This window comes from Cricetulus griseus, chromosome 2, assembly GCF_003668045.3.
Source record: "Cricetulus griseus strain 17A/GY chromosome 2, alternate assembly CriGri-PICRH-1.0, whole genome shotgun sequence".
In the NCBI taxonomy this organism is placed as follows: Eukaryota; Metazoa; Chordata; class Mammalia; order Rodentia; family Cricetidae; genus Cricetulus; species Cricetulus griseus.
This window is the reverse complement of record NC_048595.1, coordinates 270,893,384-271,181,741: the sequence shown is the minus strand read 5'-3', so window position 1 is coordinate 271,181,741 and position 288,358 is coordinate 270,893,384. Positions and strand designations below refer to the sequence as shown.

The window sequence follows — 288,358 nt, the reverse complement described above, 5'->3', positions numbered from 1 at the left end:
GCTTGCCTGGCAAACACGTTACTGATTGAGTCATCTCCTTAGTCCCAAATTTTCATTTATAATGATAAGGCAAACGTTTCTAGGAAAAGCCTCTCACCCTTACAGATCTCCCCTTAACTCCTAAAACCCGATCAGTCTGTGATGAAGGAACTGAAACAGTGTTATTATGATGGTACTTCTCTGTGTTTGGAGTGTGCCTGTCTCAATATGGCGGTTTAAGATCCCAGAACCAAATCAGAGTTCTGATGGCAAACAGGAAGGAGGAAGGAAAAATGGCAAAGGAACAGCTGCCTCCCACACAACTAGATTCTTAGGTCAGAAAACTCTGCAGAAGGCTCACTGCACTTGTGTATTTATTTCCTTCAAAGACTCTTAGAGAATTTTCCTTACAAGAAATTGAGCTAAAAGAAATTTTGTTGATTGTCCACCTTCATGGGTTATATTTACTTTAGTTTTCAGAGCTAAAACCATTATTCCTACTGGATTCCATTTTAAGAGAAAAGTACCCTATTTTTGCTTCCTTTGTTGCTTTCCTAAAATCTACAACATTGCAAATGTGGCATAAAAGTGTCAAAGAGAAAAAAGCTACACTGTTTTGATCATATCACCCGGGCTCATCAAAGAATTGTCTAATTTATATTGTAAAAACAACAAAAGTTGTTTTTAATAAAGCATATTAGCGAGTAAGATTTTAAGAATTATGTCACACCCACACACCAATGTCTACTTTGTTATCTCCATGGCTACTGTGATCCACCTCCCAAGTATTTCCCCACTGGAAAATGATCAAGGAAGATTGTCATTAACCCCAAACTAGCCTACAGTGAGAGCCCCAAACCCATGAGGAGTATGAGCGGAGTCTTACCTGAATGATATTTGTGGGAAAAACATATACTTCTGTGAAGGCACTCCTCAGGACATATAGAGACCAGGCTTCTGGTCATAGTTCTGCCTTTACAGGTCTATTACTGTGATGTCTGTAAAGCCAGGGTTGGGATTACCTTGTTTGTGAGGTTTCTGTTAGAGGCAGTCTATTCCATTTAACCATGTGACCCAATTTTTTTTTTTTTTACCTTTATTTCCAATGGTGAAGACTACAACAGAGTCAGTTATGGTGTTCTAGGGTAATACAGTTGCTCTATAGTATGCGAAAATGACATAGCATGAAAAATATTAAGACAATGCAAGATTATAGTAACCATCCCTTCTATATAGCACTTGTTCCCTGGGAGATATTCCTATGGAACCCAGACAAATTCCATCTCCACTCCATAAAACAAACCAGAGAACAGATAGATATGACAGCCACACAAAAAGGAAATAATGCTAGAAAGGGTTATTTTTTTAACTAAAATATTTTCAGATCTGTATTTTCATTTATATTAAAACAGAGACCATTACTATTTACAGTACACTTTACCCCGAAGCTCTAGGAATGTTTTCTATTGCTTCTAGGACTCTCTATGTGTCTTGAAATGGTCACAGAAGTAAAGCTAAGAGAACCCTGCAAAACTGATTCAGGAACCCAAATTTCACGCGGAAGCAAAAGCACTCGCTTTTAGCTGGTCCTACCTTTTTTCCTAGCTGTTCGGAACCAATTCCTAGTTAGTTTAGGAATTAGCCTAGTCATTCGACTGGTTCATTTGTTTTCTTGACACCGAACTTTTCCACTTCTCTAAGGGGTGTTACTGATTTAGGGGAGTTCGGGTATGTCTAAGGACTTGGAGGGTCTCTTCCCTAAGGAACTGGGAAGCACCCTAAGGATAGGACATCAGTGACTCTCAGCTTCTTGGGTCTGGATGGCCTCTCTTTCCCTGTACCATCTGTAAGGGTAGGGAACATGTTTTAGGTTTCCAGCGCAGTTTGCTTTTCTTTCTCTGATCAGAGTGACTCTTCTCCATTCTGAGGCACCATGCCCAGGACTTCTTTCCCAGGAAGGTTCCCCATGGCTTCTTCGTAGGAGGGTGGCAGGCAGGTCAGGTGCAGGGTCCCAAAGACAGGTAGTGGGGAGTAAGGGACAGTTTGCTCGCTGCCCCAAGGCCGGCTGGGCAAGAAGTCGGTCACCTCTATGGAAGGCGGCTCTGGGAGGTCGATGCTGAACACCTGGCCTTGGGCCTGTGGGGCCTGGCAGCGTTGGTACAGGAAAAGCAGCAAGAAGGCCAGGAAGAGCATGATGGTGGCCGGAAGTAGGATGCACAGGAATGGCTTCACATCCGCCTGGGTGGAACTCATCTGCTGGGTGCCCTGGAGTTAGCAAGGAGATGAGTTAGAGGATGACGGCAATGGGCCTTGCAAGTTTAGCCTAGAGACCCCAGGTGAAATAATGCGAAGGACACGTGAAGTATGCATTCGGAATGTCCATGCACACTGACATCAAGATTAAAATGTTAGGAATTTTGGTAAGTCCACCTATTATTCTTTTCACCGGGAACCTGCATCATCTACTTACTTTGTTTAGAATTAGGCCAACAGTGTTTTATTGGCACCGAAGACTCACATGCCATTCATCTTTAATTCTGGAACAAAATCTCATATGGATATAAGTTCATACCACATGTAAATAATTAATGAGTTCAGATTTCATAGCTGCACTTAGAGTTATACTTAAGCCTGATTATGTAATATTGGTTTGACAAACAATATTGAAAATTTATCCATCTATATATTTATTTTTACTTTTGCAGGAGATGTTGAGACAGAGTCTTGCTATTTAATCCTGGCTGTCTCTGAATTTGCAGAGATTGTCTTTGACTCCTGGGTGTATACCACTACCTGTGACCTGAAAGTTTCTGAAATTTTAAGAAAAAAAGAATTTATACATAATCCAATGTAGTGACTCAAACCTTCAATCCCAGCAGTGGTAGAGGGAAAGGGAAGAAAGCAGGAGGAGCATGAGTCTAGCCTTGGCTACATAGCAAGTTTGGGATCAGCCTGGGGTACATAATTCAAAACAAACAAGTAAATTACATGAAATTTCCTATGCAACCTAAAAGATTTTACTTTCTGTAGTGTTAGCTCACAAAAATAATAATGGTTCCTAATGGAGTAAATAATGTCACAATGATGCTTCAATAGCAGAGTTAAAATGCAGCCTAAAAATATCTTGTAATTGCATGCATATTATTTTAAGATCAGTCACTAAGGATGTATTTAAAAGTTTCTGTATTATATGAATAAAGCACAAAGTAAAAATGAAAATACCCGTGACCATGGGAAAGAAATACTTCAAAGGTGAAAAATGTGTTTAAAATAATAATAATAATAATAATAATAATAATAATAATAATAATAATAATAATAATAAAAAGAGGGCTAAAGAGATAGCTTAGAGGTTAACAGCATTGACTTCTCTTCCAGAGGTCCTGAGTTCAGTTCCCAGCAACCACATGGTGGCTACAACCATCTGTAATGAGATCTGATGCCCTCTTCTGAGGCAAAACATGCAGATAGAACACTGTATACATACATAAATCTTAAAGAAAAGAAGAAAGAAATGAAGGAAGAAAGAAAGAAAAACAAGAAGGAGCAAACAAAATAGCAAGCTCATTGGGTAGGAATAATAAGCATAGGCTCTACCATGAGAGTTGATGCTCTCCCTTCTTGCCCTTATTTTTGGAGTTCTGACTTTGATGGGCAGGACAACCAGCTCATCTTACTTTGTATGGATAATCTTTTCTTATTCCCTGAAGACTTTACAATGTGTGTTTTTCTTTTGGCTCAAAATTAGATGGTTGATTCTCTGCTTACATCGCCAGATATTTTATTCTTGGTAATATATGAATTGAGATTTTTAGCTCAAGCAGCCTCAAAAACAAAGGTCTTAAGATGCAGAGCAGCTGTGATCTTTGGGTGTGACAGCTTCTTTTAAAAACCCTCTCCTATGTGACCATGGAGAACACTTACCACCTCTGGACAGGAGGTTTTTCCTCTTGGTAATGGAAATAATGGTGTCTGATTTTGAGGATTAGCAAAGGATTGAAGTGAGTTAATTTGTATAAAGATCTCAGTGAATGGTGAGACTTTATCTTCATGTTTCAAGCCACTCAAATTTACTAACAGTAAAATACTAAAGACAGCTTGGTGGTGGTGGCGGCAGTGCACGCCTTTGATCCCAGCACTTTTGAGGCAGAGGCAGGTGGATCTCTGTGAGTTCAAGTCCAGCCTGGTCTACAAAGTGAGTTCCAAGGCAGCCAGGGCTGTTACACAGAGAAACCCTGTCTCAAAAAAATATATGTGTATATACATACATACATGCATACATACATACAGGTGACAACCATGAGAAACCTAGAAGTTGTGTTGATAATGCTAGAAAATACTGTGAGCATAATATTTAGCATTACTAAATTCATATTTTATGTATATGTGTATATATTCAGGAAAAATTAGTAATGTATTTTGTGTGTGATTGATATTTTTAAACTAGAGATTTCTTTTGTTTTTTCACGTATAATTTAGTTAATATTAGAATAATGTACTTAAAATATACTGTGACATAATATGGGACTTTTATTTTAAAAGCTTAAGAATTCATAAAACTATAAAGGAATTCACTGAAATAGCAAATCAAATTTGAGTAATTTAACTGTAATTCCTTTTCTCTTTAAAATGTTAAAGATACCATCCCCTTTAAAATAATAATCGCCCATAAAAACACAGCTAATTTTTTGCAATGTGAGTTTTAATTTATTCTATGTCAATAACATGATAATGGTTTCTGGCCTACTATGATCATCAAATTTTAAATTCTCTATTATACCTGATAAATTTAATATGACTGGATACAAAGGTACTTAACATTCTATTTAAAAGGTTTTAAGTAGTAGATGCTGTTGTTTACAATGATGCCACACTTAATAGTATCAATATTAGTTGTGAAAAATTGGGAAAGGAAAAAATAATGCAGTCCTAAATGAAATCGGTATTATCACTGGTTTATTACTTTTCTCCAAATACTAAATAGTATTAGAATTGTTTTTGTTTTGTTTTATTGTTTAGCATGAAGAGTACTACAATCTCCTGAGACAAAGTACTCTATTTTCCAGTTAAGGAAATTTCAGAGCTATAGTGCAAATGCATTTTAGTATTCTTAATTTCCTTATTGGACTATTCATGCTATGATGGTTGAAATCGCTGTGTGTCCTTAATATAGAAAATTTATTATACCTGCTCAAAGCCTCTAAAATCCTTTCCCATACTCAAAGTTGTTTCTTTTCTCTTCTTTCTTTCTTTTTATTTTTTTTTTTATTTTTTGAGAGGAAGAAGCCATTGTTTATTCAAGAGTGCTGAATTGCTGGTTAGTAAGGTCAGTTAAGCTCTGGCACGTCTCCTTAAGCTGGGGAGCAAATAAAAATATTATCAGTCAAAACTTAAGAGTGGGGGTAGGAGAATTCATCCTATTAAAAAAGCAAGATTTTCTTCTCTCCATGTACCATCAAAGTTGTTTCTTAACTTCTAATCGTTTTCTGATGTTTGTGTTTATTCAAGGGACATTTTAGAAAAATTCCAAGTTCAAGGTACAACGTGTGGAGGATCTATCTTTCTATACTAGGATGTATTTTCTATAGATACAGGTTTAGGAAATTTTAAACACCAATCTCTCCAGTGTTCTAGGAAATGAGAAAATGAGTTTATTTTCCTTTCATGTATGGTCAGCATGCCATTCATTTATCCTCTGATTATAGGATCTTTGTTCATAGATTTCTATACATTTTTTTCTTTAATGATGCTCAGATTGATACTTTTTTGGTGATTTGCCAGACAACTTAAAGCAGTGAAAGAGAAAACTTCCTTAATCCACTGCTGTCCTTCTTGAAGATGCTAGGTTTCTGTGAACTGGTAGATACAGTGCTCACTACACAGCTAGGCACAACAGCCTCAGCCTCCTAGGTTTGTATATAACATCTAGACATTGCACACTGAACACAGAACACAGCTAAAACACACATAAAAAAAAAAAGCACTTGGTTCCTCACCTCAGGTGTTCTTTGATCTATAATTGATAGAGCAAATGTTCCTATGATACATTTGTGATTGCCTACCCCCTCAGCCCTCATACTATTTCCCACAGACTGCTAATCAGAGAGCTCATATTTTTATTATATCAATTTACTGTTCAGCGTAGCCACTAAGTTTTAAAACCTGAAAGCAGAGACATTGTTGGATTAAAGATCTAAGTAACATACTGTGGGGGAAGAAATGACTGAATTCAGAGATACAGACCTGCAGCTGGGGCTCCAGAAGTGTCAGGCTTGGTTCGCTGGTTAGCCACTCGTACGTCCCCCTGCCAGCATGGCCAAACTTCCTCCAGCTGCTGCCCAGCAGTCCCCTCATGTTTCTATCTGCTGGTGCCCTGGCCACCCTTCCACCCTGATGCCCAGATTCCACAATGCTGCTTGCTCTTGGCTTGGATTCAGGGTGGGTGTGTTGGTAAACCTGTCTTCTGATGAGTGGCAACAGGGAAAATTATCCAAGCAGAGGGACTTCTCCAGACTGGGTTTAAACTTGGTGCTTTTGGATTGGTTTTTGTGGCCTTTCCTACCACAAGGGTTGGAAAATGTTCTTAGAAATAAAACAGATTCCAGGTGAGTTTCCTGCATTGCACTCTTACAAAGTGTGGTCTTGCGCTCTCAGTGCATAAAGAGCTGCTCATATTTAGATGTAACTAAGACCCGCCTCCTTCCTTTACCATTTCCTTCTCAGAGACATATCTGATCCAGCAAAACCACACAGGCTGAATTATCCTCAACAATTTCTGGATTCTGTTGTACAGAACAGCAAAGAGGTATTTGGTAGAGAATCAAGGACCATTAATAATCCTTCCTGAATTATTTAGATGAAAGATGCTTAATGATAAAATTGTACAGAAGCCAGACGGACAATAGCTTAGATTGTTTGGATGCGATGTTTGCTGATTTCTTTTTTTTTTTTTTTAAATCGAATTACCAGGATCTAAATCATCTTCCTTCTGATTATCTTGTAAACTTTATACAAACACTAATAACAAGCTTCAAATAAGAGGTTCAGGTTGAATGTTTTCTAGGCTAACTTGGGGATATTTAATCACACATGTGTGCTAACTAACATCTACAGCATTGTCTTAGCCTGTTCATGTTACTGTACTAGAATAGCCAAGAATGGTTAACCCATGACAAATACAAGGTCACTTGTTATGGATCCGAAGTCAGGAGAGTCTGATATCAAGGTGCTAGCATTTGATGTGTGCTGAATAGATGCGTCGTGTCCTCACGTAGTGGGAGACAAAAGATCTGGCTAGTCATACAGCCTTGTGATACCTCTTTCATAAGGATATCAGTCCTCTTCATGAAGGAGATGACATCACAGCCTAATGTCTTCTGAGGCCCACTTCTCACAGTCAAACCACAGCAGACTTTGTGGTTCAGATAAAGTGATTGTCACAGACTGAAATATTTCTTAACTTGGATTTTTTTCCCTTCTTTAATTAGAATTGTCATCTATTTCTCCATGGTGGTCTATGGCTAGGTTTTAGGGAGTCACAGACTTATAGATAGGTGCAATTTGTGGGGAGGACCCGTAGTTAGTTACCATTGCCTTTTCAAAGACAGTTGTCCTGCTTGGTAAGTCCTTGCCTAATTCACTTGTGTTGTGAATGTTTGTTAGGTTTCCCAGTGCTTTGTCAGTATCCTCATATACAAGTCTTTCCTGTCTTATCCTTGTATTTATTTTGTTTCTTGTGCAGTTAGCTTACTTTGTACTTTCAGTTAAGATATTGCCTTGTTTGTCAATACATTATACCAGAAGCATCCAATAACCTGAACCTTGTTGTGTGACACTGTTCCTGGGAAGATGTGAACAAATGACTACTCACCCCAAATAGGGAACTATGCACTATGTATATGTATAGTTCTATGAACTATGTATAAAGTATAACTATGAACTATGTATAAAGTAACTATGCACCAAAGTCCAACATGCAAACCAGTTCATTTCATTGGGTTAATTACAAGAGTGAAGGGTTACTTACAGGAGCAGAAATGACAGCTGTATCACCGAAGTCACCTCAACCTAGGTGACAGATCATGACACTTGGAAATCTGAACTGCACTGAACAACCTGCAGGCAACTTAATGGGATATAAAGTGTTCTTTCCAGGCAGTTTGGTTCTTCAGTCTGAGCTTCTTCCAGCAGTTAAGCTTGTCTGAAAGTGTCCCTCAGCAGTCCTTCTTGTTTCTGTAGTTTGGGGAAGGGAGGGGGTCTATTGAATCTGGTCCCTTTTAGGGACTTTCTGAAGCCATTGAGTAGCCTACTTCTAGAGCTTGTCTTAGAACACCTTGTTGCTTCACTGTCCTGTAAACATCCTGTGTCGTGTTCCCTGTGACATCCTGTCTTAACCCAAGGAAGGAGCCAAGACTGAAAACAGTGCTCATATACATGTGAAGGTGGCAGGGCAATGGTTCTGTGGTGTTTAAGGTCAAGAGGCAGACAGTGAACCAAAGAAAGCCTACTGTGAAGCACAGGGTTTGTCTGTGAGGCAGATCAGATTCTAGCTGGATTCGGAACCAATCAGTGAGACACACACACACACACACACACACACACACACACACACACACACACACACCTGCCCAGCTGGAAACAGAAGATGCAGATATGAGAGACGTGTTCCAGTGACAGACAGGAAGTGCCTTCTATAAAGGGAGTCTGCTACTCCACTCCAGAATTTTGTTACAGTCAGAGAATACATTCTCAGCTAGAAAGCTGCAGTTTGGTTCCTGACCCTTTTCTTCCACTCTTCCACTGGACATGAAGTAACTGGTATATGACACTAAAAACCGAAACAAAACAAAACCCTAGACAGCCAAAGTTCTGTTTTGGTTGACATTGAATTGAGATGGTCTGGAAGAAGGCACGGGTTCTGTGAAAATGCTGCTTTCTCCTTAGTGGCATGCTCACTCAGCTCTTATCTTTATATTCCATTAAGTGTCTTCTCTTGCTGTTTTAACTGAAGAACCCAACACCACAAAACTACTTGCATACTTGGTTCTATTTTCAAACCAAAAAATCATGACTATGAGGAAGAGATTTGTAGAGCAGAAGGGAGGCTGGTGGTGGTGGGAGGGAAACTGGGTAGGACAGGGAGGGGACAGAGAGGAGCCAGAGGCGTTATATACATGAATGAAATTGTCAAAGAACAAACTTGTTTGTTTAAAAGGAGGCTTCCAAATTCAGAACCAGTTTACATATTGTCAGGAAAACTCTCAGTAATTCACTCCTAAGTACTGAAGAAAATATTTGGTAAGGCATGTTAACACATTTAAAGTAGCCATCATAACAAAAACTGGAAATTCTCAAATGTTTGTAAAATGGTAGCTGATGAATCAGACATAAACACAGAGAGAGATTCTTACCCGAAAGCAAATTCCAGAATGATATAACATATTCATAACATATCTGAGGGAGCTTTGGGAAAGTTACGTGTTTCTAATGAAGTTGCTTGTCTCTGCTTGTTGTGTGGCTGGTGTGTAATTTAGTAGTTGAGCATGTGCTTAGCATTCACAAGGCTCTGAGTTCAGTTCTAGGCATGGAAAAGGAGGAGGAGAAGAAGAAAATGTTAACAGTGGGCATTTCTTTGTTTCTTTATTTGTTTCTTTGTTTCTTTCTTTGTTTCTCTCTCTCTCTCTCTCTCTCTCTCTCTCTCTCTCTCTCTCTCTCTCTCTCTCTCTGTCTGTCTGTCTCCTTCCCTCCCTTCCTTCTTTTTTCCTTTCTTTGGCTAATCAGTAGCGTTACAGGCTTTTCATTTTATTTTATGAGACTATGTATGATTCTTTGTTTGCTGATCTGTGTTTTATAATATTTCTATGAATATGCAAAATACAAATAACAGAATGATTCTAAAACTTACCCAGCCTGAAGTTCTGTTATAAAAGCCACTCTGAGGCAATGTTCTATAATTTCCTGCCTGTAATTTCTACCCAAATTAGAATGGGGGACTGTTTCCTCTGAATTCCCATAGCATGTTGGATAATCTAATACCAGCACTTATTTGAGTCAATGTCATATTCTTTCTAAAATAAATCACAGGACTGTTAGTTGATTTACACCAGGACTCATTGAGGAGACACACATAACCCTGACCTCTGTTTTGACTCATGATGTGGTGAGCTATGCTTAGCTGACAGAGCCAAGGGCCTGGATTTGCTGCAGCTTTTTGTACAGTTGGTTTTCAACAGTAAAATCTGTGTGGATTTTAGTTATCAAGCGTAGTTGTAGGTTTCTATTTTGTTTTCCTTTTAGCCTTCATAGCATATGCTTATTAATTTTTTACATCAAAAGCCTTGTTTTTTAATTATATTTAAAATTTTAATTTTGACAGCTTCATACATGTATATAATGTATTTTGATCAGATCATAACACCCTCCCATTACCCTCTCATCCCCTCCCTCTCCTACTGAACCTTCTTCTTCCCAGCAGCTCCCCCCAACTTTAATCTCTAGCGTGTATGTATGTGTAGGGCCCACTGAGTTTAATTAGGGTTGTTTACATGAGCATGGGCTGGGAGTTATGTATTGAAGCATGGGCAATTAACTAGTGGCTACATCAATGAAAAAAAATTGCTCCTCCTCAAGTAACTGCTGATGGCTTCTCAGGGAATATGGGATGAATGAGCCCATTCTCCATCCATGACAGAATGATAAAGGGCCCAGTCTCATACAGGCTATCTGTGATTTCATGAGTGCAAGGGCATGCCGTGCCTAGGAAAGTTTCTATAAACCTCTTAACCAGCTCACATTTGACTGCTAAGAATTTTTATTTTATTTTATTTTATTTTTTATTTATGGTGTGTGTGTGTGTGTGTGTGTGTGTGTGTGTGTGTGTGCTAGGGACGGAGTCTGTGACCCATAGCCCATGCCAACTACTAGTGAACTACATCCTGCTCTGCTCAGGACATTTAGGGCTTGATGTTAATTACAATACTAGGGTATTGTAACTGTCACATCAGCTCCTCTATTCTCCTTAGAAAGCCTGAATAGAAAACTAGACTTTTTATTTATTTGTCTCCTCAGACTGACTTATCTTTCCTCTCTTTCTTTTCCTTTAATCTCTTTGTGCTCAATATATTTGGTTTGCTTCAATAATTTTAAAAACAGCTGAGACTTCTAGATTTTTCATGTTTTACTAGTTGTGAATCAGTTGGACATACAGTTTGCTTTCTATATTTCATACAATGCTTTTTGGGATAGCAATGAAGAAAAATTCCTAAGGCACTAATAGAGAAGATTAAAATGAACCAAACAGAGTATAAAATGGTAGATATTCCCCCATATTAAATTTCTGAGCTAGTAAATACATTTGAATCTTAGTAAATAGATCAACACACTGCCTTAAGATGTGGTTATAGGAATTAAATATGCTTGTATCTGATTAGGGTGACAGAAAAACCAATCAGCAGGCTTCAGGCATGGTTGTAACAGATCACCCTGCCTGAATCAGACTTCCATGCGGACCCAGGAGGTCACCCAAGGGTCACATATCTGTTGTGTTATTGCTGAAGGCTTGCCTTGATAATCTGGAAGGAAGTGACAGTTTGACTAAATCCACTGGTGGTATGCACCAAAAGAAAACTAAACCCTGTGGTCATTAAAAAAAACAAAAAACAAAAAACAAACAAAACAATAGCCCCGAATAGCAATAATACTACTGATACAAAATTTGCTCTGGAAAACCATAAGTACTTATGATATTGGAGATTTTCATAGAAAATTAAAAGTTCTAAAGGAATGATTTCATAAAAGGGAAAACACTCCCACTGTTGAGTAAGGAAATAAATGGGTCAAAGGTACTACCATACAATAGGCAAGATATGGAATCAATCTAAGTATCTACTAATGATAAATGGAGTATTATACACCATGAATGAAGTCAGCCTTAAAAAGAGAAATCATTTCATTTGTAAAAACATGGGTGAATCAAGAAGATTTATGTTAAATAAACCAGCTGCTGAATGTCAAATATCACATAATCTCATTTACATGTGACATCTAGAAATGTTGAATCTCCAGGAGCAAATCAGAAGGGTGGTGAGTAGGTGCTGGGGACTAGGGAGATGAGGAAGTGGCTGGCCAGTGGGTACAAACAGACAACAACAGCATCAAACAACAAAAGAATGAAACAAATCCTGTATGAGGTACACTAGCTTTCATGCTGGACAGCATGAAACGTAGCTAATAACAGAGGTGTCCATGCTTGAACATTGCTCAGAGTAGATTTACTATGTGTGCATGACAGATGTGGGAAACAGCAGGCGAGAAGAGCCTCACATTTCAGTTCAACCAATTTTGATGATTTTGTTCACCCTTACAGTCACCATTGCAAAGATGTAAAACATTCAGAAATGTCCTTCCTGCTTTATTTCTTTTGCAGTCTTTTCACTGTTTTATCAGCTCCTATATTTTGAGTTCTATCTACAATGGAAGAATATTTTGCCTTTTCTTTTATTTTAAAGAAAAACCAAGGAAAAGGATATGAATTTTTTTCTGACACTAGCTACAGAATTTATTTTTTTAGCAGAGTCGGTGTGCTTTGAGAAAGCTCCAGTATTGGCCATGATCTATCTTCTCCAGCAGATTCTTTCCAGCCATTCTCTACCCACAGCAAAAGATGTGGGTTAAAGACCACAGTCCAAGTTACATCACAATTACTGTGTACTCATTCTTAATTAAGATCACAAAGGGTTCGATTCAGACCCACATCTTAAGCAGAAAAGCCCTAGGATAAAAAGTTTTGTGGTGTCCATCCCAACAGATAACACCAGCCTTACCCAGCTATGAGAAGGGGAGCATTTTTGGATAACAAGCTCTGAGTGAGTTTCGAGGGGATTTTAATCCCTTGAGTCGGGAATGCAAGGCTTCTGTACTAATTAGGCAATATTTAAGATCTTCAGGTGGAAGTCTCCTGGTTGCCTAGCAACTGGCACTGCTCCTTTCTGTGAATGAACAGTGTTGGGAAGGTGGTCCTCCACTTTACAAATGTAGTGATATTTGTGATGCTGAAGAATACAAATGCAATGCTGAGGAAGAGGTGGTCCTGAGGAATGTAAGCTAGTGTACCTCATACAGGATTTGTTTCATTCTTTTGTTGTTTTATCCTGGCAAGTTCCTTTTCTGATTCCCCTTTTGCCATCAAACCAACTGATACTTGGCTTGACAAACACCATTCTCTGAACTACAACAGATGACACCCATTCATCCAGACCAGCAGATTAGCTATGGGACCACTTCCATCTTAACGAAGTCATTTCTTCCTAAGCCAGTCCCACTCCCTGGGCAGCCACAGTGGAACCCGGACTCCCAGGCTTTATGTCCTCACCCAAAGAAGATACCAGAGGAAGAGGGACGCTCTGGACACCCGTCTGCCAAACTCTGCTCTCTCTACTAGACTTTCCTCAATATAAGCATCTCATTCTGGCTACAAGGTCCCTGAAGTATCCCCACTTCTGTCTTTAAGGCACACCGACTCTGCTAAGACTCTCTGCGTATTATGAGTTAATTATTTCTACCATTCAAAAGAAAGTTCTGCATCAAGGGCCTCCCATTCCTAGCCATTTAGCCCTTAGATGCTGAGGGCACAGATGAATACACATTAGAGGTTCTGGTCATTGGGGTCACACTTGATCGTAACTTTTAGCCCCACTCCCTTTCAAAGGCTTCTCCAGAGGGAACCTATGGGTAACTAAAGGCTTTACATTCAAGGTCTTCCATGCAAGCATGGGAATCGCCCTTGGCTATGTGTTACAGTTTCTAAACACAACCTTGATATCCACCTCCCTCACAGCTGAGTGCACTAGGGCTAAACTGACCATCTCAGAGCCCATTCCTACAAACACCGAGGTCCCACCAGACCGAGTGGCAAAATGCCTGTATGGGTGGAGGATTCTGCCCCTGTGTATTCAATAGTGACTTCCATCTTGCTCCCCAGCATGCTTTCAACTTTATTGGCCATTTCCAGAGGGGTCTCCTTGGCAATCTGGAGGGTGAAATCAGCTCCAACTTCCTTGGCTTTGGCCAACCAAGAGGAAGATAGGGCTGTAATCAGCACTTGAGAAGCTCCCATTGCTTTGGCCACAAGCAAAGTGACTATTCCAACTCGCCCAGCTCTACACACAAGGACTTTCTTCCCCAGAGAAACTGAACCTTAACGAGAGGCATAGATCCCCACAGAGAGAGGCGCAATCAGGGCCCCTTCTTCAAAGGTGACACTGTCAGGAAGCTTGTAGCAGAAATAAGCACTGTGCTTGTAGAAGCCACAGAGGTTCCCGTCATCTGGGGGTATGGCACACAAGAAGATGGAGGGGGTCAGATTGTATCGGTCAATCTTGCAGAATTCATCTGTTTCTCGGGAAACACCAGGCTCGATGGCAACCCGATCACCTGGTTTTAGATGCTTCATCTCTCCTACTTTTATGACTGTTCCTGCAGCTTCATGCCCAAGCACCATTGGCTTTTTCACAGCAAAATCTCTAATTCGGCCATGCTGCCAGTAGTGAACATCTGATCCGCAGATCCCCACAGAATGCATCTTTAGTAGCACCTCATTTGGGCCTGACTCAGGGATTGGGTAGTTCTCCAAGCGAATGTCCCCAGGCTCGTGTACCACCAGGGACAGGTTCTCGGCCTTCGCCGGAGCTGCCATGTCGCTTTCTTGCTCCGGGGTGTCTGCTGGACTCGGGGGCAAGGTGGTTCTAATGGTCCCACTGCCAAGGGTCTGGAGTAAGGGGTAGGGGTGTGCCCTGGATCAGGCTGCACCAGGATATGGAATTTATAAAGTTATGGTATTCTATAGTATGTGTTCCCGAACATGTGGCATTTTTCTTTTTACACCTGAAGCTAAGGAAAATCTAGTCATATTTAAATTAGAATAACAATCACAAATGTTTCAAAATTAAATTAGTATTTTCAAAGATTTATTTTATTGTATGTGTGAGAGTGTTTTGTCTGCATGCACGTATGTACATCACTCCTGTAAATTAGTCCCATCAGAGACAGAAGAAGGTGTTGGACCCACTGTAATTGGAGTTACAGATGGTTGTAAGCCACTATGTAGGTGACACAAAATTCTCTAAACCACCGAGTCATCTCTCCAGCCCCTAAATAAAATTCTTGAATTTGAAACATTAGTCTGCAAATCCTTTTTATTAAAAATCTTTGTCTAATTTGCTTATGCATATTTTGTACATATTTATAAGGCATAATGTGATATTTTGATTCTTGTACATTAGTCATTTATCAAGTATAATTAGCATATCTATCACCTTAAATTCCATCATTTCGTCCTGGTAATCACATCCTAATTCATCTCTTCTATTTTGGGATATATGATGCATTATTACTAAATGTACTCATTGTTATACTACAGAACGTCAAAGTCCTTGACACCCTGTCCTTTATTTCTTTTACTCATGCATATGACCCAGAGTAGTTAGATGGAGTGAGGAACATCTCTACTTATTTAGCACCTAAATTGTCTCGTATTATAATACTATCTACTCCCTTTGAGAAAGGAAAAACTCCAGTGTGAAAGGATTATTCTTATTTTGCAGATTAGGAAATTAAGTCTTGAGAAGAAAATTTCCAGATCAGAATGTAATTATACTCTACAGTTGATGGAGCCATGGTGACGGAGACACACCAGATGAATATTAAGTAATCTTGCCTCTAACTGGTTTCTTATACTGTCATGCAGCATCTTGGGTGGTCCTGAGACCACCTGAAATATGGGATACAGAGGGCATGAGAGCCTACTAGAAGAGCCATGGATGTAGCTTCCTTAACATTGAACAGGTGGAGATTAATGTCTTGTAATCTGTATCATCTTTTATATATATTAGTGGTAAATGCAGAGTCACAGTATGTGTGAATATCACATTAAAGAAATCTGACTTCATTTTGTAGTAGTTTGACTAAGAATAAGCCCAATTTTCATTCTCCACTTCTCTGTGTCTTCCATCTCTCTGTAGCTTATCGTTTCTGGACTTTCTGTAATCTATCTGCTGTATGAGTCTACATCTGTGTGTGTGTACCTGAATGCTGTATTGCTTTGTCTGTCCATGTGTCTGTCTCAAACAAAAGGCTTTTTATTATCTTTTATTAACAGTACAGAAAATATAACATGGGAAAGGAATGAGGAATACTTTACAGAAATCTTTGAGTTTTACAAAGGATTAATTCAATGGTTCTAGTTGACTCTGACCCAGATAACAGTACTATAAACATTGTTTATCAAGGAATATCTGTATGCTGTTTTCAGCATCTATGGTGACTAATTATTATATAAGCTCACTTTCAACTTGTTTATTATAAAACCACACATATAAATACATATGCATTGCTCTTTGATCAGGGGCATAGAAAAATACATAATTTTAATGCTATACATTAACTTAGGTTTTAAAATAAAAAATAAGATTATTATATGGGAGATTAAAGGCAAGTAAGGTTGGTTGTTATATTGTTCTCTTAAAGGCAGGTTAAACAAACAGATTCATTACACAGTACTATAGCAGTCTTAAGAGATTTCAAGGTGTATATAATTAAGTCAGTTCTGAGGTCCAGCAATACTCCTTGTCTCTTAAAATGTGTATAGGCTGGTTTTGTGTGTCAACTTGACACAAGCTAGAGTCATCAGAGAGGAAGGAACCTCAGTTGAGAAAACGCCTCCATGAGATCCATCTGTAAGGCTTTGTCTCAATTAATGATCAATGAGGGAGGGCCCAGTCCATGATGGGTGGTGCCATCTCTGGGCTATTGGTCCTGGGTTCTATAAGAAGGTGGGTTGAGCAAGTCATGGGAAGCAAGGCCTCTGCATCAGCTCCTGCCTCCAGGTTTCTGCCCTGTTTGAGTTCCTGTCCTGACTTCCTTCAGTGATGAACAGCAATGTGGAAGAATAAGCCAAATAAACCCTTTCCTCCCCAATTTGCTTTGGTCATGGTGCTTTATTACAGCAATAGTAACCCTAACTAAAACTGAAAGTAAGAGATATTTTCATACTCCTATCACTACAATAATTAAGGAGGCTAGTAGATATAGTATGAATGAAATAAACAAGCAGCATTACCAAGTGTGGGAAGAACTGACCATCATGGTACTCCTTGGAATTATAACTAGTCAGTTCTGGGAGCTCTAAGTCCAAAATTAAGGTGTCTAAGGGGAATTGTCCCTTACCTCTGCCTAGCTTCTGACATTCCTAGTCAAAGTCTGCTTTTGCTTTATTTTTTTCAGAGTGGGTTCTACACTCCTGCATGCTTAGTAACTTTTAACAAGAGTTCAGATTGTGTTGATGCTGATCTTTGGGAAATTGAAGAGATTAAATGGAATATTTTTTCTTTAGATATGATTTAGTAATGCTGGACAGTTACCCACCAGGAAGCACTGCAGCCACATTTAGAAACTGTGTAATGAAAGTGGGTGACTCAGAAACTTTTGCTCAGACTCCAGTCCCAGGGTGACAGTGGAACCTTCAACCTTGCTGCTTTCTGCCCCGGTTTCAGATTGGCTTCACAGGTCTTGATAAAGTGGCCCTGTTCCTGGTGCGTGCTGCCAGCATAAAAATAAAGCAAAAACAAGGTATCAAGATAAACGAGACAAGCATTTTCATTTTTCCCAGAAAGGAATTTGTCTGGGTTGAAGTTCATTTATGTATCTTGATCTCATGTGGTTTCATTCATTTCACTTTTAACAGTTTGTCTTTAAATAAGCACACAAAATCTGGAGGGGGGGCAGACAGTGAAAGAAAATTCTGAAATAATGCTATTCTCTTCTAACACCTTCATTTTACAGAAATGGAAGCTCCATGACCTGTCCAGGGCTTTGCAGTGAGCTGATTTTAAAACCATGACAAGACTCTTTACTCTCAAGCCCCAGAGTGCTTTCCAACACTGGAAATTAGTGAAACATCCGTTTCTTCCTTTTGGAAATGTGCCTATATATGCAATGTCTTTCAAATTTCTAGTAACTAACTATTGGGAGTGAATTTATGATTTTTAAATAGAATAAAATCTTAGATGGAGGGTGATGGCAGTGAGAATGATATCAAAAATATAGGGTATAAGTATTATTCCTGGTTAGAAGCATATACTGTATGGTTTCCCAATGGTCAGGCAGGTGCTTTAGCAATATATTTGTGTACCTGGAGTATCACTTTTCAGAAATACTGAGAAGCATGGCATTCATAGTAAGTTCATAGCCCAAATTATCCAGATGAAAGCCTTTAAATTGAAATGTGCATTATTTAACAGTCCTATTTGGGGATATGCAATTGGGATAGTGGTGATTTAATTTGGGTACATTGGATTTAAAATGCCAAATTCAATCTGTATTCCCATTTTAAACCTCATTTCTTAAAAAGGAAAAACAATATTCAATATAAAACAGTATTTTTATTGAAAATATCTTTTCATACAATATATTCAGATCACATTTCCCCTCCCTTATCTTCTCCAAGATCCTGCCCACCCATCTAACTCCATGTGAACAAACATGGAAATAAACAAGTCAGGATAAAACAAAACAAACAAAAAACACAAGAAAAAGCAATGAGAAACACACATAACACACAATCCTTAAAAAAAAAAAACACAATAGAAAACCAGAATAGATAGCAAAAAACCAGTAAGGTTAAAAAAATGCCCAAACAAAGCATTATGAGACAAAACATCTCCAAAATACCATTGAGTTTGCTTTGTGTTGGCATCTACTTCTAGGTGTGGGGCCTGCCCTTAAGTGTGGTTTGTATACCCAGTGGTTTGTATATTCCATTGGAGAAAACTAATATTTCACTTGTGAGCAATTGTCAACTGGAGATAGCTTCTGAGTTAGGGATGGGGTTTTTGTTTATTTCCTCTATTAGTGCTAGAACCCCATCTGGCTTGGACCTGTTCTGGTCCTGTCCATGCTGCCACAGTCTCTGTGGGTTCATGTGTGTGTCAGTCCTATTGTGTCTGGAAGACACTGTTTCTTTGGTATTAGCCCTCCTCTCTGGCTCGAACAGTCTTTTCCCCTTTGCTTCCATACAGCTTCCTAAGCCCTGATAGGAGGAGTTTGATGAAGAAATCCCATTTAGGACAGAGTGTTCCAAGGTCTGTCACTCTCTGAAAATTGTCCATTTCTGGGTAGCTATCTATACCAGTTCCCATCTCCTTCAGGAAGAAGCTTCTCTGATGATGGCTGAGCAAGACATTGATCTATGGGTATAGCAGAGTGTCATTAGAAGTCATGTTATTGCTACATCCCTTCAGCAGAATGATAGTATTTAATTTTCCCCTAGCTCTCAGGTTCTTGGCAACTCTAAATTTCAGGCAAGGGCTCCATTTTATAGAGTGGGCCTTAAATTCAATCAGATAGTGGTTGGTTACTTCCACAACTTTTGTGCCAATATTGCATCAGTATATCATGCAGGGACACCACAATTGTAGATTGAAGAATTTAGAAATTCAAAGAGCTGGGTTGTTGCTTAGCTTTCTCTTCTGGGAACATGCAGAGTACCTTCCAATGCCATGAACACTAATAAGTAGGGGAGAAGGCTTAAAATAGGCACCAGCATGACTTTTCCATGTTCAGTGAGATATGTAGGTGTTCTCTTCAGCAATAGGGACTTACGGTTGGTTTGTGGAGAAGAGCCAATAGCCTTGACAATCACTGGGGTTGTTTGGGTATTTCCAGGGATTCCCTTTGGTCAACAACTAGACATAACTCATTCAATTAAAAATAATTGAAAAGTAATGTCAGATGAATTGGTATTAGCTTAAGAAATATTAACAGTGATAAAAGAACATTTCTTAATAATAGGGGGTTCAGTTTGTAACAGGGAGTGATGATCCTTACAATATGGATACTGACTTAGTCTCAAAAAAAAAAAGAAATTTGAGATCAATTACACACAAAGTAAGTGATGGGAAGGAAATAGCACAATATAGCAACGAACCCCCAAAAGATAGTGGATATGGAAGTAAATCTGTCATCCTGGAATGCAGGATGCAGAGGAAGGATGATTGACTGAGGCCAACCTGGGCTATACATAATGAAACCTTGTCTCAAGAACAGATAAACACATGATGTACATAGTCTGTTTCTATTTAAAGAATGAAATAAATAGTTTATAATTTTCCCAAGAAGAAAATTACTGTTCCATATTAATTCACTGATGAGTCACAGTAAATATTTAGGAAAAATCAATTTCAATTTTACAAAAACCTTCCCCAATAGAACAATCTCTTCAAAATTAATTCTATAAAACTGGCATCACCCAGTTTCAAAATTGAAGGCATTTCAAGAAATTCATAAACCAATAAATAATACTCATAAATACAGATACAGAATCCTTAATAGATTTTTTTTATAAGTGAAATCCAGCAACATACAGTGAGTATAAAACATCATGCTTGGTCTGTGCTGAATGGTACCCCTCCCAACAGTCATACTTTTTTTTTTTAACCTCAATCCCCAATAGGTCTATATTTGGAAGTAGTGCCTTTAAAGAAGGAATTAAGGTTAAATTATGTCACAGGGTAGAACCCTAACCACACAGAACTAGTGTCCTCCCAGGGAGAGAGAGACCAGAGAGCTGCCTCTCTAGGTTCTCACAAACAGGAAAGGCTATGTGAGGATTCATGGAGAAGGTTGCTGTCTGCAAGCTATGGAAAGAGGCCACATCAGAAACCAAGCCTGATGGCATCTTATACTTCCAGCCTCCACAACTATGAGAACATTTGTTTGTATTGTTGAACTACCAAGTGTATGCTGAATTTTCCTGTCCTGGGATCTGCTTCCAAATTACAATACAGAGGCTTATATTAATTGTAAATGCTTGGCTAATAGCTCAGGCTTATTGCTAACTAGCTCTTACATTTTAAGTTAACCCATATCCCTTATTTATACTCTATCACGTGGCAGTACCTTTATTAGCATGGCATGTTCATCTCCTGCTCTCTCTGCCTCTGGCTGGCAACTCCTTTGACTCCACCCTTCCTCATCCTATCATTCTCACTTGGTTTGGCTTTCCTGCTTAATTTTATACTGTTCAGCTATTGGCCAGTCAGTTTGTTTATTAACCCAAACATAGTGACATATATTTACACAGTGTAAAGGAATGTACTACAGCAACAAAACCTGAGGTATTCTGTTGCAGAAGCCTAAGCATGTAATAGGGACTAATGCTGTTTATTCCAGCAATGAAAGATTTTATGTACTGGAAAAGCAATACTCTTCCTTCTATTAATAAAAACAAAAGCTGGTAGGAATCTTGGCAGATGGAGAAAAGGCTATTTTATTCTCTATAACAACCAGTTATTAGAAATATTTTCTCAAACTAGTAGTGGGAGATGCTCTCTCACTCCATAAATGCCAGCTAGGCAACCCTCCCCATGGTAAAAGATTGGCTGCTTTCCTTCAAAGATCAGAACTGAATCAAAGGTGTTCCCTCACCCCATTCCTATTCATATTGTATGGGAGAGGGAAATAGTACAATAAGGCCAGTAAAAGATACAAAAAACCTATAGATTATGAAAGAAAAGTGAAATTAATTCACAGGCAACAGATTGAAGATGCAGAAAATCCTATGAAATTCACACACACACACACACACACACACACACACACACACACACACACATTTGCACATAGACACACACAGGAAAAAATGCCTAGAAACAATTGACTTTAACAAGGTCATAGAATATAAAATCAATTATAGGATATAAAAATAAAAGGGTTTTATTTCTGAATATGAGGAAACACCTCTGGAAATTTGAAAAATACAAATTATGATAGCATACAGACATGAATTTTAAATTAAGTTTTGGTTGTTGTATATTAAGAACTCTTTTTCTACTGTCAAAATTTTCATGACTCCTACACCCTTGGTTACCCAACCCATACTGGCTGGTGGCCCACAATTTAAAAAATTATGGTTTTCTTAGTTAGGGTTTCTGTGCTATGATGAAACACTGACAAAAGCAACTTGGGGAAGAAAAAAGATTCGTTTAAACTTTCACATCACATTCCATAATTGAGAGAAAAAGTATTGGCTCAGGACCCCAAGACCAAAGTTCTCAGACCAAGTTGTCAGCACAAAGGAGATGTATTTCTCTCAGAGGGACAAAGGGAAGGGATAAGGGCCAAAGATAAGAGATACAGGAAGAGGGAGAAGGAGAAGGGGAAGGGAACAAGGCAAAGGGGGCAGGAGTATTTGCCCCAGAGGACAAAGGACTGTCTCTGGATAGAGAGGAGACAGATACAGCACATAGAAAAATGGCAGTTTATAAAAGTGCAAGAGGAAACACTGTGTTAGGATGTGTTTAATTTTAATTAGGCATGTTAATTAGGTGAGCCAAAGGGGGCTTTTGATTGCTAGATTTTAATACTTTGATAGCTGGACCTTGATAGTCAGCCTCAGGAGGAGGAGGGATGGGCCGAATAAGGAAATAGACCTTGGGGGCTAGCTTCAGGAATGTAATATAATGGTTTTTTGTTTTGTTTTGTTTTGTTTTGTTTTTTTAGCAAGGTAGAAGGAACTGTGGAGAAAGGCAATGCCTGCCAGAGCCACATGTTCAAGTGGGCTAGTGTCCCTTTATTCCCATCTTTTTGTTTTATTATTGGGTATCTAGGTGTTGGGTAAATGAGCACAGTTTTCTCTAATTGCTTCCTGTTGACATTGGGGTGTTGTTGTCAGGGGACCCAAGGAATCTGGGTTGCTGGTCAAGGTCAGGAAGTTTAGGCTGTGTCAGTGGATGTCCAGGTTCTTTGGGACCATCTGAGGTTAGGGAAATGTAGTTTGTGAGGCTGGACCAGGAAGTAGATTCTGAGGAAAAACCTGGGGCTGGCACTGGAGTTGCTGGAGCAGTCTGTAGTTGATTTGAAATCTATTGAGACAGTCTAAGGAGAGAGGTGAAGTTAAGAAGCTTAGAAATTTTTTTTTCTAGGTTCATGGGGAAAGAGGAGTCCCAAGACCAGAGAAAGGACCAGAGAAATGATGAGAGACCCAGGGAAATTGGAGAGATCCCATCCTTATGAATAGGCAGTAGGTAGGAAAACTTAGGCTGTTAGTTGGCAGAAGTATTTATTTGGAGTCTGAGAGTTTTGAGAGGTGCCAGGAAAATTGAGATCAACTATATAAGTTTCTTTGGGGGAACAACTGTCATCCCAAAGGAAGGTCTGGTTGTGTTGAGGAGAATACAATTTGAGAGACTTTTGTTATGTCAGAATAGTTTTTGTCTGGGGTGTTTAGATGGGTTCTAAAATTGAGATATTTTAGGAACATGGATGACTGGGGAGGCTCTTGGCAAACAGTGAGAGGGGTGGTCTTTAACAGGTTTTGGGGGTTAGTGCAGAGAAATTGCAAGAACTTAGCTTGGTTCCCAAAGGGGAACTTGGATGGTCAAGGGTTAAGCAGTCAGTAGTGGGGGTGAGGTATTAGCAACTGGGGTATCAGCTTTGCTGTTGAGGGACTGCAACTAATGAGGGCTTTGAAGAGAGGAGCAAAGAAAGCAGTGGGAGACATTGAAGAAGGTATCACTAAAGTTCAGGAGAGAGTTTGTTGGATGACCTTGACCCAAGTAAGAATGTGTGTGTATTGTGTAACATGAAAGATAAAAGACCCAGAGACTGATATTGGAGTTCAAGCTGAAGATCAGAGAAGCAAAGCAGCCGGCCACTAACTGTTACCGCTATCTATGCTCAGGCCAAAGGGGTGATCCTCAGACTGCTCCCGACTGCTCATCAGATTCACTCAGACTGCTATGCTCTCCTCAATGTGGCTAGAGAGTAATTGCCTAAGATAAACTTTGCGTCTTCTTTTTGAACTTCTCAAGTCCTGGGATTAAAGGTGTGTGATCCCAACTGCTGAAATCACCTTTGTGTGAGCTGTTCTCTTTAGGACTGGATCAATTTCGTGTAGCTCAGTGTGGCCTTGGATTAACAGAGATCCATCTACCTCTTAATCCTGAGCCCTAGGATTAAAGATGTGTACCACAAACTGCCTAGCTCTGTGACTGCTAGTATGCCCGCTTTGCTATTATGATCTCCATTGGTTTTAATGAATCATAAACAATGTGTCACCACAGTATTGGTGAGGAGATGGCTTGGGTTTGGTCATTATGTGTGGTAATTGGGAGTGTAGGATTTGTTCAGAGTGTTTGAGGTCTCAGGCTGTCTGGAGTGTTAATTTGGGGAGTCAGTTGGAGATAGATGTTTGACAGTCATTTGGGCAGAGGAAAAGTGGGAGTATGAGAAGAGATGGATTTTTGGGGAACAGGTGATAATGAAGGAACACAAACAGGAGCGTGAGGATGAATATTGATAATGGAGGGCTCTGTCTGGTATGGCCACCTGACAGGAAGGAGCTGCCATCCTTATAAAAAGTGTAGACAGAAGTAGCTAAAGGACTTGGTTGTGTATAAGAGGGGTTGGGGAGGAGGTCTTGGAGAGTTTGGGACAGGAGTGTGGAAGATCTGGGGAAGTTTGAGGCAAAGAATAAACGTGGAGGGATTGAGGGGAGGACAGGTAAGGAGTGTGCGTGATGAGTTTTTGATAAGAGAAGTTTGGAGGCATAGAATTCAAGATGGTGAGAGAAACTTAGGAGTCGAGGGAGTTATTGGTGACAATAGATTGTGAGAGGGAATCAATAGATTGTGTGAGAGGATCCCTGAGTTATTTTGTTAGATTTAGAGGTGAGCAAAGGGGCTGCCTCAAGAGCAGGTAGACGGGGAGGTCAGCTGTGGACAGTGTGATCTAGAGTTTTGGAGAGGTAAGTGACAGGGGCAAAGGTCAGTCTTAGAAAGTATTTATGTACTTTGGAAGTATGAGGTTTGCTTGTATAAATCCGGGAGGCTGACAGCTGGGGTAGTAAGGAGAATGCTGTGGAATGTTAGTTAAAGATGTGTTACATTCTTTTTTTATATATAGTTTTTCTTTTTAAAATTTAAATTCGAAACAATCTTGTTTTCATGTCAATCCCAGTTCCCTCTCTCCTGCCCCCCCTCCCCACGACTCCCTATCCCATCCCCTTTCTGCTCCCCAGGGAGGGTGAGGCCTTCCATGGATGATCTTCAAAGTCTGTCACATCATTTGGAGCAGTGCCTAGGCCCTCCCCCAGTGTTACATTCTTTTATGCTGTGGAACATTTGTTTAATGATGCAAAGATGTGCTGAATTCTTTTATGTTGCATTTGTTTAACTCTGTAAAAGCTGCAATACTTTGCCTGTCTAAACCACCTGATTGGTGTAATAAAGAGCTTAGTGGTCAATAGCTGGGCAGGAGAGAGAAATAGGTGGGGCTGGTGGTTAGAGAGAGGAAATAGGAACAGAAGAGAGAAGAGGAGAATCTAGAAAAGAAGGAGAGAGAGAGGACACCAGGGGCCTGCCACCCAGCTCCCAAATAATCACACAGAGACTTACTCTTACTTATGAATGCCTGGTCTTAGCTTGGTTTATTTCTAGCCAGATTTCTTAACTTAAATGATCCCATCTACCTTTTACCTCTGGGCTTTTACCTTTCACTACTTGATATACCTCTAGACCTTTTTTCCTTCCTACTCCATGGCTGGCTGTGGCTGGGTGGCTGGCCCCTGGTGACCTTCTCTCCTCCTTTCTCCCTCCTCCCTTTTCTCCTGTTTATTTATGGTTGTTGTATCAAAGAAAATGCTAGAGACTTACTGGCTACCTGGATGGACAGTCTCCCTAGGTTCCTCTGTGGTTGTTGAGGGCAGAAGCCCCAGGGCAGCATCAGTCTTTGGCTACCAAGCCCGAAGATCTATCAGACTTTCCTGTGGAGTAGGAACTTGGCAGGGACCAGTCTACTTTGTCTAGGTAAAGTGGGGGCAGTCAACTTCCCAGTGTCCTGCTTGTCCACAGTTTGGACAGGCTCATGGCAGCAGTCAAGGTGAAAGGCAGTTTTTTCACCCAGTGGGCAGCTTTGCCACATTTAAAGCAAGATCCATGTAGAGGCTCTTTTGTGCCCCTTTGTCTTCTCTGGAGATGAGCCATGCTGCCAGCTGCTAGCATGTGTCTCTCTCTCACAGAAAGCCCCTTTCAATTAAACATTTTAAATGTCACATACAGCAGATCTCTGAGGAGTTTGAGGAGCAAGTATCCATTAAGTATACCTGATTTTCATTTATATAGGAAGATAAATAAAGCTTATTTCTGCAAACCATAAACACTCTAAACTTTTGTCATTATGGAATACTGCAGTTTGTTCTGCATGCCTGAGTTTAAGCTTTAGGAAGTGTTAGGATAGGAAGGGGTTAATGAATTGGGAAATTGGCCACCACAGGAAGTCGGGGCAGGAGCGCAGGCAGGGCAGGAACCTGGAGGCAGGAGCTTATGCAGAGGCCATGGAGGGGTGCTGCTTACTGGCTTGCTCCTATAGCTTGCTCAGCCTTCTCAGAGCACCCAGGACCAACAGACCACACTGAATTGGACCCTTCCACGTTAATCATCAATCATGAAAATGCACCACAAGATGAATAAAGAGTGTAAAAATTGAAATACAAATGCAACTTGTTCATAGTTGTTAAACAAGTGAAAAAATTTTAGAGTTTCTTTGTACTTAGACTGATGCACAGGACTTCAAGTTGGTGGTAAAAGGGGCGAGGGCTTCAATTATACCTATGGGATTCTGACTTGTGCTAGTTAGTTTTGTGTTACAAACTAGAGTCACCTGGGAAGAGGGAACTCCAATTGAGGAATTGACTCCATTGGACTGGTCTGTGGGTGTGTCTGAGAGGCATTTACTCAATTGCTGATTGAGTAGGCAGGGCCATCCCATGGTGGGGGGTGCCATCCCTGGGCAGTTGGGTCTGGCCATATAAGAGAGGTGGTTGAGTAAGGCAAGGTTGAGTAGGACAATTCCCCTCCATGCCTGTGCTTCAGTCGCCACCTTGGCTTCCCTTGATCATGGCGTGTAACCTGGTGAGCTAAAATCCACCCTTTCCTCCTCTTATCAGATTTTTCTCATAGCAACAGAAAACAAAATAGAGCACCTTCTGTTATGGGGGTTAGAATGGTTAGCTCAGAACTGTTCTACGGGTTATATAAATAATCCATGTTAAATGCATGGTACTCGCTGGGTGGTAACTGCTAGCTACTAGGTTGAACCTCTTAAAGGAGAATTGACATGCTAAACAGGGAACTTACAACTCTTGGTTTGCATTTTTCTTTTTCTTGCTGTTGGTCCCAACTCTTTTGACAAGGATGTTTGTTGTCTAAAAAGACTGAAAATCTTGTGGTCCGTCTTCTCCCATGGCTGCCAAAGGGCCCATGTGATTAAGATTGTCTTGATTATGGCATGGATTCTCACTGCTGAACAATGTCTATGTGGGTCTGAAGTTGGGTCTGTGTTGAGGCTAGGGTATTAACAATGTTTGGATGAACATATGCTAGTTAGACCATAGAGTTTGCTGGGGCACCATCTGCTTTGGGGTCGGGGGAGGATGCTTTAATTTCATACGATTTATATGTTACCTACAAAAAGTAGTTATTCATCAGTATAAAAATCAAGAAGCTTGGAGGGGGGTATGTGCTTCCAAGGAGATAGGATGAAAACATTTTGTGAATAGATTTGGTAAGTTGAATTCTAAATCAGACCTGGGCTTGGATTCTACTGTTTCCTAGCTGGGTATTCTTAAGAAAGATGGTCTTCCCCAGGGACAAGCACACCAATTGGTTGTCTAGTGCCAATTGTCAGCCCTAAAACCACACATACAAGTAACATTATATAGACCAAACAGGTTATATTTAGGAATATATATGCATTTACAAACATATATATATACATATATATATATATATATATATATATATATATATATATATGCATCTAGTAACAGTGTAAAAAGAGTATGAATTTGAAGGATAGTGGGGAGGAGTATATGGATGGTTTGAGGGGAGAAAGAGAAGAGAGAAATGTAGTAAAATTACAACCTCAAAAGTTAAAAAAGGGCATCCGACGCCAGGGGTTTGCTCGCCGGATCCAAGCTTGGCAGCAGGATCCGACATACCTGGACACTGCCTAGGCCCTGGTGACAGTCCTGCCTCCATCCACCAACCCAGGTAGGCCAGGGGCTGTCTCCAGTTCCGGTTAAGTAGGATCCAACATACCTGGACACTGCCCAGTCCCCAGTGGCAGTCCCACCTCCATCTACTGGCCCAGTGGGCCAGGGGCTATTTCTGGTTCCAGTTCAGTGACCCTGCTAGGAGGCATCTGATGCCATGGGTCTGCTCACTGGATCCGAACTCGGTAGTGGGATCCAATACACCCAGACACTGCCAAGGCCCTGGTAACAGTGCCACCTCCATCCATGACAAGAGGACAGACATCAGAATATTGGAACTGTTTGCATCTACCAGAGGGAACCTTGGTCCCATACCCATCAGGAGAGGAAGAGACTCCTGCTACACCCACCAGAAGAAAGGATGAGAAGAGGTCAATGTAAAAGCACATTCAACAACAGAAAACCCAATATGACAATATGACCAGAGACTAGGAACCATACACCAGCAAGACCTGAACATCACAGTGCAGATGAAGCAGAAGAGAATGACCTTAAAAACATCTTCATGAAAATGATAGAGGACCTCAAAGAGGACATGAGAAAATCTCTTAAAGAAAGGGAAGAAAAAACAAACCAAAAAATACAAGATATCAACAAATCTCTCAAGGAAACAGTTCAAGATCTAAAAACTGAAATAGAGACAATAAAGAAAGTACAATCTGAAGGAATGCTGAATAGAAAAGCTGGGTAAATGATCAGGAACTACAGATACAAGCATAACCAATAGAATACAAGAAATGGAAGAGAGAATCTCAGGAGTTGAAGATACACTAGGAGAAATAGACTCATCAACCAAAGAAAATCTTAAGTCCAACAAATCCCTAACACAAAATATCCAGGAAATATGGTATACTGTGAAAAGACCAAACTTAAGAATAATAAGTATAGAAGAAGGTGAAGAAGTCCAACTCAAAGGCACAGAAAATATATTCAACAAAATCAGAGATGAAAACTTTCCCAACCTAAAGAAAGACATGTCAATGAAAATACAAGAAGCCTACAGAAAACCAAATAGACTCAACCAAAAAAAAAAGGTCTCGCCACATAATAATCAAAACACAAGACATACTGAATAAAGAGAAAATATTAAGAGCAGCAAAGGAAAAAGGACAAGAAACATATAAAGGCAAACCTATCAGAATTACACCTGACTTATCCATGGAAACTCTGAAAGCCAGAAGGTCCTGGATAGATATTCTACCTATACTAACAGACCATGGATGCCAGCCCAGACTACTATACCCAGCAAAGCTTTCAATCAATATAGATGGAGAAAACAAGATTTTCCAATCAAATGGACCCAAGAAACAAGAGGGGGTAGCAATCCTAATATCCAACAAATTGGATTTTAAACTAAAATCAATCAAAAGAGATGAAGGAGGTCACTTTATACTCATCACACGAGAAACCCATCAGGATGAAGTCTCAATTCTGAACATTTATGCCCCAAATACAAAGGCATCCACGTTTCTAAAAGAAACATTACTAAAACTCAAATCACACATCAAACCGCATACAATTATAGTGGGAGGCTTCAACACCCCACTCTCACCACTGGACAGGACACTAGACAGAAACTTAACAAAGAAACAAAGGAACTAATAGAAGTTATGGCACAATTGGACTTAACAGATATCTATAGAACATTCCATCCAAATACAAAATAATTTACCTTCTTCACAGCACCACATGGAACCTTCTCTAAAATTGACCACATACTTGGCAACATAGCAAACCTCAACAGTTACAAAACAATTGAAATAACCCCCTGTATCTTATCAGACCATCCTGCTTTAAAGTTAGAATTCAATGACAACACGAATTACAGAAAACTTACAAACTGATGGAAATTAAGTAACACCCAATTGCACAATTCCTGGGTCGAGGAAGAAATAAAAAAAGAAATTAAAGATTTCCTAGAATTCAATGAGAGTGTGGGCACAACATACCCAAACCTATGGGACACTTTGAAGGCAGTGCTAAGAGGAAAGTTCATAGCACTCAGTGCCCACATGAAGAAACAGGAGAATAATCACACTAGAGAATTAACAGCATAATTGAAAGCTTTAGAACACAAAGAATCCAATACACCCCATAGGAGCAGATGCCAGGAAATAATCAAATTGAGGGCTGAAATCAATAAAATGGAAACTAAGAGAACAATACAAAGAATCAATATAGTGAAGAGTTGGTTCTTAGAGAAAATCAACAAGATAGACAAACCTTTATCCAAACTTACCAAACAGCAGAGCGTGAACAAGCAAATTAATAATATCAGGAATGAAAAGGGGACATAACAACAGACACAGAGGAAATCCAGAGAATTATCAGGTCATACTTTGAAAACCTATATTCCTCAAAATTTGAAAATCCAAAGGAAATGGACAATTTTCTGGACAGATATCACTTACCAAAATTAAATCAAGGACAGGTAAGCAACTTAAATAGACCTATAACCCCTAATGAAATAGAAGCAGTCATCAGAAGTCTCCCAACCAAAAAAAAAGCCCAGGGCCAGATGGCTTCAGTGCAGAATTCTACCAGAAATTCAAGGAACAGCTAATACCAATTCTCCTCAAAGTATTCCACACAATAGGAGCAGAAGGGTCATTGCCAAACTCTTTTTATGAGGCTTCAATAACCTTGATACCCAACCCACACAAAGACACAACTAAGAAAGAGATCAATATCCCTCATGAACATTGATGCAAAAATTCTCAATAAATACTGGCAAATCGAATCCAGAACACACCAGAGAAATCATCCACCATGACCAAGTAGGCTTCATCCCAGGGATGCAATGATGGTTCAACATATGAAAATCCATGAATGTAATCCATCATATAAACAGACTGAGGAAAAAAATCCACACGATTGTAGGGGATGCTGTAGCCATGCCTGCTTAGGGGCTGCCTACAGGTGTGCCTGACCACTTCTGTGAGGGCGTGGTCAGGGTGAGGTAGAGTGAGGGACTTTCGGGTGGTGGGTTTCTGGTTTCAGTTTCACTTTTGGCTTGCTGTACAGACTACTGCCCGCCGGCTGGCTAGGTCCCTCTATAAGTAAGGCTTTTTCCCTATTAAAATCCCTTGTATTTTTACCTGGCTCCGTATTGGTAATTTCCTGCATTACATGATCATTTCACTAGATGCCAAAAAAGCCTTTGACAAAATCCAACACCCCTTCATGATAAAGGTCCTGGAGAAATCAGGGATAACAGGAACATACCTCAACATAATAAAAGCAATATACAGCAAGCCAACAGCCAACATCAAATTAAATGGAGAGAAACTCAATGCAATTCCTCTAAAATCAGGGACAAGACAAGGCTGTCCACTCTCTCCATACCTCTTCAATATTGTCCTTGAAGTTCTAGCTAGAGCAATAAGACAACAAAAGGAGATCAAGGGAATACAAATCAGAAAGGAAGAAGTCAAACTCTCACTATTTGCAGATGATATGATTCTTCACAGACCTTAAAAGAACAATTCTTAACTTTATATGGAGAAACAAAAGACCCAGGATAGCAAAAACAACCCTGTATAGTAAAGGAACGTCTGGAGGCATCACCATTTCTGATTTCAAGTTCTATTACAGAGTTATAGTACTGGAAACAGCTTGGTATTGGCACAAAAATAGACAGGCCAATGGAATAGAGCTGAAAACCCTGACATTAACCCACACACCTGTGAACACCTGATTTTTGACAAACAATTCAAATTTATACAATGGAACAAAGAGAACATCTTCAACAAATGGTGCTGGCATAACTGGATGTGGACATGTAGAAGACTGCAGATAGACCTAAGCCTATCCCTATGTACAAAACTTAAGTCAAAATGGATCAAAGGCCTCAACATAAACCCAACCACAGTAACCCTATTAGAAGACAAAATGGGAAATACCCTTGAATTAATTGGTACAGGAGACTGCTTCCTGAACATTACACCAGTAGCACAGACAGTGAGATTAACAATAAATGGGACCTCCTGAAACTGAGAAGCTTCTGTAAGGCAAAGGACACAGTCAGCAAGACAAAATGGCAGCCCACAGATTGGGAAAAGATATTCACCAACACCACATCTGACAGAGAGCTGATCTCCAAAATATACAAAGAACTCACGAAGCTAGTCCCCCAAACACCAAACAATCCAATTAAAAAGTGGGGTACAGAACTAAATAGACAATTCTCAATAGAGGAATCTAAAATGGCTGAAAGACACTTAAGAAAGTGTTCAACATCCTTAGCCATCAGGGAAATGCAAATCAAAACAACTTTGAGACACCATCTTACTCCTGTAAGAATGGCTAAAATCAAAAACACCAATGACAGTTTATGCTGGAGAGGATGTGGAAAAAGGGGAACACTTCTCCACTGCTGGTGGGAGTGCCAACTTGTACAGCCACTTTGGAAATCAGTATGGCGACTCCTCAAGAAAATGGGAATGAGTTTACCACAAGATCCAGCAATTCCACTCTTAGGCATATACCCAAAAGAAGCACACTTATACAACAAGGACATCTGTTCAATGATGTTCATAGCAGCTCTGTTTGTAATAGCCAGAAACTGGAAGCAGCCTAGATGCCCCTCAACTGAAGAATGGATAGAGAAAATGTGGTACATTTACACAATGGAGTGCTACTCAGTGGGAAAAAACAATGAAATCTTGAAATTTGCAGGAAAATGGATGGAACTAGAAGAAACCATTCTGATCGAGGTAACCCAATCACAAAAAGACAAACATTGTATGTACTCACTCATATGCAGATTTTAGACATAGAGTAAAGGATTCCAGCCTATAATCCACACTGCCAGAGAAGCTAGTAAACAAGGAGGATCCTAAGAGAGACATCCATGGTCCTCTGGAGAAGGGGAAAGGGTCAGATGACCTGAGCAAATTGGGAACACGGGAAGAGGAGAGAGGGAATTAGGAGAATGAGAAGGGGAGAAAAAAAGGGGTGAGGAGGACATGAGGGAGCAGAAAGGTTGATCAGACAAAGAACAGAAGGTAACAAGAATGGAGATACCATAATAGAGGGAAACATTTTAGGTTTACAGAGAAATCAGGCACTAGGGAAAGGTCTGGAGATCTACAAAGATGACAGCGGGTAACAATCTAAGCAACAGAGGAGAGGCTACCTTAAATGCCCTCCCCTGATAATGAGATTGATGACTGACTTACATGCCACCTGATAGCCCTCATCCAGCAGCTGGTGGATGTAGAAGCCGACAGCTACAACTTATCACTGAACTGAACTGGAATCCAGATGCAGAGAGGGACGAGTGAAGAGCAAAGGGGTCCAGACCAGGTTGGTGAAACCCACAGAAACAGCTGACCTCAACAAAGGATATGATAGACTCTGATGACACCCTATGGAAGGCCTCACCATACAGGGGGAGCAGAAAGGATCTGTGATTGGTAGGGTTTTAGTTGCGGGGGGGGGGGGGGGGGAGGGGATGGGAGGGAGAAGGGAACTGGGATTGTCATGTAAAACAATCTTGTTTCTAATTCAAATTAAAAAAAATCTGAGAAAAAAATAGAAAATTCAAATGGAAAAAATTTACCACAGCATTTTTAAATTGTATAAGATATTATATAGCTGTATTTTGTCAGCAATCTAGTTAAAGACAGTTTTTTATTTTTTTCCTAGAGTAGACTGCATAGTATTAAATTTGCATCTAATAAAAAATTAAAAAATACATCCAGAAAATAAAATTAAAAAGAAAAAGAAAGCTTTCTAGGTATGTGTTTCTTGCCATGTGAATTGACTTGAAACATCCCATTGAATTGTTATTAAGAGTCAACAGGGTGAGTAAGCTAAGCCAATAGGGTAAGTTAAGAAACCTATGTGCTCTTATGTTTGTGTGGCACCCATTCCTAATATATGCTTGCTCTTAACCTCTCTGTTCTGTTTGAGCCTGAATTTACTTCAGTTTCCCAGATTGGCAAAACAAATACAAAACCAACAGAACAAAACTTCCCTAAAAATCAAAACAAAACCCATACAATAGAAGGGGTAACCACTCCTTTCAATGACTCTGGTGTCAGATTAGTGGGAAGTGCTTCCTTCTATAGGAAATGGAATGGAATGGATGCCTATGATTAATCAAGATTGATGGAAGACATACTGGGTGGCTTCCCGTATTTACCCTCTTAAAAAGCTGAGGTACAACATTAAATCTTAATTTAGTGAAGTCATCGCTAAAGGGAGCCAAGATAATTTGGTCTGAAAACATTACTTCTCTATAGTGCTGTCTAATGCAAGAGAATTGGGAAGTTTAAGATTTGTGCATAGTTGAAATGACCTTTAGTGTTTTCTTGACTATTCGATCACTCAAGTAATATTTTGTCAAAGGCTAGGTTGCCAGGGTGGTTACATCATCAGTGGCATTGTAGGTTGCTTGTTTCTGAAGCAAGTGAATTTATTTTGTGCGTCTGTGGTTGAGCACAGCCTCAGTTCCTGATTGTGGTTCCTGGTACAGACCATGACCTTGAGAGTGTAGATTTAGAAGAAGATTTGAATTTGAATTTATGGGTGATTTTCAATGGAGAGGTTGGAGTTGCTGTGCTGGGTAGGGCTTCAATCTGGCCAGCTGAATGAAGGCTTTGTGTTATAGGAAGAGAGCATGGGTTTGTAGCCAGAATGAATCAAATTTGCCTCCTCAACTTAGTTTTTTGACATCCGAGAGTCTGTTTCACAGAACTCAAGTCCTTTGGCCACACGGGCACCATTTTCATGAGTTCCACTGTGCATGTTTGCCAAAAGACTGCCAAAGCTGGACAGATTGACTGTTGACTCTCTCATAGAAAGAAGGTCAGGTATGGTCAAAGGGTATCCGGCCACCCTTCCCGAACAGTTGTATGTAGTTCTTCGCTAATTACATGAGACCCCAGAGAGGGGCTAGAATATATAGTCTGGGAAGGCTTAAAGGAGGTGAGATGCTGGGCAGCATGATCATCCATGCAGGGTGCAGACTTTCTACCCCACCCACACTCTTGCCCAGAGCCCCTCATCCGTTGCTCTCTAAGTAAGTCTAATAAACTCACTGGTTTTCCAGTGTCAACTTTGTAGAATTGTACTTAATTTTGACCTTAGGAAGAGGAGTAGACACTGTTTACATATTCCCCAGGAAAGATATTTTAGCAATGGAGCCTTTACTTTCTCTACGTGCCAAAGGTGGCCTGGAAAATGTACCTTGAATACTGCTGATGAGAATGAAAGGGTGTACTAAAATAAAATTGTTCCGAGTATTGAGATAGGAAGAATACAGATTTGAGGGTTCCTTTCAGCCTGCAGTTCAAGGCTCTGTTTATGGCTGGTTAAACTTGAAATAGCAGAGACTCTTGTTCATTCTGAAAGAGCTGAAGTAAACAGTCACTTCGGTAGCTTGAACATTCACTCTGCCCTTTTAAACATTTACTTTGAAAGGCAGAGTCTTGCCATGTAGGCTGGCCTTGGACCTGTGATGCTTGTGCTTTGCCTCTGTTGTGCTAGTATTGCGGGCATATGCTGCCAGCCCTGCTTACCTACAAATTCATTCTTAAAATGAAGAAAATAAAGAGGTAAGAGTTAAACAGTCAACAGTGTGTGATCTATCACTGATGTCATAGAGACAATTTAAACAGATTTATTTCATAATCTCTTGGGTAATGTTGTGGTACTAAATCAAGTTGACTGCTTATACATCAGTTTTTGGTAAAATTATTGCCAATATTGGTAAACATTTTAGAGTAGACATTAGCATAATTGTTATCAGCCAAATTCATTCCAGACATTCTAAAGGGCTGTTTTATATTCACTATTAAGAAACTGACCTGGACAGAAAATTTTGTATTCACTATTAAGGAGCTGACCTTGACAGAAAAATTGAGATATTTGAAAATGTATCCATTTCATCTCTAAACACTGTTTTCTCTATTTTTGATTTTTGGAAATGTTCCTAATTTGAAGCCAGTATTTTAAACTTAGATGAGTTTTAAGTTTTTATGGAAGGAGTCAACCCTGAAACAGAATACTAGGCTGTTAAATGATGGGAGCGAAGATCTGGACACCAACAAGCTTTAATGATCAACAACTGCTGATTCTTTATAGACTTTAAGCTTGAGAGTGTCTGGGTAGTTGATCTGGGGCGGGAGAAGTGTGCAGTAGAGAGGAGCTTTCGTGTTGATGGGGACTGACATTCTATAATCCAGTATGAACCTGTCACAATCCTTAGGAAGTTTATGGAGCAGAACTCTGTGATGTTCTGAGGCCTATATGACTATAAAGCACATGGCATTGGAGGTGTCTGTTTGCTGTTTGGCCAAAAAAGAGAAGAAATGGGCCTCTGGCAAAGAGTAGATGAAAAGTGTCTAAGTTTGTAGGGAGCTAGCAGAATGGAAGCTGAGACATGAAGAAAACCAATATGTATGGATTATCTGTCCCAAACAAACCATTGCCTAGTGGGTGGGATCTGAACTCTGCTGCCCAAATGTCTTTGTGTTTAGAGCAAACATTAGTGATGCTCCGTTGGTTTTTGAAGAAGAATTTCTAAGTGGGTTTGAGAAATCTTTAGTAATAGATAATATATCCCTTCTGCTTGAAAAAGAAACTTTGCCTAACATCATGAGAGTATTATTTTATAACTCACTGTTACTTGAGAAAAGGCCAGGTGTAACCTGTATTGATGGCTTTGGGGGGAGCAGCTTTGAAACAGTTAGATTGAGATACTAACTGTAAGCTACTACGTAGCCAGTAACATCTTTATAATTTGCAAGGTAGCCTCAATTCTCATATTTTCAAGTTGAAACTGATGAAGCCTTTGCTTCACATTTCACAGCTAATCCATTTTCTTGACAGTTATCCATTCTCTGCTATAGGAGCCTCGTTACTTCCTTGTATCGTTTGTTGGAATTACAGGGTAGTAAATACCATGTAATCAGAAGAAGCCCACCAGGCCCTACCAAAGTGAATCAAGCTTTGCACTTGAGTTTTCAGCTCTGAACTGTTGGGCATTTGCTCCATCCATGTTGCAGTAGAAACTTTTAATTTCTAGTACTTAAAAAGGATCTCTGGTAAATGCTGGGATTTAACTATGCCGTTACAATCTCTGGGTTTGAATGAGATCACTAAACTGGAGACTTTGTTTCTCTAACAACAAAACATTTTGAGCAACTGGATTAAGTTCAAGGCCAGACTTGGGACACATAGGACTTGATGCCATAATTAGGGCTCTATAAGTAGACAAATAAGAGGAAAGTAAGAGGCTTTCAAAGGCTTGAGAGAGCAGGGATGCTGGTCAATATGTGAAAACCACACTATTGCATTAGGCTTCAATTTTATTTTTGCTTAATCTACCTTAAAGCTATATGGGAAAGTGAATTTCCTAATCAGCAATGTGAAATATTTATGAGAGTTGAATTATAATACGAGCTTTGATCATATGCCAACTACGTGGAGCATGTTAGTCTCTGCTTTAAAGAAAGACAGCTAGAGTCAGGAATAAGGTATATTCATGGCTGGAGATCAATAATGGGAGGGTTGGCCATTTGGATTATCTGTAAAATGATTTATCGGTGAGGTCTGCATTTTGGTTGATGACTTCTTGGTGTTTGATGAGGAGAGAATGTAAAGCTTTCTGTTCTGAGTATTTTCATGGGTGATGTAATGGTTACTCTTGTTAATATGGCTTTAAAATCCCCATAGAAATATATCTCTCCATGAGTGTCTGTGGAAATGTTTCAAGAAAGGCTGATGATGCCAGGTGGTGGTGGGCACGTGCCTTTAATGCCAGCACTCAGGAGGTGGTGTAAGCTTATGGGCTAGGGTTCCAGGTTGAAGAAATAGGGCAGAGAGCTGAACAACAGTATTCACATTTGCCTGCTTCCAAACTGTGGATGCAATGTGAACACCCCCTCCCACTCCTACTGCTATTCTTTTCCTGACATGAATGACAGTATCTCCTCAGTTACATCTTTCTGGAAACACAAACACACACATGTGCACATGTTTACGCATGTTTCTATACAGATTCTAACTCCAATAACATCAACAATGAAGACTAACTATCACAGGGATGAATGTGAAGGATATGACATGTACATCAATTTCAAATGTAGAAGAACCCACGAGACAGTGAAGCTGTTTATAAACTAGTCATTGTCCTGAGAATAGACAGTGTTTACTTGGCCCTAGCACGTATGCAGAGCACTGCCATTGATTTTTCATTTTATCTTAAAAATTTTTTATTTTTATTTATTTAATTTTTTGTTGTTGTTTTTCAAGACAGTGTTTCTCTGTATAGCTTTGTAGTTTGTTCTAGAAATTACTCTGTAGACCAGGCTGGCCTTGAACTCACAGAGATCTGCCTGCCTCTGCCTCCCGTGTGCTAGGATTAAAGGTGTGTGCCACCACTGCCCCATTTAAAATTATCTTCTGAGGTGTCTTCTGGGAATGACCAATTCTGCTGGTGGGGTCCCAAGACCATTTCTGTTCTTCACAGCAGGACCTTCTTTATCCATTGTCATCATTGCTCCCTTCTGTTTGTGATATGCTAATGGAAAGAATATCAGTATCTGTTTTATTTAATCTTTGATAAAGGAGACTATGAATTTCCCTTTTTGTGGTGCTGGTGATGACACAAGTCATCATATATTCCATGTGATGCATGGAATATAAAGGACAACAGAAGGTTACATAAACGCAGGCTCCATTTTTGTAGCATTGTGTGTGTCTTCTCTTTCTTTTCTGTTTTCTATGTTGGGCAACTGGTTGCTCCTAGGCCTTTCTTTTTGAAGTGTCCTCAAGTGTCCCGCGCGCTCTGTATTTCTCGCCAGCAAGAAATCATACACGGGACACTCGGATCCTTCTGCAGGAAAGCTTTAATGCGTCTTGAGAGGAGAGCATAAGCTTACCAGAGCGGAGACACTGAGCCAAGAATCCCGTCCCCTAATAAAGGCTGGCAGCCGCCGCCTGGGACGTGTCACCCTATGATTGGCTGCAGCTCATCTGGCCATATGACGCCACGGAATAGGCAGAGATCAAGGAATGGAAAATTACCCAGCGCCTGCGCAATAATCTTGTTTACATTCGGTGCCTGCCGGATGCAGGCGCCATCTTGTAATGGAGAATGCAGGGACGGCTCCCTACATATCCCCCTTTTTTATTAATTAATAACAAGGCTTTATATTTTTACAAGCAAATAGGTCACCCAAATGTTGAGGGATAGAGGCAGAGGTTGTACCTTCCCAATCAAATATTAAGACTGTGTACAAGAGTCGCCATCAGGCTGTTAGCTTGACCCGAAGCGCTCTCGACCTGTCCTCTGCCGTTTTTCTGGGAAAGGGAGACTAGGGCAGGCAACCCTTATGCAGGACAACATGCCTCCCAGAGAAGCCTGCATATTGGGCAACTCTCTGTGTGATGCCTTGCTCGACATCCCTCATGGGCTGCTCAAGCCAGGCACTCTACCCTGTGCAATGAGCCTAGGCTCCGGGTGTGCAAGAGCTGTCTGGCCAGCGGCCTATTGCTTAAGCATAGTTAGCCAAATATCAGTGGAAGCCCCTTGTTCCAAAGCTACAAGCGCTTGGGCGATAACCACCTTGTCTCTCTTAGTTTGAGCCCTGAGCCTACAGACCAGCCAGAGAAGCAACATCAATCCGCAGCAAACGGCTGCACCAAACAATCCCACCTCCACCCATTTCCTTAAAATAGGAGACAGCTGAAGCTATCTATGATGACAATCTCTCCGTCAAGGACAGGAGTTAATCTGGATAATAGCGGCTCTCAACTCCCGGGGAGAGGGTGGAGTTCCGACTTTTGAGGGTCCAAAGAGGCTCTTCGGGTGAGTCTTTCCGGGATCCACAGGGGATTCTCTTCATCCTGTGGAAAAACACATATCGCTCCCCTGGATCTTATGAGAATAGGATCCGGGCCTCTCCAAAGACCAGTTAAGACATCTTTCCATTTTACCATCTCCTTAGACCTTTTAGGTTCTGAGGTATGACGCTTGGCCGCTGTATGGCCCTGAGCGTCGGTGTTTAGAAAATTAAGGGTAAAGAGTGCCATGGATATTGCAACTCTTGGCACCGAGGGTAAGGATGCTCCCATTCCCTCCTTTTGTTTGAATAAATAAGATTTAAGTGTGCGATGGGCACGTTCCACAATGCCTTGTCCTTGAGGGTTATAAGGTAAGCCAGTTAGATGGGTAATTTCCATCTGTCTGTAGAAGTGCTGGAACTTTTGAGAGGTATAAGCCGGCCCATTATCTGTTTTTAAGAAGCACACAGGTGGCTAGGTAAAGTCTTATTTCTGTAATACAGCTGAACTTCCTTAAACAGTAGCTTAACTTCTTTCTGAGGCAGGGTTTTTTTTGTGACTTTGGAGCCTGTCCTGGAATTCGATCTGTCGGACCAGGCAGGCCTTGAACTCATAAAGATCCATCTGTCTCTTACTCCCGAGTGCTGGGATTAAAGGCGTATGCCGCCAACGCCCAAAACTTAAAGGCGTGTGTCACCAACACCCTGAGCTTAAAGGTGTGTGCTACCAACTATAGATTAGCATCTTTTATAAAACAAGAACTTTACATTGTCAGGCTTTGCTTAAGAATAATTCTAAATTGAAGCTCTTTAAGTAAAAACATTAATAAAATTAAACATTTGAAAACTGGTTTTAAAAAGAAATTTAAATTCCCTTAAGGTCTTTCTGTAATATATAGAAGCATTAACATTTTAAATCTTAACTGAAAAACTTGTTTCTAAGATGGTACCTCTGATTTCCATGTGGTCACCTTTAGCTAAGATGGCGGTCTAAGTATCCTTTTTTTAACTTTAGCAAAATGGCTACCGTCAGTCATGTGACCAGCTACAAAATGGCCGTACCAGGAAATAGAACATTTTAAAACAAGCATACATAAATTACTTGAGCAACTTTAGGATATGAGGCTTTTCCCAGGCATCCCAGGCCTCCAAGCAGTGTTGAATAACATGCACGGCCTTTTCCCCTATCAAAGACTGGGAAAGCCATCTGTAATTTTCTCCGCTCCTCTGATGGTAAAAAGGAGTCGGTACCAAATAGTGGGGGTGCTGATGGAAGCACACCCGCTGGCATTTTTGGCAGCCGATATCTATCGGGGTGGTATCGTGCTGCTTCTTTCTCTAGCTCTGCTTCCTTGCTAGAGTCTAAAATCTCAGAGTCTGAGCTGCTCAGCTCCAAGGCTTCCAGTTTCGTTGCAGGGCAGAGGCTAGGTTTCGAGTCCTCATCTCTCCTAAATTTACCGGGGTGTGACCGGTTATCTCCTATTTTCTCTCCCTCCATTTTTGTTTCTTTTTCACCTAGCTGAGCTGTTTCCCCAGTATTTAAGACTTCATCTCCTGAGCTTTCAGAGTCATCAGAGCTATCAAGATTTAAAGCTTTAATCTCATTTACAGAATCATCTAACAAATTATTCACTCCCTTGTCAGTAGACATCCCAGGAGGTCCTTTTTTCTTATTTATTGCTGTTTCTCTTAACAAATTATTCACTCCCTTGTCACTAGACATCCCGGGAGGTCCTTTTTTCTTATATTTTATTGTTAGGCGCGCCCCATCTCTCACCACATTCGGTTTCTGATATGTAATTCTGGACTTCTTTAAGATTGTTACAACAGTGAGAAAAGTCAAAATAGCTCCTAGTAAAAGCATAGAAGCCTCTATATTAACCTCCCAAAATAGCAACATTCCCAAGCCAAAGTCCAGAAAAAACATACCTCTCCGAATTTACCACCCTGCAGTTCTGAATCCGCCTTGTAGCCAAGGGGTCTCCGCGATGCCAGAGATGTTCATATGTTCCCGGGTTTCGGCACCATATGTCCCGCGCGCTCTGTATTTCTCGCCAGCAAGAAATCATACACGGGACACTCGGATCCTTCTGCAGGAAAGCTTTAATGCGTCTTGAGAGGAGAGCATAAGCTTACCAGAGCGGAGACACTGAGCCAAGAATCCCGTCCCCTAATAAAGGCTGGCAGCCGCCGCCTGGGACGTGTCACCCTATGATTGGCTGCAGCTCATCTGGCCATATGACGCCACGGAATAGGCAGAGATCAAGGAATGGAAAATTACCCAGCGCCTGCGCAATAATCTTGTTTACATTCGGTGCCTGCCGGATGCAGGCGCCATCTTGTAATGGAGAATGCAGGGACGGCTCCCTACACTCAAGCAGTCTTACAACAGTTTGGTTTAAGATCATCAGATATGGCTACATTGCTTTTAATATTAAAATAATAATGATAGAGATTTGTGTATGATCAAATAAAGGTAATGTTATTCTTTTGTTTAAAAAGAAGAAAAGAGAAATATTGAGACAGACATATTGACTATAAGTTTATTATAAGGCCCAGTAGAATGGGTAGACTAAGAAGAGGAACAGGGTAATGGCTGACCGCCATGGCCGGTCGCCATAGAGAGACAGAGCGGGAAACAGAGAAACAGGGGGAGAGAGAGAGAGACAGACAGAGACAGAGAGAAAGAGGAGTAAAGGGGCAGGGGCCTATCTTTTAAAGGGGTCCTCTGCACCTGCGTACAGACTTCTTTCCCATGGAACCTTGGGCTGACCAGGGTATTGCCTGAGTGGATTCCACCAGGTAACAGGGGCAGGCCAGCATAATGCCTGAACCTTTCATTCCCACCTCTACTTATTATTAAAAAAAGGTGGGGTGTTTAGACATGGCAGGTTAAGGAATAAGGGCGTCGAATTCTTAAGACTGCTTCCTGCTGACGTGGGGGGCGTTGACCATCTTTGGGGGACCCGAGAAGGTTGGGGTGCTGCCACATCCTGGGGTAGCTGGTTGTTTCATTGCAGTCCATGCTGTATGGAACTCCCTGGCGCCTCTTAGACCTGGCAAGATGTTGACAGAGCAGAAGATAAGGTTAAGTTTAGAAAAATTTTTTCTTAGGTCCTGTCACTTGAGGGGAAGATTGTAAGATGAGGGAGGGGTTCCCGAGGAGTCCCAAGATGAGTGAAGGGAATTTGGGACCGGGGAAAGGTTGAATATTACCTGGAGTGAACCTGACCTGTTTGGATCTGATTCGGCTCCCTGGAACTTACAAGAATCCTTAGAGTTTGTGGAAACATAAGTATTAGACATGTTAGAAGCATATTCATGTTAGAAGCAACTTGGCTGAAAGTATTACCATTTAAAAACAGACAGATTTTTTTTTTTTTTTAGGACAATGAAAAGCATCTTAATCTTGGCCTTGTAGTTATGATCATATAGTGGTATTGTTGAACTTTACTATGAACAGTAGCATGAGAAATAGAGAAATCAGGAACATTTTTTATTCTTTTTAATGTCTCAACTTATTTTATCATTTAAGCCTTTTTATCCTCAGGCCTTTGTAACTACATTCTCAGACTTTATACATCTTAGACTTTCCTATCTTTACATAGATAAACCCTAAAATACCTGTTACTGGAATCTGTTTTGCTTTAAGCTGGCAAGACTATCAGTCGTCAAAAGCATCAGAGTTCTTGAGAAGGATAAGATTTTACCTGAATCAATGATTAAAGAATAACAGAGACTTGCCAGCAGGCTGCATGGACAGCCATCCCCAAGGTCCTCCATCCATAGTCGCGGGCTGCAGGACACCTGCCTTCTTGCTGATAACTTGTGACCTGTGGATTAGAGACTTTGGGAAGACTTGCCTACCGTTGGCCCCAGCAACGCCGGGAAAGTTGATTCCGTTGTCCTCTTGTCCATGGTCTGGAATACTTTGTACCAGTTGAGGTGAAGGGCAGGGTTGCTCAGTGACCAGCGTTGTCACTGAGTGGAGATGAAGTTTCTTCAGTGCCCATCAGTCTTCTCGGAGGAAATGGGATGGGGCCAGCAGCTGGCCTATCTCTCTGTTATAAAAAGCTTTTTAACAAAACATTTTAAATGCCATATTCTCTAGATCTCTGAGCATTTGAGGGCTGTCTGCTTAGTATCTTAGCAGTTAAGTTTGCCTTTAGTTAGAGAAAAATCCCTTTTTGTAATAAAATCTGTACCTTTGTAAACGGCTTACAGGATAGACTGAGTGGTATAAATATTTTGTTAGTTTGAAATAGACCTATATGATTGTAAACTTTCATCATCACTTAAAGATACATGAGTTAAATTTAAGTTGTATAGACTTAGCTTATATTTTAAGTATAGTTGAATTATACCTTTATGACCTTAAATGTTTACCTTCATTTAAAGATATATAGCAATTTAGAAATATGAGACTTAGTATAGTTTAATTTAAATTGTATATAAGCTAGATAAGTATAAAGTTAAATTACAGGTACAGAGACAAGCAGGACTGGATAACAGTAAAGGGGGAACCAGAATGTAATCTCTGATCTGTACATTGTAGCAAACAGACAGGAGATTTAAAGGGACAGAGTAGATTTAAACAGAGGGCCCTGGAAAGGCACAGTATTTAGTAAACAAGCCATGAACAACAGAGCCAGTGAAAGAAGAAAAAGACAAAAATAAAATAAGAAGAAAAAGACAAAAGTAAAATAAAAAGCAAAAAGATCTGGCTGACAGACAGGTTTGCTGGCAAAGGACACTGGAGCTGTGCGTGCCTACAGGTAGGTCACATGACCAAAACAGCGGCAACCGTAAGCCGCTTTTGTCTGTTTACCTGCTTGTTGGATGAAACCAGAAAGGTTCCTCTGTGCATTTCCCATGGGTGAGGTAGGTAGAAAACCGGCAAAAAGCTCCTCTACGGATGCACGTCTGCCCGTGGGAGTTGCCAGGGGCCTGGCCCCGAAGGGGACACAGCTGTCCCGAAACCGAAAAAGGACCCAGCAGTCCGAAGTGAAAAAAGTAAAAAAAGCACCGCTCCTGAAGCGGGATCCCATGCCTGACCTTTAAGAAATGCATCCAACAAGTGAAAGAAATAAAAAGCAAGATGTCAGGTGGCAGTGCTTGCCCGTGGAAGTCATTGAACTGAGTGGGTAGGCCTAAGCCAGGCCACCTGGTTATGACCAAGATGGCGGCCCCCAGTTTAGCACACGTGGCCCATGGCGACCCCCGTAAGCACATTCTCAATTGCCAGAAAAGTTTCAAACCAGCAAACAAACAAAATGAAAACCAGCAAATAAACAAAAAACTCTTAGAGCGTCTCAAACAGACATTGCCAACCAAGAAGAAACAGTCATAAATAGAACAAACAGAACAATGAGGGACATTCCCAGGTGAAAGAAAGTTCCCACTGGGAGGCAGAACACCGCTCATTTACCTATTCACTGCCAGTAACCGAAAGATCCCGTAAAAATGTATTTCCCGTGGGCAAGGCCGAAAAATACACAGATTGCCCTGTCTGAGAGCACCCGGCCAGAAACCGAAAAATGGACCCAGATTGAACAGCGCTGGGTCTGCCCCATAGGAACGGTTTGGGTTTCTTACCGGATTGTAGCGAATAGGCAGATCAGTGAGTTCCAGAAATACTTAGTTGGAAAAGCCGCAAGGTAATAACTTTTTTTTTTTAATCAACAAACTTTAATATCAGTGTGAATTTGATACCTATTCTTACGACTTAGGAAAATGTGAAGTTGGTATCTGTTATGATGAAAAAGCTCTCTATTTTAAAGAGAGGGAGACAAATTGCCATGTCTTGCATGGCTCCAGGGATGGACCTGACTGGGGTGGTGAGGGAAAGAAAGAAAAACACAGACTTGACATATGGAGAAAAACTGGGTTTGTGTGGACTGGACTCTGTTGGAGAACCCCCAGTACCCAGAAGTGAGATCGTTTATTACATCAGGTGAACAGGGGGCAGAGTTAGTTATCCCCTACAGATACACAAGGAGGCCAGGTTTATGGGTACAGCTGGATCAAGCAGGCAGGCTGAGCTAGCTAATCTCAGCAGGAGCAGTCTCTATAGGGGAGTGGTTTCTCTCTGTAGGAGAGCAGTCTTCCAGGCCATAAATATCCTGGGGCATTTTTGCATTCACTATCAACAACAACACATGGATGCCTGAGGAAGGCTTTTACATTTCCTCCCGAGGCTCGCCTGAGGTGACAGAGTCTATGAGGTGACAATGTGCCCCTGTCATCAGCACACATTTATCCAGGATTTCACTCAACTCTTCCTCTGCCCCTTCTGGTCTCTATTTCTGCAAATTTCTTTTCTAGGTAGAATGATTAGTGGGGTTGTAATCATCTGAGAAGATTGAAAGTAAAAGATCCCTCCCCAGAGTTACCAAACGCCATAAAAAAACAGGAAAGCAGTTCTTTGAGTCCTACAAACACAGGTTGCTTACACAAATAATCATATTACATGAAGAAAATGGCTACCCATAGCAGATTTTTGATGCATTTAAATCTTTATTCTACAACACAAGCAACATAAATACAGTATCTTTTAAAATATTTTCTCTTTAGAATTCGTTTTTCACTTCAGATAAAATATACGCAAAATACACTTGCAAGCTTGCTTACAGAGACCTGGAAAACAGTGAACTGACAGATTATATAAAACCAAATAGATAAACACTTGAAGGAAGGTGGTTTTCAGGACTTTGTAAATGTGAAGGTGGCTGAATAATAAGTCAAAATAAAAATGATATTTCCTTGACAAGGCCTTTGGAATAAACAAAAGAACTCAAGGCTCCTGGTGAAATGGTTGCAAGGATGAATTTTCCATCTTAATAGATAAAATGGTAAATCTACTCAATCATTATGGCTATACTTAGCTTCATTTATTCATAATTTTTAATGAAAATAAGTTCATTCTTTGGTATAATGCAAAAATGGATAAAAGGAATTCTACTCCCTAGTGGGGATAAGAGTAGGGAAACTGTCTAGAACGTAATTGTTTATTCCTCTTAGAAAATCCTTATGAAGTATGTCATTTGGCATGATTAGAGGAACAAATATTTGAGGTTTAGCTTTCCACCTTACCCCAACACACACACACACACACACACACAAGAAAGAAAAGAAACCTTTCCTTCCAGGCACCCCCTCCTACCCTATCAGGCCACACTGGATACCCTAAGCACAAGGAAGAGAAACCCCAATCCCCAAACCATTCATCTTTGACTAAAAGTAGTGACATAGCGGGAAGCTGATTTCAAAATGGAGCAGAGGTGAGAACTGCACATGCAACAGTGACAGGGTGAACAAAGCCTGAGGTGGGTTGGGATGGTCACTGGTAGCTGGTGGGATCAAGGGCTTAAGCCTCCCTAGGTCTAAGAGAGAAAACCTAGATTGCCTGTCAGGTGCTCCCTCTTCCTTTTTGGCAACAGTTGATGGAACAGTTTGGAAATAAATTCTTTGTAGAGATCAAGTTTTAAAATGTAATTGAAACCAGAATTAAAGGAACTATGTGCATAAATTTTAAATTGTTATGGGAAATAATAAAAAACTCAATTATTTTCAACCACACTTGATACCATTACCATTCTGATGATATGCTTTCACTGATTTCAAGGACTTAGGTTGCCTTCTATTCAAACAATAGTCTAAATGACGTAAATATAAATGTTATTGGGTCAATGGGAATTATATGGAATTAATATGGTTTATAAATGGGCACTATTTAGAGTACTTAATTACTTTTCTCTTGAATCCTTGTATGGTCCTCTTTTTTGCCATTCATGTTTATTTACTTATTATTTATTTTTGAGATGGATTCTCGCTATGTTGTCCAGGAAAGCCTGAGTAGCTGGAATTACATTAGTAGATTTTTAATTTACTTGGGTGTTTAATAAAAACACAGATTATCAGTTCTCCATCTTCCTATTATATGGCCCTTAAGTCTTAATCAAAAATGAATTTTAAAGATAATTAACTGAGGAAGAGAGTTACAATATAAATTAAGGCCCCGTCTGTATTTGGGTTAACATTTCACTGGACTCTCAAAGTACATAGGTTGACTTTCTGATATGTCTCATCATGTGGAATAAGAATTAGTTTACTTTGTGACAATCAATTTAGAAACACAGTATTTACTGAAAAGTCAAGACGGGCATATCTACTGTTCAAAAGGAATTGTTTCATTTTGAAAATTTTCACAAAGCCATTTACAGATAGACTCTTTACAGATAAACATGAAAACTAAAATACTAACATATACCACACAGTTAAGTGAAAGACAAGGGTACCACAAGAAGTGTCATAGCATTTTGAAATGCTGATATGTTAATGACCAATCCAAGATGTAAGTGACAAGCAAGCAACTACTTAAACACCTCTGTAAGCCAGGAGCCAGGCAATAATGGAGCCATACATGGAAACATCTCATTAAAATTATATAGAAAGGAATGCAAATACTATATAAATTTAATTACCATCAGTACAAGTCAAAGGGTGAACAGGATACAAACAATCATCCATAGAATTAATGTTTCTAAATACAACGACCAGAAGCTTGGACTTATCTCACTGCTCCATACAACGTATACATTCATTGTCTTCTAGTGTGTAAGAATCAATTGTTGATATAATAAAACTGGGAGGGGTGAACTGGAATGTTGAAGTAATCTAATCCCAAGATGTCCTGGTCAGTTCAGCTTAGTGCTCAATAAGTCAGGTTGATCATAAAGTAAATGATTTATAGTCTATGGTTCCCAGAGGAGAGCAATGGCTTCACCTGGGAGTTTGTTAGAAATGCAGATTGCCAAATGTAGAGAATCAGAAACTGGGCATCTGTGGTTTAACAACCCCGTAGGTGGATTTGGATGCATGCTGAAAGTTTGAGAATCACTGTTCTTCAGACAAAAGACACCTTTGGCTCAACCACCAGGATAGGAACTCACAGAGCAAAAGAGTTCTTGAGATTTGGAGGAATTGGACTGGATGGGACCTTGACTGTTGAGGCCAGTCAGTCCCTTCTCCCTGGAACCTCTCTGCATGATGATACACAGATACAGTGAAAGTTTTTGTAGGGTATGACTGATGTCATAGTCTTTTTCTTTTATTGATAAGAGGTATCCTGTTTATAAGTAGACTAAACATTGTTCTCAACTTAGCGTCTTCTGAATAATCTTGGTGTGTATGATTTTTTTGTCTGTTTTCCCTAAAGTAATGTATTTATATTCTGAACATCTAAATAATGTTTCTATTCCAACATGTCAATGAAATTTTTAAGGTACCTTTATATCAGTCACAAACACTACAAGATAGCCAGAGCAAGGGGGATTTCTTAAAAACATCATTTTAGACAGCACTACTATGAATAAGGGGGATGAATTTTCCAAGAGGTCATAATTATAAATCAAGCTCTTTACCAATTTTATAAATCTTCCCCAATATCAAACTTGTACTTTCAATTAAAAATGCTCAAAAATGTCCCTTTCCTATTCTAAGGCCATGCTAAATCTTGCTGGGTTTTTGCTCAATTGTTCCCACATACATTTGTGTCCTCAGGTTACTGCAGGATGTTGGAGTCTTCTCTCTTCCCTCACCTAAGGAAGTAAGCAGAAATGTTGGGGTGGGGCACATGGTCCCACAGATACTGTCCTACCTGGAACTTAGGTCTAGCTTGTACAAGTTGCTGTTTGGTGGATTATTCTGTGTATCTTCAAGCTTTGATGGTGACCTGTAGGCTTGGCACTTGCCACCGAAGATGGCAAAGGTGCTCCATTGGCTACAGGGCACTTTGTTGATTAAATGAAACATTTATGAATTACACATTCCCATGCAGGCTGCCATGTTTCTCTGCATTTACAGTCAGCCAGGCATGTCAGTACCTATTGTTTTTCTCTAATATTATTGAGTTTTTAATGAAACACTCAATGTTTTCTTTAGGGTTAAGGTTTAGATTTTGATATGCTTTATGTTCCCATTATATAGGCATTACTTTCAAGCCTTACTTTTAAAGTCTATATAATATTCCAGATAGAGCTATGAAACAAACATTTTCATTTTAAGCATCTAAGAAAGTCCTTGGAGTTTTCCCATTCTCCTGTGCTGCAGAGCTCACGCAGTCCTGACAGCTCAGCAACTGAGTAAGTGTGGTCTTTGTGTCCAGGGATACCTCTCTGCAAACAACTTTGCCTTTTGTTATCTTGAGCAAATAATGAACCTCGCTGGATCTGTGAACTTAACTAGGGAAAAACTAAGAAGGTTTTATAAGTGATCCAGTGTGTCATCTCCTTCAACCAAGACCTTCATTCTGTTTAGTATGGTGGTGCTGATAACAGATTTTTACAATTTTTCAGCAACTATTTATATTTATGAGTATTTGTACCATGTGTGTGCTTGGTGCCTCCACAGGCCATAGGAAGGCATCATATTCCCTGAAATTGGAGTAAGAGATAGTTATGAGTCACCGTGTGAGTGCTGAGAACCAAACGCAGGTCTTTGGCAAGAGCAGCAAGTGCTCTTAACCCCTGAGCCATTTCTCCAGCCATAGGTTTTCTAATTAAAAAAAGAATAGGTTCTATCTAAGTAGTGCTGTTCTCTATTTGTGCAGACAGTGGATCTGTATTACCTGACTGTAATTAAGGCTATTGAACTCTCTCCATTGACTGTGGAAGTACTTTTTTTTTAAAAAAAAAAACAAGAACATACCAGGAAATTAACATTTGTCTTTTTGAGTCAGGCTCTTACAGTACATCCTAGGCTGTTCTGGAACTCACTCACATTAACCTTAAAGTCATTACATTCCTCTTGTTTTCTTAGCCTCTCTAGTGCTGGGACTAAAGACATAAGTCTGGCTTGATTTAAAATTTTAATCTGAGCTATAATGTTAGCATCTTCCTGAGTCATTAGTGACTACCTTATGCTTAGTGACAGTAAAAATTTGCATTCACGGAGAAAGCTAGATCTATCATGAAGGGAAGAAGACAGTGTACATAGAGATAGTCTAAACATCTTTAAAAGCTGAGAGCTGCAGGAGTTAAGTGAGGCTCTGCGATCAGTTTAGGAGCCTTCCACTATTAAATCTGATTCCTTGCTCTACAAGCTCTCATGTAGCCCAGGCTAGCTTTTGATCCCTTATGGGGCTGAGGATGCCTTTGAATTTCTATCTTCCTGCTTCCACCTCCTGAGGGCTGGAATTGTGGGCATGCACCATGCTGGAATGATACATGATACAGAGGCACCATGCTTCGGTTTATGTGCTATTGGATTGCTTGTTTCATGATGCAAGGTTTTCTAAGAAAAGAAGGGGGGAAAATCTCAACAAATCTCAACCTCAAGCAATAAAAACTTTGGCAGTAAATATAAGCAACTAGAAGCAATATGTAAAACTGTGTTCTGCACACCTATGTAACATACTATGCTGATGAATGTTTTAAAGTTCAAAAGCCCACTTTAACCTTGATCTTCAGCCTAAGTGACTAGGTAAAAAAAATATTGGTTCCACTCAGATGGTGAAAGGAGAGAGGGGAAAAGACAGAGACTAGACTGAGAGGGACTGGTTGGTAGTGAGCGAGGGACAGTTGTGCATCCAAGGTGCCTGATTACCTGTATTTTTTTCTCACCTGCAGCGCAATTTAACTGATGTGCTACTCACTGGCCATTATTTTTCATTGAGAAATGTTCCATTTGAAACTATCAGTATCTCCATCTGGACTCTAATGGACAGAGAGGTCTTTCCTGGAGTATATATCGGGAGCTTTGGAGTTGGTCTAAGAACAACATGGGGCATGGAGGGGACTCTCAGGGGATGATGGGAGGATATACCAATATTTCCAACATTGCAGGTAAGGTGATCTTGGGCACATCTCATCCTTTTATTCTCAGGCCACAGTCAGGATGTTAAAAGAATACTCTCACAAGCTAGTCCTGCATGCTTTTATAGCCAGTCTGTGGGAGAACAGTGCCTACTTCTGGGACATATAGACAAGGAAACTGGCTTTGACACTTCATGATAGGTCACATTTTGTGACATGCTGTAATTCTGTAATCTGGTTAACTGCAGCTCTCTTTACAGTAAAGTAAGGTACTTATAGGCTGACCAAGGAGAGCTCCCTCAAAGAATCTACAAAATTCAACAGCCAGGGCAGACTGCTTTTGTTGAGAAAGACAAAGCAAAGCCTTTAACTCTCAGCTACATATGCAAGGTATATAAAATCTAAAGTTGCAGATAAAATAATTCATTGTTTATTCAAACAAATAGGTGAGAGCTGGGGAATACAGCTCAATGGTGGAGGACATTGGTGTGACTTGCATGGGACCCTGGTTCCATTCCCAGCACTAGTAAACAGAGAAGCCAAAACATCTGTTTGGATTACTTTTTAAACTTGAATTATTACCCAAGTTGAATCTCTGTCTCAGAAAGCAAAGATTGTTTTGTGTGGGACTAGGAAAATGTCCTTTAGATTCTGATTGGTTTAGGTGGCATGCTGAATGGGGATTTCTTTTTGACCACCCAAACAAGCCAACACACCTTGTTTTGACCTTGCAGATAGCTATGTAGTTCTCATGGATGGCAACATTTATGAATATTACCACCAGATAAAGTTCAACCCTGAAGAGTCAACTTTCATCTCTAGAGGATGATGTATGAATACATTTTTAGGTAGCAGGGAATTGCCACATATGCCTCAGTAACTAATCCTACACTGTGGCGTGTAAGTGAGTTTGTCTAAAAAGCTTCAGTTATTTAGTAATTGTTGTAATGTGAGAAATGTATAAAATATGTGGTAAGAGCTGTGGGGAAGCTCAGTGTTTCCTAAGTGTGGGGGATACTTCTAACCCCCAATAGATACGGTTATATGTTTCCAATTCATTTTCTGATAACACTCAGAAAAAGAAATATCCACCTAAAATACTGGTCTGAATAACAGGAGTTAAAAGAGAGTAAATCTGCTAGAGAGAAATGTTTTATATAGAAAAAAATAGTTTTCTAAGTTCATTGTGTCCCTTCCCATTCAGTCTAGAGTTTGTATAGCTGACATCATCATTTCACAATTGCATTGTAGTTGAAGGCTTACAAAGATTCTATCACAGTCCCTAGCCCACCCTTCCAGCTGTATCCCCATCCCACACCTCTTGCCCCTCCCCTGAGAAGTATGCTCACCAGATGGAGGACTCCGAGTTCATTTCCTCCAAAGGATACTGATATAAAATGAATTGCATCATAATCTTTCTTAAATTCTGAGTGTCATACCTTACTTTCAGACAATTGTGGGGCATAGAAATGGCTGTGCAACAAAAGACTAAGGCACCATTTTTCTTTGTCTGTCTTGGGACAGAAGCAAAGACTCATGGGACACAGGGCAGTCAGTATCAAGTCTTATGACAGTGCACACCAATGGGTGCTTTAAGTGCTGCCGAGTCACTTAAAAATCATGTTTGGAAAGAATTTCCTCCCTTTAGAAACTGAGAAACAAAGGCACAACAGTACCTTTCCCCGGGGAGTTGTGAATATTAACCTGAAAACCTTAACAACTTAAGAATAATGTTGAAATGTTCCTGAATATATTTTGGAAGTAATTTTGTTTTTTCTTAATTAGAACAGTAGAAAAAATACACTTTTGCAGGTTTCTTCCCAACCAACCTATAATCAGAATATAAAAATTCTTCTGATTAATTATGTCTGGTGCTAGATATATGAATATATATCAGCTTGACTTAACAGCAAATGTTTTCTTGGGACTTACACTGAATTTTGAAAATGATGAATAAAATGGATCAGCCTGGGGCTTGTAAAGGAGGCTTGTTACAAACAACCCATCTGGGTATAATACTGCAAGCAAATGCACTTGGAAATTAGGTTTAGATTTAGAAATGCATCAAGGAATGCAGACTCCTGTAACAATGTGCCAGGCCAGAGATCACCACGTCACTTTAGCATCCAGACTAGCCCAAGGCTGACTAATTAGGGAGAGCTTGGAAAAAGGCTTTGTTACTAAGTTTCAGAGAACTAGTTTCTTGGAGACCTAGTTTGAGTGGGCTGGTGTAGGGAAAATGCAATCAGCTGGATGGACAGGCAGACTCTGACCATAGGGATTTGAGTCCTCTAAATGATGATGTCATAGACACGGCCCACTCTTCCCAGCCATTCCCTCACAGCTTGACGGACTCTGATGTCAGTCACATGACAGGTCAGCTGGCTGATGCATGGGAACACTGCTGGCTGGAGGGCTGTGAAGGTCTGGTCTGGAAGGATTTGAATCTGATTGAGAACTGTTAGCACCATGTTGGTCCACGCCTACGAGAAAGGATGGAAGAGAATTAATGGCGGTCTTACGGTTTTGTATGGCAGTGCTCTTAAGCTCTGGAAATCTGTAAATGGTTTTCTCAGAAAATGTGCCTGTAATAATCTGGTTTTCATGTCACATATTGAAGGATGGGAAGTGAATCGTCTAACACGAGGAATATCTTATGTTTAGCTTTCACAAACTGTTAAGAATAAAAATGCAGGAGGAAATGTCTATGGGGCATTGATAGTTCAGTTAGCTATATACTACTATTACCTGGATCACTTGGGATAATTCTACCTTAATTTAGGAGAAGATATTAAATCATTAAAACCCCAACACATTTAAAAGCGATGAAGATACAGGGTTCATCAAGAAACTTATAAACAAAAGATAAAAAAAAAAAAACACTTTTAAAGCAACCTAGTCTAAACCAGGGATGTCACTCAGAATGGAGGCCTTGCATTTGTGGAGCCTTGGTTTTAACTCCTAGTACTGAAGACACTAGCAAACTTACACAGATTCTGCCTTATCGAGTTTACTTCTCTGTTGAAAACGTCTGCAAGAGTCACGCTAATTTCAAATGTATGCACATGCAGAGGTTCCTAGGGTCCTCCCTGCCATCCTCTGATGTACTGCATTTGTGGCAAGACTACATAGTAAAGGGTTTTATCTAGAATCTCCCTAGTTCTTTGTTTTCATTTTTTCTTATGCCAAATAAACACTACCAATGCTATCTCCCCCTCAAACTCATTTTGACGTGCTTTACATGTGCTCAAGATGGCTCAAGTAGTTCACTTTAACACAGCAGCATCCACTCTGGCCTTTTCCTTTATACAACACTGCTTCAGAACAGAATATCCTCAGTGCCATATTCAAATGACAAAATGAAGGCTCAATGACAGCTAAAGCCCATTGAATTTTTTTTTTTTAAATCAGTGTTAGCATCTTATTTATACAGGTAGCTTCCTACTTCTCTGTTTTGTGTCAGGATAGAGAAGAAATGGTTTGAGGAGAAAATTAGTTTCTCAAGCAGATGCCACAGCCTGGGCCCAGTCATTCTGGCTTGGAGGTATGATTTATATCATCTGCTATGCACCAGATTTCTCTTTCTCCCTTTGTCTGTCTGATGTAGTCTGAACTGTCCAAGCATATAGGTCAAATATAGCCAAGGATTACCTTGACATCAAGATATCTCTGTCTGTGCTTCCTCTGTGTAGGCACTGCAGGGCTGATTATACCTAGTGTAGGGAGGTGTTGGGGATATAACCCAGGGCTTCCTGCATGCTAGGCAAGCACTAAGTCACTTCAACATCATCCTGCATTTCCCTCGCTGGGTTCACATCTTTGGGGGTACAGGCTTTGCAAGGGGGACACCTCTGGTATCCACAACCCAGAAAACTGCTAGCTGGACTCACCTGGATCTGTGCCTCTGCATCTCGCACAGAGACACTCAGGGAGCTCCCCGTGGAGCCAGAGCGGGGCCTCTTCTCCTGCCGCAGCAGCTCTGGGCCTGCGCTGAAGGAATGGCGCATCTGTCCTTGGTCCATGAGATGCTGTGGCCTCTGGAGCAGCGGGGAATCAGGACCCCGAGGCCCCAGGGGCTCCCCCTTCTTATCCACCTTGACTTCCTTAGGGAAGGCAGGCAGGTTGTGCGGCTGCCTCCTCTTTTTGTACTCAGTTATCAGCTTTGAGATGGTCTTGTCAGCAGCCATGGTGCAAATCTTGTTCCCCGCGCTCTCCCACCACTCTTTCTTGCGGCCAGGATCCTTCTTCTCGGTCTTGGGGCTGGGGGGCAGCATCAGCATGTCCCCACCGCCCACCCTCAGACTTAGAGGCTCACTTAGATGTTCCCTGCGGTCATCTTCCGAGGGCGTGTTTTTCCCGGAGAAGCCACCCGTGGATGGTGTGGACGACTCAGACTGGAAGGATGGGAGGATGAAGAACGGGTCGCTCTTGAAGGTGGGCGGCTCCTCCAAGCTGCTCTCCAGGTCCAGGTGCATCTGGATATAGTGGTTGCAGAGCTCCATGCATAGCTTGTGTAGCCTCTTGACCAGCCACACCCAGTCTGCGTTGCTCACTGGTTGCACGCTGAGTGATGGCAGGCGTGCCCTCCATTGCCTTTTCTCCTTGCCTCGCGGAGGGCTCACCTGTGCTGTCTCCTCAAAGATGTCTTCATCCTCCGATGAGCACTGCTGAGAGGAATCAGAGCTCCTCTCCTCCTCATCGAAGAGGACCTTCTTCACCTGCTCAGCAGTAATGGTTTCTTGGTTGGTGAGAACCGCGCAAACCAGGGCATGGAAGTAAATGTTAAAGCTCATGGCAGACTGGCGGTACAGGTTGGCTGCGCCTCCGATGCCGGACACTTTCTTGAGCAGACACTTCAGCCCTGGGCTGGTGTCGAATTCCCGGGCAGTCCTGTAGGAGTCCAGCAGCAGGTCAAATATCACAGCCAGGTTCTGCATGGAGATGTATCTGAGAAAGCCAGCCAGCTTGGTGTCCGGCACTTGAACCGTGGTCTTCTCCTCTCCAGGAGAGGGGCCTTTGACAAACTCTTCCAGTAGGACATCATACAGGTTCTGGAGCAGTACTTGGTGAGAAAGCAAGCTCACCACGATCTCCCTGAAAGAAACACTTCAAACACAAAGATAGAGCATGGTTAGTGGCTTTTTGCCTTGTCCCTTCTTTCGCGGCAAAATTGGTATGATCCATTTCAGACATGTGACACCCCAAACTAAATCCACTGTGTTCCAAAATTATTTTTAATTATGTGTGTGCATGCATGCTGCATATATGTGGAGACCAGAGGACAACCAACTTGTGGGATTCAGTTCTCTACTTACAGCACCATGTGGGTACAGGGGATCGAACTTAAGTCATGGAGCCTGGCTGCAATCACCTTTACCCACTAAGCCATCTTGCCTGCCCTTTAAAATCTGTCTTTAAAAGAGGTAATGCTCCATTTTAGTCCTGGCTGATAGAATTCCTGGCACTTTTTAAAACCCAGGAGCTGTAGACTGTAAGTTAAGATACTGAATTGTCAAACCATGGGAAATAAACAAAACACCTTCATAAAAATTACAAATAAAAGACAGGACACTCCTAACCCTTCCAACCTTCTACCTTGTTTTCTTTTTCTGGTTTTTCCAGACAGGGTTTCTCTGTGGTTTTGGAGGCTTTCCTGGAACTAGCTCTTATAGACCAGGCTGGTCTCGAACTCACAGAGATCCACCTGCCTCTGCCTCCCAAGTTCTGGGACTAAAGGCGTGTGCCACCACTGCCCGGCCTACCTTGTTTTCTTACATACACACAAATCCTACTGGTTTATTTTTTATATCAGACAGTTTTCAAGGATTAAATGCTATGTTTTAGGTGCTGAAAATTTTCTGCTACTGCTATTATGGTGCTAACATTACAAAATGAAAAAAATAAATTGATAATGTAACTCATAGCCTTCTACAGGAAGCCTGGGAAAGCAGAATTCGCTCAAATTCACTATCTGCCTATTTGGCCATTGGGACTGCAGCACAAACCTTGTGTGGTTATTTAATTTCTCTGAGCCAACTTTCAGGAGAGCTACATGGGACCAAGAGATGAGAGAGGGCTCATCCTCCCTATACATCAGTCCAGGGCATCTGGCTGAGGGTTAGGTGGGTAACGAATGACAATCCCACACTTTTCTAATCAACAGTTCAGATCAGGTAGTTAATATGTAAATGTTCAAATGCTTGCTTTGGATGTTTTTTTTTGTACTGAAAAAAACACTTCATATTTACCACTTTAATTGACCAGTGTGGTTTGTGGTTCAATGTTCCTTTCATTGCACCTAGAATTTTATGAAAATAGCTTATACCATTATATCGACTATACCATTATATGCCAACTAATTCCTGTATATGATACAAGGTCCAGACTTTTTTTAAAGACAGGATCTGATGTAGCCCAGGCTGACCTCAAGTTTGCTATGTAGATGAGGGTGGATGGGTTTAACTCCCAATCTCCTGTTTCCAACCCCTAAATGCTGGTACTATACACATGAGCCACTGAGCCAGACTTGGGACCCACCATCTTGTTGGTATTTTCTTGCTTTAGTCTGCTCCAATATGGACTCAGATTTTAAAATAATTTCTATATTTAACAAAAACCATGCATCAATCTAAATACTGACTTTTCACTTCATGTGGTCATCACTGAAAAAACACCATGACTCTTATTAAGGATGAAATGAACAATAAGGGGGCTGTCACCCCAAATCAGTAGCACTGTCAGACAGCTGAAGTGACTTCTGCAATGTGTACATCCATTGCACATACAACACACTGTCTCTTTAACTATACAATTCAGTGGTGTTGAGTGTGGTTGATATGCTGGTATGACCATCACTGTCTCTCTAAAACATTTTCAGCATCTCAGGCAGAAACTCTGTTCATTAAAAAAACAAACAAAAAACCTTCACCCTCCTCTTGGTTCCTATTTAGATGGTGTTTTGATAAGTTGCTCAGTATTAGTGAACCTGAACCTGAATATCTGTTCCTCTGCAAAAGGTTCTAGAAGCTGCCTGCCCTTGTTAGCATTAAGGTCACCTTGACAAGTGTCTAGAATTATCTGATAAGAAGTTTGAATTGAGTAACTGTCTTTATCGGATTGGTCTGTGGACACGTCTGTGAGGGGTAGCATTGATGGAATTGAAGGAACTCCAGCTCACCGTGGGCAGCACTGTTTCCTAGGCTGGTAGTCTTGGGTAAAAGAAAAGTTAAGCATGAGCCCGTGAGAGCCAACAATTTATGGTTTATGATTCAAGTTCCTGTTCTGACTTCCTTCAGTGATGGATTATGATCTGGAAGTATGAGCCAAACAAACCCTTTCTTCCTCGAGTTACTTTGGGTCAGAGTGTTTTATTACAGAAACAGGAAGGAAACTAGAACACTACCAATTTGGCCTAAGTGCTTCAAGTCTACAACTTCAGGACCTAAACTAAGAAGGTAAATCCTTTACAGCTCTGCTCAGTTTTCTATTATCTGTACTTTGCAGTACCATTCTCAAATGGAAGGGCAGTATCTTATCTTTTTCATCATCTTCAACATATAAAGTAGACAGTGATGACCTATACTTAAAAACTGATATGGGGGAAGCAGGAAGCTAGAATTGGGGGAAAAATACATGGGATACTGTTAAAGTTCTCTTTTGTGTGACAGGCTCATGAATATATTACTTTTCATGTTCCATAAGTTGAATATATATATATATATATATATATATATATATTTCCATGTATTCTTTTGTATAAACAAATGCTAGCTAAAATATTTCATGGAAATTTTGCCTAAATGGTTATAGTATTCAAATGACTATATTAACAAGCTGTTACAACATCATCCAGAGCCTGTTTTATAATCAAAGAGGTTGCTTTCACACTGTTTGAAGTCTGAGAACAGAGGAGTATCAGTATGGCTGGACTCTGGCGGCTATAGATTAGTGACTAGGGAGCACTCCTGTTTCTCTCAGAGGAATTAATCCCATTCTTGAAGGGCTCAGATCTCATGATTTACCTTAACCTTCTAATTGTAACCTGGGGAGTTAGGATTAAAATACAAGTTTGGGGGAATGCCAACCTAAGTCCATTGCACTAACTTGCTCCCCAAAGTGGTGAAAGGCAGAGGTCTTGTGTACCACCAGACCTGGTTTTGCTTCTGGCTTTCTCACTTGTTGGTTGTATATTCTTGGATATGTAACTTGGCTTTTCTTGTCCTTATAGGTTAAATGCAAGTGGGATGTTACCTGCTGTGACTTTATACAACATTAAATAAGCAATTGTTACTATTAATGTGCTGTAGCAAAGCCAGGCAGCTTTGAATCTGACTACAAGAGCAAGGATTTTTCAGGCAGGATGATAGTTTTTAAAAAGAGACACTTTTTCCCCCTCCCATAAGACATGGATCTTTTTGCCTCTTGACAGCAGAGTTCAATGTATTATTCATTGAAATGACCTGAACTGTGCTAATCTGAAACATGGGAGTTACTGTATTTTAAAGAGTTTTGTTATGATGCCTGGCTGGCCTTGGGCTCCTGGGCACAACTGATTGTCCTATCTTTTGTTTGAAAAGTTAATACCCTTTAAATAAATGATTATTATTACACATATGATTTTATGAACTGGGTTGTATCCTGTCCAAATGCATATGTTGAACTCCTAATTCCTAGTCAGAATAGATCATATTTACAGGAAGGGTCTTCACGGAGGTAATTGGGTAAAAATGAGATCATTTGGGTGGATCTGAATCCACTATGTACACATCCTTTGCTAGAGATTTGCATAGAAAAACAGAGAGGAGTCACCATGTGTGGACTCAGAAGACAGCCATCTAGACAGAAGACAAACATAAAGGATAAGTCCTGCCCAGAACTTGACCTTGAGCCTTCAAAAACCTACAGCTGTGCTGTCAGTCACCTAGTCTGTGGCTGTTCCTTATGATAAACTAAACAGCATACATTGCACGTGTGAAATGTGGTTGAAAGGTTTACCATTTTTATGAAAACCTTTGCTAGCCAAGTGCACAATGCTGTTAGTGTTCCTAGCTAACGCTGGGATCAAAGAGGAAGAAGTGGGAATGGATGAGCTTTCTGTGTTTCCAGCAGCGTACCTTTTCTTGGCGTGTCCATTTGGTTTCTCATCAGGGGGCAGTTCAATGATGAGCTGACAGGACTGAGCATGATCGAAGTTGTTTGGGGTCTTTGGTGAGCCCTGGGTGTCCAACATAAACACCTGCAGGGACATACAAAGGGGACAGTTCAGAAGTCACACCTACTACCTCCACTGACAGTCTGCCAGTGGCCCTGGGAAGTAGTTTATTCTCTACCCATGTCTTTACTTGTAAAGTGGGATGACAATAGCTTCCACCCGATATATCTGATGAAATAAATTGATACCTGTTTATTACATATGCAGAGCATTATAACAGAGCAAATACTAAACACTAATAACACTATTACTTCCACCACATGTCAGTTCATTACACTCCAAGTACTGACACTAAGTAGTAATAACAAATACGAGGGGGGTGGTATTAGCTTGCTTTCTAATGTTGTGATACACTCTGTGACCAAAGCAACGTGGTAGTGGGGGAGTCAGGGCTGGAACTCAAGCAGGAACCTGGAGGCAGGAACAGAGGCCATGGAGGACTGCTGCTTACTGACTTTGTCCCATGGCTTGCTCAGCCTGCTTTCTTATAGACCCAGGATTGCCAGTCCAGGGGTGGCTCCACATCAATCATCAATGAGGAAAATGACCCACACACTTGGTCATAGGCCCATCTGATGGAGACATGTTTTTAACTGAGGTTTTCTCTTCCTGGATGATCCTACCTGTGTCATGGTGACAAAAAACTAACCAGGATACAAGCTACATTTGTAAAAGTTCATATATATGTGTGTGTGTGTGTGTATGTTATATAGAACTGAGATATATACATATCATATGTGTATGCATGAATGTATGTATATATGTATGTGTTTACACACATACATATACATATACATATACATATACATATATATATATATATATATATATATGTTCTGGAGGGGCTTGCATATGCTAGGCAAGAACTCTACCACTTTGCTACATCACCTTATCTCTGGCATTTATAACCAAGGCAGGAATAAGAAACAAAGACTCAGCTAACCATGGTGATACACGCCTTTAATCCCAGCTCTCAGGAAACAGAGGCAGGCAGATCTCTCTGAATTCAAGGATAACCTGACCCACATAGTGAGTTCCAGACCAGCCTGGGATATGTCTCAAACAAACAAATGAAGCTAAGATTCCCAGCTCCTTTCTGGTCCACTCTCCTATCAGGTATGGTTTGGGCAGAGGTGACTGAAAAATACCAAACATCTATCAGACCTCTGCTCCAAAAGGTCTCATTTCTTTAGACTTAAAAGACCTTTAGACTATTTAAGGGAAATCTTTTCTTTCCTATAACTAGTTATTTTCAGCTGTGAATATAAGAAAGAAGGTTTGGAACAGAAGAAAGAGAGAAATACTAAGAGGTGAGACAAGCCCCTTAACCATTGATTTCAGGAGAGGTTTCTCTGCTGATGATCTGTTGTTAAGTTTGAAACACAGCGGCCAAGCTGGCCTAGAACCCACTCTATAGCCCAAGCTAGCCTGAATTCAAGTCCCCCTGCTGGAATTATAGACATTAGCCTCCTTGCCCAGCTGTCATTTTTATAGTCTACCACATGCTTGCACACATGTGAAAATACCGGTGTACACATGTGAAAAATTGAACCAAGTGCCACAGCTTCCTATTTAGAGAAGCCATGCCTGAGGAGGGCCACTTAGTCTTTGCTGCAAGCCCAACTTATTGCTGCATCTGGCCACAGTTGCCACCCTGTTGCAGAGGATCCTCAGTTCAGCTTTATTCTGTCCCTTCTTCTGCAGACACACTGTGGCTGCTTCCTAGGGACCTGCCTTTTCCTTTCAGAACTGATGGTCATGTCCCAGGACATTATGAATGTGCTCATCAGGTGAGGTAAGAAGCTGGATATGGAAGACTCTTCCTTGTCTCATTGGCTGAGCACTTCTGGGGGAAGCCCTTCAGAAGCAACCTGGACAGGGAAACTTGTCAACAGATTCCCTGGGTCTGGTGTTAAAAGTGGTTGTGAGCCATCTGATGTGGGTGTTAAGAACCAAACCCAGGTTGTGTGAAGACATTCTTAATGGCTGGCTACACTCAATTCAAATATGCTAAGTCACTTAAAAGTATCAAGGACTGTTCTGTAAGAGTGATAAAAATATAATGCATGAGCCATCTTTAGTTACCTGTATTTAGCGGCAATAGTATTTAGAAAACCTTCTAAGTAGCCTAAGCATGGTGTAGATGAAGTCCAGGCTGCAGGATAGGCTCTGATCTGAGTGCTAAAGGATACAACCTGCAATGGGATGGTGTAGGGAGAATGAGCTAAAGTCATTTTAGTGGGAAAATGGTACTGGCAAGGGCTTAGGGCCTTAATGTGTCTTTAAGGGAGTGAGAGGTGCCTGGTGATGCAGGACATGGAGGATGACTCTGAGCATGCATCTCAAGCTTCTGAAGTCCCAAGACCCATAGTCTAACTCTTACCTGCTGGGCCATGGCCCGGATACGCCAGTATTCTGCCTCAGCACTGGGGGAGGAGGATGGGGCTGCTACCCGCACCTGGCAGCCTTCTCCGCTGAAGCCCTCTGTGCCACTATGGAAGCAGCCTAGCAGGTCCTAGGAGGAACAGCAGGCATTCATGGGGTTTGTATGGGTTTAAAGTGCCAGGCCCAATCTCGAATCTGATACTGATATAAAAGAACCAACCCAGATGTGTGTGTGTGTGTGTGTGTGTGTGTGTGTGTGTTTTGTTTTGTTTTTAACTTTTTATGTTCTGCTACTGTGCAACTGTATGAGCAGGCAGGCAGAACTCAGGTGCCCAGTCTGAGCAAGCTGCAATGGGCTAAGAAAGAAAACAACTTTGCTTTCCTCCTTGTCTTACCTTCACTGGCTTGAGTGTGGCAGAGAAGGCATCCTGCAGGGCACAGCACGCAAGTCGCCACATCTCCTCAGTGAACACAGGACCCGCTGTCACGAGGACATACCTGCCAAAAGGTACGTCCTGAGTCCAGAAATTCTGCTGTCCTCAGTGTTGAGTGGAGCACAGGTCTATCATGGAGTTGCTCTGCAAGCCCTCCTGTTTTCCACCCCTCTGGTATCCCACTGTCAAGATACTAACATCTAAACCAGTTTAATTTAGAAACATCGATGGATTTCCACTGCAAACAGACCAATGTTTACCCTTAGGCTTACATGCAGGGCTGTATACCCTTCATTTATTTTCCCATCCTGGCCCTATTTGCTACCTTTCCTCTACAAATCCTAGCCACATTCAACAAGATCAAAAACTCTTGTTGTTCCTTATCTTCTTGCACCTGCTGTCTTGTTCTCCTAGCTGGAATATTATCACCTAGTGAAGATTTACCATTTCAGTTTAAATGAGATGTCCCCAGAAAGTCCCTGGCTTTGAATACAATGTACCCAGTGAGTGGCTGTTTGGGAAGGATTAAGATGTGTGACCTTTATTTAAGGTTTCAAAAGCTTTTAACCATCTTCCGTGTAGTACACTCTCTGCTTTCTGCTTACAGTTTGAGATGAGAGCTCTACAGCTATTCCCCTGACACACCCTTGCTCCACCACCATGGATGCTAACCCCTCCGAATTATAAGCCCGATTAATTGTTCTTTTATAAGTTGCCTTTGTCATAGTGTGTTTTCATTGTAGCAATAGGAAAATAATGAAGACAATGACTTTGGTGTAGGAACCGAATGTTGCCATTATTACCATTCTGAATCCCCCATTCTTGTCCTTTCTGGATATTAACATTTACCCCCCCAACCCCCCACCCAGAGGGGTTAATGAAAATCAGTTTTCAGTGACCCTGTCTCTGCTGGTTCTTATATTTTTTGAGATATCTGTGTAGCCTAAGGTGGTTTTGAACTTAAACCCTCTTTGCTCTACCTCCTGAATGCTGGGATTACAAATGTGTGTGTACCTGACAGTTTTGTGATCACTCTCAGTATCTACATTAAAGATATGGAAGAGCCTAGGTATCTAGTAACATTCTCACGAGAAGAGTTTTATGTCCTCGTTGTACATAGGGACAGTACTCTATACCCCAAAATGGGATTGTTAGGAGCAGTAGTAAGGCATGATAACAAAATCGTAAGACTTAAGAGAATCCCCTAAAGGGGTTCATGGGACCCAGGAACAGATTGAGGCAAACTACCTGGTGGGTAGGAGCTGTCAGCAGGTACCAAGTCTCAGGTTTTACCCACCATGCTCCCCCATCACTCCTGAAGAAAACCTTTCTCCTTTGTCTCCAACGAAACCACCTATCATTTCCTCTACCTCCACTTTCTCTACCCCCATCTACACTAAGCACTTGCAGAATGAATACCAAAAGGACTATTAATTATAATTTATTTATAAAAAACAATCTAAAAAGTGAGTTACTACCATAAAAGATAATGCCTTTGGATTTCATAATAAAACTTAACCCCTGGGAAGAGCCAATGGACCCTTTTCTCACCTAATGCAGGAACAGCCCACTCTGGAGATGGTTTCTGTGGGTTTGGCCACACATGCCACCAGCAGCTCAAAGAGATCCTTCAGCATGGTGTTGATCATGCTCTCATACCTGATGTCTACAGGAAGAAGTAATAAGGTTCTGAGGCCTCTGGTGTAAAGGGAGAGAATGAAATGGCTGTCTCTAGCAAAACAAAATCTAGACATAAAAAGATATATATGGGGAAAAAGAAAACAAGAATGGTTTACCTTCCCTTATATCCCCTCAAAAAAAATACAGCAAAGCAATGTTTTACTTGGAGTCCTTTTACCAATTTTTGGTGTGTTTCCTCCCATTTATAGATACAGCAAGATTAAATATGTGGTTCACCATTTTCGTGTGTGTATTGTTCAAAGTTCAGCATATAATTAATCTAGTCAAACAAGACAGAATATTATATATGGCCTGAAAATGAGTTGCTGAAAAAAATGCTTCCAAAAAGGAAAAAGAACATTCATGCTTTTCTTGGCGCTAAAAAGCTGTATTTCATGTAAGTGCTCTTGGAAAACAACAATCTCGTCTTAGTTTGGTGTCTTCTGAACCTTGTCAATCTGGCTTCCATCTGCACATCCTTTGCAGACTGAAGGAAGGAGATATCCCCAAACCAGTCTATTTGCCAACTCAAGGAATGCATCTGTATGTTCTTCCTATATCCTTGTAATACCACAGAAGCAATTTTCAGTGGTATTGTCCACACCCCTCCCTGTGCAAAGCAACAGCCTGCTTGAGAACATCAACCCCTTGAGACACATTTAGATCCCCCTCCTCCAACTGCAGACAATCCTCCTCCATCAGTATTCTTATTTTTCAGGATAATTTGGTCTCATTTCTTATTCTTGCTTTAGACTCCTTGGGGCCAACACTCTGCTTGGTTTTTATCTTTTCTAGCAAGGAAACTTGTTAATGCTTTGTTTAGCTGTTTCTTCATCCTCCCGAGCCTTCCAAGGCAGCTCATGAGCAAGAATCCCACTTTCACAGAGGCCCCTGCTCAGGTGTCTGGGATTCTGTCCCTTTCTATCTGCTGTTTTCAACATAACTCTCCCCTAGCATTTTTTTCCAAAATGCCGCAGGCGTTAAGAAACTTCCCATAATCCCTGCCCTGAGAAGTATCTATTTCTTTTATTTTCCCTCTTTAGATGAAGAAGCACAAAGCATTCCCACTTCTGCATGCTTTGGCTAGGGGTGTTTTAAAAAGTTATGTATTTGAATATGCCTTCTTCCCTCTCCCTATGCATTGCTATGCTTGATCTGCTACTAGGTATTTTATTGTCAACAGCAAGCATAGAGTATTCTGTTTGATAATTTTATAGAGGCTGCATGGGTATCAATCCCCCCCCCCCCAATGATATGCTGTTAGATTACTGGTACTAACCACGTGTTTCTATTTCCTTTATTCCCTGGACAAAGGCATTTGCATCAGGGATTCACTAAGCACTTTGAGATAATGATGCTGTGTGCTGAAGCAGTGCCAGCAAGGGCTGGCTCTATCATTGTGGCTACCTGAGTGTAGAAAGCTCTGAATGTGCTCCACCACCAGCTCGCAGGACAGACCGATGGCATGCTTGAAGTTAGCAGATGCCACATCCCAGTAGGAGTGGTCCTTGTGGCTACGACGGAGCCACACAGACATCACAGGAAGGAGAAGGTGAACGACTGCATAGATTCCAAATCCTGGGCCTGATAAAGAAAGAGAAGGGTCAGAATTGTGCTTTCAAGAGGAGTAGGGGTTTCTTGCTATGGCTGATATAAAAAATCTCTTTCAAAAGATCTCCCCTGTCTCTGAGAAAGTATGAGATGAATTGGCAACTCATTGGGGGTAACAGCGGGGACATTTTTCTTCTTTGTATGATTTTAGCAGATATACAAATACACATAAAAAATTGAAATATCACAGCTAAAATGTTACTTGATCTCTTAGTCCTCAGATTCAAACACAAAATACATACATGAATATAGGAAAGAATGTCAAAATATATATTACATATATATTTATGTGGAGCACAGTTTTTGTTTATTAACAGTCTGGGTCTCACTATGTTGCCCAGATGGGCCTTGAACTCCAGTCTGAAGTGTGTTCCTGTTGAGACTCCTGAGTAGCTCTGTGACTATAGGCATTTCCCACCAAGCTAGCTGAGAGCTTTAAAGATTACTTTTTGATAAATATGAAGAACACACTTTATATCATAAACAATCCTTATTTTCACTGACACATACTATATCCATTATACATACTTGTAATTTACCAATTTCAGTACTGATGGACATTTAAGATGTGATTTTTTTTATTCTGTAGACAATGCTATAAAGAAAATCTTTGTGCCTCTTCAAAAAATTAGTGGATTAAAAATAAAGAAGAAACCCCAAATAAATGAAAGATACAAAAGATAACAAACATGAAAATTATATAGAATAGAGAAGGACAAAATTTACCTATAGATATAATTCCATTTTAACATATTTCCTTAGTTTTTGAATGTATGTGTATGTATATGTATTTATAAATACATAGTTTCATATAGTTGATCTACATTTAAAATAATGTCTTATAAATGCCACTCACACTTATTAACTACTTCCTCATTTAGTATTCATAATTTTTATTTTAACATTTAAGAGATTTCAACAAATAGATATGTATTTTTAGCACTAAACACCATCTATATGTATCATGGGACAATTAATATGAAAACTGAAAATGGCACTTACTAATGAAATGCACAACTCTTTAATGGAATGGTTTTAAATATTAATTATATGAGACTAGCTATAAACTTTGGAATGGGTTTTGAGAAGGTGTTAATATCAAATCTTCATAACAATGAAGAGACATCTCACTGGAATAGTAGTTAACTAGTAGTTAATTAAATTAAGGTTCTAATTCTATTAGTAAAAACCAAAATTTCAGGGTTGCAGAGATGGCTCAGTTATTAAGGACACTGGCTGCTCTTAACTGAACCCTGGTCCAAAGGACCAGAGTTCAATTCCCAGCATCCACATGATATCTCACAACAATCTGTAACTCCAGTCGTGGGAGATCTTATGCCCTCTTCAGGCACTGCATGCACATGGTGTACAGACATTTATGCAGGCAAACCACTAATAAAATACTAAAATCGTGGCCTTACATATCTATACAATTTTCTTTGAGGAAACCTTGGAATGAAAAACATGTATGCTAAGTTTTAAAACTACAATCAACAGATACATTTCTAAGGCCTCTTCTTTCACACACACGGGACTGTCCGAGGCATTGTGTATCTCTTCCAATCCTAATCACCCTGACAAGAGGCTGCTTGGTACAGCATGTGCTTATGAGTGATGGATCTGTTGAGCTCTCCTAATAGCCCTGGGGCTGTACAGCCTATAAGATCTGGCCAAGGAAGAAGGCTGTCATCATGGCAAATTGCAAAGTCAGCTGGCTTACAGAGACACCGATGGATCAATGTGGGAGTCCAACAGCACCAAACCATACATGTTTTGTAAAAATTTCAGGGACATACCTGACCCATCACTTCACATTCAATACACATTTACTGAGCATCCACTGTGTGTGGAACTTTGTGTTAAATGTAAGAAACAGTGATGGCAGGTAAACATCCAGAGAGATGCCTTCTTGAAAATAGTCACATATCTAACAACCCTTCCTCCAGTATAAACAGATGTAGACATTCACCAGGTGTTTTGGTGACATCTCTCAACAGCTCAAAGAGTAAATCTAAGGTTGGTGGTTGGTGTTGCCGTGGACAGTTGGACACAGCTGCTGTTAGCTGCTCTAGCAGGATGATCCAAACTTCTATCAGACCTGGAAAACAAAAAGCAGATCTCTCTGAAACCCAGATATCCATCATGAAGAACCCTCCAAAGATCCCAGTGAAAACCTCATATAAATGGCAAGGGGCACTGGGATGACAGTCATCACTCAGTATAGCCCTCAGTGCCTACGAGAGGTGAAGATGGGGTAATGTGGTCTGACAAAGTCAAAGGAAAACACAGGACTCAAATTCTCCCCTAACTCCTCACTTTAAACCTGGCAATAGTATATGCAAATTCTATACTGAAATGACTGTCAGATGACTTGGGAGCTCATCAAATGATAATAAAAATATAAAATTGTCTGTTTTGTTTCCCATCTGTCCTCTTGCTTTTCCTTGTAAGACATGCTAGCCTCAGACCTATTTAGTCAAGGATAATCTTGAACTTATGATTGGTATTTCCCACCTCACATATATGGAACACACAAACAACAAAACAGTTCTCAGAACTGATATATTCTTACATATTATCGTGGATTCCCAATATACATAATTATCCTGCCCAGTGAAAAGTACAAACATTTACAAAAATCACAAACATACACAGGCTATACAGAGCTAGGCATAATAGTTGATGGGGAGGACTAAATATCAAAATTTATAGTCACCTTCTAAGAGCTGGGATTTCAGGCACTTGTTATGTACCCTATTTATGCACTGCTGGAGATCAAGCCCAGGGCATCGTGCATGTAATGTAACCACGACTGAATAAGCCACATCCCTAGACTTCCTGTCTACTCTTTTAAAATCACAAAGTTAGCCTGTTCATTATTTTCTTTGTAATGTTAGTGGCATCAATTACATATATCATGTTGTGTAACCATTAATACTGTTTCAGTAATTTTTGTCATTTGTGGCCAACTGATCATGTATATTTTCCTTCTTTCTTTCTTTCTCCCTTTAGTCCAAGGCAAAACCCAAGACTTTATTATAGACAACAACATTAGCTTCTACTCATAACTACATTGGTCGAAGGTTTCAAATATTCAGTCAAAATTATTCTTTCCCATAGTTTAAAATGTTGCATTAGATATCTATTCCTCCCATCTAATGTTTTCTGTATCCCATTTTATGAGGTTTTACCATTTAAGATATCTGTCAAACACTGTAAACTTCTAACCACTCCTGTAATTGAAGAACAAAAATAAAAACATCCTCCAAGAGTGTATGAAATGACCTGGGCTTGGAAAGTAACCCTAATCAAGATATGGACCAGATGAGGTCCTCTGAGGACATAGGCAGCAATTGTGGACAGGAGTCAACACACAGGAAAATCACGTAGAGTTACCCAATAGGAGTCTGGTTTGCAGGAGATTGCATGGGACCTAATTTGAAACAAATTCTTTAGAAGTATTCTTTTCCTCAGCCTATCAGCTTCACTGGTCACAGGTAGAGTCTCTCTTCAGTAATGGCTTCATTTCCCCTGTCTCTAACCAAATACTCTTAGGGGAAGTAATTGTGTTTCCTTGAAGCTAGTGAAGTCAATTGCTAGCCTACTTAAGCACCAGTGCAATATTGTCCTAATTCACTAAATTCAAGAGACAGAGTTTGAAACTTATTTGGTGGGATCTGCATAGCTGTGATGGTTTTACACAGAGATATCCACGTGACAAGAATAGGTTAATGTTGACTTTAGGGAGACCTTGGAAACTCTGGTTAAACTTATGATGATAAAACTTACTTAAAAAAAAAAAACATAGAAATGGATGACCACTCTTATGATCTGTAAACTAACTTAATTTATTGCCTGAGATTCTGGGACTAAGAACACAAAAAGAATCCTTGTCAAATCAATGAACTTACCAGTTTCATCATCAAAATCTGATAGGACTGATTCAATTCCATCCTCACTGCTGGCCGACTGCTCCTGAAGCCTTCGTGGCAAGCTGGCAAGTCGCCCGCTAAGGAATATTGGCTTTAAGGGCATTTTGTAGATTTTGGCCAGTAACTAAAGAAGAAGACCACACCAAACAGTGCACTTATATATGGGAAAATTCTCAGTGTTACACAACAGTAAGATTACAAATTGCTATTAAAGGGGCTTCAACTAGCAGGGCTCCTAAAGAATGAAAGTTGTGATTTGCATTCGAAATATGACAAGAGCATTTCTATCAAGAAGCAGATGCAATAATACTCACTGGCAACAAAACAGTGGGTAATTTTCAATATCTGATATATATATATATATATGTATATATATATTTATAAACTTATAGGAGAGACCCTGGATACCTGTACTGCTGACCATGCCCGTTTGGGCATGGTCACAGGTATGGAGAGGCATAGGATAGAGAGAGAGGACCGGAGGTGCTAGCTGTCTCTTGGGGTTCAGGGCAGGTCTTGGAAGCATCTGGGATCAGACTTCTTAGAGTGCCAAATCTGGTTACTGGTTCCTAGTGTGAGTGTATCTTCTTAATAAATTACCAGTTAATAACCTATCCTGGGTTTGATCTTGTTCCTCATCATAGACTCACTAGGGTCACTGTGAACATGTCCAGTATTTTTGTCTGTGGGGGACCCCAGAGAAGAGTCCATAGAAAAATGGGCACCAGACTATGGCTTCCCCTTCCCACAATGCAACCTCCCAAGAAGCAGAGGAGCTCTAAGAGAAAGCCAGGGGATGGAGAAGTCTGGGTCAAGGTGGAGGAGTTAAAAGTGTCTCTCCTAGGCCCCAGTTAGAGACATTTTCTGATGTTCTATGAATACCCTCCGAGGCAGATGTGGGGTTTGGAGCTCGCCGGTACCTGAGAACAGCGTCTGAGGTAATCCAGAGCAGGCAGGCACAGGTCTGTGGATGTGGCTCCCACTCCAGGGACACAGTCTCCAATCTCTTTACAGTCTACCTCCCCTAGGGCAGTGTGGGGACAGAGACAAAATTAGCCATGCTCTCCAATCACAATGGAAGACACACTCACTCACATCTTACCCGAATAAATATACATAGAAGGAAAGAAAAATTACAGCATGACCCTGACAAGATTCCTCTCCATGAGTGTCCCTGCCCCACCTCCCAAATAAGGAAGATTTCATCTGTTCTGGTCCAGTACTTCTGGTGGCTGAGAGGGGATTTCTGCAAGCCAGCACATTAATTCACTTCTCTGCTGGATGCTGTGACTTCTGAAGCTTTGGTGACAGACAGCAGTCCCAGAGGCAGGGCTATAATGAGGCTCTTGGCCTCCTCCCTCTTTGGATTTTTATCTTCTGCCAGCATGAGGCACTAAATGATGACAATAAATTTAGAGCCCAGGAAGAGTAAACATATGGAGTTTGGAGACATAGGCAATTTAATTGGATGGAAATTTGTTTATTTTCATATAGTTGTATAGATTTAACTCATCTCTGGAAAAGATTTTCTTTTTTTTCCATTTTAAAAATCTTTTTATTTCATTTTACATAGCTTGTTGGAGCCCATTCCCTATGGTGGGATGCCACACTCAGTCTCAATACATGGGAGAGGGGCCTAGCCCAACCTATTGTGCCAGACTATGTTGAGTCCTCATGGGAGCTCTTACCCATGAGGAAGCGTGGACTTGGGGGTGGGCTGGAGGGGAGGAGGTGAAAAGGTGAGAGGAGGGGTGGGAGGGAGAACTGTGTTTGGAATGTAAAATGAAATTTAAAAAAATAAGAAAATGGAAGAAAAAGATTTTTTATAGTTAAAGAACCAAGAATTATAATTTTTATCTCAGTGTCATGAATCTATTTCTATACTTCTAATAAAATTATTCCACAGCACTGTAATTATAGCTAATTGTCTGCAATTGTAGCAGCAAGCACCCTTCCCTATGGGTAAATAGACATAATTACTAGGCATTAGTTAAAATTCAGAAGCAATGAGGCATGCTTCTACATAAAAGAAATAAATGAATTTACATTCTAGATTAGGGTTGGCCAACTTTTTGTAAAGGGCCAGAGAGCAAGTACTTAAGGTTCTGTAGGTCATCCTGTCTTCATTTCTGTTGCTGTAGCACAAGGTCAAATAAAATTGTTTGAAAGAAAATCTGTAGTGAGCTAGGTTTGGAAAATTGTCAGCTCCTGGTTTGTATTTATTTACCTTACAACTGAAAGCAGAGACTAGTGTGAATTTGTGCTAGAAAAGCAGCTGGGAATGAACAATAGTCTCATTTCCCATCCTCTGTATGATAGCAGGTGTTACCTTTTTTATGTTTTATATATACCCAAGTATATATTGGCTCTCTAGACCCAAGTGGTACACAGGAAGCATGTCTGTATGGGGTATCCTATCCTCCTCACTGAACCCCAAACCTTACACATTGACTCTTTACTTCATAGATCACACAATAAAATAGAACCCATCTTTTCAAAAAATCTCCCATGTGCACATTAATAATTTTGCATTTCTACATTCAGTCCCTAACTTTTCTCTAAGACATAGTCTCAAATTTCTAACACGCTGTTAGGTACTTTTACCTGAGTATTTCACAGACACTGGGTGTCTGTGTGTCTAACTGTCTAAGGAAAAGTCTTCACCTTGTCTTCTTTGCTATGGACCAAGTACTTGTATCCACATGACATGAAAACATGAGTGGAAAATTCCAGAAATAAGAAATTCCTAAGTTTGAAATTACATGTTTTTGTTGGCAACAAGATGAAATGTCACTCCTGCTCCATCCCATCTGGAATGTGTTCTGCATCCAGGCTGGATATGGTACCCACCTATTGTCACTTTGTAGTCACCTGGGTTGTCACACTGCCTGATATGATATCTATGTATTGTAATCATCTTTTTTTTAAATTGCTATTTGTTTTTATGGGTATGAGTGCTTTGCCTGCCTGCATGCCTGTGCACCTCTTGCATGCCTGGTGCTGGAGAAACCCGAAGAGGCCATTATAGCCCCTGGACTGGAGTTACAGATGGCTGTGAGCTGCCATGTGGGTACTGGGAATTGAACCTGGGCCCTCTGAAGGAGCAACCAGTACTCTTAACAAATGAGTCATCCCTCCGGCCTTTATCATTAGTTTTTGTTAGTTAACACCTACTTCATAAATTAACTGTTGGTATATATTTATACAAAAAATAGAGCATTCACAGGTTTGGTACTATTAAGTGGCTTTAGGAACCTACTGGTGGTCTTAGAACATATCCCTGTAGAGCTCAACTGTATTTTATAACAGAACAGGGTCAGGATTGCCTACAGCTCAGACTAACAGCAAGTAAATCCTGTGCTTTCATTTTGTTCTTACTCCAAAAACAAGGGTGACACAAGTGTAACAACTTCTTTGTGTCCAGTTTCTTTCACAGAGGAATGATCAATGCATCAATTACCTATTGAGAAGATAAAACAGCATCAACTTTCTAGTTTCCTTATTTGCAAGGTTCTCAGACTTCACGTCCAGGAGCTTCCTGTGTAAACCTCTTAGACGTGTAAATGTCTTCTAAACTTGTGGTTTAATCTCCCACCCCTTCTCTCCATCTCACCCAGATGAATCTGTGCTCTGTAAAACCCAGCTCCAGCAGGTTATGCTGTATCCAAGACTCCACTCTAGTAGATGTTACCAACGTAAGCTTATAACCACCTAGCTGCTCCCTAAAATATGCCAGGGCTTCGAGAAGGGGAATGCTGACTCATCCAAAACACACACTGCCATTTCGAAGGCTAGAGGAGGCATTCTTAAGTTTGCTTTCTGACTGCTAAGTGCCACACTAAAGGGAATGGTTTCCTGCACAAGGTCAATTACTGAAGATTATATGGAATATCCTGAGATTGAAAGGGAAGTTGGCATAAAACAATGTTTAGTTTGAGAATGTATTGTATCACAAGATATTTTATAGATACAGTAAAAAAATCAACTTCAGACAAACCCGAGTGTAGAATGCAGATGAAGCCATGTGTTCATATCCCAGGATGAGTGCTTTTTCTAGCAGCCTGCAGTGAAAGGGTTGACAGTGACTGTGAGTGTCATGAGGGTTCCACTTACCCAGTCCTTTGACAAACTTCATAAGGCACATGATGTAACTAGTAGCTGCATTAGCAAAGACCTGGATGTTGTCGGTGTTGAGAAAAGCTTCAAACACGTCGAACACAGGAGCCTGGCCTTTTCCTGAGGGAAGAAGGGGAGAGAATCATTACAGAGGGAGGTTTTAACCTTTCATGGTGCTTACACTTCCAGCACCTCCTAGGTAGTCTTAGTGAAGGTCCACTGGAGAAATGTCTAGACCTTTCAACTGATACAGCCAGCATGTCTTGCTGCTTCACCTAGATGGAAGCTATAGGAAGGCTGGGTGGACACTAGAGGGTAGAGCCGGAGGAACAGAGGCCTGGAGCAATGTGTGGGTCTGCAGTACAACAAACACTGGGCTTCTGGGATGTTGCAGCACAGAAAATTCTAGAACATCTATAGACCAGGCCGGGGAAATACGCTTATTCATTCATTCCTGTTCAGGAGTTTGCTTGCCTTAGGAAATCAGGTATGCAAGGTTGTCAATCAGGTGGAACTTGACTGGCATCCAGGAACTTGATTATTAGAATATTCCTGGGCAAGTTATCACATAAGATGGTTCACTATCCTAGACTGTGCAAAACATTTGGTTTATGCTAAACACCTGGGAGTTGGTATATACCAGATATAATGTGTCTATGTGACCAGTTTCTTGCTTGTTTTTTTTTTTTTTGTTTGTTTGTTTTTTGTTGTTGTTGTTTTAAACCTCGATTTATGTTACTGACACTTTCACTGCTGAGGGAAGAGTTCTCTGTGTGAACTTCCATGGGAAAGCAAGAATGTCAAGAAACCTATCTGGATCCTTCCAGATTCTCTGTCTTCTTATTTTAAAATCTGGCTGTGCCCTTATTATACTACCATAGTGAAACTTAGTCATGAACCATGTAATAAACCAAGGCATGCAATAAATCTTATCATAGCCATATGCTCTGTCCCATGCAGCCTTCTGCTAGGTTTCTGAATCTCAGGGTGGCCTCAGGGAATCACTAACACAATACCCCCAGATTCTGGGTATGCCATTTCTAGCTCAATCCAAACTCCCTAATTATGATTCTCGTGAATTACAATTTTCTGTTTCTTGAAAATAGATACAGGCATAGTGTACCTTCTCCTAAATGCTGGGGACCAGATATGTTTTGGAATTTGGAGTTTTTCAGCATTTGAAATATTTGCTAGAATTTACTGAGACTCTGAAATCCAATGTTTTGGATTTTGGAGCCTTTCAGATTTTCAGATGTACAAATTGTGACATTTTCCCGCTGTGGTCTCAGAAGTAACTCGACATAGCAATACAGACTGGACCAAAACCCAGTGCCAACAGAAAGGATCTGATAAGCTCAGAGCTCTTGGCCAGCTGGCAGAAATCCAACCTCAGGTCCTTGCTGCATGTTATTTCCTGCCCACAAGAATGGCTGGCAGAATGGCTTTCCTCCTGCCCCTTTGAAGCCTGAGGAATGAATTGCCATAGGGACAATCACCCAATGGTTCTTACCCATGGAGTAGTCCCCAACCAGGTACTCCTTCACCTCTGACTTGTTCCCACTGTGCACTGTTTCCAGTGCACTGAACAGGGGTCTCCATCCCGACTGGATCTGTGTGGAGCACACCTCCACCAGCTCCCCGATGGAGGTGACCACCTGCGCGGGTGAAGCAGGAAGTGATTAATTAACACAGATAGAACTTGTAGGAAAGATGATGGACTTCTCTGCCCCCTCCATTTCTGAGTTAATTTTAGTGAAAGAGAAAAACACAACTGAGACAGACTGGCTTGTTTCCCCAGTAACTAATGTTGCTGAGTAAACTTCCACAAGATTAGCCTTCTGTTAGCTTGCTGTTTTGTGTGTGTGTGTGTGTGTGTGTTGGGTGTGGTGTGTTGGGTGTGGTGTGTGTGTGTGTGTGTGTGTGTGTGTGTGTGTGTGTGTGTGTGTGTGTGTGTGTGTGTGTGTGTGTGTGTGTGTGTGTGTGTGTGTGTGTTGGGTGTGTGCCTCCTTATCGCTATGCATTAGACTCAGGTCCTTTACAGTTCATGCTTTTCAACTACCTCTTACAACTTTGAGCTTATCTTTTCCTTTTTTTTTAAAAAAAAGATTTTATGTGTGAGTATTCTCTCTCTCTCTCTCTCTCTCTCTCTCTCTTTCTCTCTCTCTCTCTCAGTGTGTGTGTGTGTGTGTGTGTGTGTATGCATGCACACCATTTGCACGCCTGGTGTCCATAGGAGTCAGCAGAGATTTTGTATCCCATAGAATTGGAGTTACAGACAATTGTGAGACATCATGTGGGTGCTGGGAATCAAACCTGGGGCCTCTGGAAGAGCAGCCAGTGGTCTTAACCACTGAGCCATCTCTCCAGTCCTGAGTTTGCCTTTTATTATTCTATCTTCTTGGTTTTCTCTTTCAGGGAATACAAGTGTTTAATTTTGATAAGGTCTGACTCATCATATTTTTCTTTTTAAGGGTCATATTGCTAATATTGTTCCCAAGAAACCTTTGCTTCACTTATGTTTGTTGTTATTGCTCTTGCTCATGTTAAGTCATGACCAATCTACAGAGTGGGATGTGTATTGTGTATGTGTGTGTGCACATGTGCTCATATGTGTGCTCAAGTGTGTGTGTAGTGAGAGATGAGGGTTTAAGTTCATCTTCTTTACAAATGTCCAAGTAGAACTGGCTGAAAACATTGTCTTTTTCCTCTGTTGAATTACAATGGCATCTTCATCACAAGTCAATTGGCCAAACACATAAGGACTTCTTTCTTTAGAGTTATTCCCTTCTAATATAAACATCTGCAACTGTAATTTCCCATAAGTACTGATTTAGCTACATCTCACAAATTCAGTATGTCATGTTTTCACTCAAAACATTTTTTTAAACATTCCTTGTCATTTCTTCATTGACTCAAGGATTAGTTGTAATTTTGATGTTTGATTTACAAATATTTGAACACTTCCCAAGTTAATTGTTTATTATGAACCCAATTCTATAGTGGCTGGAAAATATACTTTGTATGATTTAAATCTGGTTAAACTTATTTAGAGTTGCCTTATAGGTTTGTATGTCAACTATTATGAAGAAAGAATGTGTGTCCTGTCACTCAGACTGTTTCATAGTGTTGCTCATTATCTCTACCCTGGTTGTTCTATCAACTGCTTCAAGGGAAGTGCTGTGATTTTCATTAAAATTCATTTAAATCACAGGAAAATGTGCACATTTATCACATTTCTAATTGCATACAGTTCATACATCAAGATACAGCTTGCACTGCTATCTAGACCCACAAAATTTTCATCTTTCAACAATGAAATTCTGTGCCCATTATACAATAACTTTCTATTCCTTTCCATTGTGAGTCTTACATTGTCTGCTTTTCTATTCCATTGTTTGTGCCTTTGTGCATTTCTAAGATTGCACTGGTAGGGGCTTGTGTAGGAGGGCCAGAAGTTAATATTGGGTAGCTTCCTCTGCTGCTCTCCACCTAACAGAGTTTCTCACTGAACCTGGAGCTTGCTGGTTTGAGCAGGCTAGCCTGCCATTGAACCCTAGGGGTTCTCTATTTTAATTGTGCTGGGATTAGAGTGTGCATCCAATGCCTGCTTTTTGCACAGGTGCTGGAATCAAAGTCAGGTCTTCAAGCTTAGTCAGCCAGTACAGTACTGACTCAACTGTCTCCACAGCACCCTCCCCCATTTTATGTCTTCCTTAGTTTTAATTATAAAGTATCAATTTCTAGTAATATTAATATTCTTCTCTTGTCCTTTGTCTTTGAGCTGACACTAACACGATCCCACAAACTCTGTCAAAGCTAGACTCTGCGTCCAAGCTAGAATCTGCGTGGCTCTAGCTCTTCACTGTCTTCTTGTCTCAGTCCCTCCTCCTTCCCATTCCAAGAGAGTAGCCCAGACTGGCTTAGAACTTTCTATGAAGCTCATGCTGGCTTTACTCTTGTAGTCCTCATGCCTCCTGGACTTGTAGGCACAGACCACCACAGCTGGCTTTTGATTCCATTTGACACTGTGTCTGTTGCTACAAACATTTGTGAAGACTTCCATGGGTGTTTTTTCATTTCTCTTAGAGGAACTGCCAGGCTGTGTTCTGAACCAAGTAAAGAATTTGCTTTTTTAATCCAGTGACTGATGTTCATTTCCTCTGTGTCTCATCTGTGGTTATCACCTTCCCTTTGTTTATAGCTGCCCCACAAGTGAAGCAGTGCTCATCATGGGTTCAATTTACATTTTCCTAATGATGCTAACATCCTACTCAATGCTATCATGCATGCAGCCCTACTTACATCAGCATTTTGCTCTCTGTTTCCCACACTTAGTGCAGCCTTTGTTCTTCCATTCTTCTTTTACCAAAAGCACATGTCATTTTAACATCTCTGTTCTAAAACTTCTCTTCATTTGTAGGTAACTTTCTTCATTTTTGATGAGGGGATTATAATTTGTACCCTCAATTTATTACATTATACTTCTAGTTAACACGGACTTTATTGGGGAGAAAAGCAGAATTTTGCTTCCTATATATCCTTATTTCCTCTCTTTTTGCTAGTGTTACATAGTTTTAATTTAAGCTTGGCCTTAAGTTTAATTTAAGCCCAGCCATGTAGTAAGATCTATAGCGTTGTCATCGGCTCCTGCAACCTTGATAATGTGATATGATGAACTAACTCTAGCTTCACTTGATGGCACAACCACCCCAAGGGGCTGTGTGTGTTCACCCCTCTCTGGCTGTCACTTTGGGGGCATTTTAGTAGGTTTTATTTTCTTGCCAATATGTCATTGCATTTAAAAGGAAATGAAAAAGCTCTATTCAGTATCTGGGTTGATTTCAGGAGAGAGCCCGCTGTGTTCTGGGCCCACCATTGTGTCACCTGTGAGGTCACTGGGTTTGCATCTTTCCATTTGTCTCCCATTAGGCAGGATGACTGTGGTCAACAGTGTGGTCTAGATAAGCTATGGGTCAATCCAGCCAGATTCTCCAGGTCTGTGTTTCAGTCCCACCAATCACTAGGCAATCCTGGCCAACTTGTTTACCCTCTCTTTGTCACCTGTTTGGGAAGACAGCATGCAAACCAGAGAACAGTGCCTGTGTCTCCCTCACCAAACACCACTGCTGGAGAGGAGGAAGCTGTAGCTGGTGTCATACTGACCTGGTCTTGGACATCTTCATCACACAGCTCCAACTGCATGATTCGTTCAAAGGGCCGGAAGAGTGCTTCATTAAAGTGGAAGTGAGGCGGCTCACTCCAGTCTGTGAGAACCTCGGTCAGGATATCATGGATGAAGGAAACAGCCTTCTGTGACACGTGGCGCTCCTTGTGGCAGGCCGCCTGCACAAGACAAGAGAGTTGAACGCTAGCAAGAAGTGAGGCAAGGAAAAAATGGCTTCAGAAGGCTTCCCCAGCCCACATCATTATGTAAAGGTAGGAAGAGCAATTCCATTACTGCAAAATTCTAAGGAATTTTAGTGTACAGATGATAAGTGCACTAAATTGCATCTGAAATTTTGTTTTGTTTTGTTTTGTTTTGGTTTTTTGAGACAGGGTTTCTCTCTGTGGCTTTGGAGCCTGCCCTGGCACTTGCTCTGTAGAGCAACCTGGCCTCAAACTCACAAAAATCTGCTTGCCACTGCCTCCCAAGTGCTTTCATTAAAAGTGTGCACCACTACCGCCCGGCTGCATCTGAAATAGATACAACTCCAAAGTCAAGTTAAGGTTTCTGGAAGAGCAAGGTTTCTATTATTTATTTTCTACCACGTGATAGTTTTCTTCAGCAGTGCAGAACATGTCCACTGCAACCTATGGAACTGCTCATGGCTCATCCTTAGTCATCACCTTAATAGTAAGATCAAGTTAGTCATCTGTACACTAGTGAGGTGGCTCAATTGCAACGAGAACTTGAATTGGTTCACACAGCCTGGAACTAATGCTCTTTATTGATTCTGCTCTACATTGGCTCTCAACGTTGACCTAGGACCTGCTTTGACAACTGGCACAACAGAAACCATCCCATAAGTAACAAACTATGATATAGAGTTTGTGCTCTCCCTGTTTGGGGGAATCCTAAGAAGACCATGTGATTGAGTGGGGACTGACTGCCAGAGGCCAGCCTATGTTAAAGACTATGTAGAGAGGGAACTATGACCAGCCTTCCCAAGTGAAACTATCATGGGCCAGTTGGTACCAGTCTTTGTATCAGCAGACTATGGACATATAAGGGTCATCCAAGCTAGGTGTCTTAATTAGTGTTTCTATTTCTAAGCTAAGACATCATGACCAAAAGCAATTTGGAGAGGAAAGGGTTTACTTCATCTTATACTTCCAGATGACATTGCCCATCATTAAGGGAAGTCAGGGCAGGAACTCAAGTAGGAGAGAAACCTAGAGGCCAGAACTGATGCAGAGGCTATGGAGGTGTGCTGCTTACTAGCTTGCTCCTTATGGTTTGCTCAGCCTGTTTTCTTATCACACCCGGAACCACCAGACCATGGGTGGTACCACCCACAATGAGTTAGGCCCTTCCACCTCAATTATCAATTAAGAAAATGCAGCACAGGCTAGCACACAGGCCAATATGATGGGGACATTTTCTTAATTGAGGGTCCAAATGACTCTAGCTTGGTCAAGCTGGAATAAAACTATCCAGAACACTAGTCCAGACCAGAATTACCAGAGCCTTTGCATCAATTTTCTGCTACAGAGGACCAATGGGCAAAATAAATGGTTACAGTTTGAAGCTCCTAGGCTTTCAGTGTAGCTAATTATAGCACAGCACCTAGCTGATGGGATCTTCAGCCTTGACTAAATTGATATATTCTACCTTTCCTCCTAATTAGACTATCCTCAGGTTAATAAGTTAAATTCCATGAAATACTTCCTTGTATATCTTTGCTTAAATACATATGACAGGGTGTTTATGAATAAAGTTACCATTTTAAGTAGGGCAATAATGTTCCCTGTTACTTAGCCAGTGGGGTGGTTTAAATGAGAAATGATCCCCATAGGCTCAGGTATCTACTTGAACACTTGGTCCCTAGCTGGGGAGGTAGTGCCGCATTGCTGGAGGAAGTGACACTATTGGTGGTCTTTGAGATTTAGTAGCCTCACCCTATCTCCAAGGTTGTTCACTCAGGTTTGTGTTTACATGGGAAGATGTGTGATCTCTCAGCTTCCTGGCTCTGCATTCCTGCCATTATAGGCTCTCCTTCTGGAACTGTAAGCCCAAACAAATCCTGCTCTCTGTAAGTCATCTTGGTTAGAGTGTTTTGTATCACAGTAACAGAAAAGTAGCAAACAGAGCCAGTCATCATGCACTGAGATGGTTTAATATAGAGCTCCCCCAAAACTGATCCTATAAACTTCTTTCCTCTGGGGAGTGGGGAGGTGCTAGTATTCATTTTGTCAGGAAAACCAGGGTTCCCCCTCCTGAAATACTATGTCCCTAGTAACTGAGTTATCAGAGAAGAACCAAAGATATTGCCCAAAAGGGAATAATTGGCTTTGGGGCTCCATCTTTTAGTTCCAGATTCAAGTTAAGAGCAGAACGTAAGAATCAAGAAACGGCTTTGCAAGGAAAGTAGTTGAGCCATATACTTGGAAAGGGGTGGGGGCATAGAGAGACCAGGGAGGCACTGCCTTTCCAGGTGAGCCTTCAGATGCCTTGATATATATCAAAGAACAATGGTGCTTATGACCAGGTTATGGAAAGGTTCCCATTGCCCATGGTCCTCTGAATACAGCCCCTGTGCTGGCTGTGTAGCAGGACTTCCCTAAGCTTACACTTGCAGGCTTCTTCCCACCTTCCACACTCACCTCCACCAGGTGGGGTGCCACAAGGCTCCAGCAGCGCATCACGTGGAGCAGGGGCCGGGCTTTGCTTCTCACAATCCTCAGCATGGCATCCCCCAGGCGGAACAGGTGCAGAGCGCTTTTGCGGTCCTGGGTAGACTTAACCTCTCCTACAGGAAGGCAAGGCGAGAAAGCCCAAACTCAGGTAGAGTTCAAAGGACTCCTGCACAGAGAAGTTGAAAATTGAGGCAGTGCACTTGGATAGCAAGATGGATTCAGACGGCTCATCAAGGAAGGAGAGAGCCTTCCAATCAAAATTAGCAAACTGGTTCACTCAGGAGGACCAAAACCTCTCCCTGATCCAACACTGTGTCCACAGAGGAGGCACAATGCAGTGGCTTAAACAGTAATGCTGAGGAGTTGGACCTGTTTAGTAGCTGCACTAGAATGGGCCAAAGATTTCCCTCTATTCCCCACTGATCTCATGTGTAAAACACAGGGTAAATATGCCTACTTCTTAAAGTCCCTTTTAATGTTAAAGGCATTTGATGACCCATGTCCAGTGCTGAGCATGGGGCCTAGCACACGTGGATAATTATGACTGTTACTGTCGTCTTTCACCATGCTGCCAGCATCAATGACTGCGGCTATTTCCTCCTTACTTACCAACAGTTTCTTCAGGGAAAATTACCTGGCATTGTCAGAGAGTAATCGACTGTGTCTGTCACCGAATGGAAAAGCTGGGACTGAGATGCTTTCTTTAGCTGGTAGAGGAACCCTCCCAAGGCCATTAGGTTCAACTTATCTGTAGCATCGTCAAAGAGCCTGGGTGCAAGTAAATATATTTGTTATGTGGGAGCAATTTAGCAAGGGCATATAGCAGAATAATTATGGTAACTCAGCTGATGTAATTAGCAAATATACTGTATAAACACTGCAGACAAGTGGATGGGATTATCATAACTATTATTAATGTGCACAAGTCTGTACTAAGCATGGGATTTTGATGCAAAGAATACTACAAAACATACTTGAAAAGTAAACTCTCCTAAAGTACTTGACAAGAATGTGAAAGATGACAAAGTATTGCTTCCAGAGATTCCAGGGCTATGGGGAGGAGGATGAGATGTAAAAATTGAACATTAGGTTTCTATAACCCCAGTGAGTAATGAGGCATCTATGGTCTGTCCACAAAGCCTGTGATAATGTCAGTACTATGGGATGCCATGTACAGCTCAAGGGTCATCGCCTTGAACAGAAATTGAATCCTGAGCCTTTTTTTTTTTTTTTTTTTTGGAGACAGGGTTTCTCTGTGTAGCTTTGGAGCCTATCCTGGCACTCACTCTGGAGACCAGGCTGGCCTCGAGATCTACCTGCCTCTGCCTCCCGAGTGCTGGGATTAAAGGCATGTGCCACCACTGCCCGGCCATACCAAAAGTTTTAAGATAGAAATAGTAAAAAGAAAAACGAGGCATTAAGAGATATTACATAATTTATAAAATTCAGTATTGAGAAAAATTAAGCAAACTTGAAATTTAACATAAAAAATCAAAGACCTAATTTGAAATGAGCAGAGAACTTGAAAAGACATTCCTTCACACAGACGAAGTAAAAGCTCACAGGAAACAACACTCAACGTCAGTCTGTAGATAAGTGCAAACCATAAAATTAATACTTGATACCAAGAGGAGTGCTGTGGTATTGGATGGTGTTAAGCAGGCTTTCTGATAATTTTAGTGTATGAAAAAATTTCATATGTAATGAGTGTTGAAATATTTTTTTCAAAATACCATCATCCATTGTCATCTAGAATCAGAGTGTCATGCTTAATTAAGATTCTGTAATTTTGCTGGGCAGTAGTGGCATATGCCTTTAATTCCAGCCCTTTATAGGCAGAGGCAGGTGATCTCTTTGAGTTCGAGGCCAGCCTGGTCTATAGAGTGAGTTCCAGGACAGTCAGCAGTGTTACATAGAGAAACCCTGTCTCAGAAAAACAAACAAGCAAAAAAAAAAAAAAAAAAAACAAAACAAAAAAACAAACAAACAAAAACAAAAAAACCCCACTAAACAAAAGATTCCATAATTTTAGGGCTGAATGGATGACTCAGCAGTTAAGAGCACTGGCTAATTTTCAGAGGACCCAAGTTCAACTCCCAGCACATGGTTGCTCATCGCCATCTGTAACTCTAGTTCCAGTGGATCCAGTGCACTGTCCTGTCCCCCTGTGTATATGTGGCACACAGGCATACACATGGACAGTACATCAATACGCATTTAAAATGATTAAAAGTGACTTCTTCTGCAGTTTTAGTAGCAGAGGATGGAATTCCCTTTGCAGAGTGCTTACATAGCAATGCCTGAAGCCAGGGCTTCCTTCACCAGTACCTCATAAACTGAATGTAGTGTCGCAAGTCAATAATCACCTCCACTTAGGAGGTGAAGGCTAGAGAGAAGTTCAAAGCCATCCTCAGCTATGTAGCAAATTTGGGATCAGCCTAAGACACATAAGATTCTATCTCAAAAAAGAAAAAAGAAATAGAAAAAGAAAAGAAAAAGCCTGCGTTTTCACACTGCCTGTGTTTCCCAACTTTAAGTAGCAAGAGCCTTTGGAGTGAGACAGACTCAGAAGCATTTGCTGGCTCCATTGCTTTAAAATGGAATGACTTAACAAATTAGTTAACTCCAGTGACCTATGTTTCTTCCTTGAATAAGTAAAGTTAATAGCACTCATGGTGGGGCTGCCTGGAGGGTTGTTAGGTCTGTGTGAAGTGGTCCAGGAAAGTACTTGGCACCCTCACTGCTAACTAGTATTAGTTTCTGTTGTGTTATCATTTCCTTATTATGGTATATTTAGTGGTGCCTTTCAGGGGGTGAGGATGCAATCTAAGTGTGGAAGCTGAACCTCAGCAAATGAAGATCTTAGGCAGAGGAAGCAGAGCGACTCAGGTACTTAACTGGCTTGTCATCCCAGCACTGGCTCAACCTTAGAAAACAGGGAATCCTCTTTAACCATCCCATGAAGATGACTAGAGAATTTCCCTTGAGTAAACTCTTCACTGCCAAACAGGAAGCGAGACAGACAGAAAGACAGAATATACACACGCACACACAGGCACATAGGCACGCACGCGCGCACACACATACACTGGATGTTGATGTGGAGCGGTCATCCCAAACAAAACTTGCCAGCTACTTATCCCCATGTTTTGCATAAAAAATTAAAATATTCAATAAGCTTTTAAAACTATAGTTATATTAGACATGTTCTAACTTTTAAGTACCTTGTTAAAATTTATTTTTGTAGCCAGTATTAATAGATATCTAATTTGATTACAATTAATTTCCCTTTGATTGTTCTTCCAAAAAACCCTATTAATATAACAGTAAAATCTTTTTTCTGTACTTCCAGGATAATTATGTTTATAAACTGAGGTCTTTCTTATATTGGGGGAGATGTCTAATGAAAAACACAGCACAGGCACATAGCATACACAATACAACGCTCAGCACACACATGCTTCATACACAAGTATTCAAACACATAGTGAACACACAAACACACATGCAGTACATGTACACATATACACACCAGTATACAGCACACAAGCACACACACACCACATGACAAACATACACATAGTTTGGTAAGTCTATTAAGTGCCCCAGGACTTCTGAGAATACATTTATTACATTGTGTGCACTAGCCTCATATTATTTCAGCAATCACTGGATACCAGCACCAAGTGAGGCTATACTAAAGTTCTCTTTTTAATGTTTTCAGTTATGAATCTCTTAACTAAATGCACATGGTTATTAACAGAAATACCAAGATAATAGATAGACATCCTATTTGCTTGATTTTGTAGGTCAATCACTGTCCACTATGAAAGCAACAAATGATGGTTTGGGATTCAGGCAGTGAACATGCTCTTGTGCTTTGGAAAAGCAGCCACAGTCACAATGCTGATGTAGTTTGTGAGACTCCCTATGTTTCCAAGACTGGAACTACCCCATGAGATCTACTTTTTAAAAGAAACTTATTCTACCAGTGAGTATGCCAGGGTCCAGTGAGTTGCCAGACATGGTAATAAAACCAGACTTAATTGCAGATAGTCCACCACTGACCTGGAACTCAGGTATTAGAGGATGGTTCATTAAAAGGATGGTGTGTAGTAGGAGGGAGATAGAAAAGAGGGCTGGGAAATAGCTCAGTTGACAAAATGGTTGTCTTTGAAACCCAAGGACCTGAACTCAATCCCTAGGGCCCAGATAAAAGCAGAGTGTAGTGGCTTATACTTGTAAGTAGTCCCAGAGTGGAGGAGGAAGACACTACTAGGGCCTGCTGGTCTACCAGCCTAGCCTGTTTGATAAGCTCTAGAAGCCATGAGAGACCCTGTTTCAAAAACAAATAAATGAATGAAAGAAAAGAAAAAGGTGGATGGTACCCAAAGAACAGGCAAGGTTGTCCTCCACATATATGTATACACACACTCAATGGAAAGTGTTTACAGTAACTGGCTAATACAATAAGTTGTCACCAGCTGATTTTGAGACCAGACAAATGAACATAAGCATAGCCAACAGGCACTCTCCTGCTTAAGCATCCTTGTGTGGTGAGGTGGCTTTGCATACCTGTCAGCCTGGGTAGAAAGGCTGAGTACCACTTTGGCAGCACTGTTCCCACTCAGACTGCCTCCCCTGAAGTCTGAGGTTCGACCACGGCTACATTCCCGAACAAGCTCCTGGATGGAACGTGGCTGGACCACAGGGGCTGTGCTCAGGGAGGGGCCCTGCTCCAGGCTCTGCTCCTGAGACGAGCCTTCACACTCAAGGTCTCCAAGGAGGCCAGAGCTCCCAGATGTCTTCTGTGGCTGACGGATGGTCAGAGGTGGCTGGGAGGCACCATCACTGAAGTGAGTGTGCTCCAATGTGCCCACATACTCACATACCCTAGAAAGAGGCAGACAAACAGGAAGTGAATATTGTAGTGCATAGTGAGAGAAAAGGAAATCCAGCTAACCCTGGAATTAACCCCAGTTTTCTCTGACCATATTTGGCACTGTCATCTCCTTATGTATGTCACTACACAGAGACACAAAATGAGTTTTGATTTGGACCAATCTTGGCATGGGTGAGGGATTCCTCAGATTCTCTCACCCACCACTCTTCTGGGGAAAAGACAGGCAATGGAGCCCTGTTCACCACTGCATTGCCTGGCTTACTCATTTACTAGAGTGCTTATTTGAGAAGTTTCCCTGAGGACCCCATGTCCATACTATTTTCTGACTTGAAGCTGAGAAGTGATGGGGAAAGTACTTCTGTGTATGTTTATCTTATTGATTGTTGAATAAAGTTCTGTTTGGCCAACGAGACAGCAAGTTCGACAGGACTAGGAGTCAAAGGGGATTCTGGGAAATGTAATAGAGAAGTGGTGATCCAGGCAGGAAGTGACATAGCAAGGAAACTCATATTTAAGCAAGGAGAAACAGGAAGTGTCCTCTTTTCCCCTCTGCTCTTCCTCCAGCGGCACGATGTGATCCAAAGGCAAGGAGGGACACCAATGGAAGGTGTCCGATAAGATAAGTCTTATAAAATATATAGATTTATGATAATTAAGACTGAGCTAACAGATGAGAATCCTAGTCATTGGCCAAGCAGCATTTGAACCTAATACAAGTTTCTGTGTATTAATTTTGGCCCTAACTTGGACAGGTGGCTGGCGTGAAGCACACATGTGGAAGTGGGGCTCAGTGGCCTTTGGTGGAAAGATTTATCATAACAGAAAAGCATTTTCTTATGATGCCTATGATGGACAGGCTCTCTTGACATAGTAGAGCTCCACCAAAACCGTGATGTGTCTGATGGTGACAGCGCCATATATTTTATGTCTAAGTAGGGATTGGGGCGGAAGGGGTGTCACCTAGCAACAGAATACACATGTGCAATGGCCAACTCCAAAATGCTTGTTTCCAATTGAATTTGGGATTGAGATGCTTTTTAAGACATCCTTTATCCTGGATAGCATAGTTGTTGTCCAAGGGCATCCTGGATAACCCACTCTAGTGTTCCATGATTCTTGGGTTTGTTGAACTCACATATACTGCTTGAGTACCACCCAAGTCTCCTCCCTTTGTTTCCTTGTAAGACCAATGCAGAATATTTGGTCATTAACTTCTCCATCACATCCCTTTTTGTTCTAGGCTGCTTCATCCTGGTCCTTTCTCATGCTCTTCTCAAGCTGGTTAGTTTTACAACCCTTGGATATTCTGAATGCTTTTCTCTTAGGAACTTAACCAGAACTTTGTGGCTTTATTAGTGAAGGGAAGCTGAACTCAGATCTTGCTGGCCTCCAACCGCTCTCCTCCCATGGTTGATCTGCTTGCAAGGTGCTTCTGTGTGATGCCTTAGATAGGTGATGCCTGGTTAAGGCGCAGCTGAGCACACCTGAGCTGGGCTTTTTCCTTGTTCTGCTCTAATGCCAATGCTTGGGGACTTATCATTGGTCCTTATCGTGAACTTAGCATGGTTCTTATCATGGACTTAGGAGTTGGAGTCTGGAGTTGTCATTTTGTTTTTATTTTACAGGTTTGATTGGGATTCTCTTCATTTCTGTAGCACAAAACTTGAGTCAATTGTTTTTTAAAATAATATTTATTATGTATACAGTGTTCTGCCTGCATGTATCCCTGAGGCTAGAATATGGCACTGGATTGCATTGCAAATGGTCATGAGCCACTATGTGGTTGCTGACCACATTGAACTCAGGACCTCTGGAAGAGCAAACAGTGCTCTTAACTATAGAGCCATCTCTCCAGCCCAAGAGTCAAGTTTTTTTTAAGTGGTCTTTTGCACAGATGTACTATCATGTTCTTATTTTTCCTTTTCTGCTTAAACTAGATGTCTTTAGTGAGGTATTGTATGTAATGATGAATATTATCCAAGGTCTTTTTTTTTAATATAGAGAGGATATTAATGTTGGATTATTGACACCTGTGCACATTTTAGAGTCATTCATTTAAACTGCACAGTTCTCTTCCATCCACCAGTTTTCTTTGTTGGTGTAACATAATATATCTGTCTCCCACAGGAGTGTCAACAGATAAATCACAGTTCCCTGAATCCAGGTCTGCCACTCTGTTCTCCAAAACGTACCTTGTGTTCTGTCCTCCCGCGTCTCACTTGGAATGGGAGGATTCGGAATCTACTGAGGTGCTGGCAGACCCTGGAGTCTACACCCTCTCTACCACCCCAGGCTTCCCGAGGCAGGGTCAAGGGTGGGGAATCCCATCATGCACCTGAACACGTGTGGCCAGCAGTCCGGGTTGTGGCTTCCCATCTCCAGGCCTACGCTGAGGATGGCATCCATGCACAAGACGTGGGCTGTGTGCAGCCACACCCCCTGCACCTTCCCCATCTGCTCCAGTTTCTGCTCCACTTTTAGTTTCACTGTGCCAGAAAGACAGTTATTAAAATAGCAGGCTGAGCAAGGGAGACAGAAAGGGAGGAAGACAGGATGGAAATGAAAGAGTGTGTCGTCATGCAAGGGCAAAGGGCAACAATATACTTCACTGGCTGCAAGCGCCTCTTCAGCCGGTCCACATGCAAGCTACTGGTTGGACAAGTCCCCATTCACAGGTGACCCCTGCTCTGTGGCTCTAAGGTCAGATGGATCCTGAGCTAGGTACAGTCCCTCCCAGCACACCCATGGACCTGGGTGAGACACAGCAGTGTGGGTGAGCTAACTCCAGCTGCACCATCTGGTTTCAGACCCTCATCCTCCCATGTGCACTCAAATTCATGCTATCAAGGAGTTCTTAGCAGTCTGCAAGTTTCTCTGAGATAGTTTAATATTATTTGTGCTTTTCTTATGATGGTCATCTCAAAAGTCAAGCCTGTGCATCTTTGGAGCACAAGCATGGCTTCTTTTCAAGTGAGAATCATGATGTCATTTTACCCCAAGCTCACACTTATAGCTGTGAGCTATAAATGATGCTTTCTTGAAATATAATGGAGTGGCAATAACAAGGAGAAGGTTATTTTTTTAGGAAAACACTATTGGTCTCATGAATAAGAAACTGGTTTTATTTTGTATTTGTTTATGATTAGAACATGTTTAGCGTTGTAAGTGTGTTACATTTTAGGAACTCTATGTGTAAGAATTAAACATTTACAAATATTTATTTTATGTGTATGAGTGTTTTGCTTGCAGGTATGTATGTGCCTATGTGCATGCTGGTTGCCTCAGAGGTCAGAAGGGGATGGCAGAACCATACAGATGGGTGTGAGCCACCATGTGGGTGCTGGGAACATAACCTGGGTCCCCTGGAAAAGCAGCCATTGCCACTGAATCATCTCTCAAGCCACAAGAAGTTCTTGTAAAGTTTCATTTTACTTATTTGTGTGTATGTGTCTCTGTGAATGTACACACACACATGTGTAGACATGCATACTTGCACATGTGCACAGGCCTGGGTTAGGGTGTTGGATCCCTGAGAACTGAAGTTGAAGGTCTTTGTTATGCATGGCTGGTAATGGGGATGCTTGGATTTGAGAATTGTTGTCATTATGATCAGCTCTCTTAACTGCTGATCCATTGCTCCAGACCCAGAGATTTATATTTTTGAGTTAGGTTCTTGCTATATAGCTCAAGCTGGCCTCAAATTTGTGATGCTCTCATCTCAAACTCTTGAGTTCTGGCACACAGATGTATATTACTACAGGTGGCTAAATGAGAAGACTTTGGTGTAGTTGACAGATATATAATACTTAAGTAAACTTTGATTCCTTTTTCCCCCTTTCCCCAGATCTACAAGAACAACTTTGCATGTTAACAGGTTCTAAATTGCTTGTCTCTGCTAAAAATACATGTTTTCTGTGACTAAATCTTTTACATATCCATGGATAGCATCAGCAGAATTTAGATAATGCTTGAATTTTTTTCTTCTGCCTGCTGCCTGCCATGTGTGTTCCATTGCCATTAGGAAAGACATTTTCTTTTCCTTGTGTATAGAAGACCATTAGCTTCACTGACCCTTTCCTGTGTCCACAAAGCCCAGGTTTCCTGAGTGAAGTTTTTCTGGCTCTCCTTTTATGGATTCAGTTTGATTTTCACCCTCAGAACAATGGCCAATTTTCCATCCCTACTGTAATCTTAGGGCTCTCTAATGTGTTCCAGTAGCCTGATGATGACCGAAGGGGGTGGCTCAGCCAGTTGTTAGCAGCCAACTGCCCTTTCCTTGTCACTAGTAGAGAAACAGACATTATCAGCACCCAGACTCAAGCCTGTGGCCCAATGACGACTCAACCCTATGGCCCAGTGGGATTCCTTACTAGTGGAAATTACCCACTGTGCATCACACATAGAATGGGGACCAGTCTCCAGTGTATGTTCGGACATGTGCACAGCACAACAGAGACACCAGAAAGGCCCTGCCCAAAGTGGTTACCTTGTGCTATGGCATCACTGGGCTCCTGGGCTTCCCTTTCTTCTTTCTCTTCCTGGACACAGGAAGCAGCCGCCATCTGGGCAAGAGCTGAAGCGCAGTTAGCAGCAACCCCTTGGGAAGACACAAACAGCTACCCCTTAACTGAGTATGATCTGCAGATACGTACCAGAGCCCCTTCTAAATGATGACTTTCCTAGTGAGTTCTGAAGGGACCTTCCCTCAGACCAAGGATCATGGAATCCCCACAGGTACCTAGTGCACAGCTCAGCCGCGCAGCTTTCCGCAGCCCATCAAGGCTCATGCAGATGGCATCTCGCTCCTTCTGGTTCTGCTCTTTGATGCCCTCAGCTCCTAGGATGAAGGCAAGCCCCTTGGAGCTTCCTGCCATTCGACCAGTCAAGGGGGTTGACAGAGTATCAATCAGGTTCTTCCAGCAGCCAACCAAAATATAACGTGCAAATGCCACACCTACAAGAAGGGGTGAACCAGGTTACTCTCCAGAGACAAAAGGAATGACAAAAGGTCTGAGGTTCTCCAGGCCTCAAGATGAGTATCTCTGGCTTGCATGTAATTCTACGGCAGGAAATATAATTTATCAGACTGAATTGGGTCAGGTTTCACACAGTGATCATAAATAATGCATGAGACATCACCACCTCAGCTGGGCAATTTTCATTAGCTACCCTCCCCCCAAGACAAAGTCATAATTTATTTAAGCCACTATATAATAATTTGATTTCTGGGAACACGTGTAATGTATGTATATTTTAAATGCAAGGTTGATGGTCTTACCTGCTACTGTGGAGTCATCAATTCTCCTGCTCTGGGTGAAAGGCGACTCCATTGAAGCTGATGCCATCAACTGGCCACCAATTGCGCTGCTCTCTAAGCCATCAATATCTGCCAATTAAAAGAGTAATATCATCCCTAAGTCTTCCCCTTTGACAAGCCAATTGAAAACCAATAATGGCCACCATAATAGTCATATCTTTTAAGCAAAATCCACAGTATCTCTTACATATGAGTTATAGAGCCCCTTTCAGAGAATATTATAAACATTGCTTTATTTTCTCTGTCGGCTTTCTTTCATTGTCAAAGCATTCTTTGGAAGTTGTTGTATGCTTTATATTTGATAAAAATAAGGCTAAACTCTGCCTCTGTCATTGTCACAAAGTATCTGCTCAAGATGTTTTCATCTTTGGTTCCTCTTTTTATTTAAAAAAAAAAGGCATTATCATTGATCTTATGTGTAGAGTACTGCTTCTCAAGTTCTAGACTAAAAAGAACATACAATCATGCCAAGTTAGTCTTTCTCTTCCAGAGCTGTTCCACTAGAACTAAGTAGAATAAGGCTCCTTGGTCAGATAATTTCCATTCCAATTCAAAATATACTGATGATAATACATTACAATTTTCAAACTGTTTTAGTTAATATTTCTCATTTGATTGTTCCCAACTACTCAAACCAGGGAAGGGAGACCTATTATTTTTTTCCCATTTACAGGGAGGAAATTAAGAATTGGAAGCAGAAAAAGGTATCATTTCTGAGTATTTGAGCTAAGATCCAACTGTAAAGTAAGTAAAATGCCCAAGTCCATGAGGCTGGCAAAGGACAGACTTGGATTTAGTACTCATGTTTTCTGGATTGTAGACTAGGCCTCTCTACAACACCAGGAACTCTATCCTCTGGACACCAATTCCTTTACTATAAAAGGAGTTGATCATAGCATGCAACACATGAACTTGAATATAACTGATACAGTTAAACAAAACACAGTGGAGGGTATTGGAAAGGAGGATCAGTTAAATTTCTTCTGAATTTGGAACTTCACCCTCACTTGAGTAGAAGATGATGTCAATACATAGTATTAAAAATTTTCATTTTATATTGAATTGTTAAAAATGTCAGGAAGCCTTCTAGGTACTGTATCAGAAAGTCATTATGGTGGTTTGAAAAAAAATGGCTCCCCCATAGGGAGTGGTACCATTAGGAGATGTGGCCTTGTTGGAGGAAGTATGTCACTGTGGGGGTGGGCTTTGAGGTCTTATATGCTCAAGTTACACCTCGTGTGGGACACTTTGCTTCCTGTTGCCTGTGGATCAAGATGTAGAATTTTCAGCTCCTTCTCCAGCACCATGTCTGCCTTCATGTTGTCATGCTTCTTGCCATGATGATAATGGACTAAACCGCTGAAACTAAAAGCCAGCCCCAATTAAATGTTTTCCTTTATAAGAGTTACTGTGGTCATTGTGTCTCTTCACAGCAATAGAAAAACCTAACTAAGACAGTCATAAAAGGTAGAAACTTATATGGCTGCTACTACAGAAATAGACCAGTTTTCTGAAATCAATTTGGCTTTCAATCAATGGCCTAATGACATTTACCAGAAACGGTTGTTTTATCCAGGGTATAATATTTCCCATGTACTGGGTACAAAACTAATGAACTAGCAATTTGAAATTTATTTAAGTGTAAGGTTTTCCATTTCTATGAATGGCTTGCCACGTTCTCAGGAGTGGCCTGTTAGCTGGTGATGACACTGTTGGTAGTGCCTCTCCTGGTACACAATGGGAGGATCAGAGAGTTCCCACACCCTCACTTGTTGGTTCACATCTGGAATTTACTATAAAGTTTCCTGGACTGTTATTTATTTTTATTTGTTACCAGTGTTTTTGCCTGCATCTATAGATATGGACCAAGCATATGTCATGCCTGGTGCCCCTGGAGGTCACAAAAATGCAGTGCATCCCCTGTAACTGAAAAGTGATTGTGAGCTGCCATGTGGGTTCTGGGAACAGAACCTGGGTCCTCTCCAAGAGCAATAAGTGCTCTTAACTGCTGAGCCATTGCTCCAGCTCTCACAGAACCTTATTTTTGTTGAATTGTTTTGAAAAGACTATATATTGGCTGTCATTGCCCTAGAATTAAATAACTATGGATAAAGTGATGGAGCTTATTCTTACATTACAGATGACTATCAGTAATGATAGATGAATACAGCTACTATGGATAGTCTGCTATTCCTTTCTGTTGAATTATTAAACTTTGGGCAAGAGAGTCATAGAGATTACATCTGGCAGAAGTCTGGTAGTTCAGATCCTCAGCTGAATTTGAAGGCACTTACACACTCTAGGCAGCACTCTCTACCCTAATGAAGGGAGATTGTGGAACAGATGGAAATGGAGCATTGCTTGTAGTAAATTAAATGAGCTCTTACAAATATGAATGATTATTTAGTGTGTATTTGTCTGTGCACATGTTCATGTGTGTATGTGTGGCATGTATATGCACATATATGTGGAGGTCAGAAATTGATGTCAGCTGTCTTCCTCAGTTCCTCTCTAGTTTGTTTTTTGAGACAGAGTCTCCCACTGAAACTGGAGCTCTCTTATCCAGTTCGATTGGCTGCCAGCAAATGCCAGAGATCCTCTGGATCCATCTGTCCAGTGCTAGAGTTATAGATGCCTACAGCTATGCCTGATGTTTTATGTAGGTGCTAGGTAGCAAACATAGGTCCTTGAGATGATTGAGCCTTCAGATTCCAGATCCCATGAATGATTATTTTTCAAGTGGAATAAATAGAGCCATGATTAATAAAGTACAAACTGGACACTTGTGTCATGATCCTGATCCTCAAGATGTGGGACCTAGACTTTGCCTTTACCACTTGTGTCTTGATTCTAAAATAAAGAATTCAGATTCAAGAAAGGACTCTGCCCTCCAGGGAGGGCCTCATGACTATCTCGCTGTTTCCTAACTAAATAGCTCACTACCTCCAAATTCCCGATTGTTGGTTTCCCCCTGCCGGTCATCTACTTTGTCACCTTTATAAAAGCCTCAGTGTCAACCAGGGACACCATGACATACTTTTAATCAATAGATCCAACCTCCCAGCTACACTATCCAGCTTTGTCCTACCTCGCCCCTGTGTAGCAAGCAGCTGATGAGCTTTGAAAAACAGGAGTCATTAGACAAGGGAATCTTGTGTAGGACCATGCCCTTCTATGTCCCATGAGCTAGATCCAGGAGAGGACAATTCAGATCAGAAGTCAATGTGGGAACATGGAACCAGCTAAAAAACAAAAAGACTTAACTTATCAGGGCTTCTAATGAATATATCAAGGCTTTGAACATCATGGGTAAGCCATAAAAAAAAAGAACCCAGAAATATCTGTTCTTGCCAAAAATCATCCCACTCCTAGATACTAAACATACTATTATCAACATGTTCACTTGAAATTTCTAGTAAAGAGGATATTAAGTTTTTTTTTTCCACTGGAACAAGGATTCTGGGAAAGCCAATGTTTGGCATAATTTATATTCTGGGACATTTGGGAAAGGAACATTGACAGGAAACAGGAATAAGGCCAAGTATAAAATCAATTGCTTCATAGTCCAAATGGCCAAATCCCAGGAGTGCGGAATGATGTGGGGTCTCTATTAGCATGTGAGAGCTTCCAGGAATAATTCTGGGCCTGTGTCCAGAAAATACAAATCCATCAATGGGTCTACAGCATCACTCCAGCACCTGAGGGTGTTGAGTTAACCCTGTCCAATGGCCACAGTGAGCACATCAGGCTGCTCATGACAAAAGTGGAGTGTGAGGTGCTTCTGTGATGCTATCCTGCACCTCTCACTCAAAGTCTGTTCAAGCACCATGACATTTCTGAAAAACCAACACATCAGCTTCCCCACTACTGAGCGCCCTGTGAACTTGGCATGAGCTACTGACCAGTGAGCATGGTGATGAGGGGAAGGCTGTTGTCCTCAGGGCTGCCCCAGTAGCCAGCTTCTCCCAGCATGTTTCTGTCGAGCACCTGATGGTATAGCTCCTCGATCCAGGCCTGGGAGAAGACCATTAGCACGCCACTGGTTTGCACCTGTTTCATGAACTCTTTCTGCAAAGAGACCATGGAAGGGGAACAAGGAAGGTTACCAAACTGGTCCGCACCCCTTCACTGAACCAGAGCTTTTCATTGTGGGTAGGAGTAACAGAGAAAAGCCGGGGTGCAGAAGCCCAAGCTTCATACAGTGGTCTTATTGATGACATTGTCTGGCAGATAGCTTGCAGAAGGACCAGGATGCTGCTTTGTATGTTCTTGTTCTTGTGAGGGGAGAGATTATTACTTGCATGGCTACCTTCCATGGTTTCTTCTTCCTCCTGTCCCAACAGCAGCAGGGATAGATAGGCTCTGAAAGGAATGTGTGCACTCAAGAGAGACTTGACCTACACTGTCATAATGTCATCAATTAACCTTGGGAAGTTATATGTTGTTCAAGAAAAACATGGTCATTGATTCCTTTCTGCAGATCCATGACTTATACCCACAAATTGACATCAAGGAAGTGGCTTCTTCAGCCAAGGGATCCAACCACAGTATAGTCAACACCATCCTCATTACACACCTTACAAGAGGTGTTTTAGTAAAGCCATGAGTGATCACTGTGCAAATTTCACCTCTGGAATCTCCACCCTCCAGACTTGCATAGGCATGGATACTACAGAGCAATGGGACACAGAACACACTGGCCAGTTTCTCCCTACAGACCTAACACTTGGCTGCACAGTAGATGAGAGCTCACCCAGAGGGAAACTCATGCCAGAGCTCATGCTCACCATCATGCCTGGTGGCAGGGTTGGCCGCTTCCGGTAGTAGTCACCATGGGAGAGCTTGAGGTTGAGCAGTAGAGCACAGTGTGCTGCACTGTACAAGCTGTCTGCATTCATCAGCATCTGGAAGCTCAGACTGCTCCCTCCATCGAAGCCAGGAGAGTGCATCATGCCTACAGGAAGGAATGAAGACACCTGTGGGGCTGCCACAGTGTGCAGGGACCTGCATCTGTGGAGTCAGATAGAAACTCCATTGTGCAGAACACTGCTATACAGTGCTGATTACCAGCCAGGATGCTTGCAGGACCAGAAGCATATTACAGTATATGAAAAAGGGCATGCATTCTCGAGTCCATCTGATACATAGTAGTAGCCCCCTATTACTTTCTTATGTCTCAAACTTTCCAGCCGCTTTCCATGACAACATGCTGGTGTCCACATCGCCTCTCTCCTTCAGCTCTCAATCTGCTTTCTATTTCTTCCCACTCGCACCTACACCTGCCTCGAGATCTGTGTCATCTTTGCCTAGTCTCCCAGACCGCTGATAGGTTCCTCTTTTGAATGTTTCAGGTCTGAAGTCAGCTTCTCAGAGACCTTTCCTTTCAATTCTGTAGCTTCCTTCCTAGCCATGGGAACTGCTTTCTCTCCTGAACTTACCACCTTAATGCCATCTATTCTACCTGGCATTGTATTAATAGTCTGCATAGGTGTGTGTGTGTGTGTGTGTGTGTGTGTGTGTGTGTGTGTGTGTGTGTGTGTGTGTGCGACTGAAGCCAGGGTCTCACACATGCCAGATTGATGCTTTACCTGTTAAGCAATATCTACAGCCCTTGGAGACAGGTCTCACTATGTTACTCATGCTGGTGTCATATTTGATCCTCCTGCCTCAGCCTCCCAGGCACCGAGATCATAGGCAATGGTCACTGTGCCAAGCTGCACTTTGTTTACTGTCTGCTCTCTGCACTCTGATGCAAGATCTGAGAGAAGCTGTGGCTTTTAGTTTTGTTCCTTAGAGATCTTTCACCCACAATAGTGCCTGTCACAGAGCAGGTTCTTTTAAGTCATTCAATGCATGAATGAGAATTCACATGGCTATTACGAGAACCAACTGTAATTGTTCATCTAAAGTACCTGGCAGCACTTAACACAAAAACATGGAAGTTTGGAGGCAAGAAAGGGGAAAAAGAAAGTAGGAGGAGATTAGTGGTGAAAAAAATCAGAGGGTAAAAAAGGGTGGATATCATAAAAATGCATTATGTTCGTGTATTAAAATGCCATGTCATAATGAAACCTGTTGCTACATATAATTGATATATGATAAAGCATTACAAAGTCAGGTATCTGACTCATGACTCATATTGTCTTTACTGACCAAGTCATCTCCCTGACCCGCTGCATAATTATTATTTCAAACAGAAGACTATATATATAACTTTACCATTTTTCCATAGACTCAATTATTACCACAACCAGCAGCAGTGCTGGGCTCTGACACACAGATGTTCTGGGCCACCAATATCTGATGGGCTATTTTCCTTGGCTCCAAGGACAGTTGGTCAGAGAGCAGTCCAGGCTGTGGAGTGTAGGGAGTAACCCTAGCCCCGCCCAATAGTCCTGGGGCAGGTACCAGGTGGACCTGGGGACTCGCCCATAAGGGCGTGGTGAAGGAAAGCCGGCATGACGTAAGGGGGGCTTCTTAAAAGGCTGCACGTGGGGACCGCGCGCTCTCTTTGTTCTGGCTGCGCTGGCTGGGTTCTTAACCTAGCTCTGGCCTGTGTTTCACCCGGCTGTGCTTGGAATAAAGAGACTTTAATCCAATATCTGGCGCCCAACGATAAACGAACCTGAAGAGCCAACGAGCATCCGGAAAATCCAGTGAGTTTCCCCCGTGCGTGAGGGGCTTACCACCCCCCACCACCCCCCCCCACCTTTCCCGGGCTCCTAACTCCTGCCGCGGGGTCCTTGGATTCGCCCACTTCTAGCGGGTGCTGCAGGCCGCGGCTCAGACGCGAACAGCGGCGCCCGCGCATAACCACTGCCGCTGGGACTTCTGACTCCCGCAGCGGTGATTCCAGCGCCCCATCCACCTGCCGACTCCCCTTCTTCCGGCGGAGCGCCGGTGCATGCCGTGGCTCAATCACGCTACTGGGACTTCTGACCCGCCACGTGAGAGCTGCCCGCCCGCAGGAGACCCGGCCTGGCTTTGTCTGGCCATCCGGCTACCTGGGAGAATTCTCCGGGGCACTCATCTTAGTTAGCTTCCTGTGTGCGCTTAGGGCCTGAACGCGGGGCTCCTGCGCGCAAAGAGGAGGGTTTTCAGCTTTCATTTACAGGGAAAGCACCCCTGTTCCCACTTGCCTGTCTACACCTGCTGCCTCCGTCTGCGACCAGACCCTGGCAGGGTAAGTCTTTCAACTCTAGCCGTGGGCACAGCCACCCGCCTGACGCAAATACCCACAGGTAAGTTCTAAAAAGTTTCTTAGCGGCAAAAGCAGAATTCTGTGAGTCAGATCCTACTCTAGATAGACGCGCTGCGCCACCTGCTGGCCGGCACGTGGTTACTACAACGGGAAATGAATTTACCAATAGATATGGTTACGTTTCCCCTAAAACTAGATACGTATAATATCTCTTATGCTTACATGCATTCACTGCTGGAGGAGCAGGCTGACTTACAAAATATGGGCTTACATGTTTTGTTAGCTGTGACTTTCTTGATTCACGTGTCGTTGTTCCTCAAGAATAGAAGGAAGGTTGATATATCTACCCACTTGCAGGACATACAAGCCTTACGTAGCCAAGCTCTAAATGAATCAAAACTTACCTATTCATCGATTCTTGAGCTGTTAGAACAAAAACTGGACGATGGGCTCCGTTCAATGTTCTATAAGATACAGACAGATCTATCTACTACTCAAGCTGAAATGCAGCATATTTATAACAACATAAAAATGGACAGATGCTCCATCGAGTCTTTAAAGGCCGATCGGGCAAAGGACCGTGATGAGATTCAGGATGTTATTCAGCACATTTATAACAACATAAAAATAGACAGATGCTCCTTCGAGTCTTTAAAAGCCGATCAGGCAAAGGACCGTGATGAGATTCAGGAACTTATTCAGCACATTTATAACAACATAAAAATAGACAGATGCTCCATCTTAGAGTCTTTACAAGCCGATCGGGCAAAGGATCGTGATGAGACTCAGGAACTTATTCAGACCTTACAAGCTAAACAGACTAAAGACCATGAGGAACTGACATCTAGTTTGGGAATGCTGCAGGCTAAACAGACTAAAGACCATGAGGAACTGACATCTAGTTTGGGAATGCTGCACGCTAAACAGACTAAAGACCATGAGGAACTGACATCTAGTTTGGAAATAATGCAAGCTAAACAGACTAAAGATCATGAGGAACTGACATCTAGCTTGGGAATAATTCAAACAAAACAAACTACAGACCATGATGCCTTAATGGCTAAGCAGGCAGCAGACTGTGAATCGCTAGAGATGGCATGCAGCCGCTTAGAAACTCAGCTAGGCTCTCTCTCCTATTCCTTTGTCACTAAGGTACAAGAGACCCAGAATAGGCTTCAACAATCAGATAATGCCACTAAGTCAATAGCTGGGAAATGTGAGAGGGACTATAATGAACTTAGAACTGAGCTTCAAAGATTACAGGAGGAGTTACAGACCAGGGTGGTCAAACTGGAAATGTCTACCGAGTTAATGGCAGAGATTAATCGCAACCTTGATTCTAAATTTCAATCTTTGGATGGCTATTTCCAGGCCACCCAAATGCTAGCTAGGGATGAACGTATTACTCGTCTAGAAAATCTTACAGGAGAATTGTCGAAGCAAATCGAGGATTCCGCATCACGCCTTGAATCCTTAATGGTGGATGAGATTAAAGCCTCGCGTGACGAAATTCTGACCCGGCTGACATACCTTGAACAAGAAGACACTGACTCACTTCGATCCGAGATGCACAATTCGAGAAGGTATTTCAATCACTCTAAAGCGGTTACACACACACCTTTAGTCTACCCGGCCATGGTGGTGGACAAGCAATCATCTAAAAAACACTCCCAGGGGCAGACAGCATATACGTGGCAACCAACCCAATTAAAGGATCTTAGGCATATTAAGGAATCGGTTGTCTCGTATGGTCTTCATAGCCCATACGTAAAACAGCTGTTGCATTCTTGGGCCACTTTTAACAGGGTGACGCCCGCAGATTGGGTGGGCTTGGCATCGGCTGTCCTCGATAATTCCTGCTTAATTGAATGGAGAGCATTATTCAGGGAAGAAGCTGGAATCTTAGAACGACAAGCCGCCAGGGACGGAGTTGATGCACCTCTCCAAAAAATCCTAGGAGAAGGCATTTATTCTGACCCACAGATTCAGGCTGAATATGACGACCATACACTGTCCCTATGCAGAACAGCAGCATTAAATGCATGGGACAAGGTTCGTGAATCAGGAGAACAGCTAGAAGCTTTTACAAAAATAGAACAGGGACAAACAGAACCATTTAAAGACTTCTTAGACAGATTGACCAGAGCAGTAGACAAACAGGTAACAGATCTAACAATAAGACATCCAATTGTGTATAGTTTAGCTTATCACAATGCAAACCCAATGTGCAAAAGAATACTTTTGCCTCTAAAGATCAGATCAGCTCCACTAGAAGAATGGGTTTTGCATACTGCCCATATTGACTGTAACATACAAGATACTGGAATCTGGGCAGAAGAAGCTGTCCCAAGAGGTTTCAACAAACAACAGGAGATTAGAAGAGATAGTAACAGAAGGACTTGGGAAGGAAGAGCACCTTACAGGGGCTCACACAGGTACCGTGAGGCCAGTGCTCATCGCCACCTTGACCCAGAGCCTCGCATAGGAAGAGCACGCTCTGGAAGTCCATGGAGGCGTCAGGAGAATAGATGTTTCAGCTGTGGTAAGATAGGACATACAAGGAAAAATTGTAGACAGAGAAATTCACGCGACAGGTCATTGCCCTCTGGATTATGTAGGAGATGTGGTAAGGGCAAACACTGGACTAATGAATGCAGATCAACTAGGGATTTTCAGGGAAAATTATTGGCGCCGGGAAACTCGGAAAGGGGCCTCGAGCAGGCCCCGAGAACAGTTCGATCATTCCCAGTAACAGTGGAAGACAATCTGTCACAAGACAAATAGATAATTCCTTGCCTATGGTGGAAAATGATATTGCTCTAGAGGGTAGTTTAAATAGTGATGAAGAATCACATGTGACTAATGAAAATGACAAACGCGTATTTTGGCAAGCTTCTATTAATGATAAAAGGCCTCAGTTACAAATTAAAATTCAAAATAAAGTTATGTCTGGTCTGGTGGACACTGGAGCTGATGTGACTATTATCACTCAGAAATGTTGGCCTAAGAATTGGCCACTTAAAGAGGCCAATGTACAATTTTTAGGAATTGGAACTCTATCTAGGGTCCGGCGGAGTGTTAACTCGATGGTTTGTATTGGACCGGAAGGACAAAAAGGAATATTGAAACCTTACGTAGCAGATATTGCTATAAATTTATGGGGTCGTGATTTATTACAACAGTGGAATACTCAAATTAACATCCCTCCAGTGTCGGATACGAATTCTAGACAACCGCGGGATAGTAGAAAAGATCGGGTAAGATGCCATGGAAAATGGTTACCAACTATCCGGGCTGTACAGACATTAAATACAAATGACAGGCCTTTAGAGGAACCAAAGGCCCTGCCATTAAAATGGCTTACAGATGAACCGGTCTGGATAGGGCAATGGCCTTTGACCTCTGAAAAGCTAGAGGCTCTAGAAAAGTTAGTACAGGAACAGCTAGAGGCTGGTCACATAGAACAATCTACCAGCCCTTGGAATTCTCCTGTATTTGTCATCAAGAAGAAGTCAGGTAACTGGAGAATGCTGACAGACCTGAGAGCCATAAATAAGGTAATTCAGCCTATGGGCGCTCTACAGCCTGGAATGCCATTGCCTTCCTTAATACCTAAAGGATGGCCGATCATAGTAATTGACCTTAAAGACTGCTTTTTCACTATACCATTACAAGAAAGTGATAGAGAAAAGTTTGCATTTACGGTGCCAACTCTTAATAACTCACAACCAGTTCGGAGATACCAATGGAAAGTTTTACCTCAGGGGATGCTAAACAGCCCTACCTTGTGTCAACAATTTGTACAACAACCTTTGGAAATAATTCGTAAACAATTTCCACAATCTCTTGTTTATCATTATATGGATGATATTCTTTTAGCAGATTCTAATGAGGAAACTTTAGAACGTATGTTTACTATGGTGAAGGAGGTTCTGCCTAGATGGGGTTTACAAATTGCCCCAGAAAAGATACAAAGAGGAGATTCTATTAACTATTTAGGATATAAGATAGACTTACAAAGAATCAGACCTCAAAAGGTACAAATTAGAAGGGACCGTTATCAAACTCTTAACAGTCTTCAGAAGCTACTAGGAGAAATATCTCAATTACAGACGATCATTGGTGTGGAGGGACATGACTTAAAGCATTTAAAAATGGCACTAAAAGGTGATAAGGACTTAAACAGTCCACGAATATTATCGGCTGAAGCAGAAAAAGAGCTACAATGGGTAGAAAACAGAATATTGGATGCGCATGTAGATCGGATAAACCTTGATCTAGATTGCATTCTGGTCATCTTGCCATCCAGAGAATACCCTTCTGGGATTCTGATGCAGAGGGAAGACACTATATTGGAATGGATATTCTTGCCACATAAGCAGAACAAAAAGTTAAAGACGTATATAGAAAAGATTTCTGATTTGATTTTAAAGGGCAAATTAAGACTTCGTCAGTTGACTGGGAAAGACCCAGCAGAGATTATAGTACCCTTAACTAATGATGAGATTTCCTCCCTATGGAAGGATAATGAATATTGGCAAATAGCTCTCACTGACTTTTTGGGAACAATTAGTAACAACTATCCCAAAACCGACAGAATTAAATTCATAAAAAAGACGGTTTGGATTCTTCCACGCATTGTAAGACAAACTCCCATTTCTGGAGTTCTTACCTTCTACACTGATGCTAACAAAACAGGTAAGGCTGGTTATAAAGCAGGTGAGGTAAGTAAAGTAGTTCAAAGTCCATATACATCTGTACAGAAAGCAGAATTATATGCAATTCTTATGGTGCTCATGGATTTTACAGAACCTCTTAATATAGTTACTGATTCCCAATATGCAGAAAGAGTCGTCTTGCACATAGAGACTGCAGAATTTGTCCCTGATAACACTGAACTAACCTCGTTGTTCTTGCAGTTACAGGAAACAATCAGAAACAGAAGTAACCCACTGTACATTACGCATATCAGATCCCATACAGGTCTGCCAGGCCCACTGGCACAAGGCAATGATGAGATCGATCGTTTATTGATTGGCACTGTGCTAGAAGCCTCGGAATTTCATAAAAAGCATCATGTAAATAGCAGGGGTTTAAAGAAGGACTTCTCCATCACTTGGCAACAAGCCAAGGAGATAGTGAGAAACTGTCCTACTTGTTCCTTTTATAACCAAACTCCACTGCCAGCGGGATGTAATCCTAAAGGCCTTCGGAGGAATGAGATCTGGCAAATGGATGTTTTTCACTTTACAGAATTTGGAAATTTGAAATATGTGCATCATACCATTGACACATTCTCAGGTTTCCAATGGGCTACTGCTCTCAACTCTGAAAAGGCTGATTCCGTTATTACACACCTACTGGAGGTGATGGCAGTTATGGGCATACCGGCGCAGATAAAAACTGACAATGCTCCAGCATATGTCTCCACAAAAATGGAACAGTTTTTCAAATATTATAACATTAAGCATGTCACAGGTATACCACACAACCCTACAGGACAAGCAGTCGTCGAAAGGTCTAACAGGACACTTAAGGAGATGCTCCATAGGCAAGCTGGTAAGTCAAAACCCCCCAAACATAGGTTACATAATGCCTTATTAACGCTAAACTTTCTTAATGCCAATGACAGTGGGCAGACAGCTGCGGAAAGACACTGGACTACGGAAAAAACAGCTGAACTGAACCAACCAGTGTATTACAAAGATGTGCTGACCTCGGTATGGAAACCTGGACATGTATTACGTTGGGGTAGGGGTTTTGCATTTGTCTCCACAGGAGAAGAAAATCTTTGGATACCATCAAAATTGATCAAGATTCGAGTTGAAGGAGACAACCCCCTCGACAAGGATGACTGACAGGTATTTTCTGAGGAACTGCCCTCTATAAGTCAAAGGACATTACATGTATGGATACTCAAGGAAAGAACGTAGCTATAACCATCGAACAAAAGGAACGTGATATACGGTAAAAATTTACAGCTGTCTCTCGAATAACTCTATGTCTATTTATTTCCTGGTCCCTATTCAACTAAATCGAGACTGGATTTAGAGTTGGGTTTGGCTTTCCTACTCTAAAATCCAAGTATGTTATTTAACAACATTTAAAAGTTTCTGTGTTATATCAAGAAGCCAATTGCTATAATACAGAATATATAAAGAATAAGAGGACTATCTTTGTTTTTCTTGGCTTTTCTTTTACACCCTCTCAGAATCGTTGTTAGTCAAGGTTCATCAAGGTACCTTTTCCAGTACACATACATAAACAAGCGAACATTTCTCTGATGACACTTATGTTTGAGTCCCATACAGCCATCAAGACCCATCCTGACAGCAATCCCTACATGCTCCGGAAAAGGAATTGGACTACACCTTCCTGACTACACTGGATTCAACTCACTCCGTTTCGACTGACACTCCAACCAGAACCTCGAGTGACGACTTCAATCAAGTTGAGGATTTCAACGTAGATCTTCAATCAAACAAATCATCTAACATGGACTAGATATAACTCACTAGAGACTTTCCCTGTACTGGCATTTTTTTTTCCACAGGGCCCCCACATGACCATCTTCGTCCCGTTTCAGCAGGAAGTAACCTAGAAGATGCTACGCCCCCGTTCCCCATTATTGTGTACTAGGGTAGTGTAAGCCTAGTTAAGAATGACCTTCTTATTGTTTAGAGTTGGGATTGGAAGAAGGTGTTCAAGTTAGACACTTTTTCCACATGACTTTAAGACTTAGCTAGAATAGACATAGGATGTATCATAGCAGATTATTGTATATTCTTGTATTCCACCCTTATGATTGTTAGTTTTGGATATTTTACACTATTAAGTTTTAATCCTCTCTTAGACTAAAAGGGGAATTGTAGGGAGTAACCCTAGCCCCGCCCAATAGTCCTGGGGCAGGTACCAGGTGGACCTGGGGACTCGCCCATAAGGGCGGGGTGAAGGAAAGCCGGCATGACGTAAGGGGGGCTTCTTAAAAGGCTGCACGTGGGGACCGCGCGCTCTCTTTGTTCTGGCTGCGCTGGCTGGGTTCTTAACCTAGCTCTGGCCTGTGTTTCACCCGGCTGTGCTTGGAATAAAGAGACTTTAATCCAATAGTGGAGCTTGTCTCTGAATCATAAACCTCTACTCATAAGTCTTCTACTCCTTTACTCTCTTCAACAGAGGAAACCCCAGGGTTCACTAACATGCTTGAAGCCAGTGGTTCTCAGCCTGTGGGTTGCAACTTCGCTGGGGTCACATATCAGATATTTCCTTTACAATTTATAACAGTAGCAAAATTATAGTTATGAAGTAGTAACAAAATGATTGTATGGTTGGGGGTCACCACAGCATGAGGAACTGTATTAAAGGGTCACAGCATTAGGAAGGTTGACAACCATTACTTTAAGCACTTCAAACCACAAGCAGGAAGGTTATTGCCTATGAAGGTACACCACTCTAAATGTTCTGTTGCCTATACAGCAAAAGACGGTATACAAACCTGAGCAGAAAGTAGAGGCAAAGTTCTGAAGGGCAGTGTCCACCTCTTCCACACTGGACAGGGCTAGGAGCCGAGGAAGGAGGCCCTCGAGGGACTGCACAAACAGCCGTGCGCTGTGCTGGTCAGCCTCCTGGTTCTTCAACAATTTGAGAGACAGAGCAGCTGTGCGCAGGGACCGATGGCCCATGTAGTCCCGGGGGGTCTGTTCTTCGTCAGCCAGCGAACAGTTGTCTGACCCAATGTCTGACACATCAGACCTACCTGAGTCCTTTTCTGCTGCCATGGAGTACTGATCACACGAATCAAATTCTGTCCTGGACAGGTCTTGGTCATCTACGCTGAAGTTACTCTCACTATACCTAGATCCATAGGACCTTGTCCTGCAGTCTACTGACAGGAAGTTAGTGATGTCAGGGTAAGGGACTGTGTGGCTTCTCTGAACTACATCAGGCTGGTCTATGGCCTCTGGTTCTGACACTTTGCACACGGTCTCCTTGCCTTCCTGAATGGCTGGTGACTTGAGCCCATTCTTGTGGTCCTCTGGTGTTGTCTGACCCAATTCTCCCTCCAAGGTAGTTTGGCCTGTGTCTGTGGTGACACTGATGCTGATGTCTGGGCTTCTCTCATTGCCTGACTCCCATGGCGTGTGCTCTGAAGACAGCACTCGCCGCTGCCAGCGGAAGTCAGCCTCATTAATCTCCATGGAGTCCCGGCTTGACTCGGCCCCATCCCTCAGCTCTTCAAGGCGCAGAAGTAGTAGTTGTACTTGACTTTCACTCAAGCCCTTCCCCTGGCTGAGTTCATCCAGGGCCCCAAGCAAGGTGCAGACACAGGACACGGCAGCATAACAGGCTTCAATGCCACCTTTGATGCATGCTTCCGTCATGCCATCCATGATGCTAAACAGTGTTCAAGATAGAAAATGGCACCCAGGCATAAAAGATCAAGAAACACGCCTAAATATACAAGAGTTATTAGTCTGGCCAACTGCACAGTATCAAAAGAAATAGTCTAATTTGCATAACATCAGGGAGTCTAGACAATAAATGACACAAACATGCTCAGGCAGGGAAAAAGTTCCTCACCTAAAACCATAGCCCCCTTGGTTGACTAGCTTTTTTGGGTACAAGTGAAAATTCTAGAAGGAAATGTGTCATTTTCTTCAAGAACTGACACTGCAAATTTTATTTTTGTATAATGTTCAGACTTCCAAATAGGACAGTTTTTGTGGAATCCTGAAAACGTTTCCATGTTAACATTTTTACCAGGTATATGCCAATACAATTATTGCAAACTATAGAATGTTGAGTTTTCTATGGAGGCTACTGTAATAGAAAGCTGCAGCTCATACTGTAAATCAAAAAGTTCTTCCCTTAAATAATTCCAGTGGATAATTTTTTGTATGTTTCATATGTAGATTCAGTTTTAAGCCACTATGGAAGTCTGGTCAGTTATGAGTAATAAAAATTGAGATGTTTTATGTGGCTTATGGGTATATAATTAAATATGCACATTTCATTTAATGTAGACTCATCAAAATTTCATGAATTTGGGGTTAAGAGGAAAAGTATTCAGAGAAGTTGAACACCTCAAGGTAGAATATACCACCCAGGCATGAAAAATCAAGAAATTCCTCTAAATATATACAAGAGTTATTTATTGGCTTGGCCAACTGTGCACTATTCAAAAGACATAGTTTAGCTTACATAACATCAAGGATCTAGGCAATAAATGACACAAACATGCTCAAGGTAGGAAAAATCCCAAGTAAAGTTCCCCACTTAAAACTGCACACCCTCAATCAATATTGAATGTTGGCCAATCAGTATGAACTCAAAAGGAAAATGAACATACAGTTTGAGAAGATCCAAATGAGACTTTCTTTTGGAAATAGATCTTTTCCTAGGTTCTGTCTCAGTAGAGCTGGGTCCAGCCAAGTCATAGAGATGCTGGGGGCTCCCAAGTATCTTTAGGAAAACAGAGAAGAACAGATAAGTGAGTATCACAAACCCCCCAATACACCAAGTTTTAAAGTCATGAGATCAAATAAACAGAATGTGTTTCTTTAGTGAAGGACCCAAAGCAGGAGGGATGATTTCTAGGTTGAGGATCTTTTGTTGGAAATGCTTAGAATCAGGAGCATCTTTGATTTGGGATTTCCTTTTTCAGACTTTGACCTATTTGAACATATGCAATTAGGTGTTTTCAGGATGATTGATGCCTGTGGATGTAATGTCATATTTGAATGAGATATCATCTGTAGTCTTGGGCATTTAAATTCTTGGTCCCAAATAGTGGCACTGTTTGGGTAGGTTTAAAAGGCGTGGTCTTGGTGGAGGAAGTATGTCACTAGAGGTGGGTGGTTGAGGTTGCAAAAATGATGTCTCATTCCCAATATCCCATCCCTTCCTGCCTACAGTTGGAGATGTGACCTCCCAGCTATTCCTGACACTTTGTGACTTCTTTCTGCTACCACAATTCCCTGCCATGATGGACTCTTACCCTCTGAAACTGTAAGTCCAAATTACCCCTTTCTTCTGTAAGTTATCCTGGTCATAGTGTTTTATCACAGCAACAGAAAAGTTACTAATATAGAACCCCAGTTTAACAGCAAATTAATTTCACATATACCTTTTATTCTTAATCTGAAGGTAATATTACATGATATTTTTAAAACTTTGGTGCATGAGGGTTTTATAGCATGGTATTTTCTACTTGTGGTATTATGGTGATACTTAAGAAACATCTGCACTTCAGACTAATGATGTTAAATGTATGTTTTAATAAAATTAACTGAAGCTACAAAATAATAAGCTACAAAATAAAATGTGGTGCACTGTTATAACTAAGTCATCATGCTGTACAATGGCTCTCTAGAACCTGATCACACCAAGTCACTTAGCCAGCATCTCTCCAACTTCCATCACCACATCCCCTGGTGACCACTATTTTATTTTCTACTTCTATATGTTCAGGATTTTTAGAATCATGGGATCAAGTGGTACTTTCTGTACCTAGCTTTATTTCTCAGTATAATTCATCCATGTTGTTGCCAAGGACACAATTTCCTTCTTTCTTAGGATAAATCATTATTCCATCAGTACGATTTTGACTAGGTTTAATTTATATTAAATCTGTGGCCCTAGTCACTGCATGCTGTGACAATATATTGGAGATGATACTATACGAAATGACTGTAAGTCAAGCAGCCCCTGTTTGTTAGGCAAGGTGTCACCAATTTCCCAGCTGACAGGTTCTTCCAGTAATTTTCTTACAGTTCTTTAGTTCTGCAGTTCCTTCTGAGAGAACTGCAGAGATAGGCATGACATTTTGAGACTCCTTACTCTTCTTTGGGAGTCATGCTTTTTTTCAAATTAAATGAAGAAAATACAACTACAAGTAATAAAATATTCTCTTTTGCAGGGATGGGACCAATAGGGTGAGGCCACATGGATACTTCTACAGAAAGTTATCTGAGGATTATGGATTTGGTATATCAATTCATGAACCTTTTCTTGGGTATCTGGCAGACCCATGTGATTAACTCCAAGGAGGGCAAGTTTTGTTTGCAGGGTGCTTCTCTTGGTCCACCTTTGACAATTCCACTCGGGTTCAAAGGAACTGAGTGTGGGAAGAAAGCTAAGGTCCAGAAACAACAAAAAGTGGTGTTCTAATTCCTTCTCCATACTTAAGGAAACTGTGGCTGATTCCCTGTTCATAAGTGTGGATATCAGTTTGAAATTATCATATGTAATCTATCTACATCCAACAGTTAAAGTTACAACACATAACCTGAAGATGTGATTTTTTTCTTATAACCTGAGAAACCTAGCTGAACAAAGACGGATTTCCAGCATTTGGGAATGTTATAAGGGCTACATTAGCTGTACGCTTTACAGATGTTATTTTATTGAATTATGTATGTGTGTCTGAGGATGCACATGTGAGGAGTGCAGGTGCCCACTTTATCCAGAATTGGGCATCAGACTCAGACACTGGAGTTGGAGCCACAGGCAACTATGAGCTTGACATGAGTGCTGGGAACTGACCTCTGTCAGAGAAGTGTGGGCTCTTAACAATGGAGCCATCTTTCCAGCCACAAGTTTTAGATCAAAGAGAATTACTCTATCCTGCCTCTTACATGGTAGGAAAATTCATGTCCTTTTTAACATGTCACCAAGGCCACTGTCAAACTTCATGTTCAACAGTCATGGCAAGACCCAAAATGAAAAGCTATCATTCATAGTTTTGGAGCCTTGCAGGGCACTAATCCCATTGTCTGTTCTTCCAGCCAGGAGATTATTTCCAAAAAGAATTATTCAAAAGTTGTTTTAATTTCTTTTGTTGTTGTTAAAATCTGGTATCACCACATTCTCTACAGGGACAACCTGGCTGGAATTCATCTGCTTGGCTTCCCAGGGCACACACATGACTTGGAGATGTTTAATCTAGTGTGGCCTCTGAACAGTACCCTTGGGAAGCACCTTGGGTCAAATGTGAGAGGGAGAATACACAAAAGTAATGTATATAAAATATATGGGAGGGTACAAGGGCTTCCTTCACAGCTTGCTGCTAAGCAATCTATGTGATGGAGGAAGTGGGCAAAGGGTTTCTTTTAGCAAGAAACCAACAAAGCTCTTCTGTGTATGCCCCAAGCATTAGGTCATTCTGTTTCTGACCTGGGCTAGTTCACCTCTCCTTAGGCAGTGGTCCCTTGCTACTAGGAGGTCACCATATTGATGCTGGATTTAGTATAGACTCCCAATTCCATGGCACACTATAACATAGAATGCCTGGATTCAAGCCATCCTCTTGGCTCAGCCTCCTGGGTAGCTGGAACTACACACATATACCATAGTATCTGGTGAGTCATTTTGAAATCTGATTTTGCCAAGGTGACCAAACATGTATATCTGCACAGAGAAAAACCCATACGAATGGGATGAAATCTCAGGCGTACATCTATAGGAGTTTTAACTAACACAAAGCTAATTAACAAAGAGTTTGGAGCCAATGGATTTCTCTAACATTTTTTTTTTTTTTTAACCACAGCTCCCAAAATATATGCCCACCAACTTTAGCATTGTTTGTTACTGGATTCTATGTGGTATGGAATGATGCCCCAGCAAGGGATGATGAAAGTGTAGAGATGCTCAGACATGTAGGAGACTATATAGAGATGTGGGCAAACCCAAGGCTTTCTCTGGATACCTCCCTACCTCTTTCATGATCTTGATGGCTTCCACGCGGTGCTGGGGTGGGGGATACAGGAGCACACGGTGATAGAGGGACTGGAGCACTGGCTTCATGGAATCCACTGACCCCACCAAGCGGACAAGCTCAGCTGCAAGGTAATAGATGGTGCGGGCCACAGGTCCACTGAGGGTAGGTGCAGTGCAGGAGCAACCTGAGCCTCGGCCATGGTCAGACACACCAGGAGAGGCGGAGTCCGATTCCATGTTGGTGCTGCTGCTGCTGTGAGCAGAGGTGATGGTTTTGTCGTGAATGGGGTTCCCCAGGATCACAATGAGAGCAGGGCAGAGGCTTTTCCTGGGAAGCAGCAGGAGGAAAAACAAGCCTTACTAGATATTGAGTGATAAAATGTGAAAGCCACCAGGTAGATAAGTAGTTGCCAGAGAAATATCCAGGAAGAGCAAGGGTCTCTACTCTTCCTTCTTTTTCCTATGTTACACCCTGTATACCCAGTCTTCCCCATTTCTCATGTTAATGTTAGCTAAATAAAGCATCAAGAGAAGCATTCAAGGACCATTCCTGAGTGGGGGGTATAGTGTGTGGATGTGCATGTTGTATTGAACAAATAGGTCTCAGAATGCTGAAAGGCTTCCTCATCAAGTTTCATTTTACTATGAATAACAGAGGTCATTGCTCATTTAAGGTGTCAGTTTCAAATTCCACACTGCCACCCATCACTCCGCTTCCTCCCTGTCAATAAAATGGGATCTACAGCCTTACTGATTGGCTGCTATGGAGCCTGTCACCCCCTGGAATCTCTGGACATGAGTGGGTGATTAGCACTCTTGTGGCACTAGCGACCAGTTCAGGGTTAGAATTTCTTGTGCCATGTACATTCCTGGTATGTTTGTATGCTTTTAGAACAAACTGGGAACCCAGATTCACTTGGTCTGGTCTCCTTTGGTGGTCCCATTGATGTAAATGGCCTAAGAGGGCTGTCAGAAGCATGTTTGTTATATTAGCCACTAGTTTCTCTATGGAGTTTGGGCTGATGAACATAAATAGAGTAATTCTTCCACCCGGACACATAGATGAAACAATGGCTAGGCCATGGGTACAGTAGAATGGGACTGAGACATAGCTATTGGAGTCCTTGGCTGGCATGGGGGCATCAGGGGTCTATGCTCACCAGATGAGGTCAGTGAAGCCCCTGTGAAGGTACATGGAGGAGGAGGAGCTGCTGAGCACAGAGAGAATGCACTCCAGGTACAGAAGCTGCAGCTGCTGGCTGTCACTGTGGAAGCACAAAAGGGACACACAAAGGCAAGCAAAACACAAGGCAAAATGAGAGAGGTGGCACTGGGGCAGAACCTGGACAAACTTTAGGTATCACCCAAAGGGGTGTGCAGTGACTGTCATAGAACTCATCCCTCAGACTGAAGTCCTAATCCCCAGCAGGTGACCAAGTGGTCTTCTCTGGATCGAAGTTAAAGTGTCTGCATCAGCCTGGGCCTTATTCCAATAGAACAGGTGTCCTCAGAGAGAAAACCTGTGGACACTGAGGCATGCGTAGAGGGAAGGTTATAAGAAGAGACAGTGGGAAATGGCTCTCCTCAAGGCAAGTGGGAAGGTGGAGGTGTGGACTGGGCTCTGACACTGCTCAGGAGTAATTACCCTGACCTTGACTGGGTCAGCCTCCAGAACAGTTAGGAGATAACACCCCTCCCCCCTCCCCCGTGCAAGGCACCCAGCCTTTGGTACCCTGTTATGGTGGCCCTAACAAAGTGACAGAGTTAAGATGATTGCGGGAAACTACAATAAACTTTACTTAGGAGAAAGGTTTCTGAGTATTTGTAAGACAACTGAGTGTGAAACACAACGACCATATCTTATGTCCCTCACACACAGCTTGTCATACGCACATCTTATAACAGTATAATATGTTTTCTACAGTTAGCGTACAAATGGTGATGTGTTAGCCAAACCCTGAATATGCCAGAAATGATAATTATCAATGCTGACTTAACTTGCTAAGAAACCATTTATACCATTTTTTCTTTTCCTATCTCTCTTGTACCTTTTCCTTCCTTCTTTCCTTCCTTCCTTCCTTCCTTCCTTCCTTCCTTCCTTCCTTTCTTCCTTCCTTCCTTCCTTCCTTCCTTCCTTCCTTCCTTCCTCCCTCCCTCCCTCCCTCCCTCCCTCCCCTTCTTCCTTTCTTTGTACTGGGGCTTAAATCCAGGGCCTCATACATGCTACGCAAGCAAGTTAATATTGACATAGCACCTTCAGCCTACCATATTATCTCATTAACTAACACTTCACTGATTCCCAGTCCACGTTTCTTCTTTATTAAGGAAACATGCTATAAAATGTTTAATTAATGTATATGGCCATTTCGTTTACATGTATGTCTGTGCACCATGTATGTACTTGGTGCCCAGTAGACTAGAACATGGTATTGAATCCTCTGGAACTGGAGTTACAGACAGTTGTTAGCCATCATGTGGGTGGTGAGAATTGAACTCTAGTTTTATGGATGAGCAGCCAGAGCTCTTAACTGCGGAGGCATCTCTCCAGCCCCCAAATATTTATATATATATATATATATATATATATATATATATAATGTATATATATTATATATATGTGTATATATATACATATATATATAATTTATAGTAAATATAATATATAAATATAATAAATTATATGTATTTTAAGGGTAGTTATTATCATGGGCTAATAAAGAAACAGACAGCTCTACAGGAAACATATTTTTATGTTCCCAGCTTATGTTTCCTGTCAGTGTCACCAAAGGGTGCTAAAATTCCAGTATGTGGTGAGACTCACAGGAACGGAGAAAACTTTCAAAGACATTTATGTGAAGTATAAATCTTTTAAAAAAATGATTCAAGAATCTCTTATGGAGGGGACTATGCATAAAAGGAGAAATCCGCCAATAGTAATATTCAGTTACTCCTGCTTTTTCCTAATTTAAAACAAATGCCAGAAAAGAAGGCTAGTGTTCTCAACAGTTAAGTGGTTCCCTACAGCCAGAGGGGGAAGGGAGGGCCAGGCTTTGAGAGCAAACTGTAGGGCATAGAAGCTGGGAAGAGGGCAAAGGAAACTGTCCATCTGTCCTAGAGGCCAGAAGTCCATACTCCTGCCAAACTGACAAAGACCATGCTGCTGCAAGACAAGGCAGAGTGAGATGGAGGTCGGGGGTGGCTCTATGATAATACCCCAAATCAACTTCAGATTCTAAAACCAGCTGGCAAGCTATGGCTCAGAGGCCAAACCCTGTGAATTTAAAACTGTTTTTATATTTTAAGGGGCTATGAAGCCAACTTTTTAAAAAGCCCATCAGAAGACACATTATATGGCCTTTTACAGAAAAAGTCCCACCAATTCACAGTCTAAAAGATCTTTGTCTCCCACGCTACATGATTAATGTCAACACACTGAAAGAGAATGCTGCTCCCATTTGTATTTGCACTCTGAAGGCAGGAAGGAGGGGGGATAAAGGATGAGTTGCCATAGAAGTTATTACCTTTTGGCAAAAGGATGGTAATGATTACAATCTGGGTAGAAGAATGAGAAGAACAAGAAATATTAACCCTTTGCAGGCCAAGCAAAGACTTCCCATTTCTAGCCTCTCCCTCCTACAGGTTTCCTCGGCCTTTCACTGCTCTGAAAACGGCACACTCTTTGCTGTGGGATGAGATAGGGAAGCGCATAGATCAAGTGCTGATGTCAAGTGCTGTAAATGAATCACTCATTGTAAGTTTCTAGGATGCTGCATAGGGGAAGTGTCCCATCAGAAAGGCCCAGGAGGAATGTGATAGGAAATGCTACCTTTGTCCATCCTGAAGTTCAAGCAGGAATCTGTGGCATTGAGGAGCTGTGAAGGAGAGTGTGGACAAATGCAGACAGAGGGGGAAGCACACCGTGTACACTGGGAAGAAGCACACCATGTACACTGGGAAGAAGCACACCGTGCACACTGGGAAGAAGCACACCGTGCACACTGGGAAGAAGCACACCGTGCACACTGGGAAGAAGCACACCGTGCACACTGGGAAGAAGCACACCGTGCACACTGGGAAGAAGCACACCGTGCACACTGGGAAGAAGCACACCGTGCACACTGGGAAGAAGCACACCGTGTACACTGGGAAGAAGCACACTGTGCACACTGGGAAGAAACACACCGTCCACACTGGGAAGAAGCACACTGTGCACACTGGGAAGAAACACACCGTGCACACTGGGAAGAAGGACACCGTGCACACTGGGAAGAAGGACACCGTGCACACTGGGAAGAAGCACACCGTGCACACTGGGAAGAAGCACACCGTGCACACTGGGAAGAAGCACACCGTCCACACTGGGAAGAAGCACACTGTGCACACTGGGAAGAAACATACCGTGCACACTGGGAAGAAGCACACCATGTACACTGGGAAGAAGCACACCATGTACACTGGGAAGAAGCACACCATGTACACTGGGAAGAAGCACACCGTGCACACTGGGAAGAAGCACACCGTGCACACTGGGAAGAAACACACCGTGCACACTGGGAAGAAGCACACCATGCACACTGGGAAGAAGCACACCATGCACACTGGGAAGAAGCACACCATGCACACCACAGACTGGGGGCTTTTCAGGTGGAGCACAAGATGTGAGGATCCTGTGTGCAGTGGTGGAGCTAGAAGCCAGGTACAGTGGTGCAGGTCAGCAATCCCAGTGCTTGGGGAATTGAGACAGGAGGATCAGGCATTCAAGGTCATTTGTAGCTGTATGTAAGGAACAGGGACAGTTTGGGCTACATGGAATTTATTAAAAAAAATAAAGGAGTGTAGATTAGAGAGATGGAGACTCCAGAGGAGAATGAGTCCTATAGACTGTGCTAAGATGTCTGAAGTTCAGCCCAGGCAATGATTTTGCTTGAATGGACTAGAGAGGGCTTAACAGTAGAGCCACACTGTCAATTACAAGCTTCATTGAAAACTCTATTCTGGAAGGATCACCTTCACTGTGTCTCAAGCTAATTTTTCTGATGACGAACTGGGATCATTTTTAAGATTCAGTGTCCCAATGCAAAAATGTCTCTTTCTCAAACTGTTTGTCTAGGATTACAAAACTAAAGATAGAAAGTAAAGATTATCAGTTTCTGAAGTCATCAGGAATAAGTCTAGGAGAGAAATGACAAGCAGTCAGGGTTATTGTGAATATTTGCAAAGGCTGCTGGGGAACACTGCAGGCCTCAGGTACACCCTCATTGACAGGAAAGCATTGCCAAGGAAACTGGCCCTGGAGTCTCCTTGGAGATAGTACAACAGCTTAAATGTGGGCTGCAGAGTCTGGAAATCAGGTACCTGCAGTTTTGCATGAGTCATGCTATGATATGGAGCCACTGAAAATCCTAGGATCTTCCATGCATGCTCCTCACTTAGAGACCTCTGAACACGTGCATAGTGTGCAAGCCTTTCAGACTTGTGTACTTCCTGACAGGCAAACACTTGGATGAGTGGAATTGGGAGGAGCCCAGAACCTAGCTATCTTTTCCAAAATACATAGGGTTTGGGAGACTATGTACTTTTAAAATTTATTTAAATTAGAAACAAGCTTATTTTACATGTCAATCCCAGTTCCCTCTCCCTCCCCTCCTCCCCTGTCCCCCACTGACCCCACATTCCATCCCCTTACTGTTCCCCAGGGAGGGTGAGGCCGTCCATGGGGGATTTTCAAAGTCTGTCAGCTCATTTGGAGCAGGGCCTAGGCCCTCCCCCATGTGTCTAGGCTGAGAGAGTACCCCTCTATGTAGAATGGGATTCCCAAAGTCCATTCATATACTAGGGATAAATACTGATCCACTGCCAGAGGCCCCATAGATTGCCCAGGACTCCTAACTGACACCCACATTCATGGGGTCTGGATAGGTTCTATGTTAGTTTCCCAGCTATCAGTCTGGGGTTGAGACTATGTACTTAGGAGGGCTGGGTGCTACTCTTTTTGGTCATTTGTGAACATTTCACAATTGGCAGCCTTTGTGCTGGTCATCTCATTGCCTGCCCATTGCTAAGATCCCAGATATATGTCCAAGCAGACCAATTCTCCACAGTGGATAGCTTGGCCATACAGCTGAGCAGCTACCCAGTCAGGGAAGTTAATCAGTGGAACTTTCAGCATCTTGAGCTGGAGTTCTCACAGTGTTGGGTTTAAATTGTTTTCTTTATATTTCCAACTGTTTGCTCCTCTTTGGTCCAGATTTGAATTTAATTAGAAAAATAAGAGAAGGAAGCAAGCAATTATATAAGAGCTGGGGTAGAATTAGAACAATTGATATGGCCACTCTGGCTGGCCTTATTGATTCCACACCTTCTTTGGTAAGTTTCCTGTCTGACATACTTTGGAGAGGGGGACTGGGACAGAGTGGCAGATGACAGAGAATGACTCACATGCCACAATAAGCCCAATTATTCTCTGTAAAAATTCTTGAGCTGAAGAGAGACCACATAGCTCAGCTTATCTAATATAGAAGCCTATTAATAGCACATCTCCAAGGCCTGTGGGTGAGATGTACTGAGTACCTCAATATATTTCAGAATTCTCAGCAGAGACTGAGTATATTGCAAATGCATGTCTCTATGAGACTAAGCCCTGGGAGGTACCTGGGATCTGATGTTGAAAGTGATTGTAAGGAGAAACACTGCCCATTGGAATTTCAGAGGGGAAAGGCTACTTAAAAGACAAGAGTGTCTGGTTCTGGTTTAGCTAATAGAAAAGAAGCATCTGAGGCTGTAGAATTAGGAGTGAGCACACAAACATGAACACGTAAGAAGAGATGAACACTAGACGGCCCACAGAGAAGTACAGGGTGCCTCCACTACTCTAAGCATGCAGCACCCCAGCTTCTTTAGCAAACCTATCCCTTCACCTGAGGGTCCTGATACTATTGGCAGAGCCCACAAGCAATCAAATTCCAGAGGCAAGATTATGATCAGGGGCAATGCATCAAAAATCCAAGACTGGACATCCCCTCAAAAGCATGAAACAGAGTACCAGCCTGCCTAAAGCTGTCTATGACTCAAGAGAAAAATGTGTTACAGGCAGTAGGAATTGCTTTCCAATTTAAAGCCCCTCCTGAGATCATGGAATTAAGAAATGTCTTCAAGGGCTGATGAGCATGTATGCCCTTTGATTTTTTGAGGGGGGGAGGGAGGGAGGGAGAGAGAGACACACACAGACAGAGAGACAGACAGAGACAGAGAGAGACAGAGATAGAGAGGCAGAGAGAGTGCATTTGCTATATTGGTTTATGCTTGGCACTTTCCTAAAACACTACAGACCAAATTTGTCATTAAAAATTTCAGTATTCCCAACTGTATCATAAAGCAGAATCAGTACTAGCAATTCTCAGAGCACACAAACCAGTTTAGAGCCAGGACATATCAAATATCTACTACACGCCAGTCACAGTGCAGTTTAAAAGACTCCATACATAATACTACTTCCTTAAAAACATCCTAATGCCTGTAATACTTACACACCAGGAAAAACCCAGGATATCCTGGATAAGCCATACCATCACCTTCTAGGTCTTTGTAGTTCCCATACCATCACCTTCTAGTTCTTTGTAGTTCATGTTGGAGCCACCAGCATACAAAGAATCATAAAAGTAGGGCCAGGCATTTATAGGACCCAATTGAAGAATTTTTTTCTATCAATGAAGAGTACACAGTTTAGTTCTACGATTTATACACTTTCAGGCTCATTTTGACCTATCCTGATGGCTATATTTTAATTGTAACTCACCATGATTTAAAACAAGAGATCTTTGTATAATTTAAAAACTGGAGGGTTTTTTCCCTTATGAGACTGTCCAAAGTTTAACATTTCTTTTCAGTAATGACCCCAATCTTTCTATGTTTTCAAAGTTTTGGTGTTCTTTGCTGTATTTTCTATCAGTGTCAAGGCCTAGGGAGGGTGGGTGGGGAAGACACATCTTTGATAGTGGTGACTCCCTCATTGTTACCAGCTAGATGAACCTTTCTGATGAACATCAACATTGCTATTGAGTGTTAAGAACAGACAAGACCTCTGCATGACTGTGATCAAGCAAGCTGGATGTGCACAAACAATCACACTCAAACCATGGTTAAGGGAAGTAGAGAGGGTGTATCCATGAGGTGACCAGATTCCCTGTGAGAGGTACCTACTTCTTCTCTGGTGATAACTCACCCACCAACTGTTTCTTTCATAGGGCTACATAGAAATTAAGATGCCTGATGCTAGAACTGACCACACATCCTGACAAGACTCAATCCTTGAGCATAACTCTTATTTTACTGTAAAATAACTTACTCAAACTAAAATTGTATTATTATTTCATAATTATTATTTCATAATTCATTTTTACTCGGTATTCTTTAGTACCCACTGTAACAAATTACTAAGTCTAATTCTTTAGCCTGAGGTGTTGCTGGTCATGTCAGAGGGTGGGCCCAACCGTTGACTTCTAAGGAAGTTTCTTCATTTGTTCCTATAGTACCACTGAAATATTTTACATGACATATAATATTACTTTACCCAATATATAATAAGTAATGTGTAATATATTAATTATTGTCTAGAAAGTATAAACTTGGCATGCTTGTACTCTTTACCAAAAGTCAGATGCTAAGGACCAGAATAGGAAATGTCAGAAGAAAAAAAGCCTATGTAATCCAGCCTTGTCACTAACAGAGGACAAAAGTCCAGTCAGGTCCCATGAGTCACACAGCGGAGCCATGCCCGAGTCAGGACTCATTCTTACAGCCACCAAGTCTGACTGCCCCACTCTATACTCAGCTCTGGGCTAAATGGACTCAACTCCTCTAAGTTTTGTTCCCACATTTTCACTTCAGACAATGATACACTTTAGTAATGGCATTTAAGAATCTGGGATGGACAGAGATCTCTGAATGTATTTCTCAGGAATGACAGGTTAAGTGTCAGTGGGAAGGAATTACTGAACAGATGGATACTCTATAACTTCGATGTTGTGGTAGATAGAAGTTTCAAATGAACTCCTGTTGGATTGGATAGCAGCCAGGATGGAAGGGGACTTACTTTATGGAGGCTTGGAGCTTCTCACACAAGACAGCAAGGACAGAGACAACGTCATCACAAAGGGCCTCTACTGTTGAGCCTTCAAAATAGATGAGGTGCAAGCATTAGACACTGGTGCATCAGAAGTTCCCTCAATAACCTTCCCATCCCATGCTTTAGATGGGTTTTGAAGATTTTAGATATGAGGCCTCCTTTAGACCACCAGAACCATCATAGAAAAGAGAAGAATAGAATAGAGCCACTCCTTTTTAATGTAAAACACACAAAAGACAACCCAGAGAGAAAATAAAAGATTGTTTCTCATTGTAAGTAAATTTTGTCTACAGTTAAATTCAAAGCTATATGGTGAATTTAAAAAATAACAACATAATTCTAGAATAATAACATTACATGCCACTCAGGTTTCTATAACTCTCTGCTCAATTCTCATTTTAGCAGTTAAATCTGGATCCATGGAGAATGAAGAACAGAAAGAAAAAAAGAAAGACAAGAAGGGAGGGGAGGGAGGGAGAACAACAACAAAAAACACCTCCAAATGGGAGAGATACAAAGTGCTAATTTCCCTCACACAGGCCATAGGAGACTGTAGGAACAGAAGGAAGACAGCAGCTGGTTAGGTAATACTAAGCAAGGCAAAGCCAAGCAGAGCTTGGACCATCTTTATAGTCTCAATTTCATGCACCAAGTAGGTGTTCTTATACCCCATCCTTTTTAAAAGGTCTAGAAAAAACTAAACGCAATACCTTGACTCCCGAATTCCTGCGGGGCATCTGGGTTTTCAATTATCTAGTAAAGGAGACATGAGACAATTAGATACATTCGGGCAAGAAAAGTCCTGATTCTCAGACAATGCAAAGTTCTAGGAAACCAAATGGCATCCTGAGTACTCTGGGATCAGATGTACTTGAAGAGGTGAGTTAATTTTTGTACAGACAACAGTTCATCACAAGATGACAGGATACACTATTCTTGGCCCTAATAGATCTAGACACAGCCATAAGAATCATCCTTGGTGGACTTGGGGGTACAGGTTCATAGAGGAACACAGCTCAGAGCACTGCCTTCCTGTTTGACAGGGAAGCATATTAACTTGTGACTGTCAAACAGCCTGCCTTGGTGGTCACTAGGTAGATCCAGAACTATTAGAACAGAGATACCAACTAAGAAAACCAGGACATGAAAGGCTTAAACATAAGATGGCTCATGGCAGGCATAACTCAGTGACTGTAGAGCTGAAAAATGGGAAGGAGGTGACTAAGGTTCCCTACCTCTACAGCAGGATTTGTTATGATGAGGACACATTTTCATGCTAGTTAGATACCTGCCATGTAAATAATCCCACAGGGCTGATTCTTTAAGACACACTACAGGTACACATGTCTACTGCTCTGTATCTGAAATCTGTCAATTTAGCTGCTTCCACAGCTAGGTAATAGGGCATGTTCCATCACAGGTACAGTTGATCCTTTCCAAAACATTATTATGACTGTCCTCTACTTACAATTCCAAAAATAAGATTAAATGAACATAATTGGGAGTACTTTGAAATACTGATTTTAAATGTTTTATTTAAAAATCTTATGTGGTATTAATAGCAAAATATTCAATTGTGTCATCTGTTAGCAAGGATGACATATGACATTACTTTAGAATTTTTAGCATCTTCAAGTCCTTCTTTTCTCCAAATATGTTTTCCATTTATAGATTGTATTGAGCCAACATTCCTATACCCATCATATCCAAAATCATAGGATAAATGAGATCATTTTTAACAATGGGTTAGCTAAATCAACTGATATCTTAGATTATCAGAAACTTTGGCTTTGGGTATAGCAAATACAAAAGGAAACAAATAATCAGTATTTGTTTTCCCAAATTATTACAGCTTGCCTGCACTGGCTGCCCAAGCACATGTGGATGAGAACATGGCCTGGGAGTCAGAGCCCAAGGCTTAGCTTTCCTTCCTTCTAGGGTAGCTCATTAACTTTACAGCTCAGTTATATCTCTCCAGGCTTTATTATCTCATAAGGAATGCAGAAAGTTGACTTGACTATCTGTAGGGTTCCTTTCCAGTCCACAGTTTCCTCAAAAATTAGAAAACAACCAAAGTAAAAAAAAAAAATAAGAAAGAAATATTTGAAATTAAACAGCCGAAAAACCCATCTCTGTCTGCAATATTTCCAACCCCAACTGATTTCCTATCCCCCCAAATAATGAGCTCCATTTCAGCGAGCACATTGTTGGGTTTTATGGGACTTTTAATGAGTTGTTATTATAGAGGCCAACTTTACAGTCAGAGCAAAGCACTGCTTTTGAAGACGTGTCTCTCACTGACACCTCTGGAAGAAAACACCCACAAAAAGGTGCGTTTCGATCCCCTGGAGGCTCATGCTGGACAAGCTGTGCAAGTGTAGAACAGAAAGCTCTAGTGGGCTTTGAGGTCACAAGATACTTAGTTTTACATTGCTGGCCCCAGCTGGTGGGGGACATCCTGCTGTCACTTCAGTTACTACAGGAAATGGCACCTAGACTCAGGATATGTGGTGAGCTACTCGGTTTTCTTCATTTTACAAGTAAACTACCATGATATGTTTCACATTTTTAAAAAAAAAATGGTTCATGTGTGTGGGTGTTTTGCCTTCATGTATATTTGTGTATCACGTGTGTGCCTGGTGCGTGAGGAGGCCAGAAAAAGTCACTGGATCCCTGGAATTGGAGTTCCAGTTGTGAGCTGCCATGTGGGTGCTCGGAATTGAACACAGGTCCTTTAGAAGAGCAGCCAGTGTTCCTAACTGCAGAGACATCTCTCTAGTCACCTATATAATATTTTTAAGAAAAAATTATTTAATAGGAAAAGCTTTAAAAAACTGATTTTTTAAACAAAAATGGTAAAAACTTAAAACAATGATCAAAATTTTATTGTGTTTTATTACAAAGGCCATAAGGAAGAACATTCTATACTTTGGGGCAAAATAGGCAAAAATATATAGGTAAATTTATATAAATAAACATCCCAATAAAAAGCACTTCCCAGTGTTTCAGTGAGAAGTAGCCTTGGCAGGATGGGCCCAGGGCCTGGGGCATATGGCATTAGGTACCATGTGTGTCATCACCAACCCCCCCGGTAAACATGCAACATGATGCACTCACCGTGTTCTCCTGCCTCTGTCGTAACTGCAAAGTCAGGTCACCCAACATCTGACTGAGAGTGGCACGCACGGCAGTGTTGATACTGCGCTGGTGACAGCTGCATGTGTAGGTCTCGATGCACACCTGGTAAGGAGACAGAGCACTGCATACATGCCAGACATCTGATGATCACAGACAGTCCTTGGCATTAGGCAGAGAGAATACCAGCTTTTTAAACTTCTAAACAAGCTTGCACTTTCTTGTAATTGAGGCTGGCCTTGAACTCAGGGTCTTCTTGCCCTGGCCTCCAAATCCTTCTGAAGGGGGAAGTCAGCTTGACTTTAAACTATTCGTAAAAACCGAGCCATATTAAAAACCTCTAGGAGTTGGGTTTTAAGCATTTGTGGAAGTCTTTCTCTGATCGTTGCCATTCTCATAATCTCATGTTTCTGAGTTTCACAGGGGAAACACATCTGTGGGAGGTTTGTAAACCAAGGAATTCTAAGAAAAGTTCAGGAGAAAGTTCTGTTTGCTTCACATCAGCACTAGACATGGGAAATCTGGCCATGGAAAATCTCGGAGCTATAATGGGTCTGATCATGTATTAACTGTTGTGTTCTCCGAACAATGACAAAGGTAGAATGACTTGTGGGAAGAAGAGGTTCCTGGCCACTGAGCTGCACCTGACCTAGGGGTACTGTGATCCAACTCAAAATGTAAGGTGGCAAGTCACAGGCTGTGGCTTCCCTACATGCAGGAAGCGCTGTCATGGAGTGTGTCCTCTGAGGAAACACTGCAAGCCCTACTCACAGAGTTCTTCCACAAACAGTCCTTTCTACTGGGGATGTGAGGTTCCAAAGCAAGGGTGACCCTGCACTCACAAGGTGACACTCAGCCTCATATGCCACATTGCCACCTGAGAGCCAGAGAGCCGCCTGGACTGCTGTGAGGGAAAGGTACAGAGTGCCACTGTCCTGCCTGTTTTCTGTCTTCTATTCTTCTGTGTGAACATGCCAGTTGACATCTCCTTGGATCTGTGGTTCTGAATATTCATTTAAAACCAAAAAGGCTTGTTGGTGGCTAGTTATGGAGAAATTTCGGGTGGGGGCAGAATCTCTTACTTGAGAAGGACTCTTATTTATTTATTTATTTATTTATTTATTTATTTATTTTTATTTTATATACCAATCCCAGTTGACAGCTGGGGAACCAGCATAGGACCGAACCAGGCCCCTTGAACATGAGTGTCAGTTGGGAGGCCTGGGCAGTCTATGGGGCCTCTGGCAGTGGAACCAGTATTTATCCCTAGTGCATGAATGGGCTTTGGGAGCCCATTCCCTATGGAGGGATACTATTTCAGCCTAGATACATGGGGGAGGGCCCATGTCCTGCCCCAAAGGATGTGTCAGACTTTCATAAGGACCCTGAATGTCATGTCATGGTTTTGAGAGTTCATGGTGTCTAATTCTGGGTCTAGCAATGAATGCCTGCTTAAAATTTGCCTTTCCCCCCCCTTCTCTATAAAGCTATTTGTGCATTAGCGAAGAGGGAAATAGAAAAATAAAGAATACACCTGATCAGAAGAATTGAGTATACTGAAATTTTTCTTCTAGGAACATGGGTGCTAATAAAAACAGAGGTTCACCCCAAAATGGGAAATTTAATTTGATAACTGATATCTGAGATGAAAGAGAGAAAATTAATACTTGTTGCTACTGCTCAAGGTATGAGAGTTTCTTGGCAAGTCACCCTGTAGTAGTCTCTTTTAATTAACCAAAGCAAATTGTTTGCTTTTTATTATTATTTTTCAGTGTTGGGTTGGAATCCAGGCCTTGTATATCCTAGGCAAGTAGAACTCTAACATTTACCCACAACCGTTAACTCCACAAAATAAATATTTTTAAATTTAAATTCATACCCTATGGACTATTTAATATTCATAAAGGACATTTGAAACTTAATACTGGATTTGGATGTTGGTCTTGGTGGATTCCTTCTATAGTTAAAAAAATAGGAATAAGTTACAAAATATATTTTTGTCCAATTATTTAGGACATGTGAATTTTATTTTATTTTTGAGACAGATCTCATTATGTAGCCTTTCCTGGCCAAGGACTGTATAGACCAGGCTGACTTTAAACTCAAAGAGCTCTTTGCCTTGGCTCTTGAGTGCTAGTATTAATGGTATGCGCTCATTTTTTCAAATAATTATGGATTATAATAGATTTAAAGATACAGTAATTTATATGTGCTTTAGGGTGGTGTTTTAATCTCCAGAACTATTCTTTGGGACATGATGAAATAACTTTTAAACTCTGAAATTACTTTTAAATGAATGCATCATTGCACTTTGGTGAAGCCAATTTCTCTGTCGTCTATAGTCAGGCATGCAAATGCCATTTATCTCATAATGTAATGGCTTCCTTACACATTTTTCAGGAAATCTCTGTAACTTTTGATGTTTGATAAGCTTTCACATATATTCAAAGAAGACTTTTAATCCATAAAAGCACTGCATTTGAAACAGTAGCTGTTTTGATGGCTCAACAGTCCACTTAACATAAATCCTCCTGAACTCTGAGCCATACACACTCGCAAACTTCTTTAAGACATATCAGCTCCCTGAAACCCATGAAAGAAAGCATCTGTTTAAAGTCAAACTTTACATAGCACGATGTTCTAATAAATAGAGAAGAACATTGCAAATACCAAATGTATTTTTCGAGTGTGAATGTCACACTATTTTTAGTGGTTAATATTAAAGGGATAACATGGGCCATGACTTATCACAAGAGGCATTTCATGAAGGGAAATGATGAACACATTTATTCAGTGAAGAAAAATCTGAGAGCAAAAACATAGATTATTAATGATGAAAACAAAAACAAAAGAAAAAATAATAAACTCTCAAGAAGGAAAAGAACCAGAAAATGGAAGTCTGAAGGCGAGCATGAAGAATGAAATATTTACACCACTGGGTAAGTGTGACAAATGACAATGCCAGGTAAAGTCCAATATGGAGAGCACTGAGGTACATAGTACTCGGTATATTTTGGCCCAAATAAGTACAAATTTAAAAGCAGATGCTTCAAGACAAATTTACCTAGTTTTGAAAGTACACATAATTTTCACTTTGTTGAACATACATACAATTTCTTTTTTCCTATCTGAATAGAGTTAATGACACACCCACCCCCCCACACCCACACACCCACACACCCACCCCCCCACACACGAACAAACACAGACAAACAGAATTTCAGTTTAATTGTTCCTAGAAAGTAAGTGTATATTTTAATTTGGGCAACAATGCCAGATTGAAAGTTTACTGTATTTTCTTTTAGGTCTCAGCTTGAAAGGAAAAATCTTAATAAGCTTGGCATACATGGAAAACTATCTTCTTCCTCTTACATGTTTGTTTTGTTTTGTGTTTTGGGGCTTACTCTGGCACATTACAGTGACTTAAGAAACCCTACTTTGTTAATTCCCACACCTCTCAGCCTTCTGCTGAGTATAGTTTTACTGAGGCCTAGCCTTTCCCCTATGAACTGGCCCCAAATGAGGTGTTCTCATTATTCTAATTACAAATAATTCCACTCAGGACCATCAAATTAGAGAGAAACAGAGATGTAAAAATCCCTTGCAATTAAAGACCAGCTCTTCGGATGTGTACATCTGGTAGCAAGTAAATAATACACGAGCAGAGGCCAGAGCTGTTAAACCAGAACCATTACAGAGATGGGAGCACAGGAAAGAAAGGAAAAGGAAAGAGATTCAGGGGAAGTAAAGAAACTCCTTAGAACATTTCCTCACTCCTGTGGTAGGCCTGCATATTGCTAATAGCCATGGTCCCAAAATTTAAATGCATCCCTATTTAATGGCATCTGTAAAAACAACATATCTCAATTATCTAATTAAATGCCTCAGGAAAGGTCCATCTTTTTCTAAGACTGATGGTACCCAGGGAGCAACAGAGCAAGAGTGGTTAACAGCAGCACATACTTGTAATACAAAAAGTCTAGGTTTTCTTTGGGGGGCACTGCAGGGGTGAGGGGAGGATATGGCAGGACTGGGAGGTGAGCAGAATTAGGGTAAATGATGTGAAGTTCCCAAAGCATCAGTAAAGAAATGATGTTAAAAAAGAAAAAAATAGCAAGTTGTAGAAACTAGGGCAAGAAAATAAACTTTACATGACTTGTTCTTTACTTAGCCAGGGTGAGTGGAGACTAATGGTCAATGAAGATGCAGAGCGATGCTCTAGGGACTGGATGACTGATAGCTTTTATTAATCAGTGGTTTTGGAAAGGCAGACAGAGGGTGGAAAAAGAAAAACAGGGAAGTCCCTAGAAATAAGAGTGTTAGAAAACAAAATCCAACAGCAATGGTTCTGAAACAGATCTTTCCTGAGATGAACAAGCTTTCTATGGGGGGTGGGGTGGGGGAAGACTACAAGTTTCTAGGAATCAATAAGATTAAAATATCTATTACATATTTCTAGCCAAGGCTTTTGTCTTTTGAGAAATTCAATAGAGCTACCTTCAGCAGGCTTGGTGACAGTTCTCAAATCTTTCCAATGGCATTAACCATTTTCAAATCAGCCTCAGACTGCATTTGGCTATGATTTGAACTTTTTCCTTGTGTAAAAGTTCTTGACAATTCTGTACTCTCAGACTTTCCCTATATTAAGAGAATGACTGTCTTTGGAAAACTCAACATGTCTTCTGGCCTATGCATAATGCTAAAAACAAAACAAGCCTATGGCTTAACCTTGACCCATCAGGACCAGTGCCCATGTGGAGGACAGGTAATGACAGTTCATGTAACTGAATTGCTAATAATGTTTAACAAATCTCTCCTCTCTCTCTCTCTCTCTCTCTCTCTCTCTCTCTCTTTCTCTGTTCCTCTCGAATTTCTCTTGTAACACAGAAGGTACATTTGTGGTGAACTTTTCTGACTAGAGGTTAATTGAGCAAACTCCTGTTAGACATACAGACCAAGGTTGCCTTCATATTTACATTTTGAGAGCTCAATGATCCTTTTATGATCTTGACAGTGCCTCCGGGAAATAGGCTCACTTTTCATGCTTAAGTACACATGTCATTTCCTGATGGACAGGTTTCAGGGTAAACAACATCCTGAATAATCATCACTGTCTACTAGAGAGAGGGCAAAGAACAGCTGGGTTCCTTCCTGCCATCCCCAGAGGAGTTTTACATGACTTTTGGAGCTTGCTTTATTTTTCCTAAGTTGCTCCCCTGTTTTAAAAAGACAATGGTGAACACTGTACATGGTGGGACTGAACTGACTCTAACAGCCATTTGTGTGGAATGTGGGTTTTGAGTCTAACTGGAACAACCATGCTATGGGATGGAGTAATTGACAAGGGGGAGAGGGGGGGATGAAGGGATTGAGGGAGGGAGGGAAGGAGGAGGAGGGAAGAAAGGAGATAGGGAGGGAGGGGACCAGAGAGAGAGCATGGGGGTGGCAGGAGATCCCCTGGGGTGAGGGTGGCAAGATCCACACCAAACAGGGAAGCCCCTGAGCATGTTCATTTACCATTAGCTTATACACACTGAGACACATAAATACCACCCCCCAACACACACACACACACACACACACACACACACACACACACACACACACACACACACACACACACACACAAATGTTTGTCTGCCTCTACAAATCCATGATTGAAAACTGTTTCATAGTGTGCTGGGAACCAGCTAACTTCTGCTTCTCTTTTGACAGCTGTGGACATATTCCATGCTGTCTGGGCTGGAAATGTAGCTCAGAGGTAGAATTCCATGGTTTCAGAATACAGAAAATCATTACAGATTCATGGTCTGAACGTGTACTCCTACTGGAACAAGCAAAAACTGAAAACATCCTTTACAAGGCATGGAAGGAAAACTCTACCAGGCAGGGTAGAGCTCAGCTCTGAAAGGACAATGCTTCCAGAAGCTAAGGTGCATGCCAGACACTCCAGGAGTCAGGTTTTCTGCTGGACACACTTTGGAATGTGCTAGAAGGCACATGTGACTCTTGTACAGTACAGATGGGAAAGAAGGACCTTTTCAGTGACAGTTACAGAATGAATTTCTTAGTGCTTGTGAGACAGAATTGCTTTGTTCAACGTTTTTATAAATCCCATACTTGGCTTCTTAAACATTAATTTTAATAGAAAATGCTTTGCAATTATTCTTAGGGGGAGAAAACCAGACTGAGAAAGAATAAGCCTGGGTGCAGTGGAGTAGGAGCCTGGTGCTGGTGTTTCACATGCAAAGACTCAAGCAAAGCAATCCAAGCATTCATAGTCCTAAGATCCATGGCATTAGGAGTAAGGATGACTGGTAAGGATGGCCAGTCACAGAGCTTGCTTTCCACCAAGGAATCCAGCAGAAACTCCACAGTCATCAGAAAAGTGGTCAGTCTCTCTGGTACTCAGTCAAGTATTCCCCCAGCCAGGGGAGCAGCTGGCACCAAGGGGATACTCACCTCTGCAATCTTCAGCACGGCACTCCCATTCATGTCGAATGTTGGGGAATAGGTGATGCACAGTAAAACCTAAACCCCACAAGAAGTGAAGGAAGAAGGGAGACATAGGGTTAAAATATAGAAATATGTTTGTGAGGTGGCTTGAATGAAAATGGCCCCCATAGGTTCATATATTCACATACCTAGCCCCCAGTTGATGAAGTGCTTTGAAGGATTAGGAAGTATATTCTTGTTAGAGGTGTGTCACGGGGATGGGCTTTGAGGTTTCAAAAGCCCACACCATGTCCTGGTATATTCTCTCCCTCTTCTCCTTTCCCCTTCCTCTCGTGCCCCCCTCCCCACTTCCTCTCTACCTTCCCCTGCTCTCTGCCTGTTGCCTGTGGATCAGGATGAAGGCTCTCAGCTACAGCACTGCCCGTACCTTCTCCATCCTCTGTGACTAGACTGAAATGTCACTGTGATTGTCTATTCTTACCCCTTCCCATGCCACATGGGATTAGATGTTCTTTTGTATTACTTTCTTCTCTCCTATAACTGTCCCCAGAATGGTCCTTGGCATTTTCTTACTTTCTGGTCTCAGACTCCCTTTCTTCCCTGAGATACATAATTAAATGATCGATGACATTCACAAGACCTTTAAGACTCATTAGATAACATTTACACTAAGAGCTATTAGGGAAGTGGTCAGAGACCCAGCATTAAGAACCACGTCTGTCTTTGTAGGTAGGAATCCAGACCCCCACCATTCTGATGCTTCTGACTTTTGCTGGAGAAAACCAGAAGGAAAGTGCCAGAACTTTCTGCCTGACCCCAAACCCATCAGCTGTGCTCCCTGCAGTGTGGCCTGCCAGAGACATCCTTTGGTGACTTCCCTCACCTGGTTTCGTTCATAAAATAACACTGAAGCCTGAACGTATACATAATACAGTATGCACACTTAACCACACACCAAAAAAACCAATGGTTTTATTTGTGTGGTGTAGAAAGAACTATTTCTCAGCTTGTTGGTCTGAGCTGCTGGCTAAGCCAGCCAGCCCCAGGAGATCGGCCTCTTTTTCAGAGAGAGAAAACTGTAGAACTAAAGAAAGAATGGATATTGATTGTTTTTGCCAAGTTGTGTCTCCAGATTAGACAAGTTCCTTGCAGGTTTTCTCCCCAGTTTTTCTATCCATACAGTGGCTTTGTATCTGAGTTGACTCCAGATAAAAATTGGTTCTGTCATTGTGACCAGAAAAAAAAAGAGACATGGGAGGAACTGCACTTTGGCCCCCTTTGGCCATCTTCTGAAGCTGGGCTTGGTAGGAAAGGAAGGGTAAGGACAATGGGGGTCATCACAGAACTTGCTTTGAGGGACTTCAGTCTTCTGTGCCTCCACAATACATAAGCTTAGTGTGTAGCCTGAAGCCTCTGTCCTTGGCTTTTCCTACATGGCTCCTGTAAGGCCCCTTTCATAGACTTCCTCTAGGTCTCATCTTCCAGGCATAAATGACTCGAATGTCACCACTTTTGAGACCCCCTTCCCTCTCATGCTTTCCTTCTTCACAGGGCCTCTGTCACATCTTGAACAAACACCCATCTCATCAGTTACTGGCTTATTTTTGTATTTATAGTCTCCCCTTGGGCTTTACTGTTCATTGTTTACTCAGGACACACTCATCTGATGCCTTCTTGCTTTACTATTTTGTCACACAACACAGCTTCCTTTCCTTCTTTTTATACCATGTCCCTGGCAAGGGGGAAGGAAGGTTAAGAAGATGACAGCTGGAGGTGGAAGTGATGATGGCCTTTGGTCTCTTGGTCCAGATGGACTTGTGTGTTTGAGAATACCGGCAATAAAGACTGGCAACTGGTAACACTTTACAAGATGCTGAAGGCAAATATTTGTCTGAGCTGGTTAACCATTAACATTACTTACAGGGCTGCCCATTGGTTTTCTACTTTCCAGCTCGCCATGCATTCAATTTGAGGTGCCAAAAAGTAGATTTGGAAAGAATTTCCAATCTGACCCAGTTTACAAGAGCAAGAGCTTCATTTAGACAGACATCTATGGGGAGGCAGTGAGGACTATAAATTGGCAGTATTCAATGAAGAAGTCTTGGGGAAAACATAGAAAACTCATTTCTCCACATGACAGGAAATCTTGGCACAAGGGAATTCTAGCATGTGCATGGGGAGGCCTCCAGTCATGGTGCACAGAAAACCGGGATCTCCTACCCAAGCCTCATCCCCAGCAATGCTGGAGAAGACAGGCTTTGCATACCAGTGTTGAGCTACCAGTATTCACAGACTCTGAGCTATCTGGAAAAAGCAAAACCAATAAACTGAAAACAAAGAGAGGAAGTAAGGCACATTAATAAGGTAGTTTATTGTGTGGAAAGCACACTGGGTCTTAATTGTGGAGTGGATGGTGTCTATGGCCTCCCATGACTCACAAGATACAGGGCATGGTATATCTGGCCAGGCCGATGTAGCAAGGAGAAAAAAAAAAAAGATAGAGTGACTGTTCTGCATTCCCCCCATGCCCAGCAAGTACTAATCCATCAGACCACAGCACAGACAGGGTGTAGGAAACAGGGTAACAGACAATTAATTTAGTGTCTGGCTTTCTCTGGATAATGAGCAGGCGAAAGTTTGCATTAACACTCTGGGCACGTAGGCTCCAAGGAAAACAACAGTCCCTAAATATTGAGGGCATTTCTGTTAGAAATACATCCTTCCCAGGGGGAGCAAAGCATATTGACTAAATTAGCACTAACAGCATGAGTTTGAGTGACAGGCAGCATCTAGCAATCAAACGGGCTAGAACTGCCTCCATACATGAGCTAACAGGAACACAGAAAAAACAGGGAGCAGTCTTCCATGGAGAGAGAAAGAACATTACTAGGGCTACTAAAAATCTTAAGTCACTTAAAAAATATAAGAATGGGATAGCTGATATGTGTAAGAAGTAACTCCTCGCCAAAAATGTACCTAGAGACCTGGGTTAAAAAAATGATTGTAATTAGAGTGGAAAAGAGAATTTGGGCTAGGGAGATATCTTAGTTGTACAGTGTTTGCCATATATGCAGAGAGATGAGCTCGATCCATAGAACCCACTTGAAATCACTGAGTGTGGGGACATGCATATATTATCTCAGTGGTGGGGAGGTGGAGACAGGCAGACCCATGAGGGTCATAGACCAGCCAACTAGCTTACCTGGAAAGTTTCAGCCAACTGAGAAGTTGTCCTCTGACCTCCACACTCATGGACACCCCTGTGCACTCACACCTACACACATATATGGATACCCACCCACCCCTATACACACAGGGTGGGGGAATAAAGCTGATTTATTGTAGTTGAGCACAAGCAGGTATGTTGGTTTTTTTAAGACAACATCAAGTTGGGAGAGAGTATGTTAGGGGATCCAAAGGAGCTGGAGGGAGGAGGTAGAGGGTGGTATGATCATAGTTCATTGTATATGTGCATGAAATTTTCAACAAATTGAAAAGGGAATCTGGAGAGACAGTCACATTAGTATTAGACAGGTGTGTGGGGCTCGGTAAGGAGGGGGTGTGTGAAAGGACAGTGTGCTCTTCTGAGTGGACCACTCCTCTCCAAAAGGGCATGTCACAATGGCAGGTCTCCATCAGCCATACCGTGCCTGTGACTGTCATCACAAGAGTAGGGGCTGTGAGTTCAGGGCCATAGAGTTCTAGTGATGTGATTGTTCCATGCAGTCTGGGATTGACATATTGTGTGACTTTGCTTATGCCCTTTGGGCCCTCATCTTTAAAATTCTCACCCCCACAAAGATATTCAGATGAGCAAATACATTAAAGAAATATAATTAAATCTATAGTGCAAGGGGAAAGAATTAGGGAACTCCTAGTGGCTGCCTGTTTGGAAACTTGAATCATCCTACCACTGTGCCCCCTGTCCAATTTTTACTATTCTAGTCAGTCCAGCTGAAATCTCTCAACTTCACATTCCCACACATCTTCTAGCACTCTATTAGATATTGATACTGTAATATACTTTGCAGGGCAGAGATGAGTTTCTTAAAATGCATAATGTAAAAACTTACCGCTATAATGATCTCAGGAAGGAAGAAAATTCAGAAGTCTGATTTTTATAGTCTTTCTTCTTCAGGGAAGTTTACATATACTGCTTTCATAAGTGCCCCTCTTCAGTACCCCTCCCCCCTTGTTTGTAGTAAGATCTCTCTTTATGATGGCTGTCTTGGCTGCAGTACTTGCTGGGCATTACTCTGGGTCCTGGTCCATGCTTGGTATCTTCTCTGTGTTATGAGTGATCAGCCTCATAGAGTCTCAGAGGGACTAAGTCATTATTATAATGTAGATGGACAGGACCATTAGGAGGACTGACAGCACACAAGAAAACTGTTCTGAAAATCTTACTGTGACTGGCTAGAGGCAGTTTATAACCTCCATGTAAGATATATAGATATATCTTACACACATATATACTATATTTACACACATATGTAAATACACACACACACACACACACACACACACACACACACACTCACACACATGCTCACACACATATCCTTAAATGGAAAATCTGAAATGCTTCCAAGTCAGAAACTCTTAGTGCTGAACTCAAAATAGTTTTGGAATTTACAGCATTTCAGAGTTTGGTTTTTTGGAGTAGAGATTCTCAAATATTCCAAAAACCTGAAAAATTCAGACAGCTAAAACACTTTTGGTCCAAGCATTTCAGATTAAGTAGTCTTTACTCTGTAATACCGAAATTCCAGTTGTTCTGGTTGGGCAAATAAGATACGGTAAGCCCCTGCCAAGGATGCCCAGAACCATTGCAAGAAAATCCTAATTCTACAAAGAAATCACTGCTATAGCCAGTAGTATCTTCCATTAGACATCCCTCTCCCCATCTCTCCCTGTATTCTTTTGAGACTCTGTCCTTCACACTCACCAATGCATATGATGACTTGTTATGATGTATGAAGCCAGTCTGCTGGGATTCCAAATGAATCTTTCACCATACCATTGCCAGGATACCCAGATATGAAGGAATGACTCTTGAAGTCACAGGGCAGCAAAGCCCATATCCATTTGACAGTTACTAGTGTGTCATGCAACAAATACTGACTGAGCTGGACTAGGGGTTAGACTCGGGACTAGGTGCTAGGCATACACCAATGAACAAAAAGGCATGATCCCGATTCCCCCCAGAGCTAATATCTGGCATGGAGGCACTCCATAAAATAAATGATCTCAATAAGCTGTGGAGAACATTTGCCTGGGGAAACACACTGTGTTCTACAGGTGTATCAAGACCTCCTACATAATATCCAAGTTGTAAAGCTCTGACTCTAAATTTAATGTTGGTAACATACATAATTGATTAATTAAATTCAGGGGAGACAGAAAGGGCACTACCTAAAAAGGTACTAAGAAGTGAGCTAACTAAAGGGAGCCAATATGATCCCAAGGCTCCTAAGAGAAATGTGGCAACATAGAAGATATAGGGAAACCTTTCTCTTTCTATAATTATTAAAAATTAATTTTTGCACAGGGATTTCTTTAAGGAACATAGTTTTTCAAACTATGAAGTGTAACTTATAAATCAAGCCAAGAAACTAAGTTACTGAGAAGTGAATACAACCCAAGAACGGCCACTCATCTCTCCTCCTCTGAGGAGGAGCCCCACTCTGGCTGTGCATTGTGGCATCTCATGTACACTGATCTGAGTTTTCAAAATAAAAAAAAAATCATTACAGAATTCTCTTAAGAAACACTTCAGATTGTCTTTGACTTTAAGTTGGCAACAATAAGAACAGAAAACTCAGTGATGTTCCTTAGCCATGTAGGAGACAGAGTCTTTCCCATGTGGTCCATGCATAAGCAACAAAGCAGCCTCCATCTTCTGGAAACAGAGAAATGGTAACATTGTTTGCCTCTAGAGGAAATAAGCCTCTAGAATTCCAGAGAACATTTTCCTTTTTTTAAGCTTAAAATGGATATGCCAAAGATAATTATCTTTACCTATTTCTATCACAGTTGCTCAACCACAGCACTGCAGACAATGTGGGCTGAGTAATTCTTTTTTGAGGGAAAAGATGCTGTGCATTGTAGGTACATCACAGCATCCTGGGTGTCTACCCAACAGATGACAGAGGCACCTCCTTCCTCACTGTCATAGCCAGATGTCTCCTAGACATGTCCAAATGTTTCCTTGGAGAAACAACTGCCCCAGATAAGATCCACTGTTTTTCATTATTCACACTCTTGTGAATATAGCTTGAAACAGCTTTAAAATCTTGATCTTGCAGATCTAGAATCAAGGCTGCAGGGATGGTTGGGACACTAACTCTTCCCTAGTTCAGATCCTGCATTGAAGACAGAAATGGGTGGTTGAGCTATAACCCAATCGTGGCATTTCATCTCATGATACTAAAAATCCACTAATCTTAACTTGATGTGGCAGGTAATCAGACATTCCCTTCCAGATGGCTATTCCAATATGTTTAGAATTGTTTCTAATCAACACAAGATTTGGGTAGAATGCTTGAATATCCAACTTGCCGATTATTTCAGACTATTATTAGTTTATGGTTATGCTCCAGGTTTATATGTGGCCTTTATTTGTTGTACTTGTAATAAATTATTGATATTCATTACATAGGCCTTAGTTACCTAATTCTAGGAAATAATATACTAGTGAGGTTCCTGGAAAATACATAAATATTAAGTATAATGAGGTTAGTGATTCACTTCAGCAACTGAACAAATTGCCTCTATTCCTCTATTTCTTCCCCCCTAAATTTCTCACTCACACTTCTAACTAGTAATCTCACAAATCTAGTCTTAGAGACTGCATTTCTCTACATTTTAATTCTTATTTTACTTTCCAGGCATCACAGATGAATAGAGTTGCCCCTCAGAATCCAAGGGATATTAATTCCAGAGCCTCACATAGATGTCAAACTCTATGAATGCTCAAGTTGTTTTTACAAAGTGTATAATGTTAGCATATAATCTACCCACATCCTCATAAATTTAAAATCAACTCTAGAATACTTACAATATCTGGTTCAACATAAACAATGTATAAATAGTTGTTATACTATATTGTTTAGGAAATAAGGACAAGAATGCAGTCACGTTTGGTTCCAACACCCTGGATATTTTCAATACATGGTTGGCTGAATGTGCCAACCACCAAGATTGAATTATGGTAATTGTGTTCCTATTTAACTCTTTCCTACTCCATGACAAGTCTTTGTCTTTAGATGCTTTGCTTTTAACTATATAGTTGATATATGCTCATAACAAAAACATTACTTATTGAGGGTTATGTTAAGTCCCATGTAGTTCATGATAGCCATGAATCCAGCCACTCTGATGTTCTGCTTTACAAAAGACTTTAAAGAGGTCTTAAAAGCATCAGAGCCATATAACCGTGGTCCTCCTAGGTTGACTTTCTCAGGTAGTTCACTGTGAAAGAAGGCTGACTGACAAACTAAGCAAACCAGTGCAAGTTGGGAAACATTTAAATTTAACTTTATAGCTAATATCTTCTTATGAGTGAGTACAAACCATGTTTGGGTGTGAGTTACCTCATTCAGGAGGATTTGTTTGTTTGTTTGTTTGTTTCATCCATTTGCCTGCAAATTTCATGATGTCATTGTTTGTTTGTTTAACCATTGAGTAATACTCTATTGTGCAAATATACCACATTTCCTTTCTCCATTCTTTGGTTGAAGGGCATCTAGGTTGTTTCCATGTTCTGGCTATTACGAATAATGCTGCTATGAATATAAGTGAGCAAGTGTCCTTGTAGTATAATCGAGCATCCTTTGGGTGTATGCCCAAAAGTGGTATAGCTGAGTCTTGTGGTAGAGTGATTCCCAATTTTCTGAGAAACCACCATATCAATTTCCAAAGTGGCTGTATAAGTTTGTACTCCCACCAGCAGAGTTCCTCTCATTCCACATCCTCTCATATAGTTTCATCTTTATGGTGTGTGTGTGTGTGTGTGTGTGTGTGTGTGTGTGTGTGTGTGTGTGCATGTATATGTACATTCTTCCCTTACTGGAAGAGATTCCTATTCCTTCATTACATGTCATCATGTAATGAACCTCCTGTTGGCTCTGCAGTTAGAATATTTGGAAGGTTGGTTGACTTCTCTGCCTTTCAAACATGGTATACATTTAAGATCAGGCTAACTCCAGCCCGGCTACAGAGCCTTCCCAGAAAATCTAAAAGACTGAAAAAGTTCTGTTCAAGCCCAGCAGTAAATCAAGTCACTCCAATTTAATGACAGAAATGAGATGATAATATAGGCTACTTAATTCTTACAAATCTAAAATATTCCTATTTTGAACTCAGAGTTTCACCTGTAATTACGATGTGGTTTGTCCTGTCTGTTGTTTATTCTGGCAGGCCACTGAAAAAATACCACATGTTTCCTCATCTCTATCAGTCAATAACCTAGTTAAGAGGCAATTATTAAGCACATGCCATCTGGTGTGTTAGGCACCAAAGGGAGCAACACACTATCAAGTCTACAATTAGTTTTTACTTACTAACTAGTGGAGTTTCCATCCATGCCTGCATTATGATTTAGGAATAACTAGTTGGAGAGGGTGTGTATTTTCCCTGAACAGGCTATTGCAGGTCTCTAGCTAACCTCATACACATCTGAATGCATCTTTATCCCTCCCCCCTAAGAAAAGTGTAATGAAAACAGAACAAGAGGTGGCAGAGGGGATAACATGCCAGTTGCCTCTGGGAACAAACAGGACAGACTAGATTCTCAAGTGATTAGTGTTTTGGCAGACTTCCAGTTATCTTCCACACTGTGATCTTTGTCAAGAATAGAACTCTGGCATGTGTCTGTTCAGGGTAAGACTACATTTCCCAGCCTTCTCTACAACTTTCTGTTGGCCTATGACCAAGTTCCAGTTAAGCAAGCTGAAATGTTTTCTTCTTCCTTCTCCTTCCTCCATCTGCTTGGCTGCTGCACTCGAAGTATTAGCTAGGGCTACAGAGCCATTGTGGAGTATAAAACCGAGAAACAATACCAATACATGAGGGTTTCTAATAGATAGGGTTCAGCCAATTCTGGCTTATGTTTATCAAAAGAGTAAAATTCTGCCTCATTTTAGCTGAAGTGAACATTAGTACTTTGACCTTCTCTTCCTTTCCTTTGGGTCTAGTTGTCATATCTATCTGGTTCTGGTTCATGCTTTTTAGATCATTTCCAGTCTAAAGATCACTTTGTCAGGAGAACCTCCTTTCATACCTTTATACCTTTCTTCTACCGGGCCCTTTTATAAATGTTTTTCTGGTATCTGGATTATATTGTCACTGAGTTTACCATGGTTTATGCAGTCTTGTATATTTCATTGACTTCTGCCTTAATGTTTAACCTCCAAAGACTGTTTTTTTTTTATAAAAAACATGGCTTTGATTTAATTTTCTTTATACCATAGGATCATCTGTGTCCAGCATACTGCCTGGCACACAAAAAGCAACAAAATATTTATTGAATAAGTGATTGAGATCATTGAAGGGTGTTTCTGCTCCCCTAGGAACTCAGGATGCTAGAACATTCACAGTAAAAATTGAGGTCTTCCACCTATGATTGTTTAACTTCAGATCATAGAGGCAAAGTTTTAAACCCACATATGTTCAGCACCTAGATGTGCTGATACTTACAAAAAGAAATTAATAGATAATATACAAACCTCATCTCACAAAGAATGAGTGGATTATTTAAAGGGAAAATTATAGATATAGATTTTGTATGTTTATACCTTATTTTTAATCATTAGCCTAAGACAATTATTCCAAAGGGTAAAAAAGAAAAGAAGAAAAATGTAAGTATTAAATCAATGTGTATACCACCTAGAAAAAGATTATCTCAATCACCATTAGCAGCAGCAAGCAAGGCTATCTAAAAACAAATTACTTAGGAGAACCTACACTATTAACTTGCCACTTCGCTTAATGCACATACAGTATTCTGAAGCTTGTTAGACTGCCTCCCTACACCAGCAGTTAAAGAGTTGTACACGACCTCAACCTCCAACAGCAGTACATTATGGCGTCATACATTTTTCATCAAGCATTGGATTTCCCTCAATGCTAAAGACAATTATAAATCTTCCAAAGTGCCATCATGGCTTTCTCTGCCCTTTGATAAAAGAAGGCAAGACATGCAGTCATTCCACCCTTAAGCATTGCTAACTATCATTCTTTCCATAGTGCACAGTAGAAGATGAGTTGCCCAACATTAAAAATGCCAGGCCACTGGATAAATGTATAACTGTTTAGATAAATTTCTCAGTGAAAGACTTTCCATTAATACTTTATAGAGAGCTGAGTGTGGATAGCTCTGTGGATAAAGTGTTTGATATGTGTGAGTATGAGGATATGGATTCAGTCTCAGAACTCCTGTGAAAAAGCCAAGTATGGTGGGGTGTTCTTGTAATCCAGGTGCTGGTGAGGTGGAATTGAAAGGGCCCTAGGGCTTGCTGGCTAGCCAAATTGGCTGAATCAATAAGCTCTGGTTCTCAGTGAGAGAGCCTGACTGAAAAAAACAAGATAGACGGATTCCTGAGGAATGATACCAGAGTTTGATCTCTGGACTCTAAATGGACATGCACCCATACACACAATTGCTTGTGCACACAAAATATTGTGAGAGGGAACTTCAACATGGCCCTTCTGTGATAAGGTTGCAAATCAGTGGTAGAGTGTGCCTAATGTGCACCAAGCTCTGGGTTTCACCTTTGGCTCTGCAAAGAGGAAAATAAAAAGTAAAAATGCACCCCCCGCCCTGCTTTCTGACAGCAGAGTTCCAAGTGCACCACCCAAGGCTCAGAACTGCCAGCCAAACTGCATACTCTATGCCTAGGATTTCCCTACCTTTGTATGTTCTCGAGGCATCAGCTAGACTTTGGTCATATAAAAACACTTGATGGTAGATGCAAGTCCCTTCCCCTCCCTCCCTCCCTCCCTCCCTCCCTCCCTCCCTCCCTTCCCTCCCTCCCCTCCCTTCTCTCTCTCTCTCTCTCTCTCTCTCTTTCTCTCTCTCTCTCTCTCACACACACACACACACACACACACACACACACATACACACACAGATTAGTTGATTTTTCTTCAATGCCTCCAGGTCATTAGAAAAAAAAAAAAAAACAATGTATATAAAAAACTGTAGGACACTTTAAAGCACTATTGTCCGAGGTTGTACACGACACCTTACTTTGTATTGTTAAGCCTGATTAACCACAAAATCCAATTTGAATCTCATAGAGTGGGTGAGGGCAGATTATTTTGGGGGTTGGGGGGCACAGAAAACACAAGACTCTCCCAGCCACTCCTAGCTTTCCCCTTCAGTAGTTCATGCCTTAAGTTTTCTGTTCAGCCATCTATACAATGGGATAGTAATGTCTACCACTTGTCAGTGTAGATTTAGCAGAGAATGGAATCCACTGTTTAAGAGAACATATTTCCCCTCAGACTGAATTACTGTTCAAATACTGACTCTGTATGACTAGCTGTATGACCTTGGTATGAATGTAAAGTACTTGCAAAGTGTCTGATACATAATAAATTTTAAATAATCCACCCCTGTCATTTCCTCTTTGAAATGTATAATTACCCCACTAGCATTCATCTCTATTATCCAAGGATGTACATAAAATAATACATCCGATAGTAGCACTCTCGTCAAATGACTTTAGAGGGTCATGTATCCTGTCTTATCACCACAGCCAGTCTGCATTCCCTAGATAGGATGCTCACATCTCTCTCTATGGCTTGCAGAGGTAGGCTGCGAGTCATAATTCCTTCCAGTCTTTGAAGGCTAAGCCAGCTGTATCAGTTAATAACCTCACTAAAGGTTATCCATTACAAAGAAGGAAAGACCTAATTACTCTAGGCAGCAATGCCATTAGTTATATCCATGGCTCCTTGTAAATTCTGTGTGGCATTTATGGAAATGACGCATATGAGGGGAAAATGTTACCAAAGCAGACTTGCATTTAGCTTAAATATTAAATAGTCTCCTGACATCTATGAATCCATTTCATAGGTAATCTATCTTTGGAGAAACCTTCTTTCTCATTCTGTATAGCCCTGACACTTTATTTGTTCAAGCTATAAAATTTTTATTTGGATTCCGTGGCCATTTCAATAAATCAAAATTACCTTCTCTCTCTCTAAATAGTAAAACTGTGTGAAGCAGCTCCCACACTAAGTAATTTAACATCACTCCTCTTTAATTTGTTAGAACCAAGCATCACTGACTTGTTTTAACCCTTTTTGACTGAAAGTCTAGAATCTTCTTTCTAAGTGGGGAAAGCTGCTATCCTTGAAATCCTGGCTTTCGTTATCAGCTAATTTTGTTTGCTCTTTTTAAAAACCTCTAAAAGAGAAACCATAATATTTTTCTCTCCAGGAACTTAATATTCTGGTTATACATTCTTTAGGAGTGTGACCTGATTCAATTTCTTGTGCTTATAAGCACTAACAGCAAGTATGTGAATAAAATCCATGACAGAAACTTAAAAAACCAGTAAAATAAAAACACAGTATTAGCAGGCTTATCGGCCATTGAAAAGAGACGCCACCTCTTATTTAAATGAGAAAAGTAAACTGTCCTCCTTCGGATTTAAAATGTTTTATCAAATGGTGGTGCTATTGAGGATTTCTCAAGGCCCAGTAAGGGAGAGCTACTTGTTCCTGAACAAAAGAATGGAATCTGAGTTCTACCCCTGGCCCCCAAAGATAGGAGTGCTACTATTTCTCCCTTAAGAATTAATCTGCCTGGGTCTGTCAGTCACCTGCCTAGGAGACTGGCCAAAGGAAATCTGATTCAGTGAAAGATGGGAGGCATAATTAGTCCCTTAATGAGATAATCAGCTTGTATTTCCCAGAAGCCCCGCCCCCAGCGCCCCTGCTTACAGAGCTGCCATGCAGCACTGCTGAGCCTGCCTGCTTTTCAGAGTTATAACTCAAAAAAGAGTAGCTTTCCTTTCCTTCTTTTTTTTACATCTTTTTCTTCCGGATACTAAGCCTAAGCATGCTTCTCCTGAGACTCTTGTCTTTCTAAGTCTTTCTCTGAAGCTTCCTCCCCTTCTGCCACACAGCTGCTGGTCAACCTCCATCGGGGAACAAGCTGGCTTTCTTGGACCCTAACTCTAAAAGGTGTGGCCGTCATTCTATTCCCCCCCCCAACCCCCGCCCCCAGCAGCTGCTGAGATTCCAAGCCAGTCCTGTTGTTTTTATCTGGAGCTTCTTCTGAGCCCACTTCTAAATTCCTTTATCAATGAGACTCAGTACTCAGAAGGGAACCTGTGCTTCCTGGGTATCACCAGGGTGTTTTATAGACATGTACTGTGCAGTGTTGGACAGGCATAACAGAAAAGTATTTCTCCAGATCAACATTTGAAAATGTTTACTATGTCCCGTTTTAATTTTTTTGGACCAGGCATGGTGGTGCATACCTATAATCCTAGCTTTTGGGAGGATGAAGAAGGAAGAAAGCCATCTGAGTTTGAGGCAAGCCTGAGCTACAAAGTTCTACATGAAGCTGGGCGGTGGTAGCTCACGCCTTTAATCCCAGCAATCGGGAGGCAGAGGCAGAGGATCTCTGTGAGTTCGAGACCAGCCTGGTCTACAAGAGCTAGTTCCAGGACAGTCTCCAAAGCCATAGAGAAACCCTGTCTCGGGAAAAAAAAAAAAAAAAAAAAAAAAAAAAAAGTTCTACATGAACCAAAGTTAGAGTGGGACCCCTCGCCAAAGAAATCCAAAACCAAAACCCCCACAGAACAACAAAAACAAAAACCCCTCAAATACGTGCCTGTAAAATATTCATACAAATATCTTGTTTAAATAACTTCTTATGTGAATGAGTTACATAGAAAAACACAGACTAAATCAACACATTCTTCTGATGTAATGGGAATCTAGTCTTTCCTCCTATGGCCCAACTAATTCTATTTTTTTTTCTCAGTATAATTTTTGGGAGAATAGGTGGGTAGATACTGTATTTTGATACAGTAGCAATATTAGCAAAACTAGAACTTAATTATAAGTCACTTGCCTGGGTCATTACAAGATAAAGAAGACAAGTTTCTAGAAATCACTATAAAATTGTTTTGAAATCCCCTGTGCATAGAGAGGAGAGATGAAAATTGTAATATTCTAATCTAGCATGAGATTTCAGAGGCAGTAGACCCTTAAGACTACACTTGGAAGTCCCAAATGCAAGGTGGCCAGCTTTGCCTCTCCAAGAGTGGCACAGAGGAGGGCTGGGACGACTGCTCATTAGGAAAAGTGCTTGCCATGCAAACAGGATGGCCTGTGCTCAGATCCTCAGCACCCATGTTAAAAGCCTGCTGTGGGCAGCATGCATCCATAAGCCAGTGCTGGCAGGGACAGGAGTGACCCTGGAACTTGTAGACAAATTGGCCAGCTCCAAGTTCAGTGAGTGACCCTGTCTCAAAACACAAGGCGGACAATCATCAATGAAAACCTCTGATATCAATCTCTGGCTTCCACATGTCTGTGCATACAAGGACACACACATACACACAAAGAACGGCACAGAGGCAATGGAGAAGTAAAGCACATCTAGGAATGCTTATAGCCTAGTTGATATGTGTATATAGTACATAGGTGCCAAAATATATCAAAGGATAAGGCCAAGTGCATGCTGTAGAAGCAAAGAGAGTTAAAGATGAATGAGACCTGAAAAATCAACCAGCAGGTAGGTTCTCTCTGTCTGCTGTTTCTGAGTCTCACTTGAGACACTGGAGAAAAGTGCATGTTCCTAGACCTACCACATCGGTGCCCATTCAAAAGGAGCAGGAAGCAGAGGCAGCATCCAAGAACATAGAACTCGCAAAGAACTTGCTTTTTGACAGACAGCATGTCAAGTTTTTATAACACTGCCTTGCTTCATACTAAGGAATTGTATTGGGTCAGTACTAACATTAAAGCAGACGAAGCCCCTGAGACTGAGGCCATCTTGGTCTACAGAGTGAGTTCCCGGATAGCCAGGGCTACACACAGAAATTCTGTCTTGAAAACAAACAAACAAACAAACAAACAAAAGAAAGAAGAGAAAGTCAAGACAAAGAATGGTTAAGGGCTCTGTCCCAAGATGCTCTGCTGTGGATGGAAGGAGGAGGGTCAAACCAGGCAGGTGTACTTCAGAGTCTAAGTATTGATCAGTACCTAAACTCCCCACCAACCCAGGAAGGTCAAGTTAGGGCAATACTGACTGAAGACAATCTCTTCTGGTGGAGAAATTGAAACCCCCAAAGTGAAATGCTTTGTCTAAGACAAATCCTTACAGTGTATGTTTAGGAAAAAGTCAACCATGACTTGACACCATCTGTTCTTGAATATTCCTCTCCACACACTCCTTTAGGGCGGAAAAGAGCTGACTGTATTAAAAGCCATCTTGTTAGTTCATGGTGTGCTTCTGTGGCCACAGTTACTCTGGGGCAAAGTCCACCATTTCCTACCCAGCATTCCTACCCAGATCATGACACATGCCAATCAGAATGATGGATTTCAGTAGTTTTCCAGAATAAAGGATGGGAAGGAGAAATACCAACCCTAAAGGGAAGTGGTAACGAACAAAGAGGAGATATGACTAATATAATGTGTAAGTGTGTGGGTATATCCATGGGTGTATATATGGGAGCCTCTATGTGGGGGAGTATGTAGGGTGCACATCTGTGCACCTGTGGGAGGCAGAGGCGTGAGTATGCATTGCTGTACATATGCATGTGGAAGCCAGAAGCTGACTTCTCTTTCCTCCTTATTTTTAGAACAGGTTCTCTCAGGGAACCAGAAACTCAGCACTTAGCTAGCACTGACTGGCCAGGAGGCCCACAGAACTCACCTGTCCCTCCCCAACTGCTTGTGTTTGATTAATAGATGAATTCTCCCTTACCCATCTTTCATGTGGGTATTAGGGGTCTGAACTTCCATCCTAATGCTTGCCCAGCAAGCACTTTCCCCATTGAGCCACCTCCTCAGGTCTGGCTGATAAAACCTGAGGAGGAAAACAGATCATAATTCTGATATGATTCTGAGGGGTGGCCTTCCTCCTGCCACACTGGCTGTGTTAAGTCTCAGTCTGTGGCAAATAGGATTAGGTTTTTGCTTTGGTGTAGAGCATACAGGCAGGCACAGAACCCAAATGGTCAGCTTGATCCCCAAGCTGAAACTGCACACATTTGACATACGCCAGATCAGGGCACAGTCCTCACTTCTTGTAACTGCACCTTGTCACTCTTAAACAATCAAGCTGAGGTTGGAAGGCCACAGCCAGGATGATAACCCAGATAAGATGACTGTACCATGCAATGACACAGTTACAGTAGAAAGGCAGCTTTGAGACAGTAAGTGCCAGGGTCACAATGTGCCCATTTCCTATTGATGTGCAATTGTTCCCATGTCACACCAACCTTCATCACTTCCACCTGCAGGTCCTCATTGAGCGAAGGCGTCACTTTCACGGCGTTTAGGATCTGATTGAGCAGTTGCTTCTCATCAGAGTCTGTCTCCATGGATACAAACCTCTCTTCTGACAGGAGCTTCTGGAAAGAGGCACAAGGCAGTGATTGCAGCCTTTGCTGTTCTAGCTTATTATGTACGATGCTCATTTTCCTGACTCAGGAGTATCTAGCTGGAGGTCATCAGGCCACTGAGAGGAAAAACTTGTAACACTTAAGAAGAATGGGTTTTGGTGTCTTTCTAAGGCTAGTTAATTCATGATACATTTCAGCCAGTACCATGCTATGGGCTAACCATCTAGGTGATGCAGAAAGTGGGAATGAAGGATGAGAGTGCAAAGAAGAACCCAAACTCACCAAACAATCACTCACAGGTACACTTTTATTGAATGTAAAGTTCTGTCACATGACAGGAAAATGTCTTGAGAGCATAAATTCATTTTTTAGATATTTATGTTTTATTACCTAATGTGAGCGTCATTTTTCTGGAAATTATTCCCAAATCCCCAAACCTTAATATATATCCCACTAGAAAAATGAAAGAATTCACTTGCATGGGGACATCAGGGGAGCTTGTGGATTAGCTTTTTGCTACTTCAGGACAATGCTTATTTTTCAAAAGATTTTGTTATGTTTAGGAACCTACAACTCTACTCTCTCTCACTTCTTTAGAGCCACATAGATGAAGCATCCAAAACACATGCAAAATGTGCCCTGGGAATGAGCAAAGGGCTTTTGTCATGGCCTGACACTAGAGAGTGATGCACAGCTTGAGTCACATTCTCCAGTTAGAATGTTGCCAACAGTCACAGTACGTTCTATGCTCTCTCCCCCTGAAAGCCCAATTCTTACCCACAAAGGCTGCAATTAAGTTTTCTCTCCAATTTTGAACTCATGCAATGGATTTGTCCCCCCACTGAGACTCAGCATAGGACTTTATATTTATTCTTGGCCCAATGTGTTCTTTTCCATTGTAAGTGAGCTACAGTAGGAACCTGTTTCAAATCTTATAGCATCCCTCAGAGAAGTCCAGAGTTGAAGTTCATATTGGAGCTGTCTTATAGTGAGAAAGGCCTAGAAGCTCTGCGCTTGTGCCTAAAGTTACCAGGCCATAGGGAGCAAGGGGCAGACTCATAAAAGGAAGACTCCGCCATTAATCACCAACATGAATACAATTAAGCAAGCTCTTGAAAACATGGAACTGCAGCTTTGAATGTCACAGAATTGGAAAAAGAAAAGCACAATGGGAAATCTACATGATACTGGAGAAAAAAGAGAAATGCAACAGGTCAAAACAAATCCTTATTTATGTCTGCGGATGGCCCAATTCTAGAGATCAAAAGCCTCTGAAGAAGATTAACAATGATGCATCAAAATTTTCTATGCTTTTATTTGTTAAAATACACTGTATCTACTTCCAATCCACTGAAGCTAATGGGACCTGATTTCTGACTCTTTCATAGGGCTTCACTTTTAGAAGGCAGTAAGTAGGGACCCTGAGCCTAAAAATCCTGAGGAATTGCCCATGCTAACATGAAGGCAAAAAGAACAAACATCACTTGATCTTCACTGTGCCTCTAGAGACCAAAGGCCTTATAAAATCAATGTGTTCATACAGCCTGGATTAGAGCCACTCTGGTATAAAACACAAATGCTCAGAGAAAGACGTGTTCAAGTAATCTCACTTTTTGGATTAGACCAAATAATTTTTTCTATTCTTTGCAGTTTTGTTCTAGAAATATGATATATTAATCCATTCACTGGCCTAACTGTAGAGTAAAAAAAAAAAAAAAAAAAAAAAAAAAAAAAAAAAAAAAAACAAGTTCAGATTCAGAAAGACAAATATGATGTTTTCCCCTATTCCCAGGGCTTATATTTTACAGAGACATAAAATCAGATATCCCTCAGTAGAAGGAAGATGTCTGGGAAAGAATGGAAACATGGGGCTGAGAAAGGGGGAGAGGGGAAACAGAGGGGCTTGGGGAAGAGAGAAGAGGAAAGTAGGGTGAATACTGTCAAAGTATATGATATACATGTATGAAACATCTTTATGAGATCTCATTATCAAGCATGGTGAATATACACCAATCAAAATGCCATGCCATGTTCAGGGAAACAGATACAATGAAGATCATCATATTCAGCTGGTTCCAGAAAAACAAGTGTCATGTTTTCTCTCATTTGTGGTTAGCAAGTGTCATGTAGATAACAACAAAAAATCATGTATGGATACATAGCATGAAAATAGAAGGGAACTGTCTAGGGAAACAAAGGGTACTAATGTAATGAGAGTGGGAGGGGAGAAAGGGAAAGCTAGAGGGTATGGGGGAGTCTGCCCAATTTATAAGACATCATTGTATGAAAATTTACTAAGATAAATTGATGAAAAAAAATAACATCTTTTCAATTACTCTCAATCCTGATTGCACCAAATCACAGATGTGGAACCCAGATGAAATCTGACTTGATAATGAACTTCTTGGGCTTAGCTGGGTCCCTGTGAATCAGTGCTTGACTACAGAGGCTCAGTCAAGTAATGCTGTATCTAGAGACATTCTGGAGGCTATAAGGAGATCTGTGAGGACTGCCTCTGGGGACAGAAGCAGCAAAAGAGAAGAGAAAGCAGAGAGAGAGGGAAGAAGAAAAGACAGAGAGACAGGCAGAGAGAGAGAGAGAGTGGGGGGGGATGGGAGGTGGTCAGGACCCTTTTAAAAGGGAAAGTAGTGATGTACACAGGTGGTGCTCTTAGTGGCTGCAGCTGAGGGCATACCCTGTCAGAACCCCAAGGGCAAGCCAATACAGATGCCTGAATACTAACACCTTCTGCAGCTATTATCTGAATTCAACCAAATTTTTAGACAGCCAGTATTTAACATGCTAATGATTTGCTCCTTCAATGCTAATGCGGTCTGTCAGCTTCTATCACATGACTGCACCCAGTTAAAGTCATACCTGCATCCCAGCCAAAGCATGTTGGGCCAGCTTCACATTCTTTGATTCCAAAGCCAACTGGAGAGGCAGCAGGCATTTCTCCCTGGCAGACATAGAAGTAAGTACAACATGTGAGCTTGGCAAAATTGTCAGTCATGCACTGTAGGCCTTATGATGCACCCCCACCCCAATCCCCACCACCACTACCCCAACCCCCCACTGCCACACAAAAACCTATAACCCATCATGAAATTACATACAACTTAGAGAGCAACAAAGCTGTGCAGAAATGACGATACATCAGGAGCTTGCCTTTTTAATGTGGCTACAGGAAGAACAAATACAATTACTTCCTCTAATGGGTATACAGCACGCTAATTACAACATAGCAGGTCTTTGAACCTGCTTTCTCTTTCCCCAGATTAATGAGCTGCTCATACCCAGTACACCATATATGAGCAACTCTAGGGAGCAGTATTTACATCAACCTCTATGTCCCACTCAGAGCCTTTTCCTTGCCTGAGAAGTCATCACATCACCATTAGCATTCTTTATCCATAAAATTTAAAATTCTATTAATTTGCCAATTCCTCCCCAACTCAAAGAATACAATGGTCATTCATATTTTTCAATTTTCTTCTATAGTCTCTATCAAATCTAGACTACACATATTCCCAAGATATAAATATAGCCATAGATCAGCAGCTTTGGCCAATGAGAGGCACAAAAAAAAAAAAAAAATACAAAAGATAGAGAGCTACTTTGACTGCCTAAAGCTTAAACACAAAAACAAACAAACAAATAAACAAACAAACCAGAGAATTAAAGCATGTTAGGAACAACCCAAAAGAGCCACAAAGACAAAAGGATTTTGTATTAGAGGCGTTGACTTTAGATAATTAAACAACAGGTCAAGGATTTTAATCAATCCATTATTTGCTATTTTAATCAACCCATAATTCCCCCATTGGTTCCAGTGGTACAACAGAACAAATGCCACTCTGATAGGGGAAGTCCTTCTGTGTATATGTTTGTCTTATTGGTTGATAAATAAAGCACTGTTGGCCAATAGGGAAGCAAGATAGGTGGGGCTAGGAGTCGAGGAGGATTCTGGGAAATGTAGTAAAAGAGGAGAGTCACTATGTGATCCTGGGAAGAGAGGACACATGCCGCTTGATAAGTCTTTATAAAATATATAAGTTAATGGTTATGGTTGATATTTAAGCTTGAGCTAGCAAATAAGAAATCCTAGTCATTGGCCAGCAACATTATAACTAATATTAATGTTATTTGGGGGCCCTAATGCGGTGGCAGAACTCAGGCGGCTAGTAGAAAGAGTTATCGTTACACCATTCCATTTTCCCTGTTTACCTCCAATACACCAAAGCAGTCCCATTGTCTTTTTTTTCATTTTAATTCATTTATATTTTCAGCAGAAGCCAGAAAGATAAGTGAGTGAGCCACAGAGTTAGACTCTAGGGTTTCATTTGTGGGGGAATAAGGGTCACTGCTATAGAATACAATGAAATAAATTTTATTATAGCCTGATTCCTTCCTGTCCACCCCACAGCTCTGAAGCCTTCCTGTGGAATCTTCCACCAGCAGCTCCCTACTGACAAAGTGAGAGCCTATGACCCTCCCTGATGTCAGCTGTAGAGACAGCTGACAACAGCCCAGCAAGAAGAACACTTGGTGCCTAATCCTTCTCACCTCTCCCCTTGCCAATCCAATGATCCAACATCCATTTTTACATGACAATGGATGAACATCCCTGCCAGTTTACATGAAGTACATCCTTTGGCACAGAGATGAATTACCCAAATATGTTCCTTCCAGATGGGTGGCTGTAACTTTGTCACTGTTATCAGTATTATCTGCCCTTCTCAGTGACAAGGCAAAAACCCTGCTGAGCAGTCGATTATAGAAGGAAGAGATAAGACTTCCAATTTTGCTTCCCTTGTTCAGTCATAACCAGTTCATAAGCTTGAAAAATTAATTAGAAATATGAAAACAGAGGGAGGAGGAGGGATAATGGACTGATGAGGTAACAGCAAAAGCAGCCCTGGATTTGACCTGTAAACCCCAAAACAATCAAATCTCCATCAGGACGAATTTACTATGAAAGAACTTTCAACTTTGATTTGGAGTCAGATCAATCAATGAAGGCATAACACCAAGAAGCAACCCAGGAAGTCAAAAGCTCTTATAGCTAAATAGATGGCACAGGAGACACCTATGGGGTAGTTGTAGGCTGACATTGCACGTGCATTATATATTCTAGTTCAAGGCTAGTGTGAGTGCCACATGCAGCAACCATAGGCATTCCTTTGTAAATGCCCCTCGGGAAGCAATATTGTGTTCATATACACCTTAAAAGTCACTACCACCCATCCTTCCATCTGCACAGAGTCTCTATAGTCCTTACTCTACCCTAGGCTTCAGACAAATTCCAGGACTTCCGGGGTGTATCATGACTCTGAAGCACTTTCCCAGACTGCTTTTCACACTGTCATGAAGGCAGGCCTGCTAGGCTGGGGTTGTTTCAACACTAGGTTTGTGCTGAGTTGAAAGGTATCAGTTGTTAGTGTGAAGTCCATGGGCTACGGATTCACTCAGACCTGAACCAAATCATAATTTTGATAGGTCTTTGCCTCCCATTCATTAAAACGAACAATCTTAAAGCTAATATTGAGTTGGGCAAAACAGTTTATACCTGTAATCCCAGAACTTGAGAGGTTGAAGCAAGAGTACTGCTCCAAGTTTGAGGCTAGTCAGCTCAATGAAAGTAATGAATGGAGACTCTTATGCAAAATAAAATAGAAAAAAAAAAGTCCCAAATAGTTGAAGTAAGGAGTGGGTGACTGTAGAGCAGGGAGAGGCAGAATTTTTCAATGCAAAAACAGTTAATGAGAGCTGCTGTGAATTTCACGTGGTCTCTGTTGAAACTGTCTGACTCTGCCAGATAGAGAGGCAGCCACAGACAACAAGTAAGTCAATGAACATGGCCATGCACCAATAAATCTGTATTTTTGAAACCAGGCAAGGGCCAGATCAGCTCTACATACTAGTCTGCCATGTCCTGGCACAGATCATGTCTTAGAACATGGGCTAAGCAGATCAAGCCTTCTCATGTATCCAGAAGGTTTTTGCAGGACTTGGGGCTAAATGTCTCGGAAAGGCATCTACAAAACCAAAGATGGCACCAGAATCTCTCTTAGAAAACAAGTGCTTTGAAGAAATATCACTGTAGGCAAAGACTTCCCTGGGGAATTATACCAAGGCATTCTGTCCATCCATTGAACCAACATTTGGTATCTACAGTGTGCCAGGCACCATGCACAGATCTGGGCATGAGCCAACATGCAATAGAGCAGGAGGCTTTCTATTCTGTTCCTTTGTATTCTGAAGTAACTAGAAGGAGAGAATGTTCTTAGCATGCACTCTTTCTATATTTAGTTTTATCTATAACTACAACTTTAAAATAAGCCTTCCTATCCTCAGGTTATACTAGAGAATGCTTGGGTTCAGTCTGCCCAAATCCATCCAATTTAGATGTATTGCAGACAATTCAAATCTAAATCTATCTGACATGCTAAACCAAATTCCTCCTAACCTCCTTTGTTATTAAAAGTGCAGAGCAAAGCTAGGACAGTTGTTTCTTAACCATTTTTAGGTCACAGATTAGAAAAAAAAATCCAGCATAAAAGGGGACGGCAGAGGAGAGCTGTGTGCTCAAACCACATCGCACACAGGAACAAAAATGTCCTTGTGAAACCCAGGACCATGTCCAGTGAAAATAGGCCAATTAAAAACATTATTTGAGGGATATGGAGGTAGATAGCTTAGCGCATAAGGTGTTTGTCACAAGTACGAGGCCAGAGTTCAGAAGCCACATAAAATCTGAGCGTTCTAGCAGCCACCCATAACCTGAGTCCTTGGGAGATGGAGATGCCCAGGACAAACTAACTAGCTAAAGTAACCAAGCGTTCCACTTTCATTCTTCTGCTGTGGGAAGCACTCTGTCCAGCAGCAACTGGGGGGGGGAGGTTTATTTCAGCTTACAGATTGCAGTCCATCACTGAGGGCAGCCAGTGCAGGAGCTCAAGCGAGAACTTAAAGCAGAAACCAAGGGGGAATGCTATAACTTACGTGTTCTCCCCTCCCCACTCCTCACTCCAAAGAGTTAGTGTGTGTGTGTGTGTGTGTGTGTGTGTGTGTGTGTGTGTGTGTGTGTGATGTACACTGTGTGTGCAGGTACTTGCAGAGGCCAGAAGAGGGTGTTTGATCCCATGGCACTGGAGTAATAGGTGACTGTGTATTGCCTGATACGAATGGATTCTCAAGCACATCAAATGCCCTTAAACTCTGAGCTAGCTCTCCAGCCTCTTAGCCAGTATATATACATATACAAACATATATACATATACACACATACATATACATGGGCGTTGTATGTATGTATGTATGTATGTATTATGTATGTATGTATGTATGTATGTATGTATGTATGTATGTATAATCTCTCAGAACCTCTGGCCCAGGGAAGGTATTACTCATGGTGGGCTAAGACCTTGCACTGGTTAGTTTTATGGCAACATGATACAACCAGCTCTCACTTAAGAAAAGGGAACTTTCAGTTGAGAAAATACCCTCACCAGATCAGCCCTTGGGCATACCAGTGGTGCATTATTTTTTTTAATTGATGATTGATGTGAGAGGGCCCAGATCACTGTGGGCAGTGTAACTCAGAGATGGTGTTCTTGGAACTATAGGAAAGCAGGCTAAGGAAACTACAAGGAGAAATCCAGTAAGCAGCATTCTTCCATGGCCTCTGAATCAGTTCTGGCCTCCAGGTTCCTGCCTTGAGTTCCTATCTGACTTCTTTTGATGCTGGATTGTGATGTGGAAGTGAAACATAAACCCTATCCTTCCCAAGTCACTTGTGTTCTTGCATTTTATCACAACAGTAAAATTCCTAAGATGGTCCTCCGACATCAACGAACAATCAAGACAATTCTGCAGACAGGTCCACAGGTCAATGTGTTCTGGGAATTCCCTAACTGACACTTCTCAGGTGACTTTAAGTTGTGTCAGTTGGCAGTCAAAGCTCATTTGGACACTGAGATTGGCAAGCTCTGGATTTACTGAGGACTCTACCTCAGGAAATAAAGCAGAGAGCAACTGAGGAAAACATCTGACATCAACTTGGGACAAGTGCCTACACACATGTGCCTACATGTTTGTAAACACACATGTACACACATGACAAGCTATATTAGTTACTTCCTAGTTGCTGTGATAAAACACCATGACTAAGGCAACTTATAGAAGGAAGTATTTACTTGGAGATAAGAGTCCCTCACCACCACTGCAGGGAAACAGGACTGTAGGTTGCCATGGCAACTGGAGCTGTAAGCTGAAAGCTCACACCTAGAACCACAAACAGGAAGCAGAGAGTCAACTAGGGATGGCAGTAGACTTATAGACCTCAAAGCCACTCTCAGTGACACTCCCACCAACAAGGCCACACCTACTAACCTCTTGCAAACAGCTTCAGTAAATGGGAACCAAGGATTCAAATACTTAAGAAAATGGCAGACATCTCACCTAACCCACAACAGAGGGAATGTATTATTTTGCAGGAGACTCTTCCACCAGTTCCACAGGGACCCTTAGTCACTGCACTGAGGGGAAAGAACTCTGCCCAACATAGTAGAAACTTAGGAGTTTTGCTGAGTCAAGGGCTGTTTTGATGGCTTGGCTGGGTTTAGGATGCTACTAGATAGTCTCTGACAAAAATTCTACAACGATCCCTGGGCACAGGATTCAGGGGGATAACTGACTGTCGTTACATCTGAGGCTCTTCAGCCCCTCTTATCCTATAGCTCCAAAGCAGAATCTCTGCCTCAGATCCTGGCTTCAGCTGGAAAGTAACACATGTGCCAATCAGCAGGACTCATGGGGCACATCTGATTTCCCACCCTGCCCTGTGGTATCATTAAAACGCTCCAGCCTTCCTTTTGTAAAGTGACTTTAATGAGAGTGCGTGACAGGCCTGTTAATTGGGGCTCAGGATGAGATTTATAATAAAGATGCAACATTGCACACACTCAGTCCCCTTACACCTTCTAAACACAGATAAATCATCTTTTGGTCTTTCTAGATACTGTCTCATTGGGAAAAAAACAGAGGAAAACCAACATCCATTTACGTTTAGTGACCACTTTTTATGCATAGGCATGTACGAATTCATTCTTGCCTAATTAACTGAAGGCAGCAGGCTCCAGTTTCATGTCCTGCCATGCCATTATTTTTTGAAAAATAATTAGCAGTATGCCAGTCTCACACCAAAGACATTATCTTGTGACACGGTGTCTGGTCATGTCAAGGAGACTAAAGCCGTCTCTGTAACTGCTGTCACAGATCACAGACCAGCTTTATTGGGCTTGAAGGCAACAGAGGACAATGGGAAATTTAAAAAGAATGGGAGAGAATTACAACTTGCTAATAATTACCTAAGAACATGAACAGAAATGAGCATTTCTAGTAAAACCACATAGTTTTCAGAGTTTGAGTTGATTCTACTTTGATGCCCCGGTGGAAAGTATCAACAAGTCAATTTATTTTTGTAAGGTAGTTCACTCTCTGCTTTGAGCCACTATAAGATGATATAATATCTCTTGTTGAAATCAGTGACTTTTACATTCAATATGCCATGCTACACAACTTCATAATTACCTTCATAATTGCAACACATAAAAAGTAATTACAAAACCAAAATTCATATTTTATTGAATTATGACTTTTGAAGGTGCAGATTTGCTATGCTTTGAACATGGCTTGTTGCCACTAAAACTCACACTGGGGCTAGGTCCCCAGAGCTGGGTAGGAAGTGTCTGGCCACAGGGGAAGAGCTGTCCTGAAAGGATTAATGCTCTCTCTCAGCACTAAATTCTTGCTTTCTTGGAACTGGATGAGTTGCAGTTAAAAGTGAGTGTTGACAAAGCAAATTCAACTTTGTGTTGTATCTGTTGGGACTGACTTGTCCTTGTCATGTTTCCCAAGCTGGAAGTAGCTCATCATCATCAAGAGGCCACGAAGATGCGTGGCCCATGGTTTTCAACCTCCTAGCCTGCAGAACCATAAGACCGAATAAACATCTTTCTAAAATAAATTACCCCCTCACAAGTATTCGGTCATATCAAGAAAAAAAAAAAAAACAGGCTAAGGCAAGAGTTAATTGTGCATAAACAAAATGAAACTAACAGGGCAAAGGACCCAGACCTCAGGGAGAACTTCCTATTTTTCTTAAGCTAACCAAATGCAGTATTAAGCTGCCTCCCCTAAGCACTTGTCTTTATACTAGAAGATTAGAGCTTCTCTCATCCCTCATTACAGAACCTTCTTTTTTGGGTTGATGGTGATTAATGCGGAGACTCCCAACTGAGCAACATGCAAAGCACAAGAGACTGTGGAGTGCTTGGTTCTAAGTGAGGCTCAGAGATTACCAAAGAATAGGGTGGCGGGAAGACTGTAAGAGCCAGAGGAAGTGGATGACTACAGCAAAACTGTGTCTTTGGGTCATGACAGGGCTGTTGCACATACTCATGGCAGTTGTAACTACAAGTGTAAGACATGCACAAGATTCAGTCAACCAAGTTTCAGTGTAGATGAAGAAGAGGTCATGATGATGTTCCACCTTAGCTGAGATGCTATTGGGAAATGACGGCTGCTGGGAAAGGAGTCAGGTTTTGGTTTTTGTTTTTTCCAAGAATACAGCTCCTCCTGAGAGCCTGCCCATGCTTTGGTAAGTAGCCCTACACACATGTACATACTGGCAGAACTAAGTGGAATCAGTGGGTTTAAAACACAGAGCCCACGACATTGGGAGGGAATAGAAGTGGTTGAAATAGGGAAAGATTAAAAGGGAAGAGAGTGAAGGTAGAACTGATCAAATACAATATACTCATGTCTGAAATTTCCAAACAATTAAAAAAAGGTAATGTAAATAACCACCAAACTGGAGATGGAGACAGGCATAGGCCAGGTCATGTCTTTATCCTTTGTGAGTGGCAGTTCATGAAGCAATGTTCTACTCCATGGCATTATAAGAACTTACAAGCTGTTTGAAAGCAAGAAACAACTCATTCTTGGATGTTCCTGCTGAGTTCCAGACATTGCTACCACCATTCCCAGTTGCCATGACCTGTCCTAATTTGAGTACAGGTTTTTCAGCCTCCCATTGTGGTGCTCTCTTCATGCTTCTAAATACAGATGCTTCTAAATACAGATGTCTTAAACAGTTTTTACCAACACTGATGGATTTCTACTGATGAAGCTTTTGCCTAAGCCAATTCCACGGAGCCAGTTGGAATTAAATTGGTTCCTTAACTGACTTTCTCTAGAGCACAGTTAAAACATTTCCATTTTATTTCTGGTTTCATTCATATTTCATTGAAATTGTTTTGCCAGTGTCAACCCTTTCCTCTTTATATTTAAGATGAAGACTAGAGTCAGAAGCTATTTTAGGCCTTCGGGACACAGCTAGGATGGACACGAAATCCATTTTCTTCCACAGGCTTACAGGATTTCTTAGCAGGCCAACGGCAGTTATTAAGTTGAGCATATGAAATTTTCATTTCTCTTCAGTCAGAAAAGGTTTATTGGCAACTTCAGATGATTCAATCTAGCACAGAAGTCTGAAAGAACATAGCTATGCTCATATTTTAGCTCAGGATTTAAGGTTGTATTGTTTATCATTTTCTTACAAAATGCTTACATGCACATAAAAAGATCCAAGAGTATAAAAGGGTATCTACCATTGGAAATCAATTTGGCTTCTGCCTAAGAAAGAGCTTTGTTAGCTCAGTGCTGACAATGGGCATTTCCACAGAGAGATGGCTTCTTTTCTTTTCACAAATGCTCTCTGCATCAGTCTTTCCACTGGAGATACTTTTGTAATCAGAAGGTCATGATCCCTGTTATCACTACCTCTAGCTCCTTGTAAAACGGTCCCTAGAAGCATTTCTTTCCCCTGTACTGCTCAAAAAGGGGCAAGAACTTTACCTCCACAGACACAGGGTATGAAGAACAAACTCTTCCATTTCTTTCCGGAGTGTATAAAGTCTACATGTTCTCTATGGCTACTGTTCTGTCCATAAAGAATAGCTAATTACCAATATGCTATCTTTTAAAAGTTGTGAGATAGTATACTTTAAGTGTTCTCAAAACAAAAATGATGAATATGTGTGATATAACATGTTAATTGGTTTAATTTAGCCATGCCATTGTGAACATACTATATTCTGTATCATAATTGTGCATGACTTTATTTATGAGCTAAATAAATGAATGAAACAAAAAAAGAATAGCTGTTTACATTGTGGTATGACCAAGATTAATTGAGGGCTTACAGTTTCAGAGGGTGAGTCCATATCCATCATGGCAAGGAGCACAGAGGCAGACAGGCATAGAACACACTCACTGGAGGAGTAATTGAGAGTTTATATTCTAATCCACAAACTTGAGGCAGAAGCTAATGGAATGGTGTGGTCTTTTGAAACCTCAAACCCCAATCCCCAGTGACACACCTACCCCACCAAGGCCACACCTCCTAAACCTTCCCAAACAGTTCCAACAACCAGCATTGAAATATATGTGGCATTCAGGGACCATTCTTACTCAAACCAGAACAGCAACTGATAAAGCAAACTTGTCAATCACCCGAAAAAATTTTCAAAGCTAGTTTTTTTCCTTTCACAGTTTGTGCCTAAGTTTGAAAGCAACTACAAACCAAGTAGAAATTAACACAAATACAATATTTTGCTATATTGCTAAGAACAATAGATTTAACTTTTCTATTGTGAAGTTCTGATCTACTATTCTTTTAATATTTGAGAATGTATGAAATGAGTAAAAAAGGTAATTGATAAGGGAGAGTCAATTTTTAATCATTTTGGAAGAAAATTAATGATAGAGTATAGCTTGGTACTTTTACTTGAAATCTAGTATTATTAATATTACTATTTCTACCATAAGATATAAGTTCTATATAATCAGAGAGGGAAAACTATTTTTATATGGGGGGGGCAACAGCTGACATGATGTCCATATTAATTCTAAGGATGACTGTTCTGAACTCATTTTTGACAAATATTGAACATGAGTGTAGTACTAGGTTTGCACTAAGCAAAGAACAAAAGGAAAATTGGTGTTGTTCCTATTTAAGACAGGAACAAGAGTGGGCAGACCTTTCAAACACAACTGAGGGCAAAATACCTGTGAAGGGTTAACAAGGTCACTTAAAGGGTTACTGAGCCTTTGGTGACAGACAAGGCCAGAGCCAGTGGCCCCCTCACCCAGTGGACACAGTCCTAGTGTTACCACATACTGGACTTTTTCTTTGGGTCAGGCATCTGCCACTTCCAACAAAAGGATATTTGGGTCAAGAAGGAATGACAGTATGACATTTATTAAAGTCTTCAATGTGCCAGTCACTGTGCTGAGGGCTTAGTTTGTTATTTAATGACTGTCACCATGATTCAGTGAACAAGGACAAATACTGCTGGTACTTGATGCTGAAGGAATAGAGAGGAAAAAAGAAAATTTGCATCTGGACATATGGTAGGATGTGCTCCTGGCCAGCCTTCATGTTTGTTTGTTTGTTTGTTGTTTTCCAGTCCCAATGAGTACTAGATTAAATATTTCACACAGAGCAAGGAGATGAAAGAGCTTTTGTGAAGAAATTTCCAGGAATAAGATCTCTGAGAAATGGGCTTGCAGCCAGGCCTGCCAACCTGAATTTAGTCCTCAGGACCCACATTATAGAAAGAAAAAAACAATTCCCTCAATTTTTCTATAATTCCTATACACACATGATGGCATGTGCATACACACACAATAAATTAATTTTAAATATTTTAAAGAAACTCCCTTCCTACCCACTGTCACTCCATCCTCTCAATTCCTGCCATTGGTCACCACATAGTCGTAGACCTTGCTTGTATATTTTCCACTGTGAGCTGCTGCTGTAAACTTCACCTCACCTCCATCAACAGATTCCCAGGGGAAGCACTTTCTATAACACCATGGAAGGGATCTTGGCCTTATGATTTTTCATGAAGATTAATGCATTGGTATGCATATGTATCAAGAGTTCAAGAATATTAATCTGCTTTGGCTGGGGACTGTTTCTTCTCGTAACCCTTTCTAAGAAAATCATCACAGACAGCAAAAGACTTTTACTCTGGGATCATTTGCATTGTAAATAAAGCTAAATCATGACAAACTGATAGAATCGAATAACGGGCAATAACAAAGCATTCTGGAGTTTTTATTAATACAGGAAAATATCTGGGTTAGAAAACAAATGACATATGTGTTTAGAATGGGCGAGGAAGGATGAGGGACAGGGAGGAACACCAACATCTCCAAAATGTGTCTTTTTCTACTGGGGACCAGAAGATTCTGGTTTGACTATTTACATTTTTAGTTTATTTATTGAGGCACGAAGCTCAGGCTGACCTACAATTTTTACTTTCCTGTCTTAGGCTCCCAAGAACTGAGATGGCAGCCATGTACCACCCATGCCTCTGTTTCTACATTTTAAAGATTTCAAGAATTAAATATCATCATCGTTTGGTAACTATGGGAGACTGTTCCAAGATGTTCAAATTTCTTGGATGAAACAACACAGTCACAGTATATGACCTATGTATACCATCAGAATAATTAAATCATCTATAGATAAATTTTAATATCTAGTACATTGAGACTACTGTGTTAATGGTTGCTAAAATGTGTTGTTTGGGGGAATAATGACAGGAGGAAAATATCTGTACAGGTTTCATCACAGTTGCAACTTAAAAATCCTACTTTCAACCCCAGGTTGGTTGGATCCACAGATGCAGAACCCATAGTTCTGGGAGGAGGTTATTGTTTTAGAATAAGAACAGTGATATTGGCCCTTCCCTGCAAGCACACTCCCACCTTCCCTTCATTGCTTTTTCCTGGCCCCCTGAACACCATGTATACGTGCAGTCTGGCCTCAGTTTAAGCCCCTTCTTCACCTCTTGGGCTCCCTTCATTCCTCCTATGATAACACTCTTTACACTTTATCAAAAGCTGGCAGCAGCTTCCTCTTTCCTTGTTTCTTACCTCTAAAAACAACAACATAAACAAAAACAAACCATCACTTTTCACAGGCTTACTGAATTCTGTCTTTTCCTAAAAGCCTTCTAGACTCAAAAGAGGCTCACTCATGAACCCAAAATGCAGCTGTCTGTCCCACTTCTAACGTAGAATAACCATATTTAATATAACCTTGTTCCCTTCTACAATACATCATCATACAAACAAGCATGTAGGCCTCTAATGACAATGCTAACAGCAGGCAACCTATGGAAATTATTCTGCCCTCTCTGGTTTATGGCATTCACAAGCATTTTGTTAGTTAACGACTTTTTTCATGATCAAACACTCCAGCTGGCAATGAAGAGTTAGGACTCTGGCCAGATTCCAGCAGGAGGACAGCACTCCTCTGCCATGTATTAGCAAACTGAAGCAAACCACAGGAGAGGCTTGCAAGTGCAATAAACAAATCTCAGGCAAGAAGAGAAAAATCAACTGGCAGTAGCATTAGCATCTTTTTTATATGCTGATAACCTTGTTTAAATATGTAGCTTCTTTTTGAAAAACATGGCTACTCAACTCTATGACATAAACATCTTCCAGAAAGTCTACAGAACCAGCCAGGTAGTGGTGGCACACACCTTTAATCCCAGCAATTGGGAGGGAGAGGCAGGCGGATCTCTGAGTTTGAGACCAGCCTAGATCGAGTTCTAGGACAGTGAGGGCTACACAGAGAACCTTGTCTTAAAAAACCAAAAAAGTCTACAGAACCAAGGACAGGTAACTGAAAAACATAAGAAAACAAATCACCTTGGAGAAACACTGATTTTGGTTCCTATTCATGACATACTAGCCTATCAAAGCTCATAATAATATACACACATTTATTAGAACATTTACAAAACAAATGTCCTGACAACAAAATGATAGGTTAAATGTGAAGTGAGGCTTCTGTTAAATAGAAATTTCTAGTATTTGTGGTTAGTGTTCATGTTTTACACACCCTCAGCCTCTTCAAGAAAAATCACAAAACAGGAGAGGAAGGTGGCCCAGTGGTCCAAACCTATGACGCTGGCTACTTGTTAGCTGGAGGCTGGAAGAATACAAGTTCAAGGCCTGTCTGGTCTACAAAGTGAGTTGGAGACCAGTCTGGGCAACTTGGAAGAGGCTTTGTCTCACAGCAAAATGAGGCTAGGGATGGAGTTCAGTGGTAGACACCTGTCTAGCATGTGGGTTCCACCCCCTGTACCACTTTGGAGGATGGAACACCCCAGTTCTACTTAAGGGGGGCAGAGACAGGTGGCTGGGAAGATGGCTCAGTTCATAAGGTGCTTGCTGTGAAAACATGGACACCTGATTCCAGTTCCCCCACATCCAGCCAGGCACAGTAATGTGTGCTTGTACTCCCAGCAATGGGGAGGCAGAGACAGGAGAGCCTTGGAGTTCGCTGACTAGGCAGTCAAGCCAACTGGTGAGTTCTAGGTCCAGTGAGAGATGCAGTCTCAAGAAATAAGGTGAAGTGATTAAGCTAGACACATAATATCAACCTCTGGCATATTCACACATGTGCATACTTGCACACACGCACACACACAGCATTCACAAGCATAAACACGTGTGCGCACACACATGATAGTAACATTAAAAAACTCATGAGACAGTTCTAATATATAATATTAGTTACAATATCAAAGTACTTCCTAAAACCAGTCTATTACTAGATCAACATAAGTGAATTGAATTGGTATTATTAACTGACTAATAATCTATATTTGAGAAATAAGATTTTTAATAATAAAGACAGTCTTTAATAAACATTTAGTCTACTATATATCAAGGCAGTACATGGAATGTTAGGTGTATAACATACGACCCACAGACTAGGGAGGTGACAGACTACTGAAAACATGCAAACACAAGTCAAGGCAGTGGAGACCTGTATTTTATAGTTACTAAAGTGAAACCAATCCTGAAGAAAAATGCAAGCATCTTTACAGATGTGGTGACATTTATTTGGCCTTGAAATAGAGGGGACAGAATGAGTCTTTGGTCAGCCAAGGGAAAAGACATAAAGGTAGAGTAGGCTCATGCACAAGCTAATGTCCCACTGTGACCAGATAGGAAGGTGGTGAGAGCAGGCTTTGACAAAGTGGATATGATCCAGGGCTTACAGGTCTCACATGCCATGCCAGGGAGGCTGGCTATGGGCCAGGTGAAAAACAAGAAGCTAATGGGAGACCTTTAATCAAGGGGATGATACAATCTCAGACATGGTCCACAAAATGGAGCTCTGGTTACAATGTAGAGAGTGGAAACAAGCAAAGCATGATAGGAAAAATTAGAATAACAGCAGTCTGGGTAAGGGTCACATTCAAGCTCTCACCTATTCAAGTCTTTATTTTCTTCATCAAAAATAGGGAACTATGGGCTAGAGACATGGCTTAGTTGGCAAAGTGCCTGCTGTGCAGCATGAGGACCTGAGTTCTGGTTCCCAATATCCATGTAAAAGCCAGGTGTGGTGGCATGCATCTGTAATGTCAGTGCTAGAGTAAGAGAGGTACAGATAGGGGGATTCCCCAGATCATTGGCCAGTTACCCTAGCCAAGTTGACAAGCTCTTGGTTCTATGAGATTCCCCTCTTAAAAAATAAGATGGAGAGTCAGTAAGGAAAACACTACCATGTTGACCTGAAGCCTCCATATATGTGTTGTTACTCTTTCTTTCTCCCTAGCACACACACATACATGCACACCCCCATACATATGCACACAAACACACAAATACTTGGCATACATAAAATTAAAAACAAGTAACTATGGTGGCACACGCCTTTAATCCCAGCACTCAGGAGGCAGAGGCAGGCGGATCTCTGTGAGTTTGAGGCCAGCCTGGTCTCCAGAGCAAGTGCCAAGATAAGGCTCCAAAGCTACACAGAGAAACCCTGTCTCGAACAACCAAAAATAAAAAAGAAATGTAACTCATATTACAAGGAGAAGTATTGCAATGATTAAACAGCTGTATTAGATTCTTGACTTATTGCACAAGGCCAGCCTAATGTTCACAGTACTCTTCAAATCCCCTAGCTCGCCCATTTATCTTCCTACTGTTTGATCTTCCTTGTCCCTCATGAGGCCTCATGGCTACAGATATGGACACTTCAGGCCACAACCCCTACAAATAGTTGCTCATGCACAGTTCTCACGCCTAAGGACACAAACACCTATGATGCCACATGCCCTGTGAAAGGCAGCTGGATCCAAAGCCCAAATGCCATTTCTGGAAGAGGTGTACACAGGGTAGGAGTTGAGTAGGAGTTCTCAGGTCTCAGGTACTGAGAATATGAAAGGAAAGTTTCGGGAGACAGTTGGTTGGCTCTGAAGAAATCAAGAATGGAACCACTGACTTATGACCTAAGGGCAGGTCCCATGTCACTCATATCTTAGGGTAGCAATGATATTAACACAATGAACACAACCCACAATGGTTTCATGCGATTGTTTTTCCATTGTTGTAGCTGTCTTGTTATTATAGTGAAAACACAAGGAAGAACTGAACTCTGCTATATGGGCCCACATTGAACATATGATGTGTTCAGTGCTTACCTAAAGAAATGGAGGGAGGAAATGGGAGCCACATATGGCAGAATGGGGCAGGGTGGATTTCCTGTAGGAACAGTTTAGAGAAGTACATTATTGGAACAATGTCACAGATGAAGACATGGGCCAAATACCCATGGCAAAGCTGGTAAGTGGAGGAGTCCAGGTTTCTATGTAAGAACTATATGGCACAAGGGTCTTCATACTTTGCATAGTAACATGATCTCAAGGCAACACATGCTAACCTGGGATGCAAAGACATCTATAATTATAAAAACAAACACGGGCACTCATAGGAGTTAACCAATATAATGAATACATCCATTCTGTTAAGTTATTCTATATTGTCCCCCAAACCACCTCCTATGAGATGAGAGCTATCAAGAATTGCTTCCATCTGAATAGCACACTCTCATGTAACATGAGCAGGCACATGACACCAGAGAATAGAACAGTCTCTATCCGTCACTCTTTCATTGACTTTTACCTATAGTCATGAAAGTTTCAGCATCAAGCCATTAAATTTACCTTCAGATATAAAAGCTAAGTATCAGGATAGCTTGAACTTACAGAAAGGCCAAAGACACTACCTCAATTTTAGCCCTGGTGTCAGGATCAACTGTACCATTCAAGGCTAACATCCATTCATCAAACATGGGCTCAGCATTTTAAGTTCCTCACTCAAGTTCTCAAGTTCCTCACTCATCTGCCTCACAAGTCCTGCTATTGTACATGCTTCTGCTTGTACTTACTTAACTAAGTACCTCCTGGCAGGGTTACTGTCTCCCCAGCTCCAGGGTAGACATAGACAAGGGAGGCCTGGAGGCTTGTCATTACAGGAAAAGGGTTCAAATACTTTTGGGAAAACACACTCACCCTCCTTGGCTTATAATCAACTAACAATGGATGTCCTTCTGAAATCCACTGCCAAGTAAGTAAATGCCCCAGTTAATACCACAGTAGCATGCTGCACTTAAAAGCTGTATTATGATTCGGATGTGGCATGTTCCCCCAGAGGGTTATGTATTGGACACTCATCCCCTAGTGAATGGTACTGTTCTGGGAGGTTCTAGAAACTTTTGAAGGTGGGGCTTAGTTGGAGGAAGTAGGTCATTGGGGGGTGGGTCTTGATTTCTGTACTCAACAAGGACTTGGAAAAGAAATGTCATCTGTTACACACTTCCCCCACCTTGTGGCTCTGCAAAAGCACATGGGTCAACTAGGGACTGAAAGCTGAGCAGCTGTGAGCCAAACGCATAATTCCCTGTGAAGTTGTTCTCTTCATTACTAGTGTCACAGCAACACAACAGAAAAAAAAATCAAATGTTGCCTCTAAAGAGGAGGAGCTGTCTAGTATTTTTATTCTAGTTTTTGGCTATTTGTTAAAACTTTAACTGTGATAAGACCAGTATTTAAATGACTTTTCCCTCCTTTGACACATTAATTTGATGGAGTTTTAATGGCCTTTAAAATGTGCTTAAAGAACATTAACATTAAGAAATGTTTTCCATATATTTATATCTATCTATATCTATCTATATATCTATACATATAGAATATGTATATATGGAACATATGTATATATGCTATAAAGGATTAGATACCACAAACCCAGTTTTCATTATATGTTCTCAGAAAATATATGTTTTTTCTCATTATATTTTCATTATATATTCTCAGAAGGAAATAAACCAGATACTAAGGTCAGTATTTCTAGGTGATAAGGCTTCTGCATTTAGTAGTCAAGGGGTAGGTTTAGATTTGGTTAGCCTTGGGCAAATAATCGTCCCAACCCCAGTCTCCTAATCTGTATAGTGGGGAAAAATAAAACCTTCCACATAGTTCAGGTGACATGACACTGGGTATCAATTACGGTTTCCAGGACTTTTTCAGTTTCTATAGTAAGAATATCCTTAGTTCACACCCTGATAACAGTCTCTTAAAAAAAAAATAACATGTGTTATTTATATATGTATTCTATTAAATTTTTTTTCTTTTTTTCTTTTTCAAGACAGGATTTCTCTGTATGTCCTGGAACTAGCTCTGTAGACTAGGGTGGCTTTGAACTCACAGAGACCCACCTACCTCTGCCTCCTGAATGCTGGGTGCTGGAGAAGGAACTGCCTGATCTTCAGACAACAGGAAGTGAAACTGATTTGAGCTTCTAAGACCTCAAAGCCCACCCCCTAGTGACACACCTACTCCAACAAAGTTCACACTTACTCTGACAAGGCCACACCTCCTGATAGTGCCACCAAATAATTCATTTTGGCAACAAACAACAGAAAACAATGATGTAAAACTTTATTTTCCCATAAACAGTAACTTCATGCAGAAATATGTTTGGGGATTCCAAATCTTGGCTATCCTTTTAGATTCTACGTAGTAAACAGATTTTACAGATAGGTGTTGGGTAAGACCCAAAGGGGTGGTCTGGCTCCTTATTATCTGTTTGCTTTAAACATACCACACACTATGCTTCCCTCTTTTGGTCTGTAAAATCAGCTGAAGATCTGGTCGGAAAACAGCCCGCTCTGGTCCAGCACTATTTGCTTTAAAGACAAGAAGTTCTCATTAGAAATTCAGTGTGAGAATTTGGAGATTTTTGCTTTGGATTGCCTTAGACACAATTACCCCAAAGGCACTGTGTTCCCAGCGTGTACCAGCAATATGCTGCTTTGCTACACTCGGAATGATATTCAACATTATGTGCCCGCAGGACTCTGTCTACATTAGACATCTGCTAGAAGAAAAGCAAATATACCCAATATTCTGTATTTGTGTGTGCTTGTACAAGTATATATGGCTGTATGTGTATATAAACAGGTCTCATTCCTCAGGAGCCACCCATCTTAGTGTTTGAGGCAGGGCCTGTCACTGGATTGGAGACTGATGAATAGGGTAGGCCCTATTCTGTCTGACTCTGCCTTCCAGTGCTCACATTACTGCCATGCCCAGCTTACTACATGGATGCTAGGGATGGAGTTCAGGTCCTCACGCTTCTGTGGCAGGCACTTTATGGATAGAACTATCTCCTCAGGCCCCAGTGCTCTATTTTTGTTTAACATAATGGAAGAAAGAAAAAAGCAGCAGTAATTAGAATTCTGTTGGTAAAATAATAAAAGACCATCAGCTGCTAAAATGAAGACTGAGACAGCTTCCTGATGACAAACCCCAGTCAGCATACAAAAATGGAACTGAAGGGACCAGCTCCCCTTTCAGCAGCCATAACAGCCGAACACGTGCTTGCCATAAACTTGCCTTGGTCACTTAGAGGTCAGATGCCTGCCTTGTGACAAGGAACCAATCAGAAGTTAGTTAGTCACTAGAAAGTCAGATGCCTGCCTCGTGACAAGGAACCAATCAGAAGTTAGCTGGTGGCACTATGCTTTATGACTCTGGGTGTGCTTTAAGGACAAGCGCACAGCAATGACGTAGAGAGCATAGCAACCACCCTGGGAGGGTCTATGGGCCATAACAACCAGTTGACCAATCAACACAGGGCAAACCCTCCAAGCCTGGAGGCACACCAAACCTGAGCCTGTGCATACCCCTAGACACTCCCCTATAAAGATCTGCACGCAGCGGCTTTGAGCTGTCTTTTTCGAGCCATCTGCCATGGCAGGTGGGTGAAAGACCCGAGCTAACATGGGGTTAGCTCGTTAAATTACAATAAAGCCTCGTGCAGTATGCAGCAAGCTCTCGAATCCGCCTGGTGATTGGGGTGACCGCAGTCGTGGCCTGGGACCCCGGATACTTGAGTTTTCCGGGGATCTAACAGAACTATAAAGACTGGTGGCCTCTGACCTTTACTGTGGTAGTTTGAATAAAATGGCTTTTAGGGGCCCACAGGAGGTGGCACTATTAGGAGGTGTGGCCTTGTCAGAGGAAGTGTGACTTTGTTGGAGTAGGTGTGTCACTAGGGGGCGGGCTTTGAGGTCTTAGAAGCTCAAATCAGTTTCACTTCCTGTTGTCTGAAGATCAGGCAGTTCCTTCTCCAGCACCATTTCTTCCTACATGCCACCTGCCATGAAGATAATGGACTAAACCTCTGAAACTATAAGCCAGCCCCAATTAAATGTTTTCCTTTATAAGAGTTGATGTGGTCATGGTGTATCTTCACAGCAATAAAACCCTAAGACACTTATTGTCGAGGATGGAAAGAGGAACATATAAGTTTACATTGATCTTGGCATTCTCACCATTTAGACATGCCAGAGACCTCAAAGATCCAACACAACATAGCCACATGCATCAGATGTGGTTGCAAATGTCCTACAGCCAGACAGGGACTTGGTAGCAAAAATTCACAGAAGGATACCACAAAACTAATGAAAACTGGTTAGATTCTGAAGTGTGGTGAAGTCATTTTCCTTGGAGGAAAGATGTTGGGAGGCCCTGCTGGTTAAAGGTTGCAGTCCATCAAGCCTGGACAGCTCTCTGAGCTTGGTGCAAAATTGAGGATTCCCTGTGTTCCCTCACCCCCCACCCCCACCCCCACGGAAGCTTCCTGCTCTCTGCCTGACCTTATTTGGAGACTGTCCATGACCCTGGACTTATCTTAGGTGTGACCTTTGACAGTTTCCTGCAAATGCTCTTCCCCTGATGTCAAGCTTTAAGATAGGACTGTGCTGCCAAATGCAAATTTATTGATGTCCCAGCTGCTTTTCCCATCCTATATATCTTCCTTACTCTGATATAAAGCTGAGCTATAACACTGACACTGTCTCCCAGAAGCCTATTTCTGTTGTGCTTACAGGCCATACAAAGCCCTGCTCATCACTCCTGCTCCTTTTGCCATCTTGGCCTGGTGGCCAATGGACCACAAAGAAAAGGGAGGCCCCACAGAAAAGATGAATTTGTTAATAAATTTCTGAGTGTCGGGGAGGGAGGGTTACAAATTGAAGCATAAGATGTAAATGTGTGAAAATGTCACATTGAAACCCATTGCTCAAAAGGATATGTGATAGGTAGGGTTTTAGTTGGGGGCGGTGGTAGGGGAGGACAGGAAGGAGAAGGGAACTGGGATTGTCATGTAAAACAATCTTGTTTCTAATTCAAATAAAAAAATCTGAAAAAAAATCTCTAAAAAAAAAATTTTAAAAAAGAAGACCCTAAGAGAGACATACATGGATTTGCCTAGAAAGGAAAGGGAGCATGGGGGCAGAGTAGAAGGAGGAAGGGGTGAGGGGAGGAGGGATGGAGAGTGGGAAAAAATACATAGCTCAATAAAAACAAGGAAAAACAAAACAAAAACCCCTTGCTTTATGCAAATAGACCCTAATAAAAATTTATTAGGTGTGTGAGGATTTTAAACATCATAATTACTAATTGACTATACCTACTGGAAAAATATACTGTGTAGGTTACCCCACTTAAGGAAAGATGTCTCTTTTTCTATAATATAAAGGTGAAAGGTCCCACCATTTATTTTCTATCCTAATGTCAATCCTTAACAATCCTTAAGTGGACAAAAACAGAATAGTTGACTCCACCACCTATTCCTCCATCCCAGCCAGCTGCACACATGCCTGGTTACCAGGGGAACTGAACTCACAGTTTACATCAAGCTAAGGTGAACTAATAACAGTGTTTTCCCCACTATTGTGGGAAAGCACCAAAAGCACTCTCTGTTCTGGCCTCTCTCAGAAGACAAGGGCAGGCCCAGCAGGGTCCAAATGACCAGAAATCATGTTGGTGATGAACATGGACATGGTCAAAGTGACCTAAGAAAACAATCACACTTAAGTGCACGGGGTCACTCACTCATTGCCGCTCTTCATACCACACTGGGTAGTGTTTACCTCCCCAGGGACACAGAAGGACCCAATGTTCTGATGCAGGATGGAATTGCTGGGTTGTCACTGAAAAGCCTGAGACTCTCCTGCTGGGTTGTTAAGGCAGCTTGACCATCCACCCAGAAGACAGCAGTTTGAGCCAGGAGTCTCCTGATTGTGTTTAAGATGGAAGGTCTAAGAGAGCCGGAGCTCTGTGGAAAGTGGTAGGGTCTGTTAAAGAGGACTCCATGATGTAGTCCTGACCAACCAGCACAGGGCACAACATTGGCATAGGATTTGGCTCTTTACTGGATTTCTAAAGTGAGCATGAGATAGAAAAGGACTTTAGAAGCAAAGGTACATGCAGTGATGGGAGCCTATGGATCATTATGAAGCTTGTGTTACCTACAAATCTTTGTTGCCCTAACTGCACAATGGGGATGACTGCCTCTGCTTTCAGAAGTGTGGCTAGCAGGCCACCATGACTCAGTGACTCTCCCTTAGTGAGTAGATTCTAATAGCCTAACAAATAACTGGACTATGGCTTCCCAACAGTCCTACTTCCTCCATTTCCAGACTTTCTGCATCTCTGGAAATACTTGCTGTCTTGAAAGAGCCAGGCCTGTTCAGCTGGGACTGCCTTTCTGACTTTTGTCTACATTCTGTCTTAAGGATATGGATGTGTTATCTGGAACTTCAATAGATGCTTTGTGGTATAAAGAAGGAAATACAACAATAAGCCAAAGAATCAGCACACCACCAGGGCCAAGTGCCCACCTGGAGACTGCCTGTTAATGAGGAAAGTAAGCCCCATTTCATTGGGACCACTGGGATTTCTGCCATTTCCAGTGGAATGAATTTGTAACTTAATTACTCCAACCAGGAGAAAATCCAATACTTTCACCTTCTCATGTATGCTTTCTGTCTTGACACATTTCCCAAGGATGAAAGATGATGAGATATATAGGAACAGTGATTCCTATTATAACATATCTAAATGGCTGGTAATCAGCAAACACCTGTTGAAGATGCAGACTGCAATAACAGTTACACTTGTACTTGAAGTCACATTGTACTTTAGTTGCAATGTCTTAAGCCAATAAGTTTTTCCTACTCAAACTTCAGAGTTCTCATTAAGATACAGGTATTGGCACCAATTACACACATTGTGAAATTAACAATACCTGTGGAGTTATTGATATAATTCCCACTAACATGTTATAATTGGCAGCAGGCCATTAAGATATTTGGCTGCTATATTCATCCAGGGGTGTCCAACCTTTTAGTTGTTCTGGGACACCCTGGATAAGTAATGCTTTGGGTATTGTGGGATATTTGTACACTGTGTGAAGATGTGTTGCTGTGACTGGTATAATAAAATGCTGGATGACCAATAGCTAGGAAGGAGAGAACAGGCAGGACTTCCAGGCAGAGTAAGTCAGAGAGATGAAATCTAGGTGTGGGGGAGATGCCAAGTGGATACAGAACAAGTCAAACATACCAAACAGAGGAAAGGTAACCAAGCCACATGGTAGAATATAGATTAATATAAACAGGTGAATTAAATTATAAGAGCTAGAAAAATAATTATAAGAGTTAGAAAAAAAGCCTGCACCAAGGCCAAGCTTTAGTAATTAACAATAAGTCTTCATGCCATTATTTGTAGACTGGTGGTCCTGACAAAAAATGACTACCACACTTGGGTCATACATTAAAGCAAGTAGTGTCCAGCCTGCTGCCATGGGTTTCTAGAGCTCACATACATAGTTTTTATTGTGACATAGAGAAGCTTTTTGTTGCCCTCTGCAGAGCTCATGCTTAATAATCATGCAATTGAGTTGGAAAAGAGGAAAAACGTCTCACAATTCTTCAAAGTCTATGGTATTGTATTGGGCCACATTCACAGCTCTTCGGAGGTGCATTTAGACTCCAACAGTGATTTGGACACCCCTGATTCTAGACTGCCATCCCATCCCACGAATCCCTGCCAGTCATGTGGTTTCCCCTAGAAGAGTGAGTCTGGTGATTAGCAGGCCTTTTCTTTTGGGCCACCAACCAGCTCTTAAATCATGACACAGAGACTTATTATTGGTTTTAAATGCTCAGTTGATCTTAGGCTCACTTCTGGCTAGCTCTCTTAATTTAAATTAACCTGTTTCTCTTTACCTACCTTTTGTCTCAGGGCTTTTTACATTTCCTTCCTTCTGTATATCTTACTTTCACTGCTTCTTGTGTCTGTCTGTCGGCTGGTGGACATCTCCCTAGTCACATTCTCTGCTTTCTTCACCTTCTCTTCTTTCCTTTCATTTTCATCTTTTATTTATTCTCTCTGCCTGGTAGCCCCACCTATCTTTTCTCTGCCTAGCTATTGGCCATTCAGCTCTTCATTAGACCAATAAGGTGCCTTAGGCAGCAGATGAAACAGATGTAATACATCTTTACATAATTAAACACACATCCTTATATCCTTAAATGCAGCATAAACAAATTTGACACACTTTTACATAGTTGAAGTCATGGTCTTTAGCATAAACCAATGTAATACATCTTTGTAGTACAAAAAAATAAAAGATGCAGAGACTGATTCTGGAGTTCAACTTCAAGCTGAAGATCAGAAAACCAAAACAGCTGGCCACTAGCTCTTACTCTACCTCAGACTGAAAGGCAATCCTGGCTCTACTAAACCTCAGACTGCTGCCTCTCCTCAGCATGGCTGGAGAATCCTGAGACTTCAATGTCTTCCTATCCTCAATGTGGCTGGAGAATGAATTCCTGATATAGAATACCAGCTCTGAGACCCTGTTTCCATCTTAAATACCTCCCTAATGCTGGGAATAAAGTTGTGTGATCCCAGGTGCTGGGATCAAAGGCATGAGCACTGTTACTCTTCACTCTTGTGTAGGCCATGGTGGCCTTGAACTAACTAACAGAGATCCGTCTACCTCTCAATCCTGAGTCCTGGGATTAAAGGTGTGTGCCACCACTGCCTGAACTCTACATCTTGAGGCTGACTTTGCTTTCTGAATCCTCAGGCAATTTTTAATACATCCTTAGAGGGAACTCTGTAGGTGGGAGCTGCTTTCCTGCTATGTGTCCAGGACATGCCAAGGGCAGAGGAGTCCAAAATAAGGGCCTTCCTCCTAAACAGACCAGTGCTGCTCTGTGGCCTGTCATAGCATGTCCCCATCCTTGTCACAGAGTCATCTTCATACATTTCAGTTTTATAGACATCAGTGGGCAAAATTACGTGCTCAAGGTCTACACGGGGGACTTATATCCAGGACTTAGTATACTGTGGTAACATGTTCATCCCCCACCCCCACCCCAGCAAAGGACATACTTCTTGAGACTACAGTTTGTGATTCACTCCTCACTGTGTTCTCAACATGCAGAATGTTGCTGGTTGGACTCTGATTCCAAGCCCAGGACACCTGTGCTCACCTGTCAAATTCCCTCTTCCACCAGAACTCAGAGCCCGTTTTCCCAGCCCTAGAGACTGACATCAGCAGAGCTGATAGGCAATATCGGAAATAAACATTGACAAAGTTATCTTCCATACTGCTGTCTGGCATGCACACCAGAAACCTACACTGGGTCTCTTTCTTAATCAAATATCCTGTTGACTTCAAATTACATCTATATTTTCATGGTCTGTAACCCACCAAGGCTTCTGTCTACATATCCAGCCAATGTCAAGTTTCTAGTCTTGTTTCCCATAGCTAGTTTTCTTTTAGTGTTTAACTGAAAATTTTCAATGGTAAACCTGGCAGTTCTCTCCTGGGCTTGGTGATGGGAGTCCCTGTACTCATTCCCCACCCTTTGTCCTTCCCATTCCCACTGCACCTCTGTGACAACAGTGTACACTGCACACAGCTTTCTGGCTTTCCCCCTACCAGCTGCCTCTGAGATCTGCATACAAACCCCTTTTGTGTTTGAAAACTTTTCTCCCAGCTGGTAAATACAGAAAGAAACAAAATGGGGTTTACAACAGAAAGCAAGCAACAGAGAAGTTATAGTTTCAGAAGGGGAAAATCCTTTAAACATAATGCTTTCCTTTGACTGAAAAGCTAAGTTTGCTCCAGCTCAAAATATAATATATTCTAGATGCATTTCTTCAACTATCGTGTAACATGAGCCTCCCTTAAGCTTTCTCTCAGTAAGTCTGCAGGTTCACTCATCTTCACCCCACTGAAGGAGCCCTAAGAATTGCAGCCATAGTCTCTTCCAGGGGTCAAAGCAGCAGAAGCTGGGAGAAGTCAGAGTTACTTATATAATTACATAATCTTTCAGGCTTTCCTGGTGGGCAGTCACATCAATTCCAGGCCAGAGTCTCTTTTATCTTGGGGTTTCCTCTGCCTCCCAAAGATGAAAAGTCACTTTAGGTCATTTCCTGGCAAAGTCATGCATACATACTAATCTTGATCGCTCTAATATTTGATGACTTGCCTCTTGGTCTGAATACAGGACACATCCTTTCAAAACTCTGGCTTTTTTATCTGAAATTTGTCTTGATGCCAGGTGTTCAACTGCATATTCCCACATTGCAACATTATATTGTGCTCATCAGTGGTGGCAAAAATAGCACACTTTCCAAAAAAGAAAAATTCAGAGATGTTGCTTAATCAAATAATTTTCCATAGAAAAGTAAGTTCTCTCTAGGTCTTAGTTCTTATCTAATTAAAGAGAGGGAGGGGGAGAGGCAGACAGATGGATAGCAGACTTGTAAAACCATGGAAGAGGTATGCTTGCAATGGCTTAACAAAGGGACTTTTGGCATTCAGTTGTCTTGGGTCTGCCCTGGGCTGGCACAGTAAAATCCTTGCCCACCTCAGCTCCAAGCCATAGAGTTTGGACAGCCTCATGAAACCAGTGAGACCAGCATTCACAGTACCTAAAAGGGTCCCCTAAATCATAACTAAATCTGAAATTTGGGAGCCTATGTTCTAAGATGCCCTAAACTTAGATGGGAAAATGTGACTCCTGAGCACATTAAGAAGTGCCGTATTAAATCAGTCTGACTCTAAAATAGGCAAAGTGAGAGTGGTGTCAAATGCATTGAACTCACCTTGAAAAAGACATCAAGGCTTTGTGTAGCTACACGATACCACTGAGACACTGAGACTGATACACAAGCATTTCATCTATATCTAAATATATAGTAAAATAAAAACGTAAGACATAAAATATTCAATAAAAATTTCCCAGGAAACAAAGCATAATTCTAGTCTTTGTAACAAGTGTCTGCAAAGGACAGTGTGCCCCACATAGTGAAGAAGAGAGATACAAACACTCCCTGAGACACTGGCAGCATAAATCTGGTGGGTTTAGTGTCACACACACACATCACTTAGAACCCACTTCTACAGTCAGAAACAACTTCCCAGAGGCACACTTTGAAATTAAAACAAGGATGTTGTTCTAAAATTACCTATACAGTTAATTGTGAAAAACACACATAGAAGAGCCAATACAGCATAAATTTTGCACTATTCAAGTAATAGGAAAAGAGTTAAGAAACAAAATTCATGATTTAGCCAGGACAAGGAGGAGATGGGTGGTGTCTTTCCTTCTAAGAAGACATCCCTTTGTAACAGAGAATTAGAAAATCATCAAATCTTTGTCATAAAGGAAGGATGAGTAGTCATGGCTTCCCTAGCATCTACTTCATCTAGGACCTGCTGGAGCTCATAAAGGGACTGGTTCTGCAGAATAATACCCACAGGCTCTCTGAGACTCCAGGTGGCCACAAGTTATTATAAAGGAGTTCTGGTGAGGATCCAGTAATGATGGTGTACCAGAAACCAGAGGCCTTGAGCCAAACCAGTAACTCAATGCAATGAACATTTGCTAGTAAAGCTGATAGGACAAAAGAGTATACTACATGGCACATAGAGGCCCCCAGTGCCACCAAGATGGATGAAGAGGTATTGGAGAGGCAGGAAAGAAGGAGAAGCAAAGAGGGTTTTTTGTTGTTTTCTGTTTTTGTTTTGTTCTTATTTTTGTTTGTTTGCTTGCTTGTTTACTGTGTTTTCTTTGGTGGGTGGGTGCTGCAGGGGTGATGGGAGGATATGGGGAGACCAGGAGATGAGCAGAATTGGGGTACATGATATGAAACTCTCAAAGAACCAAAAAAGAAGTACAATTTAAAAGAAAAAAGAAAATACCTGTCAAGGCTGACAACTCCTCCATCTCATCTTGGGTAGAGGCTGCACTTCTTGGCTATATTAGCGCTTCCGAAAGTGAAGACTACATCACTTTAAAAAGTGACTTCAGGTTGGGCTATCAGCCAGATGCTTATACTTGAAGCCAATTGCAGTTTTGCTTATAGAAGGGAATAGAATGTGAAAACCATTAAGACCAGTTTGCCACTGACAGATATGCAGGGGAAAAGCTGCCTACACATTAGAAAGTGGTCTAGTGTTGGCACATACATTAAGTCAAAGGTGACAGGAATGCCCCATCATCCAAGAGGGTGGGAAAGGAGAAGAAGCTGCCAGATCTGATTTGTGAGCCATGTTTCAGTGTCACCATGGATAAATCCACTCTACATGCACGGAGCTTTGTCGTTGATGGAAGTCTTTTGTGCCCAACACTGAGATGCCACCTTACTCACCTATTTAATACAAATTGCTTTGGAAGTGCTAGATTTTTTTTATAACAAGTCTTTATTGAAAAGCTTCCCACTGTGCCCTAGCAAGGCACACAATGTCTCCCCAGGTTCCCCTGCAGACTAAGATCAAAAATTCTCCCCAAATAGAAAAGCAGGCAGGCTTAGAATAGCCAATAATTGTTAAAGTTCCTATTAAGTATTTTTTTTTCTCCTGGTAAAAGCTAGTCAAGCTCAACAGAGCTTGGCTCAATAAAGCCCACACACATTTACACTGGTGTGACTCTTCAAGGAGAAGTCAGCTGTGACGGGGAAGAAAGGAAGCTGGAAGTGAGCATGAGACATCATAGCAATGAGCTCCTTCCTACCAATGGGAAGTACCTGGAATCCACCTGGAACAAGGCCAGAGTCTTGTAGAAGCATCCGCCCTGCGTGTATGCTAATGCTTACTCTTCAGCTAGTCCAGCTGATGGACTGGCTTGGGATCCTACCCAGCATCCTTTGCTTCTTCTGCTCAACAGTGGGAGGTGACAGTCTATAGGCACCTCTTCACTACATAAGGGAGGCAGGGACTAGGGACTGGGAAGACAGCTCCCTGGGTAAAGCAATTTGCTGTGTAAGCATGATTGATACTGAGTTCAGATCCACAGAGCCAACAGCCAGCCAGAAGTGGTTTCACTTATCTATAACCTCATCACTTCTACAGCAAGAAGTGAATGAGAGTCTCCAGAAACATGGGGAACAGGCACTTTGTCATATTCAACAGCAAAACAAGAGACCCTGTCTCAAACGAGGTGGAAGATGGGAGCCAACACCTGAGGCTGCCCTCTCACTTTCATACACAAACAAATATGAGAAGGAAAAAGAAGTGGAGAGAAGGGAGGGAGCTAGGAGAATGAGAAGGGGAGAAGAGGAGGGGTGAGGAGGACATGAGGGAGCAGGAAGTTGAGTCAGGGGAAGAATAGAAGAAAACAAGAAAAGAGATACCATAATAGAGGGAGACATTTTAGGTTTACAGAGAAATCAGGCACTAGGGAAATGTCTAGAAATCTACAAAGATGACACCAGCTAACAATCTAAGCAACAGAGGAGAGGCTACCTTAAATGCCCTCCCCTGATAATGAGATTGATGACTGATTTATATGCCATCCTATAGCCTTCATCCAGCAGCTGGTGGAAGTAGAAGCAGGTACCCACAGATAAACACTGAACTTGAAGGACGTGTGATATGCACAGGGGTCCAGAACAAGCTGGTGAAAACCACAGAAACAGCTGACCTGAACAACGGGGAGCTCTTGTTCCCCAGACTGATAGCTGGGATACTAGCATGGGGCTGATCCAGACCCCAGGAATGAGGGTTTCAGTGAGGAGACCTCGGAAATCTATGGGACCTCCTGTAGTAGTTCAATACTTATCCCTAGCATAGGTGTGGACTTTGGGAGCCCATTCTACATAGAGGAATACTCCCTGAGCCAAGACACACGGGGGTGGGCCTAGGCCCTATCCCAAAGGATATGATAGACTCTGATGACCTCCTATGGAAGGCCTTACCCTCCCTGGGGAGCAGAAAGGATATGTGATAGGTAGGGTATTAGTTGGGGGGAGTGGTAGGGGAGGGAGTGGGAACTGGGATTGACATGTAAAACAATCTTGTTTCTAATTCAAATAAAAAAATAAAGTATTAAAAAATGGAGAGAAAAAGGCAGGAACCCCACTGGTAAGACCAAAACTGCCCCCCAAGAAGCTGCAGAGATCTCTGTGGTCATTTTAAGTCATGGCCCTTTCCCAGTTGATGCAGACAGGTGTTCTCAATCAAAACTAAAAACACAGCAAAAAAATTTCATACATTGTGCAGCAGTTACTCTGAGGTTCAAAACAGAATGAAAATTAAATAGGTCAGTGTAGCCAAAAAACAAAAAAAAAATGATTAAAACTATATAAAGGTCCTATAGACTGTCTTGGCCTCCAAGCTGGCACTCACATTCAGTGGGCTTGGCTCAGTCCAATGCTGTTTCCATAGGACCTCTAACAGTGGAGCCAGTCTTTAATCCTAGAGCACAAATGGACTTTGAGAGCCCATTCCCTATGAAGGGATACTACTGCATCCTGGACACAGCAAGGAGGGCCTAGGCCCTCCCCCAAACAATATGACAGACTTTGAAGGTCCCTGGTGGAGGGCCTCACTATCCCTGGGGAGGAGTTGGGAGGGTTGGTGGGGAACATGGGAGGATGGGAGGGCAAGGGAATCGGGGGAGATGGATATGTAAATATGAGTAGTATTTAAAGAATTTAAATTTAAAAACTATATAAAGAATGGAGAGCTGTGATGGATACTTCTTTCCAAGCACAAATGCTGACAAATAAATTTTCTTTCACCTGCAGTAAACACCAGTAGGTCCCTAAGTCAAGATAAGGAGGGATATATATTTATATGAGCATGTCAGCTGCAAGACAAGTCCCAGCAGGCAGCCACACTAAAACAGAAGGCTGCAGAACCAAGTAGGGTGGAAGATGCACATGGACAAATGGCAAGAAAGTCTACAGAGTTTTGTTTTTTGTTTTTTGTGTTTTGGAAGTAAAACTGGCAAGAGAAAGTAGTTAAGCTGATGTTGGCTTCAAAGAGTCCTGGAGAAGGAAAGCAAAATGGCAGCTGAGCTAATAATGTTGGAGAAATGGCTGCTGCTGTTCCCAGTACAGCCCTGTGCAGTGCTAACCAGAGGTCTGCTGCCAGTAGCTGCCTTTGAACAAGACAGCTGGGGGATTCCCTGACAGTCTGATTGCAGCTAGACCAGTATGCTATAAGTACCTTGGCTGTAAGGAAAAGACACTATTGTATTTTGATAGAATAAGAGTCAAGATCCTTTGTTCTTTCTTTAGATCAGAAATACTAAACATGGAATTCATGTAATGTGTTAGGTTAGGCACTTCTGAGTCCTCACTCCTATCCTAGAGACACTCATAAGTTAAATTAAGACTCACCGGCCATAGGTGCCCTGTGTTTCATATACTAAAGCTGCTGAAGCCAGAACAAATGGTCTAGAAGTGTTTGGTTTATAATCCAGTATAATCCAAAGGAAAAAAAACTTCATTGGGCCAAGAATTTCCCTTTGAGACCTACTGAGAATCGAAGCCTTCGTGCATTCAGCATCCTTTGGCATGGGATAGGGACCAGGGTCCTGACAATTACTACTCCCATCCTACCATTGATCTAATACTAAGACACATCCCACTGAGCAGGACTTTGATCAAGTAGAAGGCAAGAGGTCTAAGTTTGCACTAGCTGGTGCCAATGAGTTGGTATGAGGTTTCCTCAGTCAGTAAGATATTAAAAGGTCTGTTACCAGAGCCTAGATTTAATTCTATTGGCCATTTTCCTAAATATTGTATTTTATAAGAATCTAGGAAATGAGACACAAAGTCCCTGGGATGAATGATGAGACATTTGGAGAGGCCATTTTCATGCCCAAAAGGTTTATTAGGCACTGAGCTGGGGACATAAAAATAGATGAATTCTTGAGCACAGGATCTGGCCACTGATCCCTAAGTAACCCTAACCCACTATCTCAGAGCCCCATACAAAGGAGAAACATTGGGTTATAAACCAAGCACTTCTTGACCAGTTGTTCAGGTCTCAGCTTTGATACAGAAATATGGACCATCTGTAGCAGGTATGCCTTATTTCAACTTAGGAGTGGCTCTAGGATATAAATGGGATAATGACTGGCAAGTGCTAGTAAACTCTACAAGATGCAGGGCATTTTACTAAATATGGCTGCAGAAGGTTGAGCAGGAATGTAGACACATTCTGGCAGTGTGAATGCAGGACCAGACCTGGGGGTGGGGTGAACCATTCAAAATAGCCTTAGGCACACAATCTAAGGAAGCTCTAACACCTCAGGAAGACAAAGTTTAATATCCCATTTAAAATCAACATTAACCCAAAAATACGAAAGAAACAAACAAATCATTTGCAGACAAGATCTAATTGTATATCATGATCTCACTTCAATACTGATCTCAGATAAGAGACTGTGGAAATATGACAAGCAAGATGGTATTGTAAATCTGAAAGTCAGTCAGCTCTACCAATGCAATAGAGTCCTGAGGTATCTGGGTTTATTCAGGTATGAACGGGAAAGCCCCATTCGTGTAGATTCACAAGAACTATGCTAGCTAGGGTGTTCAAATCTACTACTACCCAAAAATGAGGTCTGCAATCCATTGGGGAGAAGAAAGGGCTGGGCAGACAGAGAGAGAGAGGATACTAAGGGACAGAGAATACTGGGAAAGTCCCTCTGACAAGAGCATCCCTGGGGAATGGGCTGGCAAGTCGAGACCCACAGGGAAGAAGCAACCATTACAAATAACAATGCTACCATGAAAGGCCTGTGTTTCAGGAGTGAGGTCATGCCCTTTCAACAGATGGAGAAGAGAGATGGTAAGCTGAAAATTTTCAGATAAGACAGACTTGGGTGTCCGAATAACCAAGTCCTCACTCACAAGGACGACAGCATACAGAAAAGGGTGATACAGTGATTTGCAAAAAAGAATAACGTTGCTGAAGATGTGCCACTTCTGGGGGGCGGGGGCGGGCTTAGACTAGGTATTCCCTGCTAGGTAAGGCTACCATTAGTTTGGTATCATTAGCTACTGAACTAATGGTAACTTTAATGTTGTGGAATATTAGTTAAAGATGTATTACAATCATTTATGCTGTGGAACATTTGTTTAATGATGCAAAGATGCACTGCATTCTTTTATACTGCATTTGTTTAACTGTGAAACTGTGTTACTCCGCCTGTTTAAAATACCTGATTTGTCTAATAAAGAGCTGAACAGCCAAGAGCAAGGCAGGAGAGAGAAACAGGCGGGGCTGGCAGGCAAAGAGAATAAATCTAGAAGAAGGAGAGAGAGAGGAGTACGGAGTGAGAAGAGGAGGAGAGGAGGACACCAGGGGTCAGCCACCGAGTAAGAAAGATATATAGAATAAAGAAAGGTAAAAAGCCCAGAGGCAAAACATAATGGTAATCAGGATAATTTAAGTTAGAAAAGCTGGCTAGAAACAAACCAAGTTAAGGCTGGACATTCATAAGAATAAGTCTCTCTGTATTTGTTTGGAAACTGGGTGGCAGGCCCCCAAAGGCGGCAAGGAGTGGGGGGGGGATAACTGATAACACTGTAATTCAAACTTTCAGGTCTTTTTAAAAAAATCATTGGGTGAAAAAAACTAGCACCTCAATAGAGTCAGTAACTATGGGTGGCATTTAGACCTGGTCAGAAGTGTTTTACTGCTAGGAAGACATGGAGATGGTGACTCTAACCTATGACACAGCCTGCACTACAGATAGCTTCCTGAGTAAAGGGACACCTGCAATAGCACCTGAGTAGATAGGTTTTATTTAACCTTCCAAAAACATAGGTAGGGCCTTGAAGTTCAAGAAGAGGGAAGTGGGGAACAAAGGGTAGGAGAGTGCAGACTGTGACAAATGAAGTCCCTGAATGTTCATCTCCAAAGTCAAAAGCAAGACAAAATGACTGGCAGGCAGAAGGATAAAAATGACTATCTCCTAACAAGTTTGGAGAATAGTTAATAGGATGAGTTCACTGCACCTTCCTTCACTAGGGTGTTCCTCCCCTAAAATGCACTATGTATTTGTCAATTATTTAAATCATGCATATTAATTTGCATGCAGGCTTGTATGAGAAGTCTTTAAAAGCAGTTGCCTGAGAAGAGGAAGGTAATAAATACAACACAGGCCCCTCAAGGACTCAGTATGCTTCTGATTTGTGCTATTATTACTAATGTGCACAAGTGATCAAAGCCATATTAGTCATTATTTATCAGAATGGTCATATATTTAACATGAGAGCAAGAGTTCAGAAAGGAAGACCAAAAGTCCAGTCCAGCAAAAGTGTTCTGCTTTGGAATGGTTCCCTATGGCCCTGTCCAAAACAAGTTTTTAGAGATGCTTCCTTCAAAAGCCAGTCATCAATCAGTTGATCAATAAAAGCAAAACAACAACAAGGTAACAGCACAGGGCCTGGCAGATGAATCAATCTACATGTTACAGAACTGACTTGGAGCAAAGGAATCAGAGTTAATGAGTATCTGTCATATCTCATCAAACTGCTTCCCTAATAACAACACTGTAGCTATTCACACTGTTGTTGATTCCATAGCTCCTCTTTGCTCTAATTATGGCTTCTTCCTGTGTTCTATAAGAGGCTCTGAGAGGCTCCCACTACTGTGACTCACAGGTCTCCCGAAGCCTCCTTATACAAGTGTGAACGTCTGTAATAAATTCATGCTATGTAACAGGGTTGCCATGTTTGCCTTCATTCTCCCCTTCCAGAATAAAAGTCTCTGTCATGAGCTATCTGATATGTCTCATTCATGTGTCTCAGTGGCCTGTGCAACAGATGAATTTTGCTGTGCACCTAAAATACAGTAATGCATAGTGCAGGTCTCTGACACCAGGATAAATACTTTGAATTATAGTCTAAATAATAATGATTCTAGGTAAGGACTCCTGTAGACATATCCATCTACAGTTCTTCTTCAACTTCCTCTGGAACCCTTCCCACAAATTCTCTTAACATCTCCTAGGGTACACAAAATGGTCAACTGGCTCTGAAATGAAGGTAAATGCCACTGGACAAATACACGTATGTCCCTAACACCAATAAAATGGTATGTCTCCAACTCATGTGCCCCCCAACATGTGACACAAATACCAGTTACCTTTTATTATTTTTTATTACAATTTATTTGTGTTGTCATCAATGGTAGTGGTGGTGGTGGTGGTGGTGGTGGTGGTGGTGGTGGTGGTGGTGGTGGTGTGTGTGTGTGTGTGTGTGTGTGTGTGTGTGTGTGTGTGTAGTGTGTGTACATGCATGTGCCTCAATACATGGGTGAAGGTAAGAGGATATCTTTGTGAAGCTGACTCTCTCCTTCCACATGTAGATCCCTAAGATCCAACTTGGCCCTCAGGCAAATGTCCTTACCTGCTGAGGCATCTCAGCTCCCCACCCCGATCCCCAGCTGCCTTGGACAGAGCAGACTAGACCCTACTCTACTGCCACTGTTTCCTGCTATGCTGGCCCTGGAGGCTGAGCTCCCACCACAGACTCAGACCCACCTAAGCCTCATTCTCATACTAAATAATACTTTGGTTTGGGAAACAACCTTCAGAACAGTGGTCAAGATGACTTTGGTTTTTTTTGTCTTTTGGCTTATATCATTATTAAGAAAAATTTAACATTCTGTTTTCATGTATTTTAAATTTCAGATTTTTCTAATATAGTTTTAATTACAAAGGCTATAGTTGCTACATATTAGAATGATTTAAAAATTCATTTAAAACATATCATCTTTTAAATGTATCCAGTGAACTCTAAATAAGAACCACAGTACCCTGGAAACTACTTTAATTGTCCGAAAACAAGAGAAGAAACTCACTCTTAACAATAAAAAACACTGCATCGGTCTCTTTTTCTCCTTGATCTCACATTTCCATTTTCCTCCCCCACAGAACTTTTTCTAAATATAATATGACTTAATGCTTGAAAGGCTTTTATGAATTTCCATATTATGCTTTTTTGTAAAAAAGTATACACTGAATGATGTTTTTAAAAATGTCCTGGGACTTTAGAGCTTAAAAGTGTTCAATTTCCTTTCAGTTTGAGCTATCATTACTAATGCACACAATTGATCCAAAGAACATTAACAATTATTTATAAGAATGCTAATATTGTTAATAGGGGAAAAGCAATTGTATTGGAAACACATTTGTGAAGAAATGGATAGGATTTGTTGATTCCTTCAATTAGTCCATTTATCTATAGGTGAGTACTACCCACTGTTTATGATAAAGGCTGGCTCAGCATCAATTCTACATCTGTGTTATTTTATAGATGTAGACAATAAGAAACCTCATCTATTTATGTTTACATGAAATGAAGGGGACTTATCAAAAGATACTTTCATCTATCATCCTATAGCTGGGTTAGGTCTCCTTCAAGTTTACTGAAAATCAAGAAGTCAAATTACCCAGGTTGTGCAAAGACATGTTTCCTGCTCTTATCATTTCCTGTACCCAAGGACTGGTATTTTCACAGTTCTTTGTGTTGGGATAATGGCTTTGCCTCCTAGGACAACTCACAGGTGTGGACCCAGGATGGCAACAGCTTTGTCCTTTTTCTCAGGACGGTGACTGTGAAAGGTGAGATGGAAATGCTGGTGTGGCAAAGTCAATGTTGAGCAAATCGGTTTCAAAAAAAGGTCCACACAGGGGCTGAGAAGCCAGAAAAGACCTCTCCAACCTAGCATGCCTTTGTTGCTCTTACAAGGCTTTTGGGGACAGCTCTCTGCTAGTCATGTGTGTTGCTGCCATTCTGTCCATTTGTAAGCTTTATACAACTTTGATTAACATGGGAGTCACTATAACTTGTAAGTCTGGAGCAGATACAATAGCAGAAGTAATAAGTTGCTTTAAAGACAGCAGCAGGCCGGGTGTTGGTGGCGCACGCCTTTAAACCCAGCACTCGGGAGGCAGAGGCAGGCGGATCTCTGTGAGTTTGAGGCCAGCCTGGTCTGAAGAGCAAGTGCCAGGATAGGCTCCAAAGCTACACAGAGAAACCCTGTCTCGAAAAACCAAAATAAATAATAAATAAATAAATAAATAAATAAATAAATAAATAAAAATAAAGACAGTAGCATAATTCTTGCTCAGACTACTTGAACGGAAATTCCTAATAAATCCCCTGTCCTGATAATGCAAAAAACACACTCTACAAATGATTGTCAGTTCAGTGTTTCTCATACCATAACAGGTAATCCCAGAAATAGTCAAGTGATTTAACTGCTAATTAGGCTACAGCTTTGTGACTAAAAATGAAGTATTTTTAATTTAAAGAAAACATTGGAATTAGGAAACGTTTCATATAGTATGAAGTAGAAAACAAGGATAAAACTAGGTTGTAAGAAAAATGCCATATTCATTTATATGTTCTGTATATTTGTGCAGAAGACTTAAGAAAATCTATTAAATGGGCTTTAGTCATTATCCCTGTGTGTATAATTGTGAGCACTACTCTTTTTTTATTATTCTTTTGGTCTTTCCCCATTTTCTACACAGGATATAGCATTTCTCTCACAATGAGAAGAAAGAAGGAAAAAATGTGCATGGGAAAGCTAGGAAGGCACAGAAATAGGTTTGTGTCTTACAGCTGCTGCAGGTGACATCAGCAGAACATTTCACAGAGAATGAACTGCTCTCTGCAGCACTGGAAAGTTTTGCTCCCTGTCTACTCTCACATTAGTGTTAGCTTTGGTCATTTCTCTCCTTGCCCACGTTCATCCTGCTCACTCATCTCCTGGATACCACTAATTTCATTCGCCCCCCCCCACTTTGTGAACACCAAACAAACCAACAAAACAAGATGAAAATTATTCAGCATACAAAATACTATAAAGCAGTGGTTCTCAACCTTCCTAATACTGTGATCCTTAAATACATTTCCCCAACCATAAAATCACTTTCATTCATACTTCAAAACTGTAATTTTGCTACTTTTACAGATTGTAATGGAAATATCTGTGTTTTAAGATGGTCTAGGTGATCTGTACAAAAAGGTTGCTTGACCCCAAGAGGTCACAACCCATAGGTTGAAAACCGTTGCGATAAACCATCAAGGAAATTTGGCCTTTAGGAAAACATGGAAGGCGATTTTTGTTCCTGTTTCATTGCCATTGCTGCCTCTTACCTCAGCAAGTGAGGAGGGATCTTCACAATGGTGTCCAGGCCACTTAGGGTTTCTGTAAAAGAAGATTGTGGCATTACAAGTAAATATTCAAAGACTGTGATTAATATCTAAATTCTAAAATCTCCATATTCTCTTAACTTGATGATGGCTTGTGTTCCACCTTGGGAAATAGAAACTAGCCACTTCTCAGTCTTTATTTTAAAATCCTTTTCCCATGATGGACCTCTCTTCATTATTCAAAAGCAGAAGACTAAGAACCAGGCCACATTTCCCCTGTAGATTATTTAGCTATTCATCCCCCATGAATAGCTAAATCCCTAACCTAAGCCAGAATGCTAATTAATGTACCTACCACTGATCAAGATGCTGCATTCTCCCAATCATTAGACAAAAGCTGGTTGAAACATTTTAGGCTCTCAATAAATGAACTCATACTAGTAAAGACTTTCATGTTCACAAGGCACCTTCTGAGACATGTGGTGATTTATTTAGCGGCTTTCCTATTATCGACACACACTTGGCCTCTTCTGGGTTTTCCTTTGATATTATGAGAAACACGGAACTTACATTTGTCTGGACAGTGTATTTTCTACATTATCAGGGCATATTGACTTGTTGGGAATTTCCATTCTACCTGCTCTAGACTTGCCTGCTGTTGGGACTCCTGTGCTAATCACACACATTTGTGGCATGGTAGACTGCACCACCTCTTTAGCCACATTACAGGTAAGGATAGTGATTAGGAGATTCAGCCTTAGATCTCATTAATCAAGCCTAATGCTCCATACTTTGCTACTGTTTGCAGATAAATCATAGTACTGCTGACTCTAATTGTACAGACAATAAAAAGCTAATTATTGCGTCCCGATCCAAAACTGTTCTACTTCAATTGCTCCAACTTGTCTCCAGGCGATAAGGTCCACCACTTAGAGTCGACAAGCTTTGTCAATTTGAACTACATCCCTCGGGAAAGAACAGACAGCCCCTCCACCATGCTAAGAGATCAGAGAGAACAAGAAACAAATATGTTCCTTAGACTCAGGACTAACAGGACCCAGCAAGACAGAATCAGGCCTGTTGTAGACAATGGAACAAAAATAGTGGATTTGATGAAGGTGATTCACCAGCAAAACCAGAAAGCAGAGCTGAGCAGGGTCAGTTGTGCCGTGGAGATGAGGACCAGCTGGGAGAGGGGAGGACGGAGGTCTGAGCCCAGGATGACAAGACAATGAAGCCAGGAGATGCAGGTTCTATGGGCAGCTCAAAGGGGCACACAGGCTAGCAGAGCCCAGCAATTAGTATGACAGGGAGCAGTGCTGAGGGCAAGTCAGTGTTGCTGGTGAAGAGGAGAAATGACACCAGAAGATAAAGGTTCTTATGCTCTCCAGAGACAGGGTTGTGTCTCCAGCTCAGGGATGAATACTGCCTGAGCTACAGAGGCTGTGTGAGCCAAAAGAAAGAGAAAGAGAACAAGGAAGTCCCTCTGTGGGAGACTGCTTGCCCAGCACGAAAGACTAGGGTTTGATCCCCAGCACCACTTTTTTAAAAAACAGGGTAGAGTGAGGGAAAAGGCAGCCATTCCATTGCCATGAGCCAAGAGCCCTACTCCATGTAAGTGGGACAAGGGTGGTATTCAAGTCAATTGTCCAAGGGACAAAGAAGCCAAGGCCTGAAATATGCAGAACTGTCTTTTCCTGGTACTGCCTTATAGTATAGGACAGAGTAGTTCTGCAGGGTGGAATCCTATAGAAACACATGAGAGAGCAAACAGAACCGCCTTCCCTCTGGCTCCACACTAGTTTATGGGATAGAAGAAGTCACCCAGATTCATGCCTCTGTCCCTGTATCTCCAGCTTTCTTTTTTTCTTTTTTTTTTTTCTTTTCCTTTTTTGGTACTGGGCTTAAGTCTAGGTCCTTTATCGAAGCAAGGCATGTGTTCTGCCATTGACATATACCCAAGTTCCCCAACTGTAAAGGGAGGTGACTAACATCTGCCCCATAGCATTCTTAGGACAAGCTAATGAAATTAGTCATTAAAAGCCTGACATTGGCTTTAGACATCAGTGACAACTCCTGTCTGCTTGATAGACTCACTGAATTTCAGGCCATGTAATGGTCTGGAGACCCAGTGGTGAGAATGGAGATTGTTGGAGAATTTGGAGATCACACACTCCAGTTTCAAACTGTAGCAAATGCTAGGAAAGAAAATGTAGGGCACAACAGGAGGCCCTGCTATGGATGGACAGGCTCTCTGTGGGAAGTGCTAAAGTGCTAAGACTAGGATAGGCTCCAAAGCTACACAGAGAAACCCTGTCTCAAAAAACAAAAAAACAAAAAAAGAAAGAAAGAAAGAAAAGAAAAAAAGAAAAGAAAATTATCAACTTTTTAAAAATGTATTAAAGGAGCTGGTGAGATGACTCAATAAATGCACTTACTACCAAGCCTGACGATGTGAGTTCAATTCCCAGAACCCATGTTGTAGAAGGCGTGACCTCTGCATGTATGCTCTTGCATCCAAATCCGTATAAATAAATGTTAAAAAGCTGACTGAATTAAAAGACAATTCTTATGTTTGAAAATACATGTGCTGTATGACCCCTTTGCAAAAAGGGTAACTTTTGAATGTAAAATAGTGCTACCACTGGGTGGTGAGATAACAAATCATTTTCGAGTTTTTCTTTATACTGTTCTAATGTTTTCCAATATTCTAAGACTAACACGTGACTCTTATGAGTTAAGGATGAGTAATATTTGAAACCACGGGGGTTAGTAAGAGTTTGTGCATTGAAAGCTGTGTCCTCAAACTGTAGGTGCAGAAACCACTAAAGTTCCAAACATGCTGTGCTTGTACTCACAGAGGCTACCAAGCTGACCTTTATTGTCATGGTTGGCCAGTATCCACTCTCCTGCTCTCCCAGCAGTGCTGTTAATGTTGCTCTGAGGAACCCGTCTTTCCTTAACCATGGGATTCAATTGTCTCCATAGTGCAGGTCTAATCCCGTTATCCCAGTGTCTTTCTTAGTTAGAGCATTACGTTAAGGTATAGTCACATGACTCATCAGGACACAGAGAGAATCCTCAAAATCAAGGACCACACAGGCGTGACTGAAAGAGTCATATGGTCTAAATGTGGTGATGACCTGTCCCTTCGAAGTTGGTATTGGAAGGGATCTTCAGATGGTGAGAAAGGTATGTGCCTCTTTCCTTAGCACGGTGGTTCTCAACCTTCCTGATACAGTGGCCCTTTAATACAGTTCATGTTGTGGTGACCCCCAACTGTAAAATTATTTTTGCAGCTACTTCATAACTGTAATGTTGCTACTGTTATAAATTGTAATGTAAATATCTGTATTTTCTGATGGTCCAAAGGGGTCCCAATCCACATGTTGATAAGCACCTCCTTAGATGCTCTAGATGCTGCTGTTAATGAATGTGTGTGTGGGAGGTGTGTCTCAGAAATAGAGAGCAGAGACTCCTAACTAGTGTTGCCAGGTTCTTGGCACCATCAGAGAAAGAATTTAGAGATGACACAAAATAAGGAATTGGGGAGAAGAGTTTGGCAGACACAAGAGTGAAGGCTGCAATTTTTAGGTAGCTGAACTTACGGGTGAACATTAATGAAGGAGCGTTATTCACAAAGGAAGGGGGAGAGAGCCTGACAGGGTTTTCTTCCCCTTCTGACCTTATCTGGAGTTTTGAAGCTGACCATTCTGCCAGATTAATGATGTTGTGATGCCATCACAGTGAAGACAAACATAGTTAGCGAAGGTCTGGATTAGCCATGGTGTCCCAGCTGGTTTTTTGCTGTTTGAGCAGTCACTTAATATTACTGTCCTGCTGTAACATAGCTCTATGATTGCATCAGCTTCTAGAAAGTGTGCCTCACTGCCCCCCCCCAACCCTACCTGGCTTACCTTATTAGTATAGAGATGACCTTTCTCTCTTGAGATGACAGCTGTCCCATCACAGTCTAAAGGGAGATGAGTGTGTGTCCTAGTTTAATCTCTGTTGCTATGATAAATACCATGAGCAAAAGCCACTTGGAGAGGAAAGGGTTTATTTCAGCTTACAGGCTATAGACCATTACTAGTGGAAGTCAGAGCAAGAGCTTGCAGCCGACACCACAAAGGAAGGCTGCTTAATCCTCATATCATATTCAGCCACCTTTCCTATATAGCTCATGCTTTGTCTGCCTAGGGATGGTACTGCTCATAGTGGTCTGGACCTTCCTATATCAATTAGCAATTAAGAAAATGCCTCATGACCACAGTCACAGGCCAATCTGATCAAGGCAATTCTTCAGTTGAGGCCCATTCTTCCCAGGTGACTCTAGGTTTATGTCTGAGTAGAGATTACCCACCTCTCCTAAGAGAACCTAAGGAGGAGATAATGATGCCAGTCACTCTCCCAAATAGTGTGAGGGATGGCCCCACTCTCCCAAGATGGTCTAAGTTTATGGACACCCAAAGTCCATGTAGAACCCGTCAATCAATTCACAAAGATTAAGACAAGGCCCTTAAAACGGTATGATTTCACATCAACCCACACCCACAGTTATTCTTTTAAGGAACATTTAACGGATGGAGCGAGTAATTGTGTGGCGCTGGTCAGCTAGAACTTGTCTCGCCTTTGCACTCAACATATTTCTCAGTTATCATTCCTTAGCTCTACACATGGCAACTCTAAAGTAGTAAGTGCTCTAACAGCGTCTAGAGGGCAGGGCTCTGAGCCAGCAGAGTAAATTATTCTACTGAGGCTGGCAGGGAAAGCCTCCTTAGTGAGCAAGGCCTTGGAGGAGCCGGAAAAGGAATCCCTGACAGAAGGGTATTGGGCAAAGAAAATAACTGCTATGCATGATGTCATCAGGAAAGCACCACAGCAAACTGCCACCAGGCCCCAGAACTCTTGGTGGGGCAATAAGACAGGGAAATGGTCGAGATTCTTAAGTCCATTCTTGGAAATTTGCATGTATGTTAATCTATTAAAAAATATGAGGGCTGAGCAGTAACAAATGTTTTCTAGTAAAAAAAACCTTGACAACAAAAAACTACCTCCTATGCCTTTCTTTATACTGCACATCCCAGTCCCCTTCAACAACTCTTTCGGGTTTAAGGAACCCTTCACTACAGGGGAGGTCTTAAATATTTGCTCAGAAAAAAGCAGAAAACAAAAACAAAAAACTCACAGCTTACCAGTTCTTCAAATGAAATCTACTCTGCCTCCCCTTCTCCTCCCCCATATTCAGACCCTATCCTTGGGCCTGTTTTCCAGCTCTGATTATTCCCATGTACAAAGGAATGCTCCATGCTATTATTTAACTGTTACAGCCTTATCCCTTCCCTTGCTAATTATAGAATAATCAGTGCACGACAAAAGGGACCACATCTAGTCAAGGTGCATGCAGACCTTGACCCATAAAATCTACCTGTGCTCAGCTCTGGGCTTGCCTAGTAGCCACAAGGGCCTAAACTCACCAACACTGTGGGTTAAAATCAAGGTGTCGAATATCAAACACCCAGCTTATTAAAAACACTGGATTACTCTCCACCTCCGTGTTTATCTCAATCAGTTTCCTTTACAGCAAACTAATAATGAAGACCAGAAATGGCATGTCTCATGCACAGTCAGTCCCTGCTTTATTATGTTACCCAGCCATCTGTGACCCTTCATTAGAGAGGCAATTGGGAATCCAGTTTAGAATCACTGCTGAACGACAATGGCCACGTTGAAACAGTACTGTGCCTTTAAGAGCCTTGCCTGGATCAGACAGCTAGTCCATTTTCATGTAACAGTAAACTAAAATGGCCAAGCATTAGTTCTACCTACAAGATAAACTCCGTGGGGGAATGATTGAGAAAATTTAGGTAATATGTAGAGATTAAACAAAGGATGTTGTTGCTGCTGTGATTGTACACACACACACACACACACACACACACACACACACACACACACCACATTCGTAAACATATGTGAATTAAGACCTTCCATCAGAATAGCATAACCTGAAATGCTATCTGAATTCTGCCTTTGGTGGAACACCAACTAATGGCAATTCTGTGTCTCTTTTCAGGTTGCACACAGCACAGAATCATGACAAGCACCGACTGGGTTTTATTTCAAGGGAAGGGGTTCTGTTTTTTAATTGACTGGTTACCAAGGTGTCACAAGCAAGGGGCTCACAGAGCTGTCCTGGTTCCTTTCAGGCCTTTCCTTCTTAAGAAAGCATCTCTGTTACCCCAAGTATGCTCTGGCTGGCTGTTGCCGCTCCATCCCCACCATTCTCGGGCCTCGGTCTTGCCTAATTGATATGTCATTCTGTTTATTTTCTGCTGTTAAAGTCTGAAGCCTACCTGATGGGAAATGCTCATATGCTACCGGGAACTTCAATTTTAGCATGGCTCAACAACTAAAAGCCCACCTGTCTGAGGGACAGGTCAATAACAGAACTGCAGGAGTAACACAATACCTCCAAGACTGCTACTCCATGCACAATAGCCATAAAAGCGAATGCTTAGCAAGGTGGCCTCTGTCAAGAAAATCAAATTAAACAAGCCTTCCTTCCTGGTTCCACTCACTCATGTTTGAGAGGATGGCTGTTGCTTTAATTAACTTCCCTATTCCTTCCAGACACCTGGGAACCAGGGCCCTGATTTCACACAAGCTGGAGATCTTAACTTGGCTATGGGGAATCCATGTCCATGGACACTGGGGACCCGGAAAGGGGACGCCTCATACCAAAGGCAACGGGGTTCCCTTTTGAGGTTTAGGAGGACCTAAGGAGACCAAAACGGAGACAGCTGGATGCCCACACCGAGCCAAGATTTTCATATCTTGCATCAGTTGCATCTCGCAGGCAACTCTCGCAATTGCGTGACAGGCATCCATAACCCATGCTCGGTGACAGTCCCTCCAGCCCAGGGGCTGCTTGGAGCCCGTGGTGGTGATCCGGGAGCAGGTGTCCCCGCTCGCCGCCCTCGCTTACCCAAGGCCCAGGTGCAGCTCTCCTTGATGGCTTTGTATTTGCTGCCAGACGCGTCCCTCTGCAGCTTCCTCAGGATCTCTTCCATCTTGGCCTTCCCAGAGCCAGGCCACCGACCAGGAGAGTGCGCGGAGGACTCGCCTAGGCGGCTGCTGAGCTCGTCCCCATCGCGCTCCGCGGCCACTGATGAATCACGCCCGTTCCACGCCGCGGGCCACGTCAGCCCCGCCGCCACGCCCTTGGCCACGCCCGCCGGGTCAGGTGCGCTCCCCAGCCAGGGGACGTTGGAGGCTGGGGCCGCCTATTTCGCGCCCAAGCGGACCTGGGGGACCCGGCTTTTCAAAGGTCGAGGTCGGTAAGCGGCTGGTTCCGCCCGAGGGAGCTTCCAATCCCCAGAGTGAGAGTGGTGGGCAGAGGGCAGGGAGGGGTCTGGCTGCTTGTGCCCGTCACCTGCCGGCCACCCCGCATCCCTGCATCCGGAGAACCACTACACCCAGGTGCCCTGGAACCAAAACAGTTATATGTTCACTAAATAGTAAACAGCTGGTCCTCTCCCTGTATCAGGCTGAGGCCATCCAGCGGGGACTATGCCATATGTCTGCCTGCAGGGAGCTTGCATGACAATGTATTAGACTCATGCATTACACTCTAATACAAGTTTCTAATAATTAGAGAATTGGATGTGAGAATTAAATCATAAAAGGTTTAGAAGAGGATTAAAATGAATACACTTATATTAGTACACTGAGATTTCTACCAAACCAGCTAAGGTAGACATTGAAAACAAAAAATCAATAGATTTAATTGACAACTTAAAACCTTTCAACAGCTCAGCAGTCAATCTGTGGGACTGCCCTGTATGTTAGAAATTAATGCTCCCATATATAAGCAAAGAAACCAGCCTCAGCTATTTCCCAGCCAACAAGAGCTGTATTCCACACACCCTGAATCCAAAGATGTTAAAAAACAAAAACAATAACAACAGCAGCAGCAACAACAACAAAAACCCAAAGAAACTTCACAACCAGCAGGTGAATATAGGAAAAACTGTAAGTTCAAAGTCACTCTCAGCTATAAAGCCAGTCTGAGACCAGCTTGAGGTACATGAGCCTATTAAAAATAAATAATAAGTAAAAATAAAATAAGAATTTCTTGTACTGGCTAAGTTGTTTCCCTTTGAAGAAAGGGGTACACTGGTACAGTTGCAGCAGAGGCAGGGAAAGCCTGCTCCCCTGGGGAGCATGGGAGCTAAACTATGAGGCCCAGTGAGCCAGAGCCTCTGCTATTTGAGGGATTTCAGGTGTCTCTCTGGTGGTAGGTGGCCCCTCTACTGACTGGTGGAGAAAAGAGGCCTGAAGGGAAGTAATGACATTGTCCCGAGAGCTGTGATTGGAAGTGAGGAAGAGGTTTAGAAGGGAGTTCAGTTTTTATTTGTTGTGATAGGGATGCCCATCTGCAGAAAGGATAGTGGCTGGGGAATGTGAGCAGGGTTCACAGCAATCTAGAATAAGTTGGGCTTTGGGTAGGTGGGAGGGGAGATGTTTGGGAAGACAATGCAGAAGGATTTGATGGCTGAATAGAGAAGGAAACAGCAGCCTAAGGGACGGCATTCAGATTTCTTTAGGGAACGAGAAGGCAATAGTCCCATTTTGTAAGGTAAAGATGATAATGGACAAGGGACTTGGAAGAGAGGAATATACAAGCTCAGATTTAACATGGTCTGGTTGAAAGAAATAGTAACACATCTGTGGGGGTATTTTACCTATGGGCAGTAACTCCAGCTAGACTTCTGGGACGGAAGGGAAGAGGATTTAAATCCCTTCAGTATGGTGAGTGGTTGTTATCACAGGCCAGTGAGGGAACTCCAGGACCTAAGATAAGGGGCAGAGGAGTAAGTGTGAGGAGGAGGACAAGGATGAATGTGAGCTGTAAGAAATCCCAAGAGGGAAAGGCAGCTAGGAAGGAAGTGTCATAGGAAAGTATCCAAAGTGGAGGGACTGTTGACTGCCCCTTGGTTCCTTGAAAGTGCCAGTTCCCAAGGGTCCTTCTGCTTGCCACCAACACACCCAATGGAGCCATCTTTTGAAGAAAGGTTTTTAAGTGCGAAAAAGCAAATGACAACAAAACCTCATATTCAACTATACTATGAACTACTTGGAACAATACAGACATCATAACTATACCATGCACCAAGATAAATTATCGATATTTTTAAGAAGTGGAATATAAGAATTGATCCATAAAAGGTTTAGAAGAAAAGTTAAATGGATATACTTCCTAATACACTAAAATCTCTACAAAACCACTTATGGCAGATATGGGGAAATTCAATAAGTTTCATGATTTGATGATTTAAAACCTTTAAGTCAAAAGTTCCATTCACAAATTAAAATGTAGATATAGTGGCTTGAATGAGAAATGTCCTCTATAGGCACCTGTATTTGATCACTTGGTCCACAGTTGGTAGTGCTATGTGGGAAAGTTATGGCCAAGCATATTTCAAAATGGTATTGTGAGTGGGAAATTGGCAGCAGGGTCTTGCTGTGTACTGGGCATGCTGGTGGACATAGAGTGATCCTACTTTGCTCAAGGGACTCAGGATGTACGCAACACATATGGTTCCAGACCAACAATCCCCATTCTGGGATTCATCCAAAGGATTTCATAATGAAAATGAATATAAAAATTTTCTGACAGAGCAGGGTGTTGGTGGCACACGCCTTTAATCCCAGCACTCAGGAGGCAGAGGCAGGCTGATCTCTGTGAGTTCCAGGCCAGCCTGGTCTCCAGAGCGAGTGCCAGGATAGGCTCCAAAGCTATACAGAGATTTCCATGCATCTTTGAATTATAAATTAATTTAAAACTATAACCTGTCCAATAACAGTGAGATGGGGAGATAATTCATATTGTATCCATCAAACAGCATACTCCATAATTTTGGAGATTATTGAGAGGGAGGAATATTAGATGGCAGGTTTCTAGTTCATAAAGTAAAATAAGTTAACTGTGAAATACTATGCAACTGCATATACTATTTGACCTCAATATTTACATTTTAATATTTAATAGATAATCCATATAAATCTTTCTCTCTCCACATATATATATATATATATATATATATATATATAATATCAATAATCTTCAATGTGGCTTATAGGCAAGTTTACTACTCTTTAAACACATTTGCTTTTATAAATGAAAAAGGGCACTTTTTAAAGGTGGAACAAAACTGTAGTAACAGCAAAGCAATAACATCAATAGCCCCAGAGAGGACAAATATAACATGGGTGGAGACTGAATAGTTAGGATTACAGAGAAGTCTATCCTGGTGACTTAAGAACAGGTGGAATTGTGTGTGTAAACAAATCACAGTGGTGACTGTGAAGGAAAATACATATTTTTATCTTTGAGCCACAGCTCACAGTATAAACCTTACTTTGCTTTGCTATGTAATATACACAGGCATACATGTAGAAACAGGTTAAAAGTATAGGGATAAAAAGGGTTTGGGTTTGGTTTTGTTTGAGTCAGGATATAGCATTGGCTAGTCTTGAACTCATGATCTCTTGACTGAGCTTCCAAAGTGCTAGAATTACAGATATGCATTATCACACCTAGGTAAAGTTTTATTTATGAGCAATATTAACTTTTAACTGTGGTAAAGTTCTATTAAATGTGATTTTATTCAATGCAGTTGGCACATGGGGCTGTTTCTGAATTCCTTCCAGGCTGGGAGCATAACGACACTATTGCATGAACAGCCATGGTGGTTCATCTTTAAACTCTTTGTCCATCTTTTAAAGCTTTCCTTCTCTACAGCTGTAGTTCATATAAATATTGCTATTAAGAGCATCTGCTAAAGCTTAAACTAATATGATAGAAATTCTTCTTTCAATCTTAATCCAAACCCAGGCATGCTTCTACCGTAAGCAGATTGGTGACTTCCCTAATTGCCATCAGAGATACTCTATCCAGGAATGGATGGAAGCAGGGGTAGAGATCCACAGACAAGCACTGCACTGAACTTTGAGAGAGTCTTGCAGAAGAAAGGGAGGAGGGATTGTACCAACCAGGGGGGTCATGATGGGGCAGCCCACAGAGACAGCTGACCTGAGCTATTGGGAGCTCATGGACTCTTGACCAACAGTCAAGGAGGCTGCATGGGGCTGACCTAGGCCCTCTGTATGTGTGTGACAATCCTGTAGCTTTGTCTCTTAGTAAGGCTTCTAACAGTGAAAGCAGGATCTCTCCCCTTCACTTAGCTGACTGTTGGTAACCTGTTTCCCATGCAGGATTACCTGGCCCCACATGGACATAAGGGAAGGAGCTTGGTCCTGCCTCAACTTGATGTGCCAGGTTTTGTGCACGCCCATGGAAGACCTGTACCTTTCTGAAAGGAGATGGAGGAGGAATGGATGGGAGGGGGCTAGATAGGAAAGGGAAGGGGACAGGAGGAGGAGAGGGAGAAGAAACTGGTTGGTATGTAAAATAAACAAAAAAGTTATTTAAATTAAAAAAATAAACCTGGGCACGGAGATGCTCTGTGCTCTCCCAGCATTTGGAAGGCAGAGGCAGAAGGATCACAAGTTCAAAGCCAACCTGGGCTGCATAGTGAGACCTTGTTTCAGAAAAACAAAAACAAAATCTCCATGTTTGGAAATGATTAAAATTTGAAATTGGAACTTATAATTAACATCTCATTCTATTCACTCAAAAATTTTTCATTAATAATGTTCTCTTTAAATGATTTAAAATGATTTAAATGATTTAAAATGTTGAGGATACATAACAGTGGTGATTATTTAAAAGGCATTCTCTAACAGTTGTGTATATCTAGTGTCTTGAAATATGTGCCACTCTTTTCCTGTGACTACCAAATTCAGATAATTAAAAATGCCAACATTTTAAAAAACTCAGAATGAGTTCTAAATGCCAAGCTTTTAGTGAAATACCACTTACAAAATATGAGCCAAAAATGATTGCTTCTCAAAATACAAAAGTATGGATCCCATTCCTGAATTCATATAACTTAATATATACTTTCCTTGTAGCAATATATAATCCCTTTACTTTCTATATTGCATTCCTATATCAGTTACATGGAAATGCTTAGATGCTTTAATAGATACGAAACCATAGTGGTTTGTATTCATTTCTTGGTTAAATTACATCCTTGGCCATCGATGCAGGTTAAAGTGACAGTTTATCATCTAGGATCATGCATTTTACTTGTGCTGCTCCACCATCCCATAAGTAGTTATTTTTATTGCTGTGATCCAGAGATAGAACCTAGGCACATTGTGTCCCAGGCCATAGAGGAGGAAGACAGCATAGAGGAGTCAAGGCCTTAGAGGCATGGGAAGCAGGAATCCCTTTTCCCACAGCAGTTGGTGAAGACAGAGTTGCAGGAGTATACTTATTGACATGGTCAGTCTGTTGGAGCCTTGTAGGGTCCAGCCACACTTCTGTTGCCATGGTAGAGACAAAAGTTGGCTGGTTATCACAGCTCTAATTTCACAACGAAAAATAAGTAGAGGTTTCCTTAAAGAAATTAAATACTATCATCACTCTTATTTTCAAGTTCCAAAGACTCAGATAAATTTCTGTCAAAGCCTTTACATCACATGAAACATGTATTTCAAATAGAAACGTTGAGAGTCAATGTCATAAATTTTGCTGCTATGTCTTGTTGTCTTATTTCCCCTTAACCTCTTAATAAATCTATTGAGCTATTCCAGCTTAATTTGTTTTTAAAGTAATGCATTTCTCTTGTTTAAACTAGTTATGTGTTATATTAAATTTACTCAACACTGAAAATGTTTTCTAAATATCATCTCCTGGGCTGGGGATGTGGCTCAGTTGGTAGACTGTCAGACTATCATGAGAAAAGTCCTGGGTTCAGTCTCAAGTACCATATAAACTAGACATAGTGGCACAAACTTGTGATGCCAGCACTCCTTCCTTGGGTGGATGCAGGAAAATCAAAAGTTCAAGTTTTATCTTCTTAAAGACTCTACAGACAGCAACAATCGCTTCCATTGATAGTGGAATCAGTAGACAACCCCCCCCCCAGATTTACTGTATATGTACAGTAAAGAATTTTATTCAGAAGGAAGAATAAAATCCCCTGCAGACACAGGAGTATTTGTGTGATGAGGTTAATGAAGGAGAATCTCAGTGTGCACAAAGAACATGTGAAGTCTATTGTAGGTCACATTTCATTGGCCTCATCTGAATTGCCTGATATGGAACTGTGCCTCATATTGCTAGAAGTATAGCCTTGCATAATAGTACGTAAGCTAAACCATTGTTGTATGTATTTCTTCTTCATGCAGGTAGTTAGGCAGAGCTGTAACTTAAACTTGAGCAACCAAATGTGCTCACGTAGGGCTCTGATTTAAACCAAATATCAAAAAGTAGGAAGGAGCACAGGCCTGTGACAAGAAAACTCCTTGCCATGTCTATTTATTGAGATACTAGTTAAAAATCCCACCTGCTTGACAAAAAGAAGAGAGAGAGGAACTAGAAATAGGAAAGAAATAAGTAGAGCAGTTGTTACTAAAAGATGATATAATTATAGGAAATTAAAATATAACAATTATCCAATTATCAAAATTAATGTTTAGCAAGATTCCTAGTAATCTTGCATTAATATACAATGTTAATTAGATTTTTATTCCATAGCAAAAAATTAATAGTTCAAGATAATGCAAAGGAATAAACGGAAAAAATGTATCATTTGTGTGGGGACTCTAAATCTTTATTGAAGGATATTGAGATGTATGGTTATGAAGAAGCACAAACCATTTATATATTCATATATAAAATATTGAATAAAAAGAAAACCCAATTCCAATGAAATTCCATGCAGGTTTTTATACTGAACACAAATTTAAAATTCATTTGAAACCAGGCATGTGGCACACATCTTAAATCCCAGCACTAGGGAGACTGAGGCAAGTAGAACATCTTGAGTTCAAGGCCAGGATAGTCTACATTTTGAGTTCTAGACCAACGAGGGCTACACAGTGAACAAAAACCAAACCAAATAAAAGCAAACACCCACATAATCATATAAACAAAGCAAAATTCATTTGCAAAGGCAAAGGTCCAAGCAAAACTAAACCATTTCTGAAGGAGAAATTTCTTTTGGGGGCATGTTCTGAAAAAAAATCTAGAATTATTATCAAGCTGTAGTGGCATGAGATGTTAATCCCACAGATGGGAGGAAAAAGACCACTGACCCAAATCATGGCCAAATTAATTAAAGCAATTAATTAATTAAAGCCAGCTTTTTAAATTCATGTATAGGCTGTCTCTCCCTAAAGGCAGGTTCAAGAGATCAGCATTAGACAGGGGTAAGATAAGGGTTTTTATAACTTAGGAAAGGAGGTTTCCAAATGGGACATTTCTAGTGAAATAGGCAGAGCTACAGGGGCTTAATAGAAGCATAACAAGTTTGTCATAACAACCTCCTGAAACATAGACATGCTTGAAAGGTAGTCAGAATAAGGTAATCAAAATAACCTTTGAATTAAAGGCATGGTTGCCATTTCATGGAACAGGCAGTACAGAACCGTTTGCAGTAAAAGTTACAAGTAGGGCACAGCCAGATCCTTGAGAAACAGGTTTAATCATAAACAGGAATGGATCTAGTTTGTCTTTACTATAAGATAGCTTTCAAGTGTAAGACTGAGGCAGACTGCTTTATCAGATCTACCAGGACATCAGCAGGACAGGATCTGTACTCACACACACAAGCACATGTATGTGTCCTTTTTTTGTATTTATTTTATTTTATTAGTTCAAATTAGGAACAAGCTTGCTTCACATGTCAATCCCTTCTCTCTCTCCCTCCCCCCCCAACATCCCACCTGCCCCTAGCCATCCCCCCTCTACTCACCAGGCAGGGTAAGTCTTTTTGTTTTTTTAAAGAAATTAAGATTCCCATTAATTAGGAAAGGGTATTTGGAAGACATAAACTGACAAAAGGCTACGATCCAATATCTGAGAAGAGTCCCCACCCCCAATATCAACTAGGAAAACACAAACAACTCAATGGAAAAGGGTAAAAGATCTGGGCAGTTATTTCACCAAAAAAAAAAAAAAGCACCATGTATGACTGATAACTTTGACATAGATGACAACTCATGAAAACGTCACCCCTCCAACTCTTCTGCACAAGTTGAAGGCAGCTTTGCTGAAGAGTCTCCTCTGCCTTTATAAACTCTTCGCTGAAGAGTCTTCACTGCCTTTATGACTTTTGGAAGGGTCTTTGTGAGTCTTAAAGCTCTATGGAGTTTGTGAGCTGAGTAATTTTTATGAATGAGCCTGCAGTGCCCCCTTTCTCTCCCCTCCAGCAGGTAATGTTTCAATTTGGAGGAAATAGTTACTTAACAAGGGTCTATTGTTGCACCTATTAGTCCTCAAGTGGTTACTACCTGGTGCTGTAATTCTAAAAAGCCGCACCCAAGAGAAAGACACCATGAGACAGAGCTTGGGTAGAGGGTTTTTTTGGGGGGGGGAGTGGCTGGGAAAGGAGGAAGGGGCGAAAGGAGACCAGCCTCTGTGGATGAGAGCAGCAGAACAGAAGAGACAGAGGGAGAGAAAGGAGAGAGAGACAGATAAGACAGATAGGATAGAGGGGGAGAGAGGGGAGAGGAGAGGGAGAGAGGAAAAGGAGAGAGGGAAAAAGGGAGACAGGGGAGAGAAGGAGAAAATGAAGAGAGAGGGAGGGAAAAGGAGGGAGAAGGAGGGAGGGAGAGGGAGAAATTGGAGGTGGGCAGGGCCCTTTTAAAAGGGAATGTAGTGAATGTGCACAGCTGGTGCTCTTAGTGGCTGCAGCTGAGGGCCTACCCTGTCAGAACCCCAAGGACAGGCCACTGCAGATGCCTGAATAATAACACCTGATGCTGTAGCAGCTGTGGGGTCATCAGGACACCCATCCCCAGAGAGGAGAACAGAAACCAGCATAGCTTGTACAGAAACGATTTCCATCACCCAGTAAAGCTGCACACATTCATTCCCCATTACTTAAGAATTTTACTGAAAAAAATTTGGTTTTATTTATTTTATATACACGAGTGTTTTGTCTTCATGTATGTGTGTGAATCACCTTTTGCCCTGTGTTTGATGAGGTCAGAAGAGAGTGTTGTAGCCCCTGGAACTGGAGGTATGGATGGCTGGGAGCCACCATGTGGGTATCTATGAACTGAACCCTGGTTCTCCTCAAGAGTAAGAAGTGCTCTTAGCCACTGAGCCAACTCCCCAGCCTGGAGAATTGTACTTTCAATGAATTCTTTACCATGTGCACTGGAAGCAAATGCATATAACTATTAACATTGTTGACTTGGGGGTGGGGCAGTGATTTTTGCACTTTATTAACAGCACAAAGGAAAAATAAATTTTAGCACATTAGCACAGGGAACTAAACCATTAAAATAAACAACGTATAGCTATTTCATGTCAACTTATAAAAACTGAAAGGAGCCAGGCAGTGGTGGCTCATACCCTTAATCCCAGCTCTTGGGAGGAAGAGGCAAATGGATCTCTGTGAGTCTTAGGCCAGCCTGGTCTACAGAGCAAGACCCAGGACAGCCAGGGCTGTTAAACAGAGAAACTCTGTCATGAAAAACCAACCAACCAACAAAACAACTAACCAACCAACCAACCAAACCCTGAAAGGATCAGTATTGGCTTGGGACACCCCAAGACCAAGTTTTCAACACAAAAGTGATTTATTTGCCCAGAGGGACAGAGAGCAGGGACTAATACACAAAGATAGGAGATAGAGGATTAGGGAGAAGGAGAGGGAACAAGGGAGATAGGGCTGGGGTATTTGTCCTAGAAGGGGACAAAGGACTGCGTCTGGATAGAGAGGAGTCAGACATATAAAGGTAAAAGGGTAAACCCCTTGTTAGGATGAGATGTTTAATTTTAATTGGGTGTGTTAACTAGGTGAGCCAAAGGGTGGGGCGGGGGTGGGGGGCTTTTGACCGCTGGACTTCAATACTTTGATAGCTGGACCTTGGTAGTCAGCTTCAGGAGGAAGAAGTAGCCCGATAAGATGATAGACCTTAGTGCCTAGCTTCAGGAGCATAATTGAATGGTTTTTAGCAAGGAAGAGGGAATTGGGGAAAAGGGTAAAGCTTGCCAGAGTCATGTTTGCCATGCTCAGGCTGGTTACAGCCTGGTCCCTTTAAAAACACAGTCAAAAAGAGCATGTTACAAATTCAATACACACCGTTTGGTTCTACTTATTATTAAAAACTGACAGTGTGATAAGTAGTGTGGGGACATACCTATGTGAGGGAACTAAAGCCATGCAAACCCAGGACTTGGGACAAGAAGAATATAAACAGGAGGATACCACACCCATCAAAATAACAGCTCCACAGTAACCGTGAAGGTGCTAACTTTGTCTGCCTGGGATCTGGACAGAAATGCTACGCTGTCTTTTTATATGTCTGGTTTCTGGGGCAGCAGGACTTCATAATGGTGCTGAAGCAAGATATAACCGGTTGCTACAGTGACATGATGCAGAGGCAGCCAGGATTCAGTGGCAGTGACAGACAGGGGAAGGTCTTGTTAACCCACCCCACCTAGAGATGTGACTCTGGCCTTATTTCCATCACTTGATTGCCTGTGGATTTGACCCATGTTCGTTTCTTAAAAAATTAAAATTATATATATTTAGTCATTGCATGTGAGTGTGTATGTGTGTGGGCCCACATGCAACCATATGCATGTAGAAGTCAGAGGACAGCTTGTAAAAGTTGATTCTTTTTCCATTTGTGGGTCCTGGGGGTATCCAGTGAGCCATCTTGCTGGCCCTGACCCAGTCTCAATCTAGTTCTTCAGAATTATATTATTTACATGTGTGTGTGTCTGTATATGCCATGTGTGTGAGAATGCTGACAGAAGCCAGAAGAGAGTGGCAGATTGCTTGGAGCTGGAGTTAAGGGTGGTTTTGAGTTACAGGTCCCCTGTGGGCACTGGGACCAAACTAGGGTCTTCTGAAAAAGTAGTAAACACTCTTAACCTCTTCAGCCCTCTATTCAAATTCTATAAGCCACTACATATGTCCCCAAGCCTTTTCCTGGCATAAGGTGGCATGCTGCAGTTAGCAACCCAGAAGGAGATAGGTTCATTGCTCTGAAGGGAGGAACAAGGTATTTACAGGCATGTAAAAGATGGACACCTAACCAGGCTTCCTGCCTGGCAGGGTGTGTGTGTGTGTGTGGTCTAAGCTTTGACCTGAACAATGTTGAGAAGAGCCAGGTAAATGGAGGGGCAGCTGGGGATCCAGTTTTCTCAGCTTTCCCTTGCCATAGTACCACCCTGCATGGCATTTTGTTCTTTTCTGGGTACACCCACAAGGTCTCTTTTCTTCAGATACAAACTCTCTACTGTATTTTAAGCCTTAATAATATTTGGTACCATTAGCCATTCTTTCCCTGAAACCATTCTCTTCTCTTTTCTTGGGTTCTCAAAAACCATTTTGCCTAGTTTTCTTCTTATTTTCCTACCGGGCTTAGTTTTCTTTTCTGGAGCCAACAGGGAAGGCTGATGTGCATTTTGCCACCTATCTACTGCCACATGGTGAGTGGCACACAGTGATTATTCAGTTTAAATACCCAGGAATGAGTGAGTGAACAATGATATCACTCCAGATGTCTGCTAACATCTCTATTTATGTTCCTATGGTCTCTTGCTTAAACCTTAATTCTTCTATTTATTGATGAAAATAAGCTATTTAAATGTTCTTGGAGGTAAAAGAATCTATTGTCGCCAAATTCTGAGGGACACACACTTGATATCTTAGTGGCCAAGGGAAAGACTCCAAGAATCACACAGGTTGTATCGACCTCTCTCACCTCAGTAGCTCTGCCCTGAGTCTGGGTACAGAAGTCAGGGGGATCCAGGAAGGGGAGCTAGAAGGCCATACATACTTGTCCTGTAGGACTGGCTCTGTCTGAATTACTCAGCTCCAGGGGTTATAGAGCACACCATGGACTCTGGAGACTTAGAAAAGAGCCCACTGTTCAAGAGAACATTCTCTAAATTGCTGGGAAGTGATCCATACATGTGACTCCAATGACAAAGCTGTCCTCTACAATGAAGTTTCAATTTCCTGACCTTCTCATAAGTGTTATCCAGTAAGGCAGCCTCTTTAATTTTTTCCACATATGTACAGAGAAGATTTTAAAATACAGATCCTTGGATTGGTGAGACAAGTCTGCACAGAGGCTCTTGCCACCAAACCTGGTGACCCAAGACTCACTTTGTAGATGGAGAACCCTGACTTCTGAAAGTTGTAGTCTGACCTACCCCCCCCCCACCACACACACACACTAAGTGGTTAAAAAATGCATCCTGGGATGGAAACCTGGAGCAATCAGCAACCACAATGAAATCCACTGAGATACTTGCAACTTAACTTCAAAAACTAAAGATTTATTATGACTTGACTTCATATAATGTCAGTTCTTTAGCAATCAAGTGAAAAGCAAATAACCACAACAAACAAAGAAACAAATGAGAACAAGTTGAAAGAAACATTTGCAATATATATGACAAAGATTTAATATCATTACCAGTGGGTGTCATATTGTTAGTGTATAGGGGGTCTTGATTGGGCTCATTTGCTCCGACAGTTAAAGGAAAAATCGTGACCTTGTCTAGTAGCAGCAGAGAAATCTCGATCCAGCAGACAGAGAATGGGGAGGGGGGAGGAAACACGCATAGTTGGTACACAGAAAACAGACCTCTGCAGAGTGAAGGGGTCCTCAGGAATCAGAATCTGTCCCTTACCACAAGTGGGCTTTTTAAAGTCCCTGAAGGATCTTCCTCCCCTAATTTAGAGTTGGTCAATTTGAAGAATGGTGAGAGGTCGTACTGGCCCACTGCTATTAGGTAATATATTCTGATCTGGCCTTGAACTTGCTGAGCCAGTCCATCAGCAGGTGGTCTGCTGGCAGGACAAAAAACCCATAAGGCCTTTGTTTTAAACTTACCAGGCTGTTGTCTCAGGTCAGGAGGTAAGGAAGAATCCAGCCAACTTGGAAGTTCACCACCTTTATTGCCTAGCCATGTCCCCAGTCCCTGTCTTTCCTGGAGTTCTCTTTACCTTGACTCTAACTCTGAGTTCTGCTCTCTTGATTAGGCAATTCCTAAGCCAGGCAGTCATTACATTTTCAGGGAAGCATCCTTTGTTAAGATCCCAGATAAGCCAGCATGTTACTCTATTTATGTGTCTGTCACACGGATTTGGCATCACACTGCTTGTCATAATGGTAAACTTAACATTTGCTTATGATATTTTGGTTAATGTCTGTCTACTAGGGTATAAACTCATTGAATCAAGGACCAAAGCTGCCTTTTCTTGCCACATAAAGAAATGTTTTGGGGAAATTAAAGTTGATGAATGAATGTCAGTAGAATCAACTAGAACACATAGCAAAGTCTTTTGCTTTCAGATTATCAAAGTTTAACAAAATCAATGATAGCATTCCTTTTAAGGTAGCTTGTACTTTCCAAGGACACACATACACACACACACACACACACACACACACACACACACACTTCCATCTTTAGTATTACTGCCAAAGTAGATCATCAGAGGACCATCCAAAGGTGTTTGATGTTAAACCACCTAGATGCTCATGGTAAAGGTGTTTGCCCACAGGCCAGAAGACCTGAGCATGGTTCCTGAAATCCATGTGGTATAACAAGAGAAGCAACTCCTACTTGCATGGTGTGTGTATTAGTTACTTTTGTATTGCTGTGATAAAACACCATGACCAAGACAACTTACAAAAGGATGAGTTCTTTGGGCTTCTGTTTCCAGGGGGTTATCGTCCATAATGGTAAGGATAGAATGCCATCAGGTGACAGATGTGGAGCTGGAAGCTGAGAACAGAGGGCTCATGTCTAGACTGCAAGCACAAAGCAGACAGAACAAACTAGCAATGGTGTGAGACTAACTCTCAAAGCCCACACCCAGCAACACACTTTCATGGCAAAGGCCATATCTCCTAAACTATCTAAATAGTTCAACCAACTAGGGACCAAATATTCAAATGCCTGAGACTATGGAAGACATCTCACTCAAACTACCACATTGTGACACACACACACACACACACACACACACACACACACACACACACACACAGAGAGAGAGAGAGAGAGAGAGAGAGAGAGAGTAAATACATTAAAATGTTTGTTTAAAATATGTTCAATGTTGATAGATACAAAACTGATAAAATCCATGTGGTACCTTCACATCACTCAGTTCTATCCAATTTTAGAAACTTTGATCTTTCTGTTGTTGACTCAGTACTTTGCATTCTATTTGCCAAATGAGGGATCACACAGAACTGAATAGTGGGATGACTTTTGGTTAAAATATATGCACATTCCCTCTCCATGATGTGTAATATGCATACAATACATAATAAAATGGTAATAAATACTAATGATTGTACCAGGCTTTTTCTTTTGGGCCACCAACCAGCTCCCAAATCACAACACAGAGGCTTATTAGTTTTGAATTAGTCCTTACCTTAGCTCTTAATTTAACGTGTTTCTCTTTATATGTATTTTGACTTTTTAATTTTCACTGCCTCTCTATGTCTGGCTAGCTGGTGTCTGCCTGGCTTCTTGCCCCAGGCATGTCCCTCGATCTCCTCTCTCCTTCATCTTCCTTTGAGCCTAGATTTTTCCTCCTATTTATTCTCTCTGCCTGCCAAGCCCTACCTATCCTTCTCTCTGCCTAGCTATTGGCCTGTTCAGCTCTTTATTAGACCAATCAGGTGCCTTATATAGGAAAGCTGAAACAAATGCAACACATCTTTTCGTAACTAAACCAATGCAGCATAAACAAAAGTAACACACCTTTACACAGTTAAGGTAATATTCATCAGCATAAACAAATACAGCACATCTTTGCCTAGTTAAAATAATATTCCACAACAAATGATTGTCCTTTTTGGTTAGTGACATTGTGGGTTATTTCATCATATTTATCTGAAATATAACATCCATGTGTCATATTCATAATCAGAAATACATATTTTAATATTAAATATTTTAAATTCATGTTTGTTTTTATCAAGTCTACATGAATTTTCTTCAGGTGTCATACATGTGTACAGAGCCGCATCTGCAAAGCTAACCGACCTCCGATACAAAATATCCTACAGCAACTGGAACCAGAGGCTTTGCTCATAGAAGCTAAGAAGTTGTGCTGCTTTGGGGAAAGACTCTTACTTAGTGTCTGGCAGCTCTAATTGTTAAAATGTTCCTTTTGTAGAACCAAAACTTATCTCTATAGAATATTAACTTTTTCTATTATCAATCACATTATGAATGTTAATATAGTGCCTGGAGCATAAAAGGACATAAAGGCTTAATGAAATATATGTTCTTAAAGATCATTACAAAATTAGCAAAAGATTTGCTTTATGACCCAACCAAAGCCTTAACTCCTTACATTTTCTTAACTCTTTGGGGCTTCTGAAAGAAAGCATAATCAGCTGTTGATGCCCATACTCTCTAGAAATTAATGCCCTTTTAAAAGGCCTCTAGACATGGCCAGATATTATACTGCTTTTTAAATTTAGTATTACCTAAACTGCACTGCTTTTGAAAAGAATCTCAAAACATTCTGAGCCCAAAGGAAATCTGGCAAATTAAATCTCATTTAGAGCCTGTAATATGCTGCTTACCCATAACCCCAGGAGGAGGCATAGGCAGGAAGACTGAGAGGTGGAGGCCAGCCTGGGCTATATGGGAAGACTCTGTGTCAAACAAAACAAAACAAAACAAAACAAACAAACAAAAAAACAGGAACAAAAATTAAGGGGCTGGAGCTCAGTGGTGAAGAGCATTGGCTACTCTTCCAGAGGATCTGGGTCTAATTTCCATGTACCTACAAGGCAGTTCACTACCATTTGGAATTCCAGTTCCAGGGGATCTAACACCTACTTTGGGTCTTTGCAAATACCTGGCATGTAGGTGATGCACAGACATGAATGTAGGCAGAACAGCCTTACAGATACCTTTTTTTATTTACAAGACTCATTTGGAAGTCTTGTTGCATAGAAATTATTCTCAAGTAAAATCTTCCTCATGGTGAACTGATTAAAAATCTTAATCAGAGAAGGCATAGAGGCACACAACTTTAACCCTAGCACCCAGAGGCAGATCTCTGTGAGTTCAAGACCAGTCTGGTATAAAGTATAGTTTCAGAACAGCCAAAGTTACATAGACCCTGACTCAGGAAAATAAAAGCAAAAGCAAAAGAAAACAAAACAATATGGAGGTAAAATTTATATATAATAAAATTAACCAATTTAACCGTGTGATGAGTTCAGTTGAACATATACAGATGATCCTTCACTTATAGTAGGCTACATCTGGATAAATGCATCATAACTGGGAGCTATCATAAGGCAAAAAATGCATTAATTGCACCTAGCCAGCCAAAGGCCCTGACTGAGTGACTAGGGTTCACTGAGAGGGTTCACTGAGAGCTGCAGCTGCCTCCTGTGATGCAGCAGTAAGAGAGGATTGTACTGCATGCTGCATGCTCATGAAGAGTTGAAACACTAAAGTATGATCTGTACTAATGCAAATTGCTCATGTACCCCAATAAAGTGAAACAAAAATTGTTAACTTGAACTCCTGTGAATCTGTAACTATCTGCTCAGTCTGGTAGCCATGACTACAATCAAAATACAGAATGAATCTGTTACCAAATGCTACCTCATGCTGACAAAAGGCAGAACCCTCTCCCCATCTGAATCTGCTGATCACTGAAGATCTCTAAAACTTCTTGCATTCAAATAGGTAGTAAAATTGTTCTACCTTTGTCCTTTTATCAGAAATTTACATTTCCATATATATCTTAGAATTCATTTTTTTTCACATTCTGTTTTGGGAAGGGGATAAGGGGTTTAGACAGGGTCTCACATAGCCCAAGCTGGCCTTGAACTCACTACACAACTTATAATGACCTTCAATTACTGGTCTTCCTGTCTTTACTTTCCAGACTGCAGCGGGATCACCACACCCAGGTAAGTTTGTCAATGTCAATTTAAAAATAGTACAGGGATCTTATTTGGGGTTGCTTTGAATTTGTGGAGAAGTTTTTGGAAAATTACATTAACAGTATTGAGTCTCCGATCCATAAGCACAATATATTTCTCCATGGATTTTTCACTCAGCAATGTTTTGTGATTTTTTTAGTACCTGGGATTGTTCATAACTTGATATAGTTATGAGTACTTCATCCTCTTGATACTATTGTAAATTATATCATGTACGTGTGCGTGTTGTGTGTTCGATGTGTATGTGTTGTGTGTGTGTGTGTGTGTGTGTGTGTGTGTGTGTGTGTGTGTCTGATATGAGTGTGGTGCCTGTGAATAGTCATGAAGAGGCCAGAGGAGAATGGGTATTAGGTACTTCTATCACTCTCCATTTTATTGGTTTGAGACAAGATCTCCCCTTAAACCAGAAACTCATCATTTTGTCAAGGCTGATGGACCCATGAACTCCCCGGATTCACCTGTTTCTGTCCCACAGGACTGGGGTTACAAGCACATGTAGCCATGCTGACTGTTTGCCTGGATGCTGGTGATTCAAGCCTTGCTTTCCTATTCTGATACAGCAAATATCCTTATCCACTGAGCCATCTCCCCAGGCCACTTACATCATTTATCTCTCAATTCCAATTCCATGCAATTAGTATATAAAAATAAACTTGATTTTATAGGCTACTTTTGTAGCCTACAAATATGTACCATCCATTTATTAACTTCAGTGAGTTTTCAATATCTTCCTTACAGTTTGCTTTAATTTTTATTTTATGCTGTATGGGGTTTTTGCCTGCATGTATGTCCATGCACCACATGTGTGCAGTGTCTGAGGAGGCCAGAAGAGTGTGTTAGATGCCCTGGGACTGGAGTTACAGATGCCTCTTAACCACCATGTGGATACTGAGAATCAAACCCAAGTCCTCTACATATTCAGCACTCTTAACTACTGAACAATCTCTAGTGCCAGGTTTTTGAAATATACATGTTCATGTCATCCACAGTAAGGATTGCAATTTACTTCTTCCTTTCCAGATGTATTCCATTTGTTTATTAATCAAGACTGGATTAGTTGACACCCACAATACAGTGTTGAATATGAACCAAGGTTCTTGATTTTTCTCATCTTAGAAAGAATAGGCTTAGTTTTTAAACATCAAATATTATAACCAAATGGGTCTTTTGTAGATTGCTTTGATCTGCTTGAAGAACTTGCCCTCTATTCTTAATACTCTATTTTCCTAAGCGATAAGCATTATATATTTTCTGATGTGCTTCCTGGAGCTTTCAAAATGATCATGTTTCTTTTTTTTAAAGCATCAATATGGGGAATTGCACTGATTGATTTTTTTAAGTATTGAACTAATCCTCCACTCTAGAGAAAAGCCCTATGTGGGTCATGATGTTTTGTTATCCTTTGAATATGTAAGTCACATTGATAATTTTAAGAATTTCATCGCTCAATACACAAGTAGTAATGACCTACAGTTTTATATCATATACTATTTGGATTTGATATCATGGTAGTGGTGGCTTTAAGAAGTGTTCCTTTCTCTTTGTTCTAGAAAAGCCTGTGTAGAGTTGACATTTCTTTACTGTCAGATGTTTGGTTGCAATCACAATCACTCTTTTCTTTTAATAAGTATTTTTAATTATGGATTTTTTTGTTCATTTGTTTTTGAGAGAAGGTTTCTCTGTGTATCCCTGGCTGTCCTAGAATTCACTTGGTAGACCAGGCTGGCCTCAAACACAGAGATTCACCTTCCTCTGTCTCCCCAGTGCAGGGATTAAAAGTATGTACTACCATTACCCAACTTGATTTAATTTTTAAAAATAAGTACAGTAGTGTTCAGATTGTTTCTTGTCTTTCATAGTAACCTTATTGAAATCTGATTTATATAGTAGACAACTCAATTTAAAGTGGAAAATATTCATTTTTAGCTCCTGAACACAATTATAGAAGCATTACTGCAATTAATTTGGTAATAGTTCTGTCTCTTCAACAAGAGACTTCCTTTTAGGCAGGGTTTCCCACATGCTTTAGCAGTCACTGTGCATTCTGCCACAGACCCTGGTCCTATTAGTCTGTCTCCATGGATTTTCAAAAACCTAAGTGCAGGAATCATAAAATAAATGGCGTTTTGTGACTGACTCCTTTCACTCAGCAGAATGCTTTCAAGATTTGTTCATTCTATACCATGTATGAGCACCTTGTTCCTTTTTAACAGAAAAATAAACATTGCAAGAATATACCAGACTTTATTAATCCATTAGCAGTTGGTAGACGTTTGGATTGTTTTTAAATTGGGCTATTTCTGGTAACATTGCTTTAAACCTTTAGTGTACTGGTTTTTGTGCAAACATATTTTTCTTTCTGTTGGGTATAAGTTTAGACGTAGTTTAGATAAAATGGTAACTCCTTGTTGAATGTTTTGAAGGGCTGCCTGGATATTTTCCAAAGTAGCTGTACCATCTCCCATCCTGGCCATTAGTGTAGGAGGAATCCAATTTCTCCACTTATGCATCAGCTTAATAATAACTTATGTTATTATTCTCTGTTTTCATATTTATAGCTATCTTAGTATGATAGAATGACATCTCATTGCACTTCTGATTTGCATTTTCTAAATGACTAAAGCTGCCCAGAATTCTGCCTGGACTTCTGGCCATTTGTCTATCTTCCTTAGAGAAATATCTATACAGAGCCTTGTCAGTTTTTAATGATTTGTGTTTATCTATTTATTTTTGGGTCATAAGAATTCTTTATATATTCTGCATGCAAGTTACTCATTGAATATATGAATTGAAACTATTTTCTCTCATGCCCTAGCTCTCATTTAACATGGTTATAATTGATTTGGATCATAAATACACAGTTTTTAATTTCTCTTTGGCATTACACCCAGTAAATTTCAACGGAGAGTTTTTTATTAGACATAATCTTGAATAAATTTTGTCATTTAATACATTTGTTCCAAGTTTTATGTGTGCCATTGATTTAAGACACATATCTTCATATGATTTGTTGAATAAAATATACACAAAACAAAGTTTTGTGCATGCCATAAACATGTTCCTCCAGACTTATGTCTGATAATAGCTAAGCTACTGATGAACAGAAAACTCAGGCACTGTTAATAATGGGTCTAGCTTTGTCTATGAACTTCTCCTATGAGCTTCTTGTAAACTCACTGAAGCAGAAATGGAGGCTGGTAGAGAGGAACAGAGCTTGTACTGGACAAAAGGATTTTCTACTAGGGTCGAGTGCATCACCCATCTCTTGATATTTTGCCAAGAGCTTTGCATTATGCTTTGGGTGAATTCCAAATATTTAGCATAGCCTGTAAGTACCACTGGTCTGGTCTTTGTCTTACTCTTGGACTACTTATCCCCCTTTCCTCAGACCACACTATTGTCCTTCCAGTCCTTTGTAGGCTGGTACATTTCCACATACAAATGCTTGCAAATCTTTTCTTATCTGACATTAAATAGCCATCCCTAAAGAAGTCTTACATCATGCTCTCATATTATTCACCCAAGGCCCCCATAACTTCTCTTCATGATAATCAAGTATTTCCTCTCACCATACTTGTCTCCTACAGACCACACACTTTTTGAGGCCAGCCTTACACTTGTTTAGTCCTTTGTTGTGGTTTGACTCTTGAAATGTTCAGGCTTTGAATGCTTATTCCTCAGCTGCAGTCCTATTTTGGAAAGCTGTGAATGGTTTAGAAGGTGGATCTTTGAAGGTGATAGCTTAGTAGGGGGTGAACCTTTGAAGGTGATAGCATAGTATGGGGTGGACATTTGAAGATGATGGCTTAGTAGGGGGTGGACCTTTGGGTGATGGCTTCAACACTGGATCTGGTTTATTTTCTCCTTCCTGGTCCATTGCTATGTGAACAATTACTGGTGTCCCAAATGCTGTCTAACCATGCCTTCCCTATCACCGTAGACTGACACTTCTAAACCTGGGAACTAAATGAACTCTTCCTTGACTTATTTCTGCTGTACTTTGGTCCCCCAAAAAAGTAACTAGCATCCTTTCTCTATTGCCTTTCCTGGCTAAGCTGACCCTGACGTGAAGCAGGAGTTTGGGGAATACAGTTTGGATGAATGACTGGGTGAGTAAATTATAAGAGAAGAGAACCATGCTGTAAATGGATGTTTCCTGTCCCGACCACCCAGTCCCAAATAGTCACTCATGGCTTATATTAATTACAAATGCTTGGTTGATAGCTCAGGCTTGTTACCAGCTAAGTCTTACATTTAAACTAACCCATATTTCTATTTATGCTTTACCACATGGGTCATGACTTGTTACTTCATTTTTTAAATGTCCTGCTTGGTCAGTGGCTGGCTGGCATCTCTCCTGTCTCCACCCTTCCTCCTCCCATCTGTCAAGCTGTCTTACCCAATCTCTTCTTGCCTGCTATTGGCCAGTGTTGATTATTATTATTATTATGATGATGATGATGATGATGATGATGATGATGATTACCAATGAGCACAATCCCATTGCACCATGCTTTTCCCACTTCCTTTTATTACCCTGAAAGAGGAAGAATTTCCACTTCCTCTTCAGGAAGGAGAAACATAGGTGGAATTTGATTAGTTTCCCCTTGAATAGATCTTCCTTCTCCCCACAGCAAGATAATGACTTAACTGGTTGCTACATTTATCAAAAAGGGCCTGTTCTGGCTTAACACCCTGCGAGCTTCTATTCCTTTTGAAGTCTGCCCTTCTGCTGGACACATACTTTCTTCCCTTCGTGTAGTCAAGACTTGAGGGTCCTCAGGGGAGTCAGGTGGGTCACACAATTGCAGGTATGCTGAGCCTCCAAACACTGCAGCCCATGTGAACATCCTCCACGGATCAACCTTTATTTTGCTTTTCATCTATGGTTTCATTTGTTTTCTGTTGCTATGACAGAGTACCCCAGACAGGAGTTTAAGAAATTCATTCTTAGTTCTAGTTCTTAGTTCTAGGCAATGGAGCTGTTTGGCCACTGATTCTGAAAGTTCCTTCCTTGTTATGTACCCATGGCTGCTTGCCAGTATAATCTCTTCCTAGTAAAAGTGTTGTAGGTCCTGAAGGATGGAGGGAACACTGTCCTTCTCAATACAGAACCGTGTGAAGTTCTTGGTGAATATCCCCCCAAGCTACCGATTATAAGCACATGACCTGCTTTGTCCAGAAAGCATCCTGTTGCCCCAGCACGACACTTGAAAGATATGTTTTATTCATCTGCAACACCCCCCACATGCAACATGCACTGTAGACACTATCCTGGAGACATGGAGCTTAGAGAGTTAAACTTTTAGTAAGACCTCAAGGATTTGGGGGATAAGCAAAAGGTAAGTTGGCTCGGAACTTGTTATATTAGTATATGATCTCCCAGGGCAAAGCAATGATTTGTCCAAAAATAGAAGATGCTGAAGCAGAAATGGCATAAATGTGCTGAGACTGTGGCTCCGGTTAGACCTCAAGTCCACTGTCTACAGCAGGGGCCATCCACCTGCTGTGGGATTTGTTAAGATTCTGACAATGTGAATCTACAGAGCACCACGCTAACTGTCCCTCCCATCTTAGAACATGAACTTGCAGAAGGGTGTTGGTGGTGCATGCCTTTATTCCCAGCACTCAGGAGGCAGAGGCAGGCAGATCTCTGCTAGTTTGAGACCAGCTTGGTCTACAAGAGCTAGTTCCAGGACAGTCTCCAAAGCCTGTCTCGAAAAACAAAAATAAAATAAAAAATCAAAAAAGAACATGAACTTGCACAAAGGAAATACAGTTGATGCTATTTCCACTGTTACCAAGGCTAGCACTCCCTAAACAATCCCCTTTCTGTGGAGCACAACACTGAGGATACTGCTAGCTTCTCAATGCCACCACGACCTGACACCATAGTAGCTTTGGGATGTCTTTAACTCAAGAAACAAATTGTTCTGCTGCATATGACCAGTTTACTTCATAATTTGTGTCTGAATCATGAATAATAATGTCTTCCTAGGAGCCTTTCTTTTTTAAATGAGAGACGCTTACAGAGATTTTAAATCATTTTTATCTGTTGCATATTTGTGAACTGTTCCCCCTGTCACTTATAATTAGTGACCACAGCAGATGGCACAAGCTAAGCATTAGGCAATATACTCACTAAATATCCCCTCTCACCCCCCAAAAGCAAAATTGTTCTGAATTAGAGACCCAACATTTATCAAAGGATTCCCCCTCCCACTGCTGAAATAAATTGTAAGAAATTATGACATTAGATAAAAAGATATTTCCACATCAGGAAGTTCAAAAGATTAGGATGCTACACAAATGTAAGTTAAAGGAACTCATAAATGTTTCAGGAGGCATTGCAGCAGAATTATTACTATAATTTGAGAAAGGCAGGCTCTGCATTAAAGTGAGATTCATGACATTGCCAAAATTATTCTTCAAATTTCTGACATATTTAGGTAGAATTTCCATGCCAAGTCAAATAATTATGAAGTTTAAAAACTGCTTGAAAGAATGCTTGAAGTTTTATGCTAATTAGGGTTTAAGTTTAGAGGCCTGTACTCTATTAAAATGCTATTTTTTATAGCCTCCTTCCAAGATCCAAAGGTATTTATCCATAATTTAAAAAAATCCAACAGGATCCTAATGTAAATATTACTCAAACTTCTATTTACTTAGTCACTTTATAAATGAACATGGATACACTAGAGACACAAACAAGGTCTTACGCTTTCATAGAACCATCTTCAGATGGCAAAGACAGTGAACAGTAAACACATCATGGAATTGTGTATTGCACAGTGAAGAGTTAACTCAATAGGCCCAAGTTGCTCAAATCCACTGTTTTCTGGAAGCTTGACTGTCATCTCTGAGCCCTTGGTATATATATCTTGAAGGGACTTTGATGATTGAGGCCTTAAGTCCAGCTATATATGAATTTGACCTCTAGGGGGCACTGGAGACTAAGTAGGTAAAATATGGGCATTGCACCCCAATGTGAGTGATCTTCAGTAACCCTGGGCACCATGGCTTGACAACACGTTGCTCTGAGAATGAAGCATGTTTTTGTGTGACTGCTTTGCAAAGGGCAGCAGGGAGCATGTGCCTGACCTCTCCTGCACCTCTGGCACCTTTCTCTGTCGCTGGTTTTGATGTGTACTCCTTTGCTGTAATATACTACAACAGTGGGTACAGCAGGTTTCCTAAATCCTATAAATCCTTCTAGCAAACCGCTGAATCTGTGTGTTCCTGAAGAGGTCTGAAGATATGCACACTAGAAACAGGATGATGGGTTAGAGCACGAGATCTCGGACAGTTAAGTGTCCCTTAAAGGTTCATGCGTTAAGGAGGTAATGCCCTGCTCCTCAATGTGGTGCTGTGGAAATGGTGTGGTTTTTAGTAGGGGTAACAGAGAAGAGAGAGAGACAGAGACAGAGACAGAGACAATGACAGAGAGACAGACAGACACACACACACAGACAGAGAGAGAAACACACACAGAGAGAGACAGAGACAGAGAAAGGAACACACAGAGAGAGAGACAGACAGAGAGAGAGACAGACAGAGAGAGAGACAGACAGAGAGAGAGACAGAGACAGAGACAGAGAGAGAGAGAGAGAAAGGACCAGTGAAGCCTTTAGGAGATGGTATCTATTGAAAACATGCTGAACTCAGCCTCCTCATTGCTTTCTCTTCCCAGCCAAGAAGTGAACGGTCCAGCTCAGACATTCAAATCATAAGCACATTTATTTAGCATCTCATACTTTTTGAAGCTGGATAAGCATTGTTAAACACTGGGACAAGTCCCTGTTCTGAGGAAATTCTGTACCTTCAGCCTTGTGAGACCCTAAAAGGAGACTAATTCAAATAGCCCAGGACTGCCTAGACTTCCAACTTACAGATCTGCAGGCTATTAACTGGTGTTATTGTTAAGTTGCCAAGTTTGTGGGGATTTGTTACATAGCAGTAGGAAAGGAGTGCTACCTTTTAAGTTAGTTAGGCTGTTCTATCCAAAGTACCATGGACTGGGAAAGCTTGAATAAAACAACAAACATTTGTTTTTCACAGATTGGGAAGCTGAGAAGCCCAAGACCAAAGCTCTGGAAAATCCAGTGTAGACTTTATATATGTTCATTAAATGGCTGTTTCCTCACATGGGAACTGACAAGAAGGGGTCAGGGTTGAGGGTTGGTGCACTCATGTCTCTTTTCTTAAAATCCAACTATTCTTAAACCAACTAATAAGGGCTCTACTTTCATGCCCTAGTCAACTCCAAAGGCCCCACCTGGATATCATGCAGCCATGGGGGATCATGTCTTAATATGCAAATTCTTTTTAGGGGTTGCATAAAGACATTCAGTCCACCACACCTGCCTTACACTTAATTCTCTTCCCAGTTCTTGTGATTGACTCAGAACACAGCTCCGCTTGACCTTAGCACAACTGACACCATGTTAAAGATACCATTCTAACCTTAAAACCCAACACCTGCCAAAATGGGAGCAAAGAACTAACCCATCAAAGATCTAGTCCAAAGTTCCAGGAACGTTTCTAAATGTACTTGGTTTTTGTTTGTTTGTTTGTTTGTTTTCTGGCTTCTGTAGTTCTGCTTCTTGCTAACTAAAGTGTAGCAACCAGGATGTGGTTTTGTGTATAAAAGACAAAGGGCTGACAGCTAAGCACCGGGCCAGACCCCTGGAATACAGTCAAAGAGAGGGAGGAGTGATAATATGAGCAAAGGGGTCAAGACCATGATGGGAAACCCACAGAAACAGCTGACCTGAGATAGTGGGAGCTCACTGACTCTGAACTGACAACTGGTGAACCAGCATAGGACCAAACTAGGCCCTCTGAATATGGGTGACAATTGTGTGGCTTGGGCAGTTTATGGGGCCACTGGCAGTGAGACCAGGATTTATCCCTAGTGTTTGAACTGGATTTTTGGAACCCATTCCCTATAGAGGGATACCTTGCTCAACCTAGATATAGGTGGGAGGGCCTTGGTCCTGCCTCAATGTGATATGACAGACTTGACTCCCCATGGAGAGGCCTCACCTTCTCTGAGGAGTGGATGGGGGTGTGGTGGGGGAAGGTGGAGGGAGGATTAAGGAGGGGAGGAAGAGGACTGGGATTTGTATGAAAAATAAAAAAGACAAAGGGCTGTGATTTGGGCAAATTCAACAAGTAGCAGCCTGCTGGCAACAAAGACTTTCTTTTCAGCATTTGGAGTGTCCTGTGGGGGGTCCTTGGTGGGCTTATCTTGAAATGCTGCCAAGTATATAAACACAAACACTCCATAACATGGGTGACACAGTGTGTGATTCCAGCACTTATTTTGCCCAGATGCATGTATTGAGAGTTTGAGGCCACCCTGAGCTGCATAGGATATTTCAGTCAGCCTGGCTCTATAGCAAGACCATCTCTCTACTAGTTAACAAAAGGCTATTTATTTTCATGTGTGTCCCTCTAAAAGCTGTCTTCGAAACTGAACTATAAACTCAGAGAAAAGAGAAGTGGTATCTTTATTTCTTCCTAGTTCCAACTAGTAAAGAGATGACTAATTTGGAAAATTGAAAGTAAACACTTAAATCTTTCAAAAAGTGAAATGTAGATCTTTCTTCTCATAATAAATTAACCATGTGTAATGCATGTGCTTTGTCATGTGAGATTTCAGTGTTTTTCTTAGGCCCAGTGGGACTCTTGTCACTAATGAATGCCTCTATAAATGTAAGAAATGATATATTCATAAATGCAATACACTTCTCAAATAAAAGTTGTCAGCACTAGTTCACCCAAACAAAAGCATTTCTGTGTATTTCACCTATTGTGTGTGCACAAAAAATCAGTCAAAGACTCCAAGCTTTTGCTTCAGTTAAATAACTCTTCATTTGAATCTGGGGAATGATAACGTTACCAACAATGCCATCAGGGACAACAAAGGCCACATCCTTCCAGGCTGTCTCCAGCTAAAGGAAGCTGGACATTTATCAAAAGGACCTGAAGATACCTTTGAATTACATTTAACCTTCAATTAATTCTAAGAGACAACCAGCTCTCTCTATCCTCTCTAAGTATCAATAAGTTAGCAAGCCTTCCAATTCACTTGTCTAGTGTTAGCTGATTACAGATGGTGAGGGCAGGGTGGACTGAATGCCTTAGCACACAGCTTGTTTGAATGAGTTTACAAGTTGCTGATTGCTGTTTTTCCTTAATAGAGATACCAGCTGTCTCACTGTAGTCACATATTTTAGGCCTACCCATATCTTTTACCTCTGCCCACATGAAGGATAATTTTCTGTTGGGAATTCTGTTCTGTTTGCTGAAATCAAGAGATACCAAATCTGGGAGGCTGTCAAAGTACAGAGCATCTCAGACCTTCATAGGAGATTTTTACTATTTTTCTTGATGGTCAGACAGAGACCTGTGCAGAGGCTAGAGACAGGAGTCTCTGAAGGGATCTGAGGGCCTTACATGGGAGTCAACTGTAGGCAGGACTTCAACAAGAGGTGCCATCACGTTTCCAAAATGTTAGTATAACAAAAATTCAATGCCTTTGTTAGGGCCTCTATTGCTATGAAGAGACACCATGACCACAGCAACTCTTTCAAAGGAAAACATTTAATTGGGGCTGACTTACAATTTCAGAGGTTTAATCCATTATCTTCATGGCACTGTGCAGGCAGACATGGTGATGAAGAAAAGAGTTGAGAGTTCTACATCTTGATCCACAGGCAACAGGAAATGAACCATCACACTGGTTGTGACTTGAGCATATATGAGGCCTCAAAGCCTGCTTCCATAGTGACACACTTCTCCAACAAGGTCATACTACCCTAACAAGGCCACACCCATGGATCAAGCATTTAAACACATGAGTCTATGGGGGGTTTTCAAAACAGCACAATTTTGTTATCTAAATTAGTTTATTATTTAAAGGTACTGGGAGTTGAAACCACAGCCTTGCACCTACTAGGCAAGCACACTACCACCGAGCTAATTCTCCAGCTCAAGATGTCGATTTTAAATATAAAAGGTCCTGTGAACATTGGTAGTTCTCTCGGTTGGCTCAAGAAGAAAATCTACATAATTTTAAAACAACCAAGCTCTCCCTGGGCTGTCTCTCTATCTTTTCCCCCATTTTTGAAAGTATATTTAAGAAAGACTTTTTAAGACTACAAATTTACATCTTAACTGAATATTAATTGGAAATTTTCCAGGCTGAAATGACCCTGAGGTAAAACAAGCAAGCAAGCAAACAAGCAAGCAAGCAAGCAAGCAAGAAAACACAAACAGTACTTCTGTGAAAACCATTGGGTATAGTACAATAACAATCTTTACGATGGAGTTCGGGCGAGAGAGGGAATAGGGGAAACATGCTGGCTTGCATAGAATCCGTTTGAGAAGATAAGCTGAGGCTTAAAATATATCCTGACAAGTAGGTTTGCTCTACAAATTTCAAATGTCTTCTCCAATAAATTTAGAACACGCATAGTAAAAATGAAAGTTAATTATGTAGACACTGTAAATGTCTGAACTGGAGGCCCAGTTCAGCCACTTACTGTGTTATCTGAAAAATGTCATTTCCTCAACTTAAGTTTTCTTTCTCTGTAACACAGGAGCAATAACTACATGCCTCAGAGAGGTGTGGGAGTAAGGACGATGCTGTATGGTTAAAACAGGGTCTGATAGGTGGGTACCCTGAATTAGTTAAGAGCCAGGGAGACCTGAGAACTTCACTACACTACCTCAGTGTGAAAGGATGGAAAATAAAGCAAAATAACATGGAAACCTGCAGGTGTTACTGCTCTGAAATTTGACAAAATGAACTTCAAAACTAGTAAGAGAAGATAAAGGCCATCACACTCTGGTTAAGGGAATGGTGACAGAATTTAGATCTTCAGTGACCTCAACCCTGTGACCTTGCAATGGCCTGGATTACAGCTGCCTCAGCTTTTCCAGTTCAGTTTGGCTCATTAAGATATTGGCTCATTAAGGCTGAGAGCCTTAAGTTCCTATGAGCTTCACACTCCTTGACTTTTTAACCCTTTGAAGCCATTCTGTAGCCTCTATGTATATAGGTATATGTCTATGTATGAATGTATATATACATATGTGTGTGATGTATATATTTACATACATAAATAAAACATAATTTATGGCCACTAAGCCAACCCTTAAAGGAATCCTCAGACTGAAGGGGAAAAAAAAGAAATCCATGCAAGAGGCCACAGGAAAGACTAAGTCATGCTATAATTTATGTTTTATGCAGGTATGCAAATATATACATGTATACATAAATACATATTTACTGTGATATATAACGTGATCAGAGAGTTAACGTTAGTGGTTCATATTGGATGGATAGAAGCTCTACTTGAAAGACCTCTGCCCCTTAGCCCTTTCTTTCTCAAGTTTGTCTCCTCTTTCTCCTGTCGGCGACTTCCCCGATCCCCACCCCCGGCGGCTTCCACTTCCCCTGCCACCCGCCGCACGCCCGGCCCAAGAACGAGCACCAGGTGGGCCGGCACAAGGGCGAGCACCAGGTGGGCCGGCACGAGAACAAACACCAAGTGAGCCGGCCTGGAGCCCTGCCCCTGAGCCCCCGCCCGATGAGAAACACTCCGTCCCAAGGTCTCCGCCCCCAAGGTCAGCCATCTGGACGCGGGGGGGGGGGAATTGAGTCTGTTGTACCAGACACCAGACCTTGAGAATATGCTGATCTGGAATGGCTCTGTGTCTCATTTGAACCATCCAATAGAAATGATTCTGTATTTCGCCTCATTTGAAAGACTCTGTGTTTCACCTCATTTGAATAACTCTGTACTTCGCCTCATTTGAATAACCCTGTATAGCGCCTCATTTACATTGACCAATGGGAATAGCTCTGTACAATGCCTCATTAGAATTATCCAATAGAATCCCTGCTTCTAGCTTGCGCCTTTTTCCCTATATAAGGACCCCTTTCCCTTGGCTCGGGGCCCTTGGCCTCACAGAAGCTAAGTCGCCCGGATACCCGTATCTCCAATAAAGCCTCTTGCGGTTTTGCATCCAAGTTCGTGGTCTCGCTGGTTCCTGGGTGCGGGTCTCCTTCTACGAAAGTACCTCTTCGGGGGTCTTTCATACTCACTTTGGCCAGTATCTTGGAAATTGATGACACTGAACATGCAAACTGTCACATTCCATCTCTAGTTTACCAGCTCTTGTCCATGTCACAATGCAAATACTGTTAACCCATTGTAGGGAGACACTGTAACCACGCCTCCTAAGGGTTGGCTACAGATGTGCCTGACCACGCCTGCCAAGGCGTGGTCAAGGTGAGGTCAGAATGACACAGCATGGGCTCTTAAGTGACCAGCAGCACATGGAACACTCTCTTCCCCTTCTGCGGCCCCTTCTTTCTGGCCTCCCTGTCTTGCTGCCCCTGGGCACGCTCTGGCTTGCATTTGGCTAGTGTCTATCTGAATAAAGTTATCTTAAACCAACAAGCTTATCATAGTCTTAATCAGTTGTAGAATTATTTAAAATCCATGTCCTTGGACTCCTCCCAGACTCAGTGCCAACTTTTAGCTATGATTCTCTATGACTTGTATCCCTTGGACACTCTGGATATCTGAGAACTCCACACCTGTGTTGATCCTTATAGGGACTGTCTTGGCTCAACCATGGTTCCAAAAAGAGCATTACAGCAGAGGAACAGTGAACCCCTTGAAAAATGCAGGCAAAGAATCCATCAACACAGACCAGTACTCCTCAGGAAGGTTGGGGAGCATGCTAATAACACTTCTGACTCCACAGTATTGTCTACTGTGGACTTCAGCAAGCTCCCACACATGTCTCTGATAGCACCAAATAATCCCTTTGGTCACTCTAGAAAGTGCTAACAGTGTTCATCCATATTGAAAACTACACTGGGTCTTGTATTTCCTCCCTTAATGCAGCTGAGAGCCCAGTGGAGGGACCGTGATAATTATCTGAAGTCTCTTGTCCTGAAGATTTTTTGATTAGCTCTCAGCATAATACAACACACCACCAAAATTGTGACTGCCCATATTGATTCTGTGGGGGGTGGCTAAAGAGTGTCCCTGGGGCCATATTTCATGAGCATCAGTTTTATTCAAATTCTGTGAAAAACACATACAAGATGCTCCACTGTGTTATTAACTCATCTCCTGGTACCATGAAGCCCAGAGGAGAGTAGGATAGAGGAGTTAGAGACAGCAGTTATGTGTGACCCACTGTTTCTGTGATGAGACACCAACCATTAGCATGGCCATTCTTTGAAGAAAACCTTTAATTGTAGTGGCTGGCTTTCATTTTCAGAGGTTCAGTCCACTGTCATGAAAGGGAACATGGTGGCATGCAGGCAGACATGGTGTTGAAGGAGCTGAAAGTTCCTACATCTTGCAAGTAACAGGATGGAGACTGTGACATGTGAAGCTTAAGTAAAAGACCTTGAAGCTTACCTCCACAGTAACACACTTCCTTCAACAAGGCCATACCTACTCCAGCAAAGCCAAACCTCCTAATAGTGATATGCCCTATGAGATTATGGGGGCAAAATTACATTCAAACTACCACACCCAGTCAGATACAACAGTTTCTATCTCCAGAAGCTTCAGGCAGATTTTTAATATCTACCCACAGAAGAGATGCTTGGAGAGGCCAGTGTCATTGTCTGCACTCCTGGATGATGGAGCCTTCTTTGGAGTCTGCTCTGACAGGCATTCTTGATGACTTATGTCTCTACCAACTGGAGGACCTGCTGAATGGGGTCCCTTATTGCTTGTGGTCCCGTCTAGTTGGACTCAAAGTTAATTGGAGTTCCCTCCAGCTGGTATCATCATTGAATGTAGGCACTACTCACTGGAGACCACACAAACTAAAAACCCTGCTGACTGTTACCCAAACTCAATGGAGTCATAAGCGTTCCTGATGAATGGAGTTGCCTGTGACTGAAGTTCCCACTGACAGGCATCCCTATTGGCTAGTGTACCCACTGACTGGCATCCCTATTGCATGGTATACCCACTGACTAGCATTCCTATTGGCTGGAGTACCAACTGACTAGCATTTCTATTGGCTGGAGTACCAACTGACTGGAATATTTGTTGACTGGAGTCCCTGCTAACTGAGATGCCACTCCCTGTTGAACTCCCTGCTGGCTGTGACACAATCAGTTCTACTTATCTCAGGTGGTTGCCTTAACCTCTAAGATTGGAGTGGACAGACAGTGAAGGGAGGCAAAAAGAAGGAGTTTTATTTCCAACATGGAGCAATAATTCAGACAAAAAGAAATAGAAATACAACCCATAAAGTAGAAACCCCAAGACCCCAGTGGCAGCAGGATGTCAACCAAGAGAGACTGGGGGAGAGACAGCTGTCAGCTCTCAGAGGCCTCCAAAGGCAATGAAGAAGCAGTCCTTTGGAGAGAGCAGTTCCCAGAAGCAGCAGGTCTCAGAGCGTAAAAGTGTAGGTAATCCTTTCCTCATGAGCGAGTCCCTCTGCTGCAATTGCACGTTGAATTTTAGTGGATAAAGCAGAAATGTGCTCCCAGCCTGAGCTGGAACATCAAGTCTGGGGTAGTCCATTTGTGGACAGTCTTGAGGGTAGGAAGCATCAGTCCCCCTGCTCTTTCTGTTCTGACAAGCAGGGCAGTGTGTCTGACTCTGAAGTCCCCAGTCTTCCTCTGATGTCAGGTTGCCTGGTTGCTAGGGTACCATCCAGAAATAGGAGCCACATGAGATGCAGACTGGGAAAACATAGACTTACATGCGGATTGGCTGGGCTTCTGCATGCACTGAGGTGGAGAGGCCAATTAGGATAAAACCTGTCAAACCCAGAGAAGAGAAAGTCAAAGGCTGCTAAAACAGTGGTGGTGGTGCCTGTCCCTTCTGTATGAAAGAGGAAGCTGTGAAGGAGGGATGGGGGACTGCACTGTGTTCCCAGACTGTGCCTGAGGATTTGCTTGCACCCTCATCTGGCAGCCAGAAGGTTTGTTCCTTGTTTTAGTTGCTGTTTATTTTTAGCTGTGTGTTTTGTGTCAATGGCCCTCTTGCCATCAACTGGAATTCCCTGAGAGACTCCCAGAGGACAGGAATACTCCCATGGAGAAACCTCCACTATTTCTCACCAGGAAAGAAGAGTTCGTGGCAGGCAGGATTTCCCACACCTCTCCTTCTGCAGCTGTATGTGTTCACATAAGAAAAGCAGCATAATGATGACAGGTTCATGGGCTCAGTGTCCAGTGACTGGCCACTTTAAGTGCAAGGAAGCACACAACTGGGATTCTCAGTGACTGTGTTCACCCTGCTCAGCACTGCTCTCCAAGCTGGTTCCTCTGAAACTTAGTTCTTTGTCATTTTCTCTCCCCATCTCTTCCTGTTCCAACTAACACACAACCAGCACACCCAGGACCACACCTTCCCCCTACCCTCCTCCATTTTCATTCTCTGGTAAACATCTTTTGCCTCTTTATTGATTCTAGCTCAACATTTTAGGTTCTTTATGAGTAAGATAGTTTTATTTGTTTTAGATAAGGATCTACCATCATTGTGCTTTTGGTTTTCAAAGAAAGTTTTTCAGCCTCTAAGAAAAAGCAGGCAGAGCCAGGCTGTGGTGTCCACACCAGTATGGCAGAGGCAGAGAGGCAGAGAGGCAGAGAGGCAGAGAGGCAGAGAGGCAGAGAGGCAGAGAGGCAGAGAGGCAGAGAGGCAGAGAGGCAGAGAGGCAGAGAGGCAGAGAGGCAGAGAGGCAGAGAGGCAGAGAGGCAGAGAGGCAGAGAGGCAGAGAGGCAGAGGCAGAGGCAGAGGGATCTCTGGGAATGACAGCCTGGTATATAAAGAAAGTTCCGGGACAGCCAGAGCTGTTACACAGAGAAACCCTCAAAAATCAAACAAACAGCTGGGCAGTGGTAGCATATGCCTTTAGTCCCAGCACTTGGGAGGCAGAGGCAGGCAGATCTCTGTTGAGTTCGAGACCAGCCTCATCTACAAGAGCGAGTTCTAGGACAGCCTCCAAAGCCACAGAGAAACCCTGTCTCCAACAACAACAAAAATCTATCAAACAAACAGGTAGGAAAAAACTCAACCTCGCATTAGGGGTTGACAAACATTAACCACTTAAGACTTGGGTAGCCCAGCTGGGAGACTAAACAGAATGTAACAGGATCGAATGAGGAGGCACACAAACATCCAGGGGAAGTCATCTGGGGACAATCTGAGGCATCCACCTTGGGTTTCAATTTAGCTTTCACTTGAATGAGATTCCCTGTTGAACATTCTGGCTATTCATACCCACTGAAGGCACTTTTACATCATGGGACAAACAATAGTCAGCTGTGTGGGAAATAGTCAACTCTGTGGGAAATAGCTGTTCTTAGTGACAATAATTTTACTCTTGGGCTGTTTTGCTCCTACTTTTTTTCTTCTTGTTCATGAGTTGAGGGACAAGCCCATCCTCAAATCTCAAATACTAAGAATTGTAAGACACTTTGAAACAAATATGCTTGTTTCTGAAGTTTAAGGGACTCTACTTCAGGCTGTGCTGAGTAAGTTTTTGTTAGTATGACATAAGCTTGGGTTATATGGAAAGAGGAAACCCTGCTGAGGAAATCCTCCATCAAATAGCCTGTGAACAAATGTTTGGGGGCATTTTGTTGTTTAATGATGGATTTAGGGGGCATAGCCACCGAAGGTAATATTGCCACTGGACAGATTGTCATGTAGGGTATAAGGCAAAGAGCTGAACATGATCAAGGGATAGATCCTCTAAAATACATTCTTCTATGGTATCTGCTTCAATTCCTGCCCATAGGTTCCTTCTCTATTCGAGTTTCAACTTTGGATTCCTTCAATGATGGGCTGTGATTGGGACACGTAAGCCAAATAAACCCTGTGCCCTCACCCCATTACTTTGGGCCAGTGGTTTATCACAGCAGTAGAAAGCAAATTAAGACAGAATATTGTACCACAATTGTGGGGTATTGCTGTGACGGAACTGACCAGGGTGGTTTGCAGAGGATTGTGGAAATGGTTGCAACCTTGCACTGAAAAGCCTTGTTCTCAAAGCTTACTGGGATGTCCTGTGGAGCATAGCAGAGGGGAATGCTGAGAGAATGCAAACAACAGAGGCATGGATGGTGATGTTTGAAAAAGACTGCCACACCATTCATTCTATGTTTTGAATCAATAACCTATGGTTTCTGGTTAGCAGAGGCTGGAGAATCAGCTTTGATTAACAAGAGACCAGAACCATGAAAGTGAAACCTTGCTTAGATGGGACAATTGAAGCAGTGTAAACAGTGTAAGCTTAGCTTACACTGAGACATCAGTAATCATGAAGACACAGGCATCACAGAAGCAAAATCTCCTGGAAGGTATTTTCTCAGTGTCATCACATAGAAGTTGTGGTCCAGTGGTGGCAAAGGCCACATCTCATGCTGGCAGCCAAACTCAATGTGTAAGAATTTCCCATGTGGTACTGGCTTAGGATGCATGAGAGCTGAAGGGTTAAAGGGATGTGGAGAACAGCTGGGGCTTGGCACTGTGAGAGGCTAGGAGATGCCACTGTTGAAGATGTCGCCTCATTGCAATGCAGACCCCAGCATAATGGAGATGTCAGGACTCTGGGATGATCACCAAAAACAGTGACAAGTGTGGCTTAAGTCAGGTTGACCTGACAAGATGTGTGTGCTGTAGATGCCACAGGAACCCAGGGGAGGAGTGGCCCAAGACCTTTGGAGCCCAAAAGATCCTTAGTTTTGGGCCTAGGCTACTGAGCCACAGTTTCTGATTTACAGTGGACTTTGGTTTTGATTTGATTTGATTGTGACTAAGTCCTGACTCTTTCCTCTTGGAATGAGAAAGAATTTAAGTTGTTTTTGATTTTATGGGAGTCCACATCTCACAGTATCTAGATGCAACCTACCAATTTGTTGCACACAAGAGCTTAAAAATAACTGTCTATATACAAGGACATGAGTAAAAGCATAGATAAAAGCAAATATAGAAAAGTACCTGGACCATGCCTTGCACTTCTTGTCATCTCATGGTATCCCCTCACTTTTTGGAGTACACCTTCCTTGGAGACTTTTTGTGGGGTGACATGCAGCAGCATAGTCTGAGAATGCATGCCCTAATCCTCTTCTTACATTTTGCCCGGCCCCTGGGCTGCAGGGAGCTTGAGGTTGAAGTCCCGCTGTGTTTCAGGCTACTTAAGGTCCTTTCTGACTGGGAGCTAGTGGAAAAGCTGGTATCGTCAACATATATGATAGTGTTTCTTAGCAGGCAAATACATGGGGCAGTCATAGAGCGTTTGTGACCCCTTCCCTGGGTGGGTGTCTTCTCGAGCAGGTCAGGGACATTTGTCCTCATCCTTTGTCTTAGATGAGGGCTTCCAGAGGATGGGACTAATGTCCGAAGGGAAGGTTCACTAGCCCGCCTCTTGGGTGGCAGGGGGAACATGTTAGGGTTTTCAATAGAAGGGAAGGGTGTTGCCCCTGGGTTCATTAACTTTGTGTGGACATTATTGCCATTGTCCTGGCATGCCTGACATTTCAGTAGGTTGTATGCAGCCATTGTTTCGTTGAACTTCCTGTGTTTCAAAGATTCTCTTATATCCTGAACATCAAACCCAATGTTTTGCATGGCTGCTACAATTTCAGGGTCTGGGCAGCGGGTGACTTCATTGGAATGAATTGTAAACATCTCTTCCCCTTTCTGAAGCCATGGGTGACCCCTGAGGTCCCAGACCATTGGCCTCTGTCTCGCGTTCATTGTTAGCAATAGGCTAATCATGCTCCTCAATTCTTTGGAGAGCCGATAGGGGATGTCATACTTCCCTTTCAGAACTTGTTCCCTAAGTTCTGACAAGGTGGCCCCTCCAAATGGGACAGTCCCTGTCACCATATAGTATAAGAGGACCCCCAAGGTCCAGATGTCTACTTTGGGGCCATCATAAGGGATGCCCAGAAAGACTTCTGGAGGAATGAACTGGAAGGCTCCACATAACCTTTCCAACTTTTGTCCAGGCCTGAATCTGGCACCTAGGCCAAAGTCAATAATTTTCACCTTTCCCTGCTCATCCACTATGACATTGTCAGGCTTTAGGTCTCTATGAATGACACCTTCATCGTGGCAGTAGCCTATGGCACTGAGCAGCTGAACAAATATGCTTCTAGCCTCATCTTCCTTTAGGCATCCAGCCCTCTGGATGCGATTAAATAGCTGTTCTCCCTCAGCCACTTCCATAATTAAATAAATGTTCTGTTCTGTTTCTATCACCTGCAGGAGGGAAATGATGTTAGGATGGCTGAGAATCTTCATGATGTCAACTTCAGAAGTCTTCGACTCGCACCACTTCTCCTGCCTCAGCAGAGCTTTCACAGCGACTGTCGTGCCTGTGAGACGATGCCGGGCCAGCATGACCTTGGCAGTGCCACCCTGGCCTAAGGCTTTCAGGATGGTATACTGCCTGGTGAACACCTCTTCATCAAAGAAGCTGGGCACTGTGTTGGGCTCTGAGGCTCCGTCCTCATTGTCACTGGACAAGGCTGCTCGAGTTGCTGCTGTCACAGAAAGGGGTGGGGGCAGGGAGATAGAGAGGGATGTACAGAGACATGAGGAATGAAAGCAACGCAATCTGGGGGAAATAAGGTAAAACTACAGGACAAAGTAAACATGATACAAAGAAATAGCTTTTAAACTAGAGCACCAAAGACACACAGACAAAATCCACACTCCACATCCAAACCAAGACCTAACCCATAATCCAGCGAAGTCGAAGGGCCACAGGTCAGGAATGTTCTTGATGTTACTCGAAAAGCTAAAACAGAAAGTAGGGAATAGGGAAAGAAATGAATGGTATAAGAATGATTGTGAAAAAATATCCAAAATGAAACATTTTCTAAAACCAATAGCCCAGACCCAAGACCAACTACTTACAATACCAATCAAAGAAATCCAAGATAAGGCAGAACTCCTGAAGAAATCAAAACAGAAACAGTAGCACACAAAAATCTATTAAGTAAACTGAGGTAGACAGGCAAAAGTAAATAGCAAACCAAATAAATACTAAGTATTAGAAAATCAAAACTAGCCACGAGCCAAACAGGTGTAAATTCCACAGGTCAAGTGAACTACTATTGATCTATGAATACTTTTAAAAAGTAAAAGGTTAAAGAAAACAAAAATGAAATTTTTAAATATAACAAAAATTCAATTCAGAAAAAGTAAAAAAAAATAAAGCCCCAAACACAACTATTAAACACCCAAGAAAAATAAAACCAGAGAAAAAATAATATAAGCAGAAAAATAAGTAAACAAAACTAAAAATAGAAAACCAAGTATCCAGGAGCTAGAGCCTCCTACAGTGAAGATATTTGCCACTCAAGCATGATGTCCTGAGTTTAATGCAAAGTATCACTCCTCACCACAAAAATAAAAGCAAAAGAACCACCTACCCAAAATAGGTCCAGTGTCGGTAGCTTTAATCTCAGCATATAGCTAACAAAGGCAGATCCCAGAGGCTCCATGGCCAACCAGCCTAGCTTAAGTGGCAAAATACAGGCCAGTGAATGACTCTGTTTCGGAAATTAAGGTTATCAACATACCTTTAGTAAGTCACTGAAGGTTGAGCCCTGGCCTTCACCAGTAGCCACACAGAGCAGGCTGATGAACTCGCACCCATTCACAAATACACAAGGATGTATATACACACAGTACACACACCTACACCCAGTCACACCAACACTCAGGACCTCACTAGAGATAAGTAAATCACATGGGTGTAAACTCCAAACCACCTCTCTAAAGCCACAGAAACCCAGGGCAGACCACACCTTTATACCTGCTGGGTGGGCTCTCTCACAATGGCTCCTCATGAGGTCATAGTAGGACATGTGCAGATCATGGCTGTACAAAACTCACAGGAGCAGAAAGGATGAAAATGCATCTGGCTCAGGTAGGCTCTGCAGAGTAACACAAGGCTTTTTAGAAGTTAAAGCTGGACACCATGTGTCGGAGGATCATCCACACACTGCTATCAGCACTGCTAAATACCCAACTGCCCCTAAACTAAAGGGCCATATGCAGATTCCCCGAGTGTAGAGGAGCCAGGCACTGGATGGTGTTCTTGTGTCCTCTCTGTTCCTGTGATAAAATACTCCAACAAAAAAGCAACATGGCAGAGAAGCTAGTTTATTTCAGTGTACAATTCCTGGTTATAGCCCATTGTTGTGGGGAAATCAAGGGCAGGAACCTGAAATCATTAGTTCCATTGCATCCACATGCTAGCTTGATGTCTTCTGCTAGATTAGATGTCTGCTCTCCCATAGTCACTGATAGCTGTGTGTGTGTGTGTGTGTGTGGTGGCAAGTGCGGGGTTATCCATCAAGTCTGATATGTAGCAGTCTGGGGAGAGCAGGCAAATGATATCTCACAGTAGGGGAGAAGTGGTGTATCACTTGGGCTGATTCTTAGCCATGCATAGTGTGTGTGTGTGTGTGTGTGTGTGTGTGTGTGTGTGTGTGTGTATGAGACAGGAAGGACATAGCATCTGATACCTGGTTGTACACGTGGGCAGAGTCCCAGGACTACTGTGTGGCTCAGCCTGACACCCTGAAGTTTTTCTGGGCAAGTAGGAATGACCATCATGGTGTGTAAAATTGCATTGTAGGCTGGAAGGGTAGGGCAGTGGAGAGTGAGCCAACAGTGCCTGATGCCAGGGGGTTCCTAAATGAACTGGTACCTAGCAGTTCATGTGGGCCATGGGTGCTGTCCTACAAGGCCTGAAACCTGCCAGTGCAGGGGGATGAAGAGCAGTCACTAATGCTGGCGGTGTATGAGGGACATGGATGGTGTGGCAAGGGTGAATCCAACCAGGCCTGAAATCCAGTAGTGCATGTGAGGTACAAATAATAAAACAATATGTCAGCCAAGTGGCAGGGCTGTGTCCACTAGGGCATGCTATGAAAATGTGTTTGGAGCTGTGCAGGTCAAGTGGTCCAGATACACAGAAGTAAGTGTGTGGTTTGAGGATATGTTTTGCAGGGTATGATTAATACCACTGTTGGTGGGGGCACTGTAGGTGGATATGTCTAGCACTGCTGGATACCTGTCTGTGTAGTATTAGATATTCGGCAGAGTATGTGGGGCAGTGGATTGGAGAGATAGGGCTGTCAAACAGGGCCTGGTGAAAACAGGATGTGTTGGTTGTCAGTGGGTGGTATCTTGTAACCTGGCCTGGGTGGTGTTTTGAATGAGAATGGCCCTCATAGGCTTGCTTGATTGAATACTTGGTCCCCCGGTGGCTGGAACTGTTGAGAAGTGTTAGGAGGTATGATCATGTTGGAAGAGGTATCATTGGGGGTGGCCTTTGAATTGTCAAAGACTGGTGTGATTCCCAGTGTGTGCTCTTTGGTTTCTCTTTGTGGATCATGATCTTAGTTCCCCCAACCACCTACCTCAGTGTCCCTGCTCCACCATCATAAACTTTCACCACCTGGAACAGTAAACCAAATAAACTCTGTGATTTATAATTTGCCTTGGTCATAGTGCTTTGTCACAGCAATAAAGTAACTAAGACAACCCAATACAGAGCATTTCACATAAGACAGAGGAAAAGTGGCATTGTTTGCACTTACAACCAGGGTATGCCTGTCTAGCATTAACAGTGGGATGCCCAGTGTTACTTGATAAAACATATAGCATGTTAGGTGTCAGTATATGGAGGCTCTCTCGCAGGGCCCATTCACTATGGGAAACAGAGGTATTCATCTTGACTTGAAACATAGCAGTGTATGTGGTACCTTAGGAGGATTGGGTCTTCAATGCAACCCATTCCTAGTAGTACAAGTATGGTGGTAGGGTGTCTAGCAGGGCCTGATACAGAGAAGTTTATGTGGTGTGGAAGAAGTCGGGGTCGCCCTAGCATAGCATGAAACCTAACAGTATGTGAGGCAACAGTGAGAGAGACATGCCCAGCATATATAAATTGGGTATCAGGTCCTGCCCAATACCTTCCCTTACATTCACTCACAGGACACTACTTAGCAGGACCTGCTGAATATAATACTTCCACCACTTCATGTAAAACACTAAGTATCCATCCCTACTGGCCACTACACCCCTTTCACCTTTCTACTTAAGATATGGAGTACCAAGACATGATGCTACCCCAAACTGCATGCATGCACTGTAAGATACGAGACCTACTGCACACTGCAATTTGGGTCTACTAGACCCCTCCCCCATCCTACCTATTGTTCTGGGTATCGGGCCCTAATGGAAACATTCGCCTCATTGTCTCTGTCCGTAAACACACAGCTATATTTCAAGATAGGCGTTACCCTAGTGGATAGATACCTTTCCAGCCTTATTGCCACCCTAAACACACTACTAGGGAACAGGTCTTGTTGGACATCTGACTACCACATAACTTATATGCCCAGGAATCTGTCATGTTAGTGGTTCTCTTCCTGTAGGTAGAGACCCCTTTGGGGTTGCATATCAATTATTTGCATTATGATTCAAAACACTAGCGATGTTACAATTATGAAGTAGCAATGAAAATAATTATATGGTTGGAGTCACCATAACATGAGGAACTGTATTAAAGGTGACAGCGTTAGGAAGGTTGAGAACCATTGTGTCATATGAATCATTGTCACAGAGCAGATCCAATACTTTGTTAGATAGCAGGGCTTTCTGGATTTCTGATCAGAACCCTACATACACTGCTACGTACCAGCCAATGATGGGCATCTTACTATTACTCAACTTATACTATCAGGCAAGATGGAACCAGCATAACCATGTTGCCTCCAACCCCCTACACTGCTGTGTGTCGGGCCCTATTGGACCCACCCCTTGTCTCCCATACAGTGATAGGGACTAGACCTTCTTAGACAATCACCCTTTTACCATTCCACATACGATTCTAGTTTCAGGTCATGCTGGACATCTTCTTTTTCCCAGTAAACTTCTCAGTATCAAATTTTCTACCAAGTTATCAGACTCCGTGGGACACCCTCCTATCATCATAACCAACCCACACCCTGCTAGTGATATTATCAAACCCTACTGGACACCCCATCACTTGAGGCTTCACATAGACTGCCATGCATCCGTTCCTGATGGACAACACTCTCCTTTCCATAAATGGTAGGTATCAGGCCATACTTGATGCTTTCCCATCCTCCTCCTCCAGAGAATACTAAACATCACTGTTTGGCTACGATGATGTGGAACTAATAATTTCACACTGTCTTTCTGCCTGAGGTTTCACAGTACCTGCAGCTATAGGCACAAGTTGGGGTATTAAGCCAAAAAACATAATTTACTATTTACAGCCCTTTTATTATAGAATATTGATAATTTCATGTAGTTGCTTGAGGGTGTCCATGCAGGTGTCAAACAGGGAAGCAAAGAAATGAGAATAAAAACCTGGTTCAGATTGACTTTGTCAACCTGAATCTGTCTTTGGGACGTCTAATGCCCACAGTTCATTGTCAGTATATTTAAAACACAGAACAGTTTGTGAAAAGGTTTCCAGGCAACAATCAGTCCAATTCCAGGTGCACACTAACACTTAAGGTGTGACTACTTAGAAACTCCTTTATAAAGTACATGTGACCATGAGGGCGGGATCTATATCTAAAAGTCCTAGAATCTAGTGTGGTCTTTGACTGACAGCATAGAGGTCAGAAGGTCATAAAGTACATGGGGGCATTTCCCCTAAGGATGGGTAAAATTGTCCAGGGAGGGAAGAGTGTGATAATGGGTTATTTGAGCAAGATCTGCCTCTATAGTAAAGGTAGGTGAGGTCTGCCTCCACTGATAGCAGAAAAGTCACCAGGTCATTAACAAAATCGACTCCCAGCCTTCTGGGTGGGAAAGCAGGTATTTGATCTTCCCCATTGAGAATAGTCCCCAGTGTGTTTACCGTTTTCCTAGTGATCTATGGGTGCGAAGACTTTGTGCCCCCCAATACTTGCTTAATTTTGTGCATGTGTGCACACATGTTTATAGATGGGAGAGTGTGTGTTCACCTGTGAAATCCAGAGGTCAACAGCCAGTGTCCGTCACTCTCAATCCAGTATCCACCACTTCTTCAATCACTCCCTACCTTATTTTTTGAGACAGGGCCTTACTATTTTTGAGACCGCTACCCTTACCTAGAGGAACATATTTTGCTCAGTTTGGGTCCTCATGGTTGCACAAACACTTTTTCAGCTGGCCATCTCATCCCTTTACACGTTCCTAGTTTAAATAAAGACCATTCTCTGATGTCATGCCTATCTTTCAAAAACAATAAATATAAATGGCCATTATTTCCACACTGTCTCTTACATATTCTGAGAGACATTAATCACTGTGCTGACAATAAACATGTTCAAGAAAATTTTGGAAACACGATTATCATTTTGGAGAACAATGGGACTTTGTGGAAATCTGACAAGAGAAAAGCAAACGTTTAATTACTTTCCATAGGGAACAGACGCTTCCTTTTGCTTTTTGTTGATGTGAGTTCAAACCATGTGTAGATCTGACCCACCAGTGGCTCAAAGAGGGAAACAGGAAACATATCATCCAGTGAGGACCACTACTCTAGTGTGTTTATAGGATGCCGAGTTAATGTATGTGGAATCCATGGTTTTCACCCACACTGACACATAATAAATTGTTTCATCTGTTTTAAATGCCAACATAGAACAATAATAATCTATTTGGATTATTTTATTCGAAAAAGCAGGAGATAAGTATCAGAGGTATCAGAGGAAGTGTGCTTGCCTAGGCCAGGTGCTAAGTCCATCCCCAGTATCATTAAAAAATACAAAAATAGTTCACAACTCTTCATATCCAGACTCCAGAACAGTCTACCTGCCATCTTCAAGTATTTTTGCAGTGTTAACATTTTAGCACTACATTTTAAGTAAGCTGAATATTCAAAAGACGACTGAGATAGTCGAGTAGCTCTTGGCTCACTGAAAGGGTGGGGGAAAAATAATGGCTGCAATCTGTTAATTGTACCAGACCTGTTTAACTCTCTTGTCCTGTGATATGTAATGTCAGTACCCAGGACTAAGGATCACCATGATTCAACGCCAGCCTGATCTGTTTGCTAAGTTCTACGCCAAGGTTGGGGAGGAGGGGCTGGGGAAAAGCTGCCTTTGATGTTGTTCCGGGGAGTTTATGTTATCAGTGCAAACCTGGAGATTCCTAAAGTCCTGGCTTCTACTGTGGCACTGTCTTCTGCTAATGTCGAGAAGATGCCTTCTGAGCTTTTACAGAAAAGGCCACATTTGGAAGCAAGTTCCGAACAACGAATGTAAAACAGTCTCTACCTCTGTACTACAAGATTGTGCCATCAGAAGGCATAGCTGGGCATCAATAATCACTCCCGGGTAGGCTGGCATTAAACGAGCACCAAGGCGGCTGTCACAACAAAACACCAGTTACCTGAGCCTCATTAAGTTCCCAGGCTTAGTGAAAAATACAACAGGCCTGGGCTCACTGTGAAGTGACCGATTTCCAATGAGCTGCACAAAGCCAGTCCATAAAGGCGCCTCAGGTTTTGAAAGGACTCCCCAGCTGGAAGAGGCTGGCTTGAGAGTACTGAGCTGGGGCAAGGGGCTAGGCTGGGCTGGACTAGGGGCGGGACTTGGAGGAGTGGGGCGTGGCCACAAGACGGGGCGGGGCTGGGATGGGGAGGCAGACCTGACATTCTCAGCTGGTGCTGGATCTGCTGAATTCCACAGACTGGTTGGTCTTGGGTCCTTTGGTCACAAGTCACAGGAGCATGCGCCCTTCTCACCAACGGTCCCACTGGCCTTCGCTAACGGCAGAGCTCAAGTAACTGTAGACTCCTCTGCTTCTTACTGCTCGGAGTGAGCTCTGGAGCGTCTTCCTGGTGGCAAGGGCAATTATGAGACAGTGCACAGAAGCTCATGCGGCCCTAGGGTGACATAGTGGGCCCACGCAGAGCCAGTGAAGCCGCGCAGGGCCAGGCTGATGCTGTTGGAAGTTCATGGAGAGGTGAATGTTTTCACTGTTGAGTTGGTCGACATAGGACAGTCACAGAAACACTTGTGGTCATTGGGGTATGCTTAGCTTGGGCTGTGGGTGGTTAATGGTTAGTTTGTAAATATTTGAGAATTGGTTAAGAAGTATTTAACACTTAGTCTGTATAATGTGATAAGACTGTCCAACTTAATACTATGCTGAAAAATGTCGTAGAAAACTAAATTCACCGGATAGATTCCCACTAAAATTGCTTTTCCTGTGTGTCATAGTTCTGTTAGGAAGAAGGGTCATTTGGGTATTTTTGAAAAACAAAAAATACTGTCTTGTTGGGCTGTTTATATAAAAATAACTCACCAAGTGTTTTATTTACTAGACGGATACCAGTTATAGAGGCAAAGTTAGCAAATGCTTGAGTCATCAATACAATTATAGCTCATAGGAAAATATGCTTTCTTAAATGGCCATTGTAGTTGTGCATAAAATACTGAATCTTGTGACAGTTCCTTCCAACTGTGGAGAATCCATCTTATAATAGAGCATATGTATGATTATATATGCACACATGGATCCATATGTTTCTGTGTGTTAATAAACATATTGGGCATACATCCTTAGACTCTACCCCTAAATGAAATCAGTAGCCAGAACAGATTAATTAGGGATGAGAGAAAATTCTAGTTTAGTTCTTTGCACTCTTCCCATTGAGTTCAGGGTGAGATGTATCCTTAGGTCAGTGGTTGAGTCATCAATGAAGGTTTGAGGAGATGGGGGCAAGACACTGGAGGACTGAGACCACAGGAATAAACAGAGAGAGGGATGTTGCGTGCACAGACTTCCACACATAAGTCACCTTCCACTTGCAAACTTGGCTAATTTTCTTTTTATGTTATCATTAACAGTAGAAATCTGGCTGATTGTGGAAGACAGAGTTCCATAAGAATGGCACTGTCCAGCAACGAGGTGTAGCAACACCAGCTCCAACATTCACTGGCTGATCTGGCAAGTTATTTACATTCATCACTGTGATTTTGGTCATTATTGGATGAGAATACCTGCTCCCATCTTAAGAGGTTGTAGTGAGGAGGTCATGCTTGCCCATGGATGTACTTTATCAGGGCAGGGCTTGTCTGTTCTGCTGCCTCTTCAAGATAATTTTTGCCTGACTTTTGCACAGGAAGGGTACTTTGTCACTACCAGTGTCCTTGTTCCTTACAGTGTGTGTTTCCATTTGTAACTTTCTATTCCATGTAGAGAGAGCAAGGAGACTTTTTTCTGGAGTACACAGGATCTTCTTGCATCAAGCTGCTGTTAGTACAATTCAAGGTGTTACACCTAGTCACATGCTCCTGAATGTTTTCACTCCTAAGACTGTGCTTTGGGTATTTCCAAAAATATTTCTTGGCATTTTGATTTGTTTGAATTTAGTGGCAAGTGGTAAATTTTACTTTGAAAATTTGTAAGCTGTGGTCATTTTATAAACATTTAATAAATGCTTATCCCATGTGCCAAGGCATCTGCCCTTTAAGGAGTGACTGAGAGACACTATTGGCAGGAAAGTTAATGCATATGAAGAGATCTCCAGCAAAATAGGTTTTCATGATTGCATTTCATTGCAACTATTGGATAGGAGGAAGAAGGTCCTTCAGTGTGCTAATTTATCTGATCTTTTGGAGTTACACTTGTGACTACATTAAAAGACCCTCAGTTAAATATTTTTGTTGGAGTTTTAGTAGTCAAATATGACTGAGATGGGCTTAAGGTACCAGACCTGAATTATGAAAGTATCCCTACCTCACAGTGAAAAGTACTTTTCTTACATGGACTTAGTAGTTGTTTCCAAACTGATGATGATTCTTGCTGGCAATTGTTTAAAATGCAAAGGCCCAGTTAAAATTGGCACCTTGTTATAGTGAAATTGAAGTGTTAAAAGAACAATACCCTTGCCTCCAGCAGTGAGAGGCATTCATGATCTAGTGGTTAGCTTAGCTGCCTTCTGTTCCATCAGTAAGAAAACTGACTCCCATCATTTACCCTCCATTGTACTTCATTTCTTCAGTACATTATTCAGGCTGTTGTACAACACAGTCCTTCAAGCAAAACAGCCACCATCTTCATCATGTGAGTTGCATTTACTCTCAGTGGTCTGTCAGGACTGGACTTGTTGAGTCTTGATGGTCCCTCATGGTAGGATGGAGTAGTGAGCCATCAGACCCTCAGCTGAGTTTCCAGTCACTCCTGAGTATTTGTGTGCAATTCTGCTCTTGGTGCCCCTGGCCTTGTGGGCTGGATTCTCAGAAAGTGCTAGATAGAGTATTAGGCTGGGACGTTGTATTGGAAAGGGCTCCCTCTGTACAGTGTGGGGATCATCCTCAGTGCTGGGTGAAGGCTAGTGAGTGTGGCTGCTTCAGGGCCACTCAAGTTCCTGCCAGTATCTCCTCACCTATCCTTTGTAAGTAAGTCCAATAGTTGGTTTCTCAGTGTGAACCATGGTTCATCACTGTGGCCTTTTAAGAAGGGATAGACATACGGCTCCTAGGAAAGAAATTCTCACCACACAGGCTTAGCAGTGTGATATGTTTGTTGACTAGAAATTACAACTTTTATATGCACTTCTTTTGTCTGGGTTATTAAAGATGGACTCCTAAAGTTATGTGGACTATGCCCCCTGCTCTTATGAGATTAATTTATAGATTTTTAAATGTAATTTTTGTAACATTCTGTAGCCTATTCTTGGATTATCTGACTGTTCCCTTCCTATTCTCCCTTTCTTTCTTCCTCTCTCCTTTGCTTCTTCCCTCCCTCTCTCCTTCCCTCTATCCCTCTTTTCTTCCCCCATCCTTCCCTCTCTCCCTCCCATCCTCCTTTCCTTTTTCCTCCCCTCCCTCCATCTCTGTCTCTCTCTCTCCTTCCTCCATTCCTCTTTCAACCTGTGGTTTAAAAGTTTTGATTGTTGCAATTAGTGACAAACTCTTGAAATATCACAGTCCTTCAAACCTACTCCACTTGTGGAAGTAGAGGCCACATGCATGAATTATATTATCTAAACATATAGCACATTTGGCAGCTCTAACAAGTTAAGCTTGGGCCACTGGTCTTAATCTAGCTGAAGTGATAAGCAATAGTGAAAAGTGAAACATGTCGATTGTATTCAATGTGGCCACATTGGGGAAAAGAACAAATAAAGAAGTCACACCCTTACCATCTCCAAGTTTGTCCTCAGGATCCTGGCAGGAGGTTTAGGCATTGATAGAAGGAAAGAAATATGCATAATTATTACACAGTGCTGGTCAAGGTGAGGTCCCGCCCCCACTGGTGCATCATTATCTTGGCTCCACTCCAATAAATCAGTCCTTTCCACACAGTCCATGGTGGGACCAGGTATCTAGGGTGAATGTTCTAGATATTTTTTGAGTCCACTGCCACTTGTAGCCACTGGAAATTGCTGAACATAATTTTGTTGTGTGTGCCCAATTTCACCCTTATGCTCTAAAGTTCTCTTGGTTTTGAGAAAATGTGTCACTTCCCTCCTGTAACACTGTCCAATGGTTTAGCTGCAGTGCCATGCTTCTCTAAAGGCTCAGTAACCACTGATCCCATTACTGTCTATGATTTTTGCTCTCAGAGGGCCCTCCTGTCATATGACGCCTTCTTCTACCGTTGCTTATTTGCCTTAGCAGTGTGCATGCAAGACCTATGTTGTAGTCAAATTCTCCAACTTGGATTCTTAAATGACAGTGACATATGCTGTGCATATTTCCATATCTTGATGTACCATCTGTGCATCACATTTGGGTGATTTGTTTATAGCCTGTCTCCTTGCCCCCTAGATTCTTTCTATAGTTAGGGATTTGGTATCTCATTTAACAAGAAATCTGGCAAAGGACAGTTGCTAGATTGCTTTCTGTTTTGGCATAAAGGAAACAGGTTCTTCGATCTCCAACATGTGGACTTCTCTGGCCATCACTGTTGAAGATGGTCTTCACAGAGTCAACAGTATCTGGAAGCTGAAAGTGAATCTCTCCTCTTACTGTCCTCTTTGTGAGCACATATTGTCATATATTTATGCAATTAATGCCTTTGAAAAGTATACAGTTTGGTTCTTTTCAGTGTTATCAGAATGTGTGGAACCACAACCAGTTCCAAGTCCAGTTACAACTCCTTAAAGTGAACTCCAGTACCCACTGGTAGTCACAATTCGTCTTTTCTTCCTCCCCGATGCTTGGCCATTTTAGAATTGTGACTCATTCATCTATTTGTGACTTTAGGATGCTCCTTATATGGTTTTTATGTTCTTGCTTTTGTTTTTCAAGACAGTGTTTCCCTGGTAGCCCTGTCTGTTTAGGAACTCGTTTTTAGACTAGGCCTGCCTCTGCCTCCTGGGTGCTGGGATTAAAGGTGTGCACCACCACCGCCTGGCTCTTTATTATGTTCTTAGAGTTCCTTATTGGATGTGTATTTTCCACATGTTTTTTTCACCTAATCTGTGACTTGTGTTTTTGTCCTATTAACAGTATGCTCACACCAGAACTAGCTGTGAAGACCCTGTCACTGAAAGCTCCATGTGCTCTGGCTGCAAGAAAGAACAGAATCAAGCTGGAATCTTCCTCCCTGCTGGCTAGCTTTCCTAGTGCTAGAATGTGCTTTGCAGGCTCTGGGAGAGAAAAAAATCATGAACATGCTTAACTCAGCTCTGTACCCTATATGCTCATGACTGACCTGCTGAGCAACATGCCACTGGAGTAATAGTCATGATCACTAAGGGAATAACCAGCTGCATTTGACTGGATTTGAGGCCAACTCCACTTGAGGGGATGAATTCACAGTGGGTACTAGAAAGCTGGGCAGTAGCCCTTGGCTGGGGAGCCACAAGGCCCCACTGTGGAAGATTCTACTGTTGTTTTGCTAAACGGTCATGTTGTGCCCAGCAAATTGCCTTCTTTACTTATGTCCATGTCTATAAATTAGTGCTACGCTTGGCTTTGGTCACAGAAACTATTTTTTTTTCAGTTAGTAACAGTTATTGCAGAGACTCATAACTGATCAGTGTTAGGAATTGGTGAAGACTCGGCACTAAATGGGACGTCAATGTCATGCCAAGGCTCAGGGAATGTTGTGGAAGAGAGAATGAAAAGAATGTAAGAGACAGAAGAGATAGTGGGGATGGATGGACCTCTGTCTTCAGGCAGCATCATGTGTCACACTTGTGAACTCAGAGCAGCACCTGCAGAAGTCTGGGCACCTCACCATGGCATTGTGGTGTTTATACCTGGTGATGATCAAAGAGATTTCTGTCTGAAGAACAATTAAGGCAGAGACTCATGGCTGGCCATGCGGTGCTAAGAGCACGTGACTGGTCAGCTCTCAGTCTGAAATGGGACACCCATTTCCCTCCGTCTGAGACTCCGAGAACATTGTGGACAATGGCGAAGAAAGATTGTGAGAACCAGACAATGGGCAGGAGGGCTGTGAAATGCTGCCTTTAAGGGTTGCCTGATAGGACCTACACAAGACTGAACCCATAAACCTTCATCCTCTTAACAGCATGTTTCCCACCAGAGCTATATGTGAAGACACTATCGATAAAAAAACTCCACTGCTGCGTTTTTAGGATGTAGAGAAATCAAGGCAAAATTGAGCTGGAAGCTATCTCCTTGCTGTCCAGCTTTGCTAGTGCCAGAATATGCTAGAAGCCTCCGAGGGGAAAAAGTCATCTAGAGGCTTACTTAGCTCTAGATCCTCCGTGCCACGTGGATGACCTGCCTTGCTGTGACCTGAGGGCTGTGAAATGCTGCCTTTAAGGGTTGCCTGATAGGACCTACACAAGACTGAGCCCATAAACCTTCATCCTCTTAACAGCATGTTTCCCACCAGACCTATATGTGAAGACACTATCGATAAAAAACTCCACTGCTGCGTTTTTAGGATGTAGAGAAATCAAGGCAAAATTGAGCTGGAAGCTATCTCCTTGCTGTCCAGCTTTGCTAGTGCCAGAATATGCTAGAAGCCTCCGAGGGGAAAAAGTCATCAAGAGGCTTACTTAGCTCTAGATCCTCCGTGCCACGTGGATGACCTGCCTTGCAATATGCCCACCACTGGAGTAAAAGGGGGTAACCTATTATTCTGTAGAGTTGATATATGCCAAAAATGTGTCTTTTGCTGTTGTGTGATAGACTTTTCCTGGGGAGACACAACACACACGCACACACACACACACACACACACACACACACACACACACACACTAACCCTAGAAAGTGAATCTGCAACAGACTACTGCTTTTGAATACATTTGAGTCCAACTGCCCTGGGACTTCATATCTGGTCCAGTAAAGTTTTTCAGTAGCTCTTGGCTAGGGAGGGAGCTACTAGGCCTTGGTGAGGGAAGATCCTACTATTGTCATAGAGGGAGTGTGGGACCATGGGGTCTTGTCCTGGCTAGGGTAGCTAACAGCCATGATGGGCTACTGTGGGGGAGGAAGTCACTGTCTTTTGTGTTGTACCACTGCCAACTCAACCATGATGCAGTGTTACCGTCACATCCATGCTAATGTGAACAACCCTCCTTAAATCCAGTGAGTTGTGAAACAAAATCAAAATGTTACAGGAGTGGGAGGGAGTGTAGTAGTGGTAGGAAGAAGATAAGAGAGGGTCAGGAAATAAGGGTGGTCAGAATATATATATATATATATATATATATATATATTATATATATATACAAATTTCCCAGAGTAAATTCATTCAAAAGCATTATTTGGCACTTCAACATTCTATCTGGGATAGGTGCTGGGCTAACTAGCCCCAACCCCTCTGTGAGGAGTTGTAGGTGGTTAGGGATTGCTGTTAGTCTTTATGAAGCCCCCTGGCCTCATGAAGACCTGTCCTTCCTTGAGGATCTATTGGCAGTTAATGGGGACTGGGAGGGGGTGTGGTGGAGAGAGGCTACTGTTATATTGCCCATGCTCCCTTAGGCAACCCTGATTGAATTCATTATACCAAACACACAAAAGACAGGAAAAGTGGAAGGTGGTGTGATTGGGTAGAAGGACATTAATGAGAGTATGAGGTTGGTCCTGAAAGGGTAAAGGGGTATGAATATGATAAAATATATATATATATATGTGTGTGGAATGTCATAATGAAACCTATTATTTTGTATAGTTAATATATGCCCAAACTAGGTTTTTTGTTATTATATGATAGACATTTCCTAGGGAGATGAAACACACATATGCTTACCCCAGAAAGTGAACCCACAGCAGACCAAAGTAGGGATTGCACACAAGTCAGCTCGCTGACCTGGTGACTATTTGCTGTGCCTGGTTACACTGATGACTTTTAAAAGCAACTGTGGGGCGCTGAAGAGATGACTCAGAGGTCAAGAGCGGTGGCTGCCTTTCTAGGGGATTCAGGTTCAATTCCCAGCTCCTTGGGCGGCTCACAGCCTCTTTAACTCCTGTTCAGGGGACAAAAATACCCTCTTTAGGCCTCCATGGGCACCAGGCATGGATATATGCGTGGGAATATATGCAGGCAAAACACTCATACACATAAGAGAAAAACCAAGTGCTGAGTCTCTGAAAAGCCCTCCACGATCCAGGAAAGCTACAAGTGGGAGCTTTCTGCAGTCCACCGTCCTGGGATCTCTTCTCAGCCTCTTGGCTGGTCTGGGGCTCCTCCCACACCAGTATTTGTTTATGCCTTTTGTCAAACCAGGGAGAGGCATGCTAGAATCTTGCAAGTGCCCTCCTCCTTGGATTTGTGACCCTTTGCTTAGCTCCTGAATGAGCCTCCCTTTCCTGCAGGGACTGTTTCAATAAAGAGGAAATGACCATACATCATTTGCAGAGCAGGAATTTGCCCTTTTCTCTTGATCTTAGGAGGCAGACTGAGAAGCCAGATTTTGAATAAATTCCCACATTGTAGTGGCTTCTTGCTAGGGTCATGACTTTCGTATTGCATCCCTAAAGCTCATCATGAAACCACGTGGCCAACTTGTAGAAGTTTTTAATTTTCCATTTTAGGTTTTGGTCCATGATCTACTGCAAGTGGCTTGTATTGTGATAAATGCACATGACTTAAAGTCACACTACAACATTTATCTGTATAGTTGTACAGTTGCTAAGGCTCATCTCCACAGCATTTTCAGAATCCTATTTAATGGTGTACCTATTTAACACTTAACTGTCCAGCCCTGCTCTTCATTGTCCTTTTGTCTCTGTTGGTGTGATAATCTAGGTGTATTGCATAAATGCAATCATAAAGACTTTGCCCCTTTGCCACAGCTCTATTGTTCGTAGCTTAATTTCCTCAAGGTTCTTGCATATGGTACTGAAGGATGGTCAGGCGAACTTAGACAAACTTGTACTGATCTGGAAAACAGGAACTGGCCATTGTAAGAGAGGCTTCTCCTTGTTCTGGGTTTTTCTTTACCCTGGACTTTGCAGTCCTTACAAATTTCTAAGGGTTATCAGGCTGGGGGCCAATGAGGGAGATGGGGAGGAGAATAGCAAACGGGAGGGCCCTGGAAGCTTCTAAGAAGTTACACCCAGAGTTTAACCTGGGGGAATGTCTTCAGTTCCCTTGATGGCAGTTGTTTGTCCAAATAAAGTGTGTCATTTCTGTTCTTTCTTTGTGGCTCTGGCCTCTTGGACTCCCCCCCCCCCAGTCTACAACCTAATACTATCTCTACATATCATCTCACCTGTGGTGGTTTTTTTTCCTGGATGTACGATTCTTTGTCAGTCCCACAGAATGAACTCAGTGGTACCCTAGATGGCCACTCTTCCCCCATGAAGCCTCAAGCAGTTCCACGAGTCCTTGTTTCCCTCCTTTGTAAGTCTGGATAATATTCCATGGTAGAGCTAGACCCCATTATTCTAGTCTTCTGTGTTTGATTTTGTGGCTATTATGAATAATGCTGTGTCTGTGGTCATTTAATAATCTGTTCTTGTCTCTACATTTTTCTGAGACATTCTCTGAAGTAGAATTGCTGGATCATAGGGTATATATATAATTTTTTTTTTTTTTACAATTTTTGTAGCTCAGGCTGGCCTTGAACTTGTGATTGAAGGAGAGACAGGAGAACTTAGGCAAACAAGAAAAGAGGAGTAGGCTCCTTTAAAAGGTGCTTCTTCTTTCTCTTGGGGTTGTATCCTACATCCCACACCCAACTAGAACATTGTACCTGTTAAATTGCTAATGGCTGGCAGGGGCAGGACCAATCGGGGACAAAGCGAAGAAGTCTGGAGTCAGTAGAGCCTGGAGATCTTATAAAATGTCCAGGAGACCCAGAATCCCTTGGTGGACCCTCAGCTCGGGTGCCTCCTCCACTCCCATGATTGCAACTGCCTGCTGTAGTAACCTTTATGGTTCTCATTCTCGTCTGTCTCCGGCTGTGCTTTTTTGCTCCACTTTCTTAGCGCCTGCCACTGTTGCTTCTTTCCAGTTGAATTTTGGTCTTCTGCTTTTCCCAGACATCCAGTCTTTTCTTTGACCCATGGAATGTACTCAGCAGATCCGCTGGATGAACACCCCTCCTCCCCCAAACATTCATAACATGATCTGCCTGCTACAGCTTCCAGAGTGCTGGGATTATAGATCTTGTTGAAGGTCTGGTCTGTGCCATTGGTCTGGGAGTCTTCTCTTTTGTCCATGCCTGTAATTTGAAGGTTTGACCTTTTCATGGTGCCCCACAGTCCCTTCATGTTCTTCTTGGCAATTTTAGAAAATTCATGCTTTTGACTTGTGTAACCTAATTCCTCCACTTTATCTTTGACTCCTGTTATTCTATTTCCTGTTTGATCTGTTGAACTTGAAAGGCTTTCACAGGAGTTTTCTATGTGGGTTATTGAGTTGTTCAGTGCTAACCTCATTTCAGCTTTGAGTTCTCATCATCATTTCTCTTTATTGAACTTGGTTTCCACATCCTGGGTTGCCATTCTCATTTCATTCAGCCTCATGTTGTGTTTTCTTGGGCAGCTCTCGGGTATTTCATTTCCTTATGTATGCAGAAACACATCTCTTTGTGCCTTCTTTAGGCTCCTTGATTCATTGATGAAGTTTATGAGTGTTCTTTTAAGTTCTGTGTCCTGGAGCTCATCTAGGTAATTCTCATTAGAGAACATTTCTTTAGGACTGGTGGATTCTGGAGGCCTGGGCATGCTGTCTTGATCTTTTATATTGTTTGAGTCTTAGCAATGAGAGAGACCCGGACATTCGGACTTCTTTCATTGGTTATGTTTCTGATGTGGAGACAGCAGGCTTGAATGGTAAACAGGATTTGGCACTGGGCCCAAACGTGGAGTTTGAGAAAGGTTCATAGGGGCCTTACTATGAACCACTGGGGCTGTGGTTGTGAGATGCCTGGGTAGGTCTGGGGATTGCAAAAGGTGCAGGCAGGATAGGGTCAAGTGGACTCATCAAGCTTGGTGGGAGCACAAGATATTTTAACTAAGCTAGGCCTGGAAGGTGAATATGTGTCTTAAGACACTTTTCTTTTTCTTCAGTAGGAAGAGTTGAAATCCCAATATTAGACTGATATGTAAGTGTATTTTTCTTTTAAGTGTGTAAGAATTGTTTAGAGAGACCAATTCCTTCCACCCACCTATCACCCGTCAGTCAGTCAGTCACCTTACACAGTGTGCTGCCTAGCACCATGTGGAATCTAATCCAGAATTCCAGGTAAGTCTCCCAGAACTTGCCTGCCTACCAGTCATTACCTGACACTGATGAGTCAAACCCCAGACTCCAAGTAGGGCCCTCCAGAACCATTCCACACAACTATCAGTCACACTACTGAGGTACCTGGCACCATGTGGAGTCTGACCCAGAATTCCAGGCAGGTTCCACAGACCCATTCCACCCTCCAATCAGTAATCCTACTACCTAGCTTCTAGGTACCACCTGGAGTCTGACCTAGAACACCAGGTAGGGCCTCCAGATCCATTCCACTCGCCTGCCTATTGGTCAGCCATCCCACCCACCGAACTGCCTGTCTTGGTGTGGCGTCTGCCCCAGAATTCCAGGAAGGTTCCCCAGACCCATCCCACCTGCTTTCCCTTCATCATTCATCCTGTGCACCCTACTACCTGGAACCCAGGAGAGATTGTTTCCTCCCCATTGGCATTTCTTCTAGCAGACAGTTTGTGCTGACATTTTAAAAAAGTTTGTATTTTCTCCAGAACGTGTGCTGAGAGAATTGGATGCTTGCTCTAGTTTGTATTAAAAGATATGAAATCAGTTTCTCTCAGTTAGGTGGAAAAGGGCTCTCTCTGGTTCTCTATGTTGATGGGCACTTTCCGTGTCCGTGAGCTTACTCGATTTCATGTCTGTAGGTGTTGAATTATTCAGCTTCATGAAATACTGAAGGGTTTGAGGAGGATATAGCCCTTTTAGATAGCGAGTTGGTTTCAGGTGGAAACTTATTTTGAGTTTGGGAGCTGAATGGAAAAGGGGGGGGGGGTTCCTCAGAAGAATGGTAGGGATGTGGCTGAGGTAAGCAATGTCCTTGCAGAAGGTGCTATCTGCATCTGATTGATGTGACTCAGGAATGGCAGTGGACATAGTCCCTGGATGGATAGGCTTAGGCACTGGTGCTGGAGTGTCCATTCTGAGAAGCCATGGCTGACACCCTGCCTCTGCAGGAATCTTGGGGACATTGCTCGGGGAGTGGTAGGTCACCTCTAGCCTTGCTCTGAATGCCTTTGCCTGAGTCTCCTCAGAAAATAACCTTGTCACAAGCCTGCTTCCCTGTCAGTGTGGTTAAGCTACTCTTCTTGTAAATAAAGCCTAGGTTTATGAATACAAGCACTTTTGTTTATAAACAAGAAATGTGTATTAGTTGCTTTCTATTGCTGTGATAAAACACCATGGCCAAGGCAACTTATAGGAAGTAGGGATTTTTTAGGGCGAGTTCATGGTTCCAGAAAGTTAGGGTCCTTAACTGGGGGTGGGGGGGATAGGACCGCATGGCAGCGGGTGGCAGCCATGGCAGCTGGAGCTAGAAGCTGAGAGCTGAGGGCCCACATCTTTAACTGCAAGCAGAGAGGGCAAACTTGGACTGGCATATGGTTTTGAAACCTCAAAACCTGTCGCCAAGGACAAACCTCCTCCAGCAAGGCCACATTTGCTAGACCTTTCAAACAGCGCCACCAGCTGGGGACTCACTATTCAAACACCTAAGCCGGGGCACTCATTCTTATTTTAACCATCACAATTTGTGGTTTTGGATCAGGACCCCTTCCCAAATTCCCAAGATTCCTAAAGGCTGTGCTTGGGCAGCCCAGCTGTCTGCTAGTCTTCTACCTCTTTCCTAAACCTGCCTGTGGCTGCTATCCCCGTACCCTTAGTCCGGAAAGGGAAAGAGAATCGGCTAGGCTGCTACTTTGAGTTGAGAGATTTTGATTTTTTTTCCCCCTATTGCTGTTCGCTTTCTGTGCCTGGCACCAGTGCTGTCCTATGACAGGCTGCCCCTTGCTTCCTTAGAGTTGGCTCCTCCAGGGCTCTCTGTCAAGGCTCCAGCTCCCAGATTCCATAAGCCCTTGCATCTGTATTATCAGGGTCAAGGTGTTTTTGCCCTGATGAGAGACAGGAGGTTAGAAGTACCTGGAGCAGCGGCCTGATGAAAGAGCCGAGACTTTCTAAGTGGTCCCTCAAGGCTCAGCTTGTCTCAAAGCAGCACTGGCAGATGGAATGCAAACAGTTACCATGCTAATTCTGTTAGGTGAAGAGTTTCCCTCCCACTTTTGAAGAAAGGCCATTTGTGAGTGGCTAAGAACTTTTATGTTGTGGCTTCCAGACACAGAGGTCCCTTCTGTTGGTGAGCTCTCTAGGCTATACACTGCACGTACAGTAGGGTGAGACATAACAGTGAAGGGGTGTTGGACATTCTCAGTTCTCAATAGAGGAATAAAGAGGCCATCGGCCAATGCAGAAAGGCACAGGTGAGATGCGCCAAGGAAGCACCAGGACTCTTCTTTTTCCCTAACTGGAATATTGGCACATTCACTACTTCCAGACCATGGAGTAAGAGGTGTACTCTACAGAGCACATATGTCAAGGAGCTGGGGCTGACCTGGGGGAATAGACATTGCAGTCCAACTCCCCAGGGAGGACAGCAGTACTGAGGAGATTGGGTAAGCCAGGCCAGGGAGTAGTAGGCCACTTGGAAGAGTGTTTCATGGAACTCTCCTAGCCCCCTTGAGATGGGCATTCCAGCCCCTTGTTCATAAATGTTGCTCTCCATGGATTTAGAAGCCTGTTTCTGGCCGCATAGGCAGAGATGGTCACTTTCTTCCCAACTCTTATCTTTGCATCTAAGATACTTATTTCTTTCTATTACTGTATTTGCATTGCATGCATAGATTTCCCACTGCATTGTGAACTCTAGACTGCACAGGCCATTTTCTGTTTATCTGGGGAACTCTGGTGTCTTGTTCCCACTCCAGGTCAAAGGGGGAGCTTAGCGACTTTGATGAATGAACACATTCATTTACAAATATGCAGGCAAAACACTCCTAGACATCAAATTAAAAAAATATGAGAGAATTACACCAGCATGTATTCTGCCCAAGGTTAAATGCATATAAGATTGATTGTGGGTGATATTTATGTTCTAAAAGTTTTCAACAAAAAAATGAAATACTTAATAGGCTATATATACTGTATTTGTGAAAAAGTCATATTCTTAGTAATCAAATGAGTTTTGCTGGTGTTTCTTTCTGTGAATGGTTTTATAACATATGAATTCATTCTGGTGATATGATTTCCAGTGGGTCTCAAGAAAAGAGCTCACTAATGCTGAGATGGACAAAGGCAAGTAGCTGTTTAGAATCCCTGGAAGAGACTATGGTTGCAACAAAAACTTTCCTAGCCTGGAGCCTTAATAATAGAAAGCAGATGCTGTCTTGTGTTAGCTGTGTGACTTGTAGATCATATAGCACATTTGAGCCTTATGTTCTGTATCTTATAACAGAGAGTGCTCATCTCTGTTGAGAATTCCCTTCTCTTATAGGATCATCAGGACAATTTGGTTGGTAAAGGTGCTTACCACTGAGCCTGGTAGCCTGAATCTACTCTCATGAACCCACACAGTGGAAGCAGAGAAGCAACTTCCACAAGTTGTCCTCTGGCCTCCACATGCATATTATGACACACACACACACACACACACACACACACACACACACACACACACACACACACACACCCTCTTTCTCACACATAGGAATGTGCTTAAACAGTAAAAACATAGAATACAGCCTAAGCATGGCAGTACACACTTGTAATTCTAGCAAGAGGGAGGCTGGCCAAGGATAACATTAAATTTCATGTTAGGCAGGGTTATGTACCCTCTTCCAAACAAAGCAAAGCTGTAAGGCACCCAAAAGTGACAAGACAAGACAATAGCTTGAAAGAGGGAGAATTTCATGTTGATAAGGGGACACATTCTCAATGTGATTACCAGCTAGGAGTCACCAAGTCTTTTCGATAAGGCAGTCATTCATTCACCCTTGCCATGGTCATAAAATACTGGATTTTAGTGTATAGTTCACAGCTGACTAATTCCCTCTACTAGAAATCAAAGGAATGCTGGGCAATTGATAAACATACAAGTTACATCTGAGCTAACTTTTGTTTTTGTAATTGGGAGGTAATTGTTATAAAAAGTGTTTCATACATATCATATACATGTTACTGACCTTTATTTAATATAATTATCATAGGAAAAATGTTTTGGGGGTGCTGGAGAGATGACTCATTAGTGAAGTGCTTCTGCCCAAGCATCAGGGTCTTAGTTTGGATCCTAATATCTTATGTGAAAAGAGTGGGACAGCTTATGTCAGTGCATGTCCTTAACTCTAGTGCCGGGGGTTGGGGGGGTAGGGTGGGGGCTCAACTTGCTGGCCAGCCAGCCTAGCCCTTGACAAACTCAAGTTCAATGAAACTCCATATCAAAATGCAGAGTAAAAAAAATGAGGAGGACACCTGATGTCAACCTCCACACCTGTGTGTGCCAGCATACACGTATTCCTAACATATGAATGTATATGTCCACTAAATGCACTTAGAAAAGTTTTAGTCTACATCTGAGATTTGTTACAGTTACAGAAGCAATAACTGTTAAAAACATGAACATTGATATTGAGAAGACACTTTGATGTAGTGTGTTACTTTTCCAGACAGAAAGAGCAATAGTAGGCACCTGCCATTCCTCTGAGCCTTACTATCCTGTAAGTGTTGCATATTGTCCCTACTGAGAATGTATGCTTGTAGCCTACATACAGACAAGTAAATTGAGGCAAGAGGAAGCTCAGTGACTTTCTCAAGATGATGCAGTCATTAACAGGAAAGAGCCATACTATGCTGTGTTTAGTTACTTTCTGTTGTCATGACCAAAAGCAACTTATTTAGCTCATAAGCTGTAATCCACTGAGAAGGGAAGTCAGGGCAGGAACTCAAGCAGAGAGCAGGGAGGAATGCTGCCTATTGTCTTGTTTTCCATAGTTCACTTGATTTTCTTTCTTATACAACATGTGCAGGGGTGCCGAGGTATGCCTAGTGTCTGCCACACAATGGATTCCAATATACATCTGACAAGAGCATGAGAACTTGTCTTAAACTTGGGGCTCTCTGAGTACATGTCTCCTTTAGAAGGCTCTATTCTCATTTTATCTTAGTGTGAAATTCCAGTTTTTTTTCTCTTGAGACCATCAGGCTTGTGGATGGAGATGGATTTTTCTTGTTTTCCTGTGTTTGTCTCCAGCACTTCTCTTTCATTGAGTGGGTTAATTCTTAATTCTGCTGATGTCTCACTTCTGGTTTCTTGTCTGTGTTTCCATTCTTTTCTGTCATGCTTCTTACTGACTATGGTGATTAGTACTGAGCTTAATGCACAGGGATGCACATCAGCAGTGACATGGGAGTGCATGTCAGCAGTGACACAGGAGTGCATGCCAGCAGTAACATGGGATGTACATCAGCAGTGACATGGGGGTGCATGTCAGCTGTGATAAGGAGATGTATGTCAACAGTGACATGGGGATGCACATTAGCAGTGACACGGGGATGCATGTCAGCAGTGGTATGGGGGTGCATGTCAGCAGTGACATGGGGATGCATGCCAGCAGTGACATGGGGGTGAACATCAGCAGTGACATGGGGGTGCATGCCAGCAGTGACATGGGGGTGCATGCCAGCAGTGACATGGGGATGCATGCCAGCAGTGACATGGGGATGCATGTCAGCAGTGGTATGGCGGTGTATGTCAGCAGTGACATGGGGGTGCACATCAGCAGTGACATGGGGGTGAACATCAGCAGTGACACGGGGATGCATGTCAGCAGTGACACGGGGGTGCATGTTATCAGTGACACAGGGATGCATGTCAGCAGTGAAGAGGAGTCTTTGCCTCCTTCAGGTCACAGGTGACACATCTGGCAGTAGAGAGTCTTGTCTGCCCACATGTATTATCAAGCCAACTGACATTCCCACAATGTGTTCACTGTTTGGGTTCTGATGTTCATCTTGTTTCTCTTGTCATAAGCTGTAATTTTTCTTTGTTACATGTCATCATTATAATCACTATTTTATTGGCCTATTAATGCCCTGAAGAACAGCAGACAAAGAGCTAAAACCTGCCCCTCCACTAATCAACTATGCTTATGTTGTCTTTTGTGAAATGAAGTTTTACTTGATCTCAGTGTATCAAGCATTTGCTGAAGACTTACAGTGTACCCAATACTGCTCCTTGAATGGTCCCATTTTCCCTTGCCAGAGCCCAGTGGAGCAGATGGTCATGTTACTACCACCTGGAAGATAAGGAATATGAGGATGTGAGTTAAGAAACTTGCCCAGTGTTGCATAGCTAGGAAGTAACAAAGGCAGGGTTCAAAGCTCTTTGCGGCTGAATCTGAGTTCTTACACAGTTCAGTCTAGTGGCTTGCAAAGTGTCCATTCCACATACTATGACCATGTGTGATTTCCTTTTGTGCTGGCTAGTTTTATGTCAACTCCACATAAGGTAGAGTCATACCCTCCATCAGATTGGCCTGTGGGCAAACCTATGGTACATTTTCTTGCTTGATGGTTAGTGGGGGAGGGCATAGTACAAGGATTTATTTTCCAAAACTAAGTCATCCTGGCTAGTGGGAGCCAAGGAATACTACAAAGTCCCACCACACAACACATAAGAGAATTATTGGGGAAAAGAACAGAATGGTGGCTACCTCTGAACAGGAAGAGAGAGCGCAGAGGGCTGGACTGAGGGGAAGGATTTTATAGGGTTTTTGGAGCATGCCCAGTGAGCCTATGATAGGAAACATTGTTTGGCCATTAAAACTGTGCCATGGGGGCAGGGATTTTGAAGTATGGGTCAATACAGAAGCAGGGCATTTTTCCATCAGCCTATATCTTGGACTTTGGGATCAAGTCAGGGGCAGGGTGTTCTTTTCTTTGCCCTAGACTCAAGGACAAGTACCAGGGTGTTTTTTATTTGCCCTTTTGCCCTAAACATAGCTCTCTCTTGGCACTGCTACCCCTGGGCATGTGGTCTTGGGTGCTATAAGAAAGTAGGCTAAGCAAGTCATGAGAGCAAGCCAGTAAGCCGCAGTACTCTTCCATGGCCTCTGCCTCAATTCCTGAATCCAGGTTCCTGCCTTGAGGTCCTTCCCTGACTTTCCTGGATAATAGATTACAAATTGTAAGATGAAATGGATCCTTTCATCTTCCAGTTGCTTTTGGTAGTGGTTTTTATTACAAAAATGGAAACTAAACCAAGATACCCTTTTAGAATTATGTGGTCCAAAAGAAAAGTGTTTACTCAACATAAAAACAACATAAGTCAAACCAGTTATTGAGTCATAAGACTAATGTACAACACAGCACCACATAATTATCATTGGATAAATGCTTATAAACAAATGGTAGCTGCTTGGGGCTGAATAGAGATGGGCCTGGTCCTTTTTCATCTGGCTTGGTAAACAGAATAAACAAAATAGATCCATGTGGGTGGGCTTCATAACTTCTCATCCTGTGAAGGGCTGTTGAGACCACTTTTATGTTGTAGTTCAGACCTCATTGCCTGCCTGTCATTATCCTTGATCACATAAGCTTCAGTACTCTTAAGAATAAAATAATAAACAGGCCTTCTTTACTGAGGATCCCAGCATACAACTTTAGTCATTGTTTAGTCTTGTTCCAGAAACAGTTAAACACAACAAAGCAGTTCACTTGTGAGTTGACACAGAGGGTAAGTTTGAGTTTGTAATCCCAACAACTGGGAGACTGAGGCAAGAGATTCAAGTCCAACCTAGGCTACACAATGAGTTTCACATCAGACTTGCTGTAGATGGAAGTTTCTGTTCTGCCAGGTCCTGCAGACATTCAGTCCCAAATAAACACACAGAGGCTTATATTAATTATAAGTGGTTTGGCCTGTTGCTCAGGATTATTACTAACAAGCTCTTACAACTCAGATTAACCCATAATTCTTACCTATGTTTAGCCACGTGACTTGGTACCTTTTTTTTTTTTTTTTTTTTTGGTTTTGGTTTTTCAAGACAGGGTTTCTCTGTGTAGCTTTGTAGACCAGGCTGGCCTCAAACTCACAGAGATCTGCCTGCCTCTACCTACCGAATGCTGGGATCAAAGGAGTGTGCCACCACCACCCAGCTTGGTACCTTTTCTTAGCAAGACATTCTCATTTTGCTTCCTCTGTGTCTGGCTGGCAACTTTGTCTTTGCTTTTCCTCTTCCCAGAATTCTCCTATGGCAACCTTGCCTATACTTCCTTCCTGGCTACTACTGGCCAATCAGCATTTTATTAAACCAATATGAATGACAAATCTTTACAGTGAACAGGAGTATTATCCCATATCAACTGGGTCACACTGTGAGACCATTATCTCAACAATCAAATAAAATGCCAACTTAAAAGTATTCAAAAGCATGCAAGATGTTTCAGTGGGTAAAGGTGTCTGATGACCCAAAATTGCATCCCTCAGATCCTTATGGTGAAAGGAGAAAATATGTTACCCTGAGTTTTGCTCCAATCTCCAGAAGCTTGCAGTGGCACATTCACTCTCCTTTTCCTCACATATATGCACGCAAATGTGTAATCAAAATTATTAAAAAGTGATCACAATATTGTAGTCATGGATTCATTCCTAAATGGAAGAACCCAGTATAAATGTATTAGCCCCTTTTTAGAGCTCCTATATCATACTCCTCCCAACCTAAATGTCTGTCTGTCTGTCTCTGTCTCTCATGTGTGTTCACGAAGAGGGGTGAATAGAGCAGGGCATTTTTCCATCAGCCTATATCTTGGACTTTGGGATCAAGTCAGGGGCAGGGTGTTCTTTTCTTTGCCCTAGACTCAAGGACAAGTACCAGGGTGTTTTTTATTTGCCCTTTTGCCCTAAACATAGCTCTCTTTTGGCACTGCTACCCCTGGGCATGTGGTCACTTAGCATCTGTCCCAGAGATGACTTAGCATCTGTCACAGAGGAGATGTGTCTCTTCCCTGCCCCCAGCCTGTAAGGCCTGCAGACCAAACACCAAGCAGAAGATCAGCCTCTGTACTAGTTGGTTCCAGGAGTCTTTCTTGATCACCTACTCATTTAAGCAGAGTCTCTCAGTGAAACCAGAGCTCACTGATATTGCTAATGCAGATGGCTGCCTTGCGCCCCCAATTCCTTGTCACTCGTCTTAAGAGATCTGGAATCACAGGTGGGCCACTAAACACACCCAAAATTTCTGTGTGTTCTTGAGTCCAGACACTGATCTTCAGATTTACATGGCAAGCACTTTATCCACTGAGCCATTTTCCCAGCCCAGTTGATTCTTTATTTCATTTTATGGTCCAGTGATTTTAAAATGTGCCTAATATTTTTGCTCTCTAGCATCTCTGCTCCATCTCTTCTGGTCCAATCCTGGTTGTCTGGGCTTTTCTTGTTGTTACAGCTGCCTACTAACAGATCACCCCTGAGTCTATCTGTCGAGTATTACTAAGATGACATAGTTTGATGGGAATTGGATCATGATGACCCCCCCCTTTCATGTCTTTTTTAGAACACTTGCCTAAGGTGGAGTCTAGCACTAGTTATCATCCCATTTACACTGGATCTGTGGCAGACGAGAGCCCAGAGCCTGTTGTCCACTCCAGTCCTTCCCTGCCTGTCTTGTCCTTCATCCCAGGATGAGTCTGCCCCTCCACTTAGGCCTTTGCAGACATTTCAGGACTGGTGATGTCTAGAGTCTGGACTGTGCCATGCAGAGACACAGGTGCTGAGTGCTATTGCCCCTCTGCCCTGCATTTTCACTTGCCCTGTTTTAGACTTGCCTTGTGACCACTTTAGTTTTTAATTTACATTTTTATTTTTAGTTCTGGGATTAAACTCCGGGTCTAGATCATGCTTGTAAACCTTTTGTCATTGAGTTGTCTTCTCACTAGTCATCCTGCAGTCAAATGCTCTACCACTGAGCTATACCACCCCCTTGATAGTCATCCTGTTAAGAGAACTTTAAATTTCCTTCAAAACTTGTTTGTTTGCAGTGGTCTGTTCAGCTACTGGCATTGTTTGTGACCAATTGAACATTCGAGAACATTTTGTTCAGCTGGGTGTGGTGGCACATGCCTTTAACCTCAGCACTTAAGAAGCACAGGCAGATGCGGGAAGAGGCAGAAGCAGGCAGACCTCTATGACTTCAAGATCATCTGATCCACATAGAGAATTCCAGGCCAGCCATATATAGGCTGTATACTAAGATCTTGTCTCAAAAAAAATAAATAAATAAAAACAAAAAAACAGAAACCAAAAACCAAAAAAAAAAAAAAAACCAAAACATGTTAAGAAGAATGCCTTATTTAATTTCTATGTAGTCTGTGGAGTTTTCTTGCTATTTATGTCTGTTGGTCTGATTTGGTAGTAGACACTATTTCCTTTAACTTTTATTAAGTTTCTCTTCCAGTTTGCTTTCATCCTCTCCACCCACTTTTGTCGCATAACTACACTTATCCTCACTCCTTAGCATTCTCTTTCTCACATTCATATCCTATCTTTGTTTTGTGAAGTTCTGAGTTTAACCAAAGCCATCGGTGTGACCATGCTTTAAAACTAAATGTCGGAGCCTGATGGACTCACCAATGCCAATGGTAGGGCTTGGGAATGACTGACTATGTTAGGACCAGCCTCGTGAGGCTCAACCTCTCTAAACTTCAGTAGATCAGCTATCCATTTCTTAAATGGTTCAAACATTAAACTGTAAAGAAACCTATAATCCTAAAATGCTAGGAAACAGATAAGAAAAACAAAACAAACAAACAAAAAGTAAAAATAGACTGAAAAGTATTTGAACCAGTAGATGGCAGTAGAACATTGTTTTTCAGTATAATATTGCAAGACACAAAACTGGCCTAATGTTGACTGGAAAAACAACAATAAACTAATAGTCACCCAGAATGGTTTAGTTGTCTTGTCAGGCATGGTAGTGCCTGCCTGAAATCTCAATACTTGGGAGTGTTAACCCAAAGGATTACTGTCAGTGTGAAGCCAGCATGGGCTACGTAATTATTAGACGTTGTCTCAAAAAATGAAGATAGATAGATAAAAATACTTTTGTACTTCAAAAGGTGGAAAACTTGTAACAGTCAAAGCACTGTGGTGCTTTATTGATATTAGTTGTAAGACACAGCAGTAATTTTAATGAATGAAATGCACTCTATATTAATAGAAGTTGTTAATAATGGGGAACTGGGTAGGAGGCATCATGAGTTTTTTGCTATCTTCAATTTAAAAAACAAAAACAAAATTGAAACTGTTCCCCCAAATAGTTTGCCTTATTTATTTACTTATTTGTTTATTTCCTTTTAAGACAGGGTCTCACTAAATAGGCCTGGCTGTCCTGGAACTCACTATGTAGACCAGGCTAGCCTAAACAGAGATCTGCCTGCTTTTTGAAATGGTTTGTTATTTGGAAAGTCACTCCTGTCATAGCATAAGTAGAAAAACCCATTCTCAATCATTCTCCTCATGTAAACTTATATATGGAAATCTTTCAAAATGAGGTTTTAGATATACAAAGTTTGTGTTTAAACAGGAAGCTATAGGCACAATGGAGGATTTAGTTGTTTCTCATGGTTATCTCTATGTTCTTTATTCGGTTATGAAACCAGGACAAAGTGAAATAGACAGTAGATCAGTCACTCCCAGGTAACTACTTTAAAAACAAGTCAGAGAAAAATCCAACATTTATCCAACATTTTCTCTTAAGGCTTGTTCTCTGTGGGCACTGTAGCACATCCATGAACACTGTTGGGCACAAGCCCATATAGAATCACATAACTGGAATCACAAAAACCATGGCCAACAGTGAAGGATTACTGAGCATGCATTGACCTGAAATTAACTTAATGTTGAATGTATAATGAGTCTGGCAGCACTCCGCAGTGCTGAAGAGCAACTCTGCTGCATCCTCGGCTCTGCGCACAAGACCCGGGCACTGCCTGTGGTCACTCCACACAGTGCCAACCAGTGCTGTCTGAAACACCTGAGCTCAGACTGAAGACCACTGCACTTGATCAACCACAGTGCTTTGACTGTTACAAGTTTTCCACCTTTGTAGAGACAGTAGTTTAATTAGGGAAACAAAGGCTTTTAAAAATAACTTTGAAAAAGATTAATAATATAATTATATCATTTCCATTTTCTATTTCTTTTCTCCCAAGAACTCCTTTTCTCTCTCTTAAATTCATATCAACTGTTTCTTTAGCTGTTGTTACATATATATTGCATATGCATAGTCCTAAATACATAAGTGTGCAATCTGCTAAGTCTGTATATTGTTACTCGGATGTGTGTTTTCAGGGCTGACCATTTGGTATTGAATAACTAAGTGGTGTACTCTTCCCTGGGGAGGACTATTTCTCTTGTTCTCAGCATTCCTTAGTTACCTGTATTCTTTGTGTCGGGTGAGGCCTTTTGAGCTGGCCCCTTCCACATTAGCATGTCATCATTGTTCAGGCCAGGGAGAAAGGCTTTTTATAACCTTCTGTGTCATTCTTCAGCATATTTCTCTTTGGATTGTTCTATGGTAGAATGTTTTTTTTATTATTATTATGGCTTCAGTGTTTGACTAGAGTTTCATTTAAAAAAAGGTGGTAAAATTAATTCTGGCTTGTGACTAGGACAGCATTTCTAATAATCTTTGAAATATCTCCATCTGCCTTTTTTTACTGTGTATATATCTGAAGTGATGATCTCACCTTGGAGGATTTTAAAATCAAAATGTCCTTCAACTCTGAAAATGTTGACCATGCTCTACCTCTTTTGATATCAAATATTTAGCCAAGATGAAGTTCCTGATGTGAAAATAGGCAAACACATATATTTCATAAATGTGCAAACTTGCTTTTGTAGTTAATAAGTTATAAGCTAATATGTATGCCAAAGAATGTATATATCAACTCCTTTATGAGTTATCATCCATAAGTATTTGATTTATATGCGTATTTTATCTACCTGCACATCTAGGATGATGTGAAAACTTCTTGAGCAAAAGAAGTGTCATGGGAAAACCTGTAAAGATCCCTTCTTAGCACTGTTGAGACCTGCTGCTGCTCCTGGCAAGCTCCATTCTNGCCTATGGGCAGGAGGAGACACTAGGAGAGCCTTTTCAGTCAGAGAACCAATGTTGTTATTTAACAAAAGCAGCATCTGAGAGATATATGCCCGGGTTCAAGCAGAGAGGTGTCTGTTGTTGTTGTTTTTTTTTTTTTTTCCTATTGTTTTGCAAGCGTCTTCCCTGGCATTACAGTTCTGAAACTAGTAGGGTTCACTGGGGCCTGATTTTACCCTTCCAATCTCTGTCCAGAACCTCTTTGAATTGTCTCAACTGTTTGTGACCTCTGATACTGGAAACTCACAAGTTGGTAACCTGTCCAGACATCCATTCTAAGCTTCATTGAATGAAATGAATCACACAGGTCTTAAGTTTGAAACAGCCATAGCATAACACCCTCTTTTCTGTCTTTTACATGCAGATAAATGCTAGCTAGCATCTGTATCCATCATCCAGCCCTCAGTGTCCAGCCCTCAGTGTACCCATCCTCCATTCAGACCTCAGGGAAGCTAGCTACCACCTGCAAAACCGACTTCAAATCCATGCCTCACCTGAACCTTCCTAAGTATATGGCTTTCCTAAATGCCTTTCCAACTCCACTCTGGAACTCTTAGAATAGCCAGAGAAATTAAAGACACACATCACCTTTCTGCTCACAATTCTTCGGCACCCAGGACTTCTGCAGTAAAACTGAAACAATTTGGTATGGTTTTCAGGGGGCTGACTGACCCTGCCCAACCCTGTAAGAAAAACCCTGTATAGCTTTTGTCTCTTATTCAATACAAATGTTGATATTGTTTTATTACTAAACATCAAAAGAAAGAAAAAGTGTTAATAATCTCATCACCTATTCAGAGATAAGCACAATTAGTGGCCAATATATCTCTTTCTCCTTCTGCCTGCTTGTGATTTATGTAAATACATGCAATCATATATGTTTAAACACATTTATACATATTCATGTTATGTATACTTTTCAAAGGTTAAGAGCTAACTTAGTTGGTAATGTGCTTGTTTTGCAATCAAAGAGACCTGAGTTTGGTTCCCAGAGCCCATGTAAAGCCCACTGTGGTTGTACAATGTAATCCCAGTGCTGTGGCCACAGGGATCCTCTCTCTAGCCTATAGTCTAGCCTACTGGTGAGTTTCAAGTGGGTTCAGGCCAGTGGGAAAACTTGACTCAAAAGTCAGGAAAAAACCCAAAAACTTTAGATGGTGCCTTAGGAATAACACCCAAGGCACCTACACACACGCACACATGTACACTTACACAAATGCAACTGTACAAACTTGTATACAGAGAAAATATGTACACAGAGAGAGAGAGAAATAAAATTAGATTGCTATGTTCCAACTACTTTCTTACACCATTTCACCTATGATTGCTTTTTAATTTCTCACAACCTACTGTAGTATAGAGACTGTTGTGCCCGCTACACTGAAGCTCTACAGTTAAGTCAATCACCTATTTTCTTTTCTTCATGTCTTTTCTTTTAAAATATAAGTTATTGAAGTCAGCATGCACAAATATGTTAGCCATCACTTGAGCATGGGCCACTTGCCAATAGCCACATTTCCCAAAGAAAATTGACTCTCCATTCCCTAGTGGGCACCAATGGTCAACAGTGCCTCTGCTAGGGGTGGAGCCTCATGAATCCTCCAGCCATGCTAGAATGGTGACAGGCTTGATCTTACACAAGTCATGTGTAAGTAAGCACACTGGCTATAGACTCATGAATTCAAGGGCCATGCCACATTCAGAAGACAGCATACCACTTTTAAGATCTTCCCTAAGCTTTTGGGATAGGGGAGGGAGTTGATTTAGAGGTGAGAGTTCAAGAACTTAGGCTCAGGCCTTCGACTGATTATAAGTCTCTGCCTTCACCTCTGCCTGCAGGGAAAAAAATAAGAGATACTCTGCATATGGTTGAGTGCTGCATGGGTCTATGGTGTAACAGAATTGTTTAAAAGGCAGTTTGACCACGTGTTGATTTAGATAAACAATAGTAGTCTGCTTTTTTCCGGGGGCTCCCTAGCCAGGACGTTTGATGAGGTTTACATCTGGACCTGATATTGCCTGTTTTCTGTGATTCCCATTTGGGGGATGGAATGCTTACCCCGGGCCACTGTGCCTTGGACATCAGTAACTTACATTTTATAGAAAGTCACTGGCAGAGATCACACTGAGCCTCAGAGGAGCTAATGGAGAAGGACTGTCAAGCAAATCTGAGACTGCAAAAACTGTGCAGTCCTTTGAAGAGGGACTAAGCATATTGTGCATTGTGAAATGCACAGGTGCCTGTGGGAGCCAGAGCAGGAAGGGAAGTTTGGATCTTCAGTAGCCTCCCTCTCATGTTTTGAAGACTTGGTCCCTAGTGCAGTGTTTTGCAGACATGGGGCCTACAGAGGTGATTGGGTCCTGGAGATTCCCACCTAGTGACTGGATGAATCCATTTATGGATTTGTGACTTGAGAATTCTCCAGAAAGCAGAATTTGCACAAGAGCCAGCCACTCTTGGATCACTGGCTGCTGTGAGGAAAGCAGCTTTGCCCCAACAATTCTTCCCAACATGCCACAGGAAGCAGCCACAAATGGTCTGAAGCCTCAATAGCTTAATATCTCACAACCTGTTCTAAGTGGACAAATTCAGGCATGTGTCTCAGTGATGCAAAGTGACTAGTACACCTTCCTCATTTACATCCTGCCCCTTCTCTGTGCAGGAAGAACTTTTTCGGGACACGGTTTCCCATGAAGACACCAGTCTGTTCAGTTGCCCATGGTCATGCAGAGTTTGGGTAGCAGCAGGATGGTTGCTGTGCTCTGTTGGATTGGTGCGCTGTGGTACAGGGTTTTGGCAGGATGGTAGATGTTCCAAGGTCTTTGTTTGGTAGGTAGGTTTGCTGATGCACAACCTGTGCCTATTATCAGCAGAACCCATCCTGTCACATGGGGCTTCTTCTCTTTTCTCTCTTGCCACATAACCTTCCATCCAAGACATATAGAATGTCATCAGAAGAGTAACCTTCTTGCATGATGCAAGGAGTTAAGGAGTCAAATTTACTAGTTACTCCTTGGCAATGCTGGAGACCATGCTCATGTCACTCTGTGACTTCCAGTATAGAATTGCCTACAGAACTTTGTTAGGTTCCCTCTGTCTAATAGTGTCAATCTTTCCAGTGGTCACACATGAATGTACTAACACTGTCTGTTGGGGTCTGAAAGTCACACAGATATACATTTATTTTTCTGCAGGAAGCTCAGAGCCTGGCACCTTCAGAAGCATTTTTGATTAGTTGGCACTGTTAGAGGAGCCCAGATAGGTCTCCACACCCCTGGTCTTCTGCCTTTTCAGTTAACTTCCAACATGACTTGTAAGAACCCAGCACCAAAATGGTGACTGCTTTCTAAGGAGGAAGTGAGAGAGAATCTCTGTGACCAGCTTTCATGAACATCCATCCCATTCAAAAACATGTGAGAAACACATATCCAAAGCACCAAGCATGCGATCTTAGATCTCTTACCACTGTATAGCACACAGAAGAGCAGGCCAGGGGACATGTCCCAGGAACAGCAGTTTGGCATGACCACAGGTGAGCCTGTCTCCTATAACATTGAGCAGGGTTTTGGCTCACAACCTTAGATGGCCACTTCTTTGACTGGAGTACCAGATTGCAGCCCACTCTGATGAGAGTCTGCTGACTCAAGTCCCCACTTAGTAGAGTGCTTAGTCCTTATATAGAGTAAGCTGAATAGGATCTTTGTGAATGGGAATCCCAGCCGACAGGAGTCCCTGTCAGTTGGGATCCATACTAACTAGGCTTCCCATTGATTGGAATCTTCTTTGACTGGAGTTGCCCAGTGTTTGTTCTTCCTCAATGTATATTGAGAAGGATCAATTCTGTCTGGAGTCCTCATCGATTGAAGTCCCCCACTGACTGGTGTTCATGCCGATTGGAGTTCTTGCTTACCGGATTTCTCTCTGGTTGAAATCTTCTCTGATTTTAGTAACATTGACTGGAATTTCTCCTACTTGGGATTATAGTGATTGGAATCTATGCTGACTGTGAGAAACTTGATGTTCTTTACCTCAGGATTTTGTCTTGCTATCCCTCCAAGAATGCAGTGAGTGGACAGTGAAGAGTGGATAAACAAGGGGAAGTTTATTTGCAACGTAGGTGCCACGATTCAAACAGAAAACTAGAAATTCAAACGGGAAAGTAGAAACTCAGACCTTCGGAGGCAGCAGGATGCCTATGAAGAGAGGTTGGGAATGTTAAAGCTGTAAACTCCAGGCCGGCCTCGGGAACCTAACCAAGAGAAGTCTTCTATGGAGACCTAGTCTCAGAAGCAGAAGGTCTCAGAAGGCACAGTAGGCCAGTCCCTCAGTGTGCAGTTGCAGGATCAGTCTCAGAGGCTGAGGTAGGGACCTGACTGTTTCCTCCAACTGGAGCACTGAGTCACTGAATGTTTATGTGAGGTTATTGGAAGAATGCTGCAGTCTTCCTCCTCTGTCTTCTTACATTAGTGGCCCTACAAATGTGACTACGGGGTCTTCAGTCTTCCTTCAAAGTCAGGAAGCCAGAGGTGGGATCCAACTGAAAGGCAGGCAGGTGAAACTGGGATTTATATAGTTTCAGGAGCTCCTTGCCCTATGCATACAATGGGGGTAAAGAATAGGGACCAATCAGGGTAAGGCCTGTCAAGCCCAAAGAAGAGACAGCAAAAACTGCCAATGAGGAAAGGGGGTGGAAGGAGGGTTCAATCAGCGCTGCTGCTCCGTCCCCTCTCCTTCATCTGCACTGCAGAGGAAGCTGGACAAGAAGAGGGAAGGGACATTGTGGTCCAATAGCAACTGGGGGTTTTCACCTGGTTTCAGCTCCTGGAATTTTTTTTAAGTCTACAGCTGCTGATTCATTTGATTTGGGTCTCTTTGACCCCCACCCCTCTTTCTCTCAAAACACAAATTCCCTGGGGCAAGATTTCTGGATGCCTAGGATACCCTGTGGAGAACCTCTACCCATTGGATAACATCTATTCATTGAAAAAGCCCTTTGTCCAGGAATGAGGAACACAAAGTAGCCTGAGTTTCCCATATATGTACCCTAACACAGTGATCTCAGCCAAAGTACTGTGGCTGGCCACTTTAAATGCAAGGGTACACATGACAGCGACTCTTAGTGACAGTGATCACCCTGCTCAGCACTGACCTCCAAGCTGGGTCCTTCTGTCTGAACTTGTTGACCTTTCTTTTCCCTCCCCATCACTTGCAGTTCCCACCCCATTAACCCTGGGACATCACCTTCCTCCCTCCATTACTCCATCCTCATCCTCTGGTAACATCTTTCTACTCTGACTTCTAGTTTCACAAGCAGAATTGATTCTGTGCATTATGGTCTATGATATCCATGCTTCTGGTTTTTACAGGAGTAAAACATAGTATGCAATAGTAAATTTAAAAAAAAAACAATAAAAAGGGAAGAAGTGGCAGATATAAGAAAATACCTCAAATTGGGGGGTTTACAAACATCCCAGAGATGACTAGGGGAGCTCAGTTGTTAGAATACAGAAAACGTAACATGATCCAATTAGGGGTCATACAAACAAAATACCCAGATGAAATCGGCTGGGGAAGTCCCTGTGAGGCAGCCAGCTTGGGTTCTCATTCAGCTTTCTCTGTAAATGAGTTTTGGCTTCTCATTCCCACTGCAAGCATTTTTATATCAAGGGGTAAAGCATGATAACATGTTACAGATTACCGTATTGCTGTTCTCAGAAACAGGTTTTACTTTTCAGCTTCTTTGTTTTTTCCTCCCTTGCTTGTCCCAGCATTAAGGGGGACAACACAACCCCAGACAAGGCATCTTGGAGGACTCCTTGAGACCAACATGATTGGGGCTCAAGTGTGTGTGTGTGTTGGGAGTTGGGTCAAACTCTACTTCCAGATCTAGCCTTTCAGTGACCATAAACAGCACATGACAATTTACTATTGCAAAGTATCTATAAACATGCAGTGGGATTTGCCTTTTGAGGTACTCATTATGTTGGTGGTCATGACTTAACCATCACTCAGTGTCTAGATCTAGCCTCCAAATGTTCTTTGCCCTGTGAACATATAAAATTTGGTCTACCAATACATATGGACATGAGTAAAAGCAGAGGTAAAACCAATTGTCCAAATGTACCTGGCTCATTCCTTTCAATTGTTCTTATAAATCTCACCTTGCCCACTCACTTCTTGGGGAGACACTCTCATCTGACAAATCTGACAAGGATGAGGATTTGTGGGGGTAGCATGAAACAACACAATCTTGATAAGCATACCCCAATCTTCCTTCTCCCTCCCTTCTAGCCCCTGGGCTGGCCTGAACTAGAGGACGATGTACCAGTGTGCTCTGCACCATGTTGGAAGGCCTTCTCTGATGAACTGGGGGTGGGGGGGGGGCGGGAACTGGCATGGTTCAGTCATAGAGCCCTTGGTGGGCTCTGGTCAGAATGGATGTCCTTTCCTGAAAAACAGGGACATTTGTCTCCCTTCTTTGCTCTTGCTGGTCTTTATCGGTTCATAATATGAATCTCCAAAGGAAGGTTCACTGGTCCCTCTCTTGTGGGGGGTGCAGGGGAAAAGTGGCAGGATCTTCAGCAGAAAGGAAGAATGTCACCCCTGGTTTCTTAAGCTTTGTTTGAATCTATTGTCCTGATGCCTGGACCCTAAGTAGGTGGTATGAGGCCATGGTTTCTTTAAGATTTTGTGTATTAAAGGCTGTTTTATGTCTTGGGTATCAAACCCATTATCTTTCATGGCTGCCACAATTTCAGAGTCTGGGCAGCTAGCCTCTCCATCTCAATGTCTTTTAGCCTTCCATAGTCATGGGTGACCCATGAGATTTTGTATAATTGGCCTCTGGTTAGTGTTTATTATTAATAATGAACTAATAATGAATGCTTATTAACTCTTTAGGAAGCTTATAGGGGGCATCATTTTGCACTTGAAGTTGTTCCCTGAGCTCTAGCAAGGTGGCCCCTGCAAACAGAACAGACAGACCCCTGTTGCCGTATAAGAGGAAACCCAAAGTCCAGATGTCTACTTTGAGGCCATCATAAGGGAGGACCAAGAAGACTTCTGTGGGGAAGGAACAAACTTTAAATTCTGCATCAGTCATTTTAGCCTTTGCCCAGGCTTGAATTTAAATTATCTTTACCCTTTTGCTCCCTTTCCATTAGAATATTATCAGGACCAAGTTCTCTCTGTGAGCTATTGTCTTCATCAGAGACATAGCCTACAACAGTTAGCAGCTAATGTAAAGTTTTGTCACTTCCTGGATGTGATGAAATAGCTGCTCTTCCTCAGTCACTTCCATGATTAAGAAAGTGTTCTGTTTGGTGTTGATTACTTGGATGAGCGGAAACAACTTTAGGGTGTTTGACTATCTTCATAAGGACCACCTCTGCAATTACTAGTGTGAACCACTTCTCGTATTCTACCAGAACTTTCACAGTGACTGGCTCACCTGTGAGATGATGGTGGACCAGTATGACTTTAGCAGTGCTGCCTTGACCTCAAATCTTTAGGAAAATGATTGTCTCTTCATCATACATAGATGACAGGCATAGTGTTGTCTCCTTACTGGCACTACACGTTGTAGGTGGGAATGCTAACACAAAAAAGGGAAAGAAAGCAAAAGAAGAAATGAAGTATGATAGCATAAGATAAGAAAAAATTAAAGAAAAAAACCAACAAAAAGTAAATGCTGATTAGCACACAAACAACTAAAAACTAGAAAACCCAAACTACATTTAACAAAACAATTAAATTAGAAATCCAAAATCCAGCTCATAGTCCAGTGAGGTGGAAAGATTATAGTTCTAAATAGTTCTAAATGTGTGAGTGTGACATGAAAAAAAACATGGAAAGGAAATAAAGAAATGGAAAAAGATGGGCATGAAAGGACTGGTACATTCCAAAAACTTATTATTACTATTAAATTATTAAAAATATTTTTATTTTTATTAAAAATATTAAAATAAAAAATTATTAAAATAAAAAAACCTGAAACTCTAAACAGCACACCAAACACCAACTATGTAAAAAACTAAAACACCAAATCAAAAAAACACCCAGAAAACCACAAAAATTTAAAACAAAAACAGAAAGAAAAATACAATAAATAAAACCAGAAAATGAAAGCTAAAACACAACCAGACAAAAACAATGTTAGAAAATCAAATCCAGCTAAGAGCCAAATAGTTGTAAATTCACAGATCCAGAACAATACCAGAAGCAAACAAATTTATTACAAGGGGGGAAAAGGCTGAATGAAAGTAAAATAAATACCAAAATATGATTTTTCAACATTTGAGCAAAACTGAAATCTAGAAAAAAAAGACTAAAGACAAAGACTAAAAAAAGTAAAAAAAAAAAAAAAAGGAACTAGTAATTAAGCAAATAAGTAAGTTGGAGCAAATTAAAACATAAATAAGTAAACCATGTAATGAAAAAAAATCTAGAGACTGGGGAGGTAGCTCAGTCCACAAAGTATGTTCAATTGCAAGCATGAGTGCTGAGTTATAGAGAGTAACAATCTCAGTGCAAGGTAAGCCGCAGATGTCTGGGGCTCATGGGCTGAGCCAGTGCAATCTACTTGGAAACTATAGGCCAGTGAGAGAGTTTACTTCATACCAGAAGTAAGTCAGTTGATGTTGAACTGTTGCCTCTGCCCAAAAGCTTCCTTTGAGTTCAAATTGAGAAATGCTTGAAATTCAAATGAGGCAGCTATGAATGAGCTAGGAGGGAAAAAAGTTCTGTCTCTGTATATATAGTAAAGATTCCTTGGGTGTTGGCATCCCTGAGGGGCTTTCTTTGTTTTTCTGAAGCCTGAATAGCTACCAGAGGCCTGTCTTGCAAATGTTCTGCCTCAAAATGTTGTCACCCTATGTGAGGCAGTGTGGTGGTAGCAGGAATAGGATTTCCCTTAGCTGCACTGTGACATGGATGACAGTTCTGGCATTGCAAATACCCCATCCACACATATTTCTTCCCAGGCTTCTGAGAGGCCCTATTGGGTGTGAAGAGCTCTCAGATGGCCTTGCAGGGGACATTGGGCATTCACCTTAGAGAAAATATTCTGAACAGACTTGTGCTTCTTTCATGGTTGACAGTAAGTCAGAAGAAGTTAAAGTACCTATCGTCATGTCTGTTAACTCTGCAGAGGACACTCTGGAAAGGAAGGCAAGGTCTAGAAAGTGTTCCAATGCATCTTCTTTTGTCTACAGAAGGGTGGCCATCACCAATGTCCCTCCTTGACCGTGGCTTCCCCTTTGGGATCTCTTGGGTGCATGGGCCTTAAAAAGGAACACCTGATTATATATATATTCTGTACAGGGATCCAATCTGGACTTTGTTAGTAGAAAGCCTCCTCTGTGAGCAGGCCCTCGCCTGGGTTGAGAGTTAGATGGGCTGGATTCTTCCTGGGTGAAGCTTGATAGGTGCTTGCAGATTGCTGTGATGCCTACGAATTCAATCTTTTTGCCTCTTCCTTTGAATAAATGAAGTACCTTCAGGAAATCCCCAGAACCAACAGATGCATTGGTGCATTGGGGGTAGCAGATCCCTGTGATCAAAAGTGTCCCTGCAGATGTCTACTGCTTGTGTCATAGGTCCTGATGCCCTGATGATCTTTGGGACTATGACCACATTTGTTCTCAATTAGATAAGCCCTGCCCTGCCAGGAATGACTTCAGGCCTTTCTCATTGAGAATGCATGTTTTCTGTATAAAGACTATCTTATGTTTTCGATAAGGTTTACTTGGGAACTTACTAAGCCCCATAGTTTAACAATATGTACTTATGGAATTTTAATTTATGAAGTATGCACTTGGGATTCAACTTTCTTTTGTTATTATTCTATAGCACTATCTTCTAAGCCAACCAACTGCCTTGGCATCACTGTGCCAAATTTCAAGTGATCATCACAGTTAGGCTTGTTGATTATTGATCAGTTAATGTTATTATGTCTCAGAAAATGCCTGATTATTTTTCCAGGATGGAAAAGAAAGCTGGAAAGCTTTAGCAAATAATAGGGGACTGAGAAAGTTACACAAAGTACATCAGTAGATTGATGCCAAAGCTCTGCTTAAGTCAATGGAATTACAATCTAATTTCCCCAACAATTACAAAGACTGCTTAAAGACCAGGCATGTTTATTTAATCAAAATATATTTTAAGTCTTTGGTTATAATTGACATTCTGGGTATTCAATAACCATACTTGGAGGCCATACTAATGTGGTTAGAAGGATTAAAAGGGAGATTGTGGTCCCCTGTTGCTGTCCAAGGTCAAGTAGGTCCTACAGGTGTAGGTATCTCTGAAAATGTTGTTTAACTGTGAGGAATCACCTTTTCTTTTGTTCAGAATGACCATGGAGACTCTACCCGATGAGGTCTAAGCAGTGTGCAATCTATAAAGCAGATATCCAGTACAGAGGGAAATGTCCTCCATGTTTCCAAGCAAAGCCATGGCTGAGCAAGGCCTTTGAATTATCCTCCCAGGGAATGACCACAGTTGTAAAATGAAGGCCAGATGATTCAGAGGTTCCTCTCAAACTCCAGTAACCCCCGAGGACCATATCCTCAACTAGCCTTCACAATAAAAAAAAAAAAAACCCACAAATAAATATAGTTGTGTCTACCTGCATGGTCTTAAACACCCAGCAGGAAAGTATAACCAAAGAATAAAATGATTGTTGTGTTTCTTTAACAGTTTAAGAGGCCACACTCCCTAGAATATAGGTTACTATATGAGTGTTGTTTAGACAACTATTTCTCACTGGCGATTATCTCCTTGATAATGCTGGCCACATACAGGATGTCATGACCTTGGCTCAACTCAGCACCACAGTGTCTACCTGCAGCCAAGGGAGGCAAGCCCACTATTGTTTCAACCATCACTGATTTTCAGGTTAAATTTCTCTTTTTATCTCCCTCCTTAGAAGCCATGTGAGAGAGACCTCACTGTAATTATGGTCACTCCAACAGTTATCACATTGTCTGCAAACAGATCCTGGGTTCATCACTCTCCATCCCAGCCTTGGATCCATTCCTATTATGTGGGATTTTTCTGACAATGGTCACCTACTTGGTCTGTAGTATAGTGGCCTCTAAATTTCTCCTCTGTACTCCTTCAGTCCTGTTTTTACAGATGGCCCTTTAGCTGGAGCCTCAGATGTACTGCCTGCCAAAACAAGGCCAGCTCCAGGAGCCTGCCTGCCTCATGGGAGTTCCCTCTCTCTTGGACTGACACCTCTCTGAACTACGCCCCCTCACAGCGTGAAGCAGCTAGAGTGGTCATCGCCCCCTTTCCTGATACTAGTTGGTGTCAATCTCTGAAAGAGGGAATAAAGGAGAGTTAGAGGGACATATGTAGACTAGCAAAGCAAGAGCAGGCTTCCTGATGATGGCTGCTTCTTGTTCCCAGAAGACATTGTGAGGAGAAATGGCAAGAAGACTTGGGAGCTGAAACAAGAAGGGAAAAGAGGGTACATGTGGACCCTATAGAACGCCCAAGTCAGAATCCCTCTAGAGGACTTCTAGCCTTAGGTATCTCCTACCCTGAAGGAATAAAGCTGTTACTTGGACCTTCTCCATGGCTTAATCTTCTGTCTTTTCCAATGTTCAATTCATTGTTTAGGCAAGGGATGAGCTTAGCCATCGGCTAAACAAATACCATCAGCCTCTTTAAATAACTCACGCATGTGGCCTTCATAATGCCTTCCTTACATGAAACTTCTAGAAGTGGATTAGGTTTGAAGGGCCATGGTATTCATTATCCTTCTCTAAAATTGCAATGCTAACCTATTTAATCACTCAACTTTTTAACCACTGTTTACACACACACACACACACACACATGGGGGTGGCAGAGACTGAAACAAAGAATATGAATGAATGAATGAATGAATGAATATGATCAGAGAATCCAGGAAAATATGAAGAATGTGAGAAATTACATTAAATAAATACATTGTCATCAAAGGGCATGTATTTGTAGTCCATATAACTTCAGAATTGACTCTGTAATACGTAAGAAGTATATATAATGTCTATACTCTCTTATCAACCAATGTCTCCTCAAGAGGAAATCTGATCATAAAAATTGTCAAGCAACTCTGCCTGTGCTTGTGTGAATTCTTTCCCTGGGGAGCCACAAACAGCACCTAACTCTCACAAGGTCCCGATGACAATGGACAAGGACATAGAACTAGCGTTCCCTTACCTTTCATTATGGCTTCTGAGAAAGCCCTGGATCAGCCTAGGTCCCAACACCATATAAACTTCACTCTGGTGACCCTCCATATAGCTGCACCACATGCTGGCTACTATGTACATCAAATCCTACTAGACAACCCCATATGCTACCACCAACTGAAATTGTGCTGCTTGTTAGGTCCTACTGTGTAGTATGCTACCCACCAAAGCACCGCTCCCCATTAACCACTGTGTTCAGACACTTCTGAACACAACCACCCCAGCATTAAATCATGTATATTTTGAGATAAGATGCACCCTTGGGACCAGTCTGCCACTGCACTGCTGGAGATCTACCATGGTGGCTCAAACATACCCTGCTGCATACTCAGTCATCCTGAAGTCCCAGAAGCTCTCCTATTTCAGGTCCACAAACTCACCCTTACTCTGCCCCATACGAAGTGTAGGCTGTGGAAGTGGTAGACATTCCTCCCCCTGCTGTGGCCCAGCAGATACTGTGCTTATCAGCTCCTAATGGACACCTACCTGTCACTGCCACATAAACATGCAGGCTGCAGGCCTTATTTGCCGATCCCACACCAGGTACATTAGGGCTTAATGACCCATTCCACATCATATACCTTATCAGATGCAAGGCTTTGTTAGATTCTCCTGCCTGTCTCTACTGATGGCTCACATGCACTGTTAAGTATCAGACCCTGCAAGATATTCATTCCGCTGGACACTTCATGCCCAAATAAGTGTCTTGATACTCTACCACTATCTCTGACCTACGTACCCCACCCCACAATCCTATGCGCATTTCAGTGTCAGGTCCCACTGGAATCCTCTACCCACCAGACAAACTGCTCGGTATCAATACCCTACTGGAGCGTTCCCACCACCCCTCCTTATTGCCACTCTAAATACACTGCTCTTGTTCAGACCTCACTGGACACAAGCTAGACTGCCATCCCAAATGCAGGGCTAGGAACCAGACACTATTGGACACCCTGTAGCCCCTGCCTACCATCTTCCATATATACTGCTAGGTATCAGGTACTGATAGACAAAGTTACCCCCTTTTCACCATTTCATATAAGAAGTTAGGCTTCAAAGCCTGCTAGGTAATCCCTTCATGCATCCTTAAACACATACTGTAGGCATAAACACTCACCATACATTCAAATGTCACCCACATACACTGTTAGGTATCTAGCTGTTACAGACACCATCTCTGTGCAGCCAAATTGCATAGAATGCTAAATACCAGGTCCCACTGGATATCCCTACTATACCATCTTGCATATCACTGTTAGGAATTAGATTCTACCAGACTTTGCCCTGCAGAGCCTCAAGCTCTGCTGTGTCTGAGGTCCCTGCTGAACCCCTTTCGCACTCTGCAAGTTATCAGGACATGTGGGTCACTCCCCTCTCCCTTTCCCTGCTCCTCATAGACTGCTGAATACACTTTACTAAATTGTCCTGCCACCCCCTATGTACTGATATGAGAACCTAACTGATACCTCCTACACACTGTGAACATAGGAACTCTGTTAGGTTAACAGGCCTTAATGAGCACTCCCATTTCTTAGTCACAAACACTGCTACATACAATGGTGCTGTTGTTGAACATCCCAGCCCTTGCAGGTGCCCAACATATATGACTAACTTCAGATCTTCCCGGAACCAACCATACCCTGCTGCAATTCCATAGACACTAGTGGACATCAGGGCTTGACAAATTCAATCATAGCCCCATATACACTGTTAGGTGTCAGGTGCTGCTGGGCCTCCAACTCCCATTGCATAAATAATGCTAAGCAGCAGGTCCAGCTGAATCTCTCCCCTTTGCCCACAGTCAGTACTAGGCAACAGGCCCTGACGGCCACAATCTCTTTATTGCTGCCCAACATACACCGGTAGCTTTCAGACAATGCTGGAAACCCCCTGCCACCACCACATATAAACTTCCATCAAACAGGCCCAAGTAGAAAACCATCCTGGAGTAGTGCCCCATGCAGAACTAGCTTTCAGAGTTGTACTACTGTAACCAATATTCAGCTGTCAGGCACTGCTGGACAGCCCCACTCCTGACACATCACCTGTGCTATCAGCCCTCGTGGTGTACCACACCATAGTCCCTGCTCCACTACTTAGCTGGGACTCATTTTGTGCAGGGCTTTGGTGGGAGTGGGGAGGGGAGTTCTAGTGAATCCTGGCAGCTTGGAGTGAATGTGAGGTGGAAGTCCCTGGGCGGGCTGTCCAGAAAGGTCTGAAAAAAAAAAAAAATCTGTGTATTGGGTATTCCTAAATGGACATAGGTAGACTAGGAAATGGGACAAAGCAGAAGGGTGTCCAGCATGGCCTGAAAACTAGATGTCTTTGCAGGATGACAGAGGGCAGGGTATCTAAAAATGGCCTAGGTCCTACCACTTTATGGGAGAAAGAGATGAGGTCCAGCAGGGATAGACGTCAAGGGTGGGAGTGGCATGGTGACACTTGTCCCACAATGGCCTGATTCTAAGGAGTGTAAGTTGACTGATAGTATGTTGCCTAGGTTAGCCTGACACCCCCCAGAAATTCTTTGCTTTAATCCTCCAGTGCCAGGATTGCTGGCACACCCACCATGTCTGGCAAGACAGTTTTAAACCACACTGTGTGACTATTAGTTTTTCCTCAGCATTTGGCCAGTACTGAGGCTTGCTAATACTATGCTGAAAACAATGTTCCACTACTATCTACTGTCCCAAATTCTTTCTCGGTTTTAATTTCTAAGATTTTCTTATTATTTTCCAACAGTTTAGAACTATAAATTTCTTTCAGTTTCATATTTAACTACTTCAAAAAAAATAGATGACTAATACCTTGAAACTTAGAGAGGTCAAGTCTCACAGGTAATTGTAGATAACCCATGAGCTCCCTCAGATTCAGCACACATTGATTAGCCCTCTCATATAGAAGGTCCTGGAGATACAAAATAAATGGATGTATATAGTCAGCTTCTGCAAGGATCTCTGCGTCTAACCCAGAATCAAGGAGACTTACAACACACTGTCTACAAGTGCTCCCAGAGGACACGGGGAAGAATGCATGTTTACTTTAGATTCAAAGTGGGAACACAGGAGGAAGCCAAGATCTAGGGTCAGTTTCTAGTCTGAACCAATCTTGAATGACCAGTAGAAAGGAACAAGGTGAACAGAGAAAGAACTGGTAAGAAAAAAATAACACAAGGGGCAAAAGTAAGAAACTATCATATATGTGAGAAGAATGTTCTTTTGTGTGTTTTGTTTTGTCTTTTTGAGACAGAGTTTCTCTGTGTAGCCTTAGCTATTCTGGAATTCTCTGTAGACCATGCTGGCCTGGAACTCAAAGAGAACCACCTGCCTCTTCTGGGATTAAAGGCATGTACCACCAACATTAAGAACGTTTTTAATGGGAAGTGTAAGACAAGGAAAGATGACAGGTGAGGATTGTAGGAAGCAAAAACTTCATCTGTGTGATGACGGAGGGCCAGTGAGAAGCACTGTGTATTACTTTTTCTGGGAAGATTCTGGAATACATTGCTGGTTGGTAGAGGTCACAGCCTCCCCGTGGCCTGGCAGCTTCTTTCATTAGCTCGGCAATATGGAGCTCCCTCCCTCCAGCAAAGCTTCCTTCTCACTACCTGGCCTTATCTGGAGATAGTCCCAGGGACTGGAGGACTGACCTTATCTGAAAGCTGTCTCTAAACCAGATGCCTGATCCATATTTAGCTTGACCCTTGGCACAGATTCCTGCTGAAAAGACTTGTGCTAGGGTCTCTGCTATAGGACCCACTGCCACATACTAAGCCTGGTGATAGGAACCTGCCACTTAATGCAAACTAGGGTTTGTTCCCAGCCTCCCCAATCCTATATATTCCTTATACTCTGGAATAAAGTTGAACTGATTTATTGAAATCTGTCTCCTGGAGGGCTGTGTCCCGTCTGTGCTCATGGGCCTCCAAAGTTTTCTGTTGCCTCTTCTGCCTCTCTTCCCTCTCAACCTGGTGGCCAACAGGCTGAGAGTGAAAGAGGACCCCCTCAGGAAGACATGAACATAAGGCCTCAAGGACAAGACCAAAGGAATGATTCTACTCATGTCCACTCTGGTAAACCAATGAGTTCATTGAGTTACTTACCTGAAGTGTGGCTGGGGGGTCACTTACAGTAGTACCATGGGTGAGAGTTGCTTACACTAAACCTGGGTAAGGAGTTTCAACAGATCCATCCGTGGCCCCAAACAGCTACACCGCTGAGACATCCCACCTTGCCATGGAAGATGACCTCCCAAAAGTTGTGTAGATAGAGTTCCACCACTAGTTAACTTTCTACAACCTGTATACTCCAAAGGCCACAGGCAGCTGGGGTAGAATTACATGTATCTGGATGGGGCAGGGAGAGGAAGAGTAAGTGGCTGTTGTCTAAGGTGAGAGCCAGATGTCCCCTTTCCCTTTGGTGAGGGAACGTTAATAGGCCAAGTCTTACGTGGGAAATTCCACCTGCTCTGTTTAAGATGGTAACGACTATTAATATGTCATATCTGGGAGAGTATTCCCTAACAGGTATATAAAGGGGATTGCCGGGATCCATTGTGTAGAGTTATTTTAGTGATATGTGAAAGTTAGATGTAGGAGTGATCTGGGAAGAGGCAGTTGAGACAGAGAAGCACAGACAATGAGCATGGATAGAGCAGAGATGCTAGACACTGGAAACATTTGGGAAGTGAGTGAGTGGCAAATGTCTAATTATTGGGCCACAAAAATGTAAGACAAAGAATCAAGGATTACTTTGGAGTTTTGGTGACCAAGATGAAGGGGAGCTGTCAGCCCAGAATGAGTATTTACAATACACAAGTTGGTAAATGCTACAAATCAAGAACAAAACCAAGGAAATATTTATCATGGCATCACTGAGTAGAAAGGGGCTGAAGTAGGAAGGAATCGGATGTGAGGAGGTGGAATAATGGAAAGCCACATGATCAGGGAGAGACAGAGAGAAAGCTAGTGTGGTATACACATCTGTAATCCCAGCATATTGAATGCTGACACAGGAGGAATGAGGTTTTGGGGCCAGCTTGGGCTGCACTGTAACAACATGTCTTGAGCAAACAAACAAGCAGACAGACAAACAAATGAAAAGAAAAAGGGAATGGGGGGGGGAAGCACACAGTTTGTGAGAAAAAAAACAAACACAAAACTAAGGTCACCTGATATTCTCAGTATTTGGCTAGGAATACTTGCCACGTGCAAAGGATACAACTGTATCCAATGGAAAGACCTTCTCAACAGCACAGTCACACACAGCCTTAACAAGCTCTCTGGGACCCTGGCAGACAAGCCTGGAGCATCAATGATTCAGCACAGTCTGGGAAAGAGCTGAGGGTAAGTTAGATGTCCCTGAGAACAGAGAGAATGGAGGAAGGGCTAGAGAGATGGCCCAGTGTTAACAGCACTTGCTCTTCCTACAGGGGACCTGGGCTAATGTGTCCCAGCACCCAGATATCTTATAATCATCTCTTACTCCAGTTCCAGGGGAATCCCTGAGCCCCTCTGTGCTCTGCAGCAGTAGGCATACATGTATTTACACTTCAATACATTCAGGCACAACATTCGGACACACAAACCAAAATAAATCTGAGAAAAGTAGAGAGAGGGGAAGGTATGTGGAGGCCAAAAGCTAAGATCTCATTTTCTGACTGACTGACCAGGATACTGCAAGCACCCTCCAGTATCTGCCTCCCGAGTCCTGTGGTTACAGGTGGGTAGCGTAGTGCTAGACTCTCCCATGATTTCTGGAGAATGAACCCAGGCCTTTATGCTTGTGCAGAGAACAGTTTGCCCACTAAGCTATTTCTCCACTCCTGAAGGAACTCTTGAAGTACCTTAAAAACTTCTACACACTGGTATGTGGTTGGGGGGGGGTGTCTCTGGTGTTAGGCTGTCTCTGTGTGATACCCCTCTTTATGAAGATGATAGTCGTATCTCATCAGATGGATGTGAAATGCTACTGGTACATAGAAAATACCATAAAACTTGTAGTTAGCTGCTGCTATTATTGTTACTATGACTTTCTCTGGGAAAATAAAACACCCACAATATTTTCTTCTTAAATTATAAATTTATGTTTTATTTGCAAGTTTTTGCTTTTATAAGCACAATCAAACACAACCACAATTATAAAATAAAATTTTCCTTATAGTAGTGGCAGTTCTATTAAACCTCATCAGGACACACACACACACACACACACACACACACACACACACACACACACCATCCATACATCTTACTGTAACAATCACATCTAACATAAAAACTGAAATGGAGAGGCAGAAATATTGAGTTGGGGGAAGAATAGAGGAGAGAGAGCAGGATGAAAGATACCATATCAGAGGGAGCCACTATAGGTCCAAGAAGAGATCTGGAACCAGGGAGATCTCCAGAGACCTACAAGGATGACACGATCTGACAATCCAGACAATGGTGAAGAGGATAACCTAAAAGCCCTTCCCCTAAAATGAGATTGATGACTTCTCTTTATGCTATCCTAGAGCCCTCATCCAGTGACTGATGGAAGCAGAGACAGACATCCACAGATATACAGTGAGCTGAAATCGGGAATTTAGTTGAAGAGAGGGAGGAATGAAGAGCGAAGGGGTCTGTACCAGGTTGGAGAAACCCACAGGAACAGTTGGCCTGAACAAGGGGGAGCACATCGACCCCAGATGCTGTCGGGGAGGCCAGTACAAGACTGATCCAGACCCCTGAACATGGATGTCAATAAGGAGGCCTCTGCACTCCAGGGAGCCTCTGGTGGTGGATTAGTATTTTTCCCTGGTGCAAGAAGGGACTTTGAGAGCCCATCCCACGTGAAGGGTTACACTCTGGCCCTGGACACATGGGGAAGGGCCCAGGACCAGCACAGGAAGATTTGGTGGACTTTGCAGAGCCCCCTTGAGGGCCCTACCCTGCCTGGGGAGTGGTGGGTGGATGGAGTGGGGGTAGGTGGGGGTGGGGGAGGAGGGATGGGGTGAGGGGAGGGAGAGGGAGAAGGGACTTACATGTGAAACAAGCTTGTTCCATAACTGGAACTAATAAATAAATTAAAAAAAGAGCTACACAGAGATAACCTGTCTCAAAAAGCCAAAATAAATTAAAAAAAAAACAAAAAACAAAAACTGTTTCCTAAATGTTCTGCAATCCCCTTGACTTCCAACAGGGGGAACTAGCCAACTGTGTTCACTATAATCCAGAAATTGAGGCGTTATGGCTAGGGTGAATGACTGCATTATCTAAAAGCTGTGAATCATGGTTGATATTCACGTAGAGAATTTACTTCTTTTTTTGTTTTGTTTTGTTTTGTTTTGTTTTTTGAGACAGGGTTTCTCTGTATTGTTTTGGAGCCTGTCCTGGAACTCGCTTGGTAGACCAGGCTGGCCTTGAACTCACAGAGATCCTCCTGTCTCCGCCTCCCGAGTGCTGGGATTTAAGGGGTGAGCCACCAATGCCTGTCTTAGAATTTACTCCTTTTAAGTACAAAATTCTCCCTATTCATACATATGGCCATGTCTTGTTACCTTCGGGTACTACCATTTTAAACACCTTGAATATATTAGGTGGTGGTTTTGAGACAGGGTCTCAGTAAGTAGCCCAGGCTAACTCAAGTACATCATCATCCTTCCTCACCCTCTCTAGTGCTGGAATTACCTTTGTGTGCTCCCATGCCTAGGCTATACTAGAATTTTACTTCCCATTAGAACCCATCGGGGCAAACACAACCTGCTTTGTACATGGGGAAGCTGAGGCCCAAGCACTTTATGTGACCTGCAAGCCACACGATGAGGACAAGACAGCATCCAACTTAAGCTATTTGAGCTCATAATTTGAATCAGTCTTGGAACTGGGGATGGGAATCTCTGAAAAGAAGCTATGCCTACAGACCAATTAATATCTCATTGACATGGAGAGGTTGGAATGTTGTAGTTACAGAGATGAATTACAAGTTATCTTAAAGGCTTCCTCACCTCTGTTACTGACACATCTAGCCAGACCAGACCACAGGTTAAACAAAACAAAAATCCTTTACTATGTATTAACTTAGCAAAACCTAGTTCTCTATCAATCAAAGGGTTCAAAATGCCATCAGATGACATCTGAGGTCTGTAATTGAGATCCCTCTGCCTGTTTCTCCTATTTATTTTTTAAATGCCTCAATTTATAACTTTCTTTGTTCTGTTACTATAAAACCTTCACAAAACTGCTTCCACTTTGAAACATGAATTTGAGAAACCTGTAATTCTGTTTCTGGGAAGTAGTCTGGGAATTGGCTCCAAAGTAAATGATTTTTTTATCCTCCTTTGAGGATAAAATCTACAGAACCTAATGAAGTAGTGTTGTCTCTTACAGAGATTCTGAACAGTCAGTTGTCTTTGTCCAACTTGGTGTTGATGAGCTAGCTCTATTCCTCCAAACACTGGACAGTGCATCATTGGAGTGAGGAGACATTACATACAGTCTAAAATTATTCATTAAGACATCAATGAAAATTCATTTGATTAGTAAAAATATGACCATTCCACACTAGTATATTAGACACAGCCAATATTTTCATTACTTTTGAAAGCCTTTAGGTCCTAAAGACTAGGATGTCAGCATCACACTTGTCTTCACACCATCGGCAATGTGAACAATTAACCTTGCTCAGAACCAGCCTGGTTTTGAAACGGAAATCTTGACCTCTAATGACAATGTGTGAACTTGGTTTCTGTGAAGTGAAGGCTGGTCAGTGATATCCTGTGCTCTCGGGCACAGGTCTTTTCAATATTCTTTTTGTTGTTTGTTTTTCGAGACAAGGTTTGTCTGTGTAACATTCCTGGCTGTCCTGGAACTCACTTTGTAGACCAGGCTGGTCTTGAACTCACTGAGATCCACCTGCCTTTGCCTCCCAAGTGCTGGGATTAAAGGAGTGTGCCACTACTGCCTGCATAGCTAAGCGCCTTCCATTTCTTCAAGACAACATAAGGTTTCAGAAGATCTCCAGAGTACAGGTAAGAAGTGACACTCACGAATGTTTTGGTTGATCTGTCCCAGGCAACCGTGGCGCCTGGCACTGAGAACTTTGTTTCTCTTGGTGCCACTCCCCACTGTTGCCCCACCCTCCCTGCCACACCTGATTCTCTGTGGCAGAAGCTGGCTCAGGACACTGAGGGAGGGAAGATCTCAGTTGCCGGTGTGTGCTGACATGTAGTTCTATTTGAAAAAATAAAAATTGTGTGAAGTGGAATAGAACAGGGATAGATGTATAGGGACCGCACTAACTGGGGCAAAGAGAGCACGAAGTCGTCTGTGGGGCGCAACAGGCAAAGTCTTCAAGTCTAAAGAAAGCATTTGTTCCACCAACAGTGTTCTTCCACCAAAGTTTCTGAGCTCCCCAACTGATCCAGACTGAAAGTTAGACACCAAAGTCACCCAGACATAGAGATGGCCTCAGCAGCCTGGAGCGCGCTGGCCGGCCCTGGCTGATCACCCAGCGTCAAGGACAGGCAGGCAAAGAGATGAGTGTCTAAGGCTGCAAGAGTCAAGGTCCAAAGGTGGATCCGGGCAGGAAGTGCAACCTCTTCCTGTGGGAGCCAGGGACAAGGCTTTCAGGGTTGAGCCCACAAGTCCTTACATATTAAGGCCCATCATTTATTCACAGGCCATTGGGATGTCCCAGACAAGGTGCTTGGACCTCAGGTGTGGCGTTCGCCGTGCTCCTCACGCTGTCCGTGCACACAGCTTAGGGCAGAGCACAGGCTGGCGCTGGAGTGTCCACAGGTGTGTGTGCCGCGCTAGCGGCGATCGGGTGGGACTGCAGGCGGCGGGAGGGACAGGCACGCCCACCCTGGAGTTGAGCCCGGGGCTGGCCTGAGCTCCGCAGCCCGGGTGACCTGGCAGGTCGGGGCGGCGCGCTCTGAGTCACCGGAATCTAGGTGTGGCCCGTGCGCCGCGCCCCCGCCGCTAGCCCCGGGCCGCGTCTTCGCGGGAGCCGCCTCTTCCTTTAGTCGCGGTGTCCGCGCTCGCGGGGCCACTCTCCGCCGCCGCCACCGGTGCCCCTCGTTCCTCCGCTCCGCGCCGCCACCGACGACATGCTGCGCTGCGGCCTGGCCTGCGAGCGCTGCAGGTGGATTCTGCCCCTGCTGCTGCTCAGCGCCATCGCCTTCGACATCATCGCACTGTCCGGCCGCGGCTGGCTGCAGTCGAGCACCCACTTGCAGACGTCCTCCCTCTGGTGGCGATGCTTCGACGAGGGCGGCGGCAGCGGCTCCTACGATGATGGCTGCCAGAGCCTTATGGATTATGGTGAGTGGCCGCTTCCTCCGGGAAGCCCTTGGGAGCCGGACCTGTGACAGCCGCTGGGGCCTGTCCGATAGGGATCAGAGGTAGTGGCTGCTTCAAAAGTCCGCTGAGAGCTCAAACACCAAAATCTGGCTTGAGCCAAATGAAGCAGCAGCTTGGGGTGACCCAAATCAGACTCAAACCTGAAAGAGCTATTATCCCAACTCATTTAAAAATAAGGTTTGTCGCAAGCTGATCAGAAAGTAAACATTAAAATAACGTGCCAGGGTGGATTCACTCTTTTCACACCATCTAACTTAAACATTTTTATTCCTCATGAGAAAATCTTTTCAGGCAAAGTTGGAGCAGTTGTGATTTCAATAGATATCTCAGGATCTTAGCGTCAGGCTCGTTCGTGTTCACTCTTGTTCTGGGGAGTGGCCTTAGTTGAAGTGTGACTATTGGGGAACTTTATCTGAAACTGATTTAGAATGGGAGAAGTAAACACTTCGCTCCAGTGAAGTGGTGTTGGCACTTTTAACACATGGCAGGTGGCCTCCGTTGGCTTTTGCTGGTTTGTCTGTGCCCGGGGAAGCCCCAGTAGTTTTAACAGTCAGTAGTAGTTCTGGGGCGGGGGTGGGAGGGTGGGGGGATGGGAGGCATTCTTTTTCTCGAAGTGGATGTCCCTTGTGTTTAGAGTGGATGCAGTAGCGATGGGCAGTGTGTGGGGAGGAAGGACTACGATAGCCAAAGCTTTAGTAATCAGTTTTATCCTTCTAAACAGGAAAAACAAGTCACCTTTCCCCCATTCATTTTCTAGTTTCATCTTAACTTGATCCTTTTCCTGTAGCAGCCCACCCAGGGCTTCTACCAGGTACTGTTTGCCTTGGGTTCTGGGTCCTCTATCAGCTTCCTGATGTAGCTTATTCTCTCTGGAGGAACTTCCCCAGACAAAGAGA

The 288,358-nt window shown here is 42.0% G+C and overlaps 4 protein-coding genes and 2 pseudogenes across 4 annotated transcripts in view; 2 read left to right on the top strand and 4 right to left on the bottom strand.

Annotated features, from left to right (window-relative positions):
• Positions 1-1,881: 1,881 nt before the first annotated feature.
• Positions 1,882-6,333, bottom strand: Smim28 (small integral membrane protein 28). The gene is made up of 2 exons (XM_027401890.2): positions 6,223-6,333; positions 1,882-2,244 (listed from the first exon to the last, which is right to left on the bottom strand). The coding sequence occupies exons 1-2, from the start codon at positions 6,331-6,333 to the stop codon at positions 1,882-1,884; spliced, it is 474 nt and encodes a 157-aa protein (XP_027257691.2).
• Positions 6,334-7,147: 814 nt separating this feature from the next.
• Positions 7,148-8,757, top strand: LOC113834229 (annotated as a pseudogene).
• Positions 8,758-13,621: 4,864 nt separating this feature from the next.
• On the bottom strand, positions 13,622-14,686 carry LOC100750341 (annotated as a pseudogene).
• Positions 14,687-53,980: 39,294 nt separating this feature from the next.
• Positions 53,981-196,163, bottom strand: Arfgef3 (ARFGEF family member 3). The gene is made up of 34 exons (XM_027401943.2): positions 196,079-196,163; positions 189,094-189,145; positions 151,241-151,322; positions 148,241-148,372; positions 131,772-131,840; positions 125,292-125,414; positions 122,885-122,927; positions 122,142-122,220; positions 114,211-114,315; positions 113,048-113,378; positions 109,683-109,795; positions 107,829-108,727; positions 97,923-98,089; positions 97,038-97,203; positions 93,097-93,204; positions 92,557-92,772; positions 92,305-92,415; positions 90,154-90,304; positions 87,491-87,808; positions 83,550-83,683; positions 82,883-83,028; positions 80,222-80,401; positions 76,569-76,713; positions 75,056-75,178; positions 71,863-71,966; positions 70,922-71,066; positions 68,980-69,108; positions 66,807-66,983; positions 65,271-65,385; positions 63,681-63,783; positions 63,284-63,415; positions 60,803-60,924; positions 55,580-56,795; positions 53,981-54,172 (listed from the first exon to the last, which is right to left on the bottom strand). Exons 1-34 carry the CDS (start codon positions 196,161-196,163, stop codon positions 53,981-53,983), a joined length of 6,513 nt encoding a protein of 2,170 aa, XP_027257744.1.
• Positions 196,164-232,241: 36,078 nt separating this feature from the next.
• Positions 232,242-236,733, bottom strand: LOC100750629 (sperm motility kinase Z-like). Its single transcript, XM_027401889.1, has 3 exons — positions 236,645-236,733; positions 233,946-234,006; positions 232,242-233,843 (listed from the first exon to the last, which is right to left on the bottom strand). Exons 1-3 carry the CDS (start codon positions 236,731-236,733, stop codon positions 232,242-232,244), a joined length of 1,752 nt encoding a protein of 583 aa, XP_027257690.1.
• Positions 236,734-287,209: 50,476 nt separating this feature from the next.
• LOC113834238 (p53 apoptosis effector related to PMP-22) overlaps positions 287,210-288,358 on the top strand; it is a 10,126-nt gene continuing 8,977 nt past the window's right edge. Inside the window, exon 1 of the mRNA XM_027401942.2 lies at positions 287,210-287,423. Coding sequence (XP_027257743.1) covers positions 287,210-287,423 — 214 coding nt within the window. The remainder of the gene's footprint in view (positions 287,424-288,358) is intronic.

Excerpts from the sequence above, each read along its gene's own strand:
- Smim28 (XM_027401890.2), bottom strand. The coding sequence starts at position 6,333 with ATGAGGGGACTGCTGGGCAGCAGCTGGAGGAAGTTTGGCCATGCTGGC. Across the intron at positions 2,245-6,222 it reads TTCTGGAGCCCCAGCTGCAG|GGCACCCAGCAGATGAGTTC; the intron begins GTCTGTATCTCT and ends TGCTAACTCCAG.
- LOC100750629 (XM_027401889.1), bottom strand. The coding sequence starts at position 236,733 with ATGACCAAGGCAAATTATAAATCACAGAGTTTATTTGGTTTACTGTTC. Across the intron at positions 234,007-236,644 it reads GGTGGAGCAGGGACACTGAG|CTTTTCGAGTAACATCAAGA; the intron begins GTAGGTGGTTGG and ends TTTCTGTTTTAG. Across the intron at positions 233,844-233,945 it reads TCGACTTCGCTGGATTATGG|TTTTACCTTATTTCCCCCAG; the intron begins GTTAGGTCTTGG and ends TTTGTCCTGTAG.
- Arfgef3 (XM_027401943.2), bottom strand. The coding sequence starts at position 196,163 with ATGGAAGAGATCCTGAGGAAGCTGCAGAGGGACGCGTCTGGCAGCAAA. Across the intron at positions 131,841-148,240 it reads TGCAGGTGGAAGTGATGAAG|GTTTTACTGTGCATCACCTA; the intron begins GTTGGTGTGACA and ends TGTGGGGTTTAG. Across the intron at positions 92,416-92,556 it reads GCGGCTGAGCTGTGCACTAG|GGGTTGCTGCTAACTGCGCT; the intron begins GTACCTGTGGGG and ends TGTCTTCCCAAG.